The sequence below is a fragment of the Jaculus jaculus genome, chromosome 4 (assembly GCF_020740685.1).
Source record: "Jaculus jaculus isolate mJacJac1 chromosome 4, mJacJac1.mat.Y.cur, whole genome shotgun sequence".
Classification (NCBI taxonomy): domain Eukaryota; kingdom Metazoa; phylum Chordata; class Mammalia; order Rodentia; family Dipodidae; genus Jaculus; species Jaculus jaculus.
The window spans coordinates 33,020,567-33,259,465 of NC_059105.1; the positions used below are offsets into that span (position 1 = coordinate 33,020,567).

A 238,899-nucleotide genomic window follows, 5' to 3' on the forward strand; every position below is an offset into this window, starting at 1 on the left:
CTCAAGAAAAGCAGTGTCTTGGCCAGCTAAACTATTCCCTAAATTTTCCTATCTCTTAAGTACATGAACAAAACCTATGTAACTATATGAACACTTGGGCTGGAGAGATGGCTTAGCAGTTAAGGCACTTACCTACAAAACCAAAAGACCCAGTTATTCCCCAGGACCCACATAAGCCAGATGCACAAGGTGGCACATGCATTTGGAGTTCATTTGCAGTGGTTAGAGGCCCTGCTAGGCCCATTCCCTCTCTTGCTCTCTCTCTCTCTCTTTCTGTCTCTCTCAAATAAATAAAATTTAATTAATTACTTAATTAATTAAAAAAATATGAAAACTTACAATTTTATCTGCTTATTCATGAAGAGCATATGCAGCTAGACATTCTGCTACATACACAGAGATAAAACCCCCTAATATGGAACCAACAGTCATTTGCTTTAGAATTATTTAGCATGACACAGGAAATATCAAATAATACTTGACTATTTTATTCCCAGAAGAAAGGAGTCTCTCAAGATGGTGGGTTCTGCTAGTCTATGATTCTTTCATGAGATCTTGTGGCAACTCTGACATGCCATTCCAGCCCAGTTTGGCTGCCTTCTGGAGGGATAACTGTCCATAGGTAAGCTGGAAAGAAATGAGTTGAAACGAAGCACCATTTTACTTTTTTTTTTAAAAAATATTTATTTATTTATTTGAGAGAGACAGACACAGAGAGAAAGACAGATAGAGGGAGAGAGAGAGAATGGGCACGCCAGGGCTTCCAGCCTCTGCAAACGAACTCCAGACGCGTTCGCCCCCTTGTGCATCTGGCTAAAGTGGGACCTGGGGAACCGAGCCTCAAACCGGGGTCCTTAGGCTTCACAGGCAAGCGCTTAACCACTAAGCCATCTCTCCAGCCCGCCATTTTACTTTTTGTGGTCATTCCCTGTAGTATAGAAGGCTCCTCTTAAATAATTTTGGAGCTGGAACAATGGCTCACTGGTTAAATGTGCTTGCTTACTGTACCTGGTAGTGCATCCATTCTCTGTCTGCCTCTCTCTCAAATAAATAAATAAAATTTTTAAAAAGAAAGAAAAAACACATTTTGCTCTGGTAACATAAGAGGAGACACAGATTCTATAATAATTGGAAAAGAAAGCATCACCCCTCTCTCAAATCTTCACTTGAATGTAGGCATGTAAATTACCACAAAGCTAGAGTCAAACTCAGAGCCTCCAGGGAGGGAATTCATAAACACACCACAAAGTGGTTTATAAATGTCATGTTATTATTTCTTAAAATGGGTTAAGCAGGTGTTTATCCATGCCTTTTTATAGGCCAAAATAATTTTGCATTCTCAAATCCTTCTCCCGCGAGCTGGAAATGGTTACAGGCTGTCTTGGAAGGAGAAAATGAATGCACAGGAGGACACAACATGCTAGCGCTGGAAGGGGCCCAGAGTTCAGCTCACCCCGCCATCTCACTGTACTGAGGCCAGGAGAGCTAAAGTGACTTGCCTTGGGTCACGTCCTGGACACATTAATAGATGAGCTTGGCCTGAAACCTGTCAGCCCACTTGCAACCTACAATGATTATTTTAATACCTCAGGGGAAGCAGTATTAATTCAGAGAAGCCAAAGACTAGAGTGTCACAGAAATACCTGAAATGCTAATGCCAAGACAATAAAGCCATAATATTTTTAAAATCAAGGATAAATAGTACAATATTTTTTAAAGTAGAAAAATACAGGTAATAAACTAATGAATACAAATAAATATCTTATGCATATGTGAAAGAATTACACATCCACATTGCAAATTTTGCCCAGCACATCATTTGATCTAAGAACTCAAAAGGTGTCACTAAGAGTAGGAATAGTGAACAACTCCACAGCTCATTGTAAGCTTCATAGAAAGATTATTTTAAGCTCTTTTTAATAAGGAATTCAACTTTGGAATGATGTGTTTATAATTTTTAAAAATATTTTATTGACTTACTTGAGAGAGAGAGAGATAGATAGAGGTAGACACAGAGCGAGTGAGTATGGGTGGGCTAGGGCCCCTTGCTACTCACTGCACATGAACTCCAGATGCATGTGCCATTTTGTGCATCTGGTTTGATATGGGTGCTGAGGAACTGAACCCAGACTGTTGGCTTTGCAAGCAAGTGCCTTTAGCTGCTGAGCCATCTCCCCAGCCCTGTGTTTGCAATTATGATCCCTTCTCTGTCTTTAGCAACAAAATTAATAAAGTTTTGGTGAAAAAAATAAAAGAAACAAGGTCAATAGAGAGGGAGCAGAAGTAAATATTTCATCAACCTGACACAATTATTAACTGAACTTGATGCCCATGCCTCTGAATGTCTCTATACTTACTTGTTTCCATAGATGGATTATCTTACACATGATCAACATCACGGCTTATCTAGCTTTGCAATGTATTTAAATCATATTTCCGTGTGGATATATTTCTATCTGTGCTGCTTTTATGGCTGAATAGCATTCCACGGGATCAGGATGGCTGCCCCACAATTTACTGACCTGGTTGCTAACATGACACTTCTCTTATGATTTCTCATGGCTAGAGGCAAAAGAAACATGGTGTGATAACTGATATGCTCAGCCTCCTCCAGCCGCACTTCCTTATAACCTTATCAGCATTGTCGTGATGAGGCTCCCAAGCTGTTTCCTCAGATAACCAGCATGCCTCTGTCCCGTGGTCACTTGATGTCTTAGCAGATGTAGAACTCATGTGGGATGTGGTTATCTACTTCTATAGATTATCATTACTGTTATTAACAACCCTGCTGCAAAATGTTGACAGCCAAATTTTGTGTGCATATCCTTGTTTCCCAGGAATAAGTCTTAGGAATGGTATTACTAAAAGAAAAAACAATGTATAGTTTTTACATTTATTGCCAAGTTATCCTCTTAAAAGATTGTACCCAATTATCAAGTCATGGAAAAAAAGACAAGAGTGAGTTGTTAAAAATATCTGTAATTGTTTCATCTCTATTTTGGAGAAGTTAAGCAACTTCCATCCCTGTTCTGGAGCCTGTTTCATTTCTTCTTTCTTTTTGCTCACTATCTCTTGCACAATCTGATCTCTTTGGAATGGGGCATGTCCATATCTAACTACTTTGGGTCAAAAAATATGTATTCCACTAGATCATAAGTATCATGAGGGTGGGGCTTGAGAGGCTTTCCTCATCATTATTTCTCTCTATAATGCTTGGCTGTGAAAAATTCCATAGATATTGGCAGAATTACTGATCACTTTACATAATGAATGAATAATTTATTGCTGAGAGCCATAAGAGTAGTTTCCTAAATTGGCTCTGTGGCAATCGTCATGATGCAGACCTGAGGAACTTCCAGTCTTCTTGTCATTTTATTGAAAGAAAAGATGCCCAGGCAGGTAACATCACTTTCTCTGATGGAACTCTCACTACCTGAGATTCTCTTCTACCTGAGATTTTCTTGTGTGACACCAAGAGCAAAAGCAATGCAATTCACAATGTGTGAGAGAAAGAGAACATGAGCTAGCAGTAAAGTATTCATCAGTGACATGACCTAAAATAAATTTAAACCTATATTATGTACCCACAGGCAAAGAAAGTAGGCACCGAGGGAAGCAACTATATTCAGAATAAGGAGAGGGAGATAGCACATGAGACATTGTCCCTATCTTCAAGCACCAGAGACCTTTCATATGTTACAGAAGCCAGGCAGCCAAGCAATTGTGGTCATGCAGCCAGGCAAGGGACGTTAACATTGCTCTCAAGGGGAATGGCCTTTGGTGCGGTGCTAGCCTTGTTATGAACAAGGGACTAGAATGTTGTGTGAAATATCCTGATTGGTTGTTGGCTTAGTCTTTTCAACATTGGCTAGATGCTAAATGAAAGGTTAGATCTAGCCATGGGGATGGTCTGTTACCAGGACACTAAACACTCAGAAAATAAAGTAGCCAGCCTGTAAATTGAGTCAGGTGGTAAAGTGTGAGGGATGCTGGTGGCCAAGGGGACAGCAGTTGCTGGGTGAAGCAGCTTGATAAAGATGTAAGATACCAACATCATGTTGTAGGGCAAAATTCAGATGGGCTAAAGGAATATTGATTACATTGAATGGTTCCCTCCACCCTGATGACCCTCTGACCAATGAAGAATTCATGTGTAGGGTAGGGAGGCAATCAGGGAATACCATGTTAAGTGAGTGGACAGATAATCCAGTTTGAAATACACACACACACACACACACACACACACACACACACACACGTCTCCCAGTCTGGTGAATTTGGCATGATAGTATGGAGAAAATAGCAAGCCCAGACCTCAGGAAAGTGGAGTCCCCCATGGCATAGCAGATGCAGCTCTGTTGGGGCTGTCTGCACATTACTGGAACAAAGTACCCAATCAAAAGCAGCTACTAAGAGGAAAGGATTTCTTTTGGCTTTCAGTCCCAAGGGGAAGTTCCATGATGGCAGGGGACAACAGGAGCAGAGGGTGGGCCTCATCTCTGCCACAGGAGTTGGGAAAGGGCAGCATGAGAGCTTTGGAAACATGAATCTAGCTGCAGCACATCTCAGTCCACTTCCAGCAACACACCTCCTTCAGCAAGGTCCCACTCATGAAATTGCCATGAGCTGGAGGATAAGCATTCAGAACACGAGTTTGTGGGGGACATCTGATTCAAACCACCACAGGCTCTTACTCATTGTTGCTCTGAACATCATTTGCCAAACCATCAATACTTCATCAAAGACCCACAAAGTGTTCTGTGCTGCCTCACAAAAACCAGAAAGACTTAACACTACAGATAATGTGCTTGGCAGACTCCCATGCTGCCATTTTCCAAGCAGTCTCTATCCTCTTTCTCCTCAAACAGCAACTCACGTATGATGTGCTATTTTTTCTTTTCCTGTTTGGGAATGCTCCAGCTGAACACTTGCCTGGTTACTATGGCAACTATCAGGTAACATCATCTTGCGCCTGAAGCTGAGACTGCCAGCAAGAAAGCCAATACACCAGTATATTGTTTCTTTCTGGACTAATCTTTTAAACTGTAGCCTATAGTGTTCCCATAATACATTCGATCAGAAACTTGAGTGATTTATTGAATTTAATGTGCCATGGCTCTCCTTTGATGGAGAGATCCATTCAGCAGCCAGCCTTTATTCTGATTTTTTCCCCTTTGCAATAAAAAGTATGAGGCCTGAGTTGGTGAACATTTTATTATTTCCACAATTATAAGAAAGGCAAATAGATTTACACACACACACACACACACAGAGACTCTGTCTTTTGAATCTCACACTTAAGGAAGAATTATTTATCTTATTTTGATGGGACCCAGGTAGTTTATTTGCCAAACATCTAATGTCTAGATAGTATGTATCACCAGAAGAGAGCTAATACATTTCTGTGCCCGGTGAACACTATGAGGAGGTAAGAAGTAAAGGCCAAACAGGTTCAAACAAAGCAGTGTCTATCAATCCAAAATGCTCCCTCCACTTATGTCCTAATGGTGTGTCAATGTCTGCCAGTCTCTTGGAGAAGCTTCAGGTCTCTTTAATTTAGAAAGGGAGCAACATTGTGAATTGCAGTTCTGTTCCTTGGTCAATAAAGATTAGAACAGAATGGGACTTTAGCAAGAGTTGTTGAACACTTATGCTAGGAACTTCACGTGATTGAGAGGCAGGTGGGTAAGCACTGGAGTCTCTCGGTGGCCTGTGCTTCTTTCAGCAAGAAGCCACACCATACAGGCAATCAATATCTTGGTCTGCAATGTAATTTTAATGGTATTTAAAAATAAGTTATTAACATACAAAACTATTAGATGATTTTAAAATACTTAATGTTGGTAGATGCAAAAATTCTCAGTAAAATGCTAATTGAATTCAAGAACATATCAAAAAGATCATTCACCTTGATCACACTGACTTTATTGCAGAGCTAGAGGGATGGTTCAACACAGGTAAATCAATAAATAAAATGTAGTGCATAGTAGACTCAAGGACAGAAATCACATAATCATCTCAATTAATGCAGAAAAGGCTTTTTATAAAAATTAACATCCCTTCATAAAAAAATACTAGAAAAAAAGAGCTGGGCATGGCGGTGCATGCTTTTAATCCCAGTACTCGGGAGCAGAGATAGGAGGATCATCGTGAGTTCGAGGCCATGCTGAGACTGCACAGTGAATTCCAGGTCAGCCTGAGCTAGAGTGAGACCCTACCTTGAAAAACCAAATAAATAAATATAAAAATAAAAAAAATACTAGAGAGTCTAGAAAGATGAAGGGAACCTATCTTAACATCAAAAAGGCAGCATATACATACATACATACATATATATATATATATATATATATATATATATATATATATATATATGGCACATGAAGGATATACTCAAAGCATTTCCACTAAGACCTTGAACAAGATCTATTTAACATAGTGCTTGAAGTTTTACCTAGATAATTAAGACAACAAAATAAACAAATAAAATGAATACAAATAGGAATGGGACAAGTCAAGCTATACTGATTTGCAGATGATATGTTTCTATATAAGAGAACATAAAATCTCAACTAGAAAACTCCTAGAACTGATAAACATTTTCAACAAAGTATCAGGAGACAAAATTTACACACAAAAATCAATACCCTTCTTATATGCCACCAACAAACCTAAGAAAGAAATGAGGGAAACAGCCCCCACAAAAAATTACATACCTCCTAATAGCCAACTATATGAATGACTTCTACAATAAAAAACTTTTAAATATTGAAGAAAGAAATTGAGGACAACACGAGAAGATGGAAAGACCTCCCACGCTCATGGATTAGAAGAATTAATATCTGAAAATGACCATTCTACCAAAGCAATCTACAGATTCAATGCAACCCCAATCAAAATCTGAGTTCCATTCTTCACATACACAAAAATCTTAAAATTCAAGTGGTAGCACAGAAGACCTTGGACAGCAGAAAATGTCCTTAACAAAAAATAATACTGCTAGAGGTGACCTCCATACCTCATTTCAAGTTATACGACATAGCAATAGTAATAAAAAACAGCATGTTTTCTGAGATCTCCAAACTAATATAGGCTATTGCTGTGGCTCTTGGCTGCTCAGAAGAATGGAAAGGTCCTAAAGGCCCATTGCTGAAGACAACTCACCTGATGGGCTCAGGGTGTAAGGAAATCAAGGGCCAGAGAGATGTCTCTGTGATTAAGGCGCTTGCCTGCAAGGCCTAACAACTCCAGGTTTGATTCCCCAATACCCATGAAAAGCCAGATGCACAGTGACACATGCATCTGGAGCTCATTTGCAGCAGCTGGAGGCCCTGGCATACCAATTCTCTCTCTCTCTTCACTCTGTTTGTAAATATATCCATATATTTTTATTTTTATTTATTTATTTGAGAGAGAGAGAATAAGGGTGCACCAGGGCCTTTAGCTGCTGCAAATTAACTCCAGACACTTGTGTGACCTTGTGCATCTGGCTTATGCGGGTCTTGGGGAATTGAACCTGGGTCCTTTGGCTTTGCAGGCAAGTGTCTTAACTACTAAGTCATACATCCAGCCCTAAAACTATTTTTTAAAAAAAAGAAAGCAAGGCTGGAGAGATAGCTTAGCAGTTAAGGCACTTGCCTGCAAAGCCTAAAGACCATTGTTCAACTCTCCAGATCCAACATAACCTGGATGCACCAAGGTGAGACAAGTGCAAGGCTTCACATACCCACTAGGTGGCGAAAGAGTCTGGAGTTGGATTGCTGTGGCTAGGCCCTAGCTTGCCAATTCTATCTCCTCTGTCTCTCCTCCCCACCCCCTCACTCTCTAAAATACAAAGAAAGAAAGAAAGCTGGAGCTGTTGTATAAGCTTCCTTCCTGCTGGTCAGCTTTCAAAGATGCTACAAGGTGCTATGCAGACTTCTGGCAGAGAAAAGTCATCTACGTTATTACCCAATGATGAATTCTGCATTCTTTAATATTGACCCTCCAAGCAAGCTGTCTCATCCAGTGCAATAGTGGCATGAAGGCTATGGAAGTAACCACAATTATATGGTTATATTTGAGGCCTGCTGCACACTAGGGAAGACAAGCCTGGAACTGAAAAACAGGTCAAAAGCTCATAGCTAGGGAGAATGTAGGCCCTGGGTAAGAACTTACTATTGTTGTTTTGCTAAATGGATATGTCCTAAGTATTTATCTTTATATCCACAGTTCAATTCTACTCTTAGCATTGATCACAAAAGAATTTTATTTTATTTTTGGCCAGTCTGGTGTTCAATGAACAGAATCATAAATGGTGAAGTGCTGACAATAAGTTATTGATGAATGCTTGGCTCTATAGGAGACATGCACATCATCCCTGCCAGGGCTCAGGGAACATCATAGAAGATGGGAAGGAAAGACATGAGAGCTGGAGGATGGCAAGGAGTACTGTGGAACCCTGGCAACCCAACGTGACAAGGACATGGCACTGGTGAGCTCATACCAGATGGGCTTACTTGCCAAGACCTGTACATAATGAACAAGACCCATCATCATTTTGCTATCAAGGAGGGGATAAGGAGGCTTTTTCCCCTCTCTAATGAGATGATCATAGTTAAAGGCTTACAGGAAGAGGCATTCTCTTCTAAAGCACAGCCACTAGTAAGAAATAAGGACTACATTGAGAATAAGGGGAATAAGTAAGGAAGAGTAATATGGGATACGAATGAAAAAAATATGTATAACAAATTCAAAAAACAAATTTAGGACATTTAATATTTGATGTCAATCGAATGAATGTTAGCTGGGTACCTCTTCTGTTTTGAGTTTTTAAAATATTTTATTTTTATTTACTTATTTATAAGAGAGAGAGAAAGAGATTGGTGTGCTAGGGCCTCTAGCTATTGCAAATGAATTCCGCCATGTGCATCTGGTTTATATGGGTTGTGGGGAATTGAACCTGGGTCCTTAGGCTTCTCTGGAAAATGTCTTAACCACTAAGTCATCTCTTCAGCCCTGACTTTTTTTTTAATTTGGCCATAGATACACATAGTCCTCATCACTGGTCCAACCATGGACCTCTACAATAACTTATTACTTATTTACTTATTAGTTACTTCTTGCTTGAGCATCTATGAACACATCATAATCTCTTTGCAGTTCTTGGAGGTACATAAAGGAAGGAAATTGGTCATTCCTTTCAATAAGCTTTACTTTGGGGCATTAGGCTGCTAATGATTCCCAAAGTCAGGACATGCCTTTATCTTAGCCCCTAGAAACAATGAATATAATCTTACTTGGGAAAAGAGTCTTTGCAGATGTGAATAAATTAAGGAGCTAGAGATGAAGGAATTATTCCAGATTATCTACATGGCCCAAATTGCTGTTCTGAACATCTCTGTGAGAGACAGAATAGCCTGGTTAAGCCAGACACAAGAGAAGATGTCAGGTGAGACTGGAGTGATTGTAGCCACCAGCCAGGGTATGCCAAGGAAATCTACCAGAAGTTAGAAAAGCCAAGGGACAGCTTCTTCTCCAATAGCCTGAAAAGAGACACCACCCACAGGCTTGGGGCCTCAGACTTCTGGTCTCCAGCTGAATGACAATGTATTTCTGTTATTTTAAATGACCAAGGTTGTGGTCTTTTGTCACTGCAGTCCTGAGAATTGACTACATTTAATATATTATGAGCAGTTGCTATGACAGCCACTCTAATAACTAGCATTTACTATTCACCTCTATGCCAAGCATTTTATGTGCATTATTTCTTATAATTCTCTAAACAATACTATTAAGCATGTACTGTGCCTACCTCCATTTTGTAAATGGGGTAATTGAAGCTCAGTCTGTTAGGAAACTGTCCCAATTTCCTCTACCTAATTAGTAGTATTCAAAGGATTCAAGAACCACATACTGAAAAGATCATGATCTCCTCTACCACATCTCTAATATAATTAAACAGGGAGTGAGGGAGAGAGAAAGAGAGAGAGGCTAAAGTACAAACCATTCATATATTCTAAAATTAAAATACCTTCATTCAAGATGATATTGGTATTCTTGTAAGTCATCTGCCTGCTAACAAAATGACTAGGTGTACTGGACTTAATCTTGTAACTGGAAGTTGGTGGGAGTAACTTAGAAAAGATGATTTTACTAGTACCCAGGAGAATATTGGCGACTTTTGAATTTTCAGTGCTTGGACTGGGATAATGGCAGGCTATAGGGATTTAGGAAAGGACTGGGCAGAATGGAAATGGAAGCAGATAGGATAAACTCCTTATAGGAAGTGTCTGGCAGTGAAAAACAAATGAGATGAGAGTGAATGAGGGTTGGGGTGGGCAGGAGGGCACCAGCAGGTCAGAGAAGCTCCCGTTGATGAGAAAAACCTAGTTGGGTTTGAATTGAGCAGACAGAGAAGCAGCCAGTGATGTTGAGCAGTCTCAGGAAGGAATCAGATACTGTTCCTAGATTGGAAAGCAAATGGATTAACCCTAGTTCAGAAAGTTCACTGGAGTATTCTGGAAAGACCTGGGATGCCTAAGGTCCTTTGGAGAGACTGTTTAATTTCAGAGAAACTAATGATTTGGCAATGCCTTCTCCTTAGTTTTCTCCATGGGTCAGTACCTCCATTCAAAAAAATATTTTGAAAGTATTAGGACAAATATGTAATTTCTTCTCATTCAAGCTCAACTCTTGCTCTTGAGATGCACAACAAGAGGCTGTATGTGACCAATATGAATGAAGGTCTGGCTGCTGTGTGGTAGCATCCCTCGGCCACCAATGAGTTGTGTGGCCTCGGGCAGTTTGTTTCCCGCTCTGGTAGGTTCAGGTAACACTATCCTATTCACAGGAGCGTGAGCACTAGGGATGCCACATGAGAAGCAGGTAACACAGATGCTGCCAACAGCGCCTGAGGGGGCTGCCAGGCTGTCAGGACCATGTTTTGAGAAGCCACGTAGCCGAGTGGTGAGGACAAAAGCTGTGAGACAAGCACACTTGACTTTCTAGTACACTTCAGTGATTCAGTATCAGCATGACCTTGGGCAATTTACTTAGCTCCCAAAAGCTAAGGTCTCATTTATAAAGCATACATATTAACATTTATCAGGAATTCTGTGATGAATGAATGAGAGATACATGTAGGACTATATTATTTCCTTGTTAGTGTAAATTTGAAATAGCATACTACTTTTTAGAAAAATATTTATTTATTTGGGAGAAAGTGGCAGCTCACCTCTTTCTCTCAAATAAATGGGCACGCCAGGGCCTTCAGCCACTATAAATGAACTCCAGACACATGTGCCACCTTATGCATCTGGCTTACATGGGTCCTGGGGAATCACACCTGGGTCCTTTGGCTTCACAGGCAAACTCCTTAACTGCGGAGCCATCTCTCCAGCCCAGCATTCTATTTGAAAGTGAAAATATCAAACTGAAGTCTCCAGAAAAACTGGATATATATTTTTTTGTTTTGTAGTTTTTAACATTATTTTTTTATTTTATATTAATTTAAACAGGCCAGTCTCTTTTATGCCCTCTCCCTAGCTCCTGTTACCCTGTAGGCTCTACTCAGTGGAGTGATGGTATTCAGTGTGGGATCATAAAGGGCTCAGTCTTCAGTTCCTATGGGGTAGCTGGGGATCATGCTTCAGGATATTCCTATTCACCCTGTGGCTCTTACAATTTTTCTGCTCCCTCACCTGTAATGTTTCCTGAGCCTTTTTTATTTTTATTTTTTTGAGGTATGGTCTTGTTCCAGGCCAGACTCACCTGGAATTCACTATGTAGTCTCAGGCTGGCTTCAAACTCACAGCGACCTTCATACCTTGGCCCCTGGGTGCTGGGATTAAAGGCATGTACCATCGCACCCAGGAGAGAGAGAGACAGAGATAGAGAGAGAAAGAAAGAGCACCAGGATCTCTAGCCACTGAAAACAAACTTCAGATGCATGCACCACTTTATGCATTTTGCTTTACATGGGCACTGGGGAATCAAACTTGGGTTGCTAGGTTTTGCAGGCAAGCTCCTTAGTAGCTGAGTCATCTCTTCAGTCCATTATTTTCTAATTTTTTTAAAGTTAACTTTGGTCTGAATTTTTCTTTATTTTCCAAAGTTCAAAAAGTTAATAATTGGGCACAAAAAATTTCACCCCTTCTCAAAATTAAGCTGCATTCTATATTTCTCCATTCTGTATAACATAGAGCTTTACAAATTACATGTAAACACAATAGCATGAAACTCGGGAACATTCCTTACTCATGTCTTTCTCTCTGGCTGGTATCAGTGCTTCAAGGTATTTAAAACTGAAAAGTTTCACTCTTTATATACCCAGATGATGTGAAGCGAATGGCAAGGATAGCAGAACGATTTGAGAAGACTTCAGAATGTAGATTTTCACAGCTCACACTGCCTCTGAATGCCAGTCCACAATCTCACTTCTAGGTGATGGCTGAAGACATGAACAAGTAAACATAACAATCAGATATAACACTTCAGCACCTAAAGCCTCATAGGGATCTGCTTGATTTAATATGGCTCATGTGGAACCTGTCAAAATCTGAAATCAGCTTGAATATATTAGGAACACTTCTTATATAATCCTAAAAAATAAATGAACTTGATATCAGACCATGAATGTACTTAAAAGAGACATTTTTTGTGTTTTGTGTTTGTGTGGGGGTAGGGGTAGGGGGAGGAAGAGGACCTCCAGCCACTGCAGTGGAACTCCAGACACTTGAGCCATCTTGTGTGCATGTGTCACCTTGTGTGTGATTGCACGATCTTGTGCATCTGGCTTACGTGAGATGTGCAGAGTCGAACATGAGTCATTAGGCTTCATAGGCAAGCGCATTACCCAGTAAACCATCTCTCCAGCCCCAAAGTAAAAAAAAAAAAAAAAAAAAAAAAGAAAGAAAAAAAGAAAAAAGAAAAGAAAAAGAAACTGGAATTGGATATGTGTTTGCATGTTCTAACTTCCACTGTATTCATATGCATTTTGCAAAATGAATGAATGCCCCTAAGACTCACAAACTATTGAAAACAAGGCCTCTGGAAGAAGAGGTCTCAAGGTCCAATAATGGAGGCAGATCAGCAGGAATATACCACTTATAGATACTGAAACTTCTAAACTGGATTAATAGATTCGCCGAAACATTCAGTAAATCTGTTCTCAATTCACTCACTACAGATTAAGGGTAACAGTTGAGCAAGTCAGCCTAATTTTACCAAAACACTAAGTACTTCTAGTAGTATGGCCTTTGTTTCTTTTTTCTAGAGTTAATTTTATATATATATATATATATGTGTGTGTGTGTGTGTGTGTGTGTATGTGTGTGTGTGTGTGTGTGTGTGTGTGTGTGTGTATGTATATATATATATATATGATGTTTATTATTACTCATACTATTAACAACATATTTTGTATGGAGACATCATGTGTTGGTACCCTCTTTTTCCTCTTCTGTGCCTCCATTCCGTTGGGAACCCTCCTCAGTAGGGTTGCGGGTGTTCCCCATGCAGTTGTGGAAGCAGCAGTCAGTTATTGTTTTTTTTTGGAGGGGGCTGGGAAGGAATGCCTCTGGCCGTTATGTCTCAACCTGTGGCTCTTACAATCTTTCCTCCCCCTCTTCCACAAAATTCCCTGAGCCATGGTGCGTGAGTTTTAAGTCTATTTCAGTGATGGGCTCTTAGGAGCCTCTGGATCTCTGCTTTAGTAGCTGTTGGGTGTCCTCAGGGTCTGTCTCCTTCACCCTGGTGCTGACTGTCAGGCTCACCATGGAAGCAGCAGTCAGGCTCGTCTCCTCAATTCCTCTGTAGTTTCAGCGGTGGCTTTGCTGAGCTGTGAGGGCTGGTTTATCTGAGGTCACACTACCTTTGGGACCAAGGAACTGGGAGGAGCAGGCACCTTTGTTTCTTAAAATGCCCATTTCTTCTGTCTCTGATAAAAAAATTGAGGCAGTCATATTCTGAAGAATTGAAAATGAAACTGTTGGAAAATAAGCTTGAGCACTGAATCTACTGAAAATAAAATAAAACTCAAGCATCCCATTGTTCATCTCATCTCAATTGTGTCAGAAAGAAGCGTAACAAAAAGTGACTTAAGCAGTGGAGTCTTGGGATGCTCCTTCTCACTAGCTTGGTCAGTAAACAGACAGTTACAAAATCATGGATTCACAGATAGCAAGAGGCTGCAAGAAGCAAACCTATCAAGAATCACAAGCTTTTCATCTAACATATCTTTAGGGTTCATCTATGCTTTCATAATTTTGTCCTCTTTTATGGTCAAATACTATCTCCCTGTGTGTATTATTTGGTAAGCATTTGGGTTTCCACTTTTGGCTGCAACACATCATGTAACTGTCTAGCCTCATGTGCTAATTTCTGTATGCAAATAGTTTCATTTCTGTAATACATATACATAGTAGAATTGTAAAAAACAGAATTGCAAGAAGATTGGTGTTATTGGAATACATAGAATGGCCAATTCAATGGAAAGGTCAAAGATGTTAGGACCCTTTTATTTTTATAACTCAAGGTCTTGATGTATTTTTGAAAGTCTTTGAACTGAGATGCTCAGAAAATGGTTCTCCCCCACCCCACTGCCGAATGGTGCCTAGGTCTAGACAGGCCCTCACCATAAGCATTAGTTTCCTAAGCCTACAAAATGAGAGGTCTGTATTCATTAGAATGCTTTGGGATCAAACAAAAGGAATGTGTTCCAAACTACTTAATTATATTTTAATTTTTTAAATTTGTATTGACAACTTCCATAATTGTAAACAATATCCCATGTTAATCCCCTCTCTCCCCACTTTCCCCTTGGAAACTCCACTCTCCATCATATACCCTCCCCCTCTCAATCAGTCTCTTTTTGATTTTGATGTCATGATCTTTTCCTCCTATTATGATGGTCTTGTGTAGGGAGTGTCAGGCACTGTGAGGTCATGTATATCCAAGCCACTTTGTGTCTGGAGGAGCACATTGTAAGGAGTCCTACTCTTTCTTTAGCTCTTACATTCTTTCCATCACCTCTTCCATAATGGACCCTGAGCCTTAGAAGGTGTGATAGAGATATTTCAGTGCTGAGCACTCCTCTGTCATTTCTTCTCAGTACCATGGTGCCTTCTGAGTCATCCCAAGGTCACTGCCATCTGAAAAGAGACACTTCTCTAACCAAAAGTGAGAGTGCCATTAATATATAGGTATGAACATTAGGAGAAGTGCTTACTGGGCAGCCAAACTACTGAATTATGAAAGTGGACTATTTATTTCCATAACTGGCTGCATCTAGACTGTCAAACGAGGCTCTTCTACTTCCGTTGCTCATCATCAGTGAGCTCTGCTGTCTCCATGATGACAAGCTTACTCCTCACATCCCCACATTTACATTCTTCAAACTCCAAGCACATCAACTACAAAATGTTTGTACTTCACCTAATTTTTTAAAGGCGCCAGAATCGAGTTTCATTGGTTTGATTGACTTCATTTACATTTCCAAAGCATTCATTCTGTAATAATTAATGAAAAGTTTCAATTGGACCAAAGGAGGTGAAATGTCCTCCTCTGAAGTCCAGGGTGAAGGCAGAGCAAAGACTGAGTGTGCAGGAGGGTTGAATACCAGAGGCAAACCACGAATCTGCAGTAGAATAAAGGGCAACTGGCTGGGGGAAGGTCTGAAGCAATGGATGTCCGCTAGAGAGTGAAGCCTATTGCCTGTGAGGTTCCTCCAACCTGTATATATCTAAAACATAACTTTCTTTTATTAAACAATGAAATTGTTACTAAAAAGATAGAGTGATTTGTCTGATTGTCAAAACTGACAAAAATAGAGTCTTTCTCTCTTAACATGCAATCCCATGTGCTGTGTCATTTCAAAGATTTTAATTGCAGCCATCACAATGGACCAAGAGAAAAAGGATTCACAAACTGAATTTTGTGCTTTCTGACAAGATTCATAAAACAGCCCATTTTGTGTGTTCCTCCTGAAGATGGCTGTCATTAGCTCTGGTAGCCTCTACATTGTGGAGCTTGTCTGACTCGACTCTAAACGTGCTGTACGTGGTGGCTGGTCCTCGTCCAGCCAAACATGCTGTGCACCCTCATTTGGAATGTGGAGGAAGAACATACTCATGGTTACCATAGCAACTATCTAGAGGTGAATCCTTGTGTGTGGAGATGAGAATACCAACAATAATGCTTTTTTTTCCCCCTCAGTCTAGAGTCTACAGTTCCTTGAGGGTAGGAGAAAGAGAGGGCCCATGCCTGGGTGATTCTTTTTATCCTTAAAGCTTTTCAGATGATATATGAAGTCAATGTTAGGAGTCCTTGCTATAGCCTTCTACATTTTTATTAAGACAGGTTTGAGTGAGTTCAGATAGCTCATTCAACTCAGCACCATATTTCTCTACACTCTGCTCTACAGTGCACTCTGTTTCCTCTCTTCTTAAAGGATCATGTCCACTGTGGGACATCATAGGACTGCTAGCTTTCTAAGGTGCAAACTCATGAATATTCCTAATGAGAACTGCGGTTTCCTGAACTTTCAAATTGAGCTTAATCGCAGCAATGGAGTAGGAACATGTGGCAGGTCTAACAACCATAATCTGTACTTCAGAATACGCCTCGCCAATTGCCAGCCAAGTGGTATGTCAGTCTCCACGATTGTTGATAAGCCTGGGAGATGTGGTGGAAGAAGGAAGCAAAGCAAATAGTGACCTGTCAGTTGAGTTTCCCAAAAGGCTCAGATGATGAGTTGGCTATAGGATAAATTGACTGTTTGGTGGACAACACAAGCAGTAATGTAAAGCAGGCACATTTGCCATCCAACTCGTTTAGAGATGGTGAAAAGAAACACCCCGTTTCTTTTCACATTAGCAGGCTGTCCAAAGTTGGGCGGCTCATTTTCCAGATGCTTTTAGTTTCCTTCATTAGTGTGATGCTAAAAATGAGTTCTATTCACTTTCATATTATTGACTTGATTTATGTCAAAACATTGTGCTCGTTATGACCTACTCAGTGATAATCTTCCAGGAAATGTGACTTGGTACTTAAAATATAGTCTTTGAAAATGGTGAACAATTTAGTAGAGGAATTCCACCTTAGTTTTTGAGATTTCAATGAAATCATTTTTAAATGTAAACGCTCATAATTTTAAATAACACGAAGGTAAACAATACTGGAGAATTTATTCAATAGACATTTAAGTATCATAAACTTATTTACAAATCAGTAGGCACAATAAGAATTGGAAAGTGAATTTTCCTGTGACATTTGCAATCTAGTGGAAGAGATGAAAGAGCCCTTTCATAATTAGTATTCCAGGCAGTACATGATAAAAGATGACAGGAGTTCAAAGTAGGCAGGCTTTGAACTTGGTAGAGACAAGGAGAAAAGACCAATAGAGGCAAAATTTCATAAGTAGAAATGGCAAGAGGTGAGACTGGAGGTAAGATTCATAATAAGCGTGACTACAATGTGAGAAATTGGTGACCGAGTTTTCTTTTGTTGTTCTCATAGCTGATTCTTAAACAACTCTATGAGATTTTTCCCTATTAAGAGATTAGTGGGGGCTGGAGAGATGGCTTAGCAGTTAAGCGCTTGCCTGTGAAGCCTAAGGACCCTGGTTCGAGGCTCGGTTCCCCAGGTCCCACGTTAGCCAGATGCACAAGGGGGCGCATGCGTCTGGAGTTCGTTTGCAGTGGCTGGAAGCCCTGGCGCGCCCATTCTCTCTCTCTCCCTCTATCTGTCTTTCTCTCTGTGTCTGTCGCTCTCAAATAAATAAATAAAAAATGAACAAAAACTATAAAAAAAAAAGAGATTAGTGGGCTGAAATTCAGAAATGCTAAACAATTTTTCAGAGGTAACTCGACAGTAGATGGTATCAATGGAATTTAATGATCAGTTCAAGGAAGAGTGACCAGTACAGCTTATCTCATTAGTAAGAAGGTCTGGAAAATGCAGCTGGAATGTAGTTGATCAAGAAAAGATTGCCCCGGCTGGGCATGGTGGCACACACCTTTAATCCCAGCACTCAGGAGGCAGAGGTAGGAGGATCGCCATGAGTTCAAGGCCATCATGAGAATACAGAATGAATTCCAGGTCAGCCTGGGCTACAGTGAGACCCTACCTCGAAAAACCAAACAAACAAAAAAAGAAAAGAAAGAAAGAGAGAGAGAGAGAAAAAGGAAGGAAGGAAGGAAGGAAGGAAGAAAGGAAGAGAGAAAGAAAAAGAAAAGATTGCTCTGGACTGGAATCCCAGGCTAGCAAGTTCAAACCAACCTCCTAGGCAATGCAAATCATTCATGATCTCACCTAAAACTCAGCCAGGGATCTAATCGGCCTTGAGAGCTGTGTCTACAGCCTAATACCTTGTTCTTGGTAATAGAAGCCTTCCTCCATACTTTCCAGGCTTTCTTACATTTATTACCTCTATGGCACCCTACATAGCTATATAGCTATGATGTCGATCTGAGGACCACAAAACATTCACTACAAATACATTACCATTTTGGTGACTTTACTGAAGATAAGCAGAAGTTGAGGGAAAGGTTGGCATCTCCTGCTGTCATAAGACGTATTCTATAGACTTTTATTTTATCTTTTTATTTATTTACTTATTTGACAGAGAAAGAGGGAGAGAGAGAGAGAGAGAGAATGGGAGCACCAGGGCCTCCAGCTACTGAAAACGAACTCCAGACGCATGTGACCCCTTGTGCATCTGGCTAACATGGATCCTGGGGAAGAGAACCTGGGTCCTTTGGCTTTTCAGGCAAAGACCTTAACCACTAAGCCATAGCTCCAGCCCTAGTCTTTTCTTTCGTTTTTCTACTCTCCTTCTTCTGGGGCAGAGAAGATGTTAATTCTATTTTAATCTCTTTCAGAGAAATTCCACCCATGCTCATGGTAAATCCTTGGAACTTCATCTCTTCAATACATGAATGTATTTCTTCAAAAAAAAAAAAAAAAAAAAGAATGCCAGGCTGTTTTTGGAGCAACTTCAACTAGGAGAGATGGATAGGACCATAGAGAGCCTTCAGGCTCTTGTGCAAGACAAGCCAATCATAGCTTTGGTAGGTATTGGTACTAAGGAGGGAAGAATAAAGAATAGACATTAAGATGTGAGAAAGAATGATTATGTTTCAGATAACAGAAAGAAGAACTTTTTCTTTCCCTTCCTTCCTTTCTTTGTCTTTCTCTCTGACAAGATCTCACTTTGTAGCCCAGACTGGCCTGGAACTCACTGTATATGGCCCATACTAGCCTCAAGCCCCCAGCCAGCCTTCTGCCTCAGCCTACTGAGTGCTGGGATTACAGGCAAGAGAGAGTTTCTCTTTTGTGATTCCTTTGTACCTAAATTCTTCATGAGGATTATGGTATTTTGTTTTCCTCCTAGTAAAAATGCTTCAGCTCCATCTCAAGTTTTGATATAAGGCTGTGTTCTCTACAGATATAAAACAGAATATCAGCAGGTAGCTGCAGAAAAGAATTTTCTTGACATGCTCTACACTTTCATCAGGGACATGTTTTTCATGCCAGTAGATTGTCTTTAAAAGGTATGATTTAGCCTCCAGGTACTTAAACCTTTGCTTCCATTTAGCTGCTCTGCCATGGAGCACATTGGTTAGAACACAAGATTGTCTCTGATCGGCCAAGCAGGAGTTCACCGGCGCAGGGGAGAGCAGGGGAGAGCAGAGCAGGTGGGTCATTTGTCTTTTCAGCAGGCGCACACAAATGATCTTTTCCTGCCACATGTTCCACAGAATTCTTTGCTTTCTCTTCAGGTGTTTGACCTCCTGTTGAATAGAGGCATTGATCAAAGCTGAAGCTGGAGAGTGACTGATAGAAGGGCTCATTTTTCAGTAAATCAAATCTTCACAAAAGAATTGAAAGTAAAAATACATGATATTTAATTTCTATTTCCAAGTCTCTGGCTTATATGAACATAAGAATGTTACTTAGCTATCCTGTCTTTCTGGTTTCTTTTTTAAAAAATATTCACAGCCAAGAAATCCTACAAGTATAAAGAAATTTCCTTTGACTGGCACTGACCTTAGAGATGGAACCTTATAAGTAAAGAATGATCATTTGAAATAAAGCCCCTTGTGTCCATTTCCAAAGAATTGTGACTTGGAAGGTTCATGCGAGGTGAAGGAGAACAGGAAGAAATAGACATCAAGCCGAGATGCTGTGCCAAACATCTGGAGAAGAGAATGAGGGAATTATGGGAAAACAGATGGAGGGGAGCTTGGCCAGATAAAATTAAAGGCAATGCCGTTCAGCATCTGATTAGCTCAGAGAATTCTACTTAAAAGGAAAGTATCTATAAAACCTGTGCTTTAAATAGCCTCTTGACATGAGAACACTTTAAAAAATTAGAGCTCTTATCAAGCTTTGAGGTTCACTTTGAAGGTTTTAATTTACTAATTACTGAGTGTATTGTTGCTTTTTTATTTTTTTTATTAGAAACAAGACTCTAATTGATAACCAAAAGGCATATAGATAAAGAGCCACACTAGAAATTATTTCTGTTATTTTAATTAGCCTACTTAAATTCCATTTGAAAAATTGGGGTCTCAGTCAAGCATCTGTGGGCATGAATTAAATATCTCTGTTGATAGAAGCTGGTAGGGCCTCTTTGGGAATTGCCTTTACCTCTGCAAAAATTGGTGGGGGAGTCTCATCTGGTTTATGAACATTTTGTCAATTAGCTATATTGACCACAGGGCTGAAAGCTAACATGCTTTTCAAAACTACAGTAAAAATTTTAAAGATCTGATCTTAAAAGGTTTATTGGGTATCCCCCCAAATGAAAAATGAACTCTAAAATGAAAGTTAGGAATATCAAGAATGCATAGTATCAAAAGTACAATTATAAAGATGATTGCATATTTGTACAATAACACCCTGTATTATACTTAATGAAACAAGCACGACATGAGGTCTCTGTATTCTCAGGGTGGCCTTGAACTCCGGGCGATCCTCCTACCTCTGCCTCCCGAGTGCTGGGATTAAAGGCGCGTGCCATCATGCCTGGCCGTCATGAGGTCTCTAAAATCAAAATGTTTACATCTTTTTTTTTGTTGTTGTTCATTTTTTTTTTATTTATTTATTTGAGAGCAACAGACACAGAGAGAAAGACAGATAGAGGGAGAGAGAGAGAATGGGCACGCCAGGGCTTCCAGCCTCTGCAAACGAACTCCAGACGCGTGCGCCCCCTTGTGCATCTGGCTAACGTGGGATCTGGGGAACCGAGCCTCGAACCGGGGTCCATAGGCTTCATAGGCGAGCGCTTAACCGCTAAGCCATCTCTCCAGCCCTCAAAATGTTTACATCTTACCAGGCCCCAGAAAAGCCCTGCTAGAGTGTGTGCCTGCCAGGAGCGCACATTCTTCTGCTTACACATCCCTTTTGTAGACCAAATCTCCCCAGACCCTCAGCTGTCAGTGGCCACTCTATTGTACTCTCTGAGTAAGTGGCTGGGCCCCGCAGTGCATAAACTGGGAGACACATAGCAAGCATCTTGAACACGCCCTCCCAGAGGACCCCTGCTGTGCTAGTTACCCTTGCCCAGACTTCTGAATTCCTAGCTTTGCTCACTCTCACCTCCTGTGTCTATCTTCTTCTTTCTGTGTGATGAGCAGCCCTCTTTCTCCTTATTTCTTGAGGAAAAAAAAATAAAACTTGTTGAAAACTTTTCTTTCTTCTCATCAAAATTCACCACTGATGTAAAGCTATTGTGCGTGACAGGCTTTCTTGAATGTTTGGGAATAATGAAAAGGGCCCCAGCACCTCGTGGAATAATAAACAACTGAAAAGTAGAAGCAAGTCCCTCTGCTATCTGCCCAGGGGAATCTTCTTACTACGTGTCCTTGGCATGTCCTCTGGTCGGCCACCATATTCATTGCATGTTGTCCCTACCAAGATTCCCATATCTCAGCTCTTCTTTCCTTTTGCTCCCAGAACCCCCTACCTACCAGAAGAAAAAAAAAATGTGATTATGATCATGGCAGGAATTGGCTACCAAGCTCATTGTACCTACTGCCTCCCTCTGTATCTCTAACATGCCCATTATTCTTCTGACACAGACATTGATGATGGAATTTGACCATATCCTTAGAATGTGGAAGCTGCTAAATCATTTCCATGTATTAGTGGGTGTGGTGGTACTTACCTGTGTTCTCAGACCTTGGGAGGCATGTAGGAAGACAGAAAGTTCAAGGCCAACTTTGGCTACATAGCAAGTTCAAAACCAGCCCAAGCTAAAACACAACTGTGTCTCAAAAACAAAGAGCAAACCAAATCAAACACTTTCCATTTGTCTCTTTACAAATAATTATTCTTTCTTTTCTAAAACACAAAGAAGAACCACATGGGCCAGAATAACCAATGGCATATATTTCAGCAAGATCCCTTTGCCTGAAGTCATTTTTTTTTTACTAAGGATTTTAATGAAAAATCCTCAGAAATTGAAGTTCATAATTTAACTGAGCAGGAAGAGTATGACCAGCCACAGGACCCACTTTTGCTATCATATATCACTATATTTCAATTCACAACATTGATTAAGTTTAGGGCAGGGAGTTCAAGAGTGGAATTTTCAACAGAGGGGATCATCATTAGATGAGTTAAATACAAAGAGACAAGCATGGGACTGAGAAGCCAGCAAGGGCCCTAGGGAGAAGAAATCATGTGAGCCGAGCCTTTAAGGAAAAGGATGGCTTCCCATGAATGCTAAGGAACCATTTGCTTCTGTTTCATTTAACTCTGAATATCTTGAGTAAAAATTTGGCCCCAAAATTTATTTTGTCTGAATGATACATTTTAAAAAGAACAAAACCACATGATGATGTACTCTATAAATGATGAAAAAATGTTCACTGATTTTCACCAAATCTGCTAGACATGGATGGACTCGAGGTACTGTTAGGTTCTGACTTGGGTTCAGAAACAAAGAGTCCAGGTGTACCGTTTTCCCCATGTAATAAATGAAAATGATGGTCATTTACAATGTAGTGTAGGACAAGCACTGTGCTTAAGGACTGACACACAGGGGGAAAAGCACAGTGAAGAATGACATGGCTGCAAATGAAGAATCGCAAACAGTAAGACAAGCAAAGCGCTCCATGGGTGTCCAGCTTTCTTCAAGGATGCCATATTGGTTCTAGGTGAAGGTGGCTTCTGAGCTCTGTTTCCATCAATGTGTGGGAAATCACTGTGAGAGGACAGCAGTGACAGGGAAGGGGCAGATGTGCAAGGGCAGGACACCATGAGCGGCTGGAAACTGAGCTTGTTCCCCTCTAGATGCAACGTTAGACAAGTGGCTAGGGAGGTGGGAGCCACCCCTGAGTGTTCTGCTCAAGAAGGCTGGAACTGTCCTGTGGTGGCACTGAAAGGGCAGGATTTGGTTAAGGTCATGCCTGAGACATGCATGAGACAATGTGGCAAGGCAGGCTGGTGAGCAAAGTTCTGCCCACATCTACCCATTTCCACAGGGCATCCTTGATTTAGGGTATTGGCATCCCACATTACATTTGATTCTGGGAACAGTGGTAAAATATTTTTTAAAGTGAGTGGTAATGCAAATCCAGAAATGACAATGTCTGATATGTGATTGAGAAAGGCATTAACTTCAGAGACCAAGAAGACACAGCGAGCAACATGGTGACCAGCATGGAGTTAATTATAATGGTTAAGGCAAGAGATAATGAAAACCTCAACAAAGGCATAGCATAGATTAGAAACTAAATGCAGCTATTACAAGATTCTCAAGTGCACTTCAGGGCATTCCGTGAAATATAAAAGTGTTCCAGAGACCTAATATCATGTTGGGGAAAGAAATGACTAGTACATGAAGCTACACATTCATCTCATTTAGACCTTTGCCCCTTGCCATAGCAGGAGGTATGATATAATCAGCTTAAAAAAAAAAAAAGAAACAGGGCTGGAGAGATGGCTTAGTGGTTAAGGTGCTTGTCTGCAAAGCCTAATGACCCAGGTTTGATTCTCCAGGTAAGCCAAATACACATGGTGGTGCATGCATATGGAATGCGGTTGCAGTGGCTAGAGGCCCCTGTTGTGCCATTCTCTCTCTCCCTCTCTGTCTCTAATAAATAAATAAATAAATAAATAAATAAATAAATAAATAAATAAAATATTTTTAAAAGTACAGGACTTTTAAGGACTGTCTTCATGTTCCAGTCTTCCTGATTAGTAGATCCAGCTAACAGCTGATAATGGCAAGGTAGGGGCAGGGTATGGGTACAGCAAAAATGTGCCTAAGACTTGAAATCTCAATGGAGTACAGTTTATTTATAGTTTATCCACTTCAAGCGTAAGAGTTTCCACGCATAGGCAGTGGGCTTGCTGTGGCATAGGACATCACAAGTCTGGTTTTTTTTTTTTTTTACTCTTTCATTGATATAACTGTTGTTATTTAAGAAGTATAATGTGATATTTCAGGTATATACACTGTGTGATTATCAAATCAGAGTAAACAGCATACTTATTGCCTTCAACATTTATTATTTCTGTTTTAAAAAACATCAAAAGCTCCTCTGGTAGTTACTTGAAATACATAATGTGCTATGTTTGGCTATAATCAACCTATTGTTCAACTATTAGAATTTACTCATATTATCTAACTACAACATTGTACCTAGTTACCAACTTCTTTTCTTACCTTCTCTGCTATTCTCTCAGTCTGTGGTAACCAGTCACTGCTGTCTACTTCTAGGAGGTTTTTCTAGACTCCATTATAAAGGAGATCATGAATTACTTGCCTCTCTGTGCTTGGCTCCCTTCACTTAATACAGTGACAGATTTAAGCCTTTTAATGGATGAACAGTATAGATGATGATGATGATGAAGATAGATAGATAGATAGATAGATAGATAGATAGATAGATAGATAGACAGATAGAGATAGATATAGACATAGATGATATAGGTGGGTGGACCTGTAGACTGTGTTTACTTCTTTGCTATTTTGAATGGTGCTACAGTGAACATGGGCACACAGCTGTATCTTCAGCAGGTCTATTTCATTCCCTTTGGATGCTCATTACCCAGAAGTAGGATTGTTGGATCACATGGAAGATCTGTTTTAAATTTTTTTGAGGGACTCCATAATGACTGCACAAATTTCCATTCCCATCAACAGTGCATACTTTCCCTTTTCTTCTTATCCTGTCTGATATGAGGCAGTTTTACAAGATGGTTTTGGCTTGTATTTCCCTAATAGTCAACAATGTTAAACATTTTTCCTTCACATATTAGTCATTTGTATATCTTATTTAAGAAATCTCTATTCAAGCCCATTTCTTAAAACATGATTGGGAATGTTTTTGTTTTGTGTTTTGTGAGGTTTTTGTTTTGTTTTGTTTTTGTGTGTGCTGTATGTTTGTTTTTGTTTGTCCAAGGTAGGGTCTTGCTCTAGCCCAAGCTGACCTGGAATTCACTATGTAGTCTCAGGCTGGCCTTGAACTCACAGCAATCCTCCTACCTCTGCCTCATGACTACTGGGATTAAAGGCATGTGCCATCATGCCTGGAAAATTTTTGCTACTGTTTTTTGAGTTCCATATAGATTGTAGAAACTAAATCCTTGACAGACATACAACTTGAACATGTTTTTTTTCTGTTGTCTCCTCATTCTGTTAGCTATTTCCTTTGCTATGCAGATGATTTTTAGCTTGATGGAATTCTATTTGTCTATTTGCACAATTGTTGCTCGTGCTTCTAAAGTCTCAACTAAAAGATCTTTGCAGAAACAGCATCTCATAGCTTTCCCCTAATATTTTCTTGCAGCAGCTGCATAGACTCAGATCATACCTTTAAGTCTTTAACCTATTGTGAGTTGATTTTTGTCTGTGGTAAGAGATAGGAGTTCAGTTGCATTCTTTTGCACAGAGACATTCAGTTTTCCCAGCACCCAATCACCATTGTGTGTTCTTGACACCTTTGCCAAAATGAGTTGGCTGCAAAGGCAAGGACCCCAAATAGTCAAAGCCATCTTGAGCGAGAAGGACAAAGTTGGAGCACTCACACTACCTAGACTACAAAGCACTAGCAATCAAAGCATGACACGGGCATTAGGATAAGCTAATAGAGCAGTGGAACAGAACAAAATAGATCCTCCCTAGTCTGTTAAAGCCTCTCTGAGTTCTCCAAGTAGGGTCTTCCTCCTCCCTATCTCAACTGCCATTACTGGCTGATCAGTACCTCTCACACAAGGTGTGCTTCTTCTTTCACAGTCCTTTGCTAATGGCTGCTTCCCTAGCCCCCCATTTCCCATGGCCCCTCTTCCTCCACATCACCAGTCAACCTCTCTTGACACAGCTGTTAAAGACTCTAGAAACCAAGCATAGGAAAGGAAAGGGTGGGAGAAACCATTATTGTGACCAACACTAAGGTCAGAAAATGTAAAATCTAATCTGGCACTGAGTGAACTATAAAGGTCAAATCCCTGCTGTTCTAACCTCATGAGGGTTGCAAGAAGGCTTTCTTCATAAAATTCTGTCACAGTCTAATACAGACATGGTAATAGGAATATAGAAACACATCCCCAGACAGAGAAGTCTCTGTGCCCTCTACTTCCTTAACTTTGAGAAGATTCTTTTTCTCTTAAGGGAACAGAGCTGATTCTATTCCTCCTCCCTTTCCTTTTCTGTCATATCTACAAATGTTGTCCCCAACTACAATAAAATACATAATTACAGGGAAAGTTACCAGGTTTTCTTTATTATGATCTCATGCAAATACTAAATAAATCCTAAAATAAGACAAAGAAAATACCAAGACCCAGAGAACTATTGTAGGAGACTTAAAAGGGGCCGGGGACCATTTTTGGACTGTAAGAGCATATTTAGGGATGGGTATTCTAGCTGGTCATATGTTCTTCTCGGGAGGAGAGGTTAATCCTGCCATGCAGATAGAGTATGCAGAGAGGAGTAAGTCAAGAAAAGCAGAGATGTGTGGCTGACTGGGAGATCTTTCTACATGGAAGCTTAGAGTCTCCATTTGTTTTTCAACAAATTCTACTACATCTTTCACACCCTCTTGAAATCTCTGTAAGTCTTCCCCTTTTGACACTAATTCATCACAATTTTCTGCTCTCAGTACTACCCTTCTGGTGAAATGCTTAAGGTCTGAGGGTCTTGTGATCAGTCAGGTTTGAGCCTGAATTCTTATTCAGACATGAATTTATTGAGTGAATGCTGGCAAGTTACTTAACCTCTTTGAACCAAATATTCATAGGCCCATGACAAGCAGTTTTAAGCACTATATTTACATTATCCCATTAAATACAAACTCTATAAGACTCCTGAGTTATCTTTATTCTTTTAAAGGAGGAGATAGAAACCAAGAGTGGGTACATCCACAATCAGTCACTTGGAACAGGCTGGGTACACTGGCTAAATATCTGGGAACGTGTGTTCTCTCTCTGCAGGAGGATTCTGCAGGCCACATCTGGGACTGAGACCCCATGGCCTGAGTTCACAGCCTGGCACTAACCACTGCAATCTGGGGCTTCCATACTCCTGTGCACTGGGGTTGTGTGTTATAGTTGAAATGCAGAATAGACAAGATAGAATCCAATGGTGGCTGCACTGGGTTGTGAGTGGCAATAATTATTAATATTTCCTACCTAGAGAGGCTAGAAAGACAGCTTAGCAGTTAAGGCACTTGCCTGCAAAGCCTAAGGACCAACTTTTGACTCCCCAGAGCCCATGTAAGGCAGATGCACATGGTGGCACATGCATCTGGAGTTGGTTTTCAGTGGCTAGAGGTCCTGGCATGCCCATTTTCTCTCTCTCTCCCTCTCTCTCTATCAATTAAATAAGGAAAATTAAATTAAATTAAAAAAGAGTACCTACCTAGACTTTATTAGTACTCACTCACCATGTAGATGGTCACTCATTGTATTGACTCTGTATTGATCCTGCCTTCTTGACATAGAGTAGTATACCTGATAGCAGAGGCCATATCTATCTAATTCCCCTCAGTGCATATTGGAAGCCATGTGCCATTGTATATGGATTCTGGATAATTCTAGGCTGAGGCAGGGTCTGGTGCTATGTTATTCACCTAGTTTAATCCAAACAAGTCTGAGTTCCCGTTGGGCATGTGTTGGTACGCATTCTTTGCCTTGTATCTTCGTAGTAAGCACTGACTTGAAGCTCATATGAATTACTGACTTTGCCACAAACCAGAGATATCAACCCCGCAAAAGATGAGAGGAGAGGGACGAGTAGGAGGGTAAGGGAAGGGATGGAGGAGGAAGAGAAGAAGCAAGAGAAGGAGGAACGAAAAAGAGGGAGGAAGGAAGGGAAGGAAGAAAGCAAGAGTAGAGAAATGGCTCAGTCGATAAAGTGCTCCCTGAAGAAGCATGGGGTCCTGAATTTGATCTCCAGCCCCCATGTAAAAATGCTTGGTGTGGTGCTATGCCCACAATCCCGGTGCAGGGCAGGTTGAGACAGGAGGATCCTTGGAGCATACTGGCTAGCTAGTCCACCTGAATCACTGAATCATTGAGCTCTAGGTTCAGTGACAGAGCCTGTCTAAACAAAACAAAACAAAACAAAACAAAACAAGATAGATAGTGACTCAGGAAGATACCACCCACACAGACACAGACACACACACACACATACACACACCAGTGGAAGAGCACCCACACAATTAAGTGTGCCTGCACCCATACAAGAATGCAAGAATGTAAGTATGCTGCACATACACAGAGAAAGAACAGATTTTTAAGGAATTTTAGGGCTGGGGAAAATGCACCCCCACCCCTGTATATGTGTGCCACCATATACATGAACATATATGCATACGTGCACACACACACCACACACACAAAAAGAAAGAAGTGAGGAAGGCAGGGAAGAAAAAAGGAAAAGAGATTCTATCTCCTTTTCCTATGTCTTTGAGTATTCTTAAGACAGGCTGTGACATTCTTCCAATGACATTTCCCTACATGTCCCAATCCCTAACTTCTGAGGCTGTCAGTTTGTGTCAACCGCCATGTGGAGAAAACTTTGATCCTTTTTAAAGTGAGGCAAAATCAAGCATGTGGCAGGTCATGAGCTCCCTTCCTCTCTCCGAGCCAGCATTGCACATTAGGAACAGGGGACATGAGTCCTCTGCGAAGTTGTCAAGGAGGTTTCTATTTTTGGCCTCCAGTCTGTTTCAGCAGAGGGAAAGCAGGCCAGGACACACACACACACACACACACACACACACACACACACACACACACGCACATGCACACACACACACACAGTTGAGGACATCTGTAATATCTGTGAAAGAGATACAAAAGGCACTTGTGTATATGAGGTAGAGGGAAAAATCAGAAATAGAAGGAAAATCGCAGGCAGAGGCTTTAGCATTCATTGATATATTCATTCAGCAAATATTTGCAGAGTGCCTACTTGAGGCAGAGCCTGGCCCAGGGTGATCTTACAGAGGGTATAAATATTAAAGAGGCTCAGCTCCCGTCCTTACCTAACAGTCAAGTAGGGGAGATGAGACATGTACATATTTATTATTTAATGGTGTTGTGCAAATGGTGTTGAGCTGGGGATCTGAGGGCTAAAAGACTACTTTAGTCATGCTACAGGGAATGAAGGCACAGACCACTCTGGCCCATGGCATTATTAGCACCATCAGTCCTCATGTCTTTCCATAAGTTCACATAACAGCACTGGCTGCTGGGCCTCAGATGTAGGCTCAGGGAATGAAGTTCAGAGTCTTCCTTAGGTAGCAATGTCTCCATGAGTTACACTAAAATCTTTGCATTTGATGACAGACCTCACCCCACCAAACCAAATGACTTCTGAGATTCTAGGAGGCAGTGTCCGTTGGGGAACGAGCAGAGTCTTTGGAAGTGTAGTTTCAGATGTGCTTCTCTAGTCTACTTGCTGGTTCCTTGACACAGGAATCCCTCTGGCCCTGTTTTCTGCTCTGTGACACGTCATTGGAGGTATTCTACAAAGGAATGTCATCGAACACTTAGCACAGAGTGCTCAAAAAGCAGACATTAACCTTGGGAAGGTCACTGCGTGTTCAGAGTTCTGCGTGACTGTGTTAGGTCCCAGCCATGTGGCCTACTCTTGACTCCTCTCTTTGTCTCAGGTGAAGTGAACTCTTTTGTTTCTCTATTTCTTGCGTTTTTCGTTGTTGTGTTAAAGTACACGAAATGTTGACCATTTTAACTAAATGGCATTAAGTACATGCACTTTGCTATACAACCTTCACCATCTTCCATCTCTGGGATGTTTTCATCTCTACAAACTGAGACCTTCTATTACAACTCACCCCTCTTCCAGCCTTTGCTTCCACTATTCCACTTTCTATCTCTATGGATTTGTCTTATTAATATTATTATTAATTTTGGTTTTGGTTTTTTTGAGGTAGGGTCTTGCTCTCTAGCCCAGGCTGACCTAGAATTCACTATGGAATCTCAGGATGGCCTTGAACTCACAGTGATCCACCTAGTTCTGCCTCCCAAGTGCTGATATTAAAGGTGTGAACCCCATGCCCAGGTGGATTTGTCTTCTTTTGGTATTCCACATGAGTAAATTCGTCCAATGGTTGTTCTTTTGTATATGGTTCACCCATGGTGGAGTGTATGCCAGAATTTCATACCATTTTAAAGCTGAATGCTATGCCATCATCTGTACATGTCACATTTTGCTCACCCGTCCATTTACTGATGGGAAATTGGGTTATTTCTACCAGTTGACTCTTGTGAGTAATGCTTGTGAACATGGGCACATGAATATCTGATTGAATTTTCCTCATTGTTTTAAAATTAATATTTTCTATTTGTTTTTTTGACATTTTATACATATATATTACATTTTCTCTTTTTATTTGATAGTGGGAAGTGACTAATGGAGAGGATCAGTACTGGTAAAATACTGAACATAAGTGACCGATGACTGCTTCATCCTGTATGGTACAGATATGTAATCCCCTCCAGGGTTCATTGCAGAAGATGGATTGGAAAGAATTTGAGAGCTGGTGGATGGTGAGGAGTGCTGTGGGGCTTTGTTGAGTTGGCAAGGGAATTGCATTCATGAGCATGTAGGAGCTGTGGGTAGCCGCATAAGACCTTCACATGATGAAGCCAGTTAACATTCTATTACGGACAGGGCAGGGCCTTGGGAGGCCACTCCCCTCTTTGATGATCTACAGACAGTTCACGGTTGCCAGAGATGGGGAAATCATTCTTTTCCTCATTTTTAAAATAATGTTTTTAAAATATTGGCACTGTTATTTGTAAAGTAGTTTTGTATCTCTCTGAGTGACAATTTAAGACATGCTGAACTAACTTCCTTTTAAACTACTTTGTGATTATGGTGGGAATATTGGGAAAGTGATTTTATTTTGATGCTTAATGAATCTATAAGAGACTAGTTTGCATGACCTACAAACTTAAGAATGGGTATTATACATATTTAATGACAGAAAAATCCACAGTACTTCATAATACATAAAAGCTACATTTATATGTAATTTCTAAATTCAAATTTCTGTACCCATATGTAAAGTTGTATTGGATCATAGCCACACCCATGCTTTTTTGCATTGTCTATGGAAGTCTTCAAGCTACAGGGGCAGAATTGAATAGCTGTGACAGAAACCATATAGCTCTTAGACCCTACATATTTATGATCTGGCTCATTTAAGAAATGCTAACTACTGACATAAGTCTTTGGTCTGTGCTCCCTTCCCCATTTATACTTGAGAAAACCAGGAAAGTGTCATGTCTGACCAGAGATTACAAATATAAGGTTGGCTAAACGTAATCTAGCCATCTCAACTCTGCACTGTGAGTTGTTAAACTATGTCCCATTGTGATTCAGAGGTGCAGCACAGTGGCTTACCTTACAGGCATAAGTGATGAACTGCGCAATCTTTGCTTCATGGTAACAATGAGGAAATTCTGATTGTATTCTTAATTTCCTTCTCTGAATTGGTACACAATTGGCTTCACAGAATAGGTCCACTTTGTGAGGATCCTTGATGGGCTCACCTTGGTCATTTCTTTATGTACTGACCTTCACCTGTAGTGCGTAAGTATTATTTCATGTGGCGAAATACTTCCATACTGCTTTCAGGATTATGCCTGTGTCACAGGCTCCTATAGAGCTGACCTCAGTGTCCCTCCCCACGCCATCTCCAATCCTCCATTCTCCTTTCTCTCCACATCCTCCACACTCAAAGGAATTCCACAAGCACTTCAGAATCCTCTGAAGACACTTCTCCCCTCTGAGTCTCTGATCATGCTGTCCCTATATCAGAGAAATGTTTCCTATTTTCCAACCCTGTCCAAATGACTTTCTCTATGATCTCTCACTTAGGCTGTAGTGCCCCACCCAGTGTACTTTGACCAGAATGTCAACTTCTCAGCCATGACCTTGTACTCAAATCTTCTGATCAGGTTTCTATCTCTCCCCTGCTAGACATTGGGAGGAAGGAAAGAAATAAATCCAAGTGAATAACAAGGCTTTAGCCACGAGTAACCTTGTTGTATATCATGATGTGTGATGGGACCTCTGCCCAGGTTTCAAGTTTCAGTGAACCACAACACTGATGTCAAAGAGAACAAAAGACAAAAGTAGAATTATGAACATAGGAGAGAGATGAGGCTTAATTCATTTATTCTTTTACTTTCACATCCTTCAGTAGCTCAAGAAAGACTTATTAAATGTCTACAGTGACATGAGAAACAAGGAACAATAAAGCCACTTTCTTGATCTCTAGTAGCTAAGGGTCTAGGGAGGGCATATTTAGCCTAAATTGAAAACAGGGATTGACTTACTAAAATAGAGATTTTAAACTTAGGGTCATAGCTCATTAATGAGTATGAAATCCATTTAGTGAGCTATAGCCAGCATTATTTATTTAAAAATAGGATAAAAGAAAATATTAGCATGCAAGGCACATAGTATATTGTTCTATAAAACATTTTAAGGATAGGGTCTTTGTAGTGTGTGTATGTGTGTACTGAATTACAATAGGAAATATATTTTTCACTATAGCTTATATCAAATCATTTGAAAAACACTTCTAATATATACATCTGAATTTAGTACAAGAATAAAGACAAGAGAGCTGCAGAGATTGCTCAATGGTTAAGGCACTTGCCTGCAAAGCCAGAGGACCCAACCCAGGTTCAATTCCCCAAGACCCGCATAAGCCAAATGCACAAACAAGCGCATGCATCTGGAGTTCATTTGCAGTGGCTGAAGGCACTGGCACACACATTCTCTTTCTCTCTCAAAAATAAATAAATAAAATAAAATATTAAAAAAGGAAAAAAGAATAAAGACAAGAGGCTGTGTTTGCACTCTCCCCTGGGGAGGGGGAATGGGAAAGAGAGAATAAAGATAAGGCAATCCTGAGACCACATAGTGAATTCCAGGTCAGCCTAGGCTAGAGAAAGACCCTACATCACCTTGCCCCCCAAAAAAGAATAAAGAGCAAATTATTGTTTGTAAATTTGAGGTCTAAGGAGATAGTGTCCTTAGTTCTTAATTCACAGAAACATGAGTCAATGATGATATGTGGGTGGATTTAAAATCATAGTCACAAATTCTTTGGCATTGCCTCTGCTGAAAGGTAATATCCACTTCCCCTTTTCCTTAAATGTGGGTGGGCTCTGTCCAATGGAATACCATGGATATAACACAATGGAACTTCTGAACCTAGGCCACAACAATTCAAGACAGGGCTAGAAAGATAGCTCAATGGTTATGCACACTTACTGCATAAGCATGTGGACTTGAGAGGGCCTGAGATGGCCAGATCCCATGTAAATAGTTGGACATGGCCTCATCTGCATGTAGTCTCAATCCCATAGGGAGCAGAGGCCTGAGAATTGTCAAAGCACTGTGAGCTCTGGAATCAGTACAGACTCCAGCTCTAAACAAGACCAGGTAAAAAAGTGATTGAGTGGGACAGGCAAAGTTATGCTCAGACCACCATAGGTGAGTGCCTTCCTCCTCCTCCCAAAGGAGAGCATATGGGACATCACACTATACACAATACACACACACACACACACACACACACACACACACACACACACAGTACACATACATAAGGAAAAAAAGCTAAGCAAGCTTCTATTTTATTTGTGGAGCCCCAGCACCCCTGTATGAGTTGAAATTCCCCATTGTCTAATTGGCACACCAACTGATGATCTCATCAGAGCCAACCCTTTTAAACATTCCCAACAAGGTACTAGACTTGTGAGTGAAGCCATCTTCACTCTTTAGATTAGCCATTCTTTGGCTAAATATCACGAAGTAAAAAGACTAACACCATAGGGAACACAGGACACACCCAGCAGAACACAACCCAAATTCCTGATGCATCATAGTGTGAGCAACATAAAAGTAGAGCTTAAATCACAAAGTTACAAATCATTGTACAAAGCAGCAGGTGCCCAGAATGTCCACTATAATAGTAATCTTAGGGTAAAGACAAAATTCATGAGTGGAGTATGAGGTCATGTTAGTAACAGCTAGAATTTATCCAGCAAAATAGGAAAGAGCAGAGTAGAGAATATCATAAACACAGAACACATGAAAAGTAGTCTCAAGACACTTTAACAGGTATACGTTAAAATGCATATGTATATTTGGTTCCTATGCATTTCCACTATGAAGTATCAGAATTTTTGAAGAGCACTGTATTAAAACTATGAGTAGGTAGGCAAGACATTATTTATAAAGATTACAAGACAATATGACATCATAAGGAAGGTCTATAAATACTTCCCAAGCATTCAATTCAGAGACATGAGTCAATGCCATTTGCTCATCATAATTCACAGAAGCATGTACCATCTCCATGTGTTGTTAGAGCAGCTTTAGACATAATGTTTAGCTATTATAACTACAACTTCTGAGTCATGGTATTTTATACTAATATGTATAAAACATTATGATTTTAAAATAAAATATTTTCTGGTGTTTATTCTGACAGGACATTCCAAAAAGCTAGAATAATGAACTCAGAACTCTATTCTGCTTGTTTCCTACCCAATCACAAAGTCTTGACCAACTTGAATTTGGCACTAATTTGTCTTCATTCCTCTTGGACTGACAAGACCTCAGTAACAATATTTACCAACTCAATTGATATATATATAAAAAGAAAGCTCCTTGTAGATACAGAGGTGTACAAGGAAGACTACAGAGGAATTATTTTTTTGTTAGGAATTATGTTTTGATGTCTGGTAATAAAGTAGGTAACTATAGCTACTTGAAGCACAACATTAGTAGCATAGTCAATAGGATATTAGTCTCATATTTTACCACCATCCCATGTTTCCTATTGCTTGATTCACTCTTTCCAAGAGTGTACTGACCAAGGAAACAGAAGACTTTCTACTGAAATGAACTTTGGAATAATCTTCCATAATCCAGCCTTCCTGAAATCTCTAAAGATAATTCTAGAACTGAATTCTTACAAGAAAACCTGGGGCCAAATCTCTGGTCCAGTCACTGACCATAACTTTGACCTAGGTGATTTCTTTTTGGGCAGTAATAGCAATGCATACCTTCCAGTTTGATTTTGCAAGAAAGAAAATTTGCGCAATTTTTTTTTATTTTCAAAATTGGATGTGACAGCTAGTAGTATGATACTCAGAGGGTAATTTACTCCCAACCTATCCTGTCCAGTACTCACTGGGTTCCATAAGGCTCCATACTATGTGGTGTAGCAAGAAACAGGACAGACCTTGTGGATCCAGACTCCAGGGAGACCAGAATGCCTGCACCATGACAGGAGAAATGTTTGTTTCCCTCACAGAAAAGAAGAGTTTGAAAAACTCGCTAGAAGGCTGGAAAGGACATGCGGTGAGTCTAGGATTTCATGGAACACTCTACACAGGCACAGCATTACATAGGTTTCATGTGTGAAGAGGAACCGCATATATTTCCTGTAGTAAAAATACTCAGCCAGTTCTGTCTTCCTAGGGCAGGCCAGACATACACTTCTGCTGGAAAACAGCACACAAGATTGTGTAGGCCATGAACATTCTTTGTGGGTAACAACAATGTGTGCACCTAGTCCTGTGTGAGACATTGGGGAAAAAAAGCCAAAGACACCATCCCTGCTCTGGGGGCTAGGGGTGCTCAGAACTAGCTCAGAATAGACAAATTGCCAGAAAAGTCTAGTGGAACACATCCCACTGGACAGAGGAACAGACAAGGTGAGTTCACCATGTGAGAGAAGAGAGGATAAGAGTAGAGGGAGGCCCCCGAGTGCACACATGTTTAACATAGTTCATGGTAGAGCATACTGCAGACAGAGCAGGATCTTCACATTGTGGGAGACAAGGAAGGATCATAGCTGATGGATTCTGAAGAGTTGGCCTGACATCCCATTCTAAGGATCTGGGGTTCTTTTGCAAATATAATGAATTAGTAATATACTTTGCATCCATGAGAAGAGATTGTACCTTAGATGTAAGCTTAAGAATTTTGTATACAGGGAGGAAATAAAACATAAATCGGGGCTAGAGAGATTGCTTAGTGGTTAAGGCATTTGCCTGCAAAGCCAAAGGACCTCAGTTTGATTCTCCATGACCTACGTAAGCCAGATGCACAAGGGGGCCACTGCATCTGGAATTCGTTTGCAGTGGTTGGATGCCCTGGCACGCCCATTCATTCTCTCCTCTCTCTCTCTCTTTCTCTTTCTCTCTCTCTCTCGCCCCCTCTTTCTCTCTCAAATAAATATATTTAAAAAAAAAAAAACATGGTCTGGAGAGATGGTTTAGCGGTTAAGGTATTTGCCTACAAAGGCAAAGGATCCTGTTCGATTCTCCAGGACCCACGTAAGCCAGTACACAAGGGGCGCACGCATCTGGAGTTTGTTTGCAGTGGCTAGAGGCCCTGACATGCCCATTCTCTCCCTCTCTCTTTCTCTCTCTGCCTCTTGCTCTCTCTCAAATAAATAAATGAATAAAATATATTTTAAAAACATAAATCATAAGTGAGCAAATCAATGAGTTAGAAATGACAGCTTAGAAGGGCATTCTGGTACTCCAATAATTTATTATCAGATATTTGTACTACTTCTGGCTGTGAGAGTCAACCTATTTCGAAGTTCTTATAAAAAAAATGAAGACATATATCTTGACTGAAACTATGATCACATAACATTAAATTATTCTGAGTTGCAATCTGAGGATGTAAAGGGATTCCTGAGTGGATATGGTGGTCAGGCTTCCTTGTGGCCAAGTGATTTGGTTTACCCTACAAAGAATCAGAGCTACAAGGAAGAGGATACAGGACCACTGTGGTACAATCAGGCTTTGCTCAAGCAACCTGAAGTGAGAGATATGAGGACCCAGCACCTCAGAGACTTCTGTTTCTTCCACCTTCCAGCAATAGATGACAATGGACTCTCCACCTAGAGAGGGATACCCTATCTCTCTCAGCCTGTTACGACCAAGCAAGGCTCCTTTTCTTCTGGGTAGTTTTTCCTCTTGCTTTTATGCTTACTAAGTTGTGCTCATTTCTGACTGTAATATACAAATCTGCTTTCCTGGCCCCTGTGACCTTCTGGCATTTCTCTCTGTGAAACCTTCTCGAAACATCTGATATTGCTGCTAATGCAAATGCTAGAGCTTGTCACAAGTGATTTGTTAGCTATCATTAACCTTGTTGGGCAAAACCTTGTGCAGGTCAGCTTCATAAAGTACTGGTATGCCTGCCCCTGGCCACTCTAGGGGGAGGGTGGGCACTTTGGCCCTATTGGCTAGGTCAGGACAATAGGACAGGTGAGATGAGACAGGATATGGCATAGTACTACACAAAGAATGATGCAGGCTCTTTCTAAGCAGGAGCTGTGATCTTAAAATTTTTCTCTCTGTACTGGGAGCTGAGGTAGATTCTGTACAGCTGCCTTTCCATATCCATGGAATTCACGTCCACAAATTCAACCAACTGCAGTTTGGACATATTTTTAAAAGTCTGTACTGAATATGTACAGACTTTATTCTTGTCATTATTCCCTAAACAATACAGTCTAACTATGTGCACAGCATTGACTTTGTATGAAGTATGATGAGTAATCAGGGGGTGAATTCATCCATATAGGATGTTTGGTCACCTGCAAATGCCAGTTTGGTTTGTTATCTGAGGGGGCCCTGGAATGATGTCCAGTGGTCACCTAGAGAGAACTTCTTTATTTGTTTAGAAAATGTCAACAACCCATTTTTAAACAGGACATTTCAGAATCCAGTGTGTTTAAGACACAGAAAAGAGAACATTTTGTTTATAACACACAGTCAGGGATGAGAAGACAAAGAATTAGGTAGGAATCAGATTATACATGGCCATGGCAAGTGGTCTGGATTCCAGTCCCTCTGCAACAGTTGCCTGCAGTATTTCAAAAAGCCACATGAGGCTCAGGAACTCTCCATCCTCAAAGATCATTCTAGATGCTTCATGGAAAAAAGATCCTGAAGTAGAAGTGTAACTGACTGTTGTGGTTTGAATGTGAAATCCACCCCCTTGCCCCAAAGGCTTAGATGTTTGAACACGTGAGTCTCAGCTGGTGCTCGCGTTTTGAAAGGCTGTAGAACCTGTAGGAGGTTCTGTTGGAGGAAGTGGAGAACTGGAGGTGGGGCGTGAGGTTTTATAGCCTTGTCCCACTTCCTGTTCCACTTCTACTTTCTAACTCCAGGTGCAGTATTACCAGCCTGCCTCCTCTCACAGCCGTTCTTCCCCAACTGTGATAAAATGTAGCACCTGGAACTATGAGCAAAGAGAAAGCTGTCTTATGTGGCTAATTGTCAGAAAAAGTAGCTTATAGAAAATGTATACTACTTAATGAGTTCCCAGTGTGAGTTTAGATCCTTGACAAGCATTAACTTACCAAATCCTATAACACCCTCTGACATAGATACCCACCTACTTTGTGAGCGAGACAAGGAAGACACAGAGAGGTCAATAACTTTTCAGAGGCCACAAAGCTGGTATGCAGCAGAACCAGGAGTCAGATAGGCAGCATGAATTCAGAGTATGAGCTCATAACAAGCAGGCTAAAATAAGCATACCATTCCTGCCTTCCTAACTGACAAAGGACTGCTTTGAGCTTAAAATAGCATGCTCTAGTAAAGTGCTGTGAATATTAAGAAGGGTACTGTGTGAATTTAACAATGCCATTATATAGTATAAATATAACTTATTAGACAGGGTATAATGAATTGGCTCCTAATCTTTGGTATATTGTGGTTAAAAGCAGCACTAATATTTGCAGCAAGAAAAACAATTAGCGCATTCATTAAGTAGAGTCCTGCTTACACTTCACTCATTAACTCTAATCATCTATGAAATGCCTGAACTAAGCTAACCCCTCAACACCAGAGTCGTTAGTGCCTGTCAGCAGATGAGCATGTTGTAATTTTTAAGGAACATTTTCATTTTACAGACTAACAAAGAACCCAGCTTAGTCATTATTTTCCCTTAATGGTATATATGAACAAGATATTGAATATTAATTAAGTTCAAAATTATCATCCTTCACAATACCACCATAAACAGGTCCCTAATTAGTAGTTACATCTATTTTCCTTCATTTTCCACAATTTTATAACTCCTATTTGGCTTTTCATCAGCAATGTACATTCTGCAACAGAATATCTGGACATTTCTAATGCATTATCCTTCCTACATCTAAATCAACATGGAGAGTGCTGTGTGAGATGCTGAGTAGTGAGGATCACTTACAGAGTGGTCCTGAAGCTTTTGAGATCACAGATGCCTTTAAGAGCCTGGGCATAGGATGGACCTCCTCCCAAGGACAACTCAGGAGTTTCACAAAACTCCCAAGACGTATCCTTTGAACACTGAGACTTCCAGCTAAAGAAATTAGTTTCAGTTTGACCTGCGTGTTTAGAGACAACTGAAGTCTCTCCCTGATTGATGGCAAAAGTCTGTCTTTAAAGAACAATGTAAAGACAGGGTGTGGTAGCACACACCTTTAATCCTAGCACTGGAGAGCCTGAGGTAGGAGGAGCACTGTGAGTTCCAGGCCAGCAGAAGCTAGAGTGAGTTCTAGGTCAGCCTTGGTTAGACTAAGATCCTAACTCAGAAGAGTAGGAAGAGTGAATTTATGAAGACATGTTTTTATGGCCTAATAAATGGTCTATTTTGGAGAAGGTTCCATGGGCTGCTAAGAAGAATGTGTATGCCATAGAATTGGGGTGGAAAGTTCTGTAGATGTCTGTTAGGTTTAGTTGATCTGTGATATTTAGCTCTGTTATTTTCCTGTTGATTTTCTGCTTGGATGATCATTCTGTTGGTGATAGTGGAGTATTGAAGTCTCCGACTATGACAGTGTTGATTTTTTTTTTCCTGTTTTGTTGTCAAGTAGATTTTGCTTTATAAACTGCAGCGCACCTGTGTTTGGTGCATATAGATTTATGACTGTGATATCCTCATGTTGGATTTTTCCCTTGATGAGTAAGAAGTTTTGGCGAGGATGTGGGGAAAGAGAAACCCTCATTTGCTGTTGGTGGGAATGAAAACTTTTAAAACCATTATGGAAATCAATATGGAAATTCCTGAAAATGGTGAATATAGAGCTACCAACAGACCCAGTTATTCCCTGACTGAGCATTTTTTCTAAATGCTCCATGCTTCACTACAGAGATATTTGCTCAACCATGTTTATAGCTGCTCAATTCATAGTAGCTAACAACTGGAATCAACCCAGGTACCCATCATTGGATGAATGGATAACGAAATTGTGGTACATTTACAAAATGGAATTCTACTCAGCATTAAAAAAAAAAAAAAAAAAAAAAAAGAAAAAAGAAAGAAAAAAGAAAGAAAGAAAAACAATAAAATTTGTAGAAAAATGGACAGACTTGGAACAGATCATACTCAGTGAACTCACAGAAAGACAAACGCTGCACGTGCATGATCTCACTCATCTGTGCTTCCTAATCTGGACCAGTTAGAGTTGCTAACATACCTGATAGGGATCTCAAGGCCAGACAATAGGAAATGAATGGCTTGGGAGGAGGGTAAGGGCAAGATGGGGGCAAACAAAACACAAAACTAAATCCAAAATGATCTGATACCATAGAAACCACTATTCTTAAAGATAGACTAAAAGAGAAAACCCTTAATAGGAATAAGGGGGGAACACCTGAAAAGAAGGGCCCTGGAGAGAGTGGGATGAAGCCTAACATTAAAGAATATATATTTTTGTCTCTGGCATATAACTCCCAGTATCAGAAATCAGTTGCTACCCACAGTGAGCTGTTGATCTGAGAGATCTATGAGGTCCTTTCAGAAGCCTGTCAAAAAAGGACAGGCTTGGGCTAGAGATATGGCTTAGTGATTAAGGTGTTTGCCTGCAAAGCCAAAGGACCCAGATTCAATTCCCCAGGACCCACGTTAGCCAGATGCACAAGGGGGTGCACACGTCTGGAGTTTGTTGGCAGTGGCTGGAGGCCCTGGTGTGCCCATTCTCTCACACACACTTTCTCTCTTTCTCTGTCAAATAAATAAATAAATATATTTTTAAAAAAGACAGGCTTCTGTCAAAGCACTCGATTACCTGCCTGAGGCAAAAGGTAAGAAGACCCTTGCTGAAGATGCCATATGCCCTCGATATAGAACATGGAGAGACATGGCTGGAATCCAGGAGAGAGCCAGTCCCCAGAGAGTCTGTCTAGTGCTAGAAAGTACTACATGAGCTACTGGGGGATAGTGGCCAACAACAGTCTGAGCAACAAGAGGTTTAAGCTACTGAGAAGCCAACACCCTGGAAGGATGTACATGCCAATGCAACAGAAGCACACAGACTTGGGTTGGAGGAGGGGAGGGCAGATAACCAATAGCTTTTTGATTGGCTAAGAGATCTTCTCAGTGTAAAGGAACCCATATCTGGACTTGGGAACCAGGTCAAAATCCTATAAAGACAAAGATAATGCTCTCCAGTGTCAAGCTTTCACTAAAAGAGGGCCTACATTCATCAAATTCTCCCAAAATTAATAATACTTGCTCCATTTAAACTAAGCTGACTTCACTGTCTATTGTAGAATTTGGTTTTCTTTTTCAGAAGTCAGTGAGATCCAAGGAGATAAAATACCCCTCACACTTCAGCCAAGCCACAGCTGAAACCACAGAGGAATTGGGAGACAAGCAAGAGGGCTGCTTCCATGGTAAACCTGACAATCAGAGCCAGGGTGGAGGAGAGAGACCCTGAGGATACTCAACACTTACCAAAGCAGAGATCCAGAGGCTCCTGAGACTCATCACTGAAGTAGACTTAAAACTCACCCACCACGGCTCAGGGAATTTTGGGGAAGAGGGAGTGGAAAGAGTGTAAGAGCCATAGATTGAAACATCATGGCCAGAAGCATGACCTCCCTCCAAAAACCGGCTGCTCCCACAATGCATAACCCACAACCCCATAGGGAGTACCTGCTACCCCACTGACAAGGGTCCCAGTGGAATGGAAACAGGGATGAGATAAAAGAGGGTACCAATGCCTGATGTATCCATACCAAATATGTTGTTAATAATAATAATTTTTAAATAGGAAGAATGTTAGCTAGGATATATAGAAGAAACGGCAGAGTTAGGAAATTGACCCCTGAGAAATACCGAATGTTGACCTGATTCTCTGTGAGATGCTTTCATAGTTGATATACCAGCATTATGACATGTGGGAAAGCATTGATATTTTTAGGGTATGCATGTTAAAAGTGTTTAAATTTGAATGGTCATAATGGTGCAACTTACACTGAACAGATAAAACAACAGAGAGGATTGGTAGATGATACGGTCTCAGATACATCATAGATAGGTGATAAATATACAGATGCATACATGAAGTAAATATGGACATGCATTAACAGCTACAGAATCTTTTATCAGTCCCAAAATTTAGAGGGCTGAGGCAGGTAAATTACAAGTTCAAGGCAAATGTGAGATACATAGTGAAACCCTGTCAAAAGAAAATAAGAGGTAGTACTGATATTAGTTTGGTAAAGTGCTTGTTTCTAGCACGAGGACCTGAGTCATAAAACACCAGGTGTGATAGTGAGTCTGTGACCCCGTGCTGGGGAGGCAGAAACAGGTGGGTCCCTGAGCTCGCTGAGCTCTCATCGAAGCCCAATTGGTGAGCTCCAAGTCAACGAGGGACTCGAAGTGGATGGATGATGTTTCTGAGGATGATACCTGAGACTTCCCTCTGTCCTCCACACACGTGTGCCTGTGCAAGCACGAGAATGTAAGCCTGCGCAACCTGCATTAACCAAAAGCGGGGAGAAGAGCGGAAGAGAAGGGGAGGAGGAAAGTAGGACGTGTGCATCTGGTTTCAACTTTACTGTTCTCATTGTTTAAATTTTTTATAATAAACATCTGGAGCAAAAACCTATGTTTTGAGTATTTGAAGCATAGGGCATCAAAGAATTAGTATAATTTTATAGTGTAGGAAGGGAAAGTAGGATTTTCATGTATATTTTTTAAGAAACACTGTTGTTAAATGGTCCCAAGGAAAATAATTTTCAGGTTTGTTCTAGAAATAAAATTAGACAAGAGGTAACTAAAAAAAAAAAATGCCTCCAGTAAAACTACAAATCATCTCAATCTGCCTCAATTCAAATTAACTGAAACATCTCTGCAGATTGGGTTTAGTTAGTCTTTTGTAAATGCAATATAATAATGCTACTGCTATATAGTCTTTACCTCCTTTAAAAAGTATAATAAATTTGTTTCTAATCTGAGTGCTGTGGTTAAAAGCAACACTACTACTTAGATCAAAACCAAACCATCAGCACATTTTTTAAGTTGTATCAGCTTTGATCAATGGATTATAAACTTCTTGAAAAATCTGTAAAACTATTGGTCTGGTTTATGGATTTATTGGAATTTGAGAAAACCACCAGTGAAGACAACTGGCTTGATGTGAAATGAAACCTGCCACCACACAGAGTCATAGAGGAAAACAATTTTATTGCATTGCTCTGAACTTTGGCAAACTGACTGAAGCCTTCATGACCCCACGTTGAATACCAGTAACTCCACTGAGGAGATCTGTCAGTGGAATAGGGTCAGGGGAAAGGGGATAAAATTTTAAACATTTTTTTTGGAAAACCAGATACACACACACACACACACACACACACACACACACACACACACACACTGACTCTGGGGCTGAAGAGATGGCTTAGTGATTAAGACACTTACCTGTGAAGCCCAAGGACTTAGGTTTGATTTCCCAATACCCATGTAAGCCAGATGCACAAGGTGTTACAAGCATCTGGAGTTTGTTTGCAGTGGCTAGAAGCCCTGGTTTTCTCCCCCCCCCTCTCCCCCCCCCCCTCTCTCTCTCTCTTTCTCTCTCTCTCTCTCTCTTTCTGTCTCATAAATAAATAAAATAAAAATATTTTGAAAAGCTGACTCTGGAAAGATGCACTACAGTCCTGTGTGGGAAAAGTAAACATTGTACAAGTATCTATTCTTCCTGAAAGTATACTTAGATTCAATGTTATTCCAATTCTAAACAGATTTTTTTTCATGGATCTTGATAAGCCATTAACAGAGTTTGTATAGAAGTCTAAGGCTGCCAAGAAGAGAAAGTAATTCAATGAGATGTCCAGGCCGGCCCTAAGGTCTGTTTACAAAATATAATGTGAGATAAACAAGTAAACCAACAAAAGAAGATAAAGGGTTGGGGGGGTGGAGAGATTGCTCTTGTAATCTTGTATGCATAGCTTAATGACTCAGGTTCAATTCTACAGCACCCATAAAAAACCAGATGTACAAAGTGGCACATGCATCTGGAGCTTATTTGTAGTGGATAGAGGCCCTGGTGCACCCATTCTCACTGTCTGTCTGTCTGTCTGTTTTCAAATATGGCAAAATTATTACATAAAAGGGGCACTTTGCATGTTAGTGAGCAAATGATGGAAATTTGAATAAAAGGTGCTTGGAAAAGTAGCTGGGTATGTTGAAAATATGGGACTTCTTACAATATAACTAAAAATCTATTTCATTCAAGTTAAAGTTTCAAATACAAATTTTAGGCATAGACAGCAAATAATCCTTCAATATGGCTTAACAACATTTAAAATTTTAAACTACACTAAAGTTTAAACTTCTCCATAATTTATCAGGTGAAAATAATTAGGAGATGGTAGTGACAATTCATATAATAAAGAGATTAGTATACAGAACACTTGCAGGTCTTGAAAATGAAAATGAGGACCTGCGTTTGGATACCCAGCACCCATATTAAATGTGGTGCAGTGGTGTGCGTCTATAATTCCCTTGCTGAGTAGGTGGAGAAGAGTTCAAGTACAGTGAGAGACCCTGCTCCCCCCCCAAAAAAAATAAGGTCAGAAAAGTCTGCGGAAGATATCTGATGTTGACTTCTGGGGTCCATATACATGCACACTCATATATGTGTACACACCCATGTCTGCACGCACCTTCACATATTAAGTCTACACACACACACACACACACACACACACACACACATACATGTCCCCCAAATGAAAAAGACATCTTAATGAGAAAAGGGGATACACAAATACTTCTTTGAAAAGGAAATACTATAAAGTGTTGTCCTTTTATTAGAGATTCATGGAATGTAAACTGAAACCACCAGACTGACAGAAACTGGAAAGGAAAAGATCCGTGTGCATTAGTAATAACGTGGCACCTTGAGGGACACTTATGCACAATGGACAGGAACCTGTGGCGCATTCACACCTCTCACTATAGTTAAAAACTGTTGTGCCCCATGGTCAGCAGTTTAATCTCAAACACTCTATTTTTTAAAAAAGTGTTCATATGTGGTCCAAAGGATGTGCACAGCAATCTCCCCACCCTACAACAAAAGAAACCAGAAACCACCAAAATGCCCAACATGGCATGACAGCGTCGTAATCACCCAATGAAATGTCACACAGCAATGAAGATGAGGGACTCAGATGAGCAATGGCTTCACTCCCCATGGATGGATCTTAAACAGCACAAAAAAGACAAAATGCAGAAGATGCCATTTTTATCAAGTTTATAAATACATAATACTCAGAAGCATGTTTTAGGAATGTGTACTTATAGAGCCAAATGTAGAGTGATAAGCTCAAAATCAATACTCCATTGGTGGATACAATGTTAAAAAAAGGTTACATTTGTTTTTTCAACTGGATTGTGAGGCATGATGTTTCTGTTACTGTTTCTTTATACCACTGTAAGGTTTCTCAGCCCAAGTTTATTTTATTTTATTTTGGTTTTGCTTCGGTTGGCAACAATATTCAGTTGTCAAGCAGTTGGAATTGCTGACCTGTGGACTATGGACTCGATGACAGTAGCTTCACCATCCCGGTTGTGGCATACAAAAATATGTTGGACATTGCCAAACATTCAACAAGAGAAAAACCACTCCCAACTGAGAGCTTATAGTCTACATATGTATCTTTCATGTATAGTCTTTTTATGTATAAAAGTGTCCTAATTTTAATTATTAAAATATCTAAAATCTTTCATAGGCAAACTCAGCCAACTAGTTAAGAATATTTTATTGTTTCCCCACTGTTTCTTCAAACTCCCAACATGAACTTGATCTACATTGTACTGTCTTTAGATGTCACTCCAGGCAGGTCCTGTGGCTTTTCTGATCTACAAAACTGACATTTTAATATGGTTAAACTTACTAAATGGAGATTTATCAAGATTTTGGGTAGGAAGCTCAGATAATGAAGATGTCATTTCTTTCCAACTGAAGCACAGATGTAATAAAATTGTAATCATTGTCTCAGCAGCAATTTCATTAACCTTCATAATGATTCCAAAATTAATTTGGAAAGATAAAAAGTTGAAAAAGATAAGAGAAGAGTATGGAGACTTGCCCTATTAGAAAGAAAACTTCACATGAAGGCAAAATAATTAAGATAGTGTGGTAATGGTGTTTGGATAGATAAATGAACTAATGGAAGAAAATAGCCCAGAATATAAGCCAGAGAGCAGTCATCGAGATAAGCACATTACTGAACTCTCGGCCACTTAGTAGTTACTGGCCTTCTTGCTCACTCTGAACCCCATGGTAGGACAGGTGGATGGAAGCAGGGGCCACAGTGCAGCCACTCTGCTGCTCTGCCCTCTCCTCATGCTTTCCACAGAGGGGGAGAAACAGAAGCACTGAATGAGTTCACAGTCTCATCCCACAACTGACACATGATCTTTCTCTTTAGACCATTGGCCATTGCTGCCATGTTGGAGAGGAACTGAGGAATAGAGACTTCAAGGATCCCAGAAAGACCAGACACTGGGGAGCCCTAGTAATGCCTACTTTTGATAAGAACTGAACCGAGGAAAACTGATGTAGACCACTAAGGAAAAATAAGACGTTCAAAAGCCAGTGTTAAGTAAATTATTTTTCATATGGAAAAAATATTAAATTTGACTCTTATGTAATGATTTCAAACAGACTAAAGGTATAGATGTGAAAAAATGAAACCTTAACACTTTTAAGTAAAAATTAGCAGGGAAATTTTCTTTTATAATTTTTTTTTTAGTGTGATGTGCATAAGTGAGTGTGTACTTATTTGTGTGATGTGGGCACATGTGTGCCATGGTATGTGTGGGTGTGTAGATTAGAGGACAACTTTTGAGTATTGGTTGTCAGCTTCCACCTTGTTTTTGAGTCTGGATCTCTCGCTGCTATTGTTTATCGATAGGCTCACCAGACTAGCTGGTCCTGGAGTTTCTGATTCAGGGACATCATCCTCTCTGTGCCTGCTACCTGAGTCAGTGTCCTAGAATTACAGAGGACTGCCAGGGCGTCTGGCTTTCACATGGGCTCTGGGGATCAAAACTCAGGTACTTTGGTTTAAGTAGCAAGTACTTTATCCACTGAGCCTTTCCAAAGCCCTGGGAATGATTTCATTAACAAAACGATATCACCAATTATAAAGGAAGTTAATTGACAAGCTTAACTAGGAACAAAATGAAGCACAATGTTTAAAAATAAAGCATAGATTGAAAGTAGATATCTGTAATATAAATAAAATAACATTGAATTGTTTCTGCACTGTAACTCCTTCTATGGATAACAATAAATGGGGCAAACACCAAAATAACGAATTAGATAAATAGGCAATTCCACTTCCAGGTACAAAGTGGGTTAGTGGTACATTGTTGGTAGGAGAGAAAATTTAGAAACAATCAAAATGTTTAAGAAGGGCTGGAGAGATAACTTGGTGGGTGACAGTGCCATGGAGACCTGAAACAGCCTGAGTCTGATTCCCCAGCACTCACCTAATGGCCAATGTCATACATGTGTGTAACCATGGTCTTTTGGGGTTAGAGACAGGAGACTCAGTGGGGCTTGTAAAAACAAGGTCCAGAATAAATGAGAGACTCCATCTCAAGGAAATAGTCAGATAAGCAATGGAGAGGACACTCTGGCCTCCACAGCGTGGGTATGGAGTACATGCATTCGCACATATGTGTGCAAATGCCACAAACATACTGCACTATATGTATACATGCACATGCAAAGAAAGAAAAAAGCTACTCTATTATATATCTGAAATATGAATTTTAAATTAGAGTTAAAATGAGAATTGAGATCTACATGTATCAGTTTGGATAGGGTTACAAAACAACGTTGAATAAAAACACAAGCTGGTGCTAGAGAGATGGCTCAGCAGTTAAGGCACTTGCCTGCAAAGCCTAGGGGACTGAGTCTGATTCCTCAATATCCATGAAGTGATGCATCTGGAGTTCGTTTGCAGTGGCTGGAGGACCTAGTGCATCCATTCTTTCTACCTCTCTTCTCTCTGCTTGCAAATAAATAAAGAATAAAAATACAAGTTGGTTGTGTACACTTTTGTATATTATATATGCACAATATACAAAAGAAAGTCAAATATGTACTCATACAGAGGAAATTTATTCAACTTCCAAATAGGGGTACCCTCCCCAACTTTACCTTGAGTGGTATGTTCTTCCCCTCTCCCCAAAGAGACAAAACAAATATGGTCAAATATCAGCCCTTATCAAGTTCTAATAGTCGCAAACTGAGTTTGTTATATTGCTCTCCATAACTACCTGTCAGTTAAAAAATAGTTCTTAATAATAAGAGAAAGTAAAAAGAAATAGAAGCACTAGAAGATATGATTTGCTAAAATATATAAACTTCTGATCAAATCCGAGCTCCCAGATTAGAATGAATGCTTTATTCACATGTATTGTGGCCCATCAAGATTTTCCTTCCAAACTCAACTGGATGTTAAGAAGCCTGACTTCAGTATGGAGGTATCTCAAAAAAAAAAAAAAAGAAAAGAAAAGTAAAAGAAAAAGAAAGAAAGGAAGGGAGGGAGGAAGGAAGGAGGGAAGGAAGAGATCTCCCAAATGACCCAGCTATACCACTCCTGGACGTACACCCTAAGGACTTCAAACTCTACTACAGAGATACTTGCACATCCAAGTTCATTGTCCCTATATTTACAATAGCTAAGAATTGGATTTATTCTTTTTTGCCCATCAACAGATGAATGGATATTGAAAACGATTCAACTATACACAATGGAATTCTATTCAGTTGCATGGACAAATGAACTTAAAGAATATTCAGAAAAATGAGTGGACATCCTGGAAAGAATTATAGTAATTGAAGTGGCCCAAACTCAGAAAAACTACAACTAGGTATGTGGGTCCTAGCTTGTCATACCTATAGGCATGGACAAGTAGGGTGCAAATGTGCGTAAAGGCTATGAAGGCAGAATGGTAACCAAGACAAGGTACTAAAAGATGAGTAGGCAGAGAATGAAGCAAAGGAAAGGACACATGAGACATGTATACAGCAGCAGTGAGAAAATTCAGGGCCAGGGGTTCTGGGGGGAAGGTAATTTGGGAGATAAGGGGAATGAGAATTGACTAAAACAAACTGAATTTGAATATGCCAAATTGAATACCTAAATCTCAATGTGCCACCTAAAAATAAAAACTGAAAAATAAATTAATAAGAAGAAGCCTGGGGCTGGAGAGATGGCTTAGCAGTTAAGCACTTGCCTGTGAAGCCTAAGGACCCTGGTTTGAGGCTCAATTCCCCAGGACCCACGTTAGCCAGATGCACAAGGGTGGCACACGCTTCTGGAGTTCGTTTGCAGTGGCTGGAGGCCCTGGCGTGTCCATTCTCTCTCTCTCTCTATCTGCCTCTTTCTCTCTGTCTGTCGCTCTCAAATAAATAAGAATAAACAAAAATTTTTTTTTTTAAAAAAAAAAAGAAGAAATCTAACTTCTATTTAGCCAGAGCTTACTTTTCCCACTGATTTCCTTTGGAGGATGCAACACACAGTGTGGCGTGTGTAAGCATAGAGCCTGCCTGGTCACTGCAAAGCTTCAGAGCTCTACTTCCATTCACAGGTCATAGGGAAGCAACTTGATTCACAGAAGCAATAATTTAAATAAAGGCACCCAATGACCTACCCCAAGAAAGCAGTCTCATAAATAGCCCTTTTATGTAGTCAAATCTATGCATGGGTCATGTTGCTGGTGATAAGGTGTTTTGAGTTCCTAAGGGGAAAAATATAAAATACTACTTAACATATTTTTTTTCTATTTTTGACATCAATGGCATTTTAATAGCTACCATCCTTTTGGCTAAACTGAAAAGTCACCCATACATCATTTCTGTTTATGAAGCTCCCCAGACATCTGTTTCTTGCATTAGGTAATGAGTTTAGAGCACGTTATAAAGGGTGACATATACGCAAGTTGAACATCTGCCTCCAGAATACAGTTCACTTCCAGGACGGGCTGTGTTCCGTGTCAGCATGTCCATACTCACTGCAGAGGCTTCTTCCTGAAAGCTGTGCTTCCACTCGCTGGTCATTTGTATCTTAACTCTTTCCAACAAGATTTATCGACCAGACTCACAACTAACACGAGGGAAATTTCATTTTGGAGAGATTTAGTAGGTAAGATTGAATCCTTTAAAGATAACCTTGCAAAATGGTTATGAATGGATGTTTCTATATGCGATGTAGTTTTCCTAAATCAACAATCTTATTTTATATTATACATCACTGTTACTATGACGCCTGGGAACACTGCTCTAAAGCAATTCTGAAGTGTCATGGCCAATATCTGCCATTTCTCCTCAGGAAAAACAATAGTCCTCAGGGTAGTGCAGTGACATCGGCTATGAAATGATTGTAAATTTCCTGTTGTATTCAAGACTGCCTCACATCTGCTTGCAAAGGGGCCTGTCTGATTCCTTGTTGCATAAGCCTTGCAAAAGTGTATCCTCTTATCATTCACAAGGAGTAAGTTTTTCAAAAATGCACAAAGAAAAGGAGAGAGTCAAAGAGAAGAAGAAAAGAACAGTCTCGCCTTTACAACATGAGCAATAAGATGTAGTGCATGTGTGTGTGCGCGCGCGCGTGCGCGCATGAGTGTGTACACATGAGCACATAAATTTGAAACTTGGATTGTCATCACAATGTTCAGAAATCACTTGGTGGTGGCACTATTCCCATTTCAATCATCATATTTCTATTTCAACAAGAATTATGGGTAAATAATTCATCCCAATTATCACTTGTCTGAATTTTCTAAAAATTTTACAATGAGTTCATATTAAACCCATAAGTAGAAGGAAAAAACACTTTAAATAAAAATAGTTTGGGGTTTGCCAAAATATTGTGATTTCATCATCTTATTTTCTTCATTATCTGGATATTCCACTCATAGATATACAATGTGTTAGCAAGTAGGAATTACTTTATTTACATCACTTCACTGCAAATTTGTGGTAGCACTACCATATAAGCTGCAAATGTATTATTTTGTCTCTTGTTGCCAGGAGACAACAACATTCAACCGGCACATTAACAAACAGCAAAACAAATGAAACCACCATCACTTTACTGAAATTTTAATAAGCTTTCATTGAGGTAAGGTCTCAGTACTATAACACAGCACATGCATATATATATATATGACATGTATGTATACAAATATTGCTTAAACAAAGTACAGCATAATATAAATATATCAATAATTAGATCCTGGGCTAGATAAATGACTTAGTGGTTAAGGTGCTTGCCTGCAAAGCCAAAGGACCCAGGTTTGATTCCCCAGGACCCATGTAAGCCAGATGCACAAGTTGGCACATATGTTTGGAGTTTGTATGCAGTAGCTAGAGGCCTTGGCATGCAATTCTTTCTCTCTCTCTCTCTACCTATGTGTCTAATACTTAATTAATTAAATATTTTTAAAGTAATTATATACTCACAAATTTAATGTATTAGAGACTTAAGAATAAAACAAATATTATTTTATCTACTAAATTAAATTAGCCTGAATCGATAAATTTGCATGTTTAAGCTTGAAAATGATAGAAGCATATATATGTACATATATACATATACACATTAAGTGGGTCACATTGTTTTTCCTTTTGAGGCCCTATTCAAATTGTATCCCTCCCATGAAGCTTTTATAATTACTTCTGAAATGTACTTCCTTTCTCTGGCTTTTAAAGAAATTATGCATTTCTATTACACTCCTTATAGTACTTTCTACTGCTATCATTTACTATACTGTCGGCTAACAGAAGCACATAATTTTTGCACATATGAAATTGAGGTCTATCCTATTATTTATGATATATAGTCAACCCTCCACATATCTATGAGTCCCACATGCATGCATTTAACCAAACTCATTTTGATTTTATTTTCAGTTTACACTTGCAGGGCTGGGGAACTATCTCAGTTTCTATTAGTAAAGTGTCTGCTGCACAAGCATGACGGTCTGCTTCAATTCCCAGAACCCACCTAAGAATGTTTGAAGGTTTGATGGCAAGCACTTGTAATCCCAACACTTGTGAAGTAGACAAGGCTGGGCCTGTGGGGCTCATTAGATAGCTGGTCTATTCTAGTTGGAAAACTCCAGGCCAGTGACTCTGCCTCAAAAGAAGGTGGACAACATTCCTGATGATGACACCCAGGTTATTTTCTGGGCATGCATGTGTACATGTGTGCATTGAGCATGTGTGCACACACAAGTACACTCACATTTATGCATAACTTAAAAAATTTCACTTGTACTGAACATGCACAGACTATCTTCTTGTTACTATTTCCTAAAAATTTAGCACAACAACCATTTACAAAATGTTTGGTATTATAAGTATCAAGAGATGATTTTAAGTACAAAGGAGAAGGTATAGGTTTTATGAAAATACTGTACTGCTTTGTATAAGTGGTTTAAGCATTCTCATATTTTGGTATCTATGAGGATTTTGGAACCAGGCCCACTCAGATACCAAGGGACATGTATACTTAATGCGGTGGTGTTTTCCCTCCCTCTCTCTGTCCTGTATCCCTAAATCAGCTCTCATTAAATCAGTGGAGGAATTTACAATTGACCAAGCTGGGAATAGCCTTTCAGTCAGCCTACCTGGAGGGGAGGTAGCACATCTGCTGGTGTTTGTCTATCCAAGAAGATAAGCCACAGCGCTTGCAGAATAGAGGACTGCAGAGACTGAAATTAATAACCTCTAGCTTTCAGACTTAGAAAGGAATTTTTAAAAGGTGACCACCATCAGTAGATACTTTTGGGTTTATGTAACTGGAGTTTCAACCAATGATTTCTCCTTCATCTCTCCAAATTTGTTTTAATATTCTAAGTCGTACTCTCACACAGTTCAATAATACTCTATCTGTCCATGTAGCTGTAGATAAATCAGACTTAATGTTTGAATCCCCAACTTCTTTCTTTTTCTTCAATAGACATCATACTGGGCTACCCAGCCACTTCATTTTCAGAACTGAGTTACTCACTTCCCCAAGCCCTGGGAATAATATGGACTGATAGCTCATAATTGAATCCTGCTGAAGAGATATGGGCAGATACTGACAGAGGCCAGGAGTATATTATAGGACTAAATTCTAAGATTAAGTATATAGGTGGAATATAATAGCAGATATGGGATATGTATGAAAGTGATATAGAGCTTAATGCTCTGCAAGAATGCAGTTAGTGATAACATGTTAATAACAGGGTTCCTAAGAAGTTAAATAAAGTAATGGCTGTCACTAAGCCATGCATAAACATTGGAGGATAAGGTAGAAGGAAAGAAAACAAGCCTTCAAATTCAGGCAATATTGGGAGTATCAGAAAATATGAAAAATCTCAGAAGATGATTCTGATCCACAAGAAGACCCAAAAAAACTTCCATTCAATGAAACAATGAGAGGGATACTCATGCAAGGGGCAACTGCTGCACTGGGAAGTGGCCAACTTCCATGGGCCATGGCTGACAAGAGGCAGAGTGACCATTAGTGTCTCAAGTAATTCCCCAGACATATATATATATATGAAGCAAGAAAATGGGAGTGCATTAAGGAGTAGAGTGAAGTGGGTGCTATGTGGTGCCATCTGGATTCTCTTTTATCCCAATCTGCTAAGAGACACTGAGAACTGAGAATTGTTAAGTGAGTCCTTTTCTAAAGATTTTGCTCCACTGAAGAAGCCAACTTACTCACAGTCATGCTTCCCTTTGGGCATAACCTACGTCCAACAGCTGGTCAATCAGGAGTTATGAAGGTCAATCACCCATGCTGTAACTTAAACAAAAACACAGAGCTATTCCAGATACTCAACTCTCCTGGGCATTATCCAAGACCTTTGTAGTGATTGCTTCGAAGCTTGACTTTCCCTCTGCCATATTCTCTCTCTTTCACTTTTGATGGATTGATATCAAAAGCACTCCAATAAATTTTCAGCATATAGATCTCTGATTCATGTGGAATCTGACCTGCCATATCCTCCCTCTTGTACAAATCTTGTATTGGAAATATCTAAGTATGTCATGCTGCCTTGTTGTAGCAGAAACACCTAGAACAAGAACCTAGTCCTCATGTTCACTCCATCCCTGCAAGCCCACCATGGTCCTGGGGTCTCAGAGGCAATTCTGGAAGACAGACTGCTATAAAAACTACTGCTGCATCAAGAATTCACATCACTCTACAACATATGTCTTGTCCCTCCTTCCATTTATGGCAGAGTGAAAAAGCAGTAAGGGGTCAAAAGCTTGATATCAAGTAAATAAAATGTGAAAAAACTAGTTCTGCTGAGTGGCTGGTATAGGCTTGGCTACTGAAAACTATTCTTATTTCTGTCTTTCCTGAAAAACTCAAGACAGGGCTTTTGGCTTTCAAATAGAACTCTATCATTTCTTCTGCCAAACGTTAACCTCAGTCCTGGTTATCTCTTGGTGGGAAATCCAATTTCCCTTTCACCTCAATTCTCCCACCTAGTCCTTGTTATATTTCATATTTCACATATTTCTGGAGACAATCTCAAATATGTTTTTGTTATTGGACTTCCGGTTAAGATGGAGGTGTAAGAACCGCACCAAAGCAGCCTACAGGAGAAAAAGCCAGAAGAAGAAGAAAAAAAAAAAACAGCAAAATACACTCTTCTACTAAAAAGTGAGGTGTATAAGAAACTAAAATGGCAGCAGAGAAGTAGGAGAGATCCGGAGCATGCAGAACCCACACAGGAAGACAGAAGCGGCTCCAGCAGTGAAAGCGCCAGGTCTGCGGGGCCACAGCTGACAGGCTCAGCTTCAGCTGCAGCAAAAGCCGGGTGAGGGGATTCTCCACTCACACCAGAGCTCTTCCCAAACTCAAGAAATGTAGAGAACTGCAGTAAACAATGGAGGAGCAGATCACAAGGTAGAGGATCACATGGACCAGTGAGAGAACTAGAGCCAACATCGACAGCCTCCCCTTCCCCACCACCAGTGCAAGCACCAGCAAGCACCAGAGACTGGTGGAAGGGAGATCACAGCACCCAGGACCAGTGACCACCGCAGCGATCCAACAACCCAGCAAGCCTACTTGAACCCACAGTGCACCAAAGAGGGACCCAAGCAGGAGTGCAGCATAACTGAGACCAAAATCACCCCAAAAGGTAACTGGGATTACACCAGGTCAGTACCTGCCAAATAAACCTGGTATACAGGCCTGAACTGGAAGTGCTAATTGCACCTTCCATATCAGGATAAATTATATGTTAAATTTGATGGATGGACAGATTTGCCATTCATAAATAACCTATATTTTGGGCTTGTTATTTGTTGCTTCTTTATTTATAGTGGCTTTGTGTCCTCTTCTGTTATACATTAAGGAAGGGTCTCACTTGGTCACAAGCTGACTGGGAACCCTCAACAGACCAGAAATCTAAACCTCCTTCTTGTCAGGATTAAGGGGGTGGGGCACCACACACCCTAAGGGACAGTTAGAGGATCTGGTTGTCATAATACCTACTCTTGAATAAATACTCTGTGCTGTTTTTCATTAAAAGTGTACATTGTTTAGTTAAATTTTAGAATCTGCCTGTATTTTATTCCACTCCACCTACTTGAATACTCTTAGAGCAGGCAAATCCAACACCTTGGGTCAGTTTTATAGAACTCTGAGAGTCTTAAGAGCCACACCTAACACCTTAAGCTCCTACCCTGAAGATATATAACATCAGATTGATACATCTAATAATACTGCAGCTAACTAAAAAATCCAAGCCTTAAATTAATCCAAGATGAAAAAATATATACATTATAACACAAGAAACACCAAAAATCAAGACAACATAAATCTACCCAAAAGTATTAATGTATCAGAAATGACTTCCAGTGAGAATGAGTTAGACTAAATGCCTGAGAAAGATCTCAAAAGAATTATTACAAATATGCTCAAAGAAGTCAAAGAAGAAATCAAAGGAATGAAAGAGGGAATCAAAGGAATCAAAGAATATACAGGACACCAATTTAATGAAATAAAGAGGTCAATACAAGACATAAATAAAGAGATAGAAATAATAAAGAAAAGTCATTCAGAATTATTAGTAATGAAAACCACAGCTAATGAAATAAAAACTCTATAGAAAATCTCACCAGTAGAATGGATGAAGGAGAGGACAGAATATTTAATCTAGAAGACCAGGTGGCAGATATAATGAAGTCCAACAAAGAAAAGAACTAATAGGAAAGTATTAATGGGAATTTCAAGATATTTGGGACACTATGAAAAGATCAAATATAAGAATTCAGGGTAAAGTAGAAGGAAAAGAATTTCACTCCAAAGGCATAGTAGGTGTCCTCAACAAAATCATAGAAGAAAACTTCCCCCAAATTGGGAAAGAGGTGGCATTGTAGATACAGGAAGCCTTTAGAACCCCAGCCAGACAAAACCTGGAAAGAACCTCTCCACGCCATATTATAATCAAACTACCAAACACACAATCCAAAGAAAAAATATTGAAAGCAGATATAGAGAAAAATCAAGTTCCTACAAAGGCAGGCCTATCAGGATCACAGCAGATTACTCAACACAAACTTCAAAAGCGAGAAGGGCTTGGAATGATGTATTCCAAGTTCTGAAAGATAACAACTGTCAACCAAGGTTACTTTATCCTGCAAAGTTATCCATTCAAATAGATGGAGAAATAAGGACATTCCACAATAAAAGCAGGCTAAAGTAGTATTTGATGACAAAACTAGCTCTACAGAAAATACTTGGAAGAATCCTCCATGCTGAAGAGAAAAAAAAGTACACATATAAGGAATCTGGAGAAAACAAACAATACTCAAATACTAGTTAACACAAGGGAGTAAAGGTAAAGCTGAAAGAGCTACAAATAAATGGAAAAAGTAAATATATACCTTTCAATATTATCTCTTAATATCAACGGCCTCAATGCCCCAACCAAAAGATATAGGTTTGCACGCTGTGTTAAAAAGCAGGATCCTTCAATTTATTGCCTCCAAGAAACTCACCTTTCCACAAAGGATGGATACTAGCTTAGCATGAAAGGTTGGAAAATGGTTTTTCAAGCAAATGGGCCTAGAAGACAAGCAGAGGTTGCTATCCTAATATCTGATAAGATAGACTTCAGTCCAACATTAGTTAAGAAAGATAAGGAAGATCACTTTATATTGATTAAAGGCACACTCCAACAGGAGGGCATTACAATCCTAAACATATATGCACCTAACATGGGGGCTCCCAAATTGATCAAACAAACGTTATTAGAACGAATGTCACAGATAACACCAAACACAGTGGTAGTGGGTGACTTCAAAACCCCACTCTCATCAATTGACAGGTCATCCTGGGAAAAAATAAACAGAGAGGCATATGGATTAAATGAGGTCATAGAAGAAATGGACCTTACAGATATATACAGGACATTTCATCCAAATACTGCAGAATATACATTTTTTCAGCATCACATGGAACATACCAAAACCTTTGAGACACAATGAAGGTAGTCCTAACAGGTAAATTTATAGCTTTAAGTGCCTATATTAAGAAATTAGAAAGGTTGCAAGTAAATCAAGTAAATGACTAATTCTTCTTCACCTTAAAGCCTTGGAAAAAGAAGAACAAGGGAAACCAAAAATCAGTAGATGGGAAGAAATAATAAAGATTAGGGCAGAAATTAATGAAATAGAAACCAAAAAAAAAAAAAAAGATCAATGAAACAAAGAGTTGGTTCTTTGAAAGGATAAACAAGATTGATAATCCCTTAGCAAATGAGGCCAAAAGAAAGAGAGAAGAGACACAAATTAATAAAATTAGAGATGAAAAATGCAGCATCACAACAGATACCAGAGAAAATTAAAAAATCATAGGGACATACTATAAAAACCTATACTCCACTAAGTATGAAAATCTGAAGGAAATGGATGATTTCCTTGATTTATATGACCTACCTAAATTAAATCAAGATGAGATTAGTCATTTAAATAGACCTATAAAAAGTATGGAGCAGTTATCAAAAATCTCCCAACTAAAAAAAGTCCAGGCCTAGATGGATTCACTGCTGAATTTTATCAGACCTTTAGGGAAGAACTAACACCATTGCTTCTTAAGCTTTTCCATAAATTAGAAAAAGAAGGAATCCTACCAAACTCCTACAAAGCCAGCATCACCCTAATACCAAAACCAGGCAAAGATAGAACAAAAAAAGAAAATTACAGACTAATCTCCCTCATAAGCATAGATGGAAAAATTCTTAGCAAAATATTGGCAAATGGTATGCAAGATTATATGAGAGAGTTCATTCACCCTGACCAGGTAGGCTTTATCCCCAGATATGCAAGGATGGTTCAACATATGCAACTCAATAAATGTAATACATTACATAAATGGACTGAAGGACAAAAATCACATAATCATCTCATTAGATACAGAAAAAGCATTTGACAAAATCCAACATCCCTTCATGATAAAAGTGCTACAGAGACTGGGAATAAAAGGAACACACCTCAATATAATAAAGGCTATTTATGACAAGCTTACAGCCAACATTTTACTAAATGGGGAAAAGCTGGAAGCTTTTCCACTAAAATCAGCAACAAGACAAGGGTGTCCACTATCCCCACTTTTATTTAATACAGCATTGGAAGTCTTAGCCATAGCAATAAGGCAAGAGACACACATAAAAGGGATACAAATTGGAAAGAAAGAGATCAAGCTACCATTATTTGTAGATGACATGATTCTATACATAAAAAACCCTAAAGACTCTACCAGCAAACTGTTAGAGCTGATAAACACCTATAGCCATGTAGCAGGATACAAAATAAATACACAGAAATCAGTAGCCTTCCTACATGCTAACAACAAACACACACAGGATGAAATCAGAGAATCACTAACATTCACAATTGCATCAAAGAAAATAAAGTACCCTGGAATATACCTAACAAAGGACGTGAAGGATCTCTACAACGAAAACTTTAAAACACTCAAGCGAGAAATTGCAGAGGTTACTAGGAAATGGAAAAACACCCCTTGTTCCTGGATTGGAAGAATCAATATTGTGAAAATGGCAATCTTACCAAAAGCAACCTACACATTTAATGCAACCCCCATCAAAATTCCAAAGGCATTCTTCAGGGAAGTAGAAAAAACAATCCAAAAATTCATTTGGAATCACAAAAAAACCTCAAATATCTAAAATAATACTGAGGAACAAAAATAAGTCTGGTGGTATCACCATACCTGATTTTAACCTATACTACAGAGCCATAGTAACAAAAACAGTGTGGTACTGGCACAAAAGCAGACATGTAGATCAAAGGAACAGATGTAAATCCAGGTAGCTATAGCTACCTGATATTCGATAAAAAGGCCAAAAATACTCATTGGAGAAAAGACAGCCTCTTTAGCAAATGGTGTTGGGAAAACTGGATATGTATCTGTAGAAGGATGAAAATAGATCCTTCCATCTCTCCATGCACAAGAATTAAGTCCAAGTGGATTAAAGACCTTAACATCAGACTGGAAACTCTAAAACTGCTAGAGGAAAAAGTAGGGGAAACCCTTCAACATATCGGTCTTGGCAAAGACTTTCTGAATATAACCCCAGTTGCTCAGGCAATAAAACCACAGATTAATCACTGGGACCTCATGAAATTACAAAGATTTTGCACTGCAAAGGACACTGTGCATAAAGCAAAGAGGCAACCTACAGAATGGGAAAAAATCTTGGCCAGCTATATATCTGATAGAGGATTAATATCTAGGATATACAAAGAACTTAAAAAGTTAACTAATAAGGAATCAAACAAGCCAATAAAAAAAATGGGCTATGGAGTTAAATAGAGAGTTCTCAAAGGAAGAAATATGAATGGAATATAAGCATCTAAAAAAAATGTTCTGTCACTAATCATCAAGGAAATGCAGATTAAAACTACATTGAGATTCCATCTCACTCCTGTCAGATTGGCTACCATCATGAAAACAAATGATCATAAATATCCCTAGTTGCTCAGGCAATGAAACCACAGATTAGCTGCTGGGATCTCATGAAGTTACAAAGATTTTGTATGGCAAAGGAACCTAATGAATGGGAAAAAATCTTTGCCAGCTATACGTCTGATAGAGGATTAATATCTAGGATATACAAAAAAGTCAAAAAATTCAATAATTCTCTGATGATTAGGGATGATGAACATTTTCTTAAATGTGTGTTTGCCATTTGTATCTCTTCCTCTGTGAATTGCCTGTTTAACTCTGTGCCCCATTTTGTGAGTGGGGTATTTGTCTTCTTATTGTTTAGGGGCGGAAAGAATGTCAGAGTCACATGTTGGGTCATGATTTGCAGAGACATTTATCATACCAATAACTGGGGGCTAACTCCACAATGCACGACCCATTTTCATTAACAAGGAGGGTCTAATGGGAAGGGGTAGATCACAGATGAGCCTAAATAATGGTACTAAACTGCCTGTATTTACTGAAAAGAAAACTAATAAATTAAATTAAAAAAAATAAAAATAAAAAAAATTCAATAATAAGAAATCAAGCAAGCCACTTTAAACTGGGCTATGGAACTAAATAGTTCTCAAAAGAAGAAATATGGATGGCATATAAGCATCTAAAAAATATTCTACATCCCTAGTCTTCAGGGAAATGCAGATTAAAACTATGTTGAGATTCCGTCTTCCTCCTGTCAGATTGGCTAGCATCATGAAAACAAATGACCATAAATGCTGGTGAGGATGTGGAAAAAGAGGAACCCTTCTGCACTTTTGGTGGGAATGCAATCTGGTCCAGCCATTGTGGAAGTCAGTGTGGAGGTTCCTAAGACAGCTAAAAATAGATCTACCTTATGACCTAGCACTCCTAGGCATATATCTTAAGGACTCACCTCATTACCTTAGAAATACTTGCTGAACCATGTTTATTGCCACCCAATTCACAATAGCTGGGAAATGGAACCAGCCTAGATGTCCCTCAAGTGATGAGTGGATAATGAAGATATGGCACATTTATATAATAGAGTTCTATTCAGCAGTAAAGAAAAATGAAGTTATGAAATTTGTAGGAAAATGGATGGATTTGGAAAGGATTATACTAAATGAGGTAACCCAAGCCCAGAAAGCCAAGCATCACATGTTCTCTCTCATATGTGGGTCCTAGCTACAGATGATTGGGCTTCTGTGTGAGTAGGAAGAAAATTCAGTAGCAAAGGCCAATAAACTAGAAAAGAAATATAAAGGGAAGAGAAAGGGAGGGAGGGAGGTACTTAATAGGATGGTATTGTATATATGTAAGTAGATTAGATCAATGAGGGTGAAAAGGCCCAAAGTGAGGTCAAGGGAAGAGATTGAGTAAAGGAAAGGTAGAGGGAGGGCTAATCAAAATTTAAGAGGATATAAATAAATCATATGGAATCCTACATTTCTGGACAATGGAACACTCAGGAGCCATAGAATGTTGCTAGAAATTTTCAGTGCCAGTGATGGGATACCTTCCAGTGAGTTGTTGGCCAGGGAGGTCCCAGATGCCCCCAAAACATTATAGGCCATTGCTGAGGCCCTTGGTTTCCCATCAGAAATAGATGGCAAGACCCTATTGCTGAAGACTCCACATACTTGAGCTGCAAGGCCACTGAGAAATCCTGCTGGAACTGAGCTGATAACTTCCTCCATGTAGACCAGCTGACAGAAAGCTAGAAGTCATTCTGCATGCAGTTCAATGGGAAAAAGAGAAACCACCAGTGAAGATACTCAACAGTGACACTGCAAGCTTATAATTGGCCAGCCAGGCCAATGAGCCAACGGGTGCAATAGTGGCACGTCTGTCATGGTGGAAACCAACTGCCCTCTAATTGCACTGGAGGCCCTGATACTGAAAACCTACAACAGGGATAGTCACGAGCCCTAGAGGTATAACTCTGCTGCTATCTGGCTAAATGTATACACTATGCTTATCAAACTGCCCAGTAAGCACTTCTCTTAATGCTCATACCCTTATATTAATGCTACTCTCACTTTTGGTAGAAGACATCATGGTGCTGGAAAGAAGTGACCGGTTTGCTCAGTACTGTAATATATCTATCACATCTTCCAAGGCTCAGGGTCTAATGCGGAAGAGGTAGCAGAAAGAATGTAAGAGCCAAAGGAAGGGTAGGACTCCTTACAATGAGCTCCCCCCAGACACAAAATGGCCTGGATATCCATGACCTCACAATTCCTGACACTACTTACACAAGACCATCATAAGAGGAGGAAAAGATGATGACATCAAAATAAAAGAGAGACTGATTGAGATGAGGAGGGTATATGATGGAGAATGGAGTTTCAAAGGGGAAAGTGGGAGGAGGGAGGGTATTACCATGGGATATTTTTTATAGTCATGGAAACTATTAATAAAAATCTGAAAAAAAATATATTTGTTATTGTAGAGCACAAGTGGATAATCTGTTAAATAAAAAGGAAGGGAAGAGAAAGGAGAAAAAGCCTGTGCTCATGCTAGTAGATATGGAGACAGGGGTGGCTATGCAGGACTTGAAGGCCTCAGACCACAGATTATTATGAGTCATTTCTATGACTGTTATTTTAAAATAAGAACTCATCACCAGTAATTATTTTTTAGCATTAGACAGTTATATGTATATGACACATATTAAGGTAAAAGCCAGATGAATCTGGTCATGTTGGCCTGAGACCCATTATCCTGATGACTCTAGTTTTAGTGTGTTTCCTTAAGCATTACTCAGTCACTCTGCCTGATGATGTCCCTTCAGATACAGAGCACACACATATGTGCATAACATAGGCAAGAGGAACAGTTGGGCATATAGGATTAAAAAATATATACATCATTCTTACCTTGTCTACAGAGTAATATTTATTATAATTTTATATTTCCACATTCTCAATTCATTGTTTTTTTTTTTCTACCTAGCTCCTGGGTTTTATATTAAGATTCCATATCATGGGAGGGTAAGTGAAAAGCTTGCGCTGGAAACAAGTTGGAATGGAAACATAATAATAGGTTTTTTCAAGCTGGATAAATATCCTAAATGAAAGTGCCAAAAAAAAAAATTCTGACATTATGACCCAATGACAAGCTTTCTCCTTCTTTCTGTAGTTGGTAATTACTTGGAAGAACAAAGCTATGGTTTTCAAATGCATTGGAAATTTATAAATACAACTTGTACATGGATAACTTTGATTTTTTTTTTCTTGTTGGGAGGTAAATGGTCATGATTAATAACAAGTCCACTTAAGGGGCTCTGGGCTACTTGGTCCGTTATAGAAAAATGAGAAAGTAAAATCGTTCTAAAGTGCATTTGTCTTCATTTCAAGAGTATGTGTTATTTGCCTCTACTTGTTTAGGGGTGTTTGATCCATCTTTGACCAGGGTTGCCTAATATTCTAGTGCCACTTAGAAGATGTGCAGTGACCTTGCTTGATCTGGGGAGTACATTTATCACTCGAGCTTGCTCCCCATCTTCAGTTGCCCTCTGGTCCTTTGCAGCCATTTACTTTATAGGGCAAAGAAGGTGTGGACAAATAGGTTCATACAAAAATGTAGGTGAATCTCAAAGCTATTTCTTCAGCCACAAGAGGCCTGGAGTTATGTAGTTTATGTGGGAGCAGACATAGTCTATTGTTAAAATTCTAGAAGTGCTTATAAAAGCTGATAAATCTGATACCAAAGGGCTATTAGGGCAGAGGCTCCTCCTTTCAGTGAAAATGATTTTTTGAGAACATTTTCTAAAATTAGCCTGTCTTATATGGAAACAAAAAGTGAAATCATATTTGTAGGGCACTTTATCACATATCATGAATGTTCATTTATTGGATTTAATCAAATCTAATCTAACCTGTCTCATCTAAGATAAAACCATGGAGGAAGCAAAACCAATGCCGTTTTTCTAATGCCTAACTTCCATGGCTTTCCCCTAAACATTTATTCCTGGCATATGACATTTCTAGATTTGTATTTAGAATACAGAATTCACTCATATTTGTTATTCTAATAGAGTTGGTAAAATATGATCATTGGAATCTTTTGCACAGCAGAGGCCTCAGCATCCTTTTCATAAAAATAAGGAGTTGGCAGTAATAACTAAAACAAGAAATCAAGAAAACAATCCCATTAGCAATGACTATGGAAAAATGAAGTAGGTAAGGATAACAGTATCCAAGGAAATGAAAGAGCTCTAGAATGAAGGTTATAAAACATTGACAAAGGAAATTGAAAAGGATGCAAACATGCATACACCTAACAAGACACAGTTCGTGTTCAGGTATTGGACTAACTGATACTGTTTAAATGCCCATGCTACCCAAAGTGACAAAGTCAGTGTAATCCCCATTGAAATACCAACAACAGTCTTTCTAGAAATAGAAAAGAAAGCATACAACTCATACTACACCTGCAAAAGACCCCACGTACCCAAACCAATGCTGAACAAAAAGAACAAAGGTGGAAACGTCACAAAATCTGACTTCAAAATTTACCTCAGTAGCTAAAGTAGCCAGAGCAGAACAGTGCCAGTATAAATGCTGGTACATAAAACAATGGAGCAGAGTACAGAATCCTGAAACCAATTCATGTACTCACATCCAACTCATTTTCAACAAAAGTCCCAAGAACACACATTGATGAAAAGGTACTCTCTTCAATAAATAGCAGCAGAAAAACTGAATACACATATGCAGAAGATTAAAATTATTAGATTTTATCTTTCAGCATATGCAAAAGTCAATGAAAAAAAGATTTAAAAAAATTAAGGTTGTTGGGTGTGGTGGCACATGCCTTTAATCCGAGCATTCAGGAGGCAGAGGTAAGAGGATCACCATGAATTCGAGGCCACCCTGAGACTAAAGGACTACAGAGTGAATTCCAGGTCAGCCTGGGCTAGCGTGAGACCCTACCTCGAAAAAAAACAACAACAACAAAAAAAAAAAAAACCCTAAAGGTAAGGCATGAAGCCATTAGAAGGAAACAGGGGAAGAATTTCAAGACATGAGTATATGTGAAAATTTGGGGTGTTAAGACCCCAAAAACACAGGGAGCAACAAAAAAACTAGACAAATGCAATTATATCAAGCTGAAAATTGTGATTATAACAAAGGAAAGTGTCAACAGACTGAAGGAATACCTACAGCATGGGAGAAAATATTTTCAAATTATTGATTCAATAAGCAATTGATACTCAAAATGTATAAAGAACTCAGAAAATGAATAACAAAAAGCAAATCAAACAATCCAACTTAAAAGCCACACAATGATTAGTACACAGTATTTTAAAAAAAGACATAGAACGACCAAGCACATGAAAAAAAAGTGTTCAACATCACTATTCATCAGGGAAATGCAAATCAAAACTGCAATAACACTATGCCCAATTGCTTTGGTTATTATCCAAAGGCAAGCATAACAAAGGTTGGTGAAGAAATGAGAACTCTTAACAGTATTTGTGGAAACTTAAATTACTCTAGCCATATAGAGAACAGTATGGAGGTCCCTCAAAAAATATTTTAGGGCTGGAGAGATGGCTTAGCAGTTAAGTGCTTGCCTGTGTAGCCTAAGGACCCCAGTTCAAGGCTCAATTCCCCAGGGCCCACATTAGCCAGATGCACAAGGGGGCGCATGAGTCTGGAGTTCAATTGCAGTGGCTGGAGGCCCTGGCATGCCCATTCTCTCTCTCTCTCTCTCTCCCTCCCGCCCCCCCTTCTCTCTCTCTTTCTCTCTCTCTCTCTGTGTCTGCCTCTTTCTCTCTCTGTCTGTTGTTTTCAAATAAATAAATAAAAATGGAACGAAAAAATATTTTAAAAAACTAAATTAGGTGGCTGTGGTGTTACAGAACTATAAGCCTAGGACTCAAAAGACTGAGGCAGGAGGGATGTGAATTCAAGATAGCTTGAAATGATGGGACCCTGTCTCAAAACAAAACAAAAATATAAATAAAGCAACCATATTATCCACCAATCCCACTACTACATATATAGCCAAAGAAATCATTATATCATAGAGATGACTGTACTCCCATGTATTATATAGCACTATTAAAATTTACCAAAGTATGGGTGAATATTTAACTGAATGACAATGGTATACATACACAGCTATAAAAGAAGACTGAACTTCTGTCATTTGTGGCAAAATGGTTTGAAGTTAAGGACACTGTGATAAGTGAAATAAGCCAAATAAGCCATTTGACAGAAAGTGAAACGCAGCCTGTTCTCACTCATGTGTTGTCACTGAAACCACTGATCTCATGGGGAAAAGTAGTGGTCACTAGAGACTTGTAAGGTCAAGGAGAAAGAGAGGAGAAACATGTTAAGGAATCCCAAAATGCATTTAGATACAAGGAATTCATTCTAGTACCCTATAGCTCAGTATGGTAAATCTACAGTAATTTATGATCTATTCCAAATAACCATAAAGCAAGAGTCAGAAGTTTCCAAAAACAGAGAAATGAATACCTGAGGGATGAAAATGCTGATTACTCTGATCTATTCATTACACCTTACACAGTATATATATAAATTATGGTACTGTACATCATATATTGTACAAATAGTATTTATCAATTAAAAATAAAACAAAAGGATTGGCTGCTTATGCATCTTAGGTACCACAAATAATACTGAGGTAAACCTTGCAATGCAGCTTTAAGATACTGATTTTGGCTGGGTGTGGTGGCACATACCCTTAATTCCAGCACTTGGGAGGCAGAGGTAGGAGGATCGCTGTGAGTTTGAGGCCTGCCTGGGACTACTGCAGAGTTCCACGTCAACCTGGGCTAGAGCAAGACCCTACCTCGAAATAAAAACAAATAATACAAAAAAGGTACTGATTTTGTAAGATGACAATAAGTTAGCTTGATTGCTGTGATCATTCAATACATCAATACACTGTAAATAAGTGCAATTTTAATTTCTCAACAATATTCAATAAACCTGGAAAAATAAGGTGTGATTGCAAGACTGCTTAGCATCTGCCTAGCTCTATGGGCTTATAAATAAAGCCTAAGGAGAATGCAGACCTGGAGTAGTCAACAGTGGAAAGCACGTGACCTGAGTACACAAAGGTATGAGGGACCTCCCACAAACACAGGAGAAAGGATTAACTGAACAAGTCATACCGTGTACAGTAAAATAAGCACTAAGGAGAACAAGGACAGAGTGGGATTTGGACTGTTAATCATGCTGCACATACCATCTGGTTTCATTGACTTATCCATAAAACTGGTAGTAGCAGTAGAGTAAATCATTACTGTTAAAATATATACAGGGACAACATGAGTAAATCCAACAGCAGGCTGATGAGCAGAGTATGCAATTCGAGACTGAACAGACATCCCCACAGGTGAAGCTCTGTTCTTCCTAACAAGATCTTGTTTCTGGAATAATGGTGGAAAATTCCATTTTTTCATCCATCTTAGTGGTCTCTGTTCTCACGTCTTTTGCTACTTCTTCCCCCTCTAATATAATGTCTAAATACTGTTGTGTCCCAGCACTCCACTTAAGCGCCTTTCCTTTTGCTTCTGTTCCATATACCCATAGTTCATTTCATCTAGACTCACAGACTTAAGAAGAATCAAGATGCTGAAGATGCCTGGGTTTATAACTTTAGACTTGACTGGTACATTCATACCAATGAGTACCTCAAACTTACCATGACTAAAAGAGACTCATGATCTCCTTTCTGCTCCAAAGCCCCACGATCTGAGTCTTCCTCCTCTATCTGTCTCCAGTCTCTCTCAGAAAATTGTACCATTTTCCATTAGTTACTGGGATCTTGAGTCAGGACAACATCCATGATTCTTTCTCATTTTATCTCAGTCTTGACAACTACTTTATTCCACAAATTCTCAGTCTATGCCATTCAATATTTCTTGAATCCATCTGCATTTTCCCATATCTACTGCTACTGCAGTTCATGTTATCATCAATTTCTATCTAAACAACTACACCAGTTTCAATAATCTGGCTGGTAGATATATTGTCATCCTGTTAGGTATAGATATTTGACTATACGTAAGTTAGCCTGATTCTCTCTCTTCCTGAGATGTTTGGCTTTTTCTTTCTTTGCTATAAGAACACACACACACAAAAATATGCCTTCAGCAAATTTTAAGTAATAATGAAGTCTTGCCAGTTTGAATCAAGGGGACACACACAAATCACCCTCCATTGTATGCTTACTTGAGAAGGTAGTTAGAGCTGAGTCATGTCAGTGGTAACACCACATGGATCAGTCCAAACTTCCTGACCTTCATTCATTTCCAATTGCTGCTATGTTCTGGATCCTAAAACTTTCTTGGGCTTTGTTTCTATATTTAGTTTTTCCTTTGATTTGGTAAGCCACTCAGTATCACCCTCTAGGAAAGATTAGTGAAAACTTTCTCATCCCAAATAAGCTCTAATTGGATGCCCTCCATGACAAATAACACAAAAGCCTCATTAGAATGGGATCCGTCCTGAGGTTTGTAGAAGGGACCTTTTATTCTGCTCACTACAACACCATTGCTGCCTAGGGTGATGCCTCATCGATGCTGCAACTTCCTAACAAAATATTTGTTAAATGAATGAATATTAACTAAGCAAAGAAAGGAGAGTTCAAAAAAGAAAAAAGTATATGTGGAAATATGAGAGACATGACTTGTTTAAACATTTAAAGGTCAGTTGTGGGAGACTGGGAAAATTACTCAGTGGTGAAAAATGCTTGCAAAGCCTGCCTGCAAGCCTGGGTTTAATCCCCAACCCACTCATATAAGCAGACATGAAAAGTGGCACAAGTGTTTATACTGTTTGATTGCGGAAAGATGCCCAGGTATACCCATCCAGATAAAATGTAAATAAATAAATAAATAAAATCAGTTTGGAGGTAGCCTACAGAGCTATGTGGTTGGGGGGGGGCAATGTTTAAAGATAAAGTAAAAAAAAAAATTTGGTGAGACCATGGACCATTATAACCTAGGCAAAAATTTAAACTTCAAGGAGAAGATAAAAGGGGCATCAGTTTTAATTTTTTTAGCATGGGAGAAAATGATAAAATTTACATTCACAAAAGACAACCTGGTGACAATGTGCAGATCCGCATTGGTCCAAGTCTGTTGAAGTAACATAGGCAATAAATCCTTGTGGCTGGCTGAGGGAGAGAGTAAAGTGTCACAGAATTCTGAAGGACCTTTAAGAAGTAACAGCATGGTGATTGAGTGTTAACTGGGAGGGATGGCAACCTGGTTCCTGGCTTGTTGGACATATGGATGGAAGTGCCCCTGACTAAACTAGGGTGAGGCATGTGGTGAATGGATGTCATTCCTTTCCTTTGAAACAGATGTCAAAGGAATGGTGATGAGCTGCGAGCTGTATGTGATAACTTTAGGACATGCTGGCGCAGAAGTCTAAGGAACATCTGGAGATACAGGTCTGGAGCTAAGGAGATGTGTGAGCTGGAGATGTGGTTTCAACAGTTACTGGCATAAAGATATAACTGAACACATCAAAGAAAATGATACTTTATAGCAAGATAATATGGCCTGGAAAGGAAAGAAGACTCAAGGAAAATTCCTAAGGTATACTTACAATCAGGACAAATGGAAGGAGGAAAGAAAGAGAGAAAGACAGCAAGAGCAAGAGAGAGAAGATGCCATGACAGAAAAAACAGCCAAAAGATTCTCTGAAGTTGAGACAAGGTCCTCAAATTTATGTTATCTTTTCAATAAAAACATCCCCAGGACTTTTGGCAAATTATCTACTGAAAACACAATGGAGTCAATGGAGGGACAAAATGGAGAGAATTTCAAGAATTAAGGGCAGCAACTTTTCTTAGCAGTCTGTCTTTGAAGCACAGGAAGGGAGAGGATATACCTGGAAAGGGATTTGGGCTTGTGGAAAAGTTGTGTGTGCTTAAGCTGCAGGAAAGAGAGCATCTTTAAAGGAGCTAGATGACTTCCTTGGCAAGGCAGACAGATAGGAAGAAAGGGTCCTTGGTAGGTGACTATTTTCTAACCCAAGATGGCAAAGAGAGTGAACCCAGTTCCTCCTCCTGACCCTGCTGACTTAGCAAACTGGCTTGGTGAGCTTTCTGAGACATCTACAGTACTAGATGCATCATGGACCAACCAGAGCCTTTGCCTTCATTTAAACTGACCAATCATGGACTCCCTTATTCAATAAAAGTTCAGCTCCCATTGGGGCTGTAGGTTTTCCAGCTCTGGAAATGCCTCCTCCCAGAGGAATCTTCTCTTTCTGCTTTCTTTCCTTCTTACTCTGAAATACTTTGAAATAAATTTTAGTTTTTCAAACACTTTCTACCTTAATTCTTTAATCAGCAGAGAAAATGAACCCAACACCCATAGATGGTATCAAAGGTAAAGAGACAGCAGAGGAAAAAAAAAAAGTGTAAGAGAAAATGACATTAAAACTACCAAGGAAGAAGGTGGGAATAGACGCTCATACCTACAGTACCAGGAGGCTGAGGTAGATATCAAGTGATTTGGGAGAGGTCTGAGAACAAGGGTCTTAAATGAGACTGTGCATGTTATGAATCAAAATACTTTATTAATCTGTCCCAATTGGGGTGGCTATAACTTTAAGAAAGATGAAAGGAAACCAGAAGAGACCTGAGTGCTTGCACTGAAGAGATTGGTGCCCAGTTCCTGCCAGGAGGGAGTGGGAAAGAGAAAGAGAGGGCTCACAGATGTTTGCAGCAGAAGGGGGAGGGAAGGAGTTGAAAGAACTGACTAGAGGGAAAGAGAGCAGCTGAGAGGGCAGAGGGAGAGGGGGAGAGACCCTGGACAGCTGTGGGCACACATGCTAAGGGCCAGGCTGAGAAAATGAGCAGAAAGGGAATAGAGAAGGTGCACTTGTAAACAGGGAAAGCAGGGATGGACAGAGGGGCGGAAGAAGGAAATAAAGAAGTATAAGTACCTAGGCCAACAGAAAGAGGGAAAAGAAAGTGTGAGGCTAGTGGTAGCAAGGCTTTTATACCCCTTGAGATACGGTGGACTAACCAGTGGGAGGAAGCTGACCAGGGTGAGACAGCTGACCAATGGGAGGGAGCTGACCAGTGGAAGAGGGACTGGCTGTGGTGGAAGCTGAAGGAGCCAAGTTGTCTGGGTCCACATGGAGATCAGGCCCTTTGAAGGCATGCTGTCATTTGGGAGAGGGAGAAAGCCTCTGCAACTGATAGTAGGAAGATTGCCATGAGTTTGAGGACAGCCTCAGCAAGAGCATGAATCCCAGGTCACTCAGGGATAGAGTGAGACCCTACCAAAAAGGTAAAATTTTAAGTAATATGAAAGAAGTCATAATACAGCAAAGAAATTCTTTGTACTTTCTCAACAACCTTCTCATTTTCCACAGTGATTATTCCAAGTTTTCTATTCTCATGTTATGACCATCACCACCCTCCAGCATTATCAACAGAAGCTTACTCCTCGTACCTCAGAATAGATGGAAATTACTATGTGCAAGTTCCCTTGGCTTTCTGTATCCATGCCTACTTTTGCTCCTTTGACTCCACTATACTAAAGATTTCTTGACTTTCATTTAGGATGACTACTGTCCCATTACCTTCTCCCTCATCTATTCCCTCACTGATTCAAACAACCTCTATTTTGTGCCAAGAGAGCACCAAGCCCTGGAGACAAAATCAGAAGGGACAGTCCTTGTTCTGGAGGCCAGCATCCCTTGTAAAGAAAGATAGGTAACTATATAACAAAATGGGTAGTAAAAAGAGGATATTGTCAGTACTGTGGTAAAAGGGCAAAGAGACCAAATGACCCCAAATGGTGCCTTGGGCTTTCAGAGAAGAGCTCCTTGGTGTCTCCTCAACCCTCAGTGATGCCATCCTTCTTACTCTCCACTCAGCTTTCAGTGATGCTGTCCTTCTATCTCCCCACTCAGCCTTCAGTGGTGCCGTCCTTCTAACTCTTCATCCAGGACTTGTGGCAAATTATCTCACTGAAAACACAATGGAGTCAATGGAGGGACAAAATGGAGAGAATTTCAAGAATTAAGGGCAGCAACTTTTCTTAGCAGTCTGTATTTGAAGCACAGGAAGAGAGAGGATATACCTGGAAAAGGATTTGGAAGATGATGAAGATGATGGTCATCATAGGAAAGTGTCATGTTAACACCACAAAACAAACAAAAAAACCTGAGCTCTTCTGAGTGGGTTGGACTCAATAGAAACAGAGCTTTCTTGAGATACAAATGTGCTATTAATATAGTTTATTCCCGTGTTAAATGTGCAAGACATCCCATTGAATTTCAAATGTCATCATCAGTAAATCTTAATTGCCATGTGCTGAGGACAGGGTTGTGAAATATTATGGGAAAATCCTCAATGTGCATTTAGGTTTTCTATGGGTATGCTTTTAGGTGGGAGATAAGTATCATGATCACTACCATGTTAACTTTGTGAAATTAAGATTGAAGTATATTCACATATGAATATCTGAATGCCTGAAATACTCAAATGATGGCAATTTAAACATGATATTGAATTATGTAGACTCGAGAGGTTCTCTCTGATAATGAATAGTTGCTGTCTTGGTATTATCAATAAGACACAGAAGCCTCTCCCCAAACATTCATGAAATCAAATCACAGAGAGGAAAAAAAGAGTAGATAAGTAGATGAAAGGACTGTGTGGATAAGATTACTACATACTTTCCAACATTATCGTTTCCTTCCTATCCCTCCTTCACTAAAAAAGTCCATTTTATTTGGTAATTCATTCATCCAACTAGAGACTTTACTTTCCAGGCTTCCTTGCAAGTAGATGTGGTCATGTGATAACATGCTGGCCAATAGGACGAGCAAGTTCTTGGCACTGTCTTTAAAAAAGAAGGTGATTACCTGTATTCCCTCTTTTGCTGACCCCTGGGTTGGAAAGAGGCTGGGATGTGATTCTGACAACCTGACTGTTTCATAGTGTGGTTAACAGTGTAAGGGAAGGCAAAGAGGTGAGGTAGAAGGAACCTAAAACCCAGGATGGCACAGGAGCAGAAACAACTCCCAACCTTGGGTGTCCCTTTGTCCTCACCTCTACTCTGTTATGTGGAAGAGGAGAAAATGTCCAGTGTGTTTGAGCCACTGAATGTTTGTGTTTCTTGGTTGTAGCAACTTAGTCTGACGTTGGCTAAAAGAAAACGAATCCTAGATCACAGTCTCCAAAAGAGGAACCTGTGCCAGTGTGTCACACAGCCAGCCAAAGGTAACTGCATTTCTACTGGATTTCACTGCCCACTAAGTCTCACAAATGATCACCAACATCTGGACATGATCACATTCCTTTGCTTCCCTGTTTAAACCTCTACTTAACCTAAGCTTATAGAAAGCACCTGAGACTGCCAGGCATGGTGGTGCATTCCCCCTAGCCCTTGGGAAGCAGAGGTAGGAGGATTGCTGTGATTTAGAGGCACCCTGAGACTACAGAGTGAATTCTAGGTCAGCCTTGGCTAGAGTGAGACCTGACATCAAGGGGGAAAAAAAGCACCTGAGACACAAAGACAGCAATAGTGTGACATGCGTCCTGGCACAGTGACCGTGTAGGTTTCTGTTGCACTCTCACTGTCATAGAAGCAGATAACTAAACTTCCTCAAGGTGTATAAGGGAAACAAAGAAGAGACAAAGTAAAAGCATGCTCCACTCCTTGGTGCCACATTCTATCTGATCACTGGTATAGACCGCCATCAAAGAGTGGGGGATTTTATAACCAAAACTTACCCATATAATGATTCTTTAAAAGGACTCCTTTTGTACACTGAATGGTCAACATTGGGCTACTGTTTGCTCTCAAAGATATTAGTGCTCTGCTCCCACTCATGGTAACTATCTTGGTATTGAATTTTTTTTCCCAGTAGCATTCTACATGTTTTTTTTTTCTATTATCCCCTGAATGTTAAACTAAATACATATCAAATGTATTTTTTTCTGAAACAGGCACTCTTCAGTTACTAAACTGATATACCAAAGTATTTCTATTTTTCATAAAAGTTAAGGCTCCCTGTTGATTGTAAACCCAATACACAAGCATCCTTTGTTGCTTCATTGACAACTATACAACATCTCTCCCCTCTTACTGAGTTTTATGGAAACTATTCCAACAGAGTAGACATTTATCATCACAGGAGAAACTCCCATTTAGACATTAACTACCTTAGCTTTATTAGAAACTCATTTTCCACAGATGTCCAGCTATGATTTGCTCCTTTTTATCAGGAAATAAATAATATCAGGTAATAGCTTCCTGTGGCAGAGGTTACATCTTTATTATACCCAGGGATATAGATCTCTACCAGCCAGAGAATAGCCAGATGGCGTACTACTTTCATCAATAAAATTTAATTTTCAGTAAGCCGGTTGCTATCAAGCTAATGTTTAACTAGGAAACAGACAGCTAGAATTTTTATAAGAAGCAGAAAGGGCACCTATGTGAGTTTCTGACATGTTCTATGGAGATCCAGTTAGTACTGTCTGATTCCTCTTCTGTCTTATAGCCCAAGCCAGAAACCTAGCTAAGCCAACCAATCACAAGTCCACAGTTATGACTTGTACTGTCCTCTGTCCTCTGAATCTGTCCACTCTATTTCCAATGTCACAAGCCTTGTGTACTTAGCATCATCTTGTACCTTGAAACAGTCTGCATCCTTTGTCTTCCTTGTCATCCTGAAGTTCCTTTAAGAGTGACAAGTGTTAAATGCCCTTTGTACAGACTGCAGGATCTGCTCCCCTGCCTAGATTTTGCTGCATCTGTTTGCCCCCATATGCTTCTCTCTGACACTGCACTCCATTTATATAAGAACCTGCTGTTCTCCAAATAGACTTGTACCCTTTTCCATGTCCACCCACTCCCTTCCATCTTTACCTTAACCTAAATAACTGATTTTTCTTCATATTCAGAATACACATGACTTTCCTAGTGAAGCCTTCCTGGTTTGTTAAGATAAAGAATCCTTCTACTTGGTTCCCCAGCATCAAAATGAATGTTTGATCTACTTCACAGATATACATCACTGTCAATATTAACTAGTTACTCTTCTGGACTATCATATACATGACGAGCTTAAAGAGTGACTTGGGCATGATTATTTCTCTGATGTTCACTTCTGATGCATCTTCCAGCCCAGGGAACTTGGTGATGTCACTAAGACTGCTTAGTGACATCAGTTAGAAATGGCAGAGGCGATAGTATCAGAGAGCAGAACTAATAGAGGCTTAAATAAAAGCATATTTCTCTCTCAGAAAAGATTGTCTAAACATTAGCACTCCACGGCTAACACAGAGTCGTCAGGGATGCAGCCACACCACTTTGAATATGGAACTCCCTTCTCAAGGCTACAAAATGCCTCTAAGTCTAAACATTCAACCTTCATTTCAGACAAGAAAAGGGGAGCCAGGGGAATTCTTCCTGCTACCTTACCTATTGCCTTCAATTTATAGCATATTGTCCATCCCTAAATGTGAGAAGCACCACACCACATCGTCATTTACTTGAATACCTTGAAGCTTCAAATAACATCTTACTAAGAAAGAAAGGAAATGGGAAAACTAGGTAGGTAATTTGCAGTTCATTCCCCACTTGGCCTAGTTCTATAATCCACTCTTAAGAAAATGATTACCCAGGGAAGATAGGTCAGTTTGTAAAGTGCTTGCCTGTATGAAGACCTCAGTTCGATTCCCAGAACTCAGATTTTTAAAAAAGCCAGGTGAGATGGATTTATTTGAAATTCTAGATTGGGGAGGTGGAGATGTTTAGATTCCTGGGGCTCACTTGCCAGTCAGTCTAGCCTACCTGGTAAACTCCAGGCTACTGAGACACTTTCTCTCAAGACAGGTTAATGGTATTCCTGAAAAATGATACCCAAGGATCTACTCTGGCCTCCACATACATGTGAATAATTCATTGTTCCTTGTTCCCAACTTAAATTATACTGTGAACTCCCATTTAAATACTTCACCCTTCCTGATCTGTATTAATTTTTCATGCTGGCTCCCCCCTCTAAGTTATAAAGCCTGGAAGGACTTTTTTTTTTTTAATAGACTCCAAGCATCTAGTTTACTATTCTGTTCCCACTAGATATTTAACATGTATCTTTGAGTGAACCAAAGACCTAATAGTATGTTAACATGTCTTTAGTGTTTTCTCTGACAGGTATCTTTCTTTCCAGATTTGACTATTTATAACTGTTCCTCTATATTATTACTTTGGTCTTATTTTGTCTAGTTTTTGTTGACTTCTTTACCAATTTAAAGTGTCTTCCAGAGGAATATGAGATCTGTACAAACAAGCTTCCCTACATTTGTTCCCCTTCCTTAATGCCCAGAGCCAGGATCTGAGCACCAAGTCAATGGTGAATAATCAAATGGATTCTCTTCTCCAGACACTCATAAGACAGTTGCAGTTTCAATCTAAATCTTCTAAACATATGAGTTCACCAGAGATAATATCTCAAAACAGCCACTGCTTCCTTATAAGGAAATAATTGTGGGATGTGTGAGGACATCACATTGGCAGGTACACAATATTTCTTGGGAGAAATGGGAGTGTAGTTGTCAAGGAGAAAAGATAGGAAGACAAGAGTCTTTGGAGCAATATGATTAATTGTCCCCACAACAGTCCAGTGACATATGCACTAAGCAATTCTTACTCATGCCTTTGGAATGGTTGATGGGGCCACTCTACTGATCTTGGGTGGGACTACTTGTCTCAGTCAGACAATTTCACATGTATGGAAGATGTATTCATGTAGGGGGGGAATCAGCTGGGTTTCAGCCAATATAAGATGTTCTTGGCTGGAATAACCATACTAATTCATCTCAGTTCCAATGTGTCTAGTCACCAACAGGCTAGTGTGGATATTCTTATAGTGATAAGGAGGATAGACATGAAAACAAGCTTTATTTCATAAGAGCAACCAAGCTTTTGCTTGTGGCTTGCTTATTAACAACTCACTGGGTCTTGTCTCACGGCAAAGCAGTCAAAATGGGGGAGCATTATAAGGCATTTCAGCAAAGAGCTCAGGATAGAGAACTAGAGCTATTCTCATAAAACTATTGTAAGGGGAAAGACCAAATAATACTTGCCTATAACACATGATAGAAGGTTAAATAAATATGTGTTGAATAGGTGCACAGATCAGTGGATGGATAGATGACTGGGTGAATTAATGAGCTAGTTTATGGCACCCTTAGCAGAGGTAAGTCATTAATAATTCAACTATTATGTTGATATTGCCAGTAAAAAAAACTTGTTCACAGTTTCCCATAAGACATAATCCAATATCTTAGTAAAAAAAAAGTAGGAAGCCAGGCATGGTGGTACATGCTTTTAATCCCAGCACCCAGGAGGCAGAGGTAGAAGGATTACAATGAGTTTGAGGCCAACCTGATACTACATAGTGAATTCCAGGCCAGTTTGAGCTGCAAGATCCCACCTTGAAAGAAACAAACAAACAAAAAAAGCAGGAGCAGGTACATGTTTACCTGCTCCCTCATGTGATTCATGGGCAAGCTCCTCCAAATCTCTCTCTAGTGGGTATGGAGTACTCTGTAAGACATCCACCCTTCTTTAGCTATCACAAAATTTCCTGAGCAATTAAGCTGTGTTTTAATCATGGTTGTTTGAAAAGTTCTAACAATCCCAAGTCCCATTTCCTTACTAAGACATGTTGGGACATCAGAGAAGTAGTTTTGTTCTCAAATACAAGCTTGTTATTGCAAGAGAAGTAAGATTACAGCTCCCCCACCCTAGTTCACAGCAAACCTCTGAAAGGGGTATGTACACTTTCTGGAGGCTTTAGGCCTGTCATTATTCAGAGGAGAAAATTTTCCACTGGTGATCAGATTTCAATAGACCATTGTAACCAGGAGCTCAGATCTGTTGACTCGTCCTCTGTACTCCTTTATTTGAAACTAAAGATAATTAGCATTATAGTGAGTATATTGAACAAAAATTTAATCTGTCCAGGTAGAGGCACTGGAAGGGTGACACTTCTACATCGTATTAAGAGAAACTGTGAAAACAGCATTTGTATTCCAAGAAATAAACCCTGGACCTTTTGGTAGGTAGGTAGTATCAGTGAATAATCTAGATTGCCCTGAGGGACATTTAATGGTGGATAAGTATCCATAATACCAAGACTCATGACTCTTCATATTGCTAGACTCTGTGTTAAGCATTCTGTTTATTATCTCATCTTTTTTAAAAATATATATTTTATTTTATTTATTTATTTGAGAGAAAGAAAGAAGAAAGAAAGAAAGAAAGAAAGAAAGAAAGAAAGAAAGAAAGAAAGAAAGAAAGAAAGAAAGAAAGGAAGGGAGGGAATAGGCATGCCAGAGCCACCAGCTAATGCAAACAGACTCTAGACACATGAACCACCTTGTGTATCTGGCTTATGTGGATCCTGAGGAATCAAGCCTGGGTTCTTTGGCTTTGCAGGCAAGTGACTTAACTGCTAAGCCATCTCTCCAACCCCATTATCTCACCTTTGTAATTGTCCCACAGATTTTGCAGAGGATAGACCTTGTTCTGGTAAGGGCACAGTGATGATGCAACCTAGTTTGAACACCACTAATGCAGGATTTTTGAAGTCTAGGGAGAGATTAGATGTCCATAATGATGCAGGAGATGCCAGACCAATGAACTCTAACTTTGGGTCCCTGTTCAAGTTATCAAAGAATTGAAAAGTGTAGACAGAGACAAAGGTAAATTATAGATTATGAGATTTATTTTCGGGAGAGTTAGGATCCAGAGGGAAGGCAAGCCCAAGCTAAAAGAAGTTCTCCCTTTTCTCAAGGGAGATGGAGATAGTCCCCCTCATATCTCTGGGGAAGAAGCCACTGGAGAAGGTACACACACACACACACACACACACACACACACAAGAGAGGCCAAGTCAAAAGATGTCACTCACCTAGGGAGTCAGGGAAGACTAAGAGAGAGGGAGGGGCTCAGAGCTTGAAGAGAAATCACACATGTAGCAAAACAGGAAAGTTTCCAAAAATCTGGCCTGCCCGCCTGGTAAGCTTCTACTTCGAGCCTTACCGTGGAGGGCCTTATCTTCAGGCTCAGGTGAGCCAAGGTGAAGGCTGATTGGCCTGAGCTAGGGGCTGTCTCAGGAAGAGGCCAGCCATAAAGCCAAGTTTGTCGGCCGAGCTTAACCAACCACAATGCCAGGACCAGATTTAAGTTCTAGAAGAGGGGAACTCCCTCCCTGTAAGGGCTCATGTTGTTTATGGAAAAAGAGGTCTAGAGAACTCCTCTAGTTAAGAGATAAGGAGAGGAGATATTGTTCTGTGAGCTCTAGTAAAAGGAAGATTGTAAGGACAGATTTATGGACATTTCTGATTTTTACTTTGGGGGCCCATTCACCCTAAACTACCTAACAATACTACTTGACTCCTTCTCACTATGAAAACAGGTAAAGTCCCTGACATTGACGATTACTAATAATCCAGACAGCACTGCTAGAAGAAAATGAGAGCATTTACTAGAACTTGTGCCCTATTTCTGACCTCCTCCTTTGCCCTCAAAGGTAGTCCTATTCTCAGAAGCCATAATTATGATATCCTACATGGTGAGAGAAGCCTAGTTACACTGGTTACAGTATAATTAGGTTGCTAATCAGATAGAAATGACCCTGCTAAGATAAGGAGTTGTTGCTTCTCACCATCATGCGTTAGTCCTACAGAAGACACTAAGACAAGCACAAGAAAGAGAATATATACTGACTGGGAAAGAAGAGCTACAACTGTCTTTGTTCACAGGTCATGATCTATGTAGAAAATATGAGCCACTCCACATGCCTGGGCTGCAAGGTCACGGAGAAATCAAACTCGTGATGAGCTGAAAACTTTCTCCTGGTAGGCCAGCTAACAGGAAGCTGGAAAAAGCTGCCCTGTATGCAGCTTTATGGGAAACAGAAGCCATCAGTGCTGAAAACAGTGGACACTGCAATCCTCAAGTTTGGCCAGCCAGGCCAAATGGGCCAATGGGTACAATAATGGCATGTCTGTTAGCGGGGAAAACAACTGCTCTCTAACTGGACTAGAGATCTGCTTGTGGGAAGGGTTACATGCCTGGTACTGAAAACCTAACAAAAAGCCTATGATCGGGAGGTCATGAGCATTAGAAGTATAAGGTCTGCTCTTGTCTGGCTAAATGTATATATTATGCCCATCAAACTGCCCTGTAAGCACTTTCCTTAATGGCCATACCCATATATGCTACTCTCAATTTTGGTTAGAGGAGCTTCTCTTTTTAGATGGTGGTGACCACTAGGATGAGCCAAAAGGCACCATAGTGCTAAGAAGATGTGATGGAGGATTATTTAGCACTGAAACATTCCCATAACACCTTCCAAGGCTCAAGATCCATTGTGGAAGAGGTGGCAGAAAGAATGTAAGAGCCAAACAAAGGGTAGGACTGCTTACAATGCAATCAACCTCACAGAAATTGGCCGTAATAGCCATGACCTCACAGTGCCTAGCACTATCTTCATAAGACCCTCATAACAGGAGGAAAATATGAAACATAAAAATAAAAGAGAGACTAATAGAGAGAGGGAGGAGATATGATGGGGTGTAGATTTGAGAAGGGGGATGCGTGATAGGGGAGGAAATTATGGCTTATTGTCTGTAAGTATGGAAGATGTCAATATAAAGGAAAAAAAAATAAACACCTAAGAAAGAAGAAAAAAAATCTGAGTCAGTTAGACCTGGTGACATATACCTGCCACCCCAGATACTTGGAAGGCAGGCAAGAGGAGTGCAGGCACAAGATGAATATAGGAAAGCCAATAGTTTTCCTACATACCACCAATAAACAAATGATATTTCAACTTAACATACCATTATTTACACAAATACCCCCAAATGAAATGCATGGGTGTAGGTTTAACACAGTTTGTAACTCTTGAAGGAGGAAACAAGAAAAAATAGTTGAAAATATCAAAGAACTAAATCACTGAAGGGTGGTTCTGTAACTCCTGGGTAGTAAGACAATACTGTGCACATGTCAGTTCTTCCCACCTGGCTCTATAGATTCAACAATAGTCTCAACAAAACTTTCTACAAGTTACTTCAGAGAGGTTGGCTATCCATCTTATTTCAAATATTACATAGCAACACAAAAGATTCATGCTATTGCATAACTAAGGATGTTAATTAACTGTCCTTAAAATAGAGAAATTGGAGGCTGGAGAGATGGCTTAGCAGTTAAGGAGTTTGCCTACAAAGCCAAAGGACCTCGATTTGATTCTCCAGGAATCATGTAAGCCTGATGCACAAGGGGGCGCATGTGTCTGGAGTTCGTTTGCAGAGTCTGGAAGGCCCTAGTGCACCCATTCTCTCTCTCTCTCTCTCTCTCTCTCTCTCTCTCTCTCTCTCTCTCTCTCTCATAAATAAGTAAAAATAAAGTTTAAAAAATAGAGGAATTGTTCTGAGTTTTCAGAGACAGCATGGCCTCATCACAAGTGACCTTAAACACAGAAGAGGAAGTCAGGAAGATCAACTCCCAGGTAAGAAGTGATGCCATGACGACTCAGCTGCTGGTGTGAAAGAGGAAAGAGGGGCCATAAGCCAAGGAATGCAGGCAATCTCTAGTTGGAAAAGGCAATGATAACCCTCATTTTCCTTTGCAATCCCCAACCTCACTCACAAAGACAGCCTGCCCACACCTTAGCCAAGCTAGACACATTTCAGACTTCTGGTTCTAGCACCATAATACAATAAATGTGAATTTTTTTAAGCCACTTTGTTGTAAATTGTTATGCAATAATAAGAAATAAATAAATAAATGTTTCATGTCCAATGACTTGTAATTGCAAAATACTCTGTCATTTGACTTATAGAACGAAGACACTCAGGCTCCCAAATGTTAAGTGCTTTGGATATGGTTTAACTATGTACCCCAGGGGGGGTTGATTTTTGGAAACAGGATAGATGGTGGGATATTTAAGAGGTGGAGTATAGAACAAAGTGATTGGGTCATTGGGGAAGCCGACCTTGGAGATGAATGTGGGACCCTGGTTGGAGAGAGCCTGACTGACCCCTTCCATCAGGCTTCCCGTCTTGCCACAGTAGCTTTCTCATTCATGTGTATGTCTGCCAAGATGATGCCTGTCACAATGTGATGCAGCTAGACACATACTCTCCAGAGTCCGGGCTGTACACTTTGGCTTTCAGCCTCTGAATTGATCAGTTAAATAAACCTCTTTTTTGTAAATACAGTACCCAGTCCAGCTATTCTGTTACAATGGCAAGCACAGACTAATAAAAGTGACTTGTGCAAGGCCTCCCTTGGTTACATGTGTCAAGTCCAAGGCAGTCTGTATTCAGATAGGCCTTGTTCTGCCTAAGCTGTTAGACTGGCTCCCCAGAAGATGGATAAAGAAAAAAATTTAACAAGAGCCAATTTTAAAACAATTCCCTACCTAAATGGATAAATGAAACTTTTATTTTGCTCTAATTGGTACAACTGGCTATGCTTGATACTTCATTTATTCACTATTTGGGGCTCTTCTAAGGACAAATAGCAGGGGCAAAGGGTAACTCAAAAATACAGCCTAAAAGCTTGGCTGACTGCTCTCTGAGTCAATATCAAGTCAAGGAACTAGTCTGGGAGGTTTACCACAGTCATGTGTCAAAGGCACTTTTTTTTCTTCCTGTTTTTGTTTTTGCTTTTATGATTAATCACTGTTGATAATGATTTCTGCTATTACTTCTATAATTAATTGCAAAGCATTGATTGTAAGCAGCAACTTTTCCTGCATTGCTTAAACATGGAGAGAAGAAATCAGATTCATAACTGGAGTGCACATTCATGGATTACTAAAATGCTCACATAAGAATTACACACTAATTCAACTACAATAAAAAAAATTACACTTGAGGAGCTTATTATATACTGTTCCTTCCCCTTCTGAGAAACATTTGAGCAGAAGCCTAGCATGGTTGCCATGACAACTACAATGCAAAATTGGCAGTAACTTTATGAATTGCAAATTCCTCCAAGGGTGTTGAGGTTTTTCTTTTTTCCCTACTTCCATTTTTAACCATCTCATATGCATTATTCCAGCAATATGTTAAACAAGATTTTTGAGAACTCATGCATCACTTCGAAACAAGCTATGTTTTAAACCTTCAAATTCCATGATTCTAACAAGACCAGGCAAACCAGTGAACACCTGATTTACTGAATTTTGAATTTTTCCTTGTTTTTAACTGTGCTCTTAATGAATTCGATCATCCTCACCTTTTCTGAAGATAACGCAGGTGGTTGTATAAATGGACTCACTACATATTCTTTCCCATCATCTGTTCTTAAATCTCTGAAGATGGAGAAAGGGGACAGCCTCAATTAAAAAAAAAAAATCTCTCAATCTGTCTCTCCTTCCAAGTAATTTCATTGCATTCTATATCAAGACTTTTATCACAGAAATGGTCAGTTCTCCTTTCCTTCCTTGATCTCATCTGCTTCATAGATTCTAATCAACATGAAAATGACCCAGAGAAGCTCCTTGAGACAGAGCTGTGTGCAGTGCCCAACATGGACGATCTGTGTTGGGAGTTTAGGCACTTGCTAAGGTAGCCAAAAATATTATGCTCCATCACATGCATGCCTTCTCAATTATAACTACTAGGAATTCAGAAGGCACTACCCACATAATCATGATTGGTGCAGATCTTAGCATTGCCATTTTCTAGCTCTGTGACTTTAAGTCACTTGAGAGCAATGAAATTTAATTTTTGCCTAGTCCATTTCACAAGTCTGTTACAAGAATCACTTGAGACAATGTGTTTGAATACTGCTATGTCCTATTAAAATATCATGTTCTAGTATTCTGGGTTGATTTTTATTTGAAGCAACCAATGCTAAGGATTTCTATACTACAAATAGCCTTTATTTTCTGAATCTAGAATCAAGAAGAAAGATAAAGATTTATGGATTAGGTATTTCAGGACTTAGAACATAAATTGAAATAAAGTAAAAATGAAAATGATCAAAATTAAATCCTCTTCTATAAAGGAAGAACTAAAGTATTGCCTCTCCAAATGGAAGACCTATTGTTTTTTGCAAAGTATCACATAGAAAAAAACTGATTGTAGAAAAACACATCTCTAAGACAAGTATTCTTCCACAACCTTAACAAGTGCAGGTATCAGCAGCAGCATCTCATGAAAACAGGCAATCTAGTGGTGTGTTCTTTTCTTTCCTGTTTCATAGTAACTTCCTGTGGTCAGAGGAACATTAGTTGTTTCCTAGCCTTAACAGTTGCCTTCATAAAAGGATGTAACTATAGCATGAACCTCTAGTGGACATAAATTATGTGATACACAGTAATCAAATAATATGAAGACACTTCAAAAGACTGAGGCTCCCAAGGCTCTGTGTGGTTTCTGAAGGCTCTGGCCACAGCTCCCTTCCTTCATTTCTTCACTAACAAACACTTATTGAAAGCCCATTGTACTCTGCCACAGTCAGTGAAAGGGGAAATCAGATCCATTTTTTTTCTATTGTTGTTGTTGGTGGTGGTGGTAGTGGTGATGTGTATGAGTGTATAGATATATATGCCTCATGAACACATATGCAGCAACTGGATATTGGGTTTCCACCTCAGTAGCTCTCCTGCCTTGTTTACCCGAGACAAAGCCTCTTGTTGGACCTGGAGCTTGCTGTTTTCAGTTACACAGGCCAACCAGAGAGCCCCAGCTATCAGTCTGTCTCCTCTCAGCTTTGGGGTTACAGGCATGTGCAGCCATGCCTGGCTTTTTACACGTGTGCTGGGAATTGGACTTAGGTCCTCATGCTTATGCAGCAAGCGCTCTTATCTGACAAGCCATCTCCCCAGCCTCTACATTCTCATTTATGAAGACGACCCCTCCTTATCTGGAGAAGACTCTAACAGGGTCTGAGGGTTATGAGGAGACTGAGATGGCAAAGACTAAACAATGGGGCAGGAGCGGGTGAGTGACCACAGGGAGTGTTTGAGTGTAGTTGAGCAGACTGTTATAAGTGGAGAAGAAGTAAGGAGGGATTCTGCACAGAAGAAAGCATACAGAGAGGCTCTGAAAGATGAGGCTGGATATTGGCGAAGGCCTGTTGAGTAGCTGGAACACAGGCTGTCAGAGCCAGGGGACAGTGACTAAGGAATCTCCACAAGCGGCTCCTGTCTGACTTGAGGGTACATATGTGACAATGAGTCTCAGGAGTTTTTAGGAAGGGGAAGGAATGACATTGTTAGGTGTGAGTTTTAGTCATAACCCTATATGAGTACTCTAGGAATAGCAGCGTCATTCAAAAAAAGTAGAACTGGTCAATGAAATCACCATCAGGTCTCTCAGGACAGCCTGTTTTCACCAGCATGGACCTGAAACCCAGTGGCCGCACAGCTATGAGAAGCTTGGGGGGAGCCACAAGAAGGAAGTTGGAATCTGCTGTCCTCCACAACTTCAGGATGAGTGAGGAAAACACTGGAAGCCTGTCAGTACAGACTCAGAAGGTGAATGCACAGCTTTCACAGTGCTCCTACCTTTCCAGCTTGGCAGCAATACAAAAACGTGGTCGACTCTCTTCACTCAACTAACTCACGCCAGATGCTGATGCCCTCAGACTCTTCCCCAGCTACAGTTCCCAAAATCATTCCTTTCCAGAGGTCAGGCATATGGAGCTCATTAAACTCCACACAGCAACATTCTATCTGTGTGAAACTTTTTGTTTGCAGTGCAGTTTAATGTTGAATTTGATTTACGAAGCTTTGCATATTCCATGTCCTGGGCTGACAGCCTGCTCCTCTGTGAGCTTAAAGCATGGCGCAGAGCAACTGGGTCAGAAATGTAGGCTTATGGTAAGCATTTGTAAAGAAGTGAGCTTCTATTGAAAAAAAAAAATTATGTTTTATTTGGCAGGAGGGTGGTCAATGCAGAGGATCCAGAACTGGTCACATGTTGAAAATAAGTGACCGAGGAATGCTTTGCCCTACAAGTGACATATACATGATACCCTCCAGGATACGCAAAATGTTACCAGAAGATGGACTGGAAGGATGTAAGAGTTGGAGGAAGGTGAGAAGCACTGTGGGACCCTGGCATCCAGACACGACAGAGCCATTGTGATCCTGAACTTACACCAGCTGTGATGACTTGCACATGATGGAGCCAGTCAGTGTTCTGTTAGAGAAAGAGGAGGGCTTTGGGAGGCCACGCCTCTCCCTAATGAGCTAATGACACTTAATGATTGCTGGGACAGGAGGACTCATTCCCTTCTGAGGTATAATCATTGGTAAGTGATGAGATAAATAAGACTGAGGGAAGTAAGGGAGGGGAATACGGGGTACATATGATCACAATGGAATATATATGTATGAAAGTTTTAAAAAGTAGGGCTGGAGGAGTGGTTCAGCAGTTAAGGTGCATGCCTACAAAGCCTAAGGACCAGAGTTCAATTTCCTAATACCCACAAAAAAGCCAGATGCACAAGGTGGCACATGAATCTAGAGTCCATTCTCAGTGGCTGGAGACCCTGCTGCTCCCATTCTCATTCTGTCTATCTCTCTCTGTCTGTCTGTCTCTCTCTCTGTCTGTCTCCATCTCGCTCTCCCTCTCCCTCTCCCTCTCCCACTTCCTCTCCCTCTCCTTCCCTCCCTCCCTCTCTCTCTCCCTCTCTCTCTCTCTCTCTCTCTCTCTCTCTCTCTCTCTCTCTCTCCTGGGCAGTCATGGTGGCCCATGCCTTTAATCTCAGCATTCAGGAGGCCGAGGTAGGAGGATGGATGGCTGTGAGTTCAAGTCCAGTCTGAGAATACACAGTGACATCCAGGTCAGCCTGGGCTAGAGTGAGACCCTACTTAGAAAACAAACAAACAATCAAAACATATAGGACAACTTGATAGGACCTAGGATGTCATGTGAGGGACTATCATGATAAGGGTAATTGAGGTAGGAAGACCTACCTTAATATGGGCTGCAGTCCTGGATTAGAAAAAAGGTGAGAGCTGGCTGAGCAGCAGCAGTCATCACCCTCTGCTTCCTTACTGTACACTGAATGTGAGCAGCTGCCCCAAGCTCCTGCTGCCATGTCTTCCATGTCATGATGCACTACAACCTGAAACTGTAAGATGAAATAGTCCTTCTTCCCTTAAACTGATTTCTGTCAGCAATGAGAAGGTAACTAATACAACATCTTAGGAAAGATCTAACCCACCATCATTTTTATACAGCCGAGGAAACCAAGACCCAGATAATTTAAATGCCAGAGATAGGGGCTTCAAGGCACATCTTCTTGTATTCAGTCCAGTGTCCTCTCCCTCTTTCTCTTGTGTCCCTACTGACCAAAATACAAACAGATAAAAATGGGGGGGCTGGGGAAATGGCTTAGTGGTTACAGCATTGGCCTGTGAAGCCTAAGGATCTAGGTTCGATTCCCCGGACCCACGTAAACCAGATAGATGCACAAGTGGACACATGTGTCTAGAGTTCGTATGTAGTAGCTAGAGGCCCTGGCATGCCCATTCTCTCTTTCTCTCTATTTGTCTATTCCTCTCTCATAAATAAATAAACAAAATATTTTTTAAAAAGATAAAAATGGCTTATTTCATCCAAAAATTTATTATAAAATGATAGCAGCTACCCATTTACAATGTGTTGGAATGTTCATGCCCTAATATAAAAATAAGAGGAAACTGAGACATTTATTTGAAAATGATGTGCTTCTGGGGCTGGAGAGATGGCTTAGTGGTTAAGGTGCATACCTATGAAGCCTAACTACCCAGGTTTGATTTTCCAGGTCCCACATAAGCCAGATAGATGCACATCAAGGCACATGTATCTGGAATTCATTTGCAGTGGCTAGAGGTCCTGGCATGCCCATTCTCTCCCTCCCTCCCTGTCTCTAATAAATAAAATCTTCAAAAAACAGAAAATGATGTACTTCTGTTTATTATAACATTATATAATATGTGATTTGTAGTAATGGAATGAACTCTAAAAGTTTAAATAACTTGCTCCAAATCATATGGATTTTTTGGTGTCTAAGTCTGAGTTTTCTTAGTCTGTAAAATGGACAAGATAATGTTTCAAAGTTGGATTTTTTTAACTTAATTAAACTTTGAAGACAATGTTTAAATGATAGTAATAGTTGGTGTGTTTGTGTTGTGTGTGTGTGTTTGAGCTTCAAATAACCTGCTTTGGAGTCTCAGAAAATCCTCTTCCCTGTGATGCTGTCCATTGGTCAGAATATTTTGTACACCCTCCTTTTGGACCCATCCTTAAAGTTAGTTTTTGAGTCAAGAGAAAATTTTGTCTCTATACCCACTACTATGATTTGGAAGTATATCCCAAAGGAGTCTGTGTTGAAGGCCAGGCACTGATCTGTGGTACTATTAGGAGATGGAGCCTTTAAGAGGTGAGTCCTACTGGAAGGAAGTTAGATCACTAGGGAGTATGCCTTTAAAAGTTCTATTAAGATCTCAGCCCCTCTAGCCTCAGGGAGGTGGGTGGGTCTCCTCCACTATGTACTCCTGAATCACAGGCCCAAAGCAGCAGAACCAAGATATCATGACCAAATTAAGTATTTCCTTATTTTGACCTCATTAGCTCAGGTAACACACCTACATTTAATCATATTTTATGCAGCTTTTATCAACTTTATCTACAAATGATAGCTCCAACGTACTTTGTTGCATTTATATATGTATAGTATTGTGATGTGGTGCATTATGTGGTATATGAACATGTACGTACCATAAATATGCCTCTGGAGGTCAAGGAGAATGTTGTGCATCCATACTCTATGACTCCTCTGCCTTTCCTTGAGACAGAATCTCTCTCTGGTTTTGGAGAGTGCCATTTCTCAGACTCAGCAATTCTGCCTCTGCTTTCCACAGGACTGGGGTTACAGACCTTGGTGGCCACACCCAGCTGTTTATGTGGGTGCTGGGGAACTTGGGAAGTTTCAGGTTCCCTCAGGTTCTCATGATTGCATAGGAAGCACACTTAACTCCGATCCATCTCTCCAGCCCTCTTCATTTAAATTAACTGTTAAAAAGTGTCTCCAAACTCGAGGCTGGCGAGATGGTTCCATGGTTAAGAAAGAACGCTTCCCACACAAGCATGAGGCCCTGAGGGGGCTTGAAACTGCCCAAGTTTGAATCTCCAGAACACACATAACCAGCTGAATATCACCATAAATCCCTTTAGCCCTAATTCCACAAAGGGAAGCCCAGACCAGGGAATCTCCCAGGGCTTACAAAAAGCAGCAAGCTCCACTACCAGTAAGAAACAGTAAGAGACTGTACAGAAGAGCAGTGGAGTGAGACACTGGGTGTTCTGCTCTGGCCACCACAGGCAAGCAACTCCTATCCCAGCTGAGCACATGTGGCATCACGAGATCATACACACATGCACGCCACACACTGCACTTTCCCCATGCACATACCACATTACAGATACACGAGCAACAAAAAAGAAGCCAGAAATAAAAGATGGACATTTGCCACAACTGAACATACTCAACAACCTTTGCTTCCTTAAGAGAAGGGGATATATTTTCTGTTGGTTTTCTGTTGGGTCCAGGACCCTTGGGAAAGTCATAAGCCATGGAACAAAACCCTCCTCCAGAGATGAGAAGGTAGGAAACTGGCATATTGACAACTCAAGGTCAGCTCTGGGGAAGCTAGAATTCTCTAGATTTTTCAGAGAAATAGTACCACTCTGAAACAATTACAAGTGGATTCTCATAAGCAGGAAAGATCACTGGAGCTCTGGCAATGATTAATTCTCATTCCGTGGGAAGGACAGCAGGAAAGGAAGGACAGAAGGACGGAAAGCATGAGTTCCAAGCACCGCTGACCTTGAGCATAAGGCTGAATGTGGGGAAAAAAAAAAAAAAAAAAAAAAAACGGACACTTGGGCCATGCCTACCTTATTCAAGTTAAATTTATTTCCTACCCCAGTCCCTTTTCCCAGTATACACACACACACACACACACACACACACACACACAGAGAGTCAAAGGTTAGACTATCTGCCGCTGTGTTCTGGCAACTTTCAGAGTCAAGCTGCAACTTGCATCTCAAACATCCCATTCTTCATGTTCTTATCAGTATAACCCTATCATTCCACTGCTGGTTAATCATGATTAAAACAATAAACAAAGGGAAAATTCGCTCCCTGGTGAGCATGAATAATTACAGATGAATACTTCTTGTTTGGGCCCCACACAATGAAATGTTATATATGATTATGAACAATATCAGAAGATGTTTTCTTGCCTGGTACAATTTTTTTTTCTAATTGTAATATCCCCTTCAGATTCCACTCTCATCCTGAAGACCCAACAAAGTAACCCAGAATTTGCAGCTCTCGTCTGCAGTTTATGGAACAAGCTGTCTTTCTCCTTGGTAACACTAACACGAAAATGTGAAACCAAGCAGAAAGGAGCAGGGAATACTTTTTGTAGTAGACATTAAAAAGAAAAGCACATGGGATGTGGGCTGCAGAGTGAGCCTAGCTGTTGGGGTGACTAGCAAGGGGAGGAAATTCAAGGTGTCATTTGAAAGTATACTCAGAGGCGCTGACTGGGAACCCAACACATTCAATGGCCCATCTCAGTAGTTAGGTAGGAAATAGATAGAATTTCCTGTGTCCTTTTTCACCCTGACTCTGACAGGTCTTATTCCTCACCCAAAAAGATGGCTCCAGCACACCCAGCTGGAGCAGAGCCTCGTTTTCAGATATCTTGAAAGCCTACATGCTGAACTAGTCTCAAACAGTCATCTTGCCCAATTTACTGTTCTGCTTCCTGCTCCAGATGTAGGGATGAGGTGGGCTGTGTGTCTGTCTCCTTGAGCAGTCTGTCCACCTTTCCTTTCCTCTCCTCCTCCTGTCCCAGTCACTGTGCTGCATCTGGCTCTTCCACCACCAGGGTAGAAAGGGCCAGAGGCAAGGTCTACTAATTGGTGAGCTTGAATCCTAAGAGGATATTCTTTATAAGATGCCGGAGGACTAGAAAGATAGCTAGTAACTAAGGTACTTGCCTGCAAAGTCAAAGGATCCAGGCTTGAATCCCCAGGACCCATGTAAGCCGGATGATGTAAGAAAGATCCATGTAAGTATGATGATGCATGCATCTGGAGTTCATTTGCAGTAGCTGGAGGCTCTGGTACCCCCTCCTCTCTAATAAATAAAAATATTTTTTAAAAGATGTCTGATTGCTGGTCCATCCTTACACAAAGGACTATTTGGGCATTTCCCCTCCACCCTAGTTTATTCCACACTCTGTTATTCTTACATCACCATGGTCCTGAATGGATTCCAGAGCCACACTCTCAGGCTGACCATGAAGATTTCCTTTTTAAAAATATCTCACTTATTTATTTATTTGAGAGAGAGAAAGAAGCAGATAGAGAGAGAAAGCGAGACAGAATAGGCATGCCAGAGTCTCTAGCCAGTGCAAACAAATTCCAGATGCATGTGCCATCTTGCACATTTGGCTTCACATGGATACTGGGGACTCCAACCTGGGTCCTTTGGCTTTGCCAGCAAGTGCTTTAACTGCTAAACCATCTCTCCAGCAAAAAGACTTCCTTTTGGCAAGATATGGCAGGAAGTCCATCAGGGCAGGTTCCTTTCAGCATCACTCAGACCTTCTAGTTTCCTAAGCATCCACTTAATTCACAGGACACATACAGCCATGCTCTCCCCGGCCAAGTGTGGAAGCTTGAAGCCTCCAACAGCACCTGCTTTCGTTCGACCATCAGAAACACATGCAGGCAGCCTTCTGCCCTGGGCTTTTCCAGGTAAGAGTCAGGCTTCTCTCTTCAGTCTCCCTCTCACAACTCTGCCAACACTTGGGGGTCCACAGCAAGTTCTTAGAAAAAGAAAATCTGCATCCTGGCTTCTGACTGTGACCAGGAGTCATGACTCTCCCTCACTGATGAGCAAGTCCAAGCCCCCAGATCTGCTCTCTGTGACTGGGCCTCCTTCCTCTCCTTGCACTGGGATCCAAGCATGGCAGGTGGCTCAGCTGAAGATATAGTTCATTTTTCTCTCAGGCTTATTTCTACTTTTAACAGCTAAAAAAAATCTCAAGCTTAACATTCTTCACTCTCATCATCTTAGGCAATTTGCAGAGATGGCTTCATATCATACATAAGTATGGATATTTTAGATTTATTAAAATATATACTTCTCACATATAAAAGCTTACACCCATAAACAGTGTTTCCATAATATACAAGCCAAAGATGATCTCATTATGTAGATGGTACAATTCTTCTGATTAACTAAATTTTATCCTACAGATCTTATCAACCATACATAACACTTTATAGACCCATAAATTCTTAGGACATGAAAGAATATTTACATGGATAGATGGATAGGTCGACAGACACAGCATATTTTCAGAAGTATCACATCTCAGAAACCAGTAGGAAATTAAAGATTCATTTGGTGGCTAATTCTTCAAAGTAGAATTTAGTAACCTTAGGAGATTTTATTTAACCCCTTTTTGTAAATTCTATAAACAGAAACAGTAATCTTAAGAATGGCTGCAAGCAGTAGATGAGATACTCTCGGGAGCTCTGAAAGGGCATGTAGCTGTACCGGGAAGGCACTGGCGGGTGTGGCAGAGGGTGTGGAGCTCCGCCTTTGCCCTGAGCATGATTCCAGTGCTATGGCTCAATTCCACTGCTTATAAACCTGGCAATGGAAGACTCCCCTCTCTCCAGTCTACCTTAAAAGGTAGTCTAAATAGGAGAAAAAAAAGTCAATTTCAGGGCCCAACAGATCTAAATAACTGTCCAACCACGACTAGTCATTAAAACTCCAGTGCCACAGTTCCCTCAACCATTAAAGAGGATAATGATAACGACCTCACAGCATTGTTATGAGAATTAAGTACCCTGAAGTGATACAGAGCCTACCATAGAGATAACAGTGCTCAGTACATGCATTGGTTAGATTCATTAGTGCCCTGTAGGTTCCCAGTGAAAAATTCCACGGGTTACTTCCCCCTTTACAGCCTAGGTTTAGTCATTTCTGAATAAGTTTAGTTGCTATGGTTACCTCCCAAAGACTAGATGCTTCAAACTGTGTTGGAAGATGGAGATAGATGGCAGAAGGCTTTAGGGAAGGACACAAAGTAACTTAAGCAATGGAGACATTTTAATACATGGGAATACTTTCCCTTGGAAACCAAAGTCACATTTTGCCAAAATGGAAATGAACTCAGGAAGTGAAATCTCAGAAGTTCTGCCGTTGGCCAGCCTCTTTCTCCCATAACTGAGACCTCAAGGACAGGTATATCTGGCTCGAAACCAACTGCGGAGCATCTCAATTTCTTTCCCCAGGATCTGGCAGTCAGAAAGATGGTACTTGCCAGACAGAATTCATCAGACTCACTTCGCAGATGCTAGTGCTTCTGATGCCGAAGGAAAAATAGGTTGCCCAGCAATTGAGTTTGGAAAGGACGGATATAGCTGAGAAATGCACAGTATTACACACTAAATAACAATGGGCTATTCTTGCTAAAATTTATTAGCAGCCATTTTTGCATACTGTGGGGTCCCATACTGAGTCACTGGAAGGAACAGCACTAGCTTCCCAGGCTAACCTCATCCTTCCTCTCGTTGTGTTGGGATAAATGGGTTTTGATCTGTCAAAATCAGTCATGGCTGCAACAGCTCTGAGGGAATGAATGCTAGTTGGCGTGGCCCTGCTTCCTGCTTCCAGTGCAAGCAAACACAACTCAATGGGGCCTCACAGACAAGAGTATTGTGCACTCAACCCTTCCCCAAAAGACTCCTTTTGCCTGGTCATTTTTCCCAGACATCCCAGCAAGCAGTCCCCTTCTTATTTGAAATTCTAACCAGAAGGAAGTCACCCCTAAAAAATCCAAGCGTCCCAAATGTCCTTTCATGATGATTCAGCACCACCTAGAGGACACTGTCACTCATTTCTCCTCATCTCCATTTACCTTTCATTACATCTTCAAAACTGAAATGGTGTTTTGTTTATACCATATTATTATTGAAATTCAGATAATATGGCATACAAAATACTTTATAAGCATAGGGTACTATATAAATACAATGTTTACCTTGTAATCATGGCCAATATGTATGAACTAAGTTTGTATATTAAAAAAAATATATGTTGGGCTGAAGAGATAGCTTAGCAGTTAAGACGCTTGCCTCAAAAGCCAAAGGACACAGGTTTGATTACCAAATACCTATGTAAGCCAGATGCACAAGGTGGCTCATGTGTCTGGAACTTATTTTCAGTGGCTAGAAGCCCTGGAATACCCATTCTCTCTCTGTCCCAAACAAATAAATAAAAATAAATATTTTAAGAGTATTTCAGTATCCCCCACATGCTCCTCATAAGAAAGCTATAAAAGGTTTGCTGAATGCATTTGTTCAGCACCATCCTTCCTTTAGCTGGAAACACTGATCAACTAGCTTATCACACAATGACCACTACTGAGGATCATGGTACACATGTACAGCTGACATTGAGGAGTTTGCTTTACTATTGTTGAGAACTACCAATCAGTAAGCACCTACTTCAGGGCAAGGTATATGTATTAAATATTTTCCTAATGCACACACTAATTCTTCACATTGGATATTAGCAGACCTTTTTAGAGATAAAGAAACCCAAGGTTCTGACAGTGTTCCCAAAGCCCCCAAACCAGGGCAGATTAACTCTCTTCACTGTAAAATGTTCTCTCTCTCTCTCTCTCTTCTGTGTGCTGAGTAACCAACCCTTCACAGCAGAAGCACTACTCACATTAGTGACTTACTGTCCTTCAAAAGGTCACTTTGAAGTCTGTTTTGTCATTCTGGCAGTGAACTTATGTGTCTCTGTTGTGGAAAGTGTCCTCAGAGCTGCATAATGTAATCTCATTACTGTAGAAGCAAGTTACAAGTTAAATGACAGGGTGGTGCAAATACCACGATGCTGAGCAGTGCCAACTTCTAGGCCCTTCAGCTGTAAATCAGATCGAGTGCATGTCAAATGAGACCAAGAAATTGCATTCTTGTCAATAAGCAAGTGACTCTAATCAGGAAAACTTGAGAAGTATTGGTGTTATGAAACAAGCTTTGAGGGCAGAAAGCCTTGAGTCACAGATGTGTCTGCCTTTTTCCTAGTAATTCTCTCCTAGGAAAATCACCTGAAGCCCTTGAATATCAGCTTTCCTTGACTGGGAATGAACATTAATATTATTACTAACCATGAAATAGATGTGGTAAAGGAATGGGTGAGGTTATGATGTAAAATGCTAGGACAGGGCCTGTCACACAATAGACTCTTGGTAAATGGCCACTACTATTGTTATTCAACATAACATGCCACTTGGTTCATCATGCTTGCCCTACAGGACATTTTGCTATTTCCAAAAAGTGAGCTCCCAGTAAAAAGAAAATGAGGATACATAAAATATGCTATAGTAGCATATATGTCATTAAAAAAACTAAAGAACCAAAGTTCCCTAGGAGAGGAGATGATAAATGACAGACACATAATCTTCAAATTAAGAAAACATTCTAGAGAGGAGAAACAAATATTAAAACTTTGGCACTCAACAGAGCAAATTTCTGGGCAGGGGGGAAGGACACACCCATTGATACAAAATATAGAAGTGATCCGTGTCCATCAACAGATAAATACATGGCCAACACATGGTATGTACATACAACAGAGTACTGAATTCTTCCCTGAAAAGGAAACTGGTATATCTTATAATGTGGATGAAAAGTGAAAACATTATGCTGACTCAAATCAGGCAGTTAGGGAAGGAAAGCAGACTCTGGGCGTCCACACCCCTGAGACACCTAGAACAGTTGAATTCATAGAGAGCCATGAGTAAGGCTCAGTGGGACAGCATTCTCCTCACATGCATAAGGCCCCAGGTCCAATTTCTAGCACTGAAAACAAAATTGTAGGAATAAGACAATAAATGGTGGCTGGAAAGCTCTGGGGGTTAAGACAATGGATGGGGGTTGTGTTTAATGGGTACAGAGTTAAGTTTAAAAGATTCTAGAGGTGAGTGATGGCAATGGCTGTACAACAATGTAAGAATACTTAATACCACTGAACTGTACACTTCAAATGATTTCCACATTGAACTTTGTTAAGTGTATTTTGCCACGGCTAAACATTTTAAAGCACATATCAAAATCACAGGTAATTGCACATGGGAGAAAAACCTCCTTTGGCTTGCATTATCCAGACACACAGCACCATGTGAGCGACACTGGCTTAGAAGTGCACAGAGTACATTCTTTGTAAAACTGGCAAGTAAGTTCACAAGTTATTTTACACCCACATCCTCAAAATCTATGACCAGTACTGCCTTGGTTACCCATTTTTCTTTGAAGCTACATGTTGACCCAAGGTCAATATGTAAGAAATATCACTGAGTAAAAATGGAGGCTGCAACTGGACAGGCAGTGCTGTCTTAACTATTCTGGCCTGAAAAGAAGCTATGACAAACGGCTACTGTCCTTGAAGAGCTTTGAGGGCAACACGGAGGCAGAGGGATCTTCCTTTCTAGAACAGATGTCATGCAGAGCCCTGCCCAAAGGCAGCTGGGTGAAGAGCCATCACTTCAGAGGCATGACCACGAGTGACCCCCCCACACTGCTTGAGATCCCATTTCAACACAGCCTACAACAGCAACAGGAACAGCCACAGCAAATGGAACAAAGCATTGCTTTTGGGTTTCATTTAGTTTTCTTCAAGTCAAGGTATCTGTGGTGGTTTGATTCAATGTCCCCATAAACTCATGTGTTCTGAATGCTTGGTCTCCAGCTGGTGGCAATTTGGGTGTGGATCCTTACAGGAGGGTGGTGTGTTTTGGGGTAGACCTTGAGGTTACTAGCCCCTCACTTGTCAGTGTTACTTTGGCTCACTCTCTTTAACCTGCTGTTGGCAAGGAAGTGACGACTAGCCTCTGTCTGCTATGCTTCCCATAACTGCCATCATGAAGTTTCCTTGAGACTACAAGCTAAAATAAAAACCTATCCTCCCACCAGCTGCTTTTGGTCCAGCAATGAGATGGTAACTACAACAGTATTCTTCAAGCCTCATGTTCAATAATGAGTTTAAGAAACATCTATTCCTACAGAGCTTCCAAAATATGACAGCAGTGGCTGTCTGTTTAATTTAGTTTTGACAAGATGGAAGCCTTAATTATTCATTTAATAAATTCCTTACCTGCTCCTTTCTGCATTTCTTGTTTATTAAGAGCACCTTATTTGCACATATGTGTGTGTGTATTTGTGTGTGTGCATGTGCATGTGCACACACACCAAGGTCTCTTGCCACTGCAAACAAATACCAGACACTTGCACCACATTTTGTGTCATGCTTACATGGGTGGCTTGGGAACTGAATACTGGGCTGGCAGGATTTTTAAGCCAGCACGTTTAACTGCAGAGCTCTGTCTCCAACATCCCCCTTCTGCACTTATTAACAAAAACCAGAAATACATTTCCTAAGGCCACTGGGTAAGTTTGATGCTATCCTCTTTTTCTCTTTTCTTTCTTCAGGATACACAAGGTCTAGTGTGGAGAGGTGATCTGAAAAGGAACTGGCAAGAGTTGTGTGAGCTATGGGGAAGGAAGGTAAAAACTGAGTGCAATGAGAACAAGTGGAAACAAAAGAAGGTGGGTGGTTTCCCTCACCTGTCTGTCAGGTAAACTTTATTGCTTCGTGGAGAATCATGCTGTGCATGAGGTCACGTGTAAAAACAGTTGAAGTAATGGCCTTTTGCTAATGTCCAGAAGTGACAGTCAGGACACCATCACAGAACTGTCTGACAGAAAAAGCTGCCTCCACTGAGAGCCCAGAAACTGGAAAATCATGATGAAGCCACCCAATTACAAATGCCTGAGGCATACTACCTTAGCGATTATCTCCTCCAACAAAAGGATGCTGCACCTGCCACACCACACCCTAGGACCTCTGCTACTGCTCCTGCCTGAAGGCTAGTGGCCAATGCAAGAGAAAAGGGATTTCTGCTCATATGACCCACCTAATTTAAGCAGGTTCATCTGCATGGACAAGCCTAAGTCACATTCAGAATTCAAGATGCAAGGGGATCTGGAGAAGAATACTGGAACTTTTGGGGATACACTGGTCTATCAGGACACCCTCCTGTGCAAAAATGGGCAGGTATGTCTACCTCCTCAGGCTCTTGGTAGCCAAAAGGCAAAAAGCCAAAGCCCTCTTAGCAAATAACCTCTCTAGAATGGGCTACCTAGAAAGTATTTCAAACTGGGAGGGGTGTGATGGTCTACCTCTAAGTCTGGATGGCTGATGGGTATGAAAAGCACTGGCCGGCCCTTGCTGCTCTGCAGTGGTGTGAGATGAAGCCAAGCATGTGTCCCAACACCTGAGCAGCCTCACAGGCATCCTGCTGAGAGTCCCAAGCCACTGCAGACAAGAAAACTCCCAGAGGCTAGATAATTTCAATAAAATATAGTCTGTTGTAGTCTGAAAACTACCAGCTCCTTATAGGCACAGCTCTAGTAGATGCCCTAAATCTCTCAGAGAGATATTTCTACTTGCTTAGAAATAGCTATAAACTAGAAGAATATCGTCATTTTGTAGAAAGACTTGATACTAAAAATTTAGTTGCATTTGTAAACACACACACACACAAAAAAAAAACCTAATGCCCCATTCTGTCAATAGTGACAAAAAAAGGAGAGCTAATAGGCTAGAATCATAATTTTCAGTGTTGAATGATTTTAAAAAGTTTTAAATTGTTTTCTCACCTGCTTTTATAAACAGCTTCATGTCAATGGTAACTACCAAGAATTTGAAGATCTTATTAAAGTGTCTTGATCAAGAACTGCATGAAACCATTTCAAGCACACAATTTGATACTTAGCCCACACAAACACCTGCAGTAAAACAAGAATGCCTTTTATCTGCTGCCAATCAGGTCAAATTCAATAAAATGACTATTCTACTATTGATAAATTTGTTCAGTCGCTCAATATAAATCCTAACTAGCCACTAGGATAAATTGATGCATGGTTAACAATTAAAGAATAAGCCTTAGTTTCCACAATAACAGAATATTTTCATCTTATTCTGAAGTTCATAAGCATTCATAGGCTCATAGATCATGTGGCCAAGCACACAAAGCCAGACAATGTCTGATCTGAGATCAGAAAGCAGACCTCCTAGGACACAGGCTGCAGAGTACGAGGATGAAATGACATGGAAATCAATGGTATGACTGAGGCCTCAGGAAAATATAATTCTTTGAGCCTTAACTTCCTCATCCATAGATGAGACCTCCATAGAGAGGTCTACTAAATGATCACTGAATTTCCTTTCCATCTAGATCTTTCCTTAAAGGAATGGTAACAGTGGATAGGCGGTGTTATACTGATGCAGGTTTTTAATTGCTAGCTGGGAGAATTCACCATGACTCTTGGCAGAAGAACATGTCAGCTCACACTCAAACCCTAGCCCTGCCTTGCTATCTATACATCCTTGACAAATAAATTATCCACATAAAGATGGGAAGAAATGAAATCCCATGGAGGGTCCTAAGAAGAGCTACCTTAAAACCATTCTTAAGATAATGAGGTGAGAATACCATACACTTACTTAGTCATGATAAGAAAATAGTAAGATGGGCTGGAGAGATGGCTTAGCGGTTAAGCGCTTGCCTGTGAAGCCTAAGGACCCTGATTCAAGGCTTGATTCCCCAGGACCCACGTTAGCCAGATATACAAGGGGGCACATGCATCTGGAGTTCATGTGCAGTGGCTGGAGGCCCTGGTGTGCCCATTCTCTCTCTCTCTTTCTGCCTCTTTCTCTCTCTGTCACACTCAAATAAATAAAAATAAACAAAAAAACAAAAAAGAAAATAGTAAGATATCAAAAAAATTGTACATCTTGGGTGCCTGGGGGTAGAATACAACTAGCAGGGAATCCATGCTAGACGTTCCACAGGGGCCACACTAGTGCACCACTGTATCCCAGGGAGTCAGACGGCAGCAAGACAGATATGGCGAATACTTGAATTTGAATAAGTATGTGAATGAACAGACATAACTGAAAAAGACTGGTCATGTCTGACTCACCGTTCTGCTGTATATGCAAGTTACAAGGTCTCGTGGAATGGTGGAAAAGATAAGAGGAAAGAAACAGCAGTTACTGGAATGAAGCAGAGGCTGTTGTTCCCTGCACAATGTTGAGTCCATCACCATGTCCTCAAGGATGATAGAGGAGGGCAAAAACACAGACATCAAAATAGAAGAGAGGGGCTGGAGGGATGGCTTAGAGGTTAAGGCATTTGCCTGCAAAGCAAAGGATCCCAGTTTGACAGCCCAGGACCCACATTAGCTGGATGCACAAGGGGGTGCACGCATCTGGAGCTTGTTTGTAGGGGCTGGAGGCCCTGGTGTGCTCATTCTTTCTCAATCTCATTCTCTTTCTCCCCCTCTTTCTCTGTTAAATTAAAAAAAAAAAAAATAGAAGAGGGACAAATTGGAAAGAAGGGATTCCATAGAAGGAAGGTGGGAAAAGAAATGGGAGGAGCATATAATAAAACAATTATACACACACACACATATAAAAATTGTCAAAAAATTTAAAAAGGAGGAACTTAAAATGGTTACAAAAGATTACAATATCAACTCACAGCTTATCTTAAAAGTATTACATATTCAGGGCTGGAGAGATGGCTTAGCAGTTAAGCGCTTGCCTGTGAAGCCTAAGGACCCCAGTTCGAGGCTCGATTCCTCAGGATCCACGTTAGCCAGATGCACAAGGAAGCACATGCATCTGGAGTTCGTTGCAGTGGCTGGAGGCCCTAGCGTGCCTATTCTCTCTCTCTGCCTCTTTCTCTGTCTGTCACTTTCAAATAAATAAATAACGATAAAACAAAAATTTTTTTTTAAAAAGTATTAAATATTCACTGTAAACACAAGGACTGTTCCCACCACCAAGCTTGTGACTCTTCATAACACAACTAAGAAATCGTATCTTAACACATCAAAATTAATGAGGAAAAAGTGAGCCAACCATTTATGAATGTGACAAATATCTAGGTAGTAAAAAGAATAGGTGTAGTTGGAAAACATAACTTTTCTGGAATATTTTCAGAATAGCTAAAATGGTAGAAAGACATTTCTTCTATTTTTAGTTACTTTTAACCATGAACCAAAGTAACATTTTCTAGTACAGTAAGCAGCCAGGTTAACTATATCGATAACTGAATTGCAGCCTTTATTGGTTATTTTTACAAATGCAGATGTCCTAATACGATAAGGTTGACTTTTACTTTAATATGTGCTTTGCAAATTTACATCAGAAGTAGGAAGGGCTTCAACTGAATAGATTTTGGTCTTCAAAAGTGAGACTGCATCTTCCATCTTTAGCTTTTCTATTTCCCAGTTATGGACCTTACCAGAGAAAGAACAAAACAATCAGTTTGTGAAAAGACAATAACACAGAATAAAAGCTACTTCAGAGATCCAAAAATCGCCCACTTTTATTTAATAAGCAAATGCTCCCATGTTAATATGCATACTTTAAAGAGCTAATAAGGCTGCATGCTAGGATCCAGAGAAGCAGTGACAGAGAATACTACAAAACTTTAAGACTCTAACTTCTACAAAAACTATTTTCTTTGGACAAATTTGAAAACCAAATCTTAAATAGTAACGTGATACACTAAGGGAAAGAAGCCAATCGTCAAGGTTGTGAGGCATTCACCCTCCTTGCAGGGTTCCTCATTGTTGGGGCTGGTGGAGGCATTTTCTTTAGAGGTACAGCACTGGTCAGTTGTCCAGGCTCCTAAATAACCCCTCTCCCATGCTCATACAAGCGACCCTAATTAAACTCGGTGAGTCACTGGGGAAAAAAATCAAAATAAAAGTGGGACTAGTTGGGAAAAAGAAGGGGTTCAGTAAAAGGGGGACAAGAGAAGGTAACTGGGAAGGGAATATGATCAAAATATGTTTTATGCATGCATACAATTGCAATAAATAAAATAAATTTTAAAAACTAAATATACCTACAAATAAATAGAAAGGGGCCATATCAAATCTCAGTAATCGATGCACAAATATCTCTGTAATAATGGAAGCTTCAGCTGTTCAAATTATTTGTAGGACTAAAATGAGTAACATGTAGACAGACCCCACCCTATCAAAAAAAAAAAAAAACAGCTCTATTTGTAAGCTTCTGGCTACAGACAGAAGTATCTGAAGAAGCCATTCAAACTCGCTGTGGTGCTCTGGGACAGAGAGAAGTGGGAGAGGGAAGAGGATTATACAAGTAGGCGGCAAGCACCCAACAGCTTCACAATGGCAAAAAGACAAAGCTTTTGCATCTTTTCTTCCCTTAGTTAAAATAATCTGAAAATTGGAAATGAATTCATTTGTATTGAATAAGAGATTTTTTTTACATTCTTCATTAACAAAAGGATTGACATTGACCAGAATCACATTTATAAAACTAGTAAATGCTGGTGATCAGTGGAGTAAAGCCACATCATGTACAGGAAATGTTCCTCTGCAAGACAGTAACCAGGAGCTGGAGAAATGGCGTAGTAGTTAAGGAGTTTGCCTGCAAAGCCAAAGGACCCAGGTTTGATTCCCCAGGACCCACATAAACCAGATGCACAAGGGGGTGCATGCATCTGGAGTTTGTTTGCAGAGTCTGGAGGCCCTGCTGTGCATATTCCCTCTCTCTCCTCTTTCCCTATTTCTGTCTCTCTCAAACAAATAAAAATAAAATATTTTTAAAAAGGAAACAGTAACCAAACCTCATGCTCCACTCATGCTAACAACAGTTATCAACTTCACCCACAACACTCCCAGTGACTGTGAGAATGTATGTCACTAATAATTGTTTCATTTGCATTTTTATTCTTACCAGGACTACATGAAAACCCATTATATTCAAATGCCGCATTTTCATAGCAAGAAATCCTTTGGGGTGGCTTGAATTCCAACAATAAAGAGATCGAGGAATGCACAGCACAGCTACTCTGAAAAGAAGCAACAGACACAGTTACAGAGATTAGCATTTGCAATTTTGCTGCATTCTTGCTCTTGAAGATTTTAGAGCTCAGCTCTCCACAGAACATGATTCTCATCACTACCTCCTATCTCAGTCCTTCAATTCCTTCTGTTACTCAGTCTGCAGATACTGTAGAATACAAAGACAGCTCCGTGTACCCAAACTAAAACATTTTATGCCAATAGTTATCTGTCAGTCCTTTTTAAGAACAGCTACTTTTGAAGGCTGCAGTAGAGGCACTGGTGGGCAACATGACATGGTCAATGCTTGTCCTGCACATAGACATACAGAGCAACATTTCAAAACCAGACAAAGAAAACCCTACTTTTTACAAAAGTAAAATCTATAACAAAAATATGGCCAGTGTGGGTTAAGATGGCGGCGTAGGTACCACGCCAAAACAGCCTGGGGGGGGAAAGACCAAAATAAACTCAGCAAAATACACACTTTTACTAAAAAGTGAGGTGTATAGGAAGTTGAGGCGGCAGCGGAGAAGTGGAAGAGTTATAGAGCATCCAGAGCCTGCACAGCCGGGAACAGCGGCTCCGGGCCGCTTGGCTACCCGCCGCAACCGCGGAGCGGCAGAAAACCGCCGGACTCCCGGCTCGAGCCGCAGGACAAGCCAGGTGCGGGATTTTCCCCTCACACCGCGCTCTCCGCAACTCGGGAAACGTGAGGGGAGAGCGGCAGCGAGCAACGGAGGGAGGAGCAGACCGCGAGGTAAAAGCACACGATACAACCAGAACAGCCGCGGCTCCCTCCCCTCCCCTGCCGCCTGAACCCAGCTCCAGCGAACACAGCAGCGGCCCGGGACCCGGCCACGCCAACTTGGGCTGACGGCGGGACCCAAGCAGGAGCAGAATTTGGCAGCAACTTCAGCGGCTCCAGCACCGGTACCAGTGGCCCCAGCAGCAGCGGACCCAGGACAGCAGCGGCTTCGGGGTGAGCAGCAGCGGTGGACACGACAACGGCAGCTTCAGCAGTGGTGGGGGCTCCGGCGGAGACACCTACAACAGCTGCAGAGGCGGCAGCGGCTCAGTTTGCCCCGTAGGAAAAGCAAGTGCCCAGCTCCAGAAATCAGAACAGCAGCCCGACGACCCAGGCAGCAACTTGACTGAGACCACAATCACCCAAGGTAACTGGGATTGCACCAGGGAAGGGTCTCACCTGGTCACAAGCTGACTTGGATACCTCAACAGACCAGAAATCTAAACCTCTTTGTTGATAGAGGATCTGGTCATTATAATAACTACTCTTGCATACATACTCGGGGCTGTTGTTGATGGAATGGGTACAGTGTTTAGCTAAATTTTAGAATCTACCAGTATATTATTCCACTCAGCCTGCTTGAATACTCCTATAGCAGGGAAACTCAACCCCTAAGAACATCTTTGTAGATACTCTGAGAGTCTTAAGAGCCACACCTAATACCTTAAGGTCCTACCCTGAAAATATTTTACACCAAATCAATTGATACAGCTAAGAATACACAGCTAGCTAGAAAATCCAAGCATTAACTTAATCCAAGATGCAAAAATATATACATTATAACACAAGAAACACTAAAAAGCAAGACGATATAAATCCACCTAAAAGTATTAATGCATCAGAAATGTCCTCCAGTGAGAAAGAGTTAGAGGAAATGCCTGAGAAAGAGTTCAAAAGAATAATTATAAATATGTTCAAAGAGGTCAAAGAACACATGAAAACAACCAAAGAAGAAATCAAAGAGGAAATCAAAGGAATCAAAGAAGAGGCAGGACACCAATTTAATGAAATAAAGAAGGCAATACAAGACATAAATAGAGAAATAGAAATAATAAAGAAAAACCAGTCAGAATTATTAGCAATGAAGAACACAGTTAATGAAATAAAAAACTCTGTAGAAAATCTCACCAGTAGGATGGATGAGGGAGAGGACAGAATATCTAAGCTAGAAGATCAGGTGGCAGACCTAATGCAGTCCAACAAAGAGAAAGACAAACTTATAGAAAAGTACGAGTGGGAATTTCAAGATATTCGGGACACTATGAAAAGATCCAATATAAGAATTCAGGGCATAGTAGAAGGAGAAGAATTCCACTCCAGAGGCATAGTAGGCATCTTCAACAAAATCATAGAGGAAAATTTTCCCCAAATTGGGAAAGAGGTGCCAATACAGATACAGGAAGCCTTTAGAACCCCAGCCAGACAAAACCCAGAAAGAAACTCTCCTCGCCACATTATACTCAAACTTCCAAACACACAAACCAAAGAAAAAATATTGAAAGCAGTTAGAGAGAAAAATCAAGTTACCTACAAAAGCAAGCCCATCAGGATTACAGCAGATTATTCAACACAAACTTTTAAAGCCAGAAGGGCCTGGAGTGATATATTCCAAGTTCTGAAAGATAACAACTGTCAACCAAGGTTACTTTATCCTGCAAAGTTATCCATCCAAATAGATGGAGAAATAAAGACATTCCATGACAAAAGCAGGTTAAAGGAATATCTGAAGACAAAACCAGCTCTACAGAAAATACTTGATAGAATCCTCCATGCTGAACAAAAGGAAAAGCACACATATAAGGAACCTAGAAAAAACCAGCCATACTCAAATACCAGTTAACAGAAGAGAGCACAGGTAGAACAAGTAACACACACACACACACACAAATGGCAAACATAAATACACACCTTTCAATAATATCTCTTAATATCAACGGTCTCAATGCCCCAACGAAAAGACATAGATTTGCAGACTGGGTTAAAAAGCAGGATCCTACAATTTGTTGTCTTCAAGAAACTCACCTTTCTACAAAGGATAGACATTATCTTAGGGTGAAAGGTTGGAAGACGGTGTTTCAAGCAAATGGGCCTAGAAAACAAGCAGGGGTTGCTATCCTAATATCAGACAGGGTGGACTTTAGTCCGAAGTTAGTCAAAAAAGATAAGGAAGGTCACTTTATATTGATTAAGGGCACACTCCAACAGGAGGACATTACAATCCTAAACATATATGCACCTAACATGGGGGCTCCCAAATTCGTCAAACAAACACTATTAGAACTAAGGTCACAGATAACACCAAACACGGTGGTGGTGGGTGACTTTAACACCCCACTCTCATCAATTGACAGGTCATCCAGGGAAAGAATAAACAGAGAGGCATCTGGACTAAATGAGGTCATAGAAGATATGGACCTAACAGATATATACAGGACATTTCATCCAAAGGCTGCAGAATATACATTCTTTTCAGCAGCACATGGAACATTCTCTAAAATAGACCATATATTAGGACACAAAGCAAATCTTAACAAATTCAGGAAAATTGAAATAATTCCTTGCATTCTATCTGACCACAATGGAATTAAACTACAAATCAGTAGCAAGAAAGGCTATAGAGCATACACAAAATCATGGAAGCTAAACAATACACTACTAAATGATGAGTGGGTCAATGAAGAAATCAAAAAGGAAATCAAAAAATTTATAGAGTCAAATGATAATGAGAACACAACATACCAAAATCTCTGGGACACAATGAAGGCAGTTCTAAGAGGTAAATTTATAGCCTTAAGTGCCTATATTAAGAAATTAGAAAGGTCGCAAGTAAACGACCTAATGCTCCGCCTTAAAGCCTTGGAAAAAGAAGAACAAGGCAAACCAAAAAGTAGTAGACGGGAAGAAATAATAAAGATTAGGGCAGAAATTAATGAAATAGAAACAAAAAGAACAATCCAAAGAATTAATGAAACAAAGAGTTGGTTCTTTGAAAGGATAAACAAGATTGATAAACCCTTAGCAAATCTGACCAAAAGAAAGAGAGAAGAGACACAAATTAATAAAATCAGAGATGAACAAGGTAACATCACAACAGATTCCAGAGAAATTCAAAAAATTATAGGGACGTACTATAAAAGCATATACTCCACAAAGTATGAAAATCTGAAAGAAATGGATGATTTCCTTGATCTATATGACCTACCTAAATTAAATCAAAATGAGATTAATCACTTAAATAGACCTATAACAAACATGGAGATCCGAGCAGTTATCAATAATCTCCCAACTAAAAAAAGCCCAGGCCCGGATGGATTCACTGCTGAATTTTACCAGACTTTTAAGGAAGAGCTAACACCATTGCTTCTTAAGCTTTTCCAGGAAATAGAAAAAGAAGGAATCCTACCAAACTCCTTCTATGAGGCCAGCATCACCCTGATACCAAAACCAGGCAAAGATAGAACAAAAAAAGAAAATTACAGACCAATCTCCCTCATGAACATAGATGCAAAAATTCTCAACAAAATATTGGCAAACAGAATACAAGAGTATATCAAAAAGATCATTCACCCTGACCAAGTAGGCTTTATCCCAGAGATGCAGGGATGGTTCAACATACGCAAATCTATAAATGTAATACATTACATAAATGGGTTGAAGGACAAAAATCACATGATCATCTCATTAGATGCAGAGAAAGCATTTGACAAAATCCAACATCCCTTCATGATAAAAGTCCTACAGAGACTGGGAATAGAAGGAACATATCTCAATATAATAAAGGCTATTTATGACAAGCCTACAGCCAACATATTACTAAATGGGGAAAAACTGGAAGCTTTTCCACTAAAATCAGGAACAAGACAAGGGTGTCCACTGTCTCCACTTCTATTTAATATAGTTTTGGAAGTCTTAGCCATAGCAATAAGGCAAGAGACATACATAAAAGGGATACAAATTGGAAAGGAAGAAATCAAGTTATCACTATTTGCAGATGACATGATTCTATACATAAAGGACCCTAAAGACTCTACTAGCAAGCTGTTAGAGCTAATCAAAACCTACAGCAATGTAGCAGGATACAAAATAAATACACAGAAATCAGTAGCCTTCATATATGCTAACAACAAACACACAGAGGATGAAATCAGAGAATCACTCCCATTCACAATTGCATCAAAAAAAATAAAATACCTTGGAATAAACCTAACTAAGGAAGTAAAGAATCTATACAATGAGAACTTTAAGACACTCAAGCGAGAAATTGCAGAAGACACTAGAAAGTGGAGAAACATCCCTTGTTCCTGGCTTGGGAGAATCAATATCGTGAAAATGGCAATCTTACCTAAAGCAATCTACACATTTAATGCAATCCCTATCAAAATTCCAAAGGCTTTCTTCATGGAAATAGAAAAAACAATCCAAAAATTCATTTGGAATCATAAAAAACCTCGAATATCTAAAATAATACTGAGCAACAAAAAAGAGGCTGGTGGTATCACCATACCTGATTTTAACCTATACTACAGAGCCATAGTAACAAAAACAGCATGGTACTGGCACAAAAACAGACATGTAGATCAGTGGAACAGAATAGAGGACCCAGATGTAAGCCCAAGTAGCTATAGCCACCTGATATTCGATAAAAATGCCAAAAATACTCATTGGAGAAGAGACAGCCTCTTCAACAAATGGTGTTTTGAAAACTGGATAAATATCTGCAGAAGGATGAAAATAGATTCTTCTCTCTCGCCATGCACAAGAATTAAGTCCAAATGGATTAAAGACCTTAACATCAGACCGGAAACTTTGAAACTGCTAGAGGAAAAAGTAGGGGAAACCCTCCAACATATTGGTCTTGGCAAAGACTTTCTAAATACAACCCCAATTGCTCAGGCAATAAAACCACAGATTAACCACTGGGACCTAATGAAATTACAAAGATTTTGCACTGCAAAGGACACAGTGAAAAAAGCAAAGAGGCAACCTACAGAATGGGAAAAAATCTTCGCCAGCTATATATCTGATAAAGGATTAATATCTAGGATATACAAAGAACTCAAAAAGTTAACTAATAAGGAATCAAACAGGCCAATCAAAAAATGGGCTAAGGAGCTAAATAGAGAGTTCTCAAAGGAAGAAATACGAATGGCATATAAGCACCTAAAAAAATGTTCTACGTCACTAGTCATCAGGGAAATGCAGATTAAAACTACATTGAGATTCCATCTCACTCCTGTCAGATTGGCCACCATCATGAAAACAAATGATCATAAATGTTGGCGGGGATGTGGAAAAAAAGGAACCCTTCTGCACTGCTGGTGGGAATGCAATCTGGTCCAGCCATTGTGGAAAACAGTGTGGAGGTTCCTAAAGCAGCTAGAGATTGATCTACCATATGACCCAGCTATAGCACTCCTAGGCATATATCCAAAGGACTCATCTCATTTCCTTAGAAGTACATGCTCAACCATGTTTATTGCTGCTCAATTTATAATAGCTGGGAAATGGAACCAGCCTAGATGTCCCTCAACAGATGAGTGGATAATGAAGATGTGGTACATTTATACAATGGAGTTCTACTCAGCGGTAAAGAAAAATGAAGTTATGAAATTTGCAGAAAAATGGATGGACCTGGAAAGTATTATACTAAGTCAGGTAACCCAGGCCCAGAAAGCCAAGCGCCACATGTTCTCCCTCATATGGGGATCCTAGCTACAGATGACTGGGCTTCTGTGTGAGAATGAAAATACTTAGTAGCAGAGGCCAGTAAGTTGAAAAGGAGACATAAAGGGTGGAGAAAGGAAGGGAGGAGGATACTTAATAGGTTGATATTGTATATATGTAATTACAATGATTGTAATGGGGAGGTAATATGATTGAGAATGGAATTTCAAACGGGAAAGTGTGGGGGTGGGGAGGGAGGGAATTACCATGGGATATATTTTATAATCATGGAAAATGTTAATAAAAATTAAAAAAAAAAAAAAAAAAAAAAAAAAAATATGGCCAGTGTAATTTTTCTCATCATTCTCTGCATTATAGAAATAAGTTTCTTGGGAGGAAAAAAGAAAAAAAAACAAGATATTTATATTCCTATTGTCTTCCACTCACATTGGCTTTTACAAGAAAAATTTTAATACTTTTAAAAGTCTACTCAGATTTTTTTACTTCCCAATATTATATATTATTTTATGTCAGAACTACAAGGTACTTAGAAAAGAAAAAGGTTATTTCAGCAGGGTAAGAGAAAAGGCCTTTTTGAAGGGCCCAAGGGTAACACATGTGAAGTAGACAATACTTTAAAAAGACACCTTAGAGCCAGGCGTGGTGGTGCACGCCTTTAATCACAGCATTCAGGAGGCAGAGGTAGGAGGATCACTGTGAGTCCAAGGCTACCCTGAGAATACAGAGTGAATTCCAGGTCAGCCTAGGCTAGAATGAGACCCTACCTTGAAAACAAACAAACAAACAAAAAAAAACCAGACACCTTAGGCTGAAGAGAGGACTTAGCAGTTAAGGCATTTGCCTGCAAAGCCTAAGGAGCAAGGTTATATTCTCCAGGACCCACACAGCCAGATGCACAAGGTGGTACATGCATCTGGAGTTGATTTGCACTGGCTAGAGGCCCTGAAACACCCATTCTCATCCCCCCCCTTTCTCTCTCCCATCTATTCTCTCTCCCTCTTTCTGTCTCTAATTTTTTTTAAAAAAGGACACCTAAGGCATAAACCAAATAGATGTACACAGGGAAAAAAACCACAGAACTACAGCTTCTGTGTTTTGGTAAGGGTGTGGGGATAGAGTCAAAGTGCCTATTAGGAATTTGATTTCTGCAGAAGCTTCACATTGTATTATCTTGTCTGAAGCTTCCACAACACTGATAGTTTCAAGTATGTTAACATCATCTTACTCAATTATTCAGCTTCAAATCAAACTTGCAAAGAATGCCCATTTCAGAAAGTGCACTCAAGCCTATGCACACATGTGTACATAAACAGCAAATGAATGGATAAGAAAGTCTTGGGGTGCTGTGAGCTCCACATGAAAAGGATCTCACTGTTGCTGCTATTTAGCATGATGTCATTCAACTAAGTTTACGTTCAGACAGCTCAGCAAGTGACTACATTAAGCAACCTTTGGATATGTGTAGCAGAAGTTACGTCTGTGTCAGAAAATGAAAGCACTTGGCTCCTGTTAGAATCCATTCTGATTTCAAAATCTGAAAGAAAAAATTGATATTAATTTCTTAAGCACTGCTCAAAGTGATTTGCCATGTCAAAATGTCTAATATTGCATCATCAGAAATGATAATAGTCACTAAAACAAACTGAGAACTTACTATGTGACAAATACTAGCCTAGGGATTTTCCATACATGGTTTTATTGATTAGTCTCGAGAACTCTATGAGGTACCACTACTGCTCTGTCATGCAGAAGGAAACTGTAGCCACAGTTCTAGTAAGTGGCAGTGCAAGAATCCAAACTTAGGCAGTCTAGGTCCAAGACAATGCCAGGCTGCAGTAATCTGCTGCAGTACACCCTAACCTTTTTGTCAGAACAAAAGAAAGTGTAAAAAACAAAGCAAAATGAATAAAGGAAGTCCCATACCAATGCAATAGTTATGTGGCAACTGCACATTTTTCAAGAAGCATTCGTCACCTCCCAGAAGGCTTCTCAGCACCTCTGAAACCTTTGTGTTTGGATAGGATGGTGGCAATGGTGGCTGTGGCAACTGTATGTCTATAGCTTTGTGATAAGCAGTCTCATCAAGTTTCAGACAAGTATCCAAAACATGAAGCTTATGAACATTCTTCTCTCTGTCACCTAAAAATTCAAAACAATCCTCATCATGAAAATATTAATGCCGTATTTTAAAAACTACATTAATGTATTGGTATTTCTAATCATTTCTCTCTTTTACTTAAAGCATAACTATATAAAATAATGGATTAGATCATATCCCTATGTGCGCGCATGCATGCATATATATATACATATATGAGCTTTGGTCATATTCATCCCCATTACCCTCATTTATCCTCTCTCCCGGGTGCTAGCCTCCTTCCTTTCAACTATCTCTTTCTCATTACAGGGACTATGCTAATGTCTCCCTGGTTTTCAGTATCTATGTTAATACCTTACATTTGCTAATGTTTCAAACTAAGCTATGTTAAAATAAATTTGGTCCTAACTCCTCATTATATAGAAGAGGAAATGTTCAAAAATGTTTAAGGGGCTGGAGAGATGGCTCAATGATTGAGGTGCTTGTCTGTAAAGCTTAAAGACCTGGGTTCAATTCCCCAGTACCCACATAGAGCCAGATGCACAAAGTTGAGCATGTATCTGGAGTTCATTTGCAGTGGCTAGAGGGCCTGGTGAACACATTCATATTCCTTCTCTCTCATTCTCTCTCTGTCTGCTTGAAAATGAATAAAAATATTTTTGAAATGTGAAAAAAAGAATGTTTAAAAGGCTCCTGATTAATTAGAGGCAAATTCAGGGCTAGAATCCACATTGTCTGGGTTTAAGGCTATTTTCCAACATTACATCATTTAAAAATCAGTGTACAGTCATGAATCATTAACTCAATTTGGGGACTTATAACACTTTATAAAGTTAATTATAGTTACTTTGTTTTCAGATATATCAAATTTCATTCATCTACCCAGGCATTGTTTTTCCTTCTTTAAAAGTCAACAATTACTATGTTTCCAAGAATTAATAAATTCACAAATTTGGTAGCTATTTGGTTACTTGATTAAATAGGCGGTGTCTTCATCAGGCCATAACTGACTGTTTACTGTTACAAATGTTGAGCTAAGCTGGCCTTACATGCTATCTCAGAGATGAGGAACCGCAAGCATCTTTCTCAGGTCTTAAGAAGACCCTGAACACTGAGCAAGTTGTATACATGTGCACACGGTTAAAGTCAAAAGAATGGTGATGATGCAGCCACATTCTTTCCTGCTGTGCGTAGGATGTGCAGCTAAAGGAGGCTCTGTCGGCTCCTTTTGAAGTACTGATCTTTTTGCTCTCTGTGCTTAACTTTTTATTTACTGTTAATGCATATACATAATGTATTTTGATAATAATCAGCTCTGATTACCTTTTGTCCTCCAAATCCATCCTCCCACTGAACCCCCTATTTCTGACTAAGCTTATAACTTTTCTGTTTTGATATTCTGTGTGTGTGTGTGTTTCCTCCTCCATTATCTGTGATGGAATGCTGATGGGCCCAACATTATGCAGGTCTTGTGCAGGCAACAACAGCTGCTGTGAGATCAAGAATGCAATGGCAACTTTGTTTCCACAAGACAGTATTCCAAAGCAGCACTTCCCCATCATCTGGCTCTTACATTCTTTCCACCCCTCATCTGCAGTGTTCCCTGAACCCTGGATGGGGTAAAGCACTGATCTTTCACCTCTACATTGTCAGCTTTATAACAGTTTAACTAAATCTGCTCTCAAGTCCCATTCTGAATTACAAGGTGACCTGACATACTACCTGATGTCAGTAGCTCATTGATTACACCCTTTTGGAGAAGCTGATTAGCAGGAGCCAGGGGGAAATAATTCATCAAGCAAAATGAATACACAGCATTCAATAGATTTTCAGAAGAGATGTGGTGAAGACAACCAGTCAGTCCACTGGCCATAACTTCTAGGAACCTTTTGGAGAACAAAGGAAAGTCAGATTTCAAATAGTTAAGAGACAAGGTCATAAAGTGCTAACACAATGCTATAAAACCAAAGTCTTTAAGGAATCCAAAGAAAAAATATAAAAAATCAAGCTTATCAAAAAGCTTCCATAGGACAAGTGGCTACGTCTGAGAAATGTCCAAGGTCAATAAATGATGGCTGATTGCTCTATGTCTTTCTCACATAAAAATTTGTATAGACTTCCAATCATTTAACTCCTACTAAGGCTCTATGGAATATCATAACTGTTCTCATAATAAATAGAGATGCGTAAACAGGCTCAGTCCATGAACTAATTACAGAAGAGGGTGGCCTGTGGAGCTAGGAAATAGCACAGATGGTTCCTGCACCTAAATTATCTGCTCCAGAGTCTTTTACTCATTATGCTTGATTTTCTGTAAGACATAGATGACCACTGCCATTTTACAAGTAGGGAAAATTCCCTAGAAATCAACTGTCAGGGACACAGATTTCGTTCTTCTCGTCCTCTGAGTGCCAAACTCAGGTAACCGCACATTCATGGGCACTTGAGATGACTGCTAGCTACAAACTACTGGCCGTTCTCTCGACTTTTCCACAGCGGAAACACAGAGGTAGAGACTAACGATTAGAATGAGCTTCACAATCTCAGCACTAGTGATACTACTTGGGGCTAGAAAATTCCTCGGTGGAGGCTCTAACACATGCACCATAGCATGTTATCCCCATTATTGGTACCTGTCTACCAGCTGCCAAGTAGCACAGACCTCCTTCAGCTGTAACAACAAAAACTATCTTGAGACGCTGTCAAATGTCCCCTTGCAGGCAAGATTACCCCTGGTGAAGAACCACTAGATTAGAGGAAAGCAGAGCAGACAGACAAAAAGGCACCATTTATAACCCTCTAATGTGCTAACTTTGCTATTTTATTGGATTCTTTGGCTTCTGTTACCTTTGCTATTTCTCCTCTATTTCCAACATAAAATTTTTATTAGAGGAAGTTCCCTCTTAGCTGAGAAAGTCCATAACTTCTCAGTGCTTGTTCTCCTAATCCATAGACTCGGCAAAGCTTTCCTCAAGTTTTAATTACCACACAGCTCAATAGTACTGGCAAGTGAAGGAGGCTGATGGGAGTCAGCCTCATCAGAGCTCAAACCAGGGCAGTAGAGGAAGAATGGACTCAGGGAATATTTTTCAACCATTATTAAATGTCTATTCTTTGCCAGGCCCTGCTCTGTGTTCAAAATAAGAGCAGACTGGATCTGACTGGACAGTGCTTGCCAACTGAGGAGTACAGGCAGGCTTACTGACAAACAGCTACAACCATGTGTTTAGGACTCCACAGAGACCTGTGTGAGACATGGTGAGCACAAGGGCTCTGGCGGAGACAATTAGAGAAGGCCCAGGAAACACGGCCTGACTGTGCCTGCCTGTTCAGGACAGCACAGTGGGCAGCTGCTTCGTTAGAGACCCGGGAGTGTTTTGCTGATTAACTGCCCCAAGGGGTGGACATCTAACCAACACTCATCCACTTAGCTATTTCTGTAAACTTGCACATCAAGAAGATCATAGGCTAGAATACTGATGAAGTCAAGTTATTTTCTAAGAAAGGGAAGGACTGTGAATCTTGTCACCAACACTCTCGGTACAGCCTTTGTTCTTTCAGGACCTCTGTGTGTTGTTACACTGCAATTTTTTTTTCAATCTTACAATTACATTAGTGCCAGATATTGTTTTACAAACCTGATACAGGTTATCTCCAGATGAAGAGAAGTTACTTGCCAGGTCAAGTACATAATGGAGGACAGGGCTGAAATTCACACCTAACAAAATTGTCTCTAAAGTCTGATTTTAATCAATCTTTCCAAACCTACTACTTAATGGAGATTTCTGTTCTGCATGAGCCCTAAGTGACTAGAAAGGAAGAGAAGATGCTCCGGGTGGAAGGCATAGGCATGAAACAAACTGGCATGGCTTTGGAACTGCTGCATGGTTGAGACAAAATCCAAAGAGGAGAAAGTGGTAGCTTAGGAGAATGGTGTCAACAAAAACAGCAGAATGGGAAGCCAACTCATGTCACAAAGAAGTGCTTATTTAACCAAGATTCACAGACCAAAAAGCCTTTCTGAGTCCAGAACCCAGTGAAGATGTGGTGCTCCAGGAGCACCAAGCCAAGGACACCTATACAGGAGCAGATCAGAACAGCTTAGCTCATGCCAGCCCCTCTCTCAAGCTGGCATGACTCAGCACCCAGCTATCTTTTTTTCTTTTTTTTTTTTTTTTTTTTTTTTTGAGGTAGGGTCTCACTCTAGCCCAGGTTGGCCTGAAATTCACTATGTAGTCCCAGGCTGTCCTCATTCTCATGGTGATCCTCCTACCTCTGCCTCCTGAGTGCTGGAATTAAAGGCCTGAGCCAACATGCCTGGCTTCAGACAGGTCATCTTGGCCTGTGACTTTTTCCTGGGGGGGGGGGGTGAGAAGGATGCACTAGTGCTCCAGCCTTTCACTGACCTGACCCAGGGACTGGTTTCTGTCTCACCTCCCATGAAGCAAGGATGGAACTAGCATAGTTTAGATGCCTCTGAGCAACTAAGAACAAAAGATCAGTGGTGGTGACTTCCTGCACCCAACTCAGGTCTGCAAGATTGAGAGTGAAGGTGCAGAGTTTAGGATAGATCTCCCCCGGAGAAGCAGGGGAGTGGAGTGAAGCAAGCCTTCAACATCTTAGATTTTCAATGAGCTGCCTGAGGGGCCAGTTTCAGTCTTCACATCTCCATGCAACACAGCCTGCATAGGGCAGCTATCTAAGAGAAGTTAAAAAGACAAAAAAGGGAGGTGGGGTGCTTACAGCAGAGCTCTCTGCAAGTTCAACAGAAGGAGCAACCTCTACAGAGGGAGGGAAAGAAGTGAGGTGTACCTCCAATGTCCCAGCCTACAGTTCAGCAGTCAGACTACAAAGGGAGGCAGCAATTATAGGCTCATGGAAAGAATGTAACTAAAAATCCCCTCTAGGAGTCTACATGCACAATTCAGGGAAGACACAAACACTAAGGGTAAACTTTTCAAAATAAATCTTGTAAGCCATAATGGAGAAGGATAACGTATTCAAAATGATGAAAGGAAAAAACTACCAACCAAGAATACTATACTAAGGACAATTTTTCAAAATGAAGGAAAAAGATTTTCAAACAAATGAAAGAAAGCTGAGGGAGACTATCATGATTAGCTTTGCCTTCTTATCAAGAAATACAAAAATGAGTTCTAGTTGAAATGAAAGGACACATAAAAGAAATGCAAAAGTATATGAAAAGGTAAATACACACGTAAGTACAGACTTATAATATTAAAATGGTTGTTTATAAACTACTTTTAATTCTAGTACAAAAATTAGACAAAATTATTAGGAATAATACAGTTATATATTTTAAATGAATATAAATTATTAAAGATATAACAATAATATGAAATATGGGAGACGCAAAATTGTACAGATTTTTTATGTGACTAAAGTTGTGAGCCTAAATCAACTGCTATAATGACAACATAGTGATGTAAGGCTTACAGCAACCACAAGTAAAATACTTACAATAGATACACAAAAGACAAAGAATAAGAGAACATATCTAATTACATAAAAGGGAAAACAGAGGAAAAAAGATTAAGAAAGCTAAATGACAACAGTAAGACCTCTATTAATAAGTTTTTAAATTTACTTTTACTTATTTATTAATCAGAGACAGAGAGAGGGAGAGGGAGGGGAGAGAGAGAGTGAGAATGGGCGCGCCAGGGCCTCTAGCCACTACAAACACACTCCAGACGCATGTGCCCCCTTGTGCATCTGGCTAATGTGGGACCTGGAGAATTGAACCTGGGTTCTTCCTTAGGCTTCACAGGCATATATCTTACCCACTCACTAAGCCATCTCTCCAGCCCTAATAAAAGTTTTAAATATGAATGTATTGTGATACTTAATCTTCCTTGTCAACTTGATTGCATTTGGAATCACCATGAAACACACTTCTGGGTATGTCTATAAGGATATTTCCAACAAGGCTTATTCCATGGGCTGGGCTCCTGGTGTGTATAAAAATAAGAAAGCCAGCTGGGTGCCAGCATGCAACTCCTTCCACTTCATGCGTGGATGCAATGGGACCAGATGCCACATGCTCTTGCTGCCGTGACTTCCCATCAGGATGGACTGACTGGGCTCTCAAACTATGAGACAAAATTAATCCTTCCTTAAGGTGCTTTTGTTAGGCATTTTGTCATAGGATTGAAAAATGTTAACCAATATATACGTTAAGCCCCCAATCAAAAAACATAAAGACAGAGAGAAAGAAAGAAACCCAACCATCTGCTATACACAAGAGAAGCTAGATTTAAGGACACACATTCTGAAAATGAAAAAAAAAAAAAAAAGCAAATAGATAAAAACATCTCATGTAAATGGTAACCGAGGAAAAGTAGGGGTGGTCATATTTTACTTAGGCAAAACAGATTTTAGTAAAAACTTCTCACAAAAGAAGGACATTATATAATCTTGAAAGGCTCAGTTCATCAGGAGAGAGGAACAACCATAAATATATATAAATTCAATACAAGAATACTTACAAATATAAATCAAACACTGAGATCTTAAGAAAAATAGACAGCAATACAATAATAAAAAAAGGTTCAATAATCACTAAGACATAAAATTATCAAGGAAATAAAGACCTTGAATAATACTACAGATGAAATGAACAGACACATAAAGGCCATGCTACTTATCAGCACAAGAACAGATATTCTCAAGTACACGCAGGACAAATTACACGTTACTTTGTGTAAAAGTAGACAAAATTAAGAAAATTTGAAACCATATCAATATCTGCTCAAACTATAATAAAATAAAACTGGAAATCAAATAACAAAAAGGAAACTGGAAGAATTACATAACAAACTCCTGAAAACACTAATGTGTCATAGAAGAAAGCAAATGGGGAGTTACAAAACATCTCAACAGAACACTGCCAAATTAAAATTATGGAATGCAAAGCTGGAGGGATGGCTTAGCAGTTAAGGTGCTTGCTTGCTTGCAAAGCCAAAAGACCCAAGTTCAATTCCCCAGGACCAACGTTAGCCTGATGCACAAAGGGGCTCACGTGGCGAGAGTTCATTTGCAGTGGCTGGAATCCCTGGCATGCTCATTCTTTCTCCCTCTGACTCTAATTTTAAAAATTACAGAATGCAGGAAAAAGAATATCAATTAAAAGTTGTAGTAATAAATGCCTATCTCAAAAAGGAAGCTCTCAAAAAAATCCTAAATTTGTATTTCAAGAAATTAGAAAATAACACACAAAGTCCAAAGTTAGTAGAAGGAAGTAATAAAGTTTGGGGCAGAAGCAAATAGAGAACGAGAGGGAAGATCTACAAAAATAAGACTATTTTTAACAAAAAAGCTTTAACTGTATTGTAACCTGTAACCAGACTAATGAAAAATATGGAAGACTTAAGTAAATAAAAGTAAAAATGTGAGACGAGACATTCCAACCAACACCAAGGAATTAATAAAAGTATCATAAGATAGTATTATGAAAAGCTATATGCCAACAAATTGGATAATCAAGAAAAAATCTAAATTATAAAGAAAAAAGAAAATCTCACAGGCCAAATAATAAATGAGACAATTGAATCAGTAATCAAAAACCTCCCAGCAAAGAAAAGGCCCAGGACCAGAAAGCTTTATTAGTAAATTCTACCAAATATTGAAATAAGAATTAACAATCTTTCTTAAATTCACCCAAGCATTTGAAGAGGACAGAACAGTTCCAAACTCATGAGACCAGTATTATCTTAACACCAAAGCCAGACAAATGTACTATAAGAACAGTACAGGCCTACATTCCTAATGAACATAAATGAAAAAATCTTTAGGAACCCAAATTCAACAGCACAGTAAAAAATTATAAAGTGACTGGAGAGAGAGCTCAGTATATAAAGTGCTTCCTTTGCAAGCTTAAGAAAAGAGTTCAGTTCCCCAGCACCCATATAAATGCTGGTGGACATGGAGGGCAGACTTTAAGTCCCAGCACCGGGGATAGGTGGATACAGGACTCCTGGGGCAAACTGGCTAGCTACACGAGCCGACTCAGTGAGCTGTGGCTTCAAGTGAAAGATTCTACCTGAGTGAATAAAGGGAAGAGTCACTGAGGAAGATGCCTCACATCACTCTCTGGCCTCCACAGGCATGTGCACATACACTTGCACACATGTGTATGAACACGCATATATGCACACACACCATATACACATTCACTTATGAAATAAAAAAGGATGAATAATACACCACATAAAAGTGAAACCAAGGTATGTGCATATGAAATTAATTAATGTGATAACCTGTACTAAGAGTTCATGGAAGAACCACTCCTCAAAAGACCTACAAATAAGAAAGTAGAACTACTACGTGCTTGGTCAGTCTCACAGCGAGTACTTTTCTTTTTTTGTTCCTGTTGCAGTTTGTGGTTTTGAGATGGTCTCAATCTGCAGCCCAAGCTGGTGGCAAACTCCTGGCAATCCTCCTGCCTCAACCACTTGCTGTTTGGATTACTGTGTGAGCCACCATACCTAGCTTTCTAGAGATACTTTAATTTGCAAGACTGAAAGAAAGATCTCAAGAGTTACATGCACTCCTGTGTTCTTCATCTGTTATTCACAAAAGTCAAGATATGCAAAACTCTAAATGTATGTCAAAGATGAATAAACAAAATGTGATGCAATCATACAACAAGAATATTGTTTAACCTTTAAAAATGAAATCCTTCCATACAGAACAATGTGGATGACCTAGGAGGACATTAGGCTAAGTAAAACAAGCATAAATTCACTTGTAAGAGAAACCTTTAAAAAATTAAACTCACAGAAACAGTAGAAGGTAGAGAGAATGGGGAGAAAAAGGAGAAATTGGGCAATTTTAGTTGTGTAAGATGATTAAGTTCTAGAAATTTGTTGTACAGCACTGTGCCTATAGTTAACAATACTATATTAACCACTTTTAAATATATTGAGAGTAGATCTCATGCTGAACATTCTTACCACCATAATAAATAAACAGGGCTGGAGAGATGGCTTAGCGGTTAAGCGCTTGCCTGTGAAGCCTGAGGACCCTGATTCGAGGCTCAATTTCCCAGGACCCACGTTAGCCAGATGCACAAGGGGCGTAGGCGTCTGGAGTTCATTTGCAGTGGCTGGAAACCCTGGCATGCCCATTCTCTCTCTCCCTCTCTCTCTCTCTCTCTCTCTCTCTTTCTCTCTCGCTCTCAAATAAACAACAACAACAAAATTATAAATAAACAGATTTAAAGATGCATTGCTCAGCTTTCAATAAAGTTAAAACAAATGATGAATAAACCTGAAGAATTTGAAATGAAAACTCCTACACCAAATGAAAAATACATTAGGAAGAACAAAGAACCACAAAAGTCAAGCATCAGTCTACTCACGTTTATGAGTAAGAAACAGTGATTTACTTTATGACATAAATAATGGCTATAAATGTTTCTAATAAGAATTTGCTTAGCTTATGCTTTATAACCCCATCTACACTATTCAGTGGCAATACAAAAGGAAAAAGAGCATACTCTTTGTTCTGGTTTCCAGAGCAGTGATTGAGAGAAGAGTACACGTGAATAATAGAGAGGATGTTTTTCGTGTTTAGGCATTTAGGTTCCTCTACTATTTTCTTCATAAGCATGTCCATCAAATCAACAGGTCGAAAGCCAAGATTTTCAAATGAGATGAGGAGAAAAATAACCTTAAACATACAGAAAATTGAGGAAAAATTATTTAATGGTAACAATATGTTATAGATCTGAAAGAAAACTTAAGCAATTTTCCTGATCAACAAAATACTGCCTACAAAGGAACAATTTTATTTTCTTTATTAATTGTTTTACTAATTCTTAAATCAGATATAAATTTAGTAAGTATTCTCTTTTTGTTGTTTATTTTTATTTAGTTATTTGAGAGCAACAGATAGAGAGAAGGAGGGAGGGAGGGAGGGGGGAAAGAGAGAGAGAGAATGGGCGCATTAGGGCTTCCAGCCACTGCAAACGAACTCCAGATGCGTGCGGCCCTTTGTGCATCTGGCTAACGTGGGTGCTGGGGAACAGAGCCTTGAACCAGGGTCCTTAAGCTTCACAGGCAAGCACTTAACTGCTAAGCCATCTCTCCAGCCCAGTAATCTCTTTTTATAAACTGGGAACCTGAACATAAAATGGCTTCCAAGCTTTAATTGATTTAAAAGTAAATCCTTTTCTATATTTTTTCATAGTACTGGTCTAAAAATTATTACCATTTTTAAAGATGTTATTTTCATTTATTTGAAACAGACTGAGAGGGGAAGGAAGAGGGAAGAGAGAGAGAATGGGCACACAAAGGCCTCTAACCACTGCAAACGAACTGCAGATGCATGTGCCACCATGTGGCTTATGTGGGTCCTGGGGAATTGAATCTAGGTCCTTAGGCTTCACAGGCAAATGCCTTAATGGCTAAGCCATCTCTCCAGCTCTGAAAATTATTTTTTAAATATACATTGATTTGAAAGAGAGAATGGTGTAGAGAGAGACTGGGCATATCAGGGCCTCCAGCCACTAAAGGAACTCCAGACAAAAGCACCACTTTGTAAATCTGTCTTTAAATTAGTACTAGGCAATTGAACTCAGGTCATCAGGCTTTGCAAGCAAGCACCTTGAACTGATGAGCCATCACTCCAGCCCCTGAATATTACTTTCAAATATACCTTTTGGAAGTTTTTCAAAATGATCAACTCTATCTTGACTTATTCCTACTCCCAAACTTAGATACTTCCTAGATTGTAATATATGAAATAAACATTTCTATATTTTATATTAATTTCATTAACTGAAAATTAAGCTAAAATATAATGATCAAGATAAATTTTCCATTTCTTCTCTAATTTCCCTCTTAATTATCTTTACTGCAATAACTAATCTTTCCAAATTCACTTTTTGTAATAAATTCAGTATTCATCTTACTCTCCTGAGTAAACTAAATCTAGAGATCTGCCATAGTAGCCAACTACTTCACTGGGAAAATAAAGTTCACAAGCTACATCACTTAGATGTTTGTGTTATTAAATATTACTACTCTACTTAAGGCAAAAATGTTTGAGAAAACAGCAGGCACGATCATGAAGTTTTATTCTTCAAGAAACCTAAATCCATCATACTAGACTGTAAGTCTGTTATAGTACGTCTTTACCATTCAAAGTCTAACAAGGAGAAAGGATAACCATGCTAAATATCTAACTCAAGGCATCATAGGACCTTTTGAAACCCAAATAGGAGAACAGACTTTGGGCAGTATAAAATTTTTGTGTCCAATAGAAAGATGATCACAAGACTGAATACTGTATCAGTGTGCAATCCCCAGAAAGATGGTAAATGGCTAGCCCCAGAATGTTTTGCTATCCTAAGTGCCACAAAGCAGAAAAAGAAATATTTAATACAACAAATGAATTCATATACTTCTTACAGGTTTCTGAGGTCTATTCCCAAATGATAGGATACTCACTTGTTTCAGCTTCCAAACATCAAAAGTTGTAGTCACATAATCTGCTATTCCCTTAAAGAGATCTAAATTACGGTACTGAAGGTCTTTGCAGGACTGCAATATGTTCATCAGTATTTTAAAAGGACATCCATGGATATTATCTTCAGGAAGAAGTTATGTAAAGAAACAAATATTACCAACTGGTTTTGAATGTAAAATTCGTGGCACACAACTTTCTCTTTAGGAAAAAAAAAAAAACCGAAGAAAGAAAAGAAACTGGATAAAATTTACATGTAACCATATTATCAGTTTTTCTTCATATAAAAGCAAAGTTTTGGGCTGGAGAGATGGCTTAGCGGTTAAGCGCTTGCCTGTGAAGCCTAAGGACCCCAGTTGGAGGCTCGGTTCCCCAGGTCCCACGTTAGCCAGATGCACAAGGGGGCGCACGCGTCTGGAGTTTGTTTGCAGAGGCTGGAAGCCCTGGCGCGCCCATTCTCTCTCTCTCCCTCTATCTGTCTTTCTCTCTGTGTCTGTCGCTCTCAAATAAATAAATAAAAAATTTTTAAAAAAAAAAAGCAAAGTTTTAGCGGGGCGTGGTGGCACATGCCTTTAATCCCAGCACTCAGGAGACAGAGGTAGGAGGATCTTCATGAGTTCAAGGCCACCCTGAGACTACACAGTGAATTACAGCTCAGCCTGGGCTAGAGTGAGACCCTACCTTGAAAAAACAACAAAACAAACCAATAAAAGCAAAGTTTTCAAGACAAATATGTCAAGTGCTCAAATCATGAAGAAATGTCTCCTCACCTATGACCATCTTACTGCATTCATCCAGAAGTACCACAGAACGGTGGTCCATGGCAGCCAGTACTTCAAACATGCGCTGGCTATTCAAAAGGGAAAATCTGTCCAATTCCCTTAAGGCTTTCATCTAAAGAAAAACAACCATGCATTTAATTTAGTGCTTGTGGAAAAATAAGCTTTACTTTTAAATAAAAAGGATGAAGCTTAAGAAAAAATACACATATATATGTATATATACAGAGAGACTTATACCTTAACTCACTTCAGCAAAGAGAAACCTAAAACCATAGCAATGTCCTCCTTAAAAATTAACTTTAGGAAGTGACATAATATAAGAAATAGGGAGCCAGATATGGTGGCGCACATGTTTAATCCCAGAACTCGGGAGGAGAGGTACCTCAAAAAACCGAAAAAACAAATAGTAACAAAAAAAAAATAGGTTTTTACTTTTGTTTCTTTGGTCAAATCTTACCTACTAGAGAAAAATTAGGTGTTTACCTCCAATTTCTTTTTAAGAGCAACTGGTGTATCTTTTCCAATGTATTTCATCACAGTTTGTAATGTGAAAACACGTTCTATTTTCCAAATTTTTTGATCGACTAGTATCCTGTTATTAGACACAATAAATATTACAATCCTACAATGCCAGAAAAGAAATCTTAAAATATCATTTGATCAACCTCTGACAGAAGCGATCTACCTGCTCAAAAGGACTCTAAGTAGTTAGGGAAAGATCCAAACCAATCTAGTACTATTTCCTCTCATACAATTACACTGCTTTAAAATGAATCAATGTAATATTAAAATAAAACGTTGTATGGATAGTCAATGAAGAATTATTTTCAATAATCTACAATATCATATCATTGCATCAATTTTTTAAAACATTTTTATTTATTTGCAAGGAGAGAGAGAGGAGAGAATATAAGTGTGCCAGGGCCTCTTGCCACTGCAAATGAACTCCAGATGCATGTGCCACTTTGTGGATCTGGCTTTATGTGGATACTGGTGAATGGAGCCTGAGATGGTATGATTTGCAAATAAGTGCCTTTAACTACTAAGCCATCTCCCCAGCCCTGGCTGTTTCAATCTCAAAAATTCTTAAATTAAGCCAGCAGAATATAACCCCAGTGCCCAAGTAACTATCCCAACTTGAATATACCTATCATTTCTCCTTCCCTACCTTGTATCAGAACTATATTTTAATAAAATTTAAGAAAAAATCAACTTAGATCACAATAGTGACCACATTTTTATGTGGTAGATCCTGAAAATAAAAAAATACAAAGTATTATTTCCAGCCTTATCTCACCCAGTCAGGATTTTAAGTTAATAAAGTATTAACTACCAACATTGCCTTCCTTCCCCATGCCTCCCAATAAAGGAGTTAATTTTCCTCTCAACTTTTAATTCCCATTAAAAGAGGAAAAGAGAGAAGCACAAGAAGAAAGCATATCAAGCTCTTACCTCAGTCCTGCTCGAAGAACATGCACATTATTGCATGGCTCCATTGCCTCTAACAGAGTTGATAAAATCGAAAGACTTCTCTCATCACACTCATTGATGCGTTCCTATTAAAGCATAATTTAAAAAACACCAAAGGTAATGATCTCTTGATAGACTAACTCACCCAAGGAAAACCACCAAACTGATGCTTTAACTAAATGACTAGGTGTCAAACTAATAAGACAGGCATCCCACAATAAACAACTTGGGGAAACAAACTGCCATACTTAAGTGTCTTTTCCAAATAACTGATACACACCCTCTTTTACATCCACACTTATTTTTAAATTTACCTTTATCATAGGAAATCCATCCTTTATTGATTATATTCAGTTATTTCTGGCAAACATAATTTTTACAGCTCCTTAGGATCCAAAGCCATCAAGTCGACAAGACAGCAGGATACTGCAAGAGCGACTGAAGTACACAGGGCAACTGCCTTTGCTAAAGACCCTTAGAAGACTGTCTTCATATAATTTCCCTATAGCCTTTTCTGGTTCTCAAGCTATAATTTCCATTGTGAATTTTCTTATTCACATCACTACATTTTCCCACCACTATCTGGGTCCTATAGGGAGCCTGGGCTCCAGACTCTTCCTTCAGGTCCCTTGAGTTAGAGTACTGCTTTAGATCCCAGAAATGGCAGTGGGTATACCGTGGAACGTGAACCTTGCAGATACAGCTTCCCTAGTACTACACAATCTGATGACATCTAGTCTCATAAAAGTAATTATGATCACATACAAGGAATCTTTTTGCTCTTTGCTACAATTGCTGCAAACGACAAAGTTTTGAGTCATAACTTGGTAATGATTTAAAAATAGATAAGGCTGAAAGAAAAAAAAGATTCATCCCCAAGACACTATTTCCATATTAATTTATATGCTCCATCAACATCTGCTATGAAAGGACTTCAGTATGAGCTTAATGGACAAATTCATTGATAGCACAATGTCTTTTCACTTCTGGCTTGAATGTCTTTGGGATATTCCAACAGACCAGTGAGACAAAATCACACAGAGATTTTCTGACTCCAACTATCTACTGCTCACATGTCACCAGTGGAGATGTTATGCTGATATGAACACTTGTCCAAAATCTAGTACAGGGGGAGAATTACTGTGCAGGTAAAGTGACACAGCAGTCACTTTTAAACAACTACACTGGAAACTAATACAGAACTTACCAAACAAACATGCCTATCCTATGGTTTACACAAACACATAAAAATAAAAGTTAGCTTTTAGGTGAGGACAAATGGAAATCAAGTTAATATAGAAAGTTAGAAACTCTCATAATACCTATAAACCCAATTCGCCAATTCTATAGAAACACAGAACATGTGTTCTACTATCTTCAGGAAATTCTTCTATTTTTAAAAGTCAATTATAATTGTGTTTAGAATCTGAAGTGGACACTCTTTCATAGAACATTTTAAAATTCATTTTATTAATGTGTGTGCATGTTCATGCATGTATGCATCTCTTTAATGGGTGTGAGTGAGTGGTGCACACGTATGCCATGGAACATTTGTGGAGATCAGAAAACAGTGTTCAGGTCTGTCCTTGCCTGTCCACCTCATGAGAGGCAGGGTTTCTCACCGTGGATTCCTGCTTTGCTGTTCTGTGCTGTGATAGCCACAAGATTCTGGGAAGTGTCCCATCTCACTGTCATCACGGTCAACATACTGGGATCACAGAAACATGCTATATGTCATTGAGTTTATATGGAATCTAGAGGTCAAATGCTGGGACCCCAGCTTGAATAGCATGCACTTTATCCATGGAGCATTCTCCCAGCATCTAAGGTGGCCACTCCAAAAAGTGATTATTCATATCCAGTACCATTCCAGTGACATCAACTAAAGCACTGACACCCTTGCTTGAAAATGAAAGTGACTCTCCTATTTACTTTCATCCTTCTTCTAATATATTTTTCATTTATTAAGTGATCAAAAAATCAAACAGACAAACTTAAGCATGTCAGTGCTTTGCTCAAAATCCTTTAATGGAGTCCTACTGCCTACAAGGTAAATGCACACTCCTACCAGCAAAAAAGATTCTTTATATCTGGTTCCTATTTTTTCAACCTGATATCCTTGTCCCTCATTCTGATTCCTTAACCACCACAAATATAACTTACTTCCTACCAAACAAAACTCACAACCCTATCATTTTGTATTTTAGCCACATCAAACTGCTATTATCTCTAGAACTAGGCAAACTCTTCCACTGGGGTGTTGGGGATGTAGTCTCTCCTGAAATCCCAACCTCTCATTATCAATCTTCTCACAATGGCCTGTCATTCCTTGGACTTGGCTTAGACACCATCTACTGTTCTTACATCCCACGTCTGCCTTGGACTTGTTCACCAGAAAATACTTACGAAGTTGAGCATCTCTAATTCAAGTATCTTAACGAAAGCACTGACTCTCAAAAAGTTTTGGATTTTTATACCATTTAGGATGGAGGACTTTATGATTAGAGGTGCTTAAGTGGAAACAAACAACAACAAAAAAAAAACTATGCAAATATTCCAAAGTATTTAAACTCAAAAATCAGAAAACCCTTTTTGTCACAGGCATTTCAAATTAGGAGAATGAGAGGCATATGACTACAGATGAGCAGAAATAACCTTGGGCAAGTAATCAACTTCTTAAGTTTTAGCTTCTTAATCAGCAAAATGAGTTAACAATACGTGCTTTAAAGAGCTAGACATTTAGGAAATTCTATACTCAGATACTTGAAGGCTCCTCTCATCTCACCTCTGTGTCCTAATGACAGACTAGGTTGGAAGTCCTATTACTCAGTTTTGTGAGATTCTATGCTTTTCTATTATTGCACTAAAAGCTCTAAAAGATTAGTATTTTGAATATAATTGTATTCCCTAGAGTTCAGCACAGGGTTTATAATATACCATGAAGCATTAAAGGGATGTTGGTTATTACTTTTGTAATTGCCTACAAAATATCTGCCTTCCCTTTTAGATAACAGTCTTTGTAACGATAAGGAATCACTGTGTCTCACATATCTTTATACAGCTAGTGACAAAGGCTGTACCTTGTACATAGCTGACACCCAATATATTTAATATTGTACATAAAGAAATCTACTAGATGTATGTCCTTAGTTGAATTCCTTGATATAATTGAGTCTGTTTCCTTATCTATAAAACAAAAATAACAACAACTTTTCAGTGCTGGTGAGAATATTAAATAAGATTATATAAGTAAAATGCATAAACAGATATTCAACAAATATTAGTTCCCCTCTCTTCCTTCACTTCTTTCTTTCCTTCAACTATTCTTTCTTTACCTATTTTGCATCTCTCTTTATTCTAGCCTTTGTTATTTCTCAACCCTGGAGAAGGTAAGCAGGGCAGGTTTTCATAAATGTCTAAAAAAAAAAAGAATGATGGACTGGAGGAATGGCTTAACGGTTAAGGCATTTGCCTGCAAAGCCAAAGGACCCAGGTTTGATTCTCCAGGTCCCACGTTAGTCAGATGCACAAGGAGGCACATGCATCTGGAGTTCACGTGCAGTGGCTGGAAGCCCTGGTGTGCCCACTGATTCTCCCCCCCCCCTTCTCTCTGTATAATAGAATAAATAAATAAACATATTAAAAAAAAAGAAATGACCTAGGTAACTTATGGTTTCATAATACATATAAAAACATATATTCCACTGGTAGTCTCCTAAGAAAGCCACATTATTGCAAAACACACTGAACACAGTACAACCACACTATAGTCTCCTTTTGGTTTTACCTGAATCATCCTCAGCAAAGTCTGCACCACAAGAGTATTCTGAGGAACTCCAAGCTTCACCATGGCATGGAGACTGAACAGCAGGTGGTCATAGTGCATAATCTTGGCTTCTCTCATCACCTGCTCACACAGGTGGTTAAATGCAGGATGACTGAACATCAGTTGTTTTTCAAAGCGCTTCTGGTCATCAGACATTCTTTTGGCAATTGTCCACATTGCTGAGAAATAGTTACTACTAGGAAATGTAGGTGCTTTTGAAAACATATCCAACACATCACTTAGGGAATTACACTGCTCAAACACTTTTCTACGACTTACAGGGGTTGGTCTTATTCCTTTGGACAGCATGCCCTCATTGGAAGTCACTGTTCTATCACTGACAAGAGAATGTTTTGAGTCAAAGGACAGTCTTCTAGGACAAAGCATTCTGTCAACTCTAAAGTCTGCAGCACTGTGTAAGCCTTTGGTTTGAGCGCAACCATCATCTGCTTTCAAAATAAATGCATCATGAAAGAGATATCTAACAGGTGGTCCTCTTCCAACATCAAAATCATTTAACAGAAGATTTCTTAGGTTCCAGCTTAAATGGACAATTTTTGGTCTGCAAAATCCCAAAGGATGTAGCCTCAAAGTTTTGCTTCTTGGGATTAAAGTACTGAATCGTTTGAGGTTCCAAAGAAGTGAACTTGCCTTGTTACTCATTTTGCTATCCTCTGAACCACTGTCAAGTAGCTTAATGTTCTCAAGATGAAACAAAAGTCACCTGATCAATGAAAGATGATATATAATATTAATTACCTGCAGGGGACAGGTTAATCAAAGAAAAAAATTCAAAGAAAACATTCATTAAAATGAAATGCATTAACAGAGATAAGCATGGGAACCTACACACTAACTAGCTTTATATTAAAACAGTAAAAGCTATTTCATCAGTATGAGTTTCTTCCACTTCTACAGTGTGTATGTGACAATAAAGGGCCCAAGTTAACCTCTTTAGGAAGTGCTATCATATAAAGTAATTTGAAAATAAAAAAGAACAAGAAAAGGGGTCCAGAACATGGCTCAGCCAGACGCTGCTCAAGTATGCAAAACAGAGTTGGATTCCCAGAGCCTATGTCAAAAAAAGTCAGACGTGGTCAAGCATACCTGCAACCCCAGTGCTGAGAAGGACTGACAGGAGGATCCCTCTGGCTCAGTGGGTCCCTCTAGCTCAGTGGGCAGCCTCGCAAAGCTCCAGGTGCACAGACTGTCTCAGAAACATAAGGCGGAAGAGTGATGTTAAAGGACCACTGGATGTCTTCCTCTAGCCGGTGCATCAGTGAGTACTAGGCAGACACATGTGCACACACGTGCAGGCACTACAGATACTATACCAAACACACGTGCATGCACACACACATGCATATACCCCAGGTACTATACAAAACACAAACATGTGCACACACATGTGCAAACACCATAGGTACTACACAAAACACACAGTGCACACACCAGATACTATACAACACACACACATGCACACATCATAGGTACTATACAATACACACATGTGCATATACCACAGATACTATACCACACATGCACACACACATGTGCACACACCACAGGTACTATACTATACATACACACGTGCACACATCATAGGTACTATACAATACACACACACGTGCATATACCACAGGCACTATACTACACACACACATGCACACACCATAAGTACTATACAACACACACATGCATGTGCATACACCAGACACTATACAACACACACACATGTGCACACACCACAGGTACTATACAATACACACACATGTTCATACACCACAGATACTATACCACACACACACGTGCACGCACCATAAATACTATACAACACACACACGTGCATATACCATAGGTACTAAACAAAACACACACATGTGCACACACACATGCACACACCACAGATACTATATAACACACACATGTGCATACAACCACAGATACTATACAACACACACACATGTGCACACACCACAGACTATACAACACACATACACGTGCACACACTATAGGTACTATACAACACACACACATGTGCGCACACACGTGCACACACCATAGGTACTATACAATGCACATACACACGCGCGCGCGCACGCAGGGGTCTGGTGGAAATGTTCCCTAAAGCTTCTGCGGCGGGGATCCGTGTTCACACTGCCTTGGAGATGTTTACTGAAATATAACACTGACTGATACTTTAACGTGATGACGGAGGAGCGGCCGAATCCCCACAGCGAAGAACACGGACTTGGGCCGGCTCAGAAGAGGAAGCAGACACGAAAGTAAAGTGCCCGGTGCCGGCCTCGCCAGGCTCCCGGAACCAGCTTCCTCCCTCCACTGCGCCACTCAGCATGCTGAACTCAGAGCCGGGACCACTCCTCACACCTTCCTCCGCAGCGCAAAAAGACCAGGCACGAGACTGCCAGCCGCTGCGTCCTTCTAGCCGTCCACTCACCTTACCGCCGAGCCCCGTGGCCAGACACAGGCACCGCCATGACAGCTGCCCGGGCGCTCCACGTGATGCGAGGCGCTACGAGTTCCTTCAAAGGCCAAAAAGTGTGCGCGGTGGCCTTCGCTCATTCCTGGAGCGGGAACAGGGCGTCCCCGGTGAGAATAACTTGTCTTCCCGACAGAGTCGAGGGACGCTGGAGGCCGCTGAGTTTATTAGAAAGGCGATGTATGATTGTGGACCGAAACGAAAAGCATTCAAATCATAATGCTTTTACCGCGGTCTCCCTCGCTGAGCAATCGATTTCGAGTCTCACCGGCTTCACACTGCGCCTGCGCCATTCTCGGGGGCTCGGTTGCTAGGAAACCGAGACGCCCAGGTCTCCGGGCGGCTGGATCTTGCTCCCTAAGACCATGGCCAAATTCGTGCTCGCGGGTGAGTGCTTGTGGCGTCGCGTCCCGCCCATAGATGCCCAAACTGTCAACAGCAGCACGTCTCCGGGGGTCCACTTGTCTGTGGCCTTGTTGACTGGCTTCTAATCTGCAACTCCATCCCCGATGTTCACCACCTCGGGCTGTTCTACGCTCTTTCAAAGACATGCATTGGAAGGCGACAGTGCGACAAGCCCTGCTGAACACTGGGGCTGCAATGGGGGGAAGAATACACACCGACCCTCGGGTAATTTTCATACACACATGGGGTACGGAAGCAGGCAAGGGAATACTTTTGATATGCAATGAGGAAGAAAAGCACAGGTCTCTAGGAAATGCACCCCTATTCTGGGAGTGTGGGTAGGAGAGGTAGAAATAAGGAACTAACTAGGGGACCTTACTGGGACTCGGCTGTTGAATGTTTGGAACGGAGACATCACTCCAGATAGACGAAATGGCTAGAAAACTCATGGTCTTACTGGGGGCCTGAATAAGAGTAAACAGAAGAAGGTGACAGGACCCCTTAGGTTAGAACTAGAGAATAGAAGCCAGACCACTATATACCTGGCAAAAACTGGTTGAACTGTATCTTGAATGCAATGGGGAGTCACTGAAAAATTTTAGACAGAATACTGTTCATAATAGGTTTACTTTTTTCTCAATTTTTATTAACATTTTCCATGATAATAAAAATATCCCATGGTAATACCCCCCCACACACTTTCCCCTTTGAAATTCCATTCTCCATCATATCCCCTTCCCATCTCAATCAGTCTCTCTTTTATTTTGATGGCATGATCTTTTCCTCCTCTTATGATGGTCTTGTGTAGTAGTGTCAGGCACTGTGAGGTCATGGATATCCAGGCCATTTTATGTCTGGAGGGAGCACGTTGTAAGGAGTCCTACCCTTCCTTTGGCTCTTACATTCTTTCCACCACCTCTTCTGCATTAGACCCTGAGCCTTGGAAGTTGTGATCGAGATGTTAGTCAGTACTCCAGTCACTTCTTTCCAGCACTATGATACCTTCTGAGTCATCCCAAGGTCACTGCCATCTGAAAAGAGAAGATTCTCCACCCAAAGAGAGAGTAGCGTTAATATAAGAGTATAAATATTAAGAGAAGTGCTTACTGGGCAGTTTGATAAGCATAATATATACGTTTTTCCAGACATCAGCAGATGTTACATCCCTAGGGCTCATGACTACCCCTGTTTTAAGTTTTCAGTATCAGGGATGTGTCCACCCCCCCCATGAAGCAGGCCTCCACTCCAATTTGAGGGCAATTGGTTTCCACCATGACAGACCTGCCAATATTGCATCCATTGGCTCATTTGGCCTGGCTGGCCAAATATAAAGCTTGCAGTGTCCACTGTTGAATATCTTCGCTGGTGGTATTTCTTTCTCCCATTGAACTACATGTAGAATGGCTTCTTCTAGTTTTCTGTCAGCTGGTCTACATGGAGGAGGTTATCACTCAGTTCCAGCAGGATTTCTCAGTGGCCTTGCAGTGCAAGTATGTGGAGTCTTCAGCAATAGGGTCTTACCATCTATTCCTGGTGGGAAACCAAGGGCCTTGGCAATGGCCTGTAATGTTTTGGGGGCATCAGGGACCTCCCTGGTCAACAACTCACTGGAGGTATCCCATCCCTGGCACTGAAAATTTTCTAACAACAATCTATAGCTCCTGAATATTCCATTGTCTGAAACTGGAGGATTCCACATGATGTATTTGCATCCTCTTAGATTTTGTTTAGCCCTCCCTCCACCTTTCCTTTACTCAATCTCTTCCCCTGACCTCACTTTGGGCCTTTTCAGCGCCGTTAATCTATTCTTCTACTTATATATATACAATACCATCCTATTAAGTACCCTCCTCCCTTCCTTTCTCTTCCCTTTATATCAAAAGCCAATCATCATGGACGTGGTAGAGGACTCATGAGGTCCCACCACTCTATAAGAAGATACTGAGGTGGGCAGTTAATGATGGAGTGTTAATAGACCCAATCTTATACAAAACTTATGCTTCTAACCAGAGCTTCTGTACATTCATGAGTGCACTAGCCATGTCCTGTCCAAAAGACAGCATAGCACAGCACTGCTCTTCATCCTGCAGCTTTCACCTTATTTCTATCCCCTCCTCTGCATCGTTCACTGAGCATTGGAGGGGTGACAGACATCTTTTTTAAGTTTGGGCATTTAATAATAATTGGTGAAATAGGCATAAAGAACATAGGAGAAGGAGTATGATTGCTAGGAACCTGGTGACAAAATCCATCTTATAATACTCTAGAAATGTGGGATAAACCAGATTCCTATAGAGTTTTAAATAAAAGGAAATGTAATGTGATAATTGAGGATGGCAAGTGTAGAGGATTTTCTAAAAATTTTAATACAGCCATGTCTCCCCCACCCGTGCAGAGGCTGACTGTGGCCTCTTGTTCCCCACAATGAAGACACTCAGCAGAACTGGGATGGGGATGAGGGGGTCTAAGAGTACAACCAGTGTAATTTTTAAAAATCAATAAATAACTTAAAAAGTTTTATTAGAAAGGGAATATAATAAAGCAATATTTGAAGAGGAGGGAGGAAAGAAGACATGAAATTTACCTTGAATATACTTAAATATGTTTGTAAGGAGGAATTAGCAGAAGAAATATGATTCTGGAAGGATGGAATCATTAGTTGAGCAAAGTTCCTGAGAAGGCAGAAAAGAAGCATTTGGTGAATAACTGGTAAAATTAGGCCAAGACAGGAGGAAGGATCCCTCTCCCTAGTAAAACTGAGGAAGGAAAGGAAGTGTTGGAACTCAGCAAGGCTCATAAGTATAATGACAGGAGGTTAGGCAACCTCAGTGGTGCCTTTTTGTTTGGCTTGTCGTTATTGTAAAGCAGAAAGCTGGGTCAACATCTGTCTTCTGATAGTGCAGAGAAAATTAAGAAAAGGGGAGATATTTGGAGGAAGTGGATAAAATTTGAAATAGTTTGTGAAGAACAACAGAAGAAAGTTCTGGCAAGGGAAATGAAGGTATCTCCAGACAGAGTTGGGGACATGGAACTTACAGTGGTACCTCCTTAACTGTTCCCAACACGCTTCTCCAGTGATGCCTAACAGGCTGGACTCAGGCTCAGAGAAGACAGGAAATTAAGTTCATCTAGAGTGAAGGGCTTTTACCAGGCTAATTTCTCATAAAGACAACAGAAAATGACCATTAAAACATGAGTCATGCCTGGAGAGATGTCTCGGCCATTAAAGGCACTTGTTTGCAAAGCCTGATGTCCTGTGATTGATTTCCCAGTACCCATATAAACCCAGATGCACAAAGTGGTACATGCACCTGGAGTTCATTTGCAGTGGCAGTAGGCCCTGTTATGCCCATTCTCATATTCTTGCTCTCTCCTCTCTCAAATAAATAAATATTTAAAGCCAAGTGTGGTGTGTACACGCTTTTAATCCTAGCACTCAGGAGGCAAAGGTAGGAGGATCACCATGAGTTCGAGGCTACCCTGAGTCTACATGGTGAACTCCAGGTCAGCCTGGGCTAGATTAAGACCCTACCTTGAAAAATAAATTTAAAAACACATGAGTCACTGGGTGTTTTGAAGCAATGAGCAATGCCTTTGAAGTAGATAGAGAAGCTAATAGACAAAGGGAGGCTGTGAAGGGTTGATGTCTTATAAGTTCTACATGGAACTGGTGGAGCAACTGAGAAGGCTGTATAGAGAACATGCTGTGCTTGGCCTGTCCCTCCTACTTTATCTGATACCCATCCCATGATCTTTGGTGGATTAACTCCCTGTGTGCTGCTGGCTACAAAATGTGCATCTGAAGCTCCCTCATGTCACCTGTACCTGAAACTGACATGTTGGACTTCCCTATTTATATCTGCTCACATGCCCCGCAGAAACCTGCAACTCACTTGTCAGAAGCTATAACTTATGACCTTTGATTTCTCTCCAGTAAGGTCAGCATTTACCAAAGCCAGAAAATAAAAGCTATCCCCATACTCTTCTCTCTCTTCCCCTCACAATGATGGACCACTCATGAAATCCAAAAGTGACTTTACTCCTTACCTCACACTTTACCTTCCTTCAAGTGGCTTCTAGTGATTAGTTCACTCTTATTATTTCACTTTTAGTTAGTATTTTGCAGCCTTGCATAGGGTATAACACAGTAGTTGAAGGAAATAAATTTTCAAACTTAGTTCCTTTCTACAAAATTTTCAAGAACCTAACCTTCTGTGAAATGTGTCTTATTTATATTTAACAAAATTCAGTTGTTTGTGTCATGAAAGCTTATGCCATAATTTTGTGTTATGATTTTGTAAATATGGTTAATGATGTACCTACTTGAGAAAAGTTGGTAACTCCGTGGTAACTGGTGTGTTCTGACAGAAAGCATTTGATCTCTTCTAGGGAGAGCAAATTGTCCATACTATGCTAAGGCAGAACTTCTGGCAGACTATTTACAAAAGAATCTTCCTAATTTTCAGGTTTTTAAAATCAAAAAACACCCTGATAGTTGGGAGGTAAGCAGTCTTTATGATAAAGTTGGTTAAATCTAAGTATGAAAAAAGTTATACTTTGATAAAATCTCATCTAGTGTATCATACTAATATGTCCATGTGTTAGTGATATTTGAAAATTAGTTTAAAAATGAGTGCCTACTCATTGCTAATACCTATTAAATCAAATGAGACATTGTCCAGGAGGCAGAGTACATGTGGTGGTGCTGCCTCCAGCCCCACTGAGAACCTGGGTAGTTTGACTTGCTTACTTTCTGTTCTTGATACCGATCTCGGATGGGAAGAGGACATGTTCATTTGAGATACCCGTGTTTGTGGCATGTTGCTCCCTAAGTATGCTTCAAGATGGAAATTTTGGAAAAGAGATTTCCCTGTTAAGTACTGTTGGTAACAACTTCCCAAGAAGGAATGAAAGCAGCAGGACTGAGCAAATGAAGAAACTAAACTGGAATACAGCTCCAACAAAGGGTGCAGAAGATCCTCCAGGGAACTCATTCCAGGATGCTTGTCAGAGGTGTCCCATGTAGAAGCAAGGTAGCTGAGCTTTTTTGGACTCTCATATCAACCTAATGTAGACTGTCCCCAGGAAGGTGATTTACCCTGAGGCAAGGGGACTCCTTTTGGCTGTTTAATCCTGGAGATTTAGCACTAGGCCATCAGCCTTAAATATCCCTGCTGGCTGAGGGCACAAGAGCCTTGGCTACGAAGGGGACATCCTGACTGTGCCTGACAGCATCTGCTTCAGGCCTCCTCCGTGCCTCTGGATGCATGTGCTCCATAAAATGAGTTCATGCCATCTGGTGGGAGCTCTCCAGATTCAGGCCTGAATCTTGCCCTGGGGCAGCTTTGTTAGAAGAAGGGTCAGTAATGGACTGTATCCCCACTGCATAAACTAAACACAAGTGCCCTCTCTTCACTACCATCATTATAGGTTCCTCTTACCTCCCGCTGCTCTTGGTGACTTTGTTAGGTGTGATGACCTAAGTCTGTGTACTCAAGGGATGTAAGTCCCAACCCCTCTGCAAGCCATGACTGTTGAACTTTCACGTTTACTGTGAAAATTTAACAGAACATCACCAGAGATGCCCTGAAATATAACCCAGATGATAAATGGGTTTCAGTGTCCACACTGAATAGTAGCTGTGCTACACGCTCCTGATCTGCAAGGCTGATTACCCCTTCCCAGACAGTCACTCCCTGCTGGTCTCTCAGCACTGGCCCTTACCCCAATGTGACCAATGGTAGCTATACCTTAAAGTTAACTGACTCTTCCCATGTCCCCTAATAGAATCACTCCCTTTCTGATTTAAAACATCCTAGTCCACATAGGCTAGAGTAAAGGAGTTTTGGGAAATAAAGATTTCTCAAGTGGGTCCCTGGAAAGGATGGTGAACAGGGTCCTTCTTAATTCAATCTCTGGTTCCTGGATTTGGAGAGTCTGCATATTAAAGCAGAATGCTCTCCTGACATATCACAACCTGAAAGCGATGCTCCCTCCTTGCAAACTGTCAGTCCTTTTTTTAAAAAATTATATTTTAAGTTTTATTTATTTGAGAGAAGGAGAGAGAGAATGGGCACATCCAGAACCTCCAGCCACTGCAAATGAACTCCAGATGCATGCACCATTTTGTGCATCTGGCTTATGTGGGTCCTGGGGAATTGACCAGGGTTCTTTGGCTTTGCAAGCAAATGCCTTAACAGCTAAGCCATCCCTCCAGCCCTCTTTTTTATTTGATGCATAATTTTTTTTTACTGACAACTTCTATACCTACAGACAATAAACTATGATAATTCCCTCCCCTCCCCCACTTTCCCCTTCACAACTCCACTCTCTATCATATCCCCTCACTCTCTCTATTAGCCTACCTTTTATTTTGATGTCATCACCTTTTCTTCATATTATGATATGAGGGTCTTGTGAAGGTATTGCTAAGCACTCCAAGGTCGGAATATCAAGGCCAATTTCTGTCTGGACAGTTGCATTGTAAGGAGTAGTACCCTTCTTTTGTCTCTTACATTCTTTCTGCCACGTCTTCCACAATGGACCCTGAACCTTTGAGGTTGTGATGGACTCAGTCACTTCTTCTCAGCACTATGTTGGCTTTTGGTTCATCCCAGTGGTCACTGCCATCTGAAAAGAGAAGCTTCTCTAACCAGAAGTGAGAGTAGCATTAATATATGAGTATGAACATTAAGTGTAGTGCTTTCAGGGCAATTTGGTGAGAGTAATATATGCATTTAACCAGACAAGAGCAGGCTTTATGCCCCTAAGGCTCATGACCTTCCCTGCCATAGACTTTTGATTAGGTTTTCAGTACCAGGCATGTATTCCCTCCCATAGATCAAGCCTCCAGTCCAATTAGAGAGCAACTGGGCACATGCTGTCACAGGTCAGACTGTGCAGTGAATAGACAGACGATGTTGGACTCCTCAATCTGCTTGCTTTGACATGGAATAAGAACTGGGACCTCTTCAATACCATCAAGAAGAAGTTCTCAAAATTTTATTTGTAAGAAGGCCTTCGTGTTCTTGTCTCCAGTGGCATGGCTCTAAGATTGCTCCACTGTACTTCACTGATCTTATCAGTGGAGAGCTTGCTTCACCCATACCAGATAATTTTAACTCAAACTTTTTCTGATAAATATTATTAGAAATCATCCAAATAACTTTTAGTTCATTAATTCAGCCTGAACCATATAAACCATGCCTACAAGTTTTGAAAGCAATACTAAAATTGATGCGGCTCTAAAACTGGAATTATCTCATATGCAAGCAGAGTAAGAAAAAAGTTAATATTTTTAAACTACTCAAATTAGAACACTGGCCTCTCTTTAAGTTAAAGATTTAGACTTCAGGTCTTCTTAGAAAAAGGTAAAAAAAATCTTCAGAATGAACATTTGGTCAAAATGGATTTGAGAAATATTATTTTTTATTACTTTACTTACCACTATTCTATAGGCTTATATTTTCCTGTTTAAAAGTCTCTAAATGTATTAGATCTCTATTAGTAGCATTAAACAAGTTAGTATTTTGTTGATTGAATTCTACATTTTGACCTGAGTCCTCAAGCAGACTTAACCTGTGACCTTTCTTTGAGTGTTCCTCCATAGGAGTGGCTGAAAGAGGTGTGTGAAGAGAATGGTTGGAATCACACAAATTCCCCCATCATCTGGAGAGAGCTGCTGGATCGTGGAGGAAAGGGTTTGCTTTTGGGAGGATATAATGAGTTCTTGGAGCATGCCCAGGTTCACAAATTAAGTTAACTTATCTGTTCCAAAGTTATCATTCTCTTACTTTATGTTTCAAATACCTTGCTTTCTTGAGACCTTCTCTCCTCTCTCTTTCCCATGATCACGTTCTCAGGTAATGAGCTCTTCTCTGATGCTGACTTTTTCTTTTCCAATACTTAGCTTTACTATGGGGTCATTTCCAGCATGAGTACCGAGATGATGATGATCATTGCTGAAGAGAACCTGGACACATGCGTAGAAGAAGAACTGGAGAAAGAATCCCTGAAAGATGTCACCAGCCCCCTACAGGTCTGGATCACCAGGTATGACAGTCAACCCAGGACTTATGAGACTGGCCTTTTCTTTTTAGAAAAGGCTATGAGGGGGGATCATGCTGGAAGAATATTTGAATATCAGATTTGAGATGTGTGTGTGCGTAGGCATGTGGTTGCATATGTACATGGCTGCACACATGTATATATTTTCCAGTATAACTCCATATATGTGTTTTAAGTTTTACGTATACATACATGCACATGTGCACATTAACCTAGAAGCAACTTTCTTGCCATGTGCCCTTTCTGATCATTGCTTTTCCCTTGTTTCCACTTGCTAGATTTCCTTGTCTCTTCCTCAACACTCACTCACTGTGGGCAACCCCTTCTCTCAGCTTGCTCTTTCTTGTCACCTTTTCTTATCTCTTTATTGTTCCCAGCTGAGGGAATACTCAGTCTTTATAGTTGCTTTCTGTCTTCCTGTCTCTGCTTTTCTCTTTGTTATTCTTAGTCTCTTTCACCCTCCTTCTCCACCTCTTCAGTCTGTCTTTTACACTGTTCTTACTGTATGTGTATCCTAATGCACACACTTGTTTTAAAAACTCTTTCTTGTTGTGAAATATTAAAAATACAGAGAAGAATAGAAAATTATGCAATAAACATATATGGCCTGTCATGCAGATGCAATAAACACATCTTCAAAGGATTAAAATGGTATAAGTGTTCTTGAAATCCCCAAGCTCACCATGAATATCAGAAATTCTCAGATGCATTTCCCAACTACCACCATTGATTATTACTGAAACAGAAGACACAGCTACATATGATTTCAGATATCATTCAACCTGTGCTTATCCTAGCCACCTTTGTAAGACTTTTCTTTGTGAGACTGTGGAAAAGATAATCTACTCCAAAAAATGTGTCATTCCTTTATAGATAAAGAGCTATGGCAGACACATACCTTTCTCTTTTCAAGAGGAAATATAAATACATATATAAAATAATGGGAGACAGAACTTTTACACTTTGTTTTCTGCACCTCTGGAATTCTGAAAAACCTAGTACCCAGCTGTGTTTCTTCTTGTTTGCATGTTTATGTGTGGTGTGCATTTTTGTGTTCATGTATGTATGTGCATGTGCATGTATGTCCATGTAGGGACCAGACTGACTTCAATCACTCTCTACCTTATTTTTTGAGATAGGCTTCTTACTAAACCTGGAGCTCACCAATTCAGTTCCACTAGATAGCCAGCAATCCCCAAGGGACCCTCTTGTCTCTGCCTCCCCAACACTGGGACAGGCACCCACCACCCCCACCAACTTGCTTTTTAAAAAAAAAAACAAAAAACTTAAAAAATTTTTACCTTTTTATTACTTATTTTGAGAGAGAGGAAAAAAAGTCAGAGAGAGAGAGAGAGAGAGAGAGAAATGGGCATGTCAGGGCCTTCAGCAGCTATGAACTAAATCCAGACATGAGTGCCCCCTTGTGCATATGTGCAACATTGCGTGCTTGTCTCATGTGCATCTGGCTACGTGGGACTTGGAGATTGAAACATAAGTTCTTAGCCTTTCAGGCAAGTGGCTTAGTCGCTAAGCCATCTCTACAGCCCTGCTTTTTTTTTTTTTTTTAACATGTGTGCTAGAGATGAGAACTTAGGTCCTCATCTTGTATAGCAAGCACTTTACTGATGGAGCCATCTCCTCACTTCCATAGATGCATTTCTTATTTTGAAATTGTCTTCAGATGCTCCAAATAAGTGGTTAGTACTGAGAAGAGTTTGTGTTCTGATTCCTAGCCTTTAAAATGTCTGTGCAGCTGTGTAGATGCTTAGGTAAGATGTCACCACAGCTGTGTGACTACTTCAGTAAAATATTAAATCATCCTATTAGTGCATGTGCAAAAGTCTATTAAAAACAAAATGCTTAACAGAGGCAATGGATCTAACCATTTGCAATCCAAACTTTGCATTTTTATCAGTGCAACTTCCTCTGTCTCCTACAACTTAATCCCAATCTTGGTGAGTGGCGAAGTGTTTGGGATGCACACACAGATCAGCTTAACCCTGTTTGACGATAAGGTAATGGAAGAGTGTCTTAAAAGCCTGGTTTTCGAAACGGAGGACCTAGCATCCCCAGTCCTCCACAGCGTGTCCTTCTGCACCTCTGTGGAGGAGGCCTTCCTCCATGCCCAAGTCGTCATTGTCCTGGACGAAAACACAAGGAAGGAGGTATACACCCTAGAGAGCTACCTGCGGAGCAGAGTCCCTATATGTCGCTTCCATGGGTACCTGATGGAGAAAAACGCTCAAAACTGTGTCAAGGTGATCGTGGGAGGGAAAACCTTCGTGAATCTGAAAGCAGTTTTGCTTATGAAGTATGCCCCAAGCATCTCCAAGAACATTGTCGCTGTAGCACTGGGAGTGGAAGGCCAAGCAAAAGCCACAGTGGCAAGAAAGTTGAAAACAACTGCCTCCTGCAAGTAAACTCCTACTAACATTTTGTTTGTGCTTTGAATGTGATTTCAAGTAGGCAGGAAAGAAGGCTGCCTCCTCCTGTAACATCCTAGATATATGCCATAGAAGTAGAATGCCAATGGGAAAAAAATGTTTTACTACTGTTGACTTAGCACTATAGGCCTCCCTACCTGAGGGATTCATCCCAAGTGTTAATTTAAAAAAATATTAGGGCTATGTTAAAATGGCTTTGCCCCATTTCCCATCTATGTGACCTCAAGCAGTCAATCTTCCTGTGCCTCAGTTTCTTCATGTATAAAGTGAGGTTACTAAAAGCACCTCCCTACTGTAATGGATGTGAACAGTCCATGAAACGATAGGTCTAAAGTGCCTAGAAGAAAGTCTTGGGACATGGTAACATTTGCAAGGTGGCTAAACTTATCCAGAGGTTTAGATTTCTGTTTAGTTTCTGCTATTCATCTTTCACCTGGTAGATACCAAAATGGTGTGAAAATGAGGCTGGACCTGACCATGATGACATACAGATATCTTACTTAGATCTTTGTGTCCTTAACTAAAGTAGGTGCAAGGGCATCCAATGAGAGTGAAAGGAGGTACAAGGCATTCTCTCAAATAAACAGGAAGACAGTGACTGTGAACCCATAATAGTCTAAATCAGAGCAGTAGAGGATCTTAGTGAGTACCCAACATGACAGATGTTGCTATGCCATTCGTTGTTTTTTGTTTTTTTTTGTTTTGTTTTGTTTGTTTGTTTTTACAGAGGAGATCTAACTTCCATATTCATGCTTGCATCTTTAGTGCCTTACTCTAATGGTCAGTTTAATGCTCATTAATTTTTTTAATATATTTTATTTATTTATTTGTTTGAGAGAGAAAGAGGGGAAGAGAGAGAGAATGGGTGAGCCAGGGCCTCCAGCCACTGAACACAAACTCCAGATGCATGAGCCCCCTTATGCATCTGGCTTATGTGGGTCCTGGAGAATCAAACCAGGATCCTTTGGCTTTGAAAGCTAATGCCTTAACCACTAATCAATCTCTCCAGTGCCCTAATGCTCATTAATTTTTAAAAATATTTTTGTATGTGTATGTGTGTGGTATACATGCATGTGTGTATGCATGTGCATATGCATATGGATGTCAGAGGTCAGAGGTTGGCATCATGCATCTTTCTCAATCACTTTCCACTTTGTTTTTGAGAGAGGGTCTCTCAGTGATCCCAGAGCTCAATATTCAGCTAGACTAGCTAGCCAGGAAACCCCATGGTTTCTCCTGTCCTCACCTCCCCAGCACTAGGATTACGGGTGAGTAAGCTGCCCTGCTTTTACATGGCTGCTGGGAACTTGAATTCAAGTCCTCATGCTTGTATAGCAAGCACGTTAAAAACTGAACCTTGGGCTGGAGAGATGGCTTAGTGGTTAAGCACTTGCCTGTGAAGCCTAAGGACCCCGGTTCGAGGCTCGATTCCCCAGGACCCACGTTAGCCAGATGCACAAGGGGGCGCACGCGTCTGGAGTTCGTTTGCAGTGGCTGGAGGCCCTGGCATGCCCATTCTCTCTCTCTCTCTCTCTCTCTCTCTCTCTCTGCCTTTCTCTCTCTGTCGCTCTCAGATAAATAAATAAAAATAAACAAAAAAAAATTTAAAAAGAAAAAACTGAACCTTCTCCTTAGCCCCAAATAATTTTATTTCCTACAAGAGAATAGGAAATACCTTAATCTCCATAGTAGAAAGTGGTATGATCTTATAGAAAAAATTCATATTTTAAGTTAATAAATATGTTAACAAGTAAAGAAAGTTACTTATTTTCCTAGAATACATTCCTCAAAATCTCACAATTGTAAAATCATATTAAATATGAATTCTTATTAAGTCATATTAAATAGTAATTCTTATTAAATCATATTAAATATGAATCCTCTTATTTTTCTCCTTAGAAAAAAGCAGGTATATCACTGCATAGTACTTATTTCCATACTGATTCTGCTCAGAGTGTTGTAGGGGTTTGGGGCTATTTTGTTTCCTTCCTAGAAATACTTCCAACTTCAAATATAATCACCATCATTTTACAATAAATAATGAAACCCATCCAGAGAATTAAGTAATTTGCACAAATTTCTATTTCTGTCTAGAATCAAAAGTGCCTTGGCAAAGTAGATTTTTTAAAAGTTCTTTCTCTCTCTCTCTCTCTTTCTGTCTCTCTGCATATATAATGAAGTTAAGGCCAACCCATGTAATACAATTTTTACTAGCAATTTCTTTCAGGACACATTACAGTATCCCTTGAATTCAATACTATACTCACAACGTTTAACTGGGTATTACTAGGATTAACCAAACCCTGATGATTAGGTAAGTGAACCATATCATTTATACAAGGCATATAAACTTCATTGTTAACAAATGAGCCAGTGGATTAATCCTAAAGTAAACAAATAAATATATTAAAAATATGGAATAAGTAATTTTCACATCAATGATTAGTCCTTATTTCTGTTCCACTTAGGCATCAAAGATGTGATAGTTTGGGGAAATATCAGTGGGAATAACTACATTGATCTGAGGAAAGCAAAGGTTTACAATTATGAGAGTGCCATTTGGGGACCTCCTCAATATTCTCAACCAGTTTTAAATCTGATTTTTGACAGGTACAGTATATTTTGAAGTAATGAATACTAATAAGATAAAGTAAGTGAGATAAATATGTAATAGTTGTTATGGCCTTTAGAATCATCTTATAAATCCTTAAGAAAAAATACCTTGTATCTACATGTTGGCTCATGCTCTCTACTGAAGATGCATAGACAATCTCACAGATAAGAGTAACTAGTGGATCCCTATCCCAATTTGTCTTATTTTAAAATCATGTATATAATTTTTTTATTTTATCTATATTGTAATAGGTTATACACTTTCATCCCCCCACCCCAACTACTTCCATTACCCCAGGGCCCTCCTCAGTGGGGTTATGATATTCACTGTGTGGTCATGAAGGCCTCAGTCTCATTTTTATATTTCAAAGTTATCTTTAAAACAAATATGCACAAAAAGAATCTTACTTAATGTAAAGATAGATACATATGCAAGTTAAAAGTAGTAAAAACATTTCGAGGAAGAGGAATTAAGATGATAAGCAGGCTGGTAAGGTTGGGTGTTGAGTCCAGATGAAAGGTGGTGATTAGCACACGGTCCACAAGCAAGCCTGCTAGATTGGAATTTAGAGAAGTTATATCACTTCCAGTGTCTCAATTCTCCATTAACATAGTGAAAATAACAATACGGCATCACCCATATGTAGTCAGTGGGAAGATGCAATAGATTAATTCAGGCCAGTGCAGTAAATGCCAAGACATGACAGATGAGGAGAAAGAGGCAGGAGCACTTCTGAAGTCCCTTTCTCCAGGCAACAGCTCCTCAACTGTGGAACTTCCTTCTCATTACCCCTGATTTGCCCCCACTCACAGCACAGGGATATGTCCTGTGCCTAGGAATGGTGTGTCTGGACTTACCCTGCCAGACCCTGAAGCCTCTGCATTTGCAACCTGTGCAAGGTCGGTGTTACACGGAACTGTGGAGCACTCTGGCCTGCTATGGGGCAAACCCTTCACACTCACTTGTATCCAGGTGGACTTTTCCCTGAGTTTAGACTTTGGACTGTCAGAACCTATATCGTTCCAAACCTCAATGTGAATAATTCACTGCTTAATGTCATCGCTTTATTTTAAATGAAGGGTAAGGACTGGCTCTACGAAAGCATCTGCATAGAATCAATTCATTGTAATGAAATTGTCCCTGTAGTCTTTCACCACATCTCTGTGTTCCACATTTATGTTATTACTATATTTCAATTTGTAGTTTCGGGATTCCTTTCTGCTATGTCACATTATTTTCTCATTGTGCTTTTATGAGGAGTGAGGGCACATGAAGCAAGGGCATATGAAGTCATAATCTCTCTATACTGTGAGATGCCTTGTTGTACTAACTACTTCCACTAACCCAAGGAAAATCCTTTCCCTCCCTCTTTCTATTGAAAAAAAAAAAAAAAGTGTCTTTTTTACTTTGCAGTGAGTGGGTGCAAAAGGAATTTGTAGAGACTCTTAAAAACTTAACTGACACTGGAAAAAATTATGGAGGCATTTTGGCTGCTCACAGCATAGCCACTACACTGAAATACTGGTACCATGGCTCTCCCCCTGGAGAGATTGTTTCCTTAGGAGTACTGAGCGAAGGTAATGTAGACTTTCATGTCTTGTTATATATAAAACGTCCTGGGGACTGGAGAGATGGCTTGGCCACTTTCAGTTCCCCGGTTCCCACATAAAGCCAATTGCACAAAGTGGCGCATGCATCTGGAGTTTGTTTGCAGAGGCTAGAGGCCCTTGCATACCCATTCCCTCCCTCTTTCTCTTTCTGCCAATCATGACAGTACACGCCTTTAATCCCAGCAGTCAGGAGGCAGAGGTAGGAGGAGCACTGTGAGTTAGAGGTCAGTTTGAGACTACATAGTGAATTCGAGGTCAGCCTGGACTAGAGCAAGACCCTAACTAGAAAAACAAAAAAACAAACAAAAACTTCCTTGTTTAGGCCTTAGCATGATCTATAGATTGCCTGGGTTTTCACAGTACTAGAATTTATTCATCCATTACATTATCCACTTAAAGAAACCAGCAATGTTTTGTGTGAATGCATTTGGAACATAGACATGCGGCCTGGCCCCTGCCTTCAGGAAACCTGCAGTAAAGAGAACCAAATCCCTAAGCAAAGCAGTCTTATGAAGTTTTTCTCCATGCACTCAGCAAGATCCCATCTAAGCAGGGAATGGGCTGAATCAGGCCAAGTTTCATAAGATACTATGACAAGCCTCAACGTCTGCATGGCATAGGCCTAGAAGACAAGTGGGGAAGGCACTGAACATCCACAGGCAGTGTGCAAAGAGGCACAATAGAGATCAGACCTTTAGGGACTAGGCAGCACTGGGAATGTGGACACTGCAGAGAAAAATTACAACCTTGGTGTTGTAATCTGCTAATGACTACTCTGAAGCTTCTCCCACTCCTACCAACTAGGCAAGAGGATGAGCGATGCTATGTCCTCTACAGGTTCTCCCTAAACCATTTCTCCCCTTTAGGCTTCGTTAAGATTATTTACTCCCTGAGTTTCTGGGAAACATGGCCATCAGGTTGTCAGGCTGCCACTCAACCCAACACACAGTGAGCTCAACTTACTGATTCCTTCCTGCTAGAATCACTGTGTATGACCCTTATGTGATCATCAGTGTTTCCCTTTTCCCCCTGGTTCCAGTGACTTCTGTGCTGCTTAAGGACAGTTTAATCCCAAATCTCCCAAACTAGAATCTCTCTCCTCCATACTTATATTTTGTTCCTCTCCCAGACAGAATATTATAATCTACCTTTTAGATGCAAATGTCCTCTTCATTAGTGTCTACGCTGAAAGCAGGGCTTCCTCTGGGTCAACCTTCTACAGGTATTTTATATGGCACACTGGATTTTTTTTTGTTTTGTTTTAGTGTGTGAAATGACTAGAATAATTTTCTTTCTTTCTCCTTGCTGAGTCTGTTGACTCAAAAGCATCTGGAAACCAAAGTGGCCACAGGGAAGTCTTAGCTTTCAGATCAATGGACTGATTATGTGCCTATTGGCAAAAATACTCCCCACCCTGGAACCAAAACATCTATACCAGCAGAGTTGGAGGTTGTGGGAATAGGAAGCAAAAACTTAGCTAATGGGTCACTTGGAGTGATCATAAGTGGTACCATTCCCATTTCCACTCCTTAATTCTTGGACCCATGAACTCTGGCTATCAGAAAAACAGTACCACATATTGGGCACTGATTCAGAGACTCAGTCTTTTGGAGCATCCTACCCCAGCCCTCCGGGCTATGTCCACCTTGTTGGAACTGTAACTGTTTCTTTAAAGCCCATCCCACCATTCTATCAAGCAAGCTGCTTCAGGGTGGTGGGGCACATGGTAAAACCAGTGAATTCCATGATCATGAGCCCACTGCCATACTTCCTTGGCTGTAAAGTGAGTTCCTTGTTCAAAAGCAATGCTGTGTGGAATACCATGATGGTGAACAAGTCATTCTGGAAGTCCACAGATGGTGGTTGATTGAATTACCTGCAGGAAAAGCAAATCCATACCCATAATAAGTATTCCAGTAAGGACAAAATGCTGACCTCTCTATGATGGAAATGGTCCAACGTTGTTAACTTGCCACAGAAGTGTTCGCTGGTCACCCTGAGGAATGCTACCATACCGAGGCTCAGTGTTGGTCTCTGTTACTGGCATATTTGCACTCAGCAGCAGCCATAGCCAGGTCAGCCTTAGTTAATGGCAGTCCATGTTACTGAACCCATGCATAGCCTCCATCCCTGCCACCATGGCCACTGTGTTCATGGTCTCTATTGGGCAAAGACAGGGATGGATGGGGAAAGAGGTTGACCACTAGCCACAGAATGGGTCAGCTTATCTACTTAATTGTTAGTCACCATTGAAAGACCCAGAAACTAAACTGGTGCCATGAAGGGATTCAGTAAGGTGCTGCCCTGGCTAGGCCTTAATTTCAGGTTCCTGCTTAAGTAGAAGGCAATCACCCTGACATATAGTCATGAAAGATATCCTCCCAAGGGCCTGAGTCACCCCTAGACATGCCCAGGACATGCCTGAGGCTTGTCCCTTCTGCCTTTCTGCCCCAGCCAATTGAAAGCACGCAAATGTTACCGCTACTTGCTTAGCCAATCGCAATGTAGATTACCTCATCGCCTGGAGTTCCCCTAGCTCCTGCCCCCAACTTTGCCCGCCAAAATCCCAAGCCAATCAGAAGAGTATAAGTGCAGTTACTGTTTACATCAACCAATCATGTACCCATCCCCTACTTCTTTGTTCAAATCCTTACGTAAACCCTACCCTCCCACTACTCGGGGTTCTTGTACAGACCCACTGTGTTGGTGAAGTCAAGAGTCTGAGCTTAAGCCCAGAATAAAAGCTCCTTGCCCTTGCATGCGTGTCTGGTTCTCTTTGGTGGTCACTGGGAGTGCCAAGAACTGGGCAGAACAATCATCTGATGAGGTCACCTTCTAGTGAGGATTTCCATCAGAAACAAGTAACTTTACATCCTCTGCCCATTTAGAGAGCTCTATCCACATATACCTTTTCCAAATGTCCTCTTACCAATTTTCCAAATGTGCTCCTTCCAAGTCCTGGGCCATCCAGCCAAACCATTGGCCACAGCCCATGAATCAGTATATAACCACACATTTGGCCATTTTTCTTTCCAAGCAAAATGCAAAACCATGTGCACTGTCCAAACTTCTGCTCATTTACTTCCCTTCACCACAGTCCTTCACAGTTGTCCCAGAAAGGGGCTATAATGCTGTTGCTGTCCCTTCCTGAGAGGTGCCCACATAACATGCTGAATCATCTGTAAACCATGCCCTAGTCCTCTCTTCCTCAGTCAATTGATCATAGGTCACACCCCATGATGCCATATGTGCATGCTTGGGGACAGAAGGCATTGCAACAGGAGTAGCAACCATAGGCATTTGGGCAACTTCCTCATATAACTTACTGGTGCCATCAGAACTTGCTTGAGCCGGATCACGAATATACCACTTCCACTTGATGATGGACTGCTGCTGTGCACGTCCTACTTTATGGCCTGGTGGGTCAAATAACACCCAGCTCATAATGGACAGTTCAGGTCATATGGCAACTTGATGGCCCATTGCCAAACGTTCGGTTTCCACTGGTGTCCAATAGTAGGCCAAGAGCTGTCTCTCAAAGGGAGAGTAATACATTGCTGATGAAAGCAGGGTCTTGCTCCAAAATCCCAAGGGCCTCAGCCTTGACTCACCTATGGGGGTTTCCAGAGGCTTCACCCAGTATCCCTACTTGTCACTGACACTACAAGCGTAATCAGATCTGCTGAATCATATGGTCCATGTGGTAGAGCAGGTTGCACAGCATCCTGGACCTGTTGAAGAGAACCTCTCTCATTCTGGGTCCCACTGAAAACTAGCAGCATTCTGAGTCTCTCGGCATATGGGCTGGAGTAACACACCCTAGTGAGGACTGACTGTGGTGCTTCCAAAATGCAAACAGGCCCACGAGGCATTGTGCTTCTTTCTTATTGGTAGAAAAGGCCAGGTGCAACAACTTATCCTTCGCCTTAGAAGGTCTGTTTCTGCATGGCCTAAACCACTGAAATCCTAGAAATCTTTGCTGAGGTAAAGGGTCCTTGAATTTTAGTGGAATTTACTTCCTAGTATGCATGTTCTATGCTAGCAACTCCAGAGTGGTTGCTATCTCCTGCCCATTTGATCTAGTCAGCAAAATATCAATTTAATGACCCATCGTGACACCCTGTGGAAGGGACAAGTGATCAAGATCTCGACTATCTACGTTATGACACAGGGCTGGAAAGTTAATATATCCTTGAGATAAAACAATAGAGGTATACTGCTGGCCTTGCCAAATTGCTTCTGGTGGTCCTCATGGATTGATACAGAAAAGAAAGCATTCACAAGATCAATAGCTGCGTACCAACATTATCCTTGGGTAAGAAATAAATAGAGAAGGGACAATGGTCAGAACATGGGCAATTATGTAGTCAATATTAAACAAGTACTCTTCCCATCCTTCCTGGAGAGGAATTCCAGAAATGTGGCTCCATCATTGTCATTAGGAACCGTGTTCTACTGTGTCCTTTTCTATAATCCTTCCTGGATTCTTTGTTTATTTTTGCTTTGCTTCGCGTTTGTTCACTGCAGGTGAGTTTGGTCTTCCTGTAGGCATTGTCTTTTCTATGCCTGTGAAATTTGAGAATGGAACTTGGAAGGTTCTTACAGATCTGGAAGATGTGGAAATAGATCAAACACTAATGGCCACAATGACAGGTGATCTCATTCAGGTAAACTGACTTTGATAATGGTAATAACAAACTGATTTGATCAAGACAAGGCCAAACATTGGCTTTCTATGGGTTCAATTTGCTTTGTAGTCTGACAAATGGTAAGGTAATAAAAGTTTGGTGAAATTAGCAGAAGCACACTGTTCACCAGGTTTTATGAATTTGGGTATGTTAAAAATATTTGTTCTTGGGCTGGAGAGATGGCTTAACGGTTAAGGACTTGCCTGTGAAGCCTAAGGACCCTGGTTCGAGGCTTGATTCTCCAGGACCCACGTTAGCCAGATGCACAGGGGGCGCACCCGTCTGGAGTTCGTTTGCAGTGGCCGGAAGCCCTGGCACGTCCATTCTCTCTGTCTCTCTATCTGACACTCTCTCTCTCTCTCTCTCTCTCTCTCTCTCTCTCTCTCTCTCTGTCTCTCTCTCGGGGGGTGTGTGTATGTCCATCGCTTTCAAATAAATAAATAAAAATAAACAAAAAAATTAAAAAATTTGTTCTTTATTAAAATAAGAACCAAAGCATTTTCCTACTAAAAAAATACTTTAATAATTGTAATAGTTTAAGCCTCTGATTATAAAATTTTTCAACAGGAGGAACTTGTTGCATTTGGAGACTTAGAAGATTTTAAGCCAGACCGAACAGGTAATGTTATGTTTCACTGGACTGATATTAAAAGGGGAGTAAATACTGATTAAAATTGAGTCACTTTTAATATAGATAACCCTAGCCCATATTTATTTTTAAACTAAATCATTAACAAATTAAATTTCCATGTTCAGTGTGTCTTTAAAACATAAGAATAGTGCTGGAGAGATGGCTTAGCGGTTAAGGCATTTGCCTGCAAAGCCAAAGGATCCCAGTTCAACTCCCCAGGACCCACATAAGCCAGATGCACAAGAGGGCGCATGCATCTGGAGTTCGTTTGCAGTGGCTGTAGGTCCTGGCATGCCCATTCTCTCTCTCTCTCAAATAAATAAATAAATAATATATATATTTAAAACCCACAAGAGTAGGGCTGGGCCTAGTACCTATGTAAAGTCAGATGTACAGAGTGGTGCATGCATCTGGAGTTTGTTTATAGTGGCAAGAGGCCCTGGCATGCCCATGTTCTCTGTCTCTGTCTCTCCTTCTTTCTCTCTCTCTTTCTCTGTCTAAATAAATAAACATATATATTTTTTAAGAAGACCAGGGCTGGAGAGATGGCTCAGTGCTTAAAAGGGCTTGCTTTTTAAGCCTGAAGACCCATGTTCAATTCCCCAGTACCCATGTAAAGCCAGACACATGAAATTTCACATGTGACTGGACTTTGTTTGCAGCAACAGTAAGACCCTTGTGGGCCTACACACACACACACACACACACACACACACACACACTCTCTCTCTCTCTCTCTCTCTCTCTCTCTCTCTGTCTCAAATAACTAAATAAACAAATAAAAATTGAAAAATATAAGAATGACACTAAAAAAGTTACATTTTAAAAAGCACTAAGAAGCCGAGTATGATGGCATATGCCTTTAATCCTAGTACTCAAGGGGCAGAGATAGGAGGATTGCTGTGAGTTCGAGGCCACCCTGAGAATACATGGTAAAGTCCAGGAGAGCCTGGGCTAGAGTGAGACCCTACCTTGAATAAAAAAGCACTATGACCTCTTATATTTTATGCATGCCATATGTGTTAATTTTCTAGAATTAGTATAACAAATTAGCACAGAAGAGTCCTAGGCTTGACATTAGTAACTGTGTCGGCAAGCAGAGGGCAGAAGAGAACAAGCACAAAGTCAGGCAGTGAGAGTCGAAACCTCGGGGAAATGCTGCAGATTAAGGAAGGAAGGAAAGTTTGAAAAGCATAAGGAAGGGGATTATTACCTAGAAAAGGTACAGATCTTTTTTTCAGAGCTGCCCATTCAGTGGAAGTCAAGGACCATGAAATTATAAATCCAGCATGTCAATGTAGAATGTCCTGCAAAAATGTCCAGCTGCTTGGATACAGGAGTGAAATGTTCCCGATTTGTAGCAAACCCCAAAATATAGAGCATACTACCACTTCGTGAAATTTGAATGAAAATTGCACTATACTGTATTTCCAAAAAAATATGACATTTTCTATGCCAACTTTATTTGGAATGTCAAGTTATTACCACTCCCAAAAGCCGTCCCCCCCCCGCCCCCATCCTTGTCCTTCTTTTACTGGTACTTTAAATACATGAAGAGGTGATTCGGTCAGAAGAACTGAATATGGAATGGAAAACCCATCCCACTTTGTATGTTTACTTAGCACTTGAGTAATAAGGAGGGGAGGCAAGGAGGTTTATAGTAATGGCAAGATTGCAGATGAAGTCGCTTTGGAGATCTATATGGCATAGAGAGAGAAATAAACAGAAATAAAATTTAAAAGTCCAATGAAGGGTGAGACTGAAAGTATCTAATATTCCAACCATCCAACACTTACTGCCTTTCAAAATAAAGTGATTAAAAAGAAATTGGCAGAAGCCAACAGAAGGCTATTGTTTAAGACCAGAATCGATTTAGAGGTCAAAGTTCAGGCGATAGGAGAAAAGGCAAAGTGATCTCCAGGAAAAAAAAAAAGGGGGGGGGGATGTGGGCAGAGTGTGGTTAAGGGTTAGTTTGGGCTGATACTAAACTACCCAAAACTCAGTCAAACCAAAGCAACTCAGGCTCAATGAAGGTGGTGGCTATAGGCCTACACTTATATAAGAGTCCAGTGGCTTTAACTCAAAATGTCTTGTCAAAATTTCTAGGCCCTCTGGGTGGCTTCCTGAGTTTGGAAGACTAGAGCTACACATTCCTTTTACTAGGCCAAAATGACCCACAAATCTGTGATCTTAAATTTGGCTTCATTGATTGGTAGCAAGTCCTAAATTTCTCATCTGTACTTGTATTAAAGAGAGTTCTGTGAAAGAAATACCAATCTTGAGTCTGTGGTCTTTGGATCTTGACCCCAGAAAACTGCCTCAGAGATTCTAGACTCAGTATCTTGAAAAGTAATGCAGGGCTGGAGAGATGGATTAGTGGTTAAAGTGCTTGTCTGCAAAGCCAAACAACCCTGTACCCACATAAGCTGGATGCCCAAAGTGGCGCATACAACTGGAGTTTGTTTTCAGCAACTAGAGACCCTGAATGCGCTCTCTCTCTCTCCCTCTCTCTCTCTCTCTCTCTCTCTCTCTGTGTGTGTGTGTGTGTGTGTGTCTGCTTAAAAATAAATAAATAAAAAGGAAAGTAAAGAGATGGAGCTATAGAAGAGGCTGAAGTGGCAGAGGGCGTGTTTAGCATACACAAGGCCCTGGGGAACCCCTTGTGTGTAATCGTGCATGCCTGCAATTCCAGCACTTGGGGAGGTAGAGGCAGGAAAAGCAAAAGTTCAGGGTCATATTTGAATACACAGTGAGGCCAACTGAGCTGTATAAGACCCTGGAAAGAGAAAGTGGGGAGAGGAGAGAGGGAGAGAGAGAACAAGGGGTGTTGTACCCTCTTAGTTCAGAGATCTCTATTAATTTACCAATGAGATGATTTGTGTGTGAGGTTTGCTAAATCTCTTCAACTAATTTAACACTTAATTTCCTGGCATTTAGAAGAGGAATTAACCCAAAAACATGAAGAATTTCTAAAATCTATCAGGGATGGCAAGCAAGGAAGGCCCAAGGTGGTAGATGGTGAGTACACTGAAGTGAAACAGCATCCTTGTTTTAAAACTGAGAACCAACGCTAAGTTTTAGAGAAAGGATTGATCATGCATTAGGCATAAAATCGTTTAGGTTTTAATTATCTGCATCTCAAAAAATAAGAACTATTTTATTTATTTTATTATTATTATTATTTTTTTGGCTTTTCAAGGTAGGCTGTTGCTGTAGCCCAGGCTGACCTGGAACTCACTGTGTAGTCTCAGGCTGGCCTTGAACAGAGATTCTCCTACCTGTGCCTCCCTAGTGCTGGGATCAAAGGCGTACACCACCATGCCTGGCACTTAAACCCTGGGAGAAAATTACCAGGTATTTCTTGAGCACTGTCTAAGTGCTTGTTGCTATGAGCAGCTGGAGGACACAATAAGAAACTTCTAGATACGCAGACTGTAGGAGGAAAGGAACCAAGATCTAGGAACTGCCAAGACACACAAGGGATCTAAAAGCATAACAGAACAGTTCAAGGAGGTCAAAATGAAGGAAAATACAGGATAGGCCATCTGAAAACTCACAAGGAGAGGAAAGATCTTCTAATGTATAAGGAAGAAAAATTAAACATGTCTTGAAATCTATATGGGAATTAAGGTGACTAAGGCTAAACAAGTTAGGTCATTCTTATGCAGAAACAATGATAGATGGGTCACACAAGGTGAAGACATTCTGTGGTACAAGACTGTTGTACAGTAGTCTGCACGCAGTTAACAGCATTGTATTGTATACTCAAAATGTTAATAAGGTAGGCTTCATGTTATATGTATTATATCACAAAATGATGGAAAGAGGGAGAGAGACAGGGAGGGAGGGAGGGAGGGAGGGAGGAACTGTGCTAGGTGGTAGGTATGTTAAAAATAAATCAAACATGGTTCCAGCCCTCAAAAGTACTAAACACCATGGGGCCAGTACCCTATTGACCGATGTCTTAGTTTGTCCAGGCTGCTACAACAAATGAACATAAGCTAGGTATCACATACACAGCTGTTCAAGGGGCTTGCAAAGGCAGAGGTATTGCAGATTCAGTGTGTGGTCAGAACCAGTTTTCTGGTATAGATGACACCTTTCACTGTCCTTACATAGTGGACAAGGATAAATGAATTCCCATTGGCCTCTTTTATGAGGATGTCAGCCCATTTGTAAGGGCTTTAACCTTACAACCTAATCAGCTCACAAACATCCTACATCTTAGTATACTCATGTTAGGGTTTAGGTTGCAACACATGAATTGGTGCCAGTATAGGACACCAACATTCATGTTATGCCCAGTTCTCGGCACCCCCAGTGACCACCAAGGAGAACCAAACACGTATGCAAGGGCAAGGAGATTTAATTCGGGCTTAAGCTCGGTCTCTTGACTTCAACGCAGTGGATCCATACAAGAGCCCTGAGTAGTGGGAGGGTAGGGTTTTTATAGGGATTTGAACCTAGAAGAAGGGGATGGGTACATGATTGGTTGATTTAAACAGTAACTGCCCCTATACTCTTCTGATTGGCTTAGGATTTTGGCGGCCAAGTTGGTGGGCGGGAGCTAGGTAACTAAGCAACAAACAGCAATAACATTTGTATGTATTTCGATTGGCCGAGATAGGTAGTAGGAGGGACAAATCTCTTAATTGGCCCGGGCAGGGAGGTAGAAGAGACAAGTCTTCGGCAAGTCCTGGGCAGGGGTCAGGGCAGCCGCCCCTTTGTTCCTTTGTCTAAGCTAAACTTGTAACTTAGTCCTAACCAGGGCAGCACTCTACTGAAGCCTGACATGGCATCATTCAGTGTCTGGGTCCTTCAATTCAGACCTTATCAAGAGGTGAGTGCTCTGATAAGGAAGCAGTCTAGAATACAGTGGGAGCACACTTGAAACTTCCTAGAGCAGATGACATGGGAGTGGGATAAAAGGATGGCAGGGTTCACTCATGTGTTGTAGAGAAAAGGTATGCACGTGGAGGGGAGGGGAGGGGAGTTAAGGGGCTGTGCAAGGCATCCTGCCAGAAGGAAAATAGTGAAGGAGTCCTTTCAGGCAACCAAGACAAACCTGGGGTAATAAAAACTTGTTTCCAAGAGGATGCAAAACAGGACAAGCAACCCTGGGAAGTAGGTAAGGGCCATGCTTTGTTTAGCTGTAGGGTTGATGCCTGGAAGATGGTGGAACAAAATATGAAATAGGTGGGATCAGGCCTACTGAACTAATCTGGCTGTATCATTAGCTCTGCAGAGGACTTTTATGCAGCCCAAATCATTGCCCAGAGGTGAGCTTTTCTGAGTCCCAGCCACAGCAGATCTCTTAAGAGGCCTAGATTGTATCTGAGTGCAATGTGATTATTTCTAGGAAGGCCAATCAAGGTTAAACAATACCTCATGAGAAGGTGGAATGCACCAAGACCCTGGAGAAAACTGTTAAGATATGTCAGGAAGAAGGTGACCAGCAGCTCTCAGCTGGAAGGGAGAGCCAATTACAATGTATTCATTCCCTAGAATACTTACAATTTAAATTGCTAATTAAGATTTTAGGTACTTAAACCTCCAATGAAGTGATTTTTGTATGCTAAAAAAATTCTGAGTGGTGGAAAGGTGGAAAAAAAAAACAATATAGGTTATTTAGCAGGCACTTGTAGAATGGACATTAAAATCAAATATATTCTAATGTGCTTTTCATATCATGGGAACAATGTTCATAACCTCCTATGGGTTGTAAAAACAAATTAAAGGTATCAGGAATCAACTTAATCACTAGCATTTTCCCACTGAAATATTATGAAATTAATAAAAGACTAGGGTATTTTTCCCCCAGTGACATAAATAGGAGAGGATAGCAAAGAAGAACAAAGTATGAACAAGGTAAGTATAAAACGATTTTTAAGCGAGGCTTAGTAGCACATGCCTATGAACCCAGCACTCGGGAGGCTGAGGGAGGAGAGTAGTGAATTAGAAGCCAGCCTGGGATACATAGCAAGATCATGTATCAAAACATGACAACATGCTGGGTATGCTGGTGCACGTCTGTAATCCTAGCACTTGGGAGGCAGAGGTAGGAGGATTATTGTGAGTTCGAGGCCAGCCTGAGACTACATAGTGAATTCCAGGTCAGCCTGGGCTATAGTGAGGCCCTACCTCAATGACCCCCAAAAACAAAAGGCTATCTTTTTTAAAGAAATGATATGCAATACTGGATTAGAAAAAGTATTGTTGCATGTAATGTTTGGTTGATTTGTATGTGCACAAATGCATATATTGGGCTGTAATATTAAATGCATTTTTTTTTTACAATGGGTTCTAGTCTACAGTTTGAAAAGCACCAACTTAGAATCTACAGGTGATTAGTCATATTCCAAACCCAACATATCTTATTTAATTTTAGTTTTAGAACAGAGAAGCAGCATGTATTCCCGTGACCGCCTCAAAGGAAGAGACCCAGCTAAGTCCAACGGTGAGTGGAGACACAGGCCGGGTCTCTGTGCTGCTCTTGGCAGTGGCTCCTCCCCCCACATATAAAGATGAAGCTGTGGTAAGAGCATGGAGTTTGGCAGCCAGAGGCACTTGTAAATACCATTTTTTCCTTGCACTTCTTAAACACTTTGAAAGGAGGATAAAATATCAGTGACTGTTTTTTATATTGAAACTGCTTCCATGTTATATTCATCTCAGACTCTTCCAAGACACACTTGCTCAGGCCTGGCCTCACGTATCTCATCATCCTCACAAAACCCTTTCTTTTTTTTAAAGTTTTTTTTATTGTTTATTTATTTATTTGAGAGCAACAGACAGAGAGAGAAAGAGGCAAACAGATAGAGAGAATGGGTGCACCAGGGCCTCCAGCCACTGCAAACGAACTCCAGATGCGTTGCGCCCCCTTGTGCATCTCGCTAACATGGGTCCTAGGTAGTTGAGCCTCGAATCGGGGTCCTTAGGTTTCACAGGCAAGCGCTTAACTGCTAAGCCATCTCTCCAGCCCCCCCTTTCTTTTATTTTTTTTAAATTATTTTTCTTTTTGTTTTTCAAGGTAGGGTTTCACTCCAGCTCAGACTGACCTGGAATTCACAATGTAGTCCCAGGGTGGCCTCGAACTGATAGCAATCTGCCTACTGTGGTGCCAAGACCCCTGACCAGGAGCCAAGACCCCGGGTCACCCAGGAGTCACCCACCACAGAAGCTGAGACACTCAAATGTAAAAGCAGCAGTTTTCTTTATTGCAAACCTAGGCCTGGGCTCCATCCACATAGTCTGGCACAGCAGGAGTGAGAGAGAGAGCCCAGATCCTCAAAGCAAAGGGGTTTATAAAGAAAAAAGATTACTGAGGTTACATCATATTGTGACTTTTAAAATGATTGGTTCTAAGAGGGCGCGTGCGGGAATTTCAGAGAAGGCGCACGTGGGAACTCCAGCTTATCTTAGGTCAGTAACTTGTTTGCAGAACCTATCTTTTGCAAGAGTTGTTTGCAGAACTTATCTTTTGCAAGAGGCTAGAGCCTCTGTGGCTAGGTATCTCTGGAATGTTCTTGGGTGGAGGTTTCTCAGGAATTGAGAGGAGGGGAGGAGGCATACAGCTAAGCAAGTACAGATACAAAAACAAAACTAGCACATTAGTCAGCTAGTTCCTCATCTGAGTCACAATGGCTGTCTGATTTTAAATGGCAGCACCACTGTCCAGCCATTAAGCGAGGTCACAGGAGCCAGGTGCAGCACGTTACTTCTCCTTGGTCTCTCACTACCTCTGCCTCCTGAGTGTTGGGATTAAAGGCGTGTGCCACCATGCCCCACTTACAAACCCCCTTTGTACTCAATTCTTTAAAAATAGCCGAAAGAGCAAGAAGGGTTCCTCTTCAGAAGGGTATGAGAGAAGGAGACTGAGAAAACGAAGTAAGAAAGTTCATCAACACCTGGGATCTTCGCTTTCGGAAGCATTGTTGTGGGTTGTGAGAGACACAGACCCTGGGCAGACATAGCGTGGGTGTTAAAGCACTGGACACTCAGTGGTCACTAAAATTCCCAGAGCCAGGGGCTCTTGGGGTCTTTGTCACCTGGTCATGCAGAACAGCAGACAAGGACAAAAGGAACTTCAAAGACGGACATGTGCACAAATGCATCTGTGCGTTCTGCTCTCAAAAGCATCTGAGTTTTCCCCATATTTTATGAAAAATAAGGTTGATGTGGGTTTCTTTGTGGCTGAGCATTCAGGTTTTTCACTCACACCTCCACACTTTTATTTAAATCCAGTGCAGCTTCCATTCTGAAAATGTACAGCACAGTGGGCTTTGGAATGGGGCTATCTATGGAGAAATAGGATTGGAGCATGGCTAAGAAGCCAGGTCCACAGTCAAAGCAGAGCTGAGGTGGTGGCTGCGTACACAATACAGATGAGAAGTGAAGGTGCCCAGAGAGACAGCACACAGAAATAGTTGAGGTCAAGAAAGAGGCCAGATTTCATTTTGGTGTGTGAAAATTCTAATGAAGGTCTTGCGGCTTTATCTCCCCTGAGAATCTGCCTCATGCATGCATCCCCTGGGTCACTGAGCCAAATTGAATACTGGAACCTGGTGAACAGAGGAGCAAAAGAGAAGCTGAGGAAAACAGAGCCTACTAATGCATTTTTAAAATAGTTACCTCTTTCTGTCTTTCTTCTTTTTGCAGACTCTGAAGACAAAACCAAGGAGCACTAACAGCTGCAATTAGACCAAATTCAAAGCAATCAGAGCAAGCTGTGAACGCCTGTATGCAGGGAAGAGTGACTGGAAGATTTAGATCAACCTTGGGGAATATTATGCTAGGCAGTTACTTAACAGTGACAGCACAGAGTGTCAGAGTTCAATTGTGTTGCCCATCTCCACCCCTAGGTTTGTTGATTACCACATTTCCTCAGAAATAGATGGATAGTAATTGCTATTTTAAAAAATTAAAATGGAATCATCAGTCACTGCATCTATATCTCATCATTCTTCCCAGAGAACCGCCTTTCTTCTTCCTGCTGTTCCCAAGACATGACCCTTGCCCTCCTGTCCTCACCACCCCGCCTCAACCTACAGGGACAGAAGAGTACTTCAATCGGGCTGGCTTTCTCTCCGTCTTCTCCTCTCCCTCCCTCTCTCCCTCAGTGTCTACACTGACACATATTTTTAAATATCTTTCCCCTATTCCAGGCAGTTCAAGCAAGAGAAATACCTTTTTCAAAATATTGATAGACTAGGTTTCTACATGAGGCTGTATCAAAAATAAAAGAGAGCTGGAGAGATGGCTTAGTGGTTAAGACACTTGCCTGCAAAGCCTAAGAACACATGTTTGAATCTCTAGGTCCCACATAGCCAGACACACAGTGACACAAGCACACAATCTTGCGCATGCATATAAGGGGGTGCATGCATCTGAAGTGTGTTCACAGTGGCTGAAAGACCCTAGTGTGTCCATTCTCTCTTGCTCGCTTGCTCACTGCCTTTTTCTCTCAAAAAAAAAAAAAAAATCCTGAATTTGTGATGGTGATATCCAGAGGTCTTTTAAGTACAGCCTGAGAACTTACCTTCTTCGCATGTTTCCAGACAGTGCTAATGCTGCACATCTGAGGACCATACTTGTACATCCGCTACTCGAGGCTATGAGTAGTCATCTCAGCCAGCAGCCTCCTGAGTCCACTGTATGCCCTACACCCAAATACCTTAGTTTGGAATGGACTTTATGACCATGCGATTCTTCTCCAAACTTAGTTGCTTTAGGGTCTCTTGATGCCATCCCCATCTAGACCAGTCCACCAACAATAATCTGCTGTATATTTGCTGCTTCTTTGTCTTTGTGCATTACAATTTGCTCTGTCAAATCACTATGCCTTTATTTTATTTCATGGGGAAGAGAATTATAAGAGTCCCAAGAGAGATAAGGAAGACAAAGATCTCCCTCCTCCCTCTACTCTTGGCTGATGTAAGCATGAACTTGTCTCGTTTATAGCTCCATGTGCATGTGCTCATGTACTGGCCTTGCCATGAGCACCCTGGTCTTAGCCCAGAGCTGAATGCTTTCATTCTGCAGAGGACACAGAAAGGTTGCCCAAGCCTGTAGCAGAGCTTCTGGAAGCAACCTGGTAACCCTCCTAATATGAGTATCTGTTTGTTCCCTATTATTTTTTTTCTGGGCAGAAATTTGAACCCCACAATGATATCTAACCACAAGTCTCTTACTTCACTAGTACAGAGAAGCATGATTTTATACAAAGGTGACATAAGCCAAGGTTTTATGAGGTTCACAGTCTTCCCCCCTCTGGTAGGTATGCTGCCTGTGTGCATCTTGCTCAAGAGCAACATGCAAGAGCCATGCTCACACGATGCTGTTCAATCAGTTTTTCATCCACACCCAAAATTACCTCTGTGGTTACAGAATCTTATAATGAGCCCTCAAGCTTCACTGTGGTTAAGATGTGGTTTGTCCCCCAAATGTTCATGTATTAGAAACATTTCACAGTGTGGCAGTGTTAAGATCCAGTGATTATTTTAAGAGGAGCCTAGGGAGGGCACTCTGTGAGAGAGAAGGGATTAAGGTAGTTTTGTGTGTTCAAGGTGAATGTAAATCTCATCAAGTTGACAACCACAATTAACCATGATACACTGAGGGTAAGACAGGATCAGCATGTTTTTAAACACAGCAGAGAAACTTGCCAGCAGAAGTACCAAAGAAGACAGACCAAAGAGGTATAGGATGAGTTTGAAGAAAAAGGCATATCACAGAATTTTTCATTAACTTTTTTTAGTAATTAGAATTTTGTAGGCTTAGTGCCTTGTATTAAAAATAGCTTTTTAAAAACAAATCTTTATCATTGCACTACATTTCCAAGCCCTGACAAGTTCTCTGTGAAGAAAAGATTACAGAGGTAAGTGTAGATATAAGCGTGAATCTAGGAAACTTTCATAGGAGTTCAGGCAAGAGATACTGATAACTCAGATGGCATTGGGGATGGGCCAGAGTGGAAAATCTGAGTTCAGTTCTAGAGACACCATTCATAAGACTTGAAGGTGTAATGAATATAATGAGTGTGGTAAATAAAAAAGAGAAAGAAAAGGTCACATGGTTTTAGTTTTAACAACTGGGTGCCTTTTCCTGAACTGAGAAATGAGGAGAGAAGACATTTTGGGGTAGAATGGTAAGCCAGGAGCGTGCTGAGTTTAATGTCTAGATTGACATGCCAAGTGATCTACGGAAGGACAGTTAAGAGCAGAGGCCAGGACTAGAGTGGCTATTTTGTGAATTACTTGCTCAAAGGTGGAAAGAGACTGACCTACACATTGTATGTACAGTGTGTGCAGAAGAGAAAAGGCAGAGAAGAGAGACATGAAGATCTACTCTGAAGATGCTTCAGCTTTCAGATGCCAGATCTTGATGCTCCAGTGAAGAAGACACAGAAGAAATGCACTCAGGTTGGAGGAAGACTTTTAACAAGTTACGTAGCAAGGGATTGAGAGACAGTGTTTCTGACAGGGAAGGTGACAAAAGAAAATGAAGGCTGAGCAAGTAAACTGACATAGCAATGTTTAGGGGAGCCATGGTGACTTTACAATGCTGGAGAAAAGTGAAACTGATATGGAAAGGCAGAGGAAGGAAAAGAACCCGTGTTTACATTATTTGACTAGGACTAGAGGTACCACAACAGACCCTAAATGAGGGGAAATGCTATAAAGGGCATTATGTACAAATTCTGAATAATATCCATTATTGGGCCAATATTTTGTAAAAATGCTAGATTTCCTGATTTTAAAATTTGTGCAGTTGGGCTGGGAAGATGGCTTAGTGGTTAAGATGCTTGCCTTCAAATCCAAATGACCCAGGTTTGATTCCCCAGATACCACATAAGCCAGATGCATAAGGTGGTGTATGGGCATGGAGTCCATTTGCAGCATCTGGAGGCCCTGGAACTCCCATTCTTTCTCTCTCTATCTGCCTCTTTCTCCCTCTTTCTCTCTCTCTCAAGTAAATAAAAATTGGAAAAAAAAAAACTGTGCTACGGCTACATACAGGAATCTGCTGATCATTAAGAAATACTTAAGATTAAGGGCTAATGGGCTGGAGAGATGGCATAGCGGTTAAGCGCTTGCCTGTGAAGCCTAAGGACCCCGGCTCGAGGCTGGATTCCCCAGGACCCACATTAGCCAGATGCACAAGGGGACGCACGCATCTGGAGTTCATTTGCAGTGGCTGGAAGCCCTGGCACACCTATTCTCTCTCTCTCTATCTGCCTCTTTCTCTCTCTGTCACTCTCAAATAAATAAATAAAAATCTTTAAAAAAAAAAGATTAATGGCTAAAAGTTGGCATGTAATTTACTTTCAAGTAGCTAAGAACAAAATCACAATGTGTATGTTTATAGTAATAATTTGTGAAGTTGCATGAAGAGTATATGACTATACTATTCCTCCAATTTCTGTGTATTTGGAAATTATGAAATCAAAAGTTTAGTAAGAAAAAGCTAAGACAAATCAGAGAAATAAGTGGTAGATTTAGCCATGAAACATGAAAGCATAGATATTGGTTCACATAGTAATGGTATTTCCTTTGTTCACATGACATGATGCATAGTTTTAGATACTTGAGCCATGAATTCATGTCTTCTATAAGGTTTTTTTTTCCTGAACATTCTGTAATATTTGCACCGTTTTGAGTTTAATCCTTCTATATTCTTTTAAAAATATTAAATTAATTTATTTATTTGAGAGAGAGAAAGTGACAGAATGGGTGTGTGTCAGGCCTCTAGCCACCACAAATGAACTCCAGACATATGCGCCACCTTGTGCATCTCGCTTATATGGGTTTTGGAGAATTGAACCAGGGTCCTTAGGCTTTGTAGGCAAATGTCTTAACCACTGAGCAATATCTCCAGTCCCTAATCCTTCTACTTTATAACTATATTGTTGAAACATTTTTAAGTCCTTATCTTGCTCCATAAAGTATGACCCTTGCTATGAAATGAGAAACAAAAAAAATTAAAACGATAAGTATTTGTAGGTGATACACCTATGAAATCATTTTCCCAATATACTGACACAGCTTGGAATAAACTAGGTTTCAGTGAGAAATACATGGAAAGAGAGTCAGTGCTCATGGATTATAATTAATATTGTAGAAATGTGCAAACTACCCAAAATGACATAAGGTTCCGTTCAATTCCAATCAAGCATAGTCATTCGTGTACACATCACTGAGCAGATCTGCAGTCCAATCAGACAGGAATCTTGGGTCCATCATACCATACAGGTAGCTGAAAAAATCCCCTTTTCTGAGCATTTGAACAGAACAGCAGCAAGAAGAGCAAGAAGTCACGTTTTAAAAGAATCCTGATAAGTCAGTACCTAGGTAGATCTAGAAAAAAAAAGTTCATCCAGAGCAAGTGATGGGGGACTATCCTCTAAGCCCTGGCCTGTAGAATCCCTCTAGCCAGAGAGGAAAGCCTGAGTTGGAGCTGAGTAGTATTCCACATGGAGCAGATCTATTCTGAGCCATAGGCTGAAATGAGACTACTAATCCCTGGAGGAGGGACAGGCAGTGGAAAAGTGATTAAACACGATGAGGTCTAAGACATGCTAGTGAAAACCTTGCTGACAGCCCTTTCCAATTCTAGTTATAATACTCAGTGCTCAGCCCATGAACTGTGTGTATCCTCTGATTGTGGGGCAAGCAACTCAAAGATCAGCACAGGAAGTACAATACCATTCAAGTTCTGCTATCACCAGAAGATACAACCCCATATAGCCAGACAAGGAAAAGCAAGATGGCAGATAGAGAGGCTGCTTTTGCACTGAGGTTTGTGATGACATAGACAAAGTCTGCCCCTGAGCTCAGGCAAGCGACCACACAGAGAGAATCTGTAGATCATACCTTAACTTAGACAAGTGACCACATCTAATTTTAATTTTGTAAACCATTCATGGTGGTTTGAGTCAGATGTCTCCCATAAACTCATATGTTCTGAATGCTTGGCCCTAAGCTGGTAGCAATTTATGAAAGGAGGCATTGCTGGGGGAGTGTGTCCCTGGGGGCAGGATTATTGGCATGACAGCCAGCTCCCCTTTGTTAGAGGGTGGTACACTCTCCGGCTGCTGTTTTCACCTGCTGTGGCAAGAAGGCGATGTCCAGCCTCTGTTCATGCCATGCTTTCCCCACCACCTTGAAGCTTCTTCTCAACACTGTGAGCCAAAATAAAAACTTTCTTCCTATCAGCTGCTTCTGGTCAGGTGCTTTGTCCAGGCAATGAGGAGGTAACTGCAACACCCCTTTCTCTGTGACAGGCTCTCCAGAAGGGCGCATGCTGAGTCCGAGTCTGGGGAATCTCCCTGCCTCTGTCTCCTGAGTGCTGAGATTGCTTTAGGTTGCCTGACTGCATTTCTTCTTCTTAAAAATATTTATTTCATTCCAAGGGCGTGGGGGAATGGGCACTGTAGGGCTCCATGCCACGTTGTGCATCTGGCTTTATGTGGATGCTGGGGAATCAAACCTGAGTCTTTAATAATTACATTTAATAATAATTAGCTTTCTTAGCACCATCCTGAATGCTATTCGATCTTGAGACATCCTCCAGCAAACACAATAGTCCATTATATTTGAGTTCCACATCATTCAAGCTCTCAGGACATGGTCAGAGTGCAGTCACTTTTTTGAGAGCATGAACTACCTCTAGCCCAGTTCCCGATACAGCGCTGATTCCCCTCTGAAACTTCATGAACCAGGCCTCCACTTTCTATGTTTTTACCAGCATTCTTACCTTCTAAACTTCCATTAGAATGGCCCATTAAGGATTTCAAGGGCTTTTCCAGCCCCAAATTCCAAACTCTTCCATATTCATTCTGCAAACCATTTTCAAAGGCCTACAAACTACAAATCAGGTTTATCACATAAGCAACCCCATTGCTTGGTACCAACTTTCTATGTCAGTTACTTTCTCATTGCTGAGAACAAAGACCTGACCAGAAGCAGCATAAGGAAGGAAGGAGAGGTTATTTCAGCTTACAGTTCCAAGTTACAATCCTTAGTGATTGGGAAAACATTACTGCAGGATCTCAAAGCAGAACTGGCTCTATTTAGCCCACAGTGAGGAAGCACAGAGAAATGAATGCTGGTACTCAGCTATCTTTCTTCTTCTTCTCCTCCTCCTCCTCCTCCTCCTCCTCCTCCTCCTCCTCCTCCTCCTCCTCCTCCTCCTCCTCCTCCTCCTCCTCCTCCTCCTCCTCCTCCTCCTCCTCCTCCTCCTCCTCCTCCTCCTCCTCCTCCTCCTCCTCCTCCTCCTCCTCCTCCTCCTCCTCCTCCTCCTCCTCCTCCTCCTCCTCCTCCTCCTCCTCCTCCTCCTCCTCCTCCTCCTCCTCCTCCTCCTCCTCCTCCTCCTCCTCCTCCTCCTCCTCCTCCTCCTCCTCCTCCTCCTCCTCCTCCTCCTCCTCCTCCTCCTCCTCCTCCTCCTCCTCCTCCTCCTCCTCCTCCTCCTCCTCCTCCTCCTCCTCCTCCTCCTCCTCCTCCTCCTCCTCCTCCTCCTCCTCCTCCTCCTCCTCCTCCTCCTCCTCCTCCTCCTCCTCCTCCTCCTCCTCCTCCTCCTCCTCCTCCTCCTCCTCCTCCTCCTCCTCCTCCTCCTCCTCCTCCTCCTCCTCCTCCTCCTCCTCCTCCTCCTCCTCCTCCTCCTCCTCCTCCTCCTCCTCCTCCTCCTCCTCCTCCTCCTCCTCCTCCTCCTCCTCCTCCTCCTCCTCCTCCTCCTCCTCCTCCTCCTCCTCCTCCTCCTCCTCCTCCTCCTCCTCCTCCTCCTCCTCCTCCTCCTCCTCCTCCTCCTCCTCCTCCTCCTCCTCCTCCTCCTCCTCCTCCTCCTCCTCCTCCTCCTCCTCCTCCTCCTCCTCCTCCTCCTCCTCCTCCTCCTCCTCCTCCTCCTCCTCCTCCTCCTCCTCCTCCTCCTCCTCCTCCTCCTCCTCCTCCTCCTCCTCCTCCTCCTCCTCCTCCTCCTCCTCCTCCTCCTCCTCCTCCTCCTCCTCCTCCTCCTCCTCCTCCTCCTCCTCCTCCTCCTCCTCCTCCTCCTCCTCCTCCTCCTCCTCCTCCTCCTCCTCCTCCTCCTCCTCCTCCTCCTCCTCCTCCTCCTCCTCCTCCTCCTCCTCCTCCTCCTCCTCCTCCTCCTCCTCCTCCTCCTCCTCCTCCTCCTCCTCCTCCTCCTCCTCCTCCTCCTCCTCCTCCTCCTCCTCCTCCTCCTCCTCCTCCTCCTCCTCCTCCTCCTCCTCCTCCTCCTCCTCCTCCTCCTCCTCCTCCTCCTCCTCCTCCTCCTCCTCCTCCTCCTCCTCCTCCTCCTCCTCCTCCTCCTCCTCCTCCTCCTCCTCCTCCTCCTCCTCCTCCTCCTCCTCCTCCTCCTCCTCCTCCTCCTCCTCCTCCTCCTCCTCCTCCTCCTCCTCCTCCTCCTCCTCCTCCTCCTCCTCCTCCTCCTCCTCCTCCTCCTCCTCCTCCTCCTCCTCCTCCTCCTCCTCCTCCTCCTCCTCCTCCTCCTCCTCCTCCTCCTCCTCCTCCTCCTCCTCCTCCTCCTCCTCCTCCTCCTCCTCCTCCTCCTCCTCCTCCCAACCCATAAAATAGTGCCAGCCACAGTTAAGTTGGATATTCTACCTCAATTAATTCAAACAATATCATCTCTTACAGGCATGCCCAGAGGCTAATGTAATCTATCATCAAAAAGTCTAGGTCCTTCCCCGGGACTCATGTTAGCCAGATGCACAAGGGGGAGCACACGTCTGGAGTTCATTTGCAGTGGCTGGAGGCCCTGATGTGCCCATTCTCTCTCTCTCTGTGTCGCCCTCAAATAAATAAAAAATGAATTTTAAAAAAGTTTAAAAACAAAGTCTAGGTCCTGTCAAGTTGACAATATCAACCATGGAAACCTGATACCAAGGCCATATACAGCAAGAAAGAAAAATTATGTTCTAATCTTTCTTGTGAATATAGATGTAAAAATTATCAATGAAATACAAACATGGAGATAGAAAGATAACTAAAGCACTTGCTGTGTAAACACGAGGACCTGAGTTCAGATCCCAGAACCCACATAAAGCCAGATGCTACAACGTGTGAAAGCAAAGACTGACATTTTAGGTTGTCTTCTGACGTGTGCTATTTCACAGGCACACCCACATGCACATGGACATGCACACACATACAAAAATTGAAAAGAAATGAGTAAAATAAAAATAATTCAACAAGACATTAAAAAATCATTCATGCCAGACATGGCAACACATACTTTTAATCCCAGCACTCAGGAAACAGAGTTTTGGAGGATTGCTGTGATTTCATAGCCAGCCTGGGGTAACAGAATAAATTCCGGGTCAGCCTGGGCTAAAGTGAGACCCTACTTCGAAAAAAAAAAGGAAAAAAAAATCATTCTCCATAATCAAGTTGGCTCCAGACTACATATGCAAATCAGTAAATGTAATGTTCACGTAGTCTCAAGGTCAGAAATCACATGGCCATTAGTAGATGTTAATAGATGTTGAAAAGAGCTTTATAAGGCTAGGCACCTTTAATCCCAGCACTTGGAAGGCTATCTGGCTATGTATGTATGTATGTATGTATGTATGTATGTATGTATGTATGTATGTATGTATGTATCTATCTATCTATCTATCTATCTATCTATCCATCTATCATTTATCTAGCTACCTATCATCTATCTATCCTTCTATATCTCATTATAGTCTTCCAATGTGCATGCATTAGCTAGACAGTAAACAAAACCCTGGTTGACTCAGCAGTACCTATGAGCAAGAAGGGGCCATTTCCCAGTTTCTAACAGGTATGGAAGGCACTTGTCTAATGCAGGGTAAATTGAGGTGGTAAAGAAATACTGAGCCCTCTTTCTACTTGCTTCCTCGAGGTGGAGCTATCTAAGAAGACAAATATTCAATTACCAATTAGCATTAGAGAGGCTATCAAGTTAAAAAATATCTCCTTGATTGTCATTTTTAAAATTGCAACAACTGGGTTTGTTTTATGACTTAAAACATCTGCAAATAGAAGTGAGGGGAGGAGACGTAAGAGGTGAGCAGAAGAGTTGATGAGACTCTGAGCTGAAGCCAGGTTTCACGACAGTAATTACAGAGTTCCACTGAGCAGAAGCAGGTGAAACTGAAGGTCTGAGCCTTTTCTCTCAGCCTGTCCACAGTCCAGCAAAGCTTGAGATCATCAGTGTTGATGTGCCTAAAATACTTTTCCCAATACCCAGTTCATTTGACTGGAACTTTTCATTTATTCAACATCCAAAATTTCAGTTTTGAAGAGACTAGTAGTATGGAATTAATACTTTTCAAAAAGTAAAAATAAACCTGTGGCTGGAGAGATAGTGTGTTCATTCATTTGCAATAGTAAGAGGCCCTGACCCCTTTCAAATTAATAAATTATCTCTTTATTCACAGAATTAATCACTGCTAGCTATATTCCTATCTGAACACAGCAGAATTCATGAAAACTTTAAAATATTATTCATTGCCAACTCCTCAGATACTATATTATGTCTCAGTGCACATAAAATGTACAAAATAAAAGTTGCACCTTGAATCTGCCATCTTCAGCTAGGTATAGATTTCATGTGAGATAGATTTGCTTTCTTTCTGGATTTTTGTCCAGTTATAGAAATCAACATTATATACATATGTGAGTATATGTGTGTGCGTGTGTGTGTGTGTGTGCAAATAAAACTGATTGACCTTTTTCTCACCTCTTTATCCCATTGTCGCCCAATGATGTATCAATTTTCATTTGTCTAATATCCAACTTTCAGTTTCGAAGAGACTAATAGTATGGTACTCATACTTTTCAAAAAAATAAATAAATAAGCCTGGGGCTGGAGAGATGGTGTGTTCATTCATTTGCTGTATTAAGATGCCCTGATCCCTTTCAAATAAATTAATTTTTAAAACTTTATTTATGTAAGTAAAAGAGTGGGTAATCAGTCTGGCAAGACAAATATTAGGGAGACTCACGAAAAGGACAAGAAGAGAGAGCGGGACGCTGAGCTCAGGATGAATCATGAGTCATCTCTGTCATATGCACAGGGGACCAGGAAACATTGCACAGGACGTGCTCCATTGCAGTTTAGTGCTTCCCTCACTGCCAGCCAGAGAACCCTCTCCAGGGAGTTGGCTATAGATGTTGAGGTGACTCAAAATTCATCAAAACATAAAATCAGAGGCTGTCTAGAGCTCACCACTAAAGGAGACTTATAACACACCATCAAAGGCTCAGGGAACATTGTGGAACAGGAGATGGAAAGAATGTAATAGCCACAGGGAAGGAAGGCATACTGTGGGGCGCTGTCCCCCTGACAGGAAGTGACTGTTACTTGCATGACCCCATGGTGATTTCCAGAGCCCCCACTGGGGTGGGCCTTCTGTGTAGTGAGGCAGGGAAGAGGGGATGAAAGGAAACACCATGATGGGAATATCACCAATTTACAGAATGTTCTTATATTAAAGTGCTCAGGAAAATTGCTTTTTTAAAAAAGTAGTAATTCTTGGACTTCATATTCACTTTTCAAACTGATATGTATTGCAGAACATTCTAGATCGTGGTAGAGACATTTTGGCTTTCCAGCTACTACACATGGAGTGAAATTCCTATGCTTTGATGTTTTAGGTTCGAATGTTTTGGTGAGATATTATAATCAGCCACGTCCCTTCCCATAATACTTCCATAGTTGGCAACCTGATGACCTTAATGGTAAAGTGCTAATACATTTAGTACATGTAATACTACTTTGTAAATATACTAATAAGATTGGAATAGTTAATTTTAAAATCTGGACTTCTTTAGAAATAGAGCATTATTAGATTATATTCAAAAGTTAGGAAGAAATGTAAATTCATCAAAAATTGGGCTGGAGAGATGGCTTAGCAGTTAAGGCACTTTTCTGTGAAGCCTAAGGACCCAGGTTCCATTCCCCAGTATCCAGATGCACAAGGTGGTGCATGTGTATGAAGTTCATTTGCAGTGGCTAGAGGCCCAGGTGTGCCCATTCTCTATATCTGCCCCTTCCTCTCTCTCAAATAAATAAATAAAATAGCTGGGCATGGTGGTGCTTGCCTTTAATCCCAGTACCTGGGAGGTAGAGGTAGGAGGATTTCTATGAGTTCAAGGCCATTCTGAAACTACAGAGTAAGTTCCAGGTCAGTCTGGGCTAGAGTTAAGACCCTATCTTGGGGGAAAAAAAAAATAAAGTAAAAAATAAGATAATTATTACCTTGGGCTGGAGAGACTTTTCAGTGGTTAAGTGCTTTTCCTACTCAAGTATTAGGACTTGAGGGGACCTAAGACCTCCAGTGTTCAGGTGTCCAGATCTTGTGTAAGACAGCTGGATGGAGCCATTCGTACCTGTGACCCCAGCCCCACAAGGAAGCAGAGACTCAAGAAACATTGGAGCTCCCAAAGCTCCAGAATCAGTCAAAAGAGACTGGCTCAAAGCAAAACCAGGCAGAAGAGAGATGGAGCACCACCCCTGATATTCCATTCCAGCCTCCAGGGGCAAACTACCCTTCCCAGAAGGGGAGCAAAGGGTGCTGCAAGGGCACACACCTGTACCACCCCCCCCCCGACACACATAGACACACCAAACTACACACATATGCAAACACAGTAAAAGAAAGTTTAAAAAATGAAAGTTACTATCCTGTTGAAGGCTGGTGATATATTAAGTGCCTTTTATAAATGTGTCTATGTGTATTTTATAAATACATGTCTGTGTTAATAAAAGAATTAATCATTTGAATTTGCTTGCATTCCCGTGTAACTCTGTTCTGGTAAAGTGATTGTCACCTGGGATTTGGTGACCTACTTACCCTTCCTTGATCTCTGTGGTGACTCTGGTTCTCAGCGGCACCAAGAAGATATTCTACTTTTCTTCCCCACACACGAAACTAATACCAAAGTGAGCCTTAGAAACAGAGATGTATGAGTGACCATAAATTATTCAGGATCTTTATCACTAATGAATGAGTTTCAGCGAGCTCTTCAAAACAGAGCAGACTCCAACATCACTGGTCTGTATGCAATGGCTGGGCAGTCAGAACAGGAAGTCAGCTCTGCGTGAGAATGCCCCATCTGAGAACCCGGCACTTCTGGGCATTTCCTTCTTCCAGAACATCTGAGTTATTCCTACAGGGCGTTTGGCTAATGTACTACTCCAGGGAAACAGAGAAAGGTAAGGACCATACATTTTTTCTCTATGTGTATGAGTGCGTTGGAACCTCTTACCACTGCAAATGGAATGACAGAATCTTTTGCACCCAGATTGAAGTGGATGGCTGGGGAATTGAAACTGGGTTGGCAGGCTTTGCAAGTAAGTGTATTTAACCATTGAGCCATCTTCCCCAGCCCCCTTGCTTTTCAAAACAGATCTTCCTTGAACATTTTGGGAAACACTCGTAAGGGTTGGCAAGTCTCAGCTTGCCATTATTGCTATTGTTTTATTTAATTTTGTTTGCAAATTTTACTTTGAGACAAGATTGCATGTATTCCCAGTTGATCTTGAACTTATTATGTAGCCAAGGATGACTTTGAACTGCTGATTCTCCTGTCTCTTCCTCCTGAGTGGTAAGATTACCAGTGTGCACCACTAAATTCAGTTCATGCAGTGCTGGGGAATCAAACCCAGGGCTTTGGGCATGCTAGGCAAGCAGCTATACCAACTCAGCTACAGCCACAGCTCCCTGTTGTATTTTCTTTTAATTTAATGTTTATTTTTATTTATTTATTTGAAAGTGACAGAGAAAGAGGGAGGGAGGGACAGAGAGAGAGAGAGAGAATGGGTGCACCAGGGCCTCCGGCCACTGCAAACAAACTCCAGATGTGTGTGCCACCTTGTGCTTCTGGCTTATGTGGGGCCTGGGGAATTAAACCTGGGTCCTTTGGCTTTGCAGACAAATGCCTTAACCTGCTAAGCCATTCCTCCAGCCCGCCACCATATTTGTTGAGACAGGATCTTTTTCTGAATCTGGCAGGCACGGATTTGGCTGTACTATCTAGCCAGCATGCTCCGGGGATCCTGTCTTGGCCTTCCCAGGTCTGGGATTATAGGCACACATCACCAGACCCTGCTTTTATATGGGTGTGGGAATTGAAACTCAGGTTCTTGTGTTTGCTTGGCAAGCACTTTACCAACTGAGCCATCATACAAAGTTTTAAACTGTCCATTTTAACAAATATTTATTTTTCTTAGAAGTACATAAATTTTTTCTGATAATGTAACTTAATATTTATGTTAAAAGAATATAGTCTCAAAAGCAGTTGCAACATGAAATGATTAACAAGGCAGCTAACTGACCATTCTTTCTGAAACAGAACATGGGCTGAATCCTGTGTAGCTATGTATATGTGCATGTATGCGTGTCAGTGTGACACATGGACTAGAAAACGTGTATATGGAATTATTTACCATGGTTTCATTAGAAGGCTAGACAATTGAGAGCTTCATTTTTTTTCATTACAATTTGAGTAAAGAACATTTTCTTGCGATGAGAATTCAGTCTACTTTAAAAATAATGTTGTCTCAGAAGGTCTCATTATCTATGGTCTTAGTAGCTGGAGCTAGTCTCAGTTTTCTGAAAAATGTGGCCAGTGTAAGCAACCTCTATCCCTGTGTTCCTCTGAAGGAATTTCACAAGTCTCCCTGTACTTCTGTTTGCTATTTCACAGGTAAAATGACACGGTCATCTGCCTCTTTGCTTCCCCACACCCGCCCCTCCACTGTGAGACCTTTTGCATAAATGTTGGTTCCTGTCTAGCTACAATGGTCCTGTTGGCACCTGTCATTCCAGAGCATTTCTAAAATGGACCCTGATAAGCAAGGTGAGTTTTAATAGGCATTTCAGCGTATTATGTAAACAAAACAATTACACACAGATTCGTTTTGAGGGGTTCTGAGTCACAGGAAAGCAGACATCAGGAAAATTTCTGGCTGAAAAAATGTAAAGAGTTTCTCCCTCTTCCAAACTGAACTCCATAATTAGCTGAAGAATATTAAATTGATATGTTCTCCTAAAACAGCAGAACTAATTCAGCACAAGTCTTGGCATCACTATAAATACGTTTAAAATTGCTATCCAAATCACAAAAATGTGTCTCTCTTTATTTTCCCTCCTATTTTGCCATTGACAGGGCATCACCATAGATGTCTGATTATCAGGGATAAGTTCCCAGTACAACAGGGGCCTGAAGTTGAGAAAGACCCCTCGGTTGCCGTTACTTGAATATCTAATAAGTGGATGTAAAGAAACAAATTCTGCTATAGCCCCGCACCTCTGAATTCCATGCTACGTCCAGAATTGGCCTGTGGCATTTCTATTGGTAGATGCATTTGCAGCCTCATTGCCCTAACCTGCATGGCTGTGGCTGTTTTTCATAAAGTCCTGTGACCTCATGTTACTTATTGGAAACAACCTTACAGATGAGTCTTATTACCTTTGGATTTTCCAAACATGAGTCCTGGTATCAACGTACTGAACACAAAGCCAGAAATAACTCATTCAAGCCCCACTTTTCTCCCTCAACACAGGGTTTCTCAAATTCAGTATGCATCCAAAGAACTTGTAAAAGATTGGACTTTGTGTATTGTTTGCACTTGGTAGATCCAGGGCCAAGTGTAGGAAGGTTCATCATTAACAAACTCTCAGGCAATACGAATAATGCTTTCCTGGGACCCTGTCTTAAGGACCAAACTAGACAAGAAGCAGTAGGAAGAAATTTTATTGCATTCATCTTAGTATCTGAGGAGCATAAACACAGTGATGCTAAGCAAAAGTAAGGATTGTTGAAAGCAAAACACATTTCTCGAATTGTTCCCATGAATAAGAGCACATATCATTTGTGGTTTTATGCCTTTAGTACCTAAAACTACTTCGTGTATAGCTTGGGAGCTAGGGCACAGAGCAGTTTCTTCCTGATTTTTCTCCCATTCTCAGGAGGAAAGCTAACGTATTTTTGTGAAATCCTAAGGAAGTGGGCTAACAGCAGATCACCTGTACACTCACTCTCTTCCATGCTGTGCAGCATCACAGCTTGCCACGTCATGCTGCATAACTGCATCAAATGACACTGCAGAGCATCACTTGACATGATTGCTGGGCCAGATGGGCAGGCAGCTCCAAGCCACCCCCCAACCAGGAGCTGCAGATGGGTGTTTGCAAGTCCCCAGTCTACTGATTCTCTGTACTTACTTCATGCATCTGAGAGGAACCCGGGTGCAGAAACTGACCTACTTCCAGAGGAACAACAACAGTACCAAAAAAAAAAAAAAAAAAGGATAAAAGGAAAACACATGTTCCTATATACCTACTCCCCCTGCATTTTCCTTGTCCAAATGGAGGCTGAGGTGTGCTCACTTCTTCCATGCCTTAACATTGTACTCTAGCATCATACATTTTATAAACATAAAGAAAGATTGAATATCAAAAAAAAAAAATAGAGCCAGTTGTAGGTTCTCCAATATGTTTGACCTATCAAAAAAGGAAAAATAGGGGACTGGAGAGATGGCTTACTGGTTAAGTGCTTGCTTGTGAAGCCTAAGGACCCAGGTTCAAGGCTTGATTCCCCAGAACCCATGTTAGCCAGATCCACAAGGGGGCGCATGCTTCTGGAGTTCATTTGCAATGGCTAGAGGCCCTGGCGTGCTCATTCTCTCTCTCTCTCTTTCTCTCTATTGGCCTCATTCTCTCTCTCTGTCTGTCCCTCTCAAATAAATAAATAAAACAGAAAAAAAAGAAAAATAAACAGACATGGAGGGATTTTGTAAAAGCCTTTTGTTTGGGTGACAACTTTTAGGCAGAGTCCACATCTACCTTAGACAAATATCTTTGGCTCATGGTTGTATGTTGATCACTGAATCAAGGCAGTGGTTCCTTAGTATCCACAGGGACTTCATTCCAGGGTCCCAATGCAAATGCTCATGTTCCTTATAGAAAGGTGGTAATGCATTTGCTTATAACCTGGGCCCTTCTGCTCCCATACTGAAAATCATCCCTAGATTACTGAGTATACCTAGTAAGATGAAAATGCTTTATAAATAGTTCTCGTTGTGCACTATTTATAGAATAATTACAAGAAAAAGTTTGTGCTGACTACAGACTAATTTTCTGATTAGTTTTGGCTCTCAGCTGATTGAGTCTGCAAATGCAGGGAAACTTCAGACCGAGAAGGCCAACAGTGTATGCAGGATGTGGTCTGAGATACGCTCTAACACCTAAGAGATGGGCTGCCTACCTCAGCATTATGCCCCGTCAGCAGCCTTGCATGGCACCTGCTACTCAATATTTACATGTATTATATCCAAAACCTTCATTCTGCCCCTCACCAGAGCTAGAAATGTCATTTTTCTGAACCAAAATCAAGCCATTGTACTTCAATGCGAAATTTAAACTGAGTTAAGTTTAGGAACGGGCCATCTCTTGTAGACTGGAGAAACTGCTAAGATTTGTTTTCTGAATACCTACTCAGAAGCCCTGATCTGATATACTATTGTAATTGCTACATGCTGTGCTATTTGACTTAAACTTGGAGGTATACTTAGAGACCTGGAGCCCCATGTCAAGACTCAACACAAAAGACCATAGTAGCCTTATATTCTGTTTCCTTTGGTGTGTTATGTAGCAATTCCTTCTATTCATGGAATTATTAGTGAGGAAGGCTCTGGAAGTCACTTCCAAGTCCCCATCCCTAACTTTTTGTGTAGTTGTTGATGACTTTTCTTCCCCAGTAGTCTGCATTGCACTTTCCAATGCTATGACAGCTAGCCAGCAGGGTTGAAGCTTCTGCCTCAGTGCCAGCTTGATTTCTCAGTGTCCTGAAAGCAGAAAAAGTGGTGTTTTCAGCAATAACATCTTACTATCTAGATTCCAGATCAATTCTTTGATGCACCCATTTGTCCTTTCATGCTAATGTTAAGCAAGGCAAACGCCTTCAATGGACAAAATCCTCCCTTTAAGAATTGCTTTCCTTTTCTTTCATGATGAAACTTAAGCAGGCCCGGAGATGTACTTGTTCTCCATTTTAACTTTCAAGCATGTGCTTTGTGACTAAGCTCGAAAATGTGTGTGCCATCTTTCCTTCTTGGACTCTGACCACAAACGGAACATGCTTAGTAATGTACTGTTTATCATACTAAAATCTGTGTCTGCCCATATTGTGCCTCCTTATATGGATATGTGTAGCCTCCCTGAGTAAAATCTTCATGCCTCCTTCGTTCAAGGAAGGCATTCATTGGAAATAATTTCCATGCTCTCCTTCCCTGATTTCTGCAACAAGCCTCTCTCCATTCTTTTACTTCTTGGCTGCACTTACTTTGGCTCTGCAAAATAATGGTATGAACCCATTCAGCTCAGTTCCACGAAGGCCTCTGTAGAATAGAGTTCAAGGACTGCTCCTTAAATTCAAAGGCACTTTAGCTCTCTCCTAAGCAGTTAAGAGAGCTGGGACTTTGGCATACACAGGAATAATTAAGGAAACACTCCTTTTCCATCCTTTAAATTCTCCAATTTCTGATGAAACATGAAAGAAAAAAGTGAATGTCACCAAAACCTATCCTGCAGTGTGTGCTGAAATCAACAAAATACTGAATAACCCCATGTTTCATTTCTTTATGGGGGAGGCTTTTAGTTAGCAAGGGCTCTCAGCAAAACTCCACCTGCATACACTACGCTTACTCACATGCCTTGAGTTATGGAAATCAGCTGATGGTAAATTTAAAATAAGTTATAGTTTCTTTAAAATTTCTCCCCTCACCAGAATAAGCAGCCATCAGTGCCAAGCCCAGAGCTTTGCTGTGTGTGAAACTTCTGCTTCAGATGGAGCATCACTGGTGTGAACTGAAAACACTGGAAATTCAGTTTCTTTGCTGTTCTTTCCAAGTTCTTTCCTCTCTCACTCATATCTTTGGTCCAGACTTTATTATACAATTTTATTTGTTATTAAAGCAATTAAATATAATAAAATAAATCAAGGAAAGAATGCCCCGTGCTGTACTCAGATATTGTCACCAGGAAGCCCTTTGTCCATCTCTGTCTTAGCCCATCTCTGCTCTCCTATGTGCATTTATGTTATTCTTAAGGTCCAAACCCTGTCAGGAGAGTGACTGCTGCTCTCATCCACAATTCCAATTTGAGAAACAATAAGTCTGCTTGTATGATAATGTATGTAAAGTCTTAAATAACAAAAGGTCTCTTAAAAGACAACAAAAAGCTGTTATGATATTTTTACATATCTCTTATATTAAATAAAATCAAAATTGGAGGATCAATGAAACTAAGTTATGCTGCATTATGGCTGGAGAGAAGGCTCAGCAGTTAAAGTACTTGCCTGAGAAGCATAAGGACCCAAGTTCAATTTCCCAGTACCCACATAACACCAGATGTACAAGATGACACGTGTGTCTGGAATTCATTTCCAGGGACTAGAGGTCCTAGTATGCCAATTCTCTCTCTCTTTCTACCTCTTTCTCTATCTCATGAGTGTGTGTGTGTGTGTGTGTTTCTAAGGTAGGGTCTGACTGTAGCCAAGACTGACCTGGAATTCACTCTGTAGTTCCAGGCTGGCCTCAAACTCACAGCAATCCTCCTACTTTTGTCTCCCGAGTGCTAGGAGTAAAGTCATGTTCCACCATGCCTGACAATATGTATTAAAATATTTTGTTCATTTATTAGAGAGAGAGAAGCAGATACAGAGGGAGAGGGTGGGTGTGCCAAAGCCTGTAGCTAGTGCAAACAAACCCCAGACACATGTGCCACCATGTGCATCTGACTTACATGGGTACTGGGGAATTGAACCTGGGTCCTTAGGCTTCACAGATGAGCACCTTAACCACTAAGATGCCTCTCCAGCCCAAATAAACATTTTTTTAGAAAGGTATAGGCTAGGTGTGGTGATGCATGCCTTTAATCCCAGAACTCTACATAGTGAATTCCAGATCAGCCTGGGCTAAAGTGAAACCCTACCTCAAAAAAAAAAAAAAAAAACAAAAACAAAAAAAAAAAAAAAAACAAGAAAAGAAAAGGTGCTGCAAGAAAAGTAAGAGAATCAGTGTGGCAAGAATGCCACCTACATTTTCTAATTTCTCATTTCCTTGAGCCAGGTTACATTGGCATGTTATGGGCCTGTAGCGGTGTATTCATTGTACACATCGATTTGGGCTTCATTTCTCCCATGGGCAGGATGATTAGATTTATCACTTGTAGAGTTTCAGATTATGGGAAGCTAACTCATCAGAAATAGCATGACTGCACAAGTCAGGTGCCAAGGGAACATAGATTCTCTCAAAGTGACTTTGCTACATCAAATACCACCTGTATCCCCCACTTTGTGAACCCAAAACCTCTCTACTGGCTCCTCTTCCTCCTCCTTGATCCACTTACACATTCTGGAATCTTTCTTGCCTTTAAAAAACATCTTCATCTTGTGTGCTATTCAACTATGGCTTTCTCATCTTCTCTTGGAGTTAAAGGCTTTGAAAATAATCATTTGCTTTTAGGCTTAATCTTCACCTTACATTCAACTTAATCCTTGGCAACTTGATGTTTGCCTGTGTGACTCCACTGAATGCACTCTTGCAAATGCTTTCAGTAGCAAGATAATCATTATGAACAGATGGTCTTTTCCTCCTGTGGCTTCCAGGTACTGAAGCATTATTTATCTCTACTTTCTGAAACTCTCCTTCCCTGAGCTTAAGCTACCGCTTTCTCTTGTTTCTTCTTTCTTGGCTTTCCTGTCTCGTGTTTCCTCTTAAGTTTCTCTTCCTCCTCAAATGATTAAATTATTTTGTTCCTCAGACTGCTGTTACTTAGCCCAGCTTCCAATCATTAAATGCACTGTACTTTCGTTTCACTAATTACACTCAGCTTAGGCAACCTAATTGAAAGACATGCCCATTCCCATCACCAATAACTCTTAAATATCTACCAGCTCAACGATAGCAGCCTTGATACAGGGTATGCAATCAAAAGTTTGGGCTCTGTTCAGCACCCTGTGGTACTCCTCTTCCAAGCACTCTCAAGCACTAGATGTGACCATTGAGCAGTTGATGTGGCTAGTCTGGACTGAGGTATACAGGGAATGTAAAATACATTAAATTTGAAGAACTTAAGGCAAAATACCTCATTAATGATTTGATGCCATATTTTGACAACCATGTTAAAACTAGCAGCAAAAAATCCAACACTCTCCCAATCCTTATCATAATACTACACTAGTCTGAACAAGTAAATAAAATACCAGACATCAGAGCTGCCACCATGCCTCTGCACTGTTGTAATAAGGCAGGATCCTTGATAGGTTTGCCCAAATAGTCTTTGACCAAATCAGATTCCATTGGTTGGATTTGACACAGAGAAATGAATTGAAATTTACTTGTTGTTGCTATTTGGAATTCTAATCCATGCATGTACTACAGCATAAATATTGGGGGAAAAAAGTCATTCAAAGCTTCTTCCAAGATTTGTAGATGATTTTATTGTCTATAAAAAAATTCTACAAGTTGGGAGGGAATTACCATGGGATGTATTTTATAATCATGGAAAATGTTAATAAAAATTAAAAAAAAAAGAAAAAAAAAATTCTACAAGTCATTTGCAAGTTCCCTGAATCCCAGACAATTACTCTAGAATTAGTATACTCCCCTTAGAGAGGTAGCTTTCAAAGGTTAATGCCAATCATATTGACTCAAAGTCCTGTTAACACAAACACTGTGGGCTGGAGAGATGGCTTAGCATTAAGGTGTTTGCCTACAAAACCAAAGAACCCAGGTTTGATTCTCCAGGACCCACGTGAACCAGATGCACAAGTTGGCGCATGTGTCTGGAGTGTGTTTTCAGTGGCTAGAGGCCCTGGCATGCTCATTCTCTCTCTCCTCTCTCTCTCAAATAAATAAGTTTTAAAACAGCATTTTTGGTTCTCATCTCTGGAAGGTAGAGCTGACAGTTTTCTAGGGTCACGTTAGAAGGTGCATATCTATGAAGTCCCCGTGAGTCCAAATGCTGCCGACGTGACAACACTCTCTGAGGACTGCTGCCTTATACTGCCAATAATCAGTTCACGCAGACAATTTTATTTTACTTTTTAAAATATAGTTTTTTATTTATTTGGCAAAGATGGGGGAGAGAGGAAGAGAGAATGGGTGCACCAGGGCCTCCAGCCACTACAGACAAACTAGATGCATGAGCCCCCTTGAGCATCTGGCTAAAGTGGGTCCTGGGAAAATGAACCTGGGTCCTATGGCTTTGCAGGCAAATGTCTTAAGTGCTAAGCCATCTCTCCTGCCCCAACAGGCAATTTTAAATGCCTAATGTAAACTAAAAATGTAATGTGTAAGGCCATCTGAAGCTTTGTTGAATGACATTCACAATATGAAGAAATGGGGAGATCTTGCCTGTGATTTTTAATTTGCTGGATATAAAGGCTGATCACTCTGGTCTTAGATAACCAAAGTTCTATTGTGAAACAACAGAGTGCTCTACTGGGAAATTACTACATGTCTCCTATTCCAAGTGCAAACCAATGTAGAGGAGCAATGAAACAACTAAAGCTGTAGAATAACAAAAACATACAATAAATCATTTAGCAAGTATGTTACCTGCATTTTCCTATTTAGATCATGCAAATAACCCTACTAATATTTCATTATAATCCCTATTTACATGATGGAGAAACTGAAGATCAGAAAGTAAATGAATTTCCCCACAGGAAAAAGGAAGTAAGAGCACTAGGCAGCCAGCTAGAGATCTCTCTTGTCCTCCCCACTGAAATAGGCAAAAACCCACTCAGTGCCTGGTAAGTGCCAGAGGTGCTAATCATTGCTGCAGTGACATTAATGCACTGAACTTAAAATGTACTAATAATCATTTTTCATCATAGAAACAACAGATGCAAGAAATAACATGTGGTTTGCAGGGATAGCTCAACAGTTAAAGACATACGCTTGTAAAGCCTGACTGCCTATGTTTGATTCCCCAATACCCACAAGCAAGATTCACAGAGTGAATCCACAGAGTGGCCCATGTGTCTGGAGTTCATTTGCAGGGGCAGAAGGCCTTGGTGCACCAATACTCATACAATTGCGCTCTCTCTCTCTCTCTCTCTTCCTCTTTCTATCTCTATCTCAAATTTATATTAAATAAATAGAATATTAAAAATTATCATGATATTTATAAAGTATATGATAATGATAAGTAAAAAGGAAAGAACTAAAACATTAATAATTTGAGCATTAAAACATTTATTGTGCTGGGCGTGGTGGTGCATGCCTTTAATCCCAGCACTCAGGAGGCAGAGGTAGGAGGATTGCTGTGAGTTCAAGGCCACCCTGAGACTACATAGTGAGACTACATAGGTCAGCCTGGGCTACAGCAAGACCTTACCTTGAAAAACCAAAAAAAAAAAAAAAAAAATTATTGTTACAATTTGGCAGATGTCACCAGAAAATTTCCCAAGGGTGAGTATTTTTATTTGTTTAATTAACTACTGTATTTCAGGGATCTAGAATCATACCAGGACTATATAGTAACAGCTTGATAAATACTTGCCAAATGTATGGGTGGATACTACTTAGTTTTGTCATATATGCATAAATATGTTTGTACCTATAAGAGAATATGTTAACAAAATTGGATAAATGTTCTACACATTTCTATCCTGCTTCACAAAACTATGGGTTTTGCAATGACAGGTACAAAGACTGATTCAGGAGCACTCCTCATTTTTGCTCCACTCCCCCCTCTGGTGGGTTTAAAAGGAACTCTCTAGTGTCAAGGCCAGCTTTAAGAATATTCCTTTTTAAGCCGGGCGTGGTGGTGCACGTCTTTAATCCCAGCACTCGGGAGGCAGAGGTAGAAGGATCGCTGTGAGTTCGAGGCCACCCTGAGACTACATAGTGAATTCCAGGTCACCTTGAGCCAGAGTGAGACCCTACCTCGAAAAACCAAAAAAAAAAAAAAAGAATATTCCTTTTTGCAGGACATAAAGGATAGTATTTTATTTTAGTCACCCATAAACTAAAGTAAGTCTACATGATACCTTAGAGTTCCTTCTAGGACATGGAATGTATATCACAACACGGTCTTACATTTCATGTTTTCTTTGCAGGTGCTCTTAACAGTATTGAGAATTCTGTATATAGAACAGCTTTCAAATTGCGATCTGTGCAGACTCTGTGCCAACGTAAGTATAAATTCTCTGAAATAACTCAAAACAGTTGGACCTCGATGTGTGACAGAAAATTCATGAAGAAAACCAAACTTTGTTCACGTACCTCTCTGAGTGATTCTGGAAAGCGGGGCATGTGCATTTTCCAGTAGGCCCCCTGGTAACATAGACAACACAAGAAGGCGGGGTAGGGAGGGTGCACTGTGAGCGCTCCAGCTACCCACACACAGGCGGCTTCCCGGACAGCAGTAAAAAATGTGGGCGAGGTGGGTTTTTAAATTTTTTTTATTTCTTAGCTTCTAACATCTCTTTTGTTTGTTTCTCCTTAAGGATGTCAGCATCAAAATAAAATTGCAAAAAAAATACCCATTTAGACTCTATACTTATAGATCTAAGTGTGAAACATTTTAAATTCTTTCTAAAATGCGGGATATGAGCTTTTGAGTTGTCCCTCACATGTGAAGGAAGGTTTCAAATTAATAATCCATGGGCTATAAGTGTTTAGCGTATCTGGAGAATTCCCTGAAAACTACTCTTTTGAATAAAAGTTATATCTGGTTGAAGACTGATTTTCTTATGTTGTTATCTAGCAATGAGAGCTAAAATATAGTTTAAAGCACTTCCTCTGTGAAAATTTTCCAAAATGAAATCAGTTGGGTCTTATCTATGAAAGCACAGGCATCCATCTCTAAAGTTAATAATCTCTCACAGGATGTTCAGTACTTCCTGCTTGTTTTTGGTTGGTTGGTTGGTTGGATGGTTTTTGAGACAGAGTCTGGCTATGTAGCTGAGGGAAGCCTCAAACTTGTGGTTGTCCTCTAAGGGTCTGGCATTAAAAGTGTATGCTACTGCCCGTGCCTTCTTTATTGCATTGTTTTTAAAAACTGCTGTAAGTGAAATGCTTTCTGAGATGTATCATGTCAAACTTAAAAGACGTTCTGTTATATAGATGACACTTCCACTGAAAGTGTGAGTGGGTTTTTACATGTTTCTTTCTACCTAACAATTTATTTGGACTAATGGTTTTCACAATGTACTTCCCAAAATGCAAAACAGGGCTAGCAGGGTAGGAAGAAGAGGTGTATAGGGGAGGAAATACAAAGGCCAATTTCTCAACTATCACTCTCAATACCAGGTTCTTCTGAAGAAGGGATTTGGAGACTTTAAAAATCACTGTTCTTGAGGTAGTAAAGTACTTTCTACACAAACCTGAGGATTTGAGATTGGAACCCAGGCACCCGTGTAAATGCAGGGCGGATGTGGCCCATCTGTAATCCCAGTGCTCAGGAGGTGGAGGTAAGGTATCTTCAGGACAAGCAGGCCAACTAGACTAGCCAGTGAGCTCTGGGATCAAATGAAAGACATTGTTTTAATAAATAAGATGAAGAGCAATCAAGGAAGATACTGAACATAAAACTCGGGCTCCTCATGCTTACACACACACACACACACACACACCTGCACACATACAAGGATGCATGCACACTACACCGTGTAAAAAGTAAATAAAACTTAGTCATTGTCCTAAGCCAGCATGGTGGCTCATGCCTATAACCTTAGCACTCAGGAGGCTGAGGCAGGAGGATAGCCACAAGTCCCAAACTAGCCTGGACTATATAGTGAGTTCCAGAGTGAGTTGGGTTACAGAAGAACACCCTATCTCAAAAAAAATTAAAAAAAAAAAAGAGCTAGTCCCAGCCAGCCATGGTAACTCTAGCCTGTAATTCCTAACAAGTGGGAGGCTGAGGCAGGAGGATCACCACAAGTTTAAAGCCAGCATGGGCTAAGTAGTGAGTTCCAGGCCCCTGGGATATAGTGTGAAACATGGTTTCTAAATAAATGGATATATAAATATTCATCTTCAATCATATTTTTCTGGAGATTTCCTTCCACTAAAGAAAGCTAGCAATGTAAATTCACATAAGTCTTTACCATTAATGCTTGGAATCAGCATTAGCACAACTACAGGATTAAGCTTTTGAGATTGTTTTGTTTGTTTTTTTAAATCCTGGGATCAAAAACAGTAAATAAAAGTAGCTTTCCAGGGAAACTCTAACAATACATGAAATCATTGGTTGAAAAATCCACCTGAAAAAGAGATCCAACAAATGTTTGGGAAAAACAAAACAAACCCTCCCACACACCAAGATAAAGCATCCAATGAGCTCCACGTAGCAGGATCAGGAAATGGTCACAGCAAGGGGCTTCTGAAATTAATGCACCATTATCTGCTTTGCTGTAATATAGAACTCTCACAGAGGACAAAAATGCCCTGTGTTCCTAATGCAAGTCCAGGTGACAGATGTTTGGGATCCAGTGATGATCAAGAGTTTATAGTGCCTATCACCTATGACCAGGTTTTATTTAAGTCACATTCCTAAGACCTGCTCCTCTATTCTTTAGACTGTCTCCTTAAAGGCAATATCAGAGACAAATAAAAAAAATGTTATACTTACTAGAGTCCTTATCTTTGTGGGTGATTTACAAAGCAGAGAGAAACATGGGGCTTCACCATTTCATAGGCTGAAGCATTTTAAACGCCAGTTGCTCTCAGTGTTCTTGACATCCCCACCTCTTGGATGGATGGCACAGGCAACGCTTATTAATTTTGTCTGTCATCCTCTGTCAGCAAGAAACCATAAGGTTAGCTCTATTTCATTCTTTCCACACACTGCCTTGTAAAAATTTTAAGAGACAGTACTAAAATATATGAAATAAACCATTGTTTTCATAAGCAGCTGTAGTTTCATGAAGTGCCATCTCTAGATAATAATGTTGATGGATCCAAGATCAAAACAGTGATATTGCTGAGGAAGGGTGAGACCTGAGGAAATCTGATAATTCAGCCACTGCTTTTACAAAGACCACAAGGGCCACGTGACTCTGGCAGCTGCTTACACAACATTGCAGCACACACTATCCTCTCTGAAGGTTGTGAACAGGAAAGCTATATTCAAATGTATTCCATCCTCTTAGTGTAGACTATAAAAATATTTTCCTAACTCATCACCACCAGGTTTGACCTTCCTTGGAAGGCTTGTTTTTCAACGTTCTCACCCCTCTTTCTTTTAACCTCATTCCATAAAATGATACCCTAAGAGTTATGCTAGCAATAATGTTTTCATACCTTACAAACATATGAACTTTCCCAAAATCAAATAGGCTGTCAGCATAGCCGTGCCCGAATTAGACATGAAGGATACGTGTTCAAGTGGTAGTCATATTAAATTCCTATTAAGAAAAATCGCTGCTATTAGGGAAAAGATGGTTTTACTTAAACACCCGAAGCCTTCTGCTTTATTTGAAGTCACACGTTCTCATCAGAAAATAAGGCCCCATGCTTCATTTGCTTCCCACAGTGGACCTGATGGACAGCTCCCTGATCCAGCAAGTTCTGCTACATCAGAGCTTCGCCGTCAGCAGGGAGAGCTCCATCTCGGTGCAGCAGCTTTTTCAGACACTCCAAGAATTATTTGGGAGAGCCAGGGCAGGAAAACCAGGACAGGTGCACCCCAGAGCTGCTGAGCTCGCTCTGAGCCTCCTCGTGGCGATGTACGACAGGTGAGAATGTGGGTGGGTATCGTGCTGTGACCTCCAGGCCGAGGGCTGGCTGCTACTGACCACTGTCCACTGGTGTTAGTAAATGTTCACTTGCGATCCGGTATAAAAGAAGCCTTCCTTACTAGTTTCGTTTTTTCCCTTCCTTTCTCTCTCTCCTCTCTCTTTCTTTATTTCACAAATTTGTTATTTGTTGAGGAGGAAAACAAAAAGTGTCTATTAGCATCATTAGTGAAAAGACCTCTGAATGGCTAGAAGCAAAACAACAACAACAAAACAAAAAGATCCAGTTCTTCCTCTATATACACACTCACTGCCATCCCAGACAAGCATCCCCACCTTTTGCAAGGGTTAATATATGGATGTCTGGACATATGCTACACTTGGCTCTTGACTCCCTGGGAACTTGTTTTCTTTCCTTATTTTTTTGTAACCCATTATTGAAATTTGATTTAGTTCAGCATTTAGCTAAACTAAGGTCAGGTATCCAGTGCATAGATGAGCAATACAGAACAGTTGAGACCATATGAAAGGGGCCTGTGGTCTGCTGTTAGTGGGTTTGCTGTGACTGGATGTGTGCTGTGTGCTGGCTGAGCTCTCACTTTTACATGCATCTGCCCCTTTCCAGGCTAGTTTACCTTATATAATATTCATTCAGTAGACTATATCCTTTAGGAGTAACTTTTTGTTTGTTTGTTTGTTGTTTATTATTTATTTGCAAGCAGAGAGAGAGAGAGAGAAGAGAAACAGACAGAGAGATAATGGGCATACCAGGGCCTGTAGCCACTGCAAACACCAGACACATGTGCCCCTTGTGCTTCTGGCTTATATGGGACCTGGAGAATTGAACCTAGGTCCTTTGGCTTTGCAGGCAAATGCCTTAACTGCTAAGCCATCTCTCCAGCCCCTAGGAGTAACTTTTAATGTGTTTAATTTTATAGCACATACAAGACATTTTTAAAGGTTTTTTTTTTTTTTTAATACTTATTTGGGAGAGAGACAGAGAGGCAGATAAATAGAGAATAGGCACTCCAGGACCTCTGGCCACTGCAAACAAACACGAGACTCATGAGCCACCTCGTGCACCTGGCTTACATGGGTACCAGGGAATCAAACTTTGGCCCTTAGGCTTTGTAGGCAAGTACCTTAACCACTAAGCCATCTCTCCACGCAGCCCACTTTTATTTTAGGACCAAAGAAGCTGCATTACCCATAAAACTGCCTCCCGGAGGCATGCACAGTTTGAACCACTGGGTAAAGTCCTTTTAGTTCTTTCCTTTCCTAGTTTGTTACTCATTTTTTAATTGCCTAGTGATATATCAGCACATGCTTGAGTGACGTTGTCATGACTCCATACCCTCAAAACTTGAGTTTCTGGGGGTCTTTGTAGTCACTGTGCTTGTCTGCAACAGCTCTCTTCCCATCTTTGATGAGAGGCCTGAAGGGTTGGAAACCAAACAGCTGGTGGGCAAAGAACCAGTCCACTCTGAGCTAGAGCCTGTGAACCCATCTATTTTTGCAGCATGTATTTTCCTCTTGGTCCTTTGTTTCCAGGCAGGTGAGTCCTAAGGAAGTGAGACTGCCTGTCCCATAAGGACAGGACACACCTGCATTCCTGGTCCCTGACACTGGACACCACAGACAGGAAGCCAATAAATATTTGTTGAAGGGGATGACTGAATGAATGAATGATGAAACATTTTAATCCAATGCTCTATTCTGCTAAATTCTGCATATTTGTAAAGAGGCCACGGAAAGTTAGCAATCATAACGTCGCATATGAAGTGTTCATTAGTAGGTAGAGTTGTCATAAACCAGTGCCCATAAGTAACTCTGCCCTCCCCATTCTTGTCTCTCATTTGTGACCTGCAGCACAGCATCGAGTGCCCTCAAGCTCCTGCCCGTGGCCACAGCCCTGATTGCCCTCTCGGGGGACAGCCCTCTTACAAAGTACAGAGGTAACCTGTGCAGCAGCTTTGTGTATTTTGAAGTATGGTGACCCCCCGCCCAGCCCCCAATGCAATATTCGCCCACTCTGTATCCCTGTAAAAATGACTTTTGTTCCTTAGGACACACTCAGCATGACTGGCTTGTTTTTGTTTGTTTGTTTGTTTGTTTGTTTTTATGACTAGCTTGTTTTTATTTGAGAAGAAAATAAACACAATTGTAAACATTTCTGATTTTTTTGAAGATTTCAGATTTTTTAAAAATCTATGCTTTCTCATTTTATGACATTTGTGGTTTAGAGATTACCAAGAAGCTACTAATTACTATTTTTGAAAGTCTGGATAGCCTTACAGTGTCACTTACCAACCTTCACCACAGAGGCCTTAAATTATCAAAGGGTTGAAATGTGAATGAGTTTTCATTAGCAACACAATGATCTGCGCTGAGAGGCCTTCAAAAACGCAAGCAAATGACCAAGAATATTACTGTTCTCTTTCTATTTAATACTTACAAAGAAACTTACCTCAAAGCAATACTCTTTGAACATATAAGGTCCAACTTAAAGATTTCTTTCCCTCTACACTTTTAGCTCTTTTTCAGCTCTATGTAGAAAATAACAGGGGAGGATCTGAATCCTGTGCACGCATGACTCGGAGGGTTCTGAGAAACTTACTAACAGATCTGCAGCAGGTAAATCCCAATGGTTAAGACATCTAGATTTGTTTCTATTATATTAGCTACATGTATTATTGAACAATATGATTTGTATAGCAACAATTTAAATTTTATGTGGTCCCCATTGAATTTTGTCTCCTTTATAGTCATTGTAATCTGAGTACAGACCCCAGTTAATTCTCGCCTAACCTATTAGAATTGCATTCAAACTTGTTTCTTGAGATCAGGCCTTCCCCATCTCTGTAGTGAGCCAGTGACCTTTCCAAACTGTGTATCCCTGTGTTGTTGCTCTTCCTGTTACTATACTAGAATGCCTGAGATGATCAATTAATTTAAGAAGAAGAAAATTTATCCTGGATCCTAGTTTTGGAGATTTTAATCAGTGGTCCATAAGCCTCATTGCTTTTGTGCTGCAACAAGGCAAGTGGTAGTGGGAGTGTATGGTAGTGAAGGATGCTCAACTCATGTTGGCCATGAGCAAAGAAAAGGGAAGAGATCAGGAACTCACAATATCCATCAAGAGTATGTCCCCAGTGACCTAAAACCTTCTACTTGACCGTACCTCTTAAGGTGTCTACCTCCACATAATACCAATCTAGGGCAATACCCTTAATCATGTGCCTTTGGGGGATACGTAAGATCCAGTCTATGACACAGCCCCATAGCCCTAGTATAAGGCCAAATTTAATATCTCTATATGCAAGGCTTTTGCCATTTGAACAAATCTTTCTGTTTCTCTCTTTTTAAAAGTGAACTTCGAATCATTAGTTAAAAGAAAACAACTATAACTGAAGGCAGAAAAGCAAAAAGCAGACCAAAAGCAAGACTCATAATAATGAATACGTCCGGGGCTAGGACGATGGTCCTGTTGATAAAATGCTTTTCGCACAAGCATAAGGATCTGAGTTCAGATCTTTGGTTCCCACGTAAAAGCTAGACATGACAGTGTGCACCTGCCGTACAGCAACAGAGAGGCAGAGGCAAGGTCGTCCCTAGGGCTCGCTAGCTAGCTAGCCTAGCGTAATCAGTGAGCTCTGGGTTCAGAGAGAACCTGCCTCCAAAAATAAGGTGGAGTGTGTTTGAGGAAGACACCCAGAGTTAATTCTGTCCTCCACATGCACACACATATATGTGCACACACACCTACACACACATGTACTCACATGCACATGAACATACATATACACATGCATGCAAATATATACACATGTACACAAAAAACGAACTTATAGGGGCTAAAGAGATGGTGCAGCAGTTAATGCGCTTGCCTGCAAAGCCAAAGGACCCAGGTTCAATTCCACAGTATCCACATAAAGCCAGATACACAATGTGGCACATATGCCTGAAGTTCGTTTGCAGTGGCTAGAGGCCCTAGCATCCCAATTTCTCCCCACTCTCTCTTTTTCTCTCTCTCTCTCTCTCAAATAAATAAATAAAATGTATTAATAAAAAAGAACTTACAGATGAACACAAAACTGATTTGGGGGAGGAAGAGAGAATTGTCTCTCAACCAGGACAAAATTTATTTACCTGTCTACAAAAAAGAATTATTTGTGTTGCTATCAATTTTCTACAAATAGACGTTAATCTCTACAGTTCTATAAAGTACCTAGTCAAAGACAAGGATTTATTGTCTCTATAGATTTAGATAAGCACTGTTGAAAAGATAGCCAGCAGTCTCCTTTGCCTATTCCAAAGTATGTAACTGTGCTTTATACTCCTTATGCCCTTTTAACTCCTGCATTTCAAAACCCATAACCCTTGTTCTGTATCTGACACACGCCACACTCTCCACTCACCCACACTGTTGCTCAGCCTCTTACTTAGCAGGTGGTGTTTGCTTTTCAGGAGCTTTCCAGTGGTCGCTTCCTTCCTCAAAACCTAACTCTGTGTATAACTTTGTTGTAGCATTTATCGAACTTCACCAGATGCCTCCCTGCCATACTCGGGGCCCTTGTTTGTTTGTTTATTTATTTATGTACGTATTTACTTATTTATCTAGAACAAGGATTATATCTCATTCATGCTTGTTTACCCAGTGCCCCACACAGTCCCTACACTCAAATAAAGATTTCCATCACTGTCTGTGTTTTAAGAACGTGCAAACTTGACATTTGCTTTTTTTCTTGTCAGACAAAGGAAGTTTCACTCCCTTAAACTAAATATGTTGTCTTCAGTGTAAAAATGATATGAAATGGCATAGTCAAGCCAGAACTACTTCACATGTATGCAATGGGCTCCAGGTTGTCCTGTGCATAAAGAGTGGCTTTCTATTGTGTTTGCTTGATGGATGTCTCTGGGTTTGTTCCAGCCTCTGTAAAATGCTTCAGCTTTGTTTTCTGTATCGTGAGCTTTTGATGATTCCTATTTTTCTTCTGGGTCTGAGCCAAACATTCTCAACAGGGGAGAGTCATGATGGGGGTAAGGAAGATGATTGTGAAAATCTGAAGGACAGAGAGTATGGCCTGGAAAAAACTGTAAAACTACCTTTGTTTTGATTTCTTACAAATATTAATATCTTACATTTGTATTGATCACAATAATACAGAATTTACTCTAAAAATTCCAAACAAATTTTAAGGTGTCCGTATTTCTCATGATTTAAAATTCTGACAAGCCAGGCATGGTGGCAACAAGCCTTTAATCCCAGCACTTGGGGTGGGGGGTAGAGACAGGAGGATTGCAGAAAGTTCAAGGCCACCCTGCGACTACATAGTGAATTCCAGACAGCCTGGCCTAGAGTGAGACCCTACCTCAAAAAAAATTAAATAAATACATAAATAAGTCTGACTAGAAATTATGTGTTCATCATGCACACCATGATGCTTCAGAGTCTATGTGCATTGTAACATAATTAAATCAGATAGTGGAATAACAAATGCGTTGTCTCACAGTTATCATTTTGTAGTGACAACACCAAATATTGACTATCTTTTCATTTTTCAGGAATATAATATATTATCATTCACTGCAGTCACCGGGCTGTACCGCAGATTTCTTGGACTTACTTATACTATCTAAGAGTTTATAAGTGTTTTGATCCACAGCTTACCTCCCCCCCACCATCAGCCACACCAAGCCGCTGATAGGCATCATTCTGCTCAGCAAGTGCATATATACCACACTTTCTTTATCAATTCCTTTGTTACACTTATATTGCTTATACATCTTGGCTATCATAAATGCTATTGTAATATACACAGTCAAACAGATATGTCATCAACGTATTGATGTCATTTACTTTAGATATATACCCATTGTGGGATTCCTGGATCACATGGTAGTTCTACCTTTAACATTTTGAGAAATATCCATGTTGTTTTCAAAATGGCTGTGCTAATTGACATCCTCACTAACACTGGGCAGAGCTTCCATTTCCTCTGCATCCTAGCCAACAAGGAGCAGCTTTTGCTATTTTCATAACAACCGTTCTTTTGTTTGCTCTGTTTTTGAGTTAGGGTCTCACTCTAGCCCAGGCTGACCTGGAATTCACTATGTAGTCTCAGGCTGGCCTTGAACTTATGGTGATCTTTCTACCTCTGCCTCCCGAGTACGCCTGGCTCATAACAGCTATTCTGACAAGTATGTGATTATTTATGTTCTTTGTGAAGGCTTTATTTTGGATGCACATGTGATTTTTTAAAAAATTTTTCATGTATTTTATTTATTTATTTGAGAGATAGAAAGAGGCAGATAGAGAGAAAGAAAGAGAATGAGCACACCAGGACCTCTGGTTACTGAAAATGGACTCCAGGTGCATGTGCCATCTTGTGCAACTGGCTTACATGGGTCCTGGGGAATCGAACCTGGGTCCTTTGGCTTTACAGGCAAACAATTTAACCACTGATTCATCTCTCCAGTCCCACATGTGATATTTTTAAAGAATAATTTTCAAATCAATTCTTTTTAAAAGGAAAAAAAACACATGACTAAAATATAGTCAAAATTAGAAGATAAAGTCCCCAGTTATCTAAATCCCAGCATTGTGGAGAAAATATAGGGAAAACAATGACCTTAGAATTTTAAGCACCCAAAAGCATCCACTATACTCCTTTCTCTATCTGAGTCTCTCTAAGTCTTCAAAATGTTAGGAATGTCCCTGGAAGCAAAAGCTTCCAAACAGGTAATTTTATTGAAAATTTTAGGATTTGGGTTCAGGTGCACTTTATGAAAACCATCCAGGTGTCCAAGCACTTGTAGTTTCAGACACAGAAGGCAGACAGTATTCTGAAAATGGAAGGTAACACTGACTTTTTGCAAATCTTGCTATAAACATACATTTAATTCCTTCTTAAATATGTCTGCCTTATGTTTGATGCATCAGTTTCCTCCTTGGTAAATCTTCTTTGGTTTAGAGAATGATGGGCAGCAAGACATTTCCTTAAACCCATGTCTCTGAGCCCAAACACATCTGAAAGAAATGCTTCTACCATGGCACCCAGACCAGCTCATCAGCATTGGTCTCAAGACATTCTACAGTCGTACAATGGTTACAAACCCCTGGATCTTTGACTAAGTGATTTTACATTGCTTGAACAACTTCTTCTTCTTCTTTTTTTTTTTTCGAGGTAGGGTCTCACTCTAGCCCAGACTGACCTGGAATTTACTATGGACAGGGTGGCCTTGAACTCATGGCAATCCTCCTACCTCTGCCTCCCCAGTGCTGGGATTAAAGGCGTGCACCACCACACCCGGCCATGCTTGAACTTCTTGATGTGGATTGGTATAAGTAACTTTCTGGAGAAACATCTTTTATAGTTCACAATAAGATTGGAATTAACTGAAGGGGATTTTGTTTTGAAAGTTCCGCAAAATGGAAGTCTGCAACTGGAGTTGACTGTGGGCAATGCACAAGTTCCTATTCTGAATCTGATGGAGGAGAACACAGTCTTGTATACCTAGAGGTGAATGGTTAGGCTTGGAAAGGATAACTCTTGTGAAGGCTGGCTGGGGTATTCATCTGCAGGGTTAGGTAAGATACCGGTGACTTTTTTGGGAAGTTTCTGTTACAGTATCCTTATCTTTAGCAGTATCATCAAGACTATCAGCAGAAGCATGATAGCTACTTTTATGATCAATGGGATAACTTTGTGTTCATATTGGTATGTCCATACACTATTTCTTTCAATGTATTTGTACTTCTCCTTGGACTATGCAAAGTGTTCCTAAAGGATGTGTAAGTTTCCTTTAGAACCATCATTCTAGCTCTTGGACCTTACTACTTATTGTCTAATTTGCAAAGACCACTCTTGGGGATACTGGCTTAGCTGGTGGTAGGGTCCTGATAGTCCTCTACTGGTACCTGTTGTTTCCATATTTTTGAGACATAAACAGAGCTGTCAGATAAGAGTCTTGTAGAAAATAATGGCACTTGCTACACAAGCATGAGGACCTGAATTTAATCCCAGCACCCATATGAAAAACCTAGCATGCCCACATGTGGCTTCAATCCCAGCACTGAGGGCAGCAGAGACAGGAGGATCACTGGAATCACTAGTCAGCTTGTCTAGCTGAAAAACAGTGAGCTCTGGGCTCAGTGAGACCTGCTGTCTCAAGGACAAAAGGCAGAAGAGCTATAGAGGAGGCTATCTGATACTTCTTTTTGCCTTTGCATCCATGCTTACAGCCATGAGCATCTGCACACCACACACACGCACGCACACACACACACACACACACACACACACACACACACACACACAAAGAGAGAGAGAGAGAGAATATTACTAAATATCTCTCCCATTCCTGCTGATAGAAATGGCCTCCTTTTGAATAATAGAACTTGGATTTGACTTGTTAGAAAAGGAGTTCTCTTTGCTAAAGTCTTCCTTGACCATTGCTTGTGATGATCTTAAACCTATAGGTGCTGTAGTCAGGGCTCCAGTAACTCTCCCGGGAGTCACACATAACATCGTGTGATCTGTATGGAACTGACCAGTGTCATCATGCCCCTTGTTTTCAGTTCTTGGCATCTGTCTGTTACAGCAGTTCCCCTTTGACAATGGCTAGAAACTTTTCAGCTTTTCAGAGAATGGCACATCCAAATACAGGGAGTGCTATGACAGCTATGTTTGCTGCTGAGATCATTCTGGGGAGTCGAACACAAATGAATGGCTCTCAGGTGCTTGACAGCCATAGTGACAATTCCTGGAGTTAGTAGTTTGCAAAAGCTGATGGAAATAGTCAAAGACAGTGGCACCTGCAACCTGTGGGTCCAGTAGAAAAAAATCTGGGAAACTGCTGGTGCTCTGGCTTCACTTTCGTGGATGAACAATGTTATTGGAATCTATATCATGTCCATACACGTTTCCAAAATTCTGCACCAACCACTTGCAATAAGACCCCCAAAATGCACCTGGGAAACTTCTAGCTACAATAACGACAAATAATTTGTTTGGTTCTGTAACATTAGAGCAACATTTATACAAATAACTAGCACTTTCAGCTTCACCAGTAGATCTACTCCTAAATGTTCCAGAACCTTCTCAAGCCATGCCACAAGCTGTGTATTCAAACACACAAGCCTATGGGAAACATTTTATATTCAAACCATAAAACCCTCCTCCACCATTTTGCTCCACTCTTCTCTTTCCCCCAAAATGTTCATATTCCTTAAAGTTATGATTTAAACTTTTAAATGAAGTTAAAGGTTGCTGGCCGTGAAGGCTGGGGTGGTCTCAAGGAGGAGAGCTAGAGACAGAAAGATGTTGTGCTCAGGGAGACAAAATTCAGAGCTGAGACAAAGGAATTAGGAAAGAGCTTTAATTACAAAGCCAGAGTATTCACTCAAGGGGCAAGGGCAAGTGTGCTCAGACTGAGCTGTTCTCCAGGGTTTTGGACAGCATGTTTTGTGATTAAGCTTAATGGAAGTGAAGATTATTCATAAGCTAAGGTGGAAAATGGGGGAGGGAGTCAGGGATTTCCCAGAATAGAGTTGATTCCATTTCCTTTTCTATTTTATTTTTTTGTTTGTGTTTTGAGATAGAGTCTTGCGCTGGTCAAGGCTGACCTGGAATTCACTATGTAGTCTCAGAGTGCTTGAACTCATGGCAATCCTCCTACCTCTGTTTCCCGAGTGCTGGAGTTAAAGGCATGTGCCACCACACCCAACCTTCCTTTTCCATTCTTCTATGGAGTTTGTGGAGATGCATGATGGGAAATGTCAATTCTGCCTGCCTGATGATATGAAGATGCCATTATCATAAGCTAAAGACTAAGGAAGCAGTCATGTCAACTGGTCACATGGGTCCAGATGATTCCAGCAAGGGCTTGTTTTCCACGATTATTTGTTTGTTTGTTTGTTTTTTTACCAGAATCTAAGGTTCATACTGCTTGCCACCCTACCTAGAAATTAGGAAACAAAAAACTAGTGGAAGGAAACGAGCTTATTCAAAGGTGGTCTGAAGAAGACAGTGGACGTTCTCTGTCTCAAAGGCTTCAGGGTGCAAGATGCTTTTGTCAAAGGAAACAAGAGGAGTCCAGAGAAACAATGGGCAGGCAGCCAGGCTCTCTCTGAGTCTCCATCATGCAAAAGTGCATCTCCCTCTTCTCTACTGGGAACCACACAATGGACTTAGCTCTCCTAAGGCCCTCCCTAATCAGAGGGGTTAGCAGCAGGGAGCAGGGAACCTTTCTGAATGTGAACAGATTGGCTTGTTTACATGTTCTCCTTCTCCAGTGCCGCTCTGCTGAGTGATCAGCTTCCAGCCATTGGGCAGTTGGTTCTTGCCCAATGCTCTCCAGGCTGCCTTAAAAAATACCAGGTGTAGATAGTTCAGTCCTATTCTGATGGCTGCAACAGCTCATAGATAGCACTGCGGACTCTCAGGCATGCCTCAGGGAACCACTGTATCATATTTTTCTCCACAACTCCACATCTTGGAAGTCAACAAAATGGGGGGCCAGAGAGATTAGCAGAATCTGTTCATCCACTCACTGCATCAGATTGGTTCAGGTGAGCAAATTTAGAAAGTGAGTATTATGAATCTGGGCAGGAGACAGCTTCCTTCTACTCTAGAATGCCTTGTGCTCAACGCCTGACTGCTAGTAATGTCTCCAAGCGAGCACTCTGCCCTTTTTCCAGACTTAACTAAGGTCAATGAGCTGCTGAAATGGTAGTTCTGGTAGCATCCCATCCCCTGTATCCATCATACCTTAGCATATTCCTGAGAAAGCTAATGGGAAGGTGGAGGCCTGTGATCTGCATAACAAGTTATCATCCCATTGACTTCCAGGAAGTATGGACTAAAAGATGGATTCCCATAGAAAATTACAGTCCCCACTATGATTCCAATCCTCCCTAAGATTTCTAATAACTGATTCAAGTGTCATTGTGACCGTGCTAGCATGTCATCTTGTCACACTTCATCCTTCTGTAGAACACCTGCAGGAAATTAGTACAATGGGCACTATCCACAACGTCTTCATGTATGTATTTAAAGACAAAAGGGTCAGTTGACCACCACTACAGAAATGAATTTTCCTTCCACTAGTGTCAGAATCACAGAACTTATAAACAGATCTTACGTCCATTGCTTCTCATATTTTACAAATAAAGTGACACTTCCTTTTTCCACTAGGGACAAGGACACCAATGTTGAATTAGTAATACAGTCTAAATAAGTGGTCCAATCAGTGCTCAGGACCCAAAAGATGAGAAATAAATTGTTTGTTTGTTTGCTTAAGACAAAAACTAAATAATATATGGAGAGGTAACTTACACTCTACTGTGACAGGGTTATTATCAATTTAAAGTATAAGCCATCTTGTCACTGTTACACAAATGTTTGTTGACTTCTGCCTGGCTAATTGTCAGCAAAGAGGTTCAAAGTGCCACTTTCTTGATTAGAAGAATGTTTATTCAACTTGATGGACTCAGCAGGGTGCCTTTGAGATTACTTCTGAGCATGCAGACAGTGTGTGCCGACAGCTTGGGATGTAACACATCGGATATAAAATCAGGACTCCTGTGTAAGTGGGAATAAATGGAGGTGACAGGCAAACATATCTGTGCATGTAGATGTCAGAGCCAAGTCCATGGCTGTCGTAGAGGTCACAGAAGGTTCTTAATCCCTTAATTAAACTCCCCATGGTGACTTGTTGAAAGATGGTAAACACCAGACATAGCTGTGCCACTGGAATATCTATTTCTGTTGTGAGAAAGCTTTGCCCCCTTAACAAAGAACAAGGACTTCTATAGTGAAACTTCCATTGTGAAGCTCACTTGCTTCTTTGATCTTAGGCAAAATGCCAAATCTCAATCATCCCTTTACCTACTTATTTTCTTAAATATTTAATTGACAAATAAAAAATTATATATATATGAAGGACATAAGCTGGGTATGGTGGTGTGTGCTTGTAGTTTCAGCTACTAAAGAGGCTGAGGTGGTAAGATCACTTGAACCTAGGAATTTAAGGCCAGCTTGGACCACATGAGAAGACCCCATTTCAGGAGGAAGAAGAGGAGGAGCTGTTACGTGATGACGTGTCATAGGAATCCACCACCATACTCAAGTTATTTAACCATGCCCACCACTCCCATAGTCACTATCTGTGAGCCTGAATATGTGAAGGGAGGAGAATCAGATATCAAGTGCACAGTATAATATTGTTAACAATAGTTACCATGTTGTATCTCAGATCCCCAGAACCTATTCATCTGAAATGGTTCTACCCCACACCCACCTTTTGGAAACTACCATTCCGCTCTCTGTTTTCATTCATTCAGCTTTTTTCATACTCCCCGTGTAAGAGAGATTACACAGCATTTTTGCATCTGGCTGATTTCACTTAGTGTATTTTTTTTCCAAGTTCATCTATGTTAGAGCAAATGACAGTTATTTCCATCTTTTGAAGGATGGAGAGCATTCCATTTTAAATGCATCACAGTTTCTTTATTCATTAGTGTCCTTGAACATGTAGGTTGTGTTTATATCTTGACTACTATGAATAATGCCCCAGTGAACATAGGAAGGTAGCTATCACCTTGACATACGGACCATGAGGGGACTAAGAGGTAGCTCATTTGGTAAAGTACTTGCCTCACAAGCATGAGGTCCCGAGTTTGACCCGCAGTACCCGTATAAAAATGCAAAGCGCTGTAGTGCACACTTGCAATGCCAGTACTAGGGAAGTGGACACAGGAGGACACTTGGAGTTTACTGGCCCACTAGTTAGCCTAATTGGAAAGCTACAGGCCAGAGAAAGCCCGCGTTTCAGAAAAAGAAAAAAGTGGATGCCATCTGAGAGCAACAACATACAATGTTGTCCTCTGGTTTTCCATACAAACACGTATGTGCATACATACCCACAAATATATATGCATATGCACACACATGCTCACACATGTGCTCAAAACAGATAATGATTACCACACTTCAAAGACTGTGCTATGGTTTAGATATGAACCATGTTCCAGAAGGCCCATGTATTGAAGGATTCTTCCCTAATGAGTGGGTCCAATTATTGAAAGGTGACTGGAAGACAAGGTCTCTAGGGTAATCAATGCTCTTCTGGTAGAGACAATCAGCTGTGGGGTCTAGTTAAAGAAAATTGGTTCATTGGAGGAGTGTTCCCAAAGGTTGTCTCTCATCCTGGGTCCCTCTTTTTCTCTGCTTGATCAAATGCCACTAGGTAAGCAGCTCAGCTCTTCTCGCCCTGATGTTCTGTCTCTCCACCATCCAGAATCCATGGAATAAAGCATCTGAAACCATGAGCCAAATAAACCTTTGCTCCTTTGAATCTGCTTTTGACAGATATTTTGTCACAGCAGCAGTGACACAATTGGTACTAGCTAGATGAGATTTTTCTTAAAGCTACTATAAACTTCAAAACACATCACTGATCTGCATCTCACAAGTAAGCAACAGTAAAGAAAATAATTTGACTGGGATCATAAGAAGTCAAACCCCAGAAGTCTTCCCTTTAGCGTTACAGTTATCGGACTTTCTTGTTTCATTTTCTCCCATCCTGCTCTTCTAGTCATCATTTCAAGTATTACACAAAACTTATAAATTACTATTTTTCCTTTGATTGAGGTAGTTGACCCAGTCTCCCCCCCCCCAACACTTGTGCCCCCACGGCTATGTTCACCATCACTTAGTCACGCTCCGTCAGAGGGGCCACATATTTCTGCAATCTCTCACAGCTAACAGAAGGTTGTCTCATGCAGATCCCAACTGTCGTGGGGGAGAGTCGCTCTCTGTGCTCCGTGGAAAGTGCCATACGCAGCTGTTTCCGAGGGGTGAGTGGCATGGCAATGTCCTGGGAGGTGGGGCAGACATGCATGAAGAATTTAAATTAGATTCCTTCTGGCATCCCAAGGTAGCCTTACCTCCAACTTGAATATGATAAACCTCTTCAACAAAACGGACAGAAATAGATCTAGAAAAGAAGATAAAAGTACAAACCATGCATGAAAATACATTTTCCAGGCTGTTAAGGCGCTTGCCTACAAAACCTAAGGACCTGAGTTTAATTCCCCAGTACCCACATAAAGCCACAGGCACAAAGTTGTGCATGTATCTGGAGTTCACTTGCAGTGGCTAGAGGCCCTCTCTCTGTCTGTCTGTCTCATCTTGCAAATAAATAAGAAAAAAAGAAAACACACTTTAACATGCTACTGTTTTGCAGGTGTTGAGCCCAGGAATCAAGGAAGAGAAATTCCTCTCGTGGGCACAGTCTGAGCCGCTCATCCTCCTGTGGCTCCCAACCTGCCACCGACTGTCAGCCACTGAAGCTCTCAGCCACCCTGTGCGGTGCTGTGTCTGCGGAGCCTTCCCAGTCACAGGGCTGAGGTAAGGCTGGCCATCACCAGTATGTCACAAGCAGTCATTTGCCAAATGGCTCCAGGGTGGAGCTGCATTGTTCCAGATGTTTTTCTCAACATTCTTTTCACACATCTGGAACTCAGTTGTCTTTTCCAACTTGATAATTCCCTGTCTGAGGCATCCTGATTGAAAAATAAATATATTTATCTCCTGTCATTCATCAGAAATACTAAATTCTCCCACTGACTCATACTCTGGTAGTCAACACTTTTATTCCTTTAAGGAGGGCTGTCTTGGCTCTCAACAATGCTCTGCAGTTATCTACAGATAACTACCCATAACAATAGTTGTTGCACACTAAGCAAATGCTAGTCTGAGCAGTGCATGTGGACTATTTCATTTAAAGCATGGCATGTGTGTTACAAAAAGTTATCTGCCAACTTACTGAAAGTTAAATCTTGATTAAGGTCATGTGGTCAGCAAGGCTATGCTACCTCCCTACATAGACCTCTGAGAACAATGTCGGGAAGCCAGAGCAACCATTTGCCTTGGTGAGAACAACATTGGTGAGATCTTCTCTCTGCCTAGAGACAAGGGCAGATTTGAAAGCTAGGTATGAGGGTGAACAATTCAGACCTTTCCACAACTGTAAGGATGGCAGTCAACATCTCAAGTTACCGAAAGGTTGTGATATAGATGTCTTATCCATTCAACAGTACAGAAGTGAAATTACATCTACTGTTACAGTTTTGGAGAAGAAAGAAGGAAGTGGGGAGGTCTAGGCCAGGATTCATCATGTGTGAGCACAGGTACTGAGATGTGTTAGGGCTCAAGCTCTGGGATACTCCTTATGAAAGGCAGTCATAGGGTGCCTGGAAGGGGAAAGGCCCTTGTTCAACTTTGCTCCACTTCCCACATTTCATGGCTTTAACTAATTTTGGCCTTAAGCACATTCCCCACAGATATGAAATAGGTCTGCTGGGCCCACTAAAAACCTGAGAAACAAGTTTTTATTTTGCTGAGAAAGTGGATTGAGTTTTCAAGGAATTTGGAAGACACAGCAAAACTTAACTCATAAAAAATCTCTTTTCTAAATAACAACTTGAAACCATAAAACAGATCATATCCAGACTTACTGGAAACAAAATTAGCATGACCAAAGAAATGTATGCCTTATGATGAAAAATAATTTTTTCATATATTTTACATGAAGCAACATGAATATAATTTATCATATCATATATGAATTATAATAATTTAATCAAGAAATGACAAAAATTTGTTCTTATATAATTGCTACATGTCTTGCAGTAGACCAGCTATATAAGCAACTATGCGATCATATGAAATACAACCCTTACATTGAAATAGTTTTTTCAATATTTCTAATATAAATAAAGTAGTTGTATTCTTGCTTTGTAGATAGAGCAAATTGAAAATCAAAACTTTTATGGCTTGTTCAGGAAGAAAATAAAAAATAGGAAGCTTTAGAATAAGTCCTTGTCTACTAAGAATGAGATTAAGGGGCTGGAGAGATGGCTTAGCGGTTAAGCGCTTGCCTGTGAAGACTAAGGACCCCAGTTCGAGGCTCGGTTCCCCAGGTCCCATGTTAGCCAGATGCACAAGGGGGCACACGCGTCTGGAGTTCGTTTGCAGAGGCTGGAAGCCCTGGCGCGCCCATTCTCTCTCTCTCCCTCTACCTGTCTTTCTCTCTGTGTCTGTCACTCTCAAATAAATAAATAAAAAAGTTTTTTTTTAAAAAAAAAAAAAAGAATGAGATTAAGTGTCCTCTTTGAAATACTGTCAGAGACGCACTCTTCAGTCTGAAATAATCAAGATAAGGTAACAAAGGAGGGGTGTATCTGATGATGTTTGAGGTGTTTAAGCTCTAACTACATGAGTCTATTAAAATGTGTTTGGATGTATTATAATCCTAACCTTAAACTTGTCATTTGGCATCTCAGAAAGTTTCAACAATAGCTTTGGTTTCAGCAAGATTCATAAAGTCTTCATAAAGCAGAAGCCTTTACAAATCTGAATACAGCAGGAAGAAGGAAAGATTGCCCTCTCATAGAAAGAAAAGGACAAAGACCAAAAAATGTCCCTAACCCTTGAATTCAATACCATATGGACTTGTTGTCATTTATGATCTGTAAAATCCATGTAAGACTGAGACAATACTACAGAAAAGCCTTTTTTCCTCATTCAGCAAAGGCATTCTGCCTTCTCCTGGCCATCAGGATCTTTAAGAATTTAGACACTTAAAAAAAACATGACATCAAAATAAAAGAAATGGGGGGTGGAGAGATGGCTTAGCTGTTAAGGCACTTGCCTGCAAAGCCAAAGGACCCAGGTTCCATTCCCCATGACCCACATAAGCCAGATGGACAAGGTGACACATTCATCTGGAGTTCATTTGTGGTGGCTAAAGGCCCTGGTGCACCCATTCTCCCTCTCTATCTGCTTCTTTCTCTCTCTCAAATAAATAAAATAAATTAAAAAAAATTAAACAAATTCAAGAAAGACTCATTGAAAGGGGGTGGGGATATGACAGATGGTGGATTTGTGAAGGGGAAACAGAGGTGAGGGAATTATCATGGTTTACTATCTATAATTATGGAAGTTTTCAATTTTAAAAAAAGTTTTTAAAAAAATTCTGCAATGTCAATGTGTCAGGAAATTTGGGTGGGCTGCCCACTTAAGTTTTAACTACAATACAGGCTACTAGAAAATAGCAAAGTCTTTTTCTACATTCTTTATGGCTTAGTTTTTCCTAACAACATGAAGCAGTTTCAATATTATCATATCTTACAAATTTCCAAGGTATCTTACAATTTGATTTTGTTGGAAATGCTAAGCTTTTAATAATTCATAATATATTTTAGTATTTTTATTCATTTTAGAGAAAGAGAACATGCCAGGGCCTCTTTCCACTGAAAACAAATTCCAGACACATGCACCACTTTGTGCATCTGGCTTACATGGGTATTGGGGTATCAAACCCAGGCTGTTAGGCTTTGCAAGACAGCACCTTTTTCCACTGAGCCATCTCTCCAGTTTCCCAAAATTTACATTTGAGTGCACTGTACACTCACCAAAATAAACATCACTGTGGATTTGAGGGTTTCTCTTAACTATTGTGACTCCAGGTCCTTACCTATAGAAGGCATTTCACATTTGTGTGGTGTGGTGAGGAGATTTAAGTTAATACTCTATACTATACTTTGATGGTAAAGTACTTTAATAGAATGCCTAAAATACTACCAAAATTGGATTTCTTTGGTTAAATAAATACATACAAATTATTCAATATTGCTATTGGCTTTGAGAGAAACCTTAGACTCACTGCCTAGCTCAGACATCTCCGCTGGAGTATTTTTTCTTTGCTCTCCTAGTAGGAATGATGTAAGCTGTACTTGCATTCTAATTGGCAGATACCGCTGTCAGAAGTGCCTCAACTTTGACATCTGCCAGGTGTGTTTCTTGTCTGATCTTCACAGCAAGTCCCACCAGAAGTCACATACCACAACCGAGCCCTGTGTTCAGGTAACATCTAATGCAATGCAGTGAGATATTCACCAAGGCTTATCCGATATGTCCATTCAAAACATCTTTCTGGGTCTGTAGAGATAGCTTAGCAGTTAAAGCGCTTGCCTGCCAAGCCAAAGGATGAAGGCTCAATTCCCCAGGATACACATAAGCCAAACACACAAGATGGCACATGTGTCTGGAATTCGTTTGTGGTGGCTGGAGCCCCTGGTGTGCCCATTTTCTCTATCTGCCCCCTCCTCTCTATTTCTGTCAAATAAATAGATAATCTTTCCTGGAGACTGGGGAGAAGGCTCAATGGGTAAGGTCCTCGAGCGTCGGGATGTTGAGGAGTAACTTGCAGCGAGCCTCGCCCAGAAGACCTGCGCTAACGGGTGCTGCGGCTTCTCCAGCGGGGCAAAACCTGCGGCTTAGTGGTGCTACAGCGACACCGTGTGGTCACCTTGCTACTACAGCGCGCTTGTTTCTTTTCCGTTTAAATTCTCCAGGTGTAGGTAGATGGATTTCAGGTGGTGCAGGAATTCACGGCAGCTGTGTGCAGGATTAAGTCTATGGGTCTTCACCTGGAGATAATTCCACAAGCTACCGTCCAATTCCCCAAGGGACCTACAACCTCAAACTTCTCTTCCAGCTCCAGACTTCCCAGGTGTTGGATTACTTTATATTCTACCCACCCAACAGGAGCGCGTGAAGGGGTTGTGGCCAATCAAGCTGTACACGCAGGCTTCTATGTGGAGAATGTGAAACAACTCTCGGAGTAAGCTTATTTCTCTAAGGCTCCGAGAGTAGAATAGATAATGACCAACACATTCATCACGCCATCCCACCAAAGCTAGGGAATAACGTCGTGTTTAGACTTCCCTGACATTCTTTTTAACGTTGTCCATTTCCGCAGACATCAGATGTCAAGGAGCACACAAAACTCCTCCTCAGGACGCTCAGAATCAACCTGCGGAAGAGGCGCCTTGGGAAACAAGCTATAGGAAGAGACTGGCCGCTGGACCAGCCCACGCCACAGGGCAGGTGAGGGGCCTGGGTGTTGGCTCCCAGCACAGGTATAGCAGTCCTAGGCCATATGATGCTGAAATCCCTAAGAAGGCAGGAAGTAAGAGGAAGGCAGAGACTAAGCTGCCTTTCGTAAAACTAAGCAAAGGAAGACTAACTGAAACTAAGAGGCAACAGCGCCATTTAGTGGCCTTCCAGCTATTCAGTCACATTTGCAACTCAACAGGAGACATGGAAGATTCTATCAAAATGTTGTTCCTGATTCTTAGTTATTTTTGGTTAGCTTCTAAAGACCTAACCCAAAATGGAGGTTTACTTTTTTTAAAGGAAAAAAGATATTCTGCTACTCACAAGCAAAGTCGATTCGTGTTTGAATGTTACCAAGATGGAAGCCAAATTATGCATGCATCTTTCTTCATATTTTTATTATTTTATTAAGATAAACTCACCAGGGTACCTACAATCTCCTGCTAGTCCAGATAGGGTGGTGCTTTTCCATATTGGCCATATTATGCCACTCTTCAATACAAACTTTCTGATGGCATCCCCTCACCAAAGAAAGACAAAGTTCTCTCAGCAGCCTTTTACTGACCCTAAAAAAAAAACCCTATTCCCCACCAGCTTCCAGCATTTTCTGTGCTCTCCAGGACATATTCCACCTCAACCTCACCCCTCTCCATGCTGATCCTTGAACATGCCAGGCCAGCTTCCACATCAGGGCATCAGTACCCCTAGAACACCTCCCCTTATGGCCTGACCCACCCACGACCTCTGCCATCTGATTCTTACACCTTTGCCTGGGCACCACTTGCCATTTCTGCCCTGTCCTCACGCCAGCACTCTCAGGCATCCTTGCTTGCTTATTTTTCTTCAAAGCACTTTTTACTATCTGAGTAATATATATATATATATATATATATATATATATATATACACATAATATATTTATTTTTATTTATTCGTTTGACAGCAGCAGACAGAGAAAGAAACAGATAGAGAGAAATAGAATGGGCGCGCCAGGTCTTCCAGCCACTGCAAACAAACTCCATACGCGTGCGTCCCCTTGTGCATCTGGCTAACGTGGGTCCTGGGGAATTGAGCCTCGAACCCTGGTCTTTAGGCTTCACAGGCAAGCGCCTAACTGCTAAGCCATCTCTCCAGCCCAAGTTTTATATATTTTATTTAATTCATTCATTCATTGCTGTGCCCCCCCACACACATACACACAGGATACCATAATCTCTCTGAGAGGAGAACTCTTTTCTAGACATATTGCCAGAATAAATAACAATGTCAGGGCTGAAAAGATGGATCAGCAGTTAAGGTGCTTGCCTGCCAAGCTTAATGACATAGGTTTGATTCCCTATTACCCACGTAAAGCCAGATGCACAAGTGGCACATGCAGCTGGAGTGCATTTCCAGTGGCTAAAGGCCCTGGCTTGCCCATTCTCTCCCTGCCTTCTTTCTCTCTCTCTCTCTCTGCTTGCAAATGAATCAATAAACAAAATATTTTATTAAAAAATAACAATGTCAGAGTCAGGTGTGGTGGCACACACCTGCAATCCCAGCAACCTGGAAGATGAAGCAACAGACTCATTTATCTAAAGCTAGCCAGAAAAACAGAGCAAGACACTGTCCTAAACAACAGCAAAAATATCTGGACATGATCAGTGCTCAATAGTCACTTGTTCAATTCATGAGTGAATGAATAATGTAACAGGTGGATGCATGATAGAGGGATTAGTGGGTAGACATACAAGGTGTATTGTGAGCTCTTTTAGAATGGAGCATGAAAGAGGCAGGAGAGATGGAATGAGTGGGGGTTGTTTGATGAGCCTGAAACAGAAGCATAAAAACTTTGTCTTCAACTAACATTGGGGCTTTAGAGGTGTCAGGTTTGTTGGGGAGGTCCCCTCATTCTTCTGTGATTCACTTTCTCCTTTAATCACAGAGAGATAACCTCTCCTTCATAGTCTCAGATATTTGTGGAGATAAAGTTAAGAAAGGGAATTGCAAGGGCCATGCATCACTAAAGATTATTTACATTTGACATGGTATACTCTACCCCAAGTACAATAGGCTTATTCCTCCCATATAATATTATATAATTTTCATCTTAGCCTGGATATATGCTCGAACTCAGAAATTCTGATTACTGAACAATCTAAGAGAAGTGAATATAGTATATTAATATTTCATAATGTGATAATAAGTGAAAGGTCACCTTTGCTATTCATTAGTTTGTACCTTAATTGGTACCACCTTCTAAGAAAATAATGATTATTTCCAAGTGATAATATTGAATTTATTCAGTGATTCACCAAACAACCTGCATATTACAAATCTTCCTTTTCATGTGGGTTTACTTTAAATATAATTGTTCACACTGACAAGAAAAATACTTTTATTTACAAAAGTATAATTTAAAGGCAGGTGACACATATCACCACTATTATTAAATATTTAGAGAAATTCTTGCAAATACAATAGAAAATAAAATTGAAATGATGAAAAAGAACAGATGAAATTACTTCTGTCTGCAGCTAATACTATTGTGTGTCCCCCAAGAAACTCCAAGTAATTTCTAGCAAAACCAACTAGAATTAATAGGTTTTGAATGATGGTGGAACATAAAATAAACATGCACAAAACTGATAGCTCGTCACTCTACTGCCGATAACCAGCTAGAAATTCCATTTAAAGACTCTCATTTATAATAAATGTAAATTATATTTTAGAAAGTTACTGAGGGAAAGTTTAATAAAAATATAACTCACATAAAGAAAAAAATTTTCCATTCATGGAGTATAGAAAACAAGACCTACATTAAAGCCAAAGCACACCAAATAGCAGAATTTGGATGACACTAACATGAAAATGTTTATTCTACACAAACTGATACAGTTGACCATCACCATACATGGATTCAATACCCACAAATTCACCTACTCACAAAGTCTTATCAAATTAATATTCACAATACCACTGCAGTGTTAGCAGATATGTGTCCAAAGGGAAAAGACCTTCTGCCTCAGTGTTTCAGCTCTCATACTGTCGGCAAATGTCTTTCTTTCATGAGGTCTGTTCTGGGCCACTTTTTCTCAAGCGTGTGCCTTTTGTGGGTGGCTTCATGACTGCAAAAGCTTCCGGTGTGGCGCTGAAGTGCTTCCCAGCACTCCTGGTAAGCTATGCAGGGCCGTCGTGAGACGATGTGCATGGTAGATAAGCTTTATGCAAGCATGGGATGCGATGTGTTTGATCATGACTTCAATGTCAGTGAAGCAACAATATACTAAAGAGTCTTTAAACAAACACAGATCAAACCAGGTTATAGATTGATTGTTAGATAAAGATGACCTGATCTTGAGGACCCCTAACCCTGTGTGCACCCTAGGAGCAATAGTTTACTGCTTGCTAATTCAGTGTTCAAGGTGACTTTAGGAAACATAACTACTGTGACAATAAGAATTACCTATATTTAAATTAAATGTATTATCAAAGAGATTCCTCTGCTCTTGCTTTTTTATTTTTATTTATTTATTTATTTATTATTTAATTTTTATTAGCATTTTCCATGATTATAAAAAAATATCCCATGGTAATTCCCTCCCTCCCCCCCCACCACTTTCCCCTTTGAAATTCCATTCTCCATCATATATGCTCTTGCTTTTTAAGAAAGAATTATCTTTGGTGTATATTCATTGCCCATGGCCACTGTGTTATAACAAGACATTTCTATGTTAATATATATTGTACACTAAGCATCTTCCCCCATATCCTGCTACCATTCCCTTTCCTGCTCCTCCTCCTGTTAAATCCCTAAAAATATCCTAAAAATATTTGCTTCTACTTTCATACCATATATGTGTATGTATGTGTGTACACACAAATATAATGTACATACATACATATAAACATATAAGACTTTGTATATCTATATAAACTCTAGCAATTATAATTTGGAGAAAATTCAATATGTGTCTTTTTGAGACTGACTTAATTTGCTATGATTATCTCCAGTTACATCCACTTTCCTACAAATGACTGGAAAAAAAAAATACCACTGTACATATGCAGCACATTTTCTTTATTCACTCCTCTGTTGTCAGGCATCTAGGTTGGTTCCATAACTTAGCTATTGTGAATCGTGTGGTAATAAACATTGATGTGTAAGGATCTCTGTGACATGTTGATTTGAAGCTAGTTGTGGTTTGAGTGTAAAATTCCCCCATAGGCCTCATGCATTAGCCACTTGATCCTCCGCTGGTAAGCACTGTTTGGAAAGGTTGTGGAAAGAGGTACAGTCTTGCTGGAGGGAGTGGGTCACTGGGAACTAGCCTTGAGATTTTATAGCCCAAATCCATTTTCTGTTTCACCCTTTCTTCTAGGTGGGTGTGTGATTGGCTTTGCCTTCCCTACCATGATGGGATGTATTTCCTCAAAACAATAATCCAATATAAACCCTTTCCTTCCTTAAGTTGCTTCCTGTTAAGTATTCTGTCCTGGTAACAAGAAAGTAAGTAATACAGAGTCCTTCAGGGAAATACCCAGGAATGGTAGAGCTGGGTAGTATAGTAGATCCATTTTTAGTATGTGGGGTTTCCATAGTGGTTAGATACATTCCCTCTAGCATTGTAGAAGGGCTTCCTTTTGACCATATCTCACCAGCATTATTCTTGTTTTCTTAATGACTGCCATTTTGACTGGAGTGAGATATAGTTTTAGTTTGCATTTTTTGAAGACTAGTAAGGTTGAACATTTTTATATGTGTACTGGCAATGCATATACCTTTTTATTAAAAACTTCATTGTATGAACACAGTGCATGTTGCTCATATTCCTATTGGGTTTTATACTTCATCTTTTAAGAGCTGTTTGTTCAATTTATTAGAAAATTTATTAATTGGGTTGTTTGATCTTATTATTTAGTTTTCAGTTCTTTGTATATTATATATATTAAAGCCATGTCATGTATATAACTAGCAAAGATTTCCTCCACTTTTTAAGCTGTCTTTTTACTTATTAACTGCTTTCTTCAATGTGTAAAAGCTTTTTAGTTTCATAATATCCCATTTGTCAATTGTTGGCACTATTTCCTGAACAACTAGGACTTATTCAGAAACTCCTGGCCTGTCCCAGGATCTTGAAGTGTTCTCTACTTTTTCCTCTAACAGTTTCAGGTCTTACATTAAGGTCTTTGATCCATCAGGAGCTACATTTTATACAGTATGAGAAAGCAAAGACTAATTTCATCCTTGTACCTACAAATATCCAGTTTTCCCAGCACCATTTCTTGAAGAGGCTGTCTTTTCTCCAGTGTTTTGTTTATTTGTTGTTGTTTTGCCAAAAGTCCTATGGCCATAGCTATTTGGATTAATGTATGGGTCCTCTATTCTATTTCATTGAGCCATGTTTCTGTTTTTGTAACAATACCATTCTGCTATTGTTGCTATGGTTCTGTGGAATAACTTGAAATCAGGTATGCTGATACCTCTAGCCATTTTTTATGCTCAGGATTCTTTGGGGGGGGTAGCTTTTTGGAGTTTTTGTGCCTACATTTGAATTTTGATGATGCTTTCATGAGGTCTGTATAGTATTTTGGAAAGATAGCCATTTTTACAATAATTTTTCCATGAGCATGGGAGGTTTTCCATCATCTCTTGTCTTCTTCAATTTCTTCTGTGTTTAAAGATTTCATCATGGAGGTCTTTTAAATTTCTTATTTAGGTTGGCATACAGTTCCAGAGGGTAGAGTCCATTGTGGATGGTAGGCAGCCCCAGAAGAAGAGCTGGTTGGTATATCACTAGGAAGGATACAGAGAAAGAATAGCAAGTGAGGCTGGACTATAAACCTTCAAGACCCACCCACCAGTGACCTGCTCTCTCTAGCAAGGCTTCCTCCCTAACAGGGCCACCAGTTGAAGTCCAAGTGTTCAAACACATGAGCTTGTGGGGACATTTGACATTCAAACCATAAGTATCTGTTGTCATGTCTCCCTTTTTACTCTCTAATTTTGTCAAGTTTAGTCTTCTCTTTCTTTTGGTTAATTTGACCTAGGAGCTTACCAAGTTTGTTTATCTTTCCAAAGAACCAACTCTTGCAACTCTCTGTTTCATTGATTTTGTGTTTTTGGTTTTTTTTTGTTGTTGTTTCCATTTTATTGATTTCTTCCTTTATCTCAATTATTTCTTTATGTCTACAGATTTTGGGGCTTTGGCTTATTCTTGTTTTCCCGTGGCTCTATACTGTATCACTAAGTTATTTATTTGAGAGCTCTCTGATGATTTTTCTTAATGTAGATACTTGTAGCTATAAACCTCTCATAGGACCACTTGCATTGTATTCCATAGGCTATGGTTTGTTTTGTTTTAATTTTCCTCAAGTTTAACATATATGTTTTTTATTTCTTCATGATTTATTTGAACAACCATAGTGTGTCATTCAATCTCTGTGAATTTGTATATGCTCTATAGTTTCCCTTTTTGTTGCTTTCTAGTTTTATTCCATTGTGGTGAGGTAAATTATAAGAAACAAACCCTGTGTGTCCCCAGTGAGCAATGACTCAGCATTTACTAATTGAATGTTCAAGGTGAGTTTAGAGAATATGACTACTGTGAATAATAAAAATCTACTATTATGCTCACAGTCATTGCCTAATAAAGTTACAGTGCTTTTAAAATCAAATGAAACAATATTGAAGATATGTTGGAATAAATATACAAGAAGAGCCAAACTTATAAAATTGAAAAATAAGAATGGTTGTTCTTCAACAGATCATTAAACTTTATGTAGAACTACTATTACCAATTAATATAGTATAAAACAGAAATATCTATGCAGATTTAAGAATGATAATATAAAATTCATAACTGATTCAAGTACATATGAAAAATCTAATATATAATAAAAGTTCTGTTTAATTCAATGGAAATGAACACATAATTCTGAAGTCCTCCTGATAGTTTATAATGTTTAAAAGAAAAAAACATTATTTTGCTGCTATGTCAAAGTCAATTCAAAATTAAATGAAATTCAAATATGAAAAAAATTAATCTTACAAAAATAAGAAAGCTGAGACTCCACAAAAATACACAAGAAATGGACAGGCAGGTGGGTGGGACAGCATACAAATTTAGATATTTTCCCTTGGTGAGGGGTAGTACCAAATTTAAACATTTTTCTATGATGAGGGGCAGTACAAACAAAATCAAAGATGTGCTTGAGAACCAGAAAAAAAAAAAGTATTTCCAGTAATAAGGCAAATTAGATTATTCAAAGGTTCCCCAAAAGCTGATAAAATGGAAGATAATAAATAAGATGACAAAGGAACAGAGGAAAATACACCAAATGTGTAAGTAGAAAATCCAGATGAGAAGTCCAAATGGTCCTTAAATGTACAAAATGATGTTTAACCTCACTACTGGTTGGAAAAGTATAAATTCAATAATAAGGAATAATAAGGAGGAATAAATAAGATATTCTCAGGCTTTTTCATTTTCTGGAACCCCTGATACCTCTTTGGGCAAGAGCTTAGACTTCCTTCTCTGAAGTTCTATGTATAATCTAACCAGATCTTTCTAAACTTAAAAAGATACTATCACTCTATGATTATAATGCAAGGACTGAATGACAGTGCTGTTTGTTGGTGAGGTGAGTAGAAAATAGATACTCTTGAAATTTGATGGAATTGTGTGCATCTGGCTATGGACTTCTCAAAAAAAGTACTAACTTGCTTAATAAAATATTATTATTTATTATATTATATAAATATTAAACAGGAGCTAGGCATGGTGGTACAAGCCTTTAATCCCAGCACTCAAGAGGCAGAGGTAGAAGGATCACCATGTGTTTGAGGCCACCCTCAGCCTGGGCTAGAGTGAGACCCTACCGTGAAAAACCAAAAAAAAAAAAAAAAATATATATATATATATATATATATATATATATATGTTTGTGTGTGTGTGTGTGTGTGTGTATATATGTTTTTTTCAAAGCTGAGAAATAGAAGAATGGACAAGAGAGACTAAGAAAGAATGAGGCCAGGTGTGGTGGCGCACACTTTTGATCCTAGCACTCAGGAGACAGAGGTAGGAAGAACGTAGTGAGTTTGAGACCACCTGAGACTACATAGTGAATTCCAGGTCAGCCTGGGCTAGAACAAGACCCTACCTCGAAAACCCAAAACCCAAAAACCAATAAATAAATAAATAAATAAAAGTGACCGTGAGAAGGGAGGAAAACTAAAAGCTGAGCACTCTTGGAAAACAGGTGAAGAAAATGTTCAAGGAGGAGGAAAGGTCAGGGCACAGCATCAAGTACTACCGCACCGCTAGCATGAAAACAGCACTGATGAAGGGGAAGAGAATATTGACAGACAGTGGTTGTAAGCGAAAGTCAGACTGGAGACAATTTAAGAGAGCACGGGAGCTGTGGAATTAAAGATACTGTGCCAGAAAATTTCAGTACTTTCTATTGTAGAGAATAAAAATTACAGGCAGTAGGGTGACTAAGATTATATGACAGGGAAAATAGCACGTCTAACTATGGAAAGCAGTAACTAATTAGGAAGAGAAATTGTTGATGTGATAAGATGGGGTGATTGTTGGAAACATCCAGAAAGAGATGAGATGCAATGTATAGGATTGATTTGCAGGTCCACTATCAGTAGTAAAGAAAGCAGTAAATAAACAGTAAAATAAACACAAGATTTGGCTGGTGATTCGCTGCCAGGATGGGAACACCACTGCAGTAGAGGGGAATGTTTGCCATAGTAGCGATGTGTATTATAGATACAGAATTAGAAAAAAAGAATACCATGAATCTGCCTGAAAGTTTTAGCTATCATGTTAGAAGGTGATCTGCATCTTACACAATGAGAAAAAAACAAGTAGCACAGTAATGTGTGTGAAATGTGTGTGTGTGTGTGTGTGTGTGTGTGTGTGTGTGTGTGTGTGTGTATGTCGGGGGTGAATTCCCAAAACAGGGCGTGTATTACTATTTTGGCACCCTGATGTCTGACTTCCAGCCTCTATAGCTGTAAGCAAATGAATGCTGGTAGTTTATGGTATTGGTTGTTGTAGTCAAAGCTAAGGCAGTGGAATAATCCCAAGGTGTTAGAATTTTCTCACATCGTTTGAATGCATTGATCAGAGTATGCGTTGCTTTCATTTTCCAACCCAACATGCCTACCTCAATGAGAGATTAGGCTAGCCACAGAATCATCGTGCCTTTCCCAGCCTCTTGTTGTGTCTCGAGGAAATGACCACAGTATGTCAAAAACAACTGGATATGTGTTTTTAGTTGTGAATTCTCTGTAAGCATGGATTGCTCTGCTCTTTTGTTGTTGTTTTCTTTTATAACCACAATAACTGAAGATGGTATGATGCTTTTAAGATAATTTTTGATTAAAACTAAATGGAATCTGTGCACTCAAATATGCCGGACCCTAAACTGGTCTATGTTCTTTCAGGTCAGGCATAACAGGCACACAATGGTACTTAGAATTCCTGGTCTCTGATCTGTACCTCTTATATGACTTTTGCCATTACCCATGCCTGTCAAGGTTAGCATGGAGTGGAAAGAATGTAATTTTCATTCATGTTATTGGCTAATTGAGTATCAACTAAATACTCTGTCTGGAGAAGAGCACAGGAGAAAAGTTGAGCTACTTCATTACAGTTTGGTAAAGAGGTATTGACTTTAGCATCTGATTTAACATTTGCAAACATGGCTTTTCTCAGTGTCATTTGTTATCATCAAAACTTGCCTCAACAGCTTATAAAACTTGATTTTTAAGCAGGCTCTCTATTCAGTGTAATAGTCCTAAAGTACCAGTGTATGTGAGGCCAACTGGACCAGTTGAAGCAGCAAGGACAGAGTCCTCCAGACCTGTGTGTCAGAGAATATACCATGCTCCACAAGTGAATGATAGCCACCCACATCACCAGGTGAGTCTGCGGGGGGGAGGGAGAGCTCATCATCACCGATACACCAATCCAGACCATTTTGCAGTCATGTGCTGAGATAAGGTGATAATGAAAACCATAGGAACTTTAATTTTTTTATTTTCTTTCTTTTGTCAATTTCATAAATGTTAGTAACGAATTTCAATCAAATTCACCCCGCATTGCCTTCTCTTGTCCCCATCATATTGATCTCTTGAACCCTTTCTTCTTCCCAAATTTTCCTGCTTCTCCTTTGATAACTCTTATTTTTATTTACATTTTGTAGCTCACTGAGTTTAATCAGGGTTGCTTGCATGAGTAAGGGTCCTTTACTAGAGCATGGGCCACACTGAAGAAAATGTCACCATATCTCCCTCTCCCCCAGAACCCATTAACTGCTAATAACTCTACAGGAAGGGAAAAAAAGAACGAATTAAAAATATGAGCAACCCATATATAGATCCACCACTAACATTTGATATGCTTCCTTTCTTATACACATCTGTAAATTAGTTTAGACCATACTTTAAAATGTATTGACTGTGTAGCTATAGGTCAGTGTAAGTTATACTATGAGCAATTTCCCCTTTCATAATTCTCCAAAAACAATCTGCATTATTATTTAAATGAATAGAACATTATTCATTAAACTCTTCTTTGTTGGATATTTAGTTATTTCCATTTTTACTGTGATTTAAATTTTACTATTTAAATCTTCATTTATTATTCTTTTTAAGGTTTATTAATTGTTTATTTCTGTAATTTTCATGTAGCATTTAAAGAACATGATTGGTTGCTGGTAACTGAAACTACAGGATGAAAATCCTGCCCATAAAGGGAGACACTCTGTATAGTGTTTCTATCTGGACCACCTTCTAGCCATTTCTTTTTATGATCAACTGGTCATCAAATAGATGAGCAACAGAATGGGCAAACAAAACTATAACATGTAAGACACTTCCTTCTAGATTCCTCTTTTCCATGTTAGGTGACATATAACACCAAGTCAAAGGAACTACCCAGTTATGAAAATTCTAAGTAATTGAAACCTCCAGGAAATTGAAAATTATTTCATCACTTATTTCTTAGCCTACCACCTGATTCTACTAGTGTAAGTGGGAGCAAATATCAAAAGAAAGATGCCTACTTGGTTCTGTATTTTAGTACTACTTGGAAAGAGGGGAGGGTCCTGTGAAATAGGGACAGGGGAGGAGGAACAAAAAAGCAGTAGAAGGGTGTATGATCACATTATAATGTATTCATGTATTAACATCATATATACAGGGTTGGAGAAATGGCTTAGCAGTTAAGACATTTGCCTGTGAAGTCTAAGGATCCAGGTTCTATTCCCCAGAACCAACATAAGCCAGATGCATATGGTGGTATATACATCTGGAGTTCATTTGGAGTAGCTAGAGGCCCTGGCATGCCCATTCTCTCTCTGTCTGTCTCATAAATTAATAAATAAAAAAAATCATATATGCTCATCATACCCAGCCCAGGATAAAAGAAGTTAAAGGTTTCCTCTCCTGCACTTAGTACCATCTGTCTCACTACCTATATATTGGTATTTTTCTCATGGTACTGTCGTCTTTGGTAGTGTATAGAGAATGTAAGGACCATATTTGTACTTTTTAATTTTTGTATTTCAAAAGTCTTCCTATTATGAGGCCATAATTTCATAGCTGTGAGGATGGAGCTTGTGTGTTGGAGGAAACCATATCATTTGCATGATGAACACACACACACACACACACACACACACACACTCCATCTTTATTCCCATTACATGAGAATTCAGCAACTGATATCCAGATGGTTGAAGCATTTGTTTTCACATCCCATGCTACTGAAGTGTCTGAGAATTTAAACCCAGGTGTGTTTTTTCTTTCTGGTGCTGAGGATTAAATCGAGGTCTCATGCATGCTAACCACTTTTATCATAGAATTTTATGTCCATCATATTCCAAAGGGACTATTTCTCTGTATTACTAACAATGGACTATTCTCCATTTCAATTGCTGCTGCTGCTGCTGCTGCTGTGTGTGTGTGTGTGTGTGTGTGTGTGTGTGTGTGTGTGTGTGTATTGTTGTTGTTGTTGGTTAATGTGCATCTGTGTGTTTGTATGCGTCTGGGCACATATGTGTACAGATACATGTGCATTTGTAGATCAGAGGACAACGTTGGGAAGTATCTTCCAGAATGCTATCCACTCCTTTGAGACAGGATCTCTTATTGTCCTGGGGCTCACCAATTAGGATAGACTAGATGGCCAGGAAGTCACTGGATCCTCCTATCTCTGCCTCCCTGAATCCTCCTGTCTTTGCCTCCTTGGCTCTTGGATTACAGGTATGTACTGACATGCTTGGCATCTTTCATGAGTACTGGGGATCAAATTCATGTCCTCATGCCTGTAAGGCAAGTGTTTTACTGACTGAAGTATTGCTCCTTCTATCTTTTTGCTAATGATGATGTTATGAAACAGGGTCTTGTGTTACCCACGCTGGCCTTGAACTAGACAAGTAGCCAAGGATGACCTTGAACTCCTAATCCTCCCGCCTTCATCTCCTAAGTGCTGGGATTGCAGGCATGCACCACCATGCCCAGTTTATGCAATGCTGGGAATCCACCCTACGGCTTCATGCATGCCAGATAGACACTACCAACTAAGCTATATCCCCAGCTCTTCGATCGCTTCTTGTTAAACACAGCTTTCCTATAAAGAATCTATCCCGATTGTTTTATAAATGTAGACATACATGATATCTTCCTGGAAAAGTGCATCTTAGTGATGATTCCTTGTGTATCTCACAGTGCTTTCAGTTACATGGTTTAGGCATAAAAAATTACAACGTCATTTTTAACCATATCTTCTAAGATATTTAGCATCCTAACTATGGTCAACAACGTTTGGCTTGTGAGCCTGAGTTCTTAAAAGTATTCCTTGTATACAGTTCCACAATGATTTCTTTTGAACACATTTTTAAAGCAGGATCACCAGAGATCATTGGGAACATTTTAAAGGCTCTTTATGCATAGTGCAAATTGTTCCTTGGACAAGAATATCAACCCTTATTCCCAGCAAGGGAAATCCCAGGGCCACTTGATCCTTGCTAACATCTCTATGATCGACTATCATCAGGATTTCATTCTGTTGATTTTATGAGAAAATGAAACATAAATTCACTTACTTTATATTTATCTTGTTGAGAATGAAATTAAACATTAACTTTTCCCCAAAATGTTTATAAGGCAATTATATTTTGTATCTTTATTTTTTCTTTTCTTCTTTCTTTTTTGTGCTTTCTGCTCCTTTTTCTGTTGCATTAGTTTTATTTATCACATTCAATTTTTCATATTTTAATTTGCACTAAAGCAAACTTTCTTCCTAGTTGCTTTACTCATATTCATTTTTGACCTTCTGTTTGAATTTTTTCAGTTCTTAGAGAAGCACTGTCAATCTTTCCCTTTGTAATATCTTGGTATTATGCTTAGAAGAAATTCTCAGTGAGGAAATCAAATGATCCTTTAACTGTATTTTGTGTTGACATATTTAATTTGACATTTAATTTAAAAATCTATCTGGATTGAATTTTGATTCATGACAAGACATAATAATTTCTTCCTTCTGTTTTTTTGTGCTTAAATAAATCTTCTTAATGTCCGTCTTATGACTTCTTTAATATACACTAAACTCATCACCATTTTAGGATATGTTTTACTAGTTTCTACTTAGATCAATTGCTTTTCATTTTATTTTTACATGAGAACATTACTTGATGTTCTAGCTTTATGATACTTATTCACTTATTACAAAACAAGTTTTATTTTTCTTTTAAAGTCACTTCATTGGGATAAGATTGACATGTAAAAAGTGCACATATTTAGTGGATACAACATGGTGAGTGTGAGGGCAGGTAGATTCCCAAGAAACCATCACCCACGTCCTGGCTGTGGTGGCTTGAATGTAAATATCCCCAAACCCTCCTTTGTGCTAAAGGTTCCTGCATGGTCCATAGCAGGTGGAGCCCTGCCGGAGGCGGTGTGTCTCTGGCAGTGCATCTTGAGTCTAGCCCTCTGAGTGTTCAGAGCCAGCTGTTCTTTCCCACCGCCACCCCCAGGCCCCCCATTGTAGTTGTAGGATGAAGTCAGCCAGCTGCTTTTCTCTGCTATGTTTAAGCTCTCTCTCCCCTTGAAAGTATAACCCTGAAATAAATCCTTTCCTCCCATAAGCTGCTTTTGGTAAGATATTTTGTCCTAGCAATGTCAAGGTAACTGCTACTCTGGCCACAGACATATCCATTACCTCCCCAAATTTTCCCTCAGCCCCATTAGTATTGTTGTCATCATGATTATTGTAGCTCTCAGTGTGTCAGTAAGAATATTTGACACAAAACCTACTCTTTGACTATATGGCACTCTATGGTAGATATGCAGGATGTATTTATCTTACTTAAATGCAGCTTTGTGCTATCTACTATCACTTGCTCATTTCCTCTCTCTTTACTCTTATTTTTAAGGTGTTATAATTATTCTGGTGCTGTAGAGATGGCTCTATTGGTAAAATACTTGCAATGTATGCATGAGGACCTGGGTGTGAATCCCCAGCATCCATACAAAAGCAGCTCACACCTATTGTCCCAGCACTGGGGAGGCAAAGGCAGGAGGATTCCTGAAACTTGCTGGCCAGCTCATCTGAACCAGGAAGTTGCAGGTTCAGTGTGTGACATTGTCTTTGAAAATAAGGCAGAGAGTGATTGATAAGGAACTCATGTTGATCTCAGACCTCCACATGCACACCCCCACACACATGTGTACCCCCTCCCTCATAATTAAGTAAATAATTATTCTTCTACAAGTTTGAAATGATTATACTTCCCATAGTGTAACCTTAAGGAAGGTCTTCAAAGGATGATCCTTTCTACTTTCTACATCGGAGAGAAATCAGTCCCCATACAGGACTGTAGTAGGTAGAACTGTGAGTGGAGAACAAGTCTAGTGCCTGTCAGCGATGAGTGTGTGCAGCCAGCCAGCTTTGTTGCGCCCTGTACAGTTTTAATCAGCTCATGGACGCCAAGCCACTCAGACACTCTCAGCATCCAGCTACTCTTAGTGGAGCCCTCGGTGGAAGCTGGACATGCCTGCATGGACAAGAATGGAGCTCCTCTACCTCCTGCTTCCCGTGAAGAGGAAGGCGATGCTGGTGCAGCACAGGCTTGTTGTCACCTTAACACTGATTGTTCTGAAGGACATTGGAAATATGCTCTTGTTTCTGCTTCCCTTTTACTCAACTCTGGGTTCTTGTTTTTATTTGTTTTACAAGCACAGAGAGAAGAGAAACAGAAAGACAGAGAGGGAGAGAGAGAGAGTGTGTGTGTGTGCACCAAGGCCTCTAGCCATTGCAGATGAACTCCAGATACATATGCCACTTTGTATGTCTATCTCTGTGTGGGTACTGGGGAACAGAATTCAGGTTGTTAGGGTTTGCAGACACCTTAGTGCTGAGCCTTCTCTCCAGCCCCTCAATCTTATTTTTAGTTTCTATGTCCTATATCGGTTTTAATGAGAAGAATAATGTAATTATACAAATAAGACATGAATCAAAAGTTTTAAGTTTATACAAAAGTTCTTTGCAGTCATGGTTCCTAACTTATGTCTATCCTTGGGATCCCAGAGGTAATAGGTGTGTATGTATTCACAGACCTTTTCCTCTGAATTTTTAGGGTGTGTACGTGTATATGTATACACACACATGTATGTGCAGGTGTGTATTTATTCAAAAGGGCAAAGGGAAGCTGAAAACCCACGAACCTTGTACACATGTACAAGGAAGCATGTACAGTTTTATTCATGACATTGCTGCTGTTCATAATGACCAATTAAAAATAGTCCTATATCATGTAATAAAAAGTAATACAATCAACTAAAGCCTCTACTATATGAATGTTTTGTGTTTTTGTAATTGATAAGTGCTTCTCAATTACAAACAGCAACAAAAAAATTTTACCTCATGATAATGTGGATATAAAAAAATTGCAAATTTTTCACTTTAATAATATAATGCTGGCTGATTCAAAGGCTGTGCTTGAGGATTTAAGTGAAGAAGCAGATAGGCATAGGACACCCAAAGGGGTCACAGAATGAACATACCTCCCCTAAAATAAACACCCAACTCAATGTCTTCTTTCTACAGTTCCCTCTTCCCATGGAACACTGCTCTAAGGGGGGAGGCAGGTCCTCTCCTTGTGTATGCTTTTCCCATATAATCATTGTTTGTGGACACTCACCAAACAGCAGCTAGTCTGTGAAATGGACGATTTTCATGAAAAGCATTGCCATATTCTCATGATGAGTTAAGTTCAAACTAAAAATTCATCTTCCCAATTTCTTGATTTTTCTAGACCATAGTCAACATTAAAAAGGAACTGTCGAGGACTCGCGAATCCATCAATGCTCTCCACAGGGAAAGAAGGTGGGAACCATGCGTGAATGCACAAACAGACAGTGGGGACAAACAGCAGCCTTGCCTTTGGCATTTCTAACAACATTTTATGCATAGGTTTAACTGATTCTTTTCTTAACTTGGAAGAAATTCTTTAGGCCAAAAAATGTCCTCTGATTTCTGTGTGAGGCAAAAGATCAACATAATGCTGCATGAGTAGTTTAGTGCAGTAAACTTTATCTGGCTAGTTACAGAAAGTTTTCAGTTTTGGTCACCTGAATTCAGTATATGAAGGATGGTTAAGCACTTTAAGCGAAGTGTGGATTCTTGTGCTTGTGTATATCTTGTATGTGTTCTGTCTATTTATTTTTTAAAGTTGTTCTTCATTTGCAAGTAGAGAGAGAGAAAAAGAGAAATCGGTATGCCAGAGCCTCCAGCTACTGCAAATGAACTCCAGATACACGGGCCACTGTGCGTCTAGCTTTACGTGGGTACTATGGAATCAAACTTGGGTTTTGTAGGCAAGCACCTTAGCTGCTGAGTCATCTCTCTAGCCTGTTGTTCCTATTTCTAAATAACTTGGTACACTTTCTCCAGCAGCATCTGATTTTCTCCCAGGTTTATTAGGTTAGTTGGAAATTGCCCACCATCTTCCTTCACCTCAGGAACAAAGCATTCTTTCATTTTGTGTTGCCTGTTGTCATTCCTTTAGCACAGAGTTTGGGGCTCCTTAGTTTTCCCTCAGAAAGGACCTTTGTTTCCAGGCACAAGAGCTCAACAGTTAGTATCTAGTGGTTGTTCAATACATTACTGACTTTTCATGTGCACATGCAATGACATATAATTCATGACATAAACATAGAAAAGATAATTTTTTAAAGTTCTGTGATAATTCATTGAAAAGGAGCATACTAAATTGGAAGTGTCAAATTATCTTAAGTGTTAAAAGTAACTATAAAGTTTTTCATGGAATAAAAAAAAATTAGAAATGAAACCATAGAAAGGCCATTTTGAAACAAAATATAGAAATCAAAAGGAAAATTTAAAACTTTGTTCTTGAAAACTTAGTTCTTTTTTTTAAAGATTTTTAAAATCTATTTATTAGAGACAGAGAGAGGGGAAGAAAGATAGAGAGAGATAATGAGACAGAGAGAGAGAGAGAAAGAAAGAATGTGCCCACCAGGGCCTCTAGTCACTGCAAATGAACTCCAGACACATGTGCCACCTTGTGCATCTGGCTTATGTGGGACCTGGAGAAGGGAACCTGGGTCCTTAGGCTTCACAGGCAAGCGTCTTAACTGCTAAGCCATCTCTCCAGCCCCAAAACTTAGTTCTTAAGACAATTATTTAAAGCTAATTCTTTTACAAGGTTATTCCCTTTCATATAGTTCATATCTGCCACATATACCGTATCTCTACAAAATATTCCCAAGTGTGAGGTGGAGCCATACATGGAATATGTGATGACTGTTCCATTTTGCTCCTGTCTGAGCCTTCATTTTCACCTGTGATTTGCATAATATTGTAGATAGCATCCCCCCTCAAGTATGTGTGTGACACGATGCTAAAACACATCAGTAGTAAGCAGTTTAGTGCCTAGAACAGTGATACAATTAATAAAGACCCAAATGCAAGTTGTAGGCCCAGGTTCACAAGAAATATGGTGAAAGCAACCTGAGACACACAGTTAACTATAAAGACAGTAACACCAGCCCTTATATCATTAATTATTTAAAAAGCAACAGTCACTTACTGCATGTTGAAAGAGCATCATTTAGTGGTCTGTGATCTAACTTTTCCTCATCACCATGCTAGGGACTCAAGGGAAGTCATGTTTCATGACTGTGTGATTTTCTTTCTTTAGTGCATTTGTGCTCCTTCTGAAGACTTGTTTAGGAAATTCGAATTGCTTAGCCACAGAGACTAGAAATACAGACAAAGACAAAAGTTGGGAAAGTTTCAGGCCTTTTGAGAGGAATTATTTCCTGGGTAATCTGAACTGCCTGTTAGTAGACATTTGCCTGGAAAGGAGCAGGCTTCTAACTACTGGAAGTAGTCATGTCACATGCATGGTGTTTACTAGAAACACTTTATGAGAATGTTTCCTTTAAAAATATTTGAGCAGGAAGAAGCTGCATTTACAATAGGCTTCTGTTTACTTTCTCCTGTATTATGGGTAGATGGGGACATGTGCCTTCCAAATGTCTCAAGCATGGTGGATGGGCCAGAGAGGAATTAGGGATAGGTGTTGTGGATGTGGAAGAGGGATTGTCATTGATGGACTAAACAAGCACATGTTAGGTACTAAAAGGCCTGCTGTAGGCCTCCTGAGAATGTTTCTTTATTGCTAATTATGTAAAACTACTGGGCTGACTGTTTTAAATGTAGACTTATGGTGTGACAAGGGCTATTTTAGGCCATGCCATAGGGACCTGGTAATAAGCAAAATAGAAAAAAAAAAGGTTTACAGAATCACAAGACAATGGGAAATTGGATAGCTGGGTAGCTCTTTAAAAAAAATAAGTATATACTTCGTATGGACACATCATGTGTTGGTACCAACCTTTCGCTCTTCGCTGACCCCATTCTACTTAGGGCCCTCCTCAGTGGGATTGCTGGTATTCCCCATGGGGTTGTGGGTAACTCTTAAGTAAAACAAGTAACACATGTGGCATGTCATAGACCATGCATGTCCAGAAGTTTGAAGGATAGAAACTAGTTCAAAACCTGAGATTTCACCAAGCTCTAAGTGCTACTCTCTAACAATTTGACATAATGGAAACCCATGCAGAAGAATAAAGGAGGCAAGGGGTTGGGTAGTACCAGTGAGAAGGCAAGGGCTCTCATCTACAATTTCTCTTTGGGTGGTTAAGGAAGGCCTCCTTGAAAGTGTAATGTGTTAAAAGACTGAAGAAAGTGAGGAAATGAATCAAGCAAGAATCTGAGGGAAGGATGTCCTAGCAGGGAGAGTATAAAGAGCAGACTGAGACAAGAAGATGCTTGGTGTAATCAAAGCATAGTCAAGAGCTCCGCATGGCTGAGGGCTGTGAATGATGAGGGGAATGCAGGCAAGGTCAGCGGAAGTGGGGTTGTCCATCTTGTTGACCTCATTCCCTTTTACAAGGACTATAGCTTACCTTACATGAGGAGCAACAGCCCCTGGGGGAGGAAGGGGCCAAGCAGAAAAGGACATGATGCGCCTGATGGTTTGAAATTACTTTGACTGCTGGATTCTTGAGCCAATGAACAACTGGATGGGAAAAGAAACCAAAAAAATACTCAAGATTTGTTGCTCAGTCTCCATGCTAAGAGTACTATTTTCCTGAATGGACTGTATTTATTATAAATAAAATCAACATGTAAATGGAATCGGCTGGTAAAAGTATGATGTCAAAAGAAACCAAAACACTGCTGGGAAGTTTTCTGAAATATATCGAAAGCCAGTGAAATTTTTAGTGGGAATGAATACATCATGGACACAGATATGATGAAACAGTATTCAGCAGTGCTAACCCATGGCAAATGCCAGTCAAGGCACAGGATTCACCACAGGAAGTCCTTTCCAGGGTGTAGGTAGTGTCATTCTTGTCATTCCTAGCCCCTCAACTCTTCTTTCTTCAGGCTCCTTCAAAAACAGTTAAAGCAATGCAAAGCCAAGTTACGAGCTATGTATACCTCCCAGGAAGAAAAAAGTTGCAGATTTGAAACAGAGATTCAAGAACTCACAACCAACCAGGATAGTCTACGGCACACGCTACAGCAAATGGGACAGGATCTTCAGGTACAAAATGTGGGAGATACTAGCCATGTGGTCTTTATGAAAGTCTAACCTAAAGTTCCCTCATCACCCATTACTTGGGCCAACCTCTTCCCTTACCTTCTCCCTACTTTCTAAGCTTCTAAACTTCTGCCACCTCATCCTCCTCAGCCCCTTTGGACAACAGGATTGGCTCCATTTAAGAGCAGGCCTTTGTAGCATGTATCTTTTGGCTTCAGGATCTCTTATAAATTCTTGAAATTTTTTGAGATCCCACAAGGAGAATTTGTCTCTGTGGAGTACATCTGTTGCTGTTTACCACTATCAGTATTCAAAATGAGAAGCAGTTTAAAAATGGATTCACTAACTATTTTTTTTTTTAATTTTTATTTGTTTATTTATTTGAGAGCGACAGACAGAGAGAAAGACAGATAGAGGGAGAGAGAGAGAATGGGCACGCCAGGGCTTCCAGCCTCTGCAAACAAACTCCAGACGCATGCGCCCCCTTGTGCATCTGGCTCACGTGGGACCTGGGGAACCGAGCCTGGAACTGGGGTCCTTAGGCTTCACAGGCAAGCGCTTAACCGCTAAGCCATCTCTCCAGCCCTCACTAACTAATTTAAACATAAAATGATAAACTCATTATTCATACAGTTTCAAGCAATAACTGCTTCAAAAGCCTAGAAGAATGCTGCTGATACATATATTTGGGGGGAAAACTTTTACATGTGGGTTAATGAAAGATAGCTGAATTTTCATAACTTTTAGCAAGAGGATTGGTTAAAGTATGTGCAGGACCCTGCATATCACAAAAAGTTCTAGTTTAAAAATGGAATATTCATAATTGAGAATACTTTTGTCTGATCCTATGTAAACATAATAAGCAATAACTTCTTAAAGAATAGTTGCACTGTGGAATCTAAACACACATCTATTTCATGCTTGGGTTTATTAAAATTCATGTGCTCTCATATGTTCTTTAAATGGAATGGTCGAATATGCGACTTATTTTGACCATTTGAAAAATGTTGGCTCACTGAGCTATGCCAAACTTCCTGGGGCTTTACTGATCTCATTACACAAGATCAAAAGAAATTCACTGCTCAGTGTCACCACTGACTTAAGCAGAAAATTATTTAAGAATTACAAAACTAGGGCTAGAGAGATGACTTAGCAGTTAAGGCACTTGCCAGCAAAGCCAAAGTACCCAGGTTCAATTCCCCAGTACCCACATAAAGCAAGATTCATAAGGTGGCACACGCATCTGGAATTCTGTTGCAGTGGCTACAGGCCCTGGCACACCCATTCTCTCTATTTGACCCCACTCTCTCTGTGTCAAATAAATAAATAAAATATTTTTTTAAAAAAATTGCAAACTCATCATGTTCATGGAGGTAGTTTTTGTATCTCTCTTCTCTTTGTCTCTCTGTGCAAATAAATAAATAAATTTTGTTTTAAAAAGCTTTATAAAGTTCTGAGTACTATAATTTATAACAAATATACTTGTTTTCTTTGAAATAACATTTTTTTTTCTCAGAAAACGCTTGCATAATACCCAGATCTGAATAGCCATAATCTGTCAGTTTTTCTTTGGCATAATAAGTAATGTTCATGCTTGAGTGTTCATCTGAAGTGTTTATTCATACTTCCCATTTCATCACACACAGTATTAAGAAGACATGGGTTATTATTAACAAAATTAAGAACTTTTGCTTTCTCCTGTGAAAGCAATATATTAAATATATAAAATATATTAAATATGTATAATATTTAATATACAAATATAGTAAATATACAAAAGTAGAATATGCTGGTGACATGTCTTCTATCAGTGCTGTGTGATGATGTCACCTGGGCACCAGAAGCAATGCTTATTTTTGATTTTACATCATCAGTGTACATGTTAATGAAACGAACACTCAAAATCAAAGCAAGATTATGAAAGTAATTTCACTTCACAAAGCCCTACAGGAGTCCCAGAGATTCTGAGTACATATGGACCAGACTGGAGAGATTGCTCAGTGGTTAGAGGGACTTGCTTGCCAGGCCTGATATCCCTGATTTGATTCCCCAGTACCCGTGTAAGCCAGAAGCACATAGTGGCACATGTGTCTGGAGTTTATTTGCAGTGGACAGAGGTTCTGGCATGCCCATTCTCTCCCTCTCTCTCTCTCTCTTCCTCTCTCTGATTTCAAAAGAAATGAAGGGAGGGAGGAATACAGTACTTAATGGAGCACATCCCTAGATTTTATAGCTACAGCTTCACTTTTTTTAAAAAAAAAGATATTATTTATTTATTTGCAAGGAGGGAAGGAGGGAAAAAAAGGGAAAGGGGTAAATGGGAATGTCAGGTCTTCCCTCCACTGCAAATGACCGCCAGATACATGCACCTGTGTGTCTGGCTCTACGTGAGTACTGGGGAATCAAACCCAAGCCATCAGTCTTTGCAAGCAAGCACCTTTAAGCACTGAGCCATGTCTCTAGCCCAAATACATGATTTGTTGTTGTTGCTTTTTCAAGGTAGGATCTCACTCTAGCCCAGGTGGACCTGGAACTCACTCTGTAGTCCCAGGCTGGCCTCAGACTCACCTGCCTCTAACTCCTGAATGATGGAATTAAAGGCATGAGCCACCACTCCTGGATACCTCCAGCTTCTTGAAAAGTTCTCCAACATGAAGTTTCTGTTATGAACACATTTTATTGTAACAATTTGTACTGAGCAATTCAAAAATGATAATGTTTTTAGAAATTCCTTAAAATACTTTTCACCCTCAGATTTTCAGAAACTAGAACTTTTCCCAAATTTCTTCTGATTATTTCCTGTGATGTCTGAATAACTTGGGGAGTCCAAGTTTTCATAGTAAAGTAAAATTAATGATATGTCCGGAGAGGAAAAAGAAACATATTACATTAGCATCTACTATTGCAATGTTAAAATTTAATGCACTTGTGAGAAAAGTGAAATCGTTTTTTCTTCATAAAAGAAAGGCTTTCTTTTCACAGGCAATGTTGAAACCACCCTGTCCTTCACCTTCCTCTCAAAACCTCGTGTCCATGGTTGAGCAGTCTTCAGCTGATAGGCTATGGAGAGGAGACTCTTCCCACATCAAGAGTGTCACTGGGGACGGTCTAGGATGGGAACCTCCTACGGACTCTGCCGAGGCTGACGGAAATCACAGAAGTAATGGAAGCCTACAGCAAGCTCTGCCAAACTCAGAGCCACAAAAGACCATTTTGCAAAGTAGCCGGGCACAAAGCCATGCACAAAAGATGCTGAAGGAAACCCACAGCTCTCTACACCACTGCCAGGATGGACTGCTGTTGGACAAACCCCAGATTTCCCCTGCTGAATTGAGCAGTCCTTCCTGGGAGCCCGTGGAAGGAAAGGAGACAAGTCATGTCGATGACAGAAAAGATGAGCTGGAAGGAGAGGAACTGCAAGAATTATTGTCCAAGCTCCTGGAGGCCTTCAGTCTAGAAGGGCCATCGGGTAAGGTTTTCACAACCAAAAGAGAGAGAGAGAACCATGGACTCAGGCTTTTAATACACTCGACCTCATAACCTTGTTTGACCTCTGAATTTGATTGCTAGCAATGACTAATTCATAGGGTTACCATGAGTATTAAAAGTTATCAAAACCATCCATGCAAGACTTTAGGATAGCACCTTGATCATACTAAACATAAATAAATATTTATTATGTTGCTATTACAATCATTTTAGAGGTCTGAAATCATATATAACTGGGCAGTCTGCTTCACCACTTAGAAATGATAATGACAATACTGCTAACTAGGGAGAATTAACTCATATTTATTCTAAGTAGCATCATTGTGATGGACATCTTCATAAGCCAGAATTCACCGTGAAATTATGAAGGCCTTAAAAAAAATCCTCTGCCAGGTTGGAGAGATTTCTTAGTAGTTAAGGCATTTGCCTACAAAGCCAAAGGACCTTGGTTTGATTCCCCAGGACCCATGTAAGCCAGATGCAAAAGGGGCACATGCATCTGGAGTTCATTTGCAGTGGCTGGAGGCCCTGGTGCACCCATTCTCTCTCTCACTCTGTGTCGGCCTCTTTCTTTCTCATGCTCTCTCAAATAAATGAATAGATAGATAAATAAATAAATAAATAAATAAATAAATAAATAAATAAATAAAAATTTAGAAAACATCCTGTACAATAGCAGTTATCTTCTCATTGCTGAGCCAAAACACCAGATTAGAAGTAGCTTGCAATTGGGAGGGGAAGTGTCATCATTGTAGAAAAAAACGTGACAGACCTGAGCAGAAAGGCTGCATTATGTCTTCATGTGGACTCTCCTCCATGTACCATTATATACAGATTTCCTCTTCTCATAGATACACTAGTCATGTCTGAATAGGACCCATCCCAATGACCTTTTTAAATTTGTCTCTTTAAAGACTGTATCTCCAAATACAGTCACACTTTGAGAAAGTTGGATTGGAATTTCAATGTGTACATTTGAGTATGACACAATCTAACCTCCAATGGTTAATATGCTATAAATACACTTTTATACAGAGTTTGATCGAATAGAATCCACAAAGTGAAAGCTTGTACAATCTATGAATTTGGAGTCACAATCTTAGTATCAAAGGAAATGAGTTCTTGGAGATGTCACAGCATGTGCAAGACAAAGACAGATTGGGAACTCCTTGTGCCTGATTCTTAAGGCTACACAAAACCCAATGCATTATAGCTCCATCATTAAGATCATGATGAACATTCAAAAGAACGCTAACTTGACCTTTATTTTGGCTTTTAAAAATATTTTTATTTAATTTAAGAGAAAGAGAGAGAAAGAGGCAGAGAGAAAATTGGCATATCACGGCCTCTAGCCATTGCAAATGAACTCCAGATGCATGTGCCAACTTGTATGTCTGGCTTACGTGGGTACTGGGGAATTGAACCTTGAAGCAGGGTCCTTAGGCTTCAAAGGCAAACACTTAATTGCTATAACTTGACTTTTTTAAAGAAAACTTCACACAATTAAACTTTACAGGAAAGTTTCAAAGTTTTTGGCAATTTTTAAATTAATTTAATTTATTTATTTGAAGAGAGGGTGAGGAAGAGAGAGAAAAAGGCAGGGAGGGAGGGAGGGGGAGAGAGAGAGAGAGAGAGAGAGAGAGAGAGAGAGAGAGAGAGAGAGAGAGAGAGAGATTGGGAACACCATAGCCTCTAGCCACTACAAACAAACTCCAGACACATGTACCACCTTGTGTGTATTAGGGAATCAAACCAGGATCCTTAGGCTTTGCAGGCAAGTACCTTAACTGCTAAGCCATCTCTCCAGCCCAATTTTTAATATTTTCAATTTAAATTTATTTGTGTGTGTATCTGTGTGCATGGTGCATCAGGGTCTCTTGCTGCTGCAAACACCAGATTTGCATTACTATTTTTATGTGGTTTTATGTGGTTGCTAGGAAATCAAAACCAGGATAGCAGGCTTTGTAAGTAAGCACCTTTAACCACTGAGCTATCTCCCTGACCCCAATCACTTACACCTTGTTTCATGTTTTGTTTTCTTTCTTTCTCTAAATGAACTGATGAAAATTGCTGATCTAAAATACTCTCTTGGCTCAGCTCTCACAAATTTAATACTTATAACTGCATTTTAGATTCCCCATGGCCTTTTATGACTCATGGCGGAGACAATGCTCAACACTTGTTCAGTTTAATGAGTAAAAATAACAAGAATTTATTGGGTACTTAAGTCACTGTATCAAGACCTGTGTATGTAAATAAACATCTATGTAGTTCTACATGGACCATTATATCATTGAGAAGAAAATCATAAAAGAGCACAGGATATTTCTCAAGTAGACATACGGAAATGTGTACATACTCAATTGTAATTCAAATATATAAAAATCATAAGGAAAGAAGTGACAAGTAATATCACAGAAATAAAAAAAAGATCATGTAAAAATAAGACTACTCTAAACAATAAAACATCAACAAATTGGTTTTCTAAAAGAAATGGATAATTTCTTTGAAACATATGACCTGTTAAGATTTAATCCTATGCTCTCTTTTATATCCCTGATCTATTAAGGAGCTGTATATATTTTTAAAGTATATTTAAGTGAATAATTTTGCTAAGGTTATATTCTTTGAATATCAGTTTCATAGGTGTTCTTTCAAATATCTCACTATGCTTTAACCTATATGTTATTCAGCATATTATGTATCCTTATATACATGTTCCACATATAGACTAAGTAGCATGCTAGGAATTCAGTTCATACCTTTGACTGTTTTGGCTTTTGAGGGACTGAAGATGGAAACAAGGAGAAAATTTCTCATGCATAAAATGGACTGTATTTCTTTATATATTTTAAGATTATTTTTTTTTGAGGTAGGGTCTCACTCTAGCCCAGGCTGACCTGGAATTCACTATGTAGTCTCAGGGTGGCCTTGAACTCACGGCGATCCTCCTACCTCTGCCTCCCAAGTGCTGGGATTAAAGGTATGCACCACCATGCCCGGCAAGTAAATATAGGTAAAAAATAAAGCAAACATGGGGTAAGATACACTTCTAAAATTAATTTTCCTCTGAACAAAGTTTTATGAGTCAAATAATAAAATATGATTTTATCAAGTTTTCATTAGCATATATATCAATTGTACATAATAATGGAGTTTCTTGTGATATTTTCATATCTTTATAATTACCTTGATCAAGTTCACACACCTGCAAACTGGCCTCTATTATTCCTCTCCAATTTCTGCTTAACCCTTCCTCTTCCCAAATATTCTCCCTCTAGTGAAATATATGATTAATTCAATGTCATTGTATCTCTGAAGCAGTGTTTAAAGAATATATGGAGTAAAAATGCATGAACTTTCTCCTATTCAATAGAAAATGGTATAGGAAGATTAGCTCAGCGGTTAAGGCATTTGCTTGAAAAGCCTAATGACCTGGATTTGATTCCCCAGTACCCATGTAAAGCCAGACAAACAATGTGGCACATGCATATGGAATTCATTTGCAGTGGCTAGAGGTCTTGGCACACCCATTCTCTCTATCTCTCTCTCTTTCCTTTGTCTTTTGTATTTTTTATGAGAGAGAGACAGAGAGAGTGAGAGTTAGAAAGAGAGATAGAATGGGTGCACTAAGAACTCTAGCAAGTGCAATCGAACTCCAGGCATGTGTGCACCCTAGTGAGCATGTGCAACCTTGTGTGCTTGCATCACCTTGTGTGTCTGGCTTATGTAGGATCTGAAGAGTAGAACATGGGTATTTAGGCTTTGCAAGGAAGTGCCTTAATCACTAAGCCATTTCTCTGTCTCTGCTTGTAAATAAATAAATAAAATAAAAATATTAGTCAAAAAGAAAATGGCACAGAAAGAGACAGTATAAACCAAGTAGCTAAAATAAACATAGCTATTGTGACAAGTTTTTCATGTTTTTATCCTATGATCTTATTTTTATAAATTGCATAATAGGGCTAGAGAGATGGCTTAGCGGTTAAGTGCTTGCCTGTGAAGCCTAAGGACCACGGTTCAAGGCTCGGTTCCCCAGGTCCCACGTTAGCCAGATGCACAAGGGGGCACATGCATCTGGAGTTCGTTTGCAGAGGCTGGAGGCCCTGGCGCGCCCATTCTCTCTCTCTCCCTCTATCTGTCTTTCTCTCTGTGTCTGTCGTTCTCAAATAAATAAATAAATAAATAATTTTAAAAAATTGCATAATATAACAGTGCATATAGCTATAAATTCAGATCCTAAAGTACACAGACTTTTTCTCAAAATAAATTTATGAACATGTCCTCTGCTCCCTCCCAGTGTTAAGAGTTTAGATTATTTTCCTCCAGGCATTTTTTATCTTATCATTTGTTTATTTGCAAGCAAAGCGAGAGGACAGGGCCTCTGGCCACTACAAATGATCTCCAGAAGCATGTGCCACTTTGTGCATCTGACTATACGTGGGTACTGTGGAATTCAACTTGGGTTGTTAAGCTTAGTAGGCAAGTGCCTTAACAGCTGAGTGGTCTCCCCAGCCTGTATCTTTACTTTTCAACACAAGTTAGATCATCCTGTACTTTTTTCCACTCATTGCCCTTTGTAAACATTAAATTTTGTCATTTTTAAATGCTGTATAGTATCTTAGGGCAAAATAATACTATAATTAGGCTACGCAATTAAGTTGCTTCCCAATTTTTATATTACTAAAAGGCTTTGGTGACTATCTTTATATATGTATATGCATGCAGATGTTTATACATAAGTAGGATGGATTCCTTTTAAAATGCATTTAGGGCTGAAGAGATGGCTTAGCAGCTAAAGCACTTGCCTGTGAAGGCTAGGGACCTAAGTTTGACTCCCCCGTACCCACTTAATGCATGAGGTGGTGCATGTGTCTGAATTTCATTTGCAGTGACTGGAGGTCCTACTTCACCCATTCATTCTTTCTCTCCTCTCTTTCTATATCTTTCTTTCTCTCTAACTCAAATAAATAAATTAAAGGCATTTAGACTAAAGATTATGTACATCAGTCTTTTGGTTGATAACTGCCAAATTCTGTTAGCTACTCAGCAGAGTCCTTGTGACCATGGGTCCTAGGTGAACACACAAACCATCAGTTGGATAGCTATAGAGTTGTGGGTCTCCCAAAGTGATTCCCACATTGATGTTTGCTGGGCTCTTATTTCAGATACAGAGTCTCTGACTGATCCCAGATAAATAGCTCCATGAGGATGAGGGTGACCAGTAATCTGTTTAAACCTCTGTTAATCTGCTCTTACCTGACAGGGCTCTAGGGTGGGATTTCTGGCTCCATGGATTTGTTCTAGGAGTATGGGAGTGCAAAAGGACTTCCAAGCTGGTTTGATTAGTAAAACTGATCATGGTAATTCTGGCCATCTTATTGGCAGCTTGGGTAAATGTCACTGTTCTCATGAATTGAGGAAAGATGGGATCTATTTCTCTTAAAACTTATTTATTTATTTATTTGAGAGAGAGAGAGAGAGAGAGAGAGAGAGAGAATTTTTGGACACACCAGGGCCTCTAGCTGCTTCAAACAAATTCCAGGTGCATGTACCTCGTTGTGCATCTGGCATTACATTGTAACTGGGGAATCAAACCCAGGCTGTCAGGCTCTGTAAGCGAGCAGTTTAACTGCTGAGCCATCTGTCCAGCCCTGGGACCTGTTTCTTCTAAGTGAAGAAGGAGAGCTTGAGCTAGGCAGATCACCTTGAGAACCTGCAGCTGCATTTCTGAGATGCTCTCCTCTATGCTGATTTCAGACCCACAGCCTTCAGTGGACATGGACGTGCATGGGCGTGCTGAGCAGGTGTGCGAGACCTTCTCTGCCCTTGTGGAACAGATCACCTTGCCCCACCTGAAGTGAAAAGGAGTCCAGGTGCAAAGACCCTTTGGTGGGATGTCAAAGTGCATTTTCAAAATCTAAATAAAAAGAAGTAAGACTTAAACCTCTGTCTAAGTGGTTTGTATGAAATATGAAGTTTATTTATTTAATTCCCCTACTCGTGTATCTTACTTCTTCAGTGCAGTGCAAAACCGTGAGGGTGAGAGGAGGGGAGAGAAAAGACAGTAGCAGCGTCAAGTCCATGAATTCTGAGTTTCCATCAGAGGGCCGTTCTAACTTTGACAACTTTTAGCAATTATGTTTCACTGTGTGATACAGATGAAGGCCAACTAGAGTCTTCTTCGGATATTATTTATAATACTGAATTGGTGACCCAATTTCCTATCTGGACGCACCTGCTGGAGGACAGACTTGGCAAAGAAATAACCTCCCTTCAGCCCACCATACACACAGCTGAGTGCATGTAAAACTGGTGAAATCAGAATAAAAGCTGAATTACACCAATGTCAGTTTTTTCATTGTGGCAGTGTAATATAGTCACGGAGGAAATTGGATGAGGGCTATGCAAATGTCTCTTGTAATTTCTTACAACTATATAAATCAAAAGTATCTCAAAATTAAAAAAAATATATGTGAATGTTTCTTGCTGAAACCCTAACTCTTGATGAGTTTCACCAAAGTTCCTCGTATCAATCCTGATCTTGGTATTGAGTAATAACTAACATTTTTGCCAATTAGAAGGCTTAGTTTCAGGGCTTTGGAGATAGCTCAGTTGTTAAGGCTCTTGCTTGCAAGGCCTGACATGCAGGTTTGATCCCCCAGTACCCACGTGAGACCATATGCACAAAGTGGTTCATGCATCTGGAGTTCGTTTGTAGCACTTAGAGTCTACTTAGAGTCTGGCGTGACCATTCTCTTTCACTGTATCTCTCCCTCTCTGCCTTTCTCTCTGTATTTGAATATATACATATATATTTAGTTTTAAGCATTTTGTGTATACTAACTCTTTTCATTTTCAAAATAGACATAGAAAGTAGGTAGCTCATTTCATAAGATAAAATAAGGCACAAAGAGATCTAATAACTGTTCCTAAGTCATTTGGCCAGTGCTTTCAGTTAGATTTGAACCCAGTCCTGGGCCTGTACTCTAATCCCTATGTTCTATTTTCTCTCTGCACATACTGCTATGGCTCCAGGATTTTGATCTATGGTCCTGTTACAGAAAGACTGTAGATTCTTATTTATATGATCTATCAACCCTAGCACTATTAGCAAAGTGAAATGAAGTCCAGTCAAATGGATTTAGAACCAGGTTTTCCCTGTTCAATCTCACCCCAGGGTTTAACATTTTTATTTTCAGACCATCATAGTTTTTAGTTGGTTTTTGTCATGTAATATATTTATTTTCCTTCTTACATTCTCCCAGAGCATTTATTTCTTATGAGTTGGATAAGCATGTCCTATAGCATAGCTCAACAATCTACAGACTTTGGGCTAAATTTTGCCCACTGCCTGTTTGTAAAGGAAGTAGTAGCTAAGACTGTGTGTTCTTTTTTTTTTTTTTTTTTTAATTTTCTAAACTCCTTGTAAGGGCAAAAGGAGAATTCCATTTTGTAACTCCTGAAAATTGTGTGGATTCAAATTTCAGTATCCATAAATACAATTTTGTTGAAAAAGCCATTTTCTTTTACACACCTATCATTATAGCTTCTCTTATTCCACCTTAGCAGCCACAAAGTCCACAAAACTTACTACCT

General features: G+C 40.3%; 3 protein-coding genes across 8 annotated transcripts; 2 read left to right on the top strand and 1 right to left on the bottom strand.

Annotated features, from left to right (window-relative positions):
• Positions 1-102,076: 102,076 nt before the first annotated feature.
• Positions 102,077-132,757, bottom strand: Fastkd2 (FAST kinase domains 2). 4 transcript variants are annotated; one of them, XM_045148180.1, is made up of 13 exons: positions 132,472-132,756; positions 131,121-131,220; positions 129,975-130,737; positions 126,170-126,273; positions 125,201-125,309; positions 124,706-124,829; positions 123,920-124,059; positions 121,966-122,138; positions 114,171-114,334; positions 112,274-112,489; positions 111,800-111,884; positions 103,751-103,860; positions 102,077-102,273 (listed from the first exon to the last, which is right to left on the bottom strand). In XM_045148180.1, exons 3-13 carry the CDS (start codon positions 130,674-130,676, stop codon positions 102,266-102,268), a joined length of 1,935 nt encoding a protein of 644 aa, XP_045004115.1. In that variant the 5' UTR covers positions 130,677-130,737; positions 131,121-131,220; positions 132,472-132,756; the 3' UTR covers positions 102,077-102,265. The 4 variants fall into 4 exon arrangements, with proteins under 4 accessions (XP_045004115.1, XP_004653762.2, XP_045004114.1 ...); XM_004653705.2 differs by having other exon boundaries at positions 103,751-103,865; XM_045148179.1 differs by having other exon boundaries at positions 103,751-103,865; positions 132,098-132,756.
• Positions 132,597-162,166, top strand: Mdh1b (malate dehydrogenase 1B). Of its 3 annotated transcripts, XM_045148182.1 has the most exons (12): positions 132,597-132,900; positions 137,308-137,420; positions 140,528-140,662; positions 140,828-140,970; positions 142,901-143,397; positions 145,898-146,039; positions 147,457-147,620; positions 152,181-152,320; positions 152,909-152,960; positions 155,910-155,990; positions 159,361-159,429; positions 161,631-162,166. In XM_045148182.1, the coding sequence occupies exons 1-12, from the start codon at positions 132,879-132,881 to the stop codon at positions 161,657-161,659; spliced, it is 1,587 nt and encodes a 528-aa protein (XP_045004117.1). In that variant the 5' UTR covers positions 132,597-132,878; the 3' UTR covers positions 161,660-162,166. The 3 variants fall into 3 exon arrangements, with proteins under 3 accessions (XP_045004117.1, XP_045004119.1, XP_045004118.1); XM_045148184.1 differs by lacking the exons at positions 137,308-137,420; positions 140,528-140,662 and having other exon boundaries at positions 132,854-132,900; XM_045148183.1 differs by lacking the exons at positions 132,597-132,900; positions 137,308-137,420 and having other exon boundaries at positions 140,541-140,662; positions 140,851-140,970.
• Positions 162,167-175,794: 13,628 nt separating this feature from the next.
• On the top strand, positions 175,795-237,164 carry Dytn (dystrotelin). Its single transcript, XM_004653549.2, has 13 exons — positions 175,795-175,813; positions 185,087-185,161; positions 188,506-188,707; positions 190,577-190,662; positions 191,241-191,341; positions 202,497-202,568; positions 202,958-203,121; positions 206,529-206,652; positions 207,554-207,662; positions 220,179-220,203; positions 227,655-227,814; positions 230,794-231,280; positions 237,061-237,164. The coding sequence occupies exons 1-13, from the start codon at positions 175,795-175,797 to the stop codon at positions 237,162-237,164; spliced, it is 1,728 nt and encodes a 575-aa protein (XP_004653606.2).
• The last annotated feature ends 1,735 nt before the right edge of the window (positions 237,165-238,899 follow it).

Coding starts and splice junctions, on each gene's coding strand:
- Fastkd2 (XM_004653705.2), bottom strand. CDS start 130,676: ATGAGTAACAAGGCAAGTTCACTTCTTTGGAACCTCAAACGATTCAGT. Junction 125,310..126,169: donor GTTCTTCGAGCAGGACTGAG/GTAAGAGCTTGA, acceptor GTCTAATAACAG/GATACTAGTCGATCAAAAAA. Junction 124,060..124,705: donor ATGCAGTAAGATGGTCATAG/GTGAGGAGACAT, acceptor TTCTTCCTGAAG/ATAATATCCATGGATGTCCT.
- Mdh1b (XM_045148182.1), top strand. CDS start 132,879: ATGGCCAAATTCGTGCTCGCGG. Junction 137,421..140,527: donor AACACCCTGATAGTTGGGAG/GTAAGCAGTCTT, acceptor GTTCCTCCATAG/GAGTGGCTGAAAGAGGTGTG. Junction 152,961..155,909: donor TTTTAAGCCAGACCGAACAG/GTAATGTTATGT, acceptor CCTGGCATTTAG/AAGAGGAATTAACCCAAAAA.
- Dytn (XM_004653549.2), top strand. Junction 190,663..191,240: donor CCCTCTTACAAAGTACAGAG/GTAACCTGTGCA, acceptor CTACACTTTTAG/CTCTTTTTCAGCTCTATGTA. Junction 231,281..237,060: donor CAGTCTAGAAGGGCCATCGG/GTAAGGTTTTCA, acceptor TGCTGATTTCAG/ACCCACAGCCTTCAGTGGAC.